We start from the raw sequence: 262,241 nt of genomic DNA on the forward strand, positions 1-262,241 counted from the left end.
TTTTTTTTTTTTTTTTTTTTTTTTTTTTTTTTAAAAAAAAAAAATTGCTCTTGATTCGAGTCATATCTCGATTCGAAGAACTGCTTTTTCGAATTCTATGTGCATTGGCAACAACTCCAAGTAATATGTTACGACCGGATGGTTTCCGGCACGGGTACAGACAACAGGGATATATCATCTCATCCAGCTTTGATCAATTGATATTCTTTCGTTCTTCGGCGGCCTCATGCACCACCAATGAAACCCCTGCTTGCCAGAGCCAATCTCCACGCACAAGCCAACCTTACCGCCCGCTCCACGTGCTCGAGCGAACCATGCCATTCAGACTGGGCTGTGCCGACAAGGGTGTATTCAGCTCAATTTTATTTCCTTCCCCGCCACCTTATTTATTTCTTCTTCCTCGAGGAAGAACCATCCTCGACACATTCGAGAGGCAAAGTCGCGTTAATGCGGTAGACCCTCCGAATATGGCCTCTGAAATCCCGGAGTGCACGCGGTCGTGCTTGCAGGATGCAGTCAACCGTGTTGGGTGCCGGGACCTCGAAGACACGGCATGCTACTGCACCCCAAAAAATCAACAAGCGATGAATTCCGATTCCACCGCTGTATCCTGCATCTTGGGCGCCTGTCCCTCTGAAGAGCTTAGCAGTATGCTTTCAACGGCTTATGTCCCCGATTCGTCCCCTCACAGTCAATCGCGTATAGTGACAGTTGATGCTAACGCCTGCCTCTATCGTTCTTAGCGGTAGTATTTTCCCTGAGCCTAATATGCCTCGGAGTTGGATCGAATCCGTTTACGGTGCTTCCAACGGTGCTTCCGACAGGGCTCCCAACAGCATTCACGATCCCAGAATTCACAATTCCGACCAGCGAGACCACACCCACCAGCGCAGGCAGGGAAGCTGGAGGCCAGGACAACCAGGGCTCGGGAAGAGGCCTATCGGCGGGAGCGAAGGGCGGGATTGCGGCGGGTGTTATAATCTCTGCCATTCTACTCCTAGGCGCTCTCTTCCTATATCTTCGAAGTCGGCGCATTTCCAAATCCACCCCGACCCTTCCTGCGGCCGGTATGGCTCCGGCCCCAGCTCCAGTGGAACATCTGCCTCCCGACCCAGCATCAGGGCCTCCTCAAAAGACCTATCTACCAATATCTGTCCTAGGACCCACAATCTCTCCGCAGCGGCCTCCAGCCACCGAAGTTAATCTGCCATTTGCTGCGCAGGGGCAGATGCCGCAACTACCGCAACGGGACTACACTCCTATGAGCAATACTAGCACTGTCCACGAACTTGGAACTACGACCCATCACTCGGGACAAACAGACCCAGCAGAACTGGGTGTTGGCGGTGTTGTTCCTGGAGTCTATGAGCTGAACACCGCACAACAGATACACAGGGCGTCTGAACTAGAAGGAAGCGGCCGCCCAGCCCAACGGTTTGGGTGAATGCAGGATCGCAAATATAAAGTATATTACGGGAAGTTCTGGAAAACTGTGTGGGGAAAAGTCACTATTATCATCAAGAGGCATAAATATAATAACCTAATCTGTTAGGACGTGGGGCTCTCGCCCGCAATATGTACTATGCATGCGGTTTGACAGTAGTACGCGTATATCGCGAAACGCATGGTTATATATGGGGCATTCCCTATCGTTCTTGACACTGCATCCGTTCATGTGCCCACTTTACATTAAATATTGCTGTCACTTCCGTGTTAGAAACTAAATCTAGGAAGCCAGGTACTTCGGCCCGCGTCTCACCCCAACGTAGTCTCTGCGACCTTTACTCTTTACCGACTTGTGCTGCCAATGACCATAGGACATCCATCCACTCAGTTCCTTGGGAATGGATCCAGATTGAGACTTCTTGGGCTTACGACCGAAGTGTTCGGGGTAGCATTGATATGCGAAGGGAAAAGAAGGTGATACATATAATAAATCCAGTACTACCCGACTCTCCACGATATCACAATCTTAACTCAAATGACACCGAAGTTCCAACCGTTCCCCAGATCTACCACTTTATTCCTTCTGCCAGTCCCCTCAAGGTGCCCAACGCCAAGCTGGGTGTTTCCACTCCAGATTTTCTATCTCGGCTTGAGACAGACCGCTTAACTCCTGGTCGACATCTCTCTTCTCTCGCCTTCGGTTATCCCAGTTCATCCATAATGATGTGAGTATGCCACAAACCAGAATACCGCTTGCTGCCCCAAGATTAAGCCCGTTGCCAATTTTATAGTCAGGAGCGTCCCATTTGATATAGGACCAAGTAGAAATTAGTCCACCAACATTTCCAAACATCATATTAGTGGCCAAGGACATGCTTCGTGAGGTATCCGAGATGACTTGTGCAGAGACCTGGGCATTCGTCAAGGGGCCCATGGCGAATGTGCTAGACGCAATAAGGAACGTAGCAGCGTATCGTACTTTTCCATCCGTAGACGCCAAGAACATGAGAAAGCCACTCATAACCATAGGAGCAGAGAGGATCATCCAGATTTGCCGCTTGTCGGTGATCCAGCTCAGGGCTGGGAGAAGGAGGGTGAAGAATGCGCCGACGATATAAGGCGGAACCGTGGCTAGTTGTTTCTGGACAACAGTATGCGTCGGGTAAATGGTTGAGACAATGGTAGGCAAGAAAAATGCTAAGCCCTGCACTGTAATGTTGCAGAGAAGGAAAAGCCAAGAGGTCGCAAGGACAACGGGGTTCCAGATGCCCAGCCAGGCCTTTTTGTTGTCATACTTGTCCAAGAGAGCAGTCTGCGCGACACGCTCCGACTTCACACGGGCAATGGCAAGGTCCTTCTCCTCTTGGGTTAACCAGCGAGCTGTCTCGGGTCTATCCGTGATGGTAATAAATGCGATAAGAGCGATGCCAATGGTTATGATGCCCTCGATGGCAAAAATCATGCGCCATTCTGTCAGGCTGCCAAACTTTGGTAGTCGCAAGATCGCCGACGCTAAGAAACCTCCAAAGGCTCCAGCTAAGGGGACCATGACGACATACAGGGAGAGGCGGAATGCTACAGTAAATCTCAGAGGTTAGTTTCTTCCACAAGAATACGCGATGTTCAAGCCAAAATCTCTGCACTTACCGAGTTCCGAACGCCTGTACCACCTTGAAAGATAGTACGAGGTGCCTGGCATCATCCCACTTTCGAAAATCCCCAAGACGAACCGAACACCACAAGCCTGAGGGAGATCATTCACGAACGCCGTCCCAATCGACGCAATTCCGAAGCCAAGGGCCAAGATGGGGAGGAACCAACCGGGCCCCATCCATTTGCAGACAATATTAGACGGGATTTCGAAAAGAATGTAGCTGATGTAGAAGATGGAAAGCAGCTGGTTATAGTCGTAGGTTCCTGTCATTCCCAAGTCTTTTTCTAACCCAGCAAGTCTTGCATTTCCTTTTGCCAGTGGGTTAGCTGCCGGATGTTGGTTGTACTTCAACTTCAGGGGTAAGGTGGCGTACCGATGTTCGCACGATCAATAAAGCAAAAGAGGTAGATGAGCGCAACGGTTGGGATGACCATCAAATCAATCTTCCATGTCAGTCGCCTTTCGGCGGCTTTGTCAAACTGGACAAGGGATACACCGTATCTAGGGGGCGTCAGTAAGTGTTGCCTATGATGGGCTGAGCCGAGTTGGGTTTTGTAAGCGAGTAGTACCTGTCAGTGGCTACGAAACCACTCTCAGCCGCAGCATGAATATTGCTCTCATGGTGGGTTGCTTCAGCCGTGTCACTAATAATTCCTTTCTCGTTATCAGATTCAGAAACCAGAATGGTCTGGTTTGTTGTTGGGGGCGCCATGGCGACGTCCGTGGCTGTGTGCGGTGATCAATACTCTGGCTGTGAGCAACGGTGGTAATTTTAGGAGAAAGACGCGTTGACACTAGCTTCTCGGCCAGGGGGGATCGTCCAAAATGTGAGGAGATGTAGTGATATTTAACAATATTCAAGAATGATGGAATGGAGTTTCACAAGGGACATAGAGATTACGGGGTTATATCGTATTTAAACAAGATCCAGCCACTGTGGATGGTAGATCCTCTTCATCTGAGATCTTCCCGGAATCCGGAATCCCCAATTTTACCCTGGTAGACCGACCTCCCACTACGACAGATTACGACCTCTTCATGACCAGTTTTGGGCGTGTCTGTACTTGGCAACAGGGGTTGAGGTCGTCCAGGCCTTTCAGAAACCATACTTCTGTTCCACAAGAGGGATAGCGTCCTTTTCCCCGCTTCCCAATTCCGGGGTAGGCACTGTGGGGTGCATAGCTGCGATCTTGCTCTTCGGAATTACTCTCATCTTCATTGGATCAAATTACGTCTCTCGGAATCCTTAGATTTGTCGTCATTTCATTCAGAGTCAGCCAGGTCCGGGAGTGACATCCTCTATTGAATTTTAGCATTGAGCATGGCTCCATTCGGGAACGAAGATACGCCCGCAAGCATCTTTTGGGAAAGAGGGTTACCAGGACTGCTCTCCCAAAAAGTAAATTTGGGGGACGCAACCAAGGGTTGTAGGAATAGGGAGACGAGACAAGATCTCGAGACGCCGGTGGTCCTGTGGTTTCGATTGTCGTTGGAAAGCCCTGAAAATCGGAGAGAGGGGCGAGCACGGCAAGGAGAGTTTGATATATTATTTTCAATGTATCAACATGCAGTAGGCCCCAAACGATATATACATTGTCTATCCATTTAAGAAAACATGGCTCCTTACTCTTAAGTCCGCCGGAGAGAAAGTTAGAAAGTAAAGATGTTATCCTGAACGTTTAGAAAGTCTTGCATGTCCGCGAAGAAAATGTATGGAAATGTGTCTAGGTTCCCAACTTGGTCTTTTGCGGCACTCCTAACAATCACACCCGACTCGCCAAACGAAGGTGAGGATTCCATAGTCAACGGCGGCTGGGACGGATAAGAAGCCTCTGTAATACGTTGGAATCCACTGTCGTTAGTCATAGGAGCCAGCTCTGCTCGGCCTGACTGAGGCGTCCTCATAACTGCGGTATACGTGGGTTCTGGGTCTATATCCAGTAAATTGATGTCATCATCCCTGCCTGCGAACTGTATGGTCTCCGAATCACCATGCCGTGAAGTGGATAAGCTGTCCGAAACAGGCGTGAATGCTGCTGTTGGCAACGGGTCCACCTCGTCACTACGCGAGCCGGCTGTCATATTATGCACATCCATATCGCTGGCGGACTCTCGGCGATCCACGGCAGGTTGGTTTCCTCTACTCTCCTTTGGGGAGGAAGAGTCCGAGGCGGTAAAAGCGGTGCTCCTTTGTGTTCTTGAGTTAAGAGCGGCTTGGACAACCTTTAATTTCTCCAGCTTGTCGCAAAGCTTCCGCATCATCCAAGATTTGGCTGCAAGGCCCCTCACCAATCCCATTGCCATATGAAGCTCCTCGGAGCAGGATGGCTCGCTAGCGTCCTTCCTATGTCCAACAAAAAGCAGGATCGATGAAAGAGCTGACTCGAGGAAGTGATTAAATGTCTTCTGTTGGGCCTGATAGACATCAGAAGTTCGGGCCATCGTAACCAAAACTCGGATGGTGTCGCAAGCGACCTCGATGACGGTCTGCATGCTTGAGGTATCTACATCGCGAGGTCCGGATTGGAAAGCCGAGTGTCGCCGTATCACAATCCTCATTTGGTTGGCCCGAAGATAGAGCAGGAGCCGGAGCCGATACTGGCTACGTGGCTCCGTCGCGGGATTAAACTCGGCGCGGTTGCCGTTGAACCGGAGGAAATAGGGTAAATTACGTCTCCACTCCACGACCCTGAAGTCAGAGAAATCCCGGGCCGTGCTCGATGAGCCCTGGCCAAGAATAGAGGATCGGCACTCGGTTGCTATTCGACAATAAGCGACCATGGCTCTAACGTATGCAGAACAAAGAGAGTCATCCTATGGAACCACATTCAGCTATTTGATATGAATCGGGTGGGACCTTAGCCCGGTTGAAGGAGAAAAAGGAAGGGAATCATACCCAAGTATCCACATCGTGATCGATATCGGACTCGGAAATGGCAAAAGGGAGGCCTGTACCGAAGCTCCACCGTCGGTCCAATATATACGCCGACCACAGAATTTTCTCCGCTCTAGTCCGCTCTTGGGCAGTGTTGAATCGGTGGAGAGAATTTGAATTATGATAGCCGAGCTCCTGGAGTATCCTGAGGACACCGCCGATACACCTCCACGCAAGAGACTCCCGATCCGTCATGAAGTAGTATATGCTCTATCGACGAATAGCAGTGTCAGTGAGCTTAACAGCCTTGCTTGAGGGTGGATCATGTCAACCTCCGCCCTACTTACAATCAGCATGAGTAATTGGATAGTGTCTTCATCAACAGTCTCCATCTGAGACTTGCACGTTGCGTGCTGCCTTGACTTTTGCGTAAACGCATCGGTAAGCTCGCTGATACTCAAATCCTCAAGAACAGCTAGTATGGCGAGCAGTAGGTTCAAAATATGCTCTCGGTGACCGATCATGGGACTAGGATCCAGAGTGGCATCCTGGGAAACAGCTTTAAGGTCATCCCGAATGGTATCAAGATCTAGAAAGGGGTATTGCACGCCAACTTCCTCCCCATATACCTTGAGGATGTTAAGGCATGACTGTAACCCAATGAAGCGTGCCAGATCTCCGGTACCATTGTCTAATCTCCAGTCGTGCACTTTTCGCAAGATTTTGACAAAGCTCGGGGGGTGGCTTCGTCGCGGCGTCTGGGCAGCCACAGTGGTCGACTCTGAGCTCACATGGAGTTCCTCGGCGAGGTTGAAGAAATAGTTCGAGCTCCCCGGCGGCGTGAATCCGGAGTCGTTATTCACCGAGGGAGACTTGGCTTCTTGCGCAACCTGTGTAGTGCTGATGGCGTCCGAAGGCGCTGTCGGTCGTGGCGGACTACCCCGTGATTCTCCTTCTGGCCGCTTCCTGGTTCAGGCATATTAGTGGGTGGATCGAAAGGATGTGTTGCGGTGTATGGGGGATGGAGGGTGGGCATAGGCCACCGAAGGAAAGGGGCGAAGAGGACGAGATGACCACGGACGGAACAGAAAGACGACGAACAATCTAGGGCGGAATCGAGAATAACGTTCATAGTTGCATTCTGACTCGCTGGCCGCACAGGCGGTGCAAGGTCTATTACCGCTACATTTTATTTTGCGTCGTTTGCATGCGGAACTGTAGGCATGGAAGAAAGGAGGAGCACATTAGTAAATGGCGCCTAATTAAAATAAGCTGCACGATGAGGATTAAGCAAACAGGGGAGATCAGAAGGGCAAGGGAGAAAAGGGGAAATCCAACCAGGCGACAGGTGTATACGGCTCCCGTTTCTTCCGCACGCCGGAGAGTGCCAGGACAGATGAGGTAGCCATGGTGGGTGGAGATATTTTGCTGGCAAGGTAGAGATGACTTGCTTGGAGGATTTGGGGTAGTTGATAGAGGGCAGGAGCAATAGGAGTGGAGACTCGGTATTTGCGAATAATCGACCCTCGATGACTAAGCTGCTCCAAAATAGTTCGGCGACCAGCAATGGCACACTGAGGTCCGTGCATTGCGGGGGTGGAGTAGCAGTGATGGGTGGAAGGAGCGCTGGAAAGGGAATAGCTTCACATCCTCCACAACCTTATAACTCGTAAGCATTCATGCAAAAGACCGCATGGGGGAAGAGCGAAAATCGGCAACGGCTTCGGCTAAGGCATAAAAGCTTCTTGCCTTTTACGAGGGCCTGGCCCCGGATCTAAGATTTCAAAGCATCCCCCCACGGGGCCCCGGCTAGTGCCGGAATCGGGCCAGGGTTGAAACGTAACAATCCAAAAAACGACTCAAGATTGATGCTACATAAATGATAAAATCTCGAAACCGAAGCCGGAACTCATCCTTATGTCGTCATTATTACGACATGCCGCACCTACTCTTGCCCTGGAGCCTTGAATCGCCTCTGAAGCTTTCCCCATGCATGCTCTACATACTCCTCCTGGACGCGCTGACAACGGACCAAGGACCAATCTGTGACACCCAGCATCAGGGAGCTCTCAAACATGAACGCCATGCTGCCCGCTCCCACCTTTTGTGGAGCCAACTCAGCGTTGCTGGCTGCTTCGAACGTCCCCTCATCCGGCCCGTGTGCAGCCATGACGTTGTGGAGAGAGGCGCCGCCGGGCTGGAAGCCATCTTGCCCGCCGGCTTTGGCATCGTAATCACCGGCGATTAATCCCATGAACTCCGACATGGTATTGCGATGATACCACGGCGGACGGAAAGTGCCTTCGGCTACAAGCCAGCGGGGCGGGAAGATGACAAAGTCCGCCACTGCAGTGCCTACAATAGGACTCGGTGCCGTAAGGACGGTAAAGATACTAGGGTCGGGGTGATCGTAGCTGATACTTCCGATGGTATTGAACCGGCCAAGATCATACTTGTACGGGTAGTAGTTGCCGTGCCACGCTACTACATCGAAAGGACTGTGATCCTGCGCCGCATCGAAAAGTCGCCCGCCAAATTTGACCGTGATGACCCAATCCGACTGATCGTCCTCATAAGCCGCGACAGGTGCCTGAAAATCGCGTGCATTCGCCAGACCATTGGATCCGATCGGGCCGAGCTCGGGAAGCTGAAAGTGGCCCTGGAAGAGCTCAAGAACGTATCCTCGACTTGGCCCTTCGGGCAGGTCTACGCGATATCGAATTCCTCTCGGGATCACCGCGATCTCCCCGGGGCGAACGAGAAGCCTGCCAAGTTCAGTCTGAATGTCAAGTGTGCCCTGTTGGGCGACAATTAAAAAGTCGCCATCGGCCGAGTAGAAGGCCTGTTTAGGCGGCATGTGCTTTCCCGCACCGTAAATGTAAATTGCCAGACCTGTCTTGGTAGTCGGATCTCCCGAGCCGGCGACAAGCCGAAGGCCGGAAGTGAAATCGAGGTCCTCGCTGGCTTCGAATGGCCGCCAGCGTAGTTGGTTTGGGACTTGGATATAATCCGGTTTGCCATTTGCCGGGTATCCAGAGAGCTCAGCCGCTGACGGCCGGAAGGCTCTCTGGGCGGCAGATGGGAGAATGCGGTAGAGCCAGGTCTGCTGATTTTCGTTGCGAGGAGCTGTGAAAGCGGTGCCAGAGAGCTTCTCCGCATAGAGGCCAAGTCCAACTTTTTGAGGAGAGTTCTGCCCTACGGGGAGAGCGCCTTCAACCGCCTCGGTTCTATCCACGATTGATGTTATTACTAAAACATGTACATAACAGCGGAGCAACCTCGAAAAATGATCCCCTCTGGTTTTAGACGTTGGAAAACACGTACTCATGATAAGAGCCCAATCCATTCAGATAGGTGTATTTTTCTTCTACTGTAAATTGACTTGTCGGCATGGTGACTTCTGACGGTGGAGGGGAGCAGAGCAGAGCTTCGTGATAAGGTGAAGTGCTGTGTGGCGAATCACTCAAATTCCTAGCCGGTATTTTGACTTCGTATACTTTTTTTTTTTCTTTTCCCTCCCACCCAGGACGTCTTTCTTATACTCCTAGCGTCATTCATCCCGATGAAGCAGACTATCGGCGCAATCCGACACATTTCTGTATGACGGCTTTTGATGGTGTGTTCCTCCACGGTCACCTTGGCACAACGGTCCAACTCGCTAGTCCGTCTTGGGTAATGGAATCGGAATCTGGAATATTTTTGGTGTGGGGTTCCGAATTCCGAGTCCCCGTTCATGAGGGGAAGCATCCAACCAGGATCCACACCACCTTTTCATCCCGGAATCGAAATTGCGGGGGAGGGAGCTACCCCAGGCCGGCTTCGAGGATTAACCACTAGGAGGGTCAGAAATCGTAAGCTGAGTGAATCTGGGGGAGGGCCTGGACCCGCTCCCGTTGCGCCGTGGAGGAAGAAGAAAATAATTCAATGGGAGTTCAAAATATAAGACAATGCCCCGAGCAGCTTCAGCTTCAGCTTCTTTCCAACTGTTCCCCAATCCAACTTGTCCATCTCTTGAGTCTTGACAGCAACTACTTATCCCAGCAGCACTATGATTACAGACATTACAGACGTGACCGCCATGATTGCGGGCATTGGAGACGTGCCGTACCAGGTCATCGGAGTCGCTGCTATTGCGGCGACTTTTGTCCTCATTAAACTGTTGGACTCGACCGACATTCCGAAAATCAAAAATCTCCCTTCCATCCCTGGTGTCCCCATCTTCGGTAATCTGTTGCAGCTGGGTACGGACCATGCCCGTGTCGCCGCGAAATGGGCCGAGCAGTATGGCCCCGTCTTCCAGACACGGCTAGGAACCAAGGTAAATCCAACCCATACCCAATATGAATGGATAATAGTCATTTTCTCCGATACTAAGACATAGAGTAGCGAGTAGTTTTTGTCAATTCTTACGAGACGGTTCGACACTTTTGGATCAAGAACCAATCTTCCCTCATCTCCCGACCCATGTTCCATACATTCCATTCCGTCGTTTCCTCCTCTCAGGGCTTCACTATCGGCACTTCACCGTGGGATGAGTCCTGCAAGCGACGACGCAAGGCAGCCGGAACGGCCTTGAATCGCCCCGCTGTCCAGTCTTACATGCCAATCCTCGACTTGGAATCCACAGTCAGTATCAAGGAACTCCTCGGAGACTCCAAGAATGGCACCTGCGATATCGATCCCACCCCCTACTTCGCTCGGTTTGCTCTGAATACCTCTCTCACACTGAACTACGGTTTCCGTATCGACGGAAACATTGACAGCGCCCTGCTGCGAGAGATCACCTACGTTGAACGCGAAATCTCCACCCTCCGATCGACGAGCAACAATTGGCAAGATTACGTCCCGCTCCTGAGGATATGGGGAGCTCAGAATTCAACCGCTAAAGAGTTCCGTGCCCGCCGGGACAAGTATTTGTCGGATATGCTTGCAGATCTCAAGGACCGGATCGCAAAGGGAACAGACAAGCCATGCATTACGGGAAATATTCTCAAGGACCCGAATGCGAAGTTGAACGAAGGTGAGAAAGGAACTGCGTATCTTTTTTGTGTGATCTGATTTGCCCAGTCATTTTATGTTGCCACGAGTTTGTGTTTGAGCCCCGCTAACCGTATTTATTTTGCAGCTGAAATGAAGTCCATCTGCTTGACCATGGTGTCTGCTGGTCTCGATACCGTTCCGGTAAACTTGATTTTGGGCCTGGCATATCTTTCCACACCCGATGGCCAGAAGATTCAAGAGAGGGCCTTGAGGGAAATCCAGGAAGTCTACCCTAATGGTGAAGCCTGGGAGAAGTGCTTGATCGAGGAAAAGGTGCCGTATGTTACTGCACTCGTCAAGGAGACACTGCGGTTCTGGACTGTCATTGCCATCTGCCTTCCGAGAACGAGCATCAAGGACATCGAGTACAACGGGTCCATCATCCCTGCTGGCACCACCTTTTTCATGGTAAGTTTCTCATTGCTCGTGGCACTGCATATAGTGGAGTTAGTCGCTTACTCATTGTCCAAAACAGAACGCCTGGGCGGCAGATTATGACGAGACCCGGTTCCCTGCTCCCTCGGAGTTCCGACCTGAGAGGTTCCTTGATGACCCGGAAACCGGCACTCCTCATTACGCTTACGGCGCTGGATCTCGTATGTGTGCCGGGTCTCATCTGGCCAACCGCGAGCTGTTCACTGCCTATGTTCGCCTCATAACCGCATTCCGCATCACTCAGGCGAAGGATCCGAAGGACCGCCCTATAATTGACCCCTTTGAGTGTAATAGCTGCCCCACGGCTCTTACCATCGACCCTAAGCCTTTCAAGATTTGTCTAAAGGCACGGAACGAGCCAGAACTGAGGAAGTGGATTGCGGCGGCGGAGGAGAGGACGAAAGACCTGTGAATATGAAAAGAGATGGATTGAAGCAGGGTTCGGGGCATCCAAATAAGGATTTTGTTTATGTAGTATAAGTCCATATGATTCAATTACGATGGTGATGATATCCCTTATTGAGTCTCCATCTTGCTCATTAAAGAAACGAAAATCAAGAAAAGAAAAAAATAAAATAAAAACTCCCATGAAACCGTGAAGACAGCACCAACACCATTGTAAATGTCTAGTCAAGACTAACATCGTCGCTGCAACTTGGAGTCTGTCCTCAATGAGAAAATATTCAAAGAAACTGTCGCGTACAACCTTCCAACATTGATCACGTCAATTTCCCGCAATGCGCGGTCCCGTTTCTCGAGCAGCGCTGTCAGATGAAGACGCACAATTCCGTCGTCCGTCGATGCTTACCCCGCGTCGGTTAGGGACGGCACCCCGACAGTAGCCGGAACTCAGATTTCCGAGCGCAGCACAGGAGACAATGATGGGAGACCATATAAGCTTTCGAAATAGTCCTACGTTTTGACGTGGCCAGGACCAATTGACAATACAACCACTCAACATGGCATCAGACACTTGCGAGTACTCTCTTTACACCTACTTCCGGTCTTCGTGCTCCGGCCGCATCCGGATTGCGTTGAACCTAAAGAAAATCCCATACAAGCCAGTCTACGTCAATTTACTGAAGGGCGATCAATCGTCGGCGGACCATGAGAAGATCAACCCATCCCGTGCTGTTCCAACTCTTCAGGTCACCAAGTCAGGCAAGGATACCTTCATAAGCCAATCCGTTGCGATATTGGAGTATCTCGAAGAGAAATTTCCCGGCCAGAACCCGCTGCTCCCTCCAATCACTGACCCCGAAGCTCGAGCTTCTGTGCGAGCGCTGGTGAACATCATCGCGGCCGACACACAGCCAGTCACGAACCTTCGCATTCTGCAGCGTGTCGACCGCCTTGGCGCATCGAAGGAGGATTGGAGCCGAGAACTTCAAGCGCAAGGACTCGCGGCCTATGAGCGTGTGATTACGGCCACAGCTGGGAAGTACTCTGTGGGAGATTCTATAACGTTGGCAGACGTTTGTCTGGTCCCTGCTGTTTGGGGTGCCGTGAGATGGGGCGTTGACATGACAGCGTTTCCGACTATTCAGAGGATTTACGAGGAAATGGACAAGGAACCTGCTGTCCAAGAGGCTCATTGGGCAAAGCAAGCGGACACTCCCGAGGGGTTGAGGCAGTAGTGATAGACATATCGAATTTGTCAAAGAAAGACTTTGGTCCACGATCCATGTTTTATTATTCCTAGCTCAGTGAATCGTGCACTTGTCAGAACTGGACGCGCCTCCAGATCTAGTACTTGTCCCTCCCTCGCTTCTCCTTTCTGTATTTTATGAATATTTTTAATATCCCATTTTATTTTATTTATTTATGTTATTTATTTATATTTTACTTTTATCTATGTATTTAGTATTCCTTCTCAATCAGCCTCATCTTTTCCCTTCGGACGTCCAAGACGCATTGCAGCTTTGGAAGTCTCCCCCGTCCTGTTCATGCCGAGCACACTCGCCGACATTGCTGATCGGCGAGATGATGCGCTAATTCGTATTAATCTGCAGCTCCCACCAATTGCCACAATTGCTCAATTGATCCTCTGAAAATTGTGGGACGCGCAGACAACGAATCGGATTGCCCAATTGCACTTTGGCTGGATCTCGCCGCGTCACATTTCCACATTTCCGCAGACTCAGTAGACGGAATCGGCGCCGGCTAGCTTTCCACTCTAAAATTCATTCCGAGCACTGGAATGCATTCCATATTTCCATGCTCTGGGAAAGACACTTCCGCGAAATTTCCGTCGAAAATGCGGCCTTATCAGTGAACCCCGCATTGGATATTACGCCGTAACCACTGCCGAATGTTGTGTAAATAGTCGGCCATCATTGCTTGCAATAATTACATCACTCACACAATAACATTTTGCACAAACATTTTGGCCCTGTCTTGGAGTCTTGCGCATTCATTTGTCTCCCTGAACCTCAGTCAAGACAATACCCACAAAAATGACCGCAACTTGGGTTCCCGACATCTCGCCGGAGAGCCCCTTCTCCATAGCCAATATTCCATTCGGGATTATTACCTCTCAAGATGATCCTACGCCGAGGGCCGCCGTAGCCATTGGAGACTACGTACTTGATCTCAAGCAGCTCTCCCAGTCTGACAATTTTGCCCAATTATTCCCGATGCTGAAGGATCATCCCTATGTTTTCCAAGAGCCTACGCTGAACTCATTTGCAGCGCTGGGCAGACCAATTCACGGCCAAGTGCGGAAAATTATCCAGGATCTTCTCTCATCTGAGACCTCGAACCCCGCAGCTCTACGAGACAATGAAGATTTACGAAAGCGGGCTCTCCTACACCAAAGCGTGGTCCAGAATCATCTGCCCTTGAGCATAGGCGACTACACGGATTTCTATGCCGGGTATAACCACGCCTATATGGTTGGCTGTATGTTCCGTGGCCCTGCCAATGCCCTGCAACCGAACTATACACACTTGCCCGTGGCCTACCATAGCCGCTCGTCCAGCGTCATCGTTTCAAAAACTCCTGTGTATCGACCAATCGGCCAGATTCTCCTGGATCCGACAGCCGAAAAGAAACAGCCAACCACGGCCCCTTCGAGGCGACTCGATATCGAGTTAGAGTTGGGTGCCCTCATTGCAACTGGTAACGAGCTCGGATCCCGGGTCAATGTCAACGATGCTGAGAAGCATATATTTGGCTATGTGCTCCTCAATGACTGGAGTGCCCGAGACGTACAAATGTGGGAGTATGTGCCACTCGGCCCGTTTAATGCGAAGAATTTTGCCAGCACAATCAGCCCATGGGTTGTGCTGGCTGATGCGTTGGAGCCTTTTAAAACAAAGGGGATCGAGAACAAGACCGAACTTCAGGGCTACCTCAAGGAATCAGCGGCCAACAATGTGGTCGAGCTTGACCTGGAAGTTGAATTGACCAGTAGGTCTCCCGTGCCCCCGCATATTAACTCCAAAGTATGAATGGCGTTCTAATAGGATTAAAAAAATAGCACCGGAGGGCCATGCCACGACGATATCGAAGACAAGCTCAAAGAATCTTATGTGGTCTTTCCCCCAGATGATTGCGCATCATACGCTTGGGGGTTGCCCGCTTCGAACTGGAGATCTTCTTGGCTCTGGTACCATTAGCGGAACGGGACTTGACCAGAAGGGGAGCTTGTTGGAGATATCCAATGGGGGTAAGAATGATATTTCACTCAATGGGGGAGGCGTTCGAAAATTCCTTCTGGATGGCGATACCATTACCATTCGCGGTGCTGCAGGAGCAGCAGGGCAAAAAGTTGGGTTTGGCGAGTGCATTGGTAGAATACATGCTCCTAAAGATCAGTGATCACATTAGATATATTTAGGCCTCGGAATAGAACTACTGATGGCTGCGCCAAGGAGTCGTCATACAACATTGCTCTCAGAGTGTTTGGACGAAGTTCACAGGGTAGTAGCAGACGCTCCCTAGGATTCTCAAGCTCGATTGAACAGGGAAATATGCCAGCTGGCTTTGCACCGAGACTCCATGATCCTGTTTTAATTTCGATAATTTTCGTCTCGTTTTGTTGCATAAGGTTATTTAGGGACTGGATCGTCGCGAACCCGAAACTGGAGGAACGACAAGCCACCCCTAACCAGCACATCCTTTACGTACTGTAGGTTCGCTGGTGACACAACAAAAAGTTCGACAAATCACATACTTTTGTAGTTGTTACGTATGTAACCTTAAACTCTTAAACTGACCATCGGGGGTTGCGACACTGTCGTCGGGACTTACCACCATTTGAGCACGGCTTCTTCTTCAAACACCCACAGGTATCCTAGAAGCAGACTCGTCACTCGATTTATTCTAGGGAGAACCCCGGTCTGCTACCCTTTCTTGAATACCAGAGCACTCGGAAAACACCAGCATATCCGACTATCAACGCAGGACTTGGGATCACAAAAGACACAACGCTGCGAAAACGCCTTCCCTCTTACGAATTCCATGGCCGCGATTAGAACATTCACTGTCGTCGAGGATGCGCCTTCCCACGACGGATGCCCCTGCGCCTCAGCCAGGGAGGGTGAGGAGCTCGATAAAGCCTACGAACATGACAACCTTATGGAAGGCGTGTCCAACTACGAAGCGCCCGGCCGTCCCCAATATGGCATTCAAATCCACGATACGACACAGAAAGCGGCCGACAAAGAGCATTTACGGAGGCTGGCTAAGACTCTACATGAGATGACAAACTACCCCCGTGGCTTAGATGGAGGCGATGATTACCGAGACAGGCTCGACGTCTACGGACTTCCCATGTCGGACAATATACCGCTGAGGACCGTGTAAGGCGATGTATCGAGCACAACAAGAAGGAGATCCATACGAGGACGATGAATCAACGTGCAGACTTCTTCATCCCACCGCTATACCTACTAGTTGGGTACCAGGGGGCTGTCATTGTAATTCATCGCCCAGAACATCATTGGATAGCTGTGGAGGGAGAGGATATTCTTTCTGGTGAAAAGGGACCTTTCATTGTCGGCAGCTGGGACTTTAGGACCAACGGATTGGCTCTCTATACTCCTCCTGCTGTGCGCGATTCTACTGTGCCAGAGATACAGCTTATTTACGTACAAACAAACGCTTGGGGAGTATATTTTGCACTCAATGAAGCAGATGATCTCTTGGTTCAATGAAGCCTATGCTCCGGAACATCTGGAGCAGGATCTAGCAAGGTACGCTGCTGAGAAGAGTAACGTGCACCTAGGGAACTGGATCGGTCAGTTAAGATGAGGCCTTCTCGACAGGTGGTCATGTGACCAAAGGTCATCCTGCTAGTAGTCACGTGAGCATGGACAATCATCTCAACCCGATCCCAAGCTCGTTACCCCTGATCCACCTCGGTCGATGAAAGTGGGAGAGTCCAAGGAGGATCGCGCCGAAATGGATGACCAACATTATAATCAGAGGCCGGTACCCCAGTTTCGTCATATAATATCTTCAACCTTGGAACGAGTGGGGTTTGGATTCCGAGCGAGAAGGGATCGGGACTACCATTCTCGCGTTTCTCCCAGCCACCCCCCCTTATCTGTCTCACTTCCTGAGACTGTCACCTGCACCCATATCGCTCACTCATGGTTTTCGGAGGCGGTCGTACCTACGGATGAGAGCGACCGTATGAGGGATGTAGAAAATGCGCGAGCAACTCTCGGCGAGCTCCTGTCCGAGTCTGTCATCTTTGGAACCATCAACGCCTTTTACCCACCGCAACCTACCCTAAGCCAAGAGAAGCAATCCGTCATTCGACGTCAGCTTTTATCAGCTTTCGAGTTGTCAACCCAGCGTAAAAGCGGTTCGCCATTTCGCCGGGCTCCGCAGGGCCGGCTCCCGCTTGAGCGTACCTTTCACCGATTTCCAGACCTGCCCGCCGAGATTCGTCTCCAGATATGGGAAGCTTCTCTTCCAGGGCGCGGCTACCGCACTTTGCACATAGGCCAGATGGTTGGTGAGCCATACTGCTGGACAGCGAAGCTCCCAATGCCAACCTTGTCTCGTGTTTGTCGCGAATCACGCGAGGTGGTTCTCAAGCGAAATATTTTCCCGATTTACGGCTGTGCACCGTACCGAAGTGGTCCCGGGTCTTCCCATGACGTTACACGGCGGTTCATAACGTCGTGGGCATCTTGTGACGATTGCCTCGACTTTGGATCCGATTGCCGTCCGGCTGCTTTGAGATGCGGGGACTATCTGGAGCGAATTGGAGACTTCGCGGTTCCCGCACATAGCCTCACTAGCATTCTTCTTCCCGCAGGTATTGACAACGAGACACGCGGCAATAACCAGCTGGGCGATATCTGGGGAGGGGCGAAGCAACTGATGGTGGTTATTCAAGTCATCTACATATCTCTCCCAATTTTACCACCGTCTGAGATTTCCGACCACTCCAGGCAATGGTATCACGATGAGCAGCCCATCTTGAACGATGATGGAATCAGTGTGTGTAAGGTAGGTGGTTTAGTAGAGGGACCACCACTGGATCCCCTTCTTTATCGCGCCTCAGTCCATAGGAGACCGAAGAACCATCATATTACTACCGTCGCCAGCGTCTACGACAAACCAAGGATCAAAGAACTCCTAGCCCTAGGTACCGTTACTCGACATTGGACAAACCGGGCTTCACGCCTTCGCGCTCTACATTACCATTCGAACGCATTCTGTATGGATTGCCTGGTGGAATGGTGGGAGAAATACGCTCGAACAGCAGCTGAGGCAGCATTGATGGGACAAAGGCACGGTGCACTCGATCTGGATGGGGATGGGCTTGAGAATAGAGAGTTTAATGTATTTCCACAGTTGATACCCGCAATACGCTTCAAGCTCCAGTGGCCGGACTTGGAGGACCATTTGTAAACAGCGACGAACAGTGCAGCCGTTCTAAATATACGAAGTCACGAATTGCGCCCGTTGTGAAGTGCCTCTTTGGAGAGTTAATCTCTCCTCTAACCGTGACCGTGCCTTGCCTTAGAGCGGATGCACATCATCCTTAATGTGATAGATCGCTCGCTCCATGACCGCCGAATCCCCTACCTCAAGAAGATCAATAATGGCCACAGCACTAAAATCAGCATCACCGACCGATTGATACTAGCCGAGAAAGTCTCAAAACCACCACCGGTGTCGAATTAACTCATACTGTTGGATGATATGGATACAATGACGAACACAAGGTCTCTTTTAAACGGCGACTTATATTGATCCGTGCTGTGTCTTGGGGGATGAGCAAAATGCGGAAAAAGACGAAAGACGAAAAGCGAAAATAAAAAGAAAAGAGCAGAAAAGAAAAAAAAAAGGAAAAAAGGGAAAAAAAAAAAAGGGGGGGTTTGGGGGGGGGGGGGGGGGGATGAGTCGAGCGGAAGGCAGACAAACTACAACGAAAACAACGTCGGTGATTCCAGGAGAGAAATTTCCTGGCAGGAAATGGTGCCAGCCGGCCGGACCGCCAACAACCACTTCTTCACTCCGCTAAGCGCCATGAAAATGCAGGTACAAACTCATTCAGAACTCCTCCACGACTACAAATTTAGGCGCACTCCTGGAGCATAAAACCAAAGATCAGAAGAGCCAGAGGTCCCATGTGCTCAGCCTTGTCTATGCTGTACGGTCCGACCTCTTGGATATGGAGGAAGGCATCGGACTTGTTGAAGGACTGCGAACCCCGAATATAATCAACGTACGCAGCGCCAAGGGTTGCGAAATTGAGGTATACTTCATGGCGGTCCTGAGAGACGAGCAATCGACTGCAACTTGCCTGTTAGCGAAAGGGTGCCAAGAAAAAGGGGGGGAATTGTAAGAAGGGGGACCAGCTCACGTCGTTTTCATTTTCTTGTTCGCTCGCAATTCGTTGAGATTGGCAGGAGGGTTAGTGCATATCCACGCCGCCATCTGCGCAGCCTCCTGCATCCTGATCTCGTATCTACCCTGGCGGCGAAGGTATGGCTTGACCTCCGCGATGGCCTTAACCTCAAGGCCTTGGTGCGTGCGAAGGACGCCGTCCACCCTCGCCTCAAAAAATTTTTCCTTCGAGCTGTGAGCCTCATTTGAGACAGAAAAAGCTTTACGCGACAGAGACCAATCGGCATTCACGCCAGGGAAGTTGATTGTGACGGCGATGAGAAATGTGATGAGGGCTGTGTTGACGATTTGCTCATCCTCTATGGCCGTCATATGACGTCCCGTGACGCCGTCGGCCGGGGAGTATGGGGATGGAGCATCAGCTATCTTCAGTTTCCCGACTTTAGAGGCAAGTCGTGATGTGCTGGAGGATGAGTCAGAGGAACCGCTGTCAAACAAGGTGTTCTCTACACCTGTTGACTTGGTCGGGGTGGCCGGGAGCCTTGATGACCCGTACGAGCTCCAGTATCGCGCGCTCGTGTCAGAACCGGGGAGAAGTCGAGCTTAGGTGAACCATCCAGATCAGTGCCTGGGGCGTCCGGGTCCGTGCGCAGTGAATCGTGTGATGCCAGCTGGAAATAACGGACGAGGCTGAATGTACCTAAATCGGGGAAGGCGTTACTTGAATCACGGCGGGGCCGGCCCGAGGCGTGATGAGAGGTGATGGAATGTAGATACTGTTTGAAAGGTGCCGAGTTCTTGAGAAACTCACGTGCCCAGTTTCTGTGTTTTTCGTCGACGAGCCTTTTCCGAGTGGGTGCGTCGTAGAAATTGCTTGCCTGGACCGGTCGTGTGTAAAGCACACGCAAGCAGAAGGAACTTCTTAATAGTCATCTTCAAAGCTGAATCACGAAGGTCTGCCTGGTGAATGGTCGTGTTCCCTAGGGCGTGTTTTTTCACCTGGTTGCGCCAGGCAGTGGGGGTAGAAGGTAACTGATCTGTCACTGGTGCCATTATCAATCACAAAGGTCAGGGGGACTTGATGAAGGTTTGATAGAAGGGGAAGATTTGATAGAAGGTGGGTAGAAGGTGGGTAGAAGGTGGGTAGAAGGTGAAGGTTTGAGAGATGGGGATGAGAGAGGGTTTGAGTCAACGATGTCAATCAAGTTTAATTCTGTCTGAAGAGCATGCCTGGTCTCACTCAGCGTCAGTTGTCGGAATTTCTAAATAGGTTTTGGCTTGCAAGGCAATCAATCTACAAATGCCTTAGATTCTGAATATCGGTGAGCGTTATATAGACAGGCTTTGAATCTTGGCGTCTTAAACGGAAGTGTAATCCAGTACATATTGGACAATATCTACCACGAAACCCGACTATGTTGTTTCCGTTCTTTTGTCCTCAGTTGACTCCTCTTCATCTTTCTTGAACCCCACGTAGTCAATTCCTACTCGGGAGACAACCAAATAAGCCGGGACGACAGCCAGGCCCCAAAGGCCAAAATTTATGCCGAGGGCGGTAATGAGCTAAGTGATGAAGAGTAAGCGATTAGTCTCTTTGCCCGCGATTCTCCTGAGTCTGGGGGTCGTGTTATTTTAACGTACTGGTGTGGACGTTGAGCTGATCCCCGAAGATATACATTGCCCCGCACTCTCCAAGGCTCGAACGTAACTTGTGAGGCGGGGGAAGTCTGCCGCTTCTCTTGCCAGGCTTCCAACTAGCCAATAACCGTAGTTATACGTTAAAGCCCAGTTTACCTGCCACAAGATGTAGAGAGCCCATCCGCGCCCAAATCCTTCATCGACCCAGTCTAGAGACGGCTTATGCTCGGAGTAGCCTTTCTGGACGATGGTTCCCCAGATCCAACAACCTCCAATGAGGGCCATCATAAAGATATACGCGAATTTCGCACGATTGTTAAGCGAGGGGCGCTTCCAATCCAAGAAGGTACCCATGATCAAGGTGGCGAGAATCTGCGCAAGGCCAGTAATAAGCGAAGCAAGAGCACGCGCCCGGACGGAGAAGTAGAGAGAAACATAGGATCCGATGTAAGGAAGGCTCCAGTTGATATAAATGAATAATGGCGTCCTGGTAGTTATCGGTTAGATAAAACAATGATGTGACATCATTAGTAAATAACTTACAGAAGAGCCACTTCCTTTCGTATCATCAGTCTGCCTAGGGCTTTCAGCTCCTCCAAGTCCGATATGCGCGGTGCCAACTGTACCCTCGTTCCGTTCCGTCGCCGCACTTTTTCGGGGGGTGATAGGAAAAAGGTCACGGCGGGACCAAGGCATTCTATTGATTCCATATCAGTCGGCTTCCAGAACTCTCTCATAATGGTATGCATGTTTTGACCACTTACGTAGAACCACAAACACAATATAGGTCCGCCAATCTAGCTTTCCGGCGGCCTTTCCATGGACATTGAAAGCCAAGTTAATGATGCCTCCCAAGATGCCTCCTCCGTTTCGATAGCACAGCCAGTAGGCCAAATATTTGCCTCTTGTATGTGCTTCAGGGTAGCTAAGCATGATGGCGCCTTCAGCGGCCCAGAAGAGGCCAGCTGTGATGCCGCATGCCGCCGAACCAAGGTATATGAACCATTCAGTACCGTATCGATTGTTCGTATACAAGGCTGCTGAGTACAAAACATATCCTGTCGTGCCGAATATCAGTGTGTTTTTGATGCCAAAACGATTCGCGACGATGCTTCCTGTCAGGCAGGTAATTGTCATGAGGGAGAAAAGCAACGCGTTGCCAGCCCTAAAGATAAGTAATCGGGGGTCAGCCAACCATCAATAGGATAATATTGAATGACTCGACATTGTGAGCTCGCAAGCACGAGTACATACATTACTAGGTACGGCGTCTGCTGTCCGCCCGCGCCGACGGAGTTCATGGCATTCCACAAACCAGGGGCCGTGAATGCGGCGACTCCAACGACGGTTGCCTGGAAGAAGACTCCCCTAAACCAAGAGTACTTTTCATCAGGTTGCAAATCGCCATCTTGGCTGGATGCTGTCTCGTGGGCTTGTGTGCCCGTCTGGATTGACTTCGACTCGGCCATTATGTATGTTTGCGATTCGCGATCGACAGAGCTCTCCTCGTTCAATCAGAGGATGAAGTGAACTGGGACCTAGTATCTGGATGTGTATAATCCACCTTCTTAACTATAAGTACATTCATGGTATTTAACTATGTGCATTCACAGGGGTAAAGTGGAACATCTCGGTTCTACCTAATCCCAGTCCTACCTAATCCCAGTCCCACCTAATCCCAGTCCCGAGACCGGCCCACGAGATAGGAAGGAATATGCTCGGTCTGACAACTGGGTACACTAAACCAGAAGATCGGAAGTACTCTAAAGATTACGAATTCGCTTGAGAAGCTGACAAAATGAAATGCTGGAGGATTCGGGAAAGGCGCCGGGTCGCACGCCATCTACACTTCACTTGACGCGATTGTGGAGTCGAGAAACAATCGGAGGGCTCCTACTAGTAAATTATAATTTAATACATATCATGTCAATAGCACACTCATCCACGGGACTTATTGAATGGATATGCTCGTCATGATGAAGACTGCTTCTCCTACAGTTATGCAATATGGCTTCTAAAATATCTTTCGAAGAATTCAACTTTGATGGCCAACTCAGCACCAGGGCTCTTGGTTTTGGGTGGGATAGTCGATTCCCATTAGCCCTACAGGCAGTGTCTTCGGAACCAGCAAACCTTCCCGATTATATCAATGCACTGAGCGAGTTTGCCAAGTCTGGGAAAGTTTTTGATCTCGTAAGGGAGCATGGCGGCGCCGTGCTTATCCGGGGTTTGCCTATCAACAACCCCCACGACTACAGCGATCTAGCTCATACCTTTGGTCTTCGTGCACACGAGGAAGTTGGAAGGCCGCCGTTGAGAACAGTTCTCGCGCCTAACGTCAAGACTGCCAATGAAGGGTGCGTTTTAACTGGTGTCTGGGTGTTTGTGCACGCGCGTGGAGCCTGTCCTAAATTGCGTTTTAGTCCACCTGAGCTACCTATTTGGCCGCACAATGAATACGGCTGGTCAACCATCAATCCTGCCTGGTTGACATTTTCAGCCATTGTCCCCGCAGAAGCAGGTATGGCGTTCATATATGCTCTTATTTATTTTCCCCTGAAACGCGGCTTGCCAGAGACCGCTTATTGAGAATCATTTACAACAGGCGGGGAAACCCCCATCAATTCGAGCATTCAACTTGCAGCTGAGATCAAGCGACAAGCGCCCGAGTTTTACGAAAAGCTGTTAAAGAAGGGAGTTCGTTATGTGTACCGCTACGGCAAGCAAGATGTTGTCTCGACGACAGGAACCAGCGTATATGGTGCTTACGGACAGCATGTGCTGCCAACAGATGACGAGGAGTCTGCTCGCAAGAAGGTCGAAGAAGAAGTGAGACGCCATAGTAACGACTTTGAGTGGCACAATGACGGAAGTTTGACTGTCACCCACGTAACACCCAGTACGTTAAACCCATAACACACCCTACTACCTAGTTCTTATGGGTAAGTTTTCTTCGGAAACTAATAATCACGAAAATAAGTCATCCGAATCCATAAGGAAACCGGTCTTCCAGCTTGGTTCGGCAACTTGACGAGCGCATGGGGACGCAGTACACATCACGGCGCCACCGAGCCTCCATTCCGGGGCGACGACGGTTCATACCACCCTCCGCCTCAATATGGGGATGGGGAACAGATTGAAAAGAAGCATCTAGATCTCGCGTTGTCCATCGCGGAGAACTCACAAGTTCTTGTAAAATGGGAAAAGGGCGACTTAGTCCTACTCGATGTGAGTCGAATGTTCTAACTTGGCGCGGCTGATTTTTTTTTTCTAATTATGTCTAGAATTATGCGGTTATGCACTCCCGCTCTCCCTGGAAAGGCCAACGACAAGTTCTTGCGGCGTTGTGGGATGAGGATGGAAGAATTGATGACTTCTTTGAGGGCAAGAAAATCCTCGAGCGTCGGCCACGACGCCCGATTATTGCAAATAGCTAATTTCGCATTGTAAATAACCTAGTACATAGGTGCATTAAAAGAGCTCCTAAGAAGTATAGATGCTATCGATATCAATTATTAGCTTCCCTTCATATTTTTCTTTTCCCTGTTTTCTTTCAAAAAATCCTCTGTACCTCGCTATATGCATCCTACTTTGATAACAGTATCGACACGAAACGTGCACCATCAGTGCGTGTTGTCATATTGGCCCTAAAAACCTACCACTGAGTTGGGTTTGATTCAACGCGAACTTCTCAACGCAAGTTGTGGAGGAATAGTCTTTGTCTTATCGAACAGATGGCCGGTCAACATTTGCCGAGATGGCGCAATTGCTCCCTGGAAGCACGAGTTCAGCATCCTTTCCTCTTGGGTCTCATCGGTCCGTCTGCCCTTGCAGTAAAATGGGACAGCTAGCGTTTTCCTTGGATTATAGGACCGGGCTAGTTGAACTTGATTACCGATAACCAACGGCGCCGTCAATAATATCGGATTACAATCTTCGGATGATAAATCACCCCAGCCGAACTTAAAGACCTTTCAACATCGCTCGATTTCCGCTTGTCCGTTGTTCGAATCCTTCACTAGGGCTTATTCCTAATCTGATCTCCGGCATAAGGCTTGCCCGATTTTCATGTCCATAATGGCCACCACCAAAAGAACTCGGATCATTGATGTCAAGGATTATGATGCCATCCACCCCCCGACGTCCGGCAGTTCGATCGACACGTGGCAACTGCCCTCGGCAACAAGCGACGCACTGTTGAACCTCCAAGCAGCTGCTCAGGTCCTGCGCAGCGGCAATGTGCCTGTTGCGTTCCCCACGGAGACAGTCTACGGGTTAGCCGCAGATGCAACAAGGAGTGACGCGGTGAAAGGCATTTACCTTGCCAAGGGCCGGCCGTCGGACAACCCTCTTATCATTCACGTTTCCGACTTAGAGATGCTTCGGAACCTTCTGGCCACGGGGTCAGGGACGAAACCGAAGTCGGAGCTTATCCCGGACATCTACAAACCCTTGCTTGCGCGGTTTTGGCCTGGCCCCCTCACTATCCTATTGCGGAATACCGAAAATTTGCCATTAGCGCCGGAAGTTACGGCCGGCCTTGGGACATTCGCCGTTAGGATGCCAGCCTCCGGCCTCGCTCGTTCCCTGATTAAACTTGCCGGAGTTCCCCTTGCTGGCCCCTCGGCAAATGCATCTACAAAACCGTCCCCTACCACGGCGCAACACGTGCTTGACGACCTCGATGGAAGAGTTGATTTGATTCTAGATGGCGGGCCATGCCCAATTGGGGTCGAAAGCACTGTGGTGGACGGTCTTTGTGATCCTCCGGTCATTCTCAGACCTGGTGGGCTAACCATAGAAGAGATTCGGACCTGTGCTGGATGGGAAAGGGTCGAAAAAGAGTATCAAGATCAGGCTGAACTAGATGCTGCTGCCATAGTGAGGTCTCCCGGTACCAAATACAAGCACTATAGCCCGAAAGCCAGTGTAATTCTCTACGAGGCAGCCTTTCCCGCGGGATGTGGGCTAAAGGTTGGAGACGACGCTGAAAAGTTTTTGAACCTTTTCCACCATACTCCGGTTGGGTCGATCGGAATTATCAGGACCAAGTATTGGGAACCTGGGGCCAGTATCCCAGGACTAAAACTGGTTGCAACAGGTACAGGACAAGACCTACATAAGGTTCCAATCCCCAAAGATAAATTTCTCGAGTGGCAGTGGAACATGGGCGAACCAGGTGCTAAAATTGTGAAGGTATGGGATATTGGTCTTGGTGAAGACGGCAAGAAGATCGCACAAGGCCTGTTCGGGGCCCTGCGTGAACTGGATGCTCGCGGAGCAGACATTATATTTGTTGAGGGTATTGACGATGGCTCGGATATGGCAAGCGCAGTAATGAATAGATTGCGCAAGGCAGCCGCGGAAATCATCTATGTATCGAGGGATTCTTAACAGGGTGTAACTAAATAGAAAAAGACGACGGTTAAAAACCCGGGCTGAACTTGTATAAGTCGAGCCACTACTAATCCCGAGCAGTGAAGGTAGGCGAATTAACTGGAGACGGACCAATGCGGGGCGTGGTTATATAGTAAGCGTCCCGATAGCGCTATTGGCTAATGCAGCTTCTGTGAAGCGCCACGCAACTGGCTTCAGTGGATCCTTAGACATGACACAGTCCAACTCCCATGAAAAGGCTTCGACTTCCAACTCCCGGTTTTCTTTTTATCGAGTCGACTAACAACAGCTCTGACAGACATCACCCGAAATAGCATCACTTAGCATTACAAGTACCAACAGCTAAACGCCTTTGTCACCTACATAATCTACGTAATGTCGACCTCTCTCCGACAGCCAGGCCCCAAAACTGTGAGAGAGATTCCTCTAGCAACTGATGACCACCGAATCGAACAGCAACGCACACAAACCAAACAACCCGCCATGGACTCGAAGCACCCTGCCCACACCTTCTTTGTGCGCCCCAGGCTCGCTCCAGTTAGGAAATTACAGGATGACTATGTCAGTCCTGAGTACTTGGGAGCAAACGCCATCGAATGTCTCGGTCTCGACTTCACCTCTGGGACACCCCTAGACCCGAGGACGAACAAGCCCGAGCGACACGCAGAGCCATTCACACAACTCTTCCCCTTCAAAGATATGGAGAGGGCTATCCTCGCTAACAAGCCCTGGGTTAGTGGTGGATGGACCTACGACCTTGACGGCTGGGACACGGCTCTTGACAACTGGTGGCACGCGAAAAAGATCGTCGATCTTCTTAGCCTGTATTTGTACAACCATCATGAAGCCGACGAGGACATCGAAGCCTGCGGGATCATCGACTCCACAGGGTGGAGGCAGAGGGGGTAAGTACTTTGGCAAACTGGATATGTTCCACGCAACACAACGCTCACATACTCCTGCACGTAGAGTTCCCCCCGAATACCGGCTAAACCGGCAGGATGATGCTGTCAAATGGGCAGTCATTCATATCTGGCATAGAGAGACTCATAAGCCTGAGCCGCATGTGGTGTGCGCCCTGGCCGACAGAGTCCCTCTTCGCGATGATCAGATTTCCGTCCCTGAGTTGAGAACAATCTTAACCCTCAGCGGTGTAAGGGCTTTAGATGAGGGCCGCGGTAACCGCAAGCGCATTCCGGTGAGTGGCGGATGATGAATGTCCTGATGCGAAATGACTGGGGATGACTAACTTTGGCGGCAGGTCACTGTTGTTTCCGCAGCAGGGAGGCAACTCCGTATTGTAGTCGGCATTGTCGACAGCAAGAATGGAACAATTGAGATTCGGGAGGGTCCGATCATTGACTTTTCGGAGGGCGTAAAGAAGAATTGGAAGCAGTGGATAACAACATTGTGTTGGATTTCTGGGTAAGACCGATTGAGAGACTAGAATTGCTTTCTACAGGAGAGTAGCGATGTACGATGGTATGGATTTTAGATAGTCTCGAGACTTCGATTTGCAAATGCATTGATTCCCCACAGTCTGACACATACATAAATTCGATGAGCTTCGGTGCTACAAACAAAGGACAATGCAATCGCTACCATGTGGAAGTGACCCAAGCCCCGAACGTTTACATTTATCAACCACATGATCACCTATATCTGCCCTCCGTGTTGTTGGATCTCGATCAGGGGCCGAGGTTGGGTTGCCCAAGTAATTAGCTACGAAGGAATGCAAGGGGGAAAAAAGTCCCCTTTGAGCCCCTGGCAGTATTATGCAGTAAATTCTCAAGGACGACAATCAATATTGCTGTTTGACACTAATGATCCGTTTTAATAAGGCAAGGTGCGGGAAGCGCGTCTACGACTTGTTCGAGATCCATCTCTGAGCCAAATCGGGATTTAGCTAGCACACGCCTTCACAGACGCTATTATCCCCTTGTTCCAGCAGGAAGCTTGTTTTTTCCCTGGAGAGGCACCTCCATTTCTACCCAATAGATAATACTGGTGAATCTATGATACAATTCTCCACCATGGTGTTAGGCATCTGCCTTGCCGTTCTTCGCTGTGAAACCGTTTTTCTCCGCGATGCTCTCTCCAATAATCCTCTTGCAATCAGCAAGATCCTGAGCCAGGAAGGAAAGATGCAAAACGTCGGCGGAGACAGTGATTAGCGATAATGTCTCGCTAGCTTTCTTCAGACCCTCTGCTGACCCAAATGGCGGGTTGGGAAAAGAAAAACCGCCCCTTGGTTTGTTGTGCTTCTTCATGGTCGCATCGTAGAGCTCCACCACTTCAAGCCACTCCGGCTCGGCGCCACCCATTCCGTGATTCGAAGGGAGAGACATGCTGACTCTGGCATCGAGACTTCCAAGCCACACAATATCAATATCTGGGCATTCAGTCAATATGGCGTCCAGATTTTCGACACCCAACTTGCTCTCCACCTGAATCATGATGGCCGCTTGCTCGTTCAGGCATTCCCAAAACTCCTTGTTCGGGTAGCAAGGAGTGTCAGTGAGACCTGGGATATAACGGAAGGGCGGTGCGGACCGACTCCCGTTACTGTTCCTAACACCGAATTTGGCCGAGGAGACGACATGCTTCGCCTGCTCGACCGTCTCAACTTGAGGGACAACTACGCTAGCTCCGGCATCGAGGGCCCATCCAATGGCCGCATGATCATGCCCAGGCACTCTTTGATGTGGCTTTTATCAGCCCTTGCGCTCCAGGATTCTGGGGTAGTTTGCCCGTTGGCAAGACTTACCTAACGAAGGGAATGGTACGACCGCCACTCATAAAAATGGCTTCATGCACCATCTAGATAGACGATTAGTATCTACATGAGGTACATAACACAGAAGGGTGAAGGCCTACATCGGTCATCGTCTCGACGTTGCATGGTGTATGCTCCCAATCGATCCACACGCCGTCATAGCCCATTGGTGCGAGGAATCGAGTGATGGGGACAGAGCTGAGCCCCGCGTAATAGAACAAGAGAGGAGGAATCTTCTTCTCGTGGGCATCTCGGATGGCTTGGCGTGCTTGGTGCGGTTGGTAAAAGTTAGGGGCGGCGTAGGCAAGCATGCCCTGCTTGGAAGCTGGTTCGAATGGCGCCATTTCTCTTGCTGGCTATAGGTTACTGCTCATTCACAAAGAATACAGTCGACCGAGTAAGGTAAAGTAATTGAGTGTGGCACGTAGCCTTGATTAAATACAAAGCGAGTGATGGACTCGTGTACAATGAGATGTCTGTCTTGGCGGTGTAAGATTTGTGATATCTCCGCGACCCGATTGTCCATTCCCCAATCTCACGTCAGACTTGTGAGAGTGAGAAGCGGAGACTTGCGCGGCGATCCTGATTTGTTTTACACCGTGGCAGCCTGTCTGCTGATGACACACGACCCGCCCCGGAGGGTTCGGTCGGCCGACTGAACCAAACCCAAGCACGACGTGTTTCTGAGCTAGGAGGCAGCGTGAAACGTGGTTCTAGAGTGGGTACGAAATGAGATATGAGCGAGAGGACGCATTTCATTGGCAAATACATTCTGGCGGTGGACAAGTCGGGCTTATGCGATTACGCGGAGATGTTACAAGGGAGCAAGGGTGTAAGATTGAGATCGTAAACAGACACGTAGTAGCCACTTCATACGTTGGCTCTATCAGACTTATGTCCGAATCCCTCGAGGGTTTGGGGTCGGAGTTAAGAAAGATTCTGCCGCCGTTGAGCCCGGTAGGAATAAAGATTGTGAACTGGCGAGCACCAACGAAACTGCCTATCGTTGAATAAACGTGAGCCAACACCGCAAGATTGTTGGCCAAGCTATTGGCCTTCCCGATGCCACATACACACCCCCGAAGCAGGTGGTAAAGTAACTGTCAGAGAAATCTCTATGATGCCACCCAACCTTTGTAGAGTCCCAGCCCCAAAGCCCAAAGAATGGCCAGTACTCCGGCTTGTGTTGGTGCAAAGATGGAGCCTCTTGCGACTACGAAGCCGCTTACCAAAGCAAAAATGGTAGGAATAAGGATCGATGGCTTGTAGGGTCGATGTAGATTCGGCTCCCGATACCGCAAGACGATGACGCCGACGACTGTGAGGAAGAAAAAGGAATACTCCCCAAGACCATTGAAAAGGAGGAGCGCACGGAAATCTCCCAGCAGGATGTACAGCGTGGAAAGAATGGCTGACAATATGAGAGCGTTGACCGGAGCGTCTGACTCGTCTCCATCCTCGTCCCTGGCGTTGTCCGGATTCGTCTCGTCACTCGGGCTGGCGACACCGACACGTCCTACCAAGGTGAAGATGCGCGGAAACCAATTTCGCTTGCCAGCTGCCACGATCATTCTACTTGCGACGAAGGAATTGCCCAGGAGTGACCCGGCGACGACAAGGCAGATTAGGATTGCCGCTACAATACCAGCTGTCGGCCCCAAAAGCCTAGCAATAGAGGTCTATTAGCGGATTAGCATGGATCGACTGTAAGCGAGATTCAGAGAAGACCAGGACAGGGCTCTTACCACCGCGACGCTGTCGGTAGTTGAAACCACATCCCAGGGCAATAGGATATAGTAACCAGCATTGGCAATTAAGAAGCTGAGAATTACAGTCGGTATCGCCAAGTTTATTGATAGAGGCAGTTGACGAACGGGAGAGGATAGTTCCTCCGAGACGTATATCGCCTGCAGATGCATGTTGTCAGCGTTATAAAGGATAAGAATTATGTGCACGAAAGACAAGCCTGGTGCAGCCAACTAACGTACCTTGTCCCAGCCCGAGTACGCCCATAAAGCGCCGTACAAAGCAGCGGATAGATGACCGAGAATCTCCCACGAGCTCAAAGTCGACCATCGGATCTCGTGGCCGTCTGGATCGATCGTGTCGCGATTTCCAAACCACGGTTTCTGAAACCAATCTCGCCCTCCAATATCCCTTTGCGGGTCGGAGACTTGCAAGACTATGACCGCCAGCCCGGCAACGGCGATGGCAAGGATGCTGATGAATTTCGTCAATACGAAGAAGCCGTTGAGCCGTGTGCTCGCCCTTGTACTAATAGAGTTGGCGCCGGTCATGACAGCCAGGACCAAGACTGAGAAGAACTTGTGCTCCAGTCCGCGGCTCTGGGTCGTCGTCCCTATCGCAGAGTATATGCTTTCCACAAACACAATGCTCAATATTGCGAGAGTCGCAGGCATCACGGCAACAATCCACGTCCAGGCGGCCAAAAAGCCAAAGACGTCACCGAAGATGTACTGGAGGTATGGCTGGACGCCCCCTAGATACATGTTGAGGTTAAACAGGACAACTCTGAGACGTAATTGGGGTGGGCTTTAAGGGGCACTGACCTTCACCAGGGATGGCGGTCCCGAGCTCCGCCAACGTGCTGGCTCCCGTCCAGGCGAGCACTCCTCCGAGAACCCAAATCACTAATGCCACGCCTGGCGAAGGAACATTGGTATCGATGGCGCCCGGGGAGGTAAAGACGCCACTTCCAATGACTATGCTTATCACTATACCGAAGGCATCGATGACGCCGAGGCTGCGTTTGAACGTCGAAGGTTCACTGGGTTGCCAGGGCCGATCTGATGCAGAAGTCTCGTTATCCGCCGCATTGTAGTGTTGCCCCTGAGAGACGTTACCACTTGCCAGCAGCGGTTGTTGCGGGTTATTATCTGTACTGGTAATCGACACCATTTTGGGCAGTGTTGTTTTTGGTTTCTGATTGCGGATTCTCCCAGATGAAGGCTCGTGAATTGAGTTGGATTCTCGCAGAACAGAAACGTGGCAAGCCGCGAATTGTCTGGGGAACTTCGGCGTGTGCCGTGTCGCCCCCGCGATGGCGCAATCGCCTCAGGAGATCAGAGAAGCCGCTCTCGACCGGACAATAGCAAAACCCCAATAACGTCACAGAGGTACCGATTATTAATTTTAAATGCGAGTCCGTTACAGAGATCGAATTTAGGGATAATTGACGACAAGGTCGCAGTCTCAGTATCTTCATCCAGTGATTGTCGTAAAAGGTTAATTTTCACTCTGTGCCATCCACCACGACAGTTTTGATGGGCGATAGTAACGCAAAATTAACATGTTTAGTCCAGCTTTTTGTTTTCTTTAAATTTTCAAAGCCACCTCGTAATAACTTGTCTTGCTCTCTTGGATCTCCTAGCAGAGCTAAGTTACGCCACGCAACTTAATTCGCAGGACTCTCCCACCTGTTGACAATAACCCCAAAAGGAACAGCAAGGCCCCTCAGCACAGGGATTGAGTTCAGCATCATCAGGTTTCTCAGTTCCCGGGACTCGTGGGCCACATTCTGCCGTTGAATCCGGGGGCGGAAGTGGAAGGCGTGCCGTCGCTCACGCAAATGACTGTATCGGGAACTAGACTGTTACAACCTGAACATGCTGCATCTCATCTCCACGTTATCTCCCTTGCGAAAAAGCTTTGAAAAGCGACTGCTTACACGCTGCCTAATTTAGGATTGCCTGGTCTGGAAGATCCAAGACTTCAGCTTTCTTTATCAATAACCGCATCACACAGCCTATCTGATCTATCTGATACCATTGGGTCTCACTAATCTCAACTTTCCCGTGCAAAGCAATTACCTCTGGTTCCCTTTTGTATTTAATTATCTAACTTAAATCCGCTCCGAACTACTCTCTGGCTCAACCTGCATGGTCCACACTCCTTGTTTTGACGGTTCGTTAAGAAACGGCGCACCTTGGTGATCTTGACCTTGAGGTGGTCTATCTTGGTGCGGGTCTACCAAGACCACGGAAATGTTCTTCGCTTTCTCTTGCAACTCGTCGATTGTTGTGGCATCCCCCAAGTAGTCCCCAACAACATGGCCCCGTGAAAAGACAGCCAACTCACTTCCTTTCCACGCAGGAATCTTCCCGCCTCCTTCATTTAGTGTAGTATATATCGTGGCAAAGAGGAATACCAACGTCCCGACTACCACGAAGCAATGCAAAGCAATCCATCGCCAATCTACAATATAAATCGCTTCGAAAATTCCCAACGACCCCGTCGCAGAACTGCTGTTATCCCCGCCGTTGCGAATTGCATTAGTCATGCTGAGAGCAATATTGGAAAAGGTTTGATTGATGTCGTTAGTGCTCCAAATGGCCTTAGCGACGCTGGGTTCGTACTCCTCTGCCATCTCGCCACCGGCAGCTCCATACCTCGCGATTAGGTATCCATTGACCGGGCCCCAGCTATCGAGGATTTCGGTTGTGCAGTTAGCTCCAGCCACGCACACGGCGAAAGTTTTCTGCATGAAGGCGCTGATTCCGTCAACGGCCTGTTGAGAGATGTTCCAGGCTGCGTCGCTTCCTGGATGACCGAGTTGCAGGTTTGTGTGTTGGATTGCCGATTCAATCGGATGGAATGCTACACTTTCAACTACGGCCTCAGATACGTTTGGCCACCGTGTTCGATCTAGAGCCCAGGACTCGGGAATTCGCTTCTCGTCTTGAAGGACGGATGATGTTTCAAAGAGCGTCGCGTTGTGCACTTCTGAGCTGTATTTCTTGACGCAGTAGTACAGACTGCATTCCTCGGCACGGACATTGTAGGCAAGCCACGTCTTATTGTACTCGGCGCCGTCGACTTTTATGAGGCTTTGTGCCCAAATAAGGGTGTCGATGTCTCCCATGCTTACAGTCTTTCGGGGATCTGTGGTACCTAACATCGACATGAAGACCATGGCTTTTGCTTCGCTGCCGGAATCGTTGAAGTTGTTAAGAAAGAGACCGTTTGGAAGCCTGTATTCTGTGGAAAACCTCTCGATCTTCGCAAAACTTCTATCCCTGATCAAGTCAAAGTATAGATCGCCGTTGCTGTTCTGATTTTTCTCCAGCTGAGAGGTAACATTTTCGCAACGGCTGCACACGGCAAGTGTGGTGGTGAATGGGAACGAACACTCTCCCGAGGGACAATTAAAATTGACCGCTTGTGTGATGGTGGAGCTATTGGCAGAAATGCCAAACATGGTTGCCCCTTGCAGGGCAAACTCAGCATCAGAGTACACCACACGACTGCTGATGGATTCGAGTCGGCCCTGATCGTTGGCTGTCGTTATACACTAGTCAGTTTCCGTGCAGGCTCGAGCGAGTTATAACGGCGCATTTCACCTACTCGTTACGGCGGAAAACACCCCATACTGGTTGCCATTCGAATATCGAGTAGCCATGGGAATGGACGTGACACCCTGAGTATCAAGGATGTAGGTTAGGCCCCTCTGGATCTGGACCAGCTGCTGGGCGAATGGATCGATCGCAACGGCTAAAAGTGTAAGGAATGCCCCAGATCGTACAAGAGTCTTCTTTAACCTGACAATTCGATACGATGTTCTGTTAGAAAAAGAAAAAAAAAAAATCTCTCTTTTACCTCCTTCCAACTACAGGGGACTGTCGCGACCTACCCGCTTCCAAAGTGGATATTAAGTAATAGTTTCAAACTTCCCAGTGACCCTCGACTAGCCTCTACTACGTGCTCAAAATCAAGTAATCGGTGTCGCCTACCAGTGAAAAGGATCCAGTTCCACTGACTGACGGCGTTGGCGATAACGTAAAGCAGCATGGCTTTGCTCGAGGTTGACAGGACGGCGATAATGGCGTTTAGCGTCACGAAGCCGGTTTCCATCTTTGCGATTGGTTTTCCGTTGAACGAAATTAGGACTCCCACCATGGCCAGCATTGCGGCGACTGATGCGAGGACGGCCAGGACCTCAGATCTCCATGGGCGAAGCCCGTCCCAGAGACCGCGGCCATGGCCTCTTCCCATTTTCTCTTCACGAAATATTTCTAAATTGGAGGGCCGGTGTTTTATAGGAGGTGCTTTCACGTGTGATGTGAGAGGGAAGAGAATTATGGTATTCGCACGGGAGAAGATAATGGAGAGTATTACCTCCGTTTTTAATGCTTATTTCCAGTCAGGTTGTGGCTTAGTCGTTCCATTGGGGACCCTGGTCACAACAAATTACATCAATGGTTTTTGTAGGATGGTTGGCACTGCCCTCTATGTATCCTGGATTGGGATCGACCAACCAGCGCTTTTAGGATGTGGGGCCAGAGCTTACGGCGGCCGCCCTGCAGAGGATGAAACATTAGCTTTTCCCTATGATGGTCAATCCTGCACCTTGGCCGACAATGTAAAATAAAATCGAGGTTTACTACGACGGGTGTCTAGCTACTCGCATTATCAAGATAATACCACTTTCCACCAGCTTGAGGTAAATTTTTGAGTCATCTTTTGCCACGGGGCCAAGGGCTGCGGCTTCAGAGAAGTCCTCCAAGTCCAGGTGCAACTATCGGATTAGACAGTTGCGCGGAAGGAGTGCAAACGTGCATCGAGAGCTAAGGCAGGTCAACACTGATCAGATTGGGGTTCTGTTACGGCCACGCCATTGCCACGCCTTTCCCTCGTTGAATTCGTTCAGCTTTTTACAGCTTTCCAAGCCAAACTCCGCCGCAATGGTCGAGCACGTCTCTCCCGGCTAGACGACGTAGTCCCACGCAAGAGTCGTCTGAACGGGGGCCGGGGCCAAGCCTAGAGAGGTACCCGGGTGTGCAGCAAACTCGCTGACCTTCGGACAAGGAAGAACAGAGTTCAGTTTGCGTTAGATTATTGAATGTATGCAGCTCCGGTAGTGAAATCCCGCAGTGGGCCGCCAGCTTGTCGCAGTTCATCCCCTTCTCGACCACGGTTTCCTTGCAGCTTCCATCCGGGTTTGATGCGATGACGGGCATGTCTCCAGCGGTGCAACATACTCTTTGGCCGATGCGGAGAGTTGTGCATAGGCTGTCCTTTGGGTTGAATTCGATGAGCTCTTCCGTCGTAATCCCGCACCTCTCGGCGAGTTGGTAACAACCCTGCGTCGGCTCTATTTGGATGATTTCACACTCTGCGCGTGGGATCAGCGGTGAGCCACTCACGAGCTGTAAAAGACACAGGAATAAGGCCTCGTGGTGATGCATGACATTGACCGCTTAGGGTTAAGCGGGTAGGGCACTTTAAAATGGCGGACGGTGCTTGTTGCAGGTGGAGAGATCGAGAGCAATGATTGAAAATTATCTCCAATCGTTCCAAGTCGCGGACCACCGCCCATTTATATTATTATGTTCATCCCATTCAGAGTCCGCCTTGGGCGGCACCACGGGGAGAGATGCGGGAAAATCAATATATAGAGTGTGGTCCACAATTTAAAATGTTCTGATCCGATGCCCTTCAGCGCAATCAGAAGCTGCCATGAACTTGCCAAGCCAAGCCCAAAACATAGGTCGCGAGACATGGCTAAATGGCAAAAGGAAGGGACGTACTCCAGGCGTCCTGGACATAAAATAAGTCACTGACCTTCTTCCCTTCATTTCCATGTACTTACCATCGGAAGTCCAGCAAATGACTTAATTAATGGCCATGCCTCCTGCTCGCCTTTGTTGGCTTAAGTTCATATCATTATTCAAAAACTGTTGCCCAGAACTTGCCTTCTTCATTGTTTGCCTCTCACCGTACGCCACGCAGAGGTCAATCGAGGCTCTAGGGACGTTCGTGTAGGGTTTTCCCAGCTACCATTTGCTGCCCTTGAGGACGAACTCGGAATGAGGCGATGAGTAATACGCGTCAAGACAGGGGCACCGTTATTGTCGGGCCGACCTCTTGTGTCGCGAGTTGCTAATGCTAGTTCTGTCGCCTCTGCCATGGTTCTCGTGGTGATTCGAGTGGGTTTGGTCCAAATTCCCTCATAATCTTGGGCCATATCCATCCAGAGGTGTGGCCGCGCCATATTCGACATGAAAACCTCTTCGCTAGCATTCCTAACCCCGATGAAGACCGCTTCTGCTTACCCAGCGACTGGGGGTTGAACTGATTGGTGCATTGGGAGAGCACGATCTCAGACTCGAAGTCCATGGAAAGTCGTCCCCACTGAAAGTGCGGCAACACCCCAAATAAGCCTCACCCAGCGGTATGGATGCCACGGTCGGTTAGCTCAGTTGGTTAGAGCGTGGTACTAATAAGCTATCCAGCTTATCGGTAAATGCCAAGGTCATGAGTTCGACCCTCATACTGACCATTCCCAACCAATTTTTTCGACTTTTTTTCTTCTCCTTCTTCTTTTTCCTTCTGAGAAGAAGAACCTTCTCCTATGTTGTTAATTCGGCGGCATTTCGGAGGCCCATCAGAGGCCGCCCCCCCCCCCCCCCCCCTTCTCTCTCTCTAAAAAAAAAAAAAAAAAAAAAAAAAAAACCCTTTTAAATGTAGCTTTGCAATCTTTTGGGCGCTTTTCCTCCCTTATATTTTCCCCTGGTCTTGATTAAAACACAACGGGAATCGTCTCCACTAGCCACTCTGATAGCGGCTCATCCTAATAGAAACTGACGCTCAACGCAGTTACCATCAGATGCCCGCGATTTTAACTGATTAAGGTTGGAGGCGTGAGCCGGTCTGGCCAAGCCTTGGGGCTTTGATACGAGAATATGTCCTTTATATCCCACTCCTAATTCGAAGAGACGGGCTGAACCAGATCTCCAAGCAGGTCTTCTGGCAGTGCGTTGTGCTACGCAGGTGGGCAAGCGTACGCGTTGGTGATTCCATGGCCTCAATGGCTACTGGGAGACCTCTTTATGTTAAATTGTACTGATATCCTAGTAATCATCCTCTAATCTTTAAGACCCGGAAGTTCCTCAAGAGGACTTCTATATGACGTGTAACATCCGTGTCGACTTGGGAGAAGCAAAGGGATATTTGGAGTCCTTGCCACCGTTTTCAGGCTGTTTGAGCTCTATGGTACCTGTCACAATAATACTTGCAGATATCTGCCCAAGATTGGGGATCAAAATCCCGTTGGGGAGTAGGAATGCTGGCTTACACATGAATTGTTCGTGGAATATTGGCTATTCATCGTCGACTACCTCTTCCGGAGTGCTCGTCCTTGAGGAACTAATAGATTCTAAGAGCTGATCCCCGAAGGCTTCGCGAAAGGCCTCTGCCATCTTCGCGTCCTTTATCGCAAATACCACCTCAATATTTCTCGAGGATTCACGATTATTGGCAGTATGGCTACCGGTGTCTGCCACAACCTTCCCTACTTGGTCAGTCTCGGAGCTTTTGGCTCTGAGCAAGACCTTGCGCCAAGCCCTGGCAATCTCCCCAACTGGGTTGCCATACGCACCGCACCCCCACGCGCCGAGCACGACTTGCCCAACGCGCTTATCCTTAACAATCTGCATGACCGCCATCATCTTCTTCACGGTTGCCTCGCGGTCACGATCCTCGGCATACTTCTGCTCCCGCCCGCAACCATCAACTTCGGGTAGACGGTGCATTGCCGCTGTTACCACATCGATGAAAAACCAATCTTTCTTGTCGTTGGATTTGGCGACAAGGTCGTCATCAAGGCGAAATACCAGAACGTCTGGCGTGTAAATGGCGCCGAATTCGGGGAGACGGTAGAATTCATCCTTTAAGGATGGATACAGCGTCGTCCGGCGACAAAGGGACTCTTCCTGAGACGTCGCACCAGACAGCACGCCGCCGCCAGGTCGAAGAGGAGAAGCCATATTGAGTATGGCTATGCGAGGCCGCCGGTGAGGCGGGACTTCGAGGTTCCGAGTGTGCAGATTTGAAGCAGCTTCAAGAGTGTCGGCGACAACCAATGTCGCAAGTGTGGACATTTTAGAGTCATCTGGAGGTTTGTCGGTACTGCCTTCTAGTGATCCTTCCGAGCCCGTCTCAGAGGCAGGCTCTAGTCGAGACGGTGATGCCTTGGGCAGAGCCACGGCAGCACCAGCAGGTTGCGGGAAGGTGGGCGTCGGATCAACGATAAGCTCGACTGCTGCGACACCTTCACGGGCGCGGGCATTGGCTCGAAGAATGGAGGGGATGGTGGTGTTGATAATTGTCTTCCCAAGTTTCCCACGAGCATTACGATTACTCGTTGCCTTACGGACTGGACGTCTGCTTCCTCCCATTGCTGATGTTGTAAGAGCTAAATACTAGGGATGTCGATGTCGATGTCAATGTTGATGTTGATGTTGGGGTGCGGGGTTTGGGGGGCTGGTCCGCGCTCGTGAGAGATCAATTGATTGATGGCGACTAGGAACCCTGATGGCGAGTGGGGTTCAATGAAAAGACACAACAGCCTTCATAAGAGCCTTGTGTCTCTCCCGCCGTCAGCCTGTCCACGTCTAGTGCTGTCCTCATCACGACCTTCATTATTAGTAGCTTCGGACCTTAATTTTACTCTGTAGACACCGTGTCACGCGGGCGCTTCTTCTTGGTGTCGGGGAACCATCAACCATGGGAAGTAACGACGGCAGCGACAAGGTAGAATCGCAAAAGGAAATTATTTCCCGGCCTCGTGATATAAGGCATGAAAATCAAGATGTATGAGGGAAGGCGGGCGGGCTAGCTAGGGCGAGGCTGGTAGATCGCCCATTGTTCCCTACGAAAAAGCTGGGGGAGGATTATCTCCAAGTTTACTACGTAGAAGTGATATTTGCCTCCGATGGAAATCAACACCGATGCTATGATCCCGGCCATTCGTGAATAGGCATATCGGGTGCAAGATTTGAGGCTCCACTCCCAAGTGCGGAATCGACCGCTCGATAGCTGTAAACACCAGCATTCCAAAGGCAGCACAATGCCCTCGGAACATGCTCTATGCGGAAACAGTCATACGCATGTATTCCCAAAATGGTATGACACCAAAAACGTTGTCCTCGAGGCGAGCAGTCAACAATACCCCCCGGCACTCTGACAATGCAGTGGATAAGTTTGCCAAGCCAAGTCAGAGTCCATTTGCATTTTATAAGGACACTTGGCGCATCAATTCCCCTCTCAATATTTCGAAGCGAGGGTTGAGATGGGACCAGCTTGTTCGATTCTGCCGTGGGCAAGCCAGTGATGACGACGAACAAGTGGCAGACATGACCTGTCGCCTGCACGTTTATGCTGTTGGTCCTTCTTTGCATATTTCTCGTTCCCGAGTTGTCCACCCACGGGGAAGACGGGCGAATATTGGCGTCCAGAAAGGCAGGTTGCTGCCCAGACGGTATGCATCGGACGATCCCGCGATGCAATGCAACCTCGTGAAGCCGTTGCAATTGGCCTGAATCGCCATCCAAATGCTGTTGGTTGAGCTGTGCGTTTGAGACTTCGAGCCCGCATCTCACTGAGAGAAATCACACCCAATCCAATGATTTATTCTACATAAGCCCCGTGATTTTCACCTGGGTTATTTCTCTCCCCCGACACTCTTGCCTTGGGAAAATCACACTTTCGTACAAAAATGGCGTCTAACCACTCAAGCCCAAAGGCGGCGTCACCCGATCGCCCCGGGGCCCAGCCGAATATTCTACCTCCCGAGCACTTTGCACAGCTGGTAGCGGTCGGTAACTTGTATTTACCCTTGAATAAAGAGCCTCCACTTCTAACGAAGCAATACATGTAGGAGGGGGAAGATGGAGATGAAGTCGCCGAGGACCAGTCTAGTTCCACCGCCTCTTTGACCTCCAGCATCCTTGCCTACCGCAAAATACAAGGGCGAACATATCACGGCGAGCGTGGCGATGCAACATATTGGTTAGTTGGAGCCGCCCGACAAGAACAAATTGGTCTCATGGCTAACCTGGCTGAACAGGGGTTCCATCGATGAGGCCCAGAATGAAGCATTAGACATTAAGTGAGTCGAGCGAGGAGGGACAAACGGCAGGGATCTTTTGACTCACAAGTGTTAATAGCCACCACGTCATTACTCTGTTGTTGGATCGCAAGCTTTACCTAGCGCCGGTACCAAAAGACATCCAGGTATGTCACCTCGGCCGTGATATCCATTATGGTAACCAGGCCGCATCTGATTTGTCTTTTTAGACCGCCGTCGACATCGGCACTGGAACAGGTAATCCCATCTCAGACAGAACTCTGTATAGTGGTATTAGCTAACAAATTCATAGGCATCTGGGCAATGTATGGTACCACATGCTTAGACTCGAATTATGTTGTATATGTCCTGATGATTATGGTGATAGTGATTTCGCCGATGCGTTTCCGAATTGCCGTGTAACTGGAACTGACATTGCCCCCATACAACCCAGTTGGGTCCCGCCTAACCTACAGTTGTATGCCGCCCTCGTGATGATCTGAAATCCAAATCCCTCGCGTCATGACTGCTAACAAACTTCATTCCCCTAGCCAAATCGACGACTGCACACAAGATTGGACGTTCCCGGATAACTCGCTCGACTACATCCACATACGCTGGCTCGTGGGTAGCATTGCGGACTGGGCCTCTCTCTTCAGGCAAGCCTATAGATGCCTAAAACCCGGTGGTTACCTGGAGAGCCACGAGCCGTCGTCTGGATTCGAAAGTGACGATGGTACTGTTACGGAGAGCAGCGCTCTCGCTCAGTGGGGAAGATTCTTCGTCGGAGGGGGAGAGAAGATTGGCCGGCCATTCACTGTGTTTGATGACGATAGCCAGATGAAAGGGATGGAAGAGGCCGGGTTTGTCAACATTGAGAAGAAAGATTTCAAAGTGAGCGAGCCCATCTTCCCCACAATCTTCACTGTTACCATGGCTCGTAAGTTTGCAACTGACAACCGATGCAGAATCCAGTTGGTTCATGGCCGAAGGACAAAAACTTGAAAGAGGTTGGTGTGTTTGCACAGGCAGCGTTTGAACAGGACCCGGAAGGAGCAGTTCTCTTTATGGCAGGGCAAATGGGCTGGACTAGAGAGGAAGTTGCCGTGTTTCTCGTCCAGCTTCGAAGAGAGTTTCGAGCTCCCGATATCCATCCTTACTTCCGACAACGGGTCGTACAAAAACCAACCACTGATTGAGAACGAAGGATATCGTCTACATGAGGCTGGTGGAACCGGTATCTCGAGATCCATTAGGTTGGTGTGGAGGGATTGGTGCGAGACTGATTTATCCGAAAAGGATGTATCACTCCTGAAAGAGTAGGCCGGTGCATGTACACACCTGAGAACCGCCCTCCGGCCCTGCCAAAATTGTTGATTAGTTATTGGGGTCAGAATAGCTGTAAAGAATACACCGCCCAAGCTAACAAGCGAAGAGTTTCTCCATCGGCCAACTAGATAGGCTGAACTAGTCTTCCGCCCGTTCTGTAAGATATAATAGACAGTGCCAAGGCGTTCACGGCCGAGTTGAGGCTTTTGCGAAGGGTGCTAGTCGCCTCAGCAGCCAGCTCAGGGAGTGCTGTGACCTAAGAGCCGTCTATCCGTGTATCATTCGATTTGCAGCGTTGAATCTAAGCAACAATGCCGGCTACGCCAAGCGAGCTACTGCGTCATGGATTTCCCAAATCGTGATCCAGTCTTTCAGCATTATGGTCTCGCAGATTTACGACGCACCGCCATGGTTCTTCAGTGGGCATGGCACCCTCCTCGGCATTTTCCTACTGACGTTTGTCTTCATTTTTCTCGAAGTTCTCTTAATGAAGCGAGATAATTGTACAATGGAAGATAGGGACACATAGTTGTCGTTAGCCGGAGATGTAAACTCAGATAAAGTAGAGGCACTTGAAGATGTATGCGACGCGCACCCGAACTACCTCTATATGCTAACGTAACAGTATATTGGACATGCTTGAGAAAGACCAGTGTCACAGGGAACCTAGTCGCTTTTAAAAACTCAATTGATTGTAAAACTTCAACTTGCTCTAGGACTGACTTGAATCCTCCCAAGCCCTCTTGTTATCTTGCTCCAATTGGTCTCCGATCGGGTGTCAATTAGTTCAGCGGGCTTAGGTTTCCTAGTTGCAATCTCGCCTCATTCAAAAAGGTAGGTTATACCTCCAACTTCGCCTTGTCGATAAAGTCTCTCGTATAAGCAGTGTCAATAAACTCCACAAACTCGACAATTTGCGTCCCATCATCGTTCATCTTCAGTGCCATGAAATACTCTGCCTCGCAGGGCCCGAATGCCGTATCTCCCGCAGACTTCAGATGCGCTATGACCTTGCGGGCGCCCTCGTCAATTACGGGCTCGAAATCGTCTTGAACTATGAGTCGCAAGTTGGGGACGACCTTCTTTAGCTCCATGACGAAGTCTGAGTACTCCTTGTTGGTTCGGTCCGGGATACCGGCTGAGGCAGGGTACACGCGATGCACGCACTCGGGGCCCCGGCAGGCGATGACGGACTCGGCAGTCATCTCGCCATACCTGTCGAAGGCTGTCTTGGCCGTTTGCCATAGTTGGTTACGTAGTGACATGGCGCTGCTAAGTCGAATAAAAGGGATGGGAGGTTATGTTCTAGCAGACATTTGCAGTTGAATTCATGGAGTCGGGCTTATATAGGGAGTGCTTTTGATTCACCGGAGTTTAGAATGACTTCTTGGAGTTTAGCATTTTATGTCCGCTTGTGGTGCCTTTCCCCATGTGGATGGGAGGTCTTGGTGGAGCCAATTCGTAGTTACGAGCTATGCTCTGAGGGGCTCTGACCAGCGGGTAATGAATACGCCGACTACCTGCCTGACGAGGACGAGGAAACCAAATTCCCCCTCTCCAGCCCTTTGAATTCAACGACCGGGGTCTAGCGGCAGGCAAGCAGCACTGGAATCTCCTGTTAACGAGGAAGAACCTTGACCTCAGGGTCACAAAGCTGACTCGGGTTATCGGAACCGATATCCGCGGGTTTGAACTCTACGAGCTAGACGATCTTCAGATGGATGAGTTCGTGCATCTGATTGCGGAGTGCCGTGTCCTTGTTTTCCGAGACCAGAATTTTTAAGGACATTGGTGTCGACAAACAGGAGTTTGCGCGATACTTCGGGCCTCTCTACATCCACGTATGCCCGGTCCTCACCGAATGCCCGAGTAGCTTCGTGCTTCGGCTGTTCTCCGTTGCTGTGTTGGTATTCATTATGAATCATACCTCATCATCAGTGAGTTGGAGACGATCTCATTGGTAGAATTTCTTTTTTTGTGGCAATGCAGTGGCGAGTCGCTCCCTGCCACTTTATCATTTACCCGAAAAAGGCTAGGCAAGTTTGGGACTTGGGAGACCCGCCCATTTTGACACCCCATGATCCTTCAGGGGCGGAGCGGTAGACACCAGCATTCACTAGATCCTACGATATACAGGAGTATAAAAGGGATAGCAACTCAACTCCATCGATACCGTCCAATTCGTTATTAGAAGATAACATCAACGCCTGAAAAATCACAATACTTTAGATCCTCACTGAATCAACAACAGTGACTGCCTCTAATCCACCTTGATGGTACTAACGACAACTGTTACTACTTCAACCACAGTTGCGACGCCACTCACTTCACAAATGAGCCAGTCATCGAGCCCAGAAACCAACCCTATGCCCACATATTCCAAAGAGTCAATCGACTCTCCCGACGCGACCATGCAGAAATTCGTGCCGGGGCAATGCTTATTTTGCGCCAACACCTCACCAAGCTTCACTGACAGCGTGACACACATGCAACTGTCACACGGCCTCTTTGTTCCATATCAGCAACATCTACTAGTCGACTTTGAGACTCTTTTCAAATATCTACATCTCATTATCTTTGGATACAAAGAATGCATACAATGTGGAACGGAGAGGGCTACCGTACAAGCTGTACAACAGCATATGACCGGGAAGAGCCACTGCACATTTGATCCATCTCAAGAAGACTCAGAGTTCGCCGAATTTTATGACTTCTCGGGGCCAGAAGACGATGAAGAGACTGATATCGAGGGCGATGACGACGAAGAAATTCGGGAGAAGATAGCGACGAGGTCTAGCCGAAGGCCGCTGCAGGTCGACGAGGATTCGATTCGTTTACCATCGGGCAAAATTATCTCCAAACGGTCATCGACTCTAGCAGGACCGTCAATATCTTTCGCTCAGATACGTCGTCGAACTCGGACCTCGATGCCACAAATAGGATACTCTGCAGCAGAACCCGGCGACCAGGAGGTGCCCACCGAAGAAGAGCCCGACTCGGATGTACGCGACACACGTTTAATATCGAGGAGGGAGAAGCGGGAGAGGGCAATGGCCACGTATCAGTTAACAAATATGAGCGCCAACGACCGAAACAGCCTGGTACACCTACCCGCATCTCAGCAGCGCTCATTGCTGGTGACGCAACGGCGGCATGGGGAAAAGGTGCAACTGGAGGAAAGACGAAGGCAGGGCAAGATTGATCGGAAGGGGAACAAGAATTTGTATGCCTATTGGGCCACTGAGACGCCTGTCTACCAATGCGGCTAAATACGGAGTACGTTGAATCGATGATCCCCATTCTAATTACGTATTTGAGGTGCAACTATGAGATCTCACTATGGCGATAACCTCGTACGCTTGAATAAAATTGCCACGCTTCCTCAACGAGCAACAGCAACAGCAGTAAATCGACCAGGGATCTCACATCTGGGTGTCTCCTCTGTCTGCCTGATTACCCAAATTGATGCCTAATATTTTAGGTTCTACAAACTGTGACGTTCCACGCGGCGGCCGCCCCGTAAGATAGGCAACCATCGATCTTGCGGACCGCGATGGAAGAGCATTCTAGGATCATCGTTGATGCCTCTCCTCAAACTAAGATTCACTACCGAAAACACCAAAATGAACATCGCTCACCTCCCCATCGAGGTCATACAGAAAATAGCCGGCCTCTGCCCGCTCGGCGACATCCTATCCCTCAGCTCCACATGCCGAACTCTGCGCAACAGCTGCCATGATACCTTCGTGTTCCAGGAGTCTTTCCTGCATCATGTAACCGTGCCTAAACCCTCATAGACATCCCGTAGCATACTAAAATCCACTTTCCTCTAGATAAGCGAACCAACCTCTCCCCAGGTCACAACTAAGCTCGCCCTGCGCGATTTGATCCACAACTCTCTCGCCGCAAACGAAAGCTCGCAGCGAGTCATCATCTGGGCTCGGCTCGCAGCTGCGGCGTCGCGAATGCCTCTGCTCGTTGATGAATTGGACCGGTTGCTGGAGCCTTATGAGTCTGTCCCTTGGGAATCGACGCTGCCCTGGCCGCAGCAATTAGTCGAGCCTGTTGTCACTATTGCTAGCACGATCAACACCTTGGCTGTCCTTGGATGTAAGATACCCCAAAAGCCACCCCCCCAAACCCCCCATTCCCCTCTGCCAAGACCAGCCGACTCAACAACTTCTCACTTGAAACCTAGACCCAACAATCAGCGACTTCACCGTAACTGCTGCTCTGGCCGGCTTCCTTACGCATATTCTCAACCAGAGGTTCTGGGGACATGGCGAGCCCTTAGACCCACTTCAGACAGCCCAGCTCTCATTCTGCTTCGCTATCGGTGCTATTGGCAACCGCGTGCTGAATAACATGAAAATACTCTCGACACGCACAGCTATATTCTTGACTCTAGGCCGCGATAAGTGTTTCCTATCTAGCCAATCTACCGGCTTCCTCGCCGCCGCCTGCATGCCCTGGTTGTTGGGCTCGGATCCGGCGGTCCACAACAGGGGTGACCTCCCTTACCTCCCAGCACTCCCGCTACTGAGTGCTAATGGTCAAGGAAACCCAGGGAATGTCGGCCTAGTCCCCCTCCCGGACGGAGTGCAATCCACGTCTTCGGATAACAGGGATATACCCGTCCAGGAGGCGAGTAATATGGCACCATTGGTTTCTTCGATGTATTCATTCACTCAAGCCCCTTCATGGCAATCGTGGTTACGCGCTACTGTAGATGCCCTCGTCGATGGCATTGGACAGGGCGAGTGGATTGGTTACTACACAAACGCCATTAACAACGACAGGGAAGTGGACGCGCCTCTGAGAAATATTCACTTCAGCACCCTCCCAGATCCGGACGACGGCAGCAGACTACTCCTCACGGCCAATGATTGTATAGACGGTGTCGGGAGTTTCCGGTTAAAAGGGGATTTGTCCCGTGAAACCGGTCGCGTGCGGCTGATGAAGGAATATTATATCGGCCACTCTTGGTACAACCAGGGCTGGTTGACTCCCCTAGGCATCGCGGGATACTGGGCTTCCGAGCCAGATCGTGCGCGAGGATTGATCTGGATATACAAGAAAGAGTGGACAAAAAGGCCAGCGCCAAAGAACGCCCGACAGGTGTGGGAGGGCATATTAATTCCCGAGAACGGCGACAACAATGCGTAGTTCTTAGGACCAGGCTCATAATTTAATTCGTTTTTTTGGCCTTTGAATTACTCTTGCCACCATCAAATAGCCCGTAACCGAGAGATCAAAGCTACCGTGATCATCAAGTCAATAGCCCAGCGATGAAACTGAGTTTGGAGGGCGAAACCCTCAATTCCCTAGATTTCTAGGCCCCTTCTTGGCGTCATTGCGACTGCTGAACATTGCGACCACGGAAGACACAAGGTAGCGGAGGCTGAGCTCCTGAGCTCGAAGTTACTTTGGGGAGATAGGTTCACCATTTCTGCGTATACATCCTTCCGAGCTTCAGTCCCGCATTGCACAATGGTCTGCCGGATTGACTCTAGAATCCTAATTGATTACCCACATACGACGTGTCACCTTCCAGCTGCCGAAATAGACTGGTCCGGCTCTTTCATGACTGCCTCAAAATCATCGACGGCGCCAGCAGCCTCCCTGAAGCGCACTCCCCAAAACTGCTCTGTCGAAGCCCATTAGGCATTAATAGACCCATCATCTCGGGCTACACGAATAACCCAAATACAACAGACAGCCCAATAGAAAACAGCAGACGCCCCTAACCGGATAAGCGCCGGTTCAAATTTAAATCCCAAATGCGATGGTGGGATGATTAATAGGCACACCGTGGCAGTTAGAAGGCCAACTCCCAGGCATCTTTTGACCCACCCCCGACTGAAGATACTCTTTTGAGGCCAAAACAACATCAAGGCGCACGAGAGAGTGGGGCAATAAATAGGTATCCAGAGAAGTAACGGGAGAAAAAAGTCCAATAATGGGTTGCATATCTCGCTACCTTCCCGCAGAGGTCTAGAATATAGGTAAATCGTACCGAAAAGGATCCAGGCTGCTAGTTGAAGAAGAACGTACGGAAACCAGGGCTTGTCTGCGATATTCCATTTTGCCTCCGGCAGTTGTGGAATATGAAGTCCGCAAAAAGCGCATCTTCGGATTCTTTGAAATTGATCGGCTTGAGCAGAGGGCGAACCGGCGGCCGGTAATGTCGAGACTTGCAGAGTGGCGTTGGGATTCGCTACTATTAAACAGAATTAGCTCGCAAGCCTTGACCATTCTTCAACTAGGAGGGTATTTTCTTAGTCTTACCGGGAAATAACCCTAGGCTTTCAGGGTTATTTAGACTTGGGGTAGGAGGGGAGAGGTAAGAAAGGGAGATATTGGGCGAGGGAATGTTCAAACTCAGTTGCGGCGGCTCACACGGCCGTGATGCCTTCACAGATACAATGAAACGGAATTCTCTGAGGTGACCGAATGTCGCCAACAGGAGCGCCACCAGCATGACAACAGCAATCACCTGTCCGAATCCCCACTCATTTTCATCTTTTTGGCCAAGGGATCGATCCCGATGCAGTTGCAGCGTACCCCAGGCAGCCAAGGCCACAGCAAGGTAGAGCTCGCGCTAGTGTCAGAAATACTTGCCTCATCCAACAGATGGGGCGGACTAACCTCGAAGAATACAGAGGTGAATAGCCAGAAATATATGTTTCCACCCTAATAGCGATTACCGGCTGATCTATGGCCATGTATACTAGTAGTGTCGTTCTAAATGATCGTAGATTTGATATTCGTTGAGCAACGGTAGCACTAGCAATATGATGAAGCCAACTTCGGGGCGAGGGGTCCAACGCGACTGTTGATGGGATTTGCTCGCGAAGTTTGGCAAATAACTCAAAGGTTGCATACACCTTTAAGCCTTGGAAAATAGCCCCGAGTGTTAGTAGGGCGAAAGACGAAATGGCAAAGACATCAGGAAGGGCGTCTGCTAATTCTGGGGGCCACCCCCTTGGCCACTGATAATAACAGCGCGCGTCCCAGGTCGTTAAGTCGATTAGGTCCCTCTGTCCTTCAAACCTAGCGGCGGGACCGATAACAGCAAGGAGCAGGATGATAAGTACAGCCATAAAAAACAATCGTGCATTGCGCTGAGTCTGGTGGTTATAAAAGTATGTCCTCAGACACGTAAGAGCGGACAAATGTGTGACGGCGGAGAACCAGGCGAGGTGGCCTATAATTTTCCAGTGATAACCGGAGAGCGGCCGTTTCAGTGTGGCAAGGCCACTTATGAATATGGCAATGCCGGATATAAGTTGCAGATCGCTCATCATCATTATGAGCTGAGTGAGCCGTGTCAGAAACTAAGCAACCTCAACAAGCTGACGCCCTTTTTACCTTGGTAAAAATAATATCCAGCTTCTGAGCTTTCTCGGGGTCCCACGACGTAGGGAGGCCGAACCGTTGGGCAACTGGCTTATAAAACGCAGCTTTTATGTTGTATATCAATTTGTCCACTGGATTCGGACGTTGGAGGGGGTTTTCTGTAGAGCCGTACTTGCGATACAGATTGCGGGTTGGGTCGAAGCCAAACAGATAGTAAAGAAGGAAGAAGAAAACTGAGAGCCAGGCAGTACCCATGAAGCCAATGACTACCTGTTTCGGTTTAAGCGTCAGATTTCACGTAGGTAGATAGATCATTTCGGTTAGGGTATTATGAAATGTTGTAAATCCTTACTCCAATGCCAGCAATATCTGGGTCTGGCTTGGGCTCCAGCGGCTCTGAGCAGTTGACGGCCATGGCGACGGTTATAAATCTCTCAGAATGTAGAATATGAGAGCCAAGAAGAATATGAGATCGAGTATCGAAGAAGGGAAACGGGGAAAGAAAATTTCTGCTCCCAAGACCAGGCTGGGAGCTAAATATACTACACCTGTATTATCAACGCCATGCGCTCCAGCAGTCATGACCAATAATGACTGGCAAAAGGAATCGGTATTTTCAGCTTCCACGTGATAGATATTGGCTTTATACACTTTACCAAGCCTTCCTGTCCTCCATTCAGAAACCATTGGACGAACTTGTTTCCTGCGTCGGCCGTGAGATGTGGTGGAATAAATGATGGATTAAAGGTGATTTTACAATTGCCTATTCCAGCTGCTCTTGAAACGGCGTTATAAGCTCCATCAGTGAGAACTGGTGTACGGTGAGTCCTCCCCAGCCCGAGGGAATGGTCCCGGGCTCTTGGAAAAAAGGGGAGTTCTGGGTTGGCGTGGGAGTTGATGGGATAGACATATATATATTAATTATTATCACAGCGTGGTCTCGTCAGAGATTAAACTGTGTTAATGTTGAACTTCACTTCTCCAACTAGCATCCGAGTATTACTATCAGATTGTTAGCACATAGGGAAAGGCCCAGCCGACCGACGCTTGAGCGGGGACTCACTCTAGTAACAACTTGAGTTCCTTATTGAACGTCATCCTCAGCACCTCCAAAGCAATAAAGGCAACAAATGCTGGGTATCTCGCATTTTTAATATGTAGTAATTCGTAATTCAACCTTTGAAGTTGCTTCGCTAACGGAAAAGGCTCAGAGACCGTCAAGAACGGCGGCAGTGGTTGTCCGTTCATCATGGCTGATCCAAGGTGGCACAGCAAAGCGGTCGTACTATGAGACTGGAAATCCGTCGACTGAAGCGCTGCTGCGGCTAGATTTGATACCCACTCCGTTGTTCCATTGACTGCTGATACTGCATCGGATATGCTCTCGCGAGACGTCTCCGCTGAGAGTGTGCGGCCCATATGTGCCATTAGCGCCACAATGCTAAGGCTCTGTTGGGTGGCTCCGATCATGCTCTCGTAGATGCGTGAGGGAAACTTGCCTCCCACGGGCGGCTCGTACGTGGCGAAGTGGCTGTGCATTTTTAATGCGTCGAGGGAGAGAAGCTGCTTCTTGTAGAGTTTGCTGGCGATAGCTTCGAGTTCGGCGTTTGGGTACACAGCAATACTGCTACCGCCATCCTGGGATTCGGTGCGGTGGCTATTGATCCACAGCTCGATTGTCGTATGCATGGCGCTGTAGAGACGTCCGAGATTGAACAGATTCTGACCCATGAGTTTGGGGACCTTGGACTTGGCCGTAATGGGAAAGGGGAAGATGACCCAGAAGAAGGAGACGACGCAGCCGACGACGACTGCGACAAATTTGTAAGGGCCGAAGAGATAGATGGGGTAGTATGGTTGTCCATTGGATTCAGACCTTTCATGACCTAGTTTCTCGGCCTGGTAAATACATCGTAAGCACTCACTCACACGCGTGTTGGATGTAGGTAGAATTGCTCACATTCACCTCGTAGCCAATGGCCACGTTTAACGTGATGATGGCGATCATCGCAGTGCCAAAGTATTTGGGCATCTTGACATAAACGTAAAACTGGACACTGAGTTAGAAATCTGTCTGTTTGGAGGCACTGGCAAACTTACCAGGATGACGTTGGATAGATAGAGAAAGACAAGAACACCCGCGGTATGTCCAACAACAATGTACCACGACGCGAAGCTCAAGGCAATGGCAGCAAGCGTCGCTAATATTCGACTAAAGAATCCAAACAAGGTCTGTCCACTCGTTGGGCTCATTCCTATCACGACCACGACCATGGCCCAGACGCCTCTTTGCCGGATAAAGAATTCTTGTGTGTCTTGCAAAAAGGCGACTATGCCGATACATAGAGAGGCCGCCGCCACCCGCAGGCCAAACATGCTCAGATCGGAGCCTAAGAAACGGGTGATCTTGCTTAGGCCACCGCCCCAGCGTTCCCACGTATTAACGGGCACGAGATGCGATGAATCGGCAACCTTAGCACCCTCTTCGAAATCTCGCGGTTGGGAAAAGTCTGAGTACACAGACGGCTCCTCGGGAGTCTCCGAGTCGTGGTTATACCACTCCCAGAAAGTTGGGTAGATGAGGCGCGACCGAGACATTGTACCATCGTCAACCTTGCTCTCGGCAAACGCAACGATAGAGGAGACGGCGTCTGCCACTAAGTCCTCCATATAAAATATGTATAGTGCAAGGCAGTACTCATGTTGAATGCCCAATGACTCTTCAACAGGCACATCCACTTGTTCGGAATGCTCGATAAGCTCCTTTATAGCCTGCTTGCGACGTGAAAGATCCTTGAGGCTGCGCGTGAAGTCCTCAATAAAGGTCGGACTGCCGGGGTCGAGAGAAATAGGGGCCTCGTCAAGATCAACCAGTTCAACGCTTTGGCGCTCAGATGGTTGGTCCTGGCTGTGATAAGGGGGGAACCATGGTGTTTGGACCACCTCAAGCGTAGAAAGGAAGTACCCTAGACCGACTCGCACAAGAAGTGACAACTCATCTAGCGACGCGCGTAGGCCATGCACTATGTGCGCCGTTTTGCGCTCAGCTGTGCTAGTCTGTGCTACGGATTCCATGCTCTCTCGTACCGTCTCTCCAGAGAGGGTTGTGTCGGTCTCTAAAAAGTGATCTAGGATAGTAGGAAAAGCCGCTATTCCAGAGAGGGTTAGGAGTAGTTTTCGAAAAAGCTCTGAGATTTTCTCAAGATCGGCGGCGGATAGCTTTCCCCAGGCAAGTTCAATCTTGGCATATCCTAGATTCGCCTGTATTTTGGCGTCGAGGGCGTTGAGACCGTTCACTGCCTTCGCTACTCTGTCACGAGCTACCTGAATGCCGTCGGTGTCCGCTGCTGTCCGAAGAGTTTGAACAGTTTGCACGGTTTGAAGGTCCGGTTCCTCTAGCAGCGCTGGGGTAGCAAGCAGAACTTCGTCGGGGGTCTCATGAACAAAGTCTACCAACGCTTCTAGAGCGGCTTGAGCTTGGCTAATGTAGTCCTGAATGCCCGTAAAGATCGTTCCCCGACATGTGCTGGGTAGGATGAAGAGGGACACGCCTGCGGCCATGGCGAACCCGACGAGGAAGGATTTGAATATTCGCCAAATGAACCTGATACCATCATCCATGGTTTCCATCGCGCCCGTTCGAGTAAGGATAACGACGGTTAGCAAAGAAAAGCATACCCCCGGGTCTTGATGCTCGGCTGGCTTCCACGCACGGAATGTGTTGCCAATCCTACCTCCAAGATTCCAATTTTTAGCTCGAGAGAATACCGGAACAGTACACTTCCCAGGAAAACATACCATATCATGAAAAATAGGAATACACCAGAAACAGCGCATGCACTAGAACTATAAGAAAAATACTCCCCCTGGACTGAACCGCCGCTGTTTTCTCTTGCTTTTATGGCACAGAAAAGAGCTAGGACGCAAAGGGCCAACGATAATCCAGAAGCAAGAATGCAGTATAGCAATGTTTTGAGGAACCTAGCCCTCGGAAACAACGGCTGCGAGGCGAGGGAGAGCAAAACTGAGAAGTAGCCAGCGGTGGTCATCATGTTGGCAACAGCATCTGCTTGGAAACTGGCATGAGGCGATTGATTAGGAAAAAACAATCCAGATTCCACCAAAAGAAAACGAATTGAGAACCTACTCACATAGCGATGCATAACACGGGGGCTAAAGAACCCTTCATCATCTTAAGGAGGGTCTCCAGATCCATGTCCAACTCGGACCACCACGTTTTGGGGCTCAGCCATCTTTGATACGAGTGGTCAGTCGTCAATGGCGTGCCTCTGGAGAATCACTATCGTCGAATTGCAGCTCACCTTCGTAAATCGAGAGATTCACGTGCCATTGCCCGTGAATGTCCTGCTCGCTACATGTAGAATTGTCATGGAGAGGGTCACAGGTAATTGGCAAAAACCAAGGCTGGGCAGTTGGACCGACCCTGAAGCCGAAATTCCATGCGATCTTCGGAAGAGAAAAAAATATTCCCCGATCGAGAGGCTAAGGCGGATCGGGTTAGACATTGTCGATAAACAGATGAAATGCCGGACTCGGATCTGATCTGGTGTGCTTACATCAGCCGTTGAGACCTAAACTGTGTGGTTTAATATGGCTGCGATTCAGATTTCAGACGAACGAGATTATTCAAGTGCATTCATTGCCAATGTCCAACATTAACTCCTCCTATACGAGGGCCCTAAATAACCCTCATCTTGGCACTTTTGCCTCTGTGGGAAGCCTTATTTACCAATTTTCAACCTATCGCTTGTGGTGGCAGACTCTCTAGCCCGGCCCTACCTGATCTTCCCAGCCTTTTGAGGATAGATCGGGGTGAGGGCGCAAGATTTCTCCGCTGTCCTTGAATGGACACGCCGGGCCTTCGAGCCTGGTTCGTCTATTTGGCCAGGTCTCTACCAAGGTGCCCGAGCGAGGAAAGCAGACCAACCAGAATCGAAGTCCTCGCCTGAGAGGGCAGGTTTGGGCCACGGCTAGCCCATTCAGTATATCGGACCAGCTCACGGGTTGGGATAGCTCTTCTGGAACTTCCTACAGAGGTACAGAGACAGGGCGATGGAGCCCATTGACTCACTGTCAGATTCAATGGAAAATGGCCGGCGGTGGATGAGAAGTAAGAATCTCTCGCTCGAGGACCGTTTGCGCCTCCTTGGCACTCAGTGCGCATTACTAGAATGAAGTACTACATCAGTTCACGGTCCTTTCACTCACCGGAGCATGGCTATTTGTCTTCATCTTCTTCATTCAATTGCTTGATGATGGCTAGGTGCCACAGGATACTTGCCAACATGCCTCGGCAATGAACGCAAATACGTTTCCAGCACAGCGTTAATAGCAAATCACGTCATCATTTCCGCGCATGTCACGAAATCCGGCCAGAACCAGGCTCAAGAGGAAGTTTAGAGTCAATTACCCATCCCCGGGCTTAACAGGGCCTGGCCCGGAGTTGAGTGATACCCCACGCGGGGAAGTGGGCTGGTCGGACAATAAAGTTAGATCACTAATCAAACATGCCTCGGCACCGAGTCGGCTTGCATTCCGTTTCCGCATCTGAAAGCGAACAACTTCATTGTTGATAAATACAAGGCCACGGCCACAGGTCATTATACACCTCTAATGTTGTCGCTCGTCAGCATAAAACAGTCCAACAGCAACGCGCTACCAGTAACCCCATTGCAAGAATAGTACACTGATATCTAACATGGCTACTTCAGTCCCCGAGTCATACGCTTCTCTCAACTATGCCGATATCTCCGTTTCTAATGTCCCGGAATCGTCTCCTACCGTCACCAAGGTAGTTACCGTTGCATTTAACCGACCGAAGAAGCACAATGCGGTAACTGGTAATATGATTGAGGAGCTCGTATCGGCCTTTGAGCTTCTCGGCCAAGACAGCCGGGTCCGCGCGATTATTCTCACCGGTAAAGGGAGGACCTTCTGCGCTGGAGCGGACTTGGAGATTGGCTTTTCTGCATTGCTCCCTCAGAAGCAAAGCGAGGAGGCATTTAACAATTATAGAGACGGGTATGTTGCATATATTTCCTACAACGCTGTGGTTCTGTAATAGACTGACATCTAGTCATCAGCGGTGGCCGCGTTGCACTCGCGATCGCGAGGTGCCCAAAGCCAACGATTGTGGCAGCGAACGGCTCGGCTGCCGGCGTGGGCTTCACGCTTATGCTGCCCGCCACCATTCGCGTCGCCTGGGAGGGTGCCAAAGTCGCTGCACCTTTTTCAAGGCGAGGCATTACTCTTGAATCCTGCAGTGCTTTCTTCTTGCCACGCTTGATTGGCCTGTCGAAAGCAATGCACATCTCGACGACCGGGGCGACGTACCCTGTGACAGACCCTCTTGTGCGAGATCTGTTCTCCAAGCTTCTCCCCACCCCCGAAGAAACTGTTGCGTACGCCACTCAGCTCGCCGTTGACATTGCTGAGAATACATCCGAGGTCAGCACCAAGTTAAACCGTGACTTGTTACTGTACTGCCAGGAATCGCCCGAGCAGGCACATCTCATCGAGTCCAAGGCGTTCCTATCGCTGGTTGGCTCTGGGGACAACTTGGAAGGAGTCAAGAGTTTCATGGAAAAGAGGAAGCCCAATTTTACGGGCACCATCGCCAAGGGAAAACTGCCATTCTGGCCTTGGTGGGATGACCAGACGCAGCAGAAACCGAAAGAGAAGCTTTGATTTGGCTGTCTTTGAGTTTGCATGCAATTCACAGAAAGGGGTTCTACGAGACTTGTGTAATCGGTTAGATATTGACGCCGAATGTAAATGTAATCCATCTACTGTCCCTCTTCACGAGACAGACCGTACTATCTTTCGTATAACGACTACTATATCTCGAACGATATCCCTTTCACCTTGAAAATTTCTGCAAGACTCTTAAGTTGAGTATTAACCACCCTGCCACTTATCGTTATGCTTTTGAGTACGGGAAATCTGTCCAGTGCGACCGACTCCAGCATAGAGAGGGCGGATGCCAGACGATCCGGTGATACTCCATAATAGCCCTGTCAGATGGAGAGGGCGCGTAGGGATGCAGGAATCATGTTGACAAGGAGCAGTTCGTCAAGTTGTGGTCCACCATCGAGTGATGGATCCTGTGGGATCAGTTGGCCATCTGGACCCGGAATGTATCTCTCGCCATCCTCGATCCGGTATGGAATTAAGCATCGCATATCGAGGCTTAAGTGCTCAAGGTTGGCTAAGTTCCTCAAGGACTGAATGGCCATATCATCATTTTCCGTCTCGAAAAAGGCCTCGTCGAAGGCTAGGCCTAGATGCTTCAGGGAGCGTACGTGCCGCAATGCATGCTGGGCCTCGAGAGGTGTAAACTGGTCTTCGCCGACGACAAGGCCGCCAGCTTCAAATTCGAATATCGACAATCGAGGACAATTACGAAGGATATTCTCAAGCGACTCGGCATCCATCCCAATGAGAGTAAGCCTTAGTTCTGTCAGGCTCTCAAACACGGATGTGAACGGCTTGCACCAGCTAACCGCTCTGCAATCGAGTTTGTGTAGGTTAGGAGCGGCCTTGGCAAGCGGCCAGATGGCGTCGAAAGACATGCCGCCTTCCGTGTCCGCATAGGCCGATTCTACATGGGTGAGGTTCGTCAAGGAACCAGCTGGAATTGGAAGAAAGATGTCGTCAAAGTCAATGAAGCAGTCGAGCTTCTCCAGATTCGGACACAGGATTGCCATTACCGCCATGGCAGGCGCTGCGGTATCGAACAATTCTTGATCCTCTCCCACCTCATCCCGGATATCAGATGAGCGCGCAGCTACCGCTTTCTCGTGAAGTTTCGAGAGGGTTAAATAGAGACCGGCATCCTCGGATTTCTCAAATACATGCCAAGCGCATCCGCAAAGTTCCTTGACGCCTTCTCGGAGAGTGTCATGGACAAGAAGTGTTCGGGCTAAAAGCCACCATTTGCGGCAGCTCGGGCGGTGATAGAGAATGGGTGTGCAAAGGGCATTAAGAGCTCTTGACGTAAGACAAAGAGAAGCTAGCGCAGCGGTGTATTTGTGCTCCTCGTAAGGCTGGGTCTCCGGGCACAGCACGTGGACATGGTGAGACGGGCCAGAAGATGGCGTGCAGTGCAAGCACAGAGTCTCGAGAATGTCGATTAACGGAAGTGAGGTAAAAGACGGCATTTCGCAAGGAAATTAAAGAAGAAAGCAGAAAAAAAAAAAAAAAATAGAGACTAGTCTGTCCTTGGTATCTATGAAGCTGCAGCGAGGTCAGCTTTTAAATTTCTTATGGTTTTCGCTGAAATGTCATATAAACTAGGCGGCAGGAAGGATTCACCCCGCTTCCAGCATCACCATATTTCGCCCTTTTAGCCAATCTCACCCGCCAACATGTCTGACAAATATTAGAACGCGGTGGTCACACGAAGAGTGAATCGAAACTCTTAGGAACCCAGATTTTTCAATCCCTCCCGGAAGCTTCTAGTTAGGTTACACAACACGTACTCGGCCAGCACTCCACTCTCCATAGACGAACACCTGGACGACGGCATGGTTCCTGAGGGGCAATGGTCAGAGCTGTAACGAGGGGCTCTCGAAAATAAGCTTGAAGCCATCAAATCACGACTCGCTGCCGGCGCCAATCCCAATGAAGGGCCGACTAGCTACTACAGAAAGCTTGCACTGCAGGACGGACGCATGAGGGGCAACCGGCCAATCGAGATGCTGTTATCTTCTGGCACCAACCTTGGCACTCTGGGGGAGGGGGACAGTGGAGGGAGAATGGACTGGCCCTTGCAGGCGAATGCGACCATTATCCCAATATCGCTGACCTGATGTTAAGCCACAGGGTCAATGTGTGAAGTAGTGAAGAGGCTGTGTGAAGTTTGAAGCGTGCGCTGATATTAATGCTGGCCCCTGCCCCCCAAAATGACAGGACGGCCCTGCAGGTGGCAGCATCTATGGGGTGCTGGGAGGTCGTAGAGTTTCTGTGGGTAAGGGCACCCTTTGAACACGGGCCTTTCATCTCTACCTCGATGTAGCTGAATCTCAGATGGGCTGTCACCTGCCAAGGCTCTCCCAAGATATGGACAACTATGCTTCTGCCCATTGTCAGACCCACCATTCCTCAGAGAGGGTCAACAAGATCTTGTTTATCTGCTCCTTCATGGCCAGGGCCGTCGGCGAACGACGGGTGTATGGGTACAAGGTTAACGTTTTGCAAGACGGTTGTTACGCGTAATGATTACGCGGAGTGTGGTGATATAAGACTCCACCGGTATCGAGACTCCTCTCTGTGTATTAATCCCAGCGTCGTAGTAATAATATGTGTATTCAGACCATCAAGAAGTCAAATGGGTGACGGGGGACGGTCGGTGCCACGTAAGCCAGGCGAAACGTGGGGAATATTTCGAAACTACAGGTCTTGGCAGGCGCCCCATGCCCTTCACCGTACCGCCAAGCCATCCACCAAGGCCCATGAACCTTACCATTACGTAGGCAGTGAGCGCACGGGACGAGAAGAGATCGATGACGGGCAGCTTATCGCTCGTGTCAATGTTCGCAAAGATCAGTCCCTCTTCGGGAGAGTGGATAATCGTACGCATCTCCTTATAGCAGCTATTCCGTTGGCCTTGAGGGATATTGAGACGGAAAAATCAGGGGACATTCAACGAAGGGCTCGTACGCAGCTCGGCTCGAATACCCCGAGTAGTTGCTTGAGAAAGTCGAGGTTTAGTCGGCGTACGAGACGGGTTGGTCGACTCATTCCGCCTCTTAGCTGTGAAATGAAAGCGATGCTCGTCATGGAGCCCCGAAAGCCTCCAGCAATATTCTGTCGTATCTAAGGAAGAATAGGTACGATCTCAAAAAGAACAAGTGCTTGGGTGTGTTGAGGAAACCTGGAGAGCAGACGGCAATGGTGCGCTTAACTGCTCTCGCTTTTCTACGTACGTATGATATACCTGTTGCACCATCACCCAGCACGTCCCCTTAACCCTGAACTATCTCTTGCTGGAGAGGAGGATGAATGGCGGCGGGTATGGATACGTGGGTGAGACAGGATATTGTTGGCATCGTACATGCCCTACTGTCTCCGCGTTCGTTGGACCCCCGAAGGTAAAAGAGCACATCACGGATCGTGGATGGGAAGGTCGAGATAGAGGATACTTGGGGACGTGGACAGGGCAGGGAGATTGCCATTCTGTGCGCTCTTGTCGATTGCATACCATTCAACTAGGTAGAGAAATGCGTCTCGTCACCTTCACGACCATTTGAAACTAGAACTGCTCCACTTACAGGTGACGGCAATGGCCCCTCGTGTCTAACTGGCCACTGGTATATTTGGGATCGACGCAGGCCTCGCCGATTCGTAGCCTCTGTGGGGAGGCGAAACGTCCCGCGTCAGCGAGCGGGAAGCATCCATCTGAGGTTCGGGAACGTGGTCTTCCAGGAACTTGTTGTTACCTCAACATCTTTAGAGGTAGATGTCGTAGTCGATGGTTCCTCTAGTATCATCGAGGAAAGGTGCCGAAGGGGTCAAAAATGGGTGCCTGAGCATATCGATGCGTTCCACGTCAACATGTTCGGCTCCAGGGGCGACGTACGTCTCGTTCTTCCTCTTGTTTGGCCACGAAGTCACCGATGCATCACATTCCATTCTTTGTCTCACTACGTCGTATCCAATATCACCTAGGTCGCAAGTTTGCACAAGGAAACCCGACCGTTGAATATTCGATGCCGAGGCGCGGTGTTCGTGCTGGGCCGCCACGAGCAGGCAAGTCTCTACCTATCCGCCCGGAGGTCTATGCTACGAACCCCACCCCCATGGCACACGCGGCCGGTGGTCTGAAAGGCGTCACCGGAATGGCAGGTATCATCAAGGGGCGGGTCTCGCGGCCAGGGGACGTTCGGCAGTGGGGTATCACTAGGGTCTAATGAAGGAGGCTGGAGGCATCTGAAAAGAAATGCTGGGAAATGTTAAAGCTTCGACCGATGGGATATGGGACGAGGTGCTGCAGAGGGACCACTGACAGGCGGGGGGAAAGCCCTTGCGACCAGGAGAAGCTTGGACTAATTGACTGATCGCCATAGAGTCGGGAAGGTGAGGGGTTTTTCTTAGTTTCTCTCTCACCTTGTTCCCTTTTTTTTTTTTTTTTTTTTTTTTTTTTTTTTTTTGTCTCCTTTTTATTTTTAAGTTTTCATCTAATTTTTTGACCCGTCCATCAATTCAGGTATTGATGTCGTGCTTCCAAAGGTAAGGTGACTGTGATTGGTCTCATTTCTTTTTAGATTATTAGAACCAGTGAGAGAAATCAGGGAAACCAATTTGTTGAAGATCACTGTCTCGGTTGGCGAATGGAGAAGGTCCCCGATGCTCAAGAACCCGGTTTCGCTTCCCAGGCCACATCAAGTTTCAGAACACATTTTCGTCGAAATAAGACAAGATTGTCGCAAATTGGAAGTGGAGAATGTCAATCGATTTCCGCCAATCTCTGGGATCCCCTGCATATGCTTAAATTGGACCTCTGAGCGGGATGTCAGGCTAGAACTTAAACAATCTTTGACAGTTCAATGCCCTGTTCTCGGTGGCGCAGAAGCGCTCACACGACACCGACCATCGCACGGAGTTGAGGTTGCAATGAATTGATGGATGGCAATGTGGCGTCATGGTACCTGGCCTCTTGCTCAGGGGCTCAGGGGGGGAACAGTCTGTCCCTCCAAGGAGGCTTGATTCGCTGTGGACCAGTGGGACCGTTGCCCTCAAGGACTAGGGGAAGCCAGCCAAGAAAGCTAGCATCATGGAATTAATGCAGCCTCTGGCGAACTAAGAGTGATAGGAATACCACATGAGAAGGCATTCTCTAACCAGTCAAGGAAGTCCACACGGAGAGGGACGAAGTACAAGTAGACTTCTCACGCTACACTCTTCCGTACATGTTGGGTAGCATCAAATGAAGATTACCATGTTGCTTCCTTGGATAGGTACGCAGGTACAAGATGATCTATCCACTTATTTAATCTAATTGTTAGTGATTGGGACGGTTTAGTTCATTGTTCCAAGATAATCTAAGGTTACTCCTGAGGATGTACTCCGTACCTCTCCCAACTGCGCCATCAGCCTCTCTCATCTCGTCACCTCAACTCTCCCTCTCTCGTCTCCCAACCCTTTCCGACCGTGGCACAGAAAACAACTGACAGGCCAGGCCGTGGTATCGGGTGCTACTCTTGCATCTCGTGAGTGTATCCTCATTACGGGAGTACGGGGTAATTACGCTAATCCCCTTCCTCTCATTGGAGAGGGGCACGTTGGGTCTCCCTTTGCTCTGATAGGCTTCCCCCCTGCCGGCGCCAAGTGGATTCGGCAGCTGCCAAGCCACCCGGCGCATCACCCTGGCTCACAAAGCAGCAAAACTACGCGTTGGTGGAAGCCCTTCGCCTTGATAAGACGGCATCGGCGGCTCTCCACAGTTTCTTGGCATCTTGACCTGTGATAGAGTTTTCATTAGGCCCATAAAACCTCTGTATTTCCATTTCTCTCCTGTAATTCCTGGAAATGTCTGTATTTCTCCCCGGTCTGACCCTTTGCCACTCCTTTGCAGAGTCTCGTCCTCGTCTTCGCCCTCTTTTCCTTTTGGCTTCAATCCTTTTTTATTTTGGGATATAGCCGTGACGCTCATTTGTGCTCTTTCGAAAATTGTTTTATTGTATTTTTTATTTTCTCAATTTATCCACGTATTTTATTCCCGGTTATGACCTAAAGATGGCTATCGGCAAAGAAGGAAACGTGAAGTGGGTTGATGTAAGCTTCTTCCTCGAACCCCCACCTTCAAATTGAATTTCTTCAAGCCCCATTCTGCATTCCGGCACCATCATCATCGTCATCATCATCAACCAAAGCTAACTCGCTGTCTAGGGTTTGAGAGGACTGGCTTCCTTCCTCGTTGTTGTAACCCATATCGCCCGTGCTTTTGACGAACAACTGTTCAGCCCCGCCATATCCGAGAATGGCCCTCAACGCTTCCTCCAACTACCCTACATCCGCGTCCTAATCCAAGGCCGGATCGGTGTGGCCATCTTCAGCATGGTGACGGGCTACGTCTGTGTCTTGAAGCCCATCAAGCTTATTCGACAAGGAAACCGAGAGGCTGCTCTGATGACCTTAACGAAGTCTTCGCTCCGCCGCATCCCACGACTCATCCTGCCGACCACGATCGCGACCTGCATTATCTGGATATTAACCCAGCTTGGCGCCTTCCAGGTTGCGAAGCACACCGGTGCCGGGTGGACCAGCTACACGAGCCCGAGACGCTTCGATACTATCGGCAAGAATTTGTACTGGCTTATGAAGCAAAATATCCGAACCTGGGTTTCGATGCAAAATGATTACGATCCGAACCAATGGACGCTCCTGCCGCTGTTGAAGGGTGCGATGATCATCTATGTCTTCATTGTCGCTACCTGTACGATGAAGACGCGCTACCGAATGATGTCTGCCGTCCTGATGTGGTTCTACTATTACGTGTCCAATGATTGTATGGCGCCTTCCATTGTAATATTTTCCAACATGTGTGCTCTCTTGCTAATACCTTATTTTATAGCTGCTTTCGGTATGCAGTTCTTCTACGGCGTCTTCCTCGCTGAACTCCAAAACCTACCCTCCGCAAACGAATTCCTCACCTCGCGCCCGATCCTCTCCCGCGTCATTTCGACGTTCTGCATGATCTCTGGCTTCTGCATCGCCTCGCTTCCCGAACACAACGTTGAGTGGGCCGCTTGGTCGAACAACATGAGGCTGCTCTTCGATTTCATTCTCCCCAAGGGGGCCGACTACCCCCGATTCAGCACCGCCTTCGGCCTGCATTTGATTTCCATGGGCCTCCACTGCAGCCCTCTCCTCCGCGACTTGCTGAGCAACCGGTGGTTCCTCTGGCTAGGAAAGCAGTCCTTCGCGGTATACCTGCTCCACGGCACCCTCCTCCGCACCGTCCTCTGCTGGATGGTCTACGGCTTTACCGTGCTCCCCGATCACAAGGACGATGAGGGCAAGATTGTCCCCACCCACTTCGAACGCCCTAGCGGCCTCCGGGTGCTTGTTTGCCTGCCATTCTGGCTACCGCTTAACTACGCCGCCGCCGTGGTCTGGACCACCTACGTTGACCCGTGGTGCGCCCGCGTGACGGAGAAGATGGTGAACTTTGTCAAGGATGACAAGGAAATATTAGGATCTGAACGACTCCTCGATCCCACGAAGGAAGGAAGGACATGAAATACCCAAGCGGTCGGAATTTACCTGTAAATGACAGGCCCGGTTCATCGTATATTATTCAACTTCATTTTATTTTTCAACACAGCGTACATCTCGACGACATTTTTCTTGACTGGTTTTTCATTTTGTTGACTGGAAGGAGTAGCGGGCTTGCTCTAATTCATGGGAGTCCTGATCGATGGGAATTTTTAACCAAGGCAATTATACGAATATAATACCAATGATAAACATATTTTAAACGAATTTGAATCCTTTTCGAACTGAATGAAGGGGCATCAGCTTCCATCGAGTGAACGACCCTGGCCAGGTAGTAGATGCCCATGAAACAGCGGTGGAGAACTAGCGGATATGCCGGACCCGGAAAACGGGGGAACTTTTTCCGTAAGACATGTCTTTGCACGTCAGCTCGCATACGTCATCAGGGAATCGGAATCCCGCTGGAGTTTGGAGGGAAGTAAGGCGAGAGGGTCTCATTGAAGAAACGAATACACAGGTATATGATAATCACAATCACATCAATATCTTTGCTTTTGTTTCCATCATGCTAAATATGGCCCTCGGCGGGATTAAGCGACGAGACAAAGAAAGAACCAGATGTTAATACACTAATTATTCATCAAATCCATGCGTTCTTCGTCGGCACATTCACACCAAGTCTCAGCTCCAGGCTAAGGGCTGAGATGCTGAGAAAAAGCAATTATTCCAGGTCATCGACAGCGCATTGTACTGGCTTGGAATTGTTCCGCACGACCATAAACATGTTCCCGTCCTCGAAGTCGGCGGTCATCACGTGCTGTTTTGCCAGGTGCCAGGTCGCAGAGGACCACTTGGCAAGGTGCCGTGATCCGGTTGTCCGAGGTTAGCCGCCATCATCGAGGCTTGATGGATAAGGAATATTGGAATGGCTGGCGTGACCACGCTAGGACGAAGCACATGGTTCTTGTAGATCGGTTGGTCTAGACGACGCCACAGAATCTTGTCTCATCAACGTTAATGTTATGCCTGACGAACAGAATTTTCTGTGCGGTCATTACCCTCCCCACCCACGTACGACATCAACTTTTCTTCAAGCTTGACTCGTGGGCGTCCCCCACTCCACCCCTGACTCTTCATCCCCGCCGTAAATCTTGATCTGACGCCCACTTTTTATTATCTCAGTGGGTCTTCCCTCCGACACTTCCTCCAACCCCTTGAGGTCGTCGAGCTGATGCAATTTCATCACATTGCAATACTTCGGAGAAAGTTTACTCCGAGCTGAGAATAAAGACAAAAAGCCAGGAATTCTTGCGAAAACCGACACTTGGTGCCATTGTCAAGATCATCCAGGCAGCAAATTCCTGAGTGAAAGCGCGTTGGTGTTTTCCAACGTGTCATTTGATCGGTCTAACCGGTTATGGGCCCCTGCTCCGCCGTTTATGAACTGATTGCAGTTGATCGCTGCTCCACAAGTCTTGAAAGAAGCGGGAGAGACAGCATTCAACTAAGGTTCTGACCTCCATGGGTTTCTCTTCCCCCCCACCTGATAATCTAACCGCACTCGGTCAACCCCCTGCTCCGACGACACCACTGATTCGGTCATGATGGCACCGAAAACTGCGGGAATAGTTTGGATGCACAAGTTCCGAGCTTAACTCCCCGTGCCCATCTATATAGAGGAGGCTATTGAGACGGCCAGCAACAGACGCAATACTTGGGGCATACCCTACAGCAATTGAACTTGAATGTGAATATCCGCTCGTTTTTAGTATGTCAGGAGCCAATAAATCCCCCTGCCGCGGTTGGAATTGCAATTTCCTCGGTGGCGAGGAAAACACGCCCACTAAAACTAGCATGCACTCCGTACGGGAGACACCAGAGTCTAGAGGGGGAAAAAAATGCCCCGAACAGATCTGAAAACTAGGGAACGGGACGGAGATAAGGTCGACCAAATCTCAGACAGCCTGATATTTCCCTTTACCACACAGCGCCTCAACTCTCTTGTGGGCGTCAACGTAGATACCTTTCCGGTACCAACCGACTCAGTCTCCATCGTCAGTGTAGATCGAATACCCCAAACCGCCCTATAGAACCTTCCCATTGAGGCGGGTACCGAAACTCGTTAATGTAGTGAACAGCGAGCTGCAGCCCCTGTAACCACTGAACGAGTTAACAGATGCGAGTCTTAACCACCTGCCTGAGAAGATCGTCAAGAACTAGCCGTGCGGAGACCATTTTCCCGTTAGCCGGATGGAAAAGATGTACATGGGAATAATGGAGCTGAGAAATGAAACTGTTTTGCAAATCTAACCGTGCCAAGATCATGGGTTCTTCGTCTCGGGAATTACAGCAAGAAAGAAAGAACATCTAGCCTCCATCAAAAGCAACGTAGGTGTCTCTCGTAGATATTATCAGGTAAAATCGAGAAGAGGTAGAGCTTTAGCGTCACGTCTTTCAAGAAAATTCGTCCTTCGAGTACATCCGGCAGACGCTTTTCCATCTTCCTCCTATCTAATATAATAGTTCCTGGATCCAAACTGCGGACTTCTTCGTAAAATGATCCACTATATTAAAGTAAAAACGTCTGACCCGGTCTTCTGGAACCCGGGAGAGATTTCTTCGCAGGCCGTATTGCCGTACATCAGTAAACTCCACCTTCGTTCATAAACAGATGGACGCAACGAGCGAACAAACCCCTTGCTTAGACTTCCCTCCTGAGCACCTTGGTTTGACTTCAAACCGAGGCCTTCCTTCACTATAGTATATCTGTTTCCGTGTTCATCGAAAGTCTATCGCTTGAAGAAATCAATAGCTCGATACAAAACGCCCGTCAACAAGGAAGATGGCTTCGCCTCTAGTTCTTTGCGAGGTTACAAGCGGAATTTGCTCTTGGACCTTTTCAACCGATATCCTTGCAATACATAAGCCTGGGTCGGGTATACGTGCACCGCGCGCCTCTAGTTGTTAGCAACGCTCCCAAGGTGACATATTCCCCTTCTCCCAAATCCCTGAAACTTACACCTTAATACGTCATCCTCCGGTAATTCCTGTTGAGATGCTAAATGCATCATGGCGATCCATCCTCTCTCTCTATTCATGCGGTTGAACTGATCCTTCACCACTTGCCAGATCAGATGAGAGCTATGAGTCTCTTGAACAATAATTAGGTAATATCAGAGCAGATTGGCCGTCCGGAACATTATCTCGAGCTGCGGCAGCTTGAGACTCATGACGCGCGTTAGCTTACTTCTTCTTTTGAGTCCAGTCCTAGGTATACGATATTTTAACAGTCTGGTTTCGCAAAGATGCCCACCAAAACACACACAGCGGCCCTTAAGGAGCAAGTCCCGGGCTACTAAAAGCTGCAACCAGTTTTCATTGAGACTAACTGTCGGTCAGAGTGTACAGAACCCGTTTGCTAGGAACCATGCCTGACCATCCGTGTCCTTATATCGCACAGAAAACGAAGATGTGGTCCAATCATCTCAAACCGATGCGGGATGCCGATTATTTCTAAATAGTTACTCGTAGGTTAGCAACCAGTGTCTTTGGTCTCCCCCGATATCCGTCACAATAAACTTACTCCGCATTCAGTGCAATGGCATCCCTCGCTACAAGTGCAGGAGCTAGCTCCGCCACAGGTGCAGGAAGAGCCACAGTTGCAGGCCATGATGAGTTGAGCTTTCGGTAGGAAAATATTCAAGATATGATTGTATGCTGGCTATTGCTCAGTTATGTTCGAAGAACTGTATTCATGCGAGCTTGAAAGATTAGAAATCAGTAATTCCCAGGGGTCCGGGGATTTTAATTTATAGGTAAGGGCCATCGTCTGGCAGCGCGACGTCTAAGATGACCTGACCAACCTCGTGCTTGCCGTTGACGTCTGTTCATGTTCTTGATCAGGTCAAGAAGCGGGGTGGATGACGTTCTGCACCGTCGTCATTGGTTAAGTTGAGAGCTTTATGTCTGTTGAGGTAACGCAGTTCGAACAATTACGATTAGAGTTTGGGGTCGCGTACTCTTCGGGCAAAGATTGATTAATGATAATGCAATCATGGAAGGATCGGAAGGATCCGTCGGAGTTCCAGTAGAGCCTCCTGAGGGCCCAGAACGGCGGAATCATCCCTGGCTCGGTAGTTTATTCCGAAAATATCCAAAATGCTTAGACTTTGGCTCACTAGTAGCCGCGGAGCTTGGAGAGAGAAACGAGACTATCCACGCCCTGCATTATACCAGTTCTAATCTTGCAACCCATCCCGTAAGGGATATACAAGGATCCCAATGATGTTGTACCGGGAACGTTTTCCCGACGGAGATAAGTCCTGTAGTTTGGTGGCGCTGTTGCTACCTCCATCTCCGCGGATGTGTACGGTAGGATAACCTGCGTATCGACACGTGTTTGGTGCTCATATTGGTCACTTTGGCTACCCGTTCACTGGAGCCTCCTTAATCGCGGCTTTGAGAGCTACTTGGACCCGAGCCATGACGATTGAGGAAGCATATAAACATATCATCGCGATAGCTATGTCACGACAGTTCCACCACGCAACACCTATTCAGCCTGCACCAGATGTAGGGATATATACCTTGGAACGAGGTAATTCAAATGAGGTTATTACTGTAAAAGGGTCAGCCATATACCATACTCATTCATGTAAGTGCCGGGGCATCTTTTGTTGTCCGTCCTGCTAAGTCCGGGAGAGTGCGTCTGACTCACCTACGGTGCTTTCACTTCAATCCCCGCAAGTCCCTACATCTTTTTAAGTATCCTCAGCCAGTCTCACTGAGACGGATAAGTGAGGCCTTGACCGCAACATAAGAAAGAAACGGATTAGCGGCCAATAGCCGCGGAAACAGATCTCACCGGGCGCCGCTGAAACGCACCTGCCAGAACTGAAGGATGTAGATCTCGTTTACCAATGGAATGAAATCACGGGAACCATGGTGGAAGTCCCCATTGGAAAGGGACCGAAAATGAGAGTGTCACAGACGGCATGTAGGACAGCTAAGAATGCTGAACAAGACGTTGGATCCTGATTCCAAGGGGCCGGAGCTGGTAATGAAGGAACTGTATTGTGATGACTGAAACGACTGACGGATAACTGAAAACTGGAAGCTGGAAGCTGGACACTGATGATGGCTGAGCTTATTAGACCGTATCATTGAACTTTTAGGGAGCAAAAGGGAGAAGAAACAAGAAAAGAAGTGTTCCGTCTCGACGACCTGAAACAAAGTATTCCCGTTCCACGTGGTCACATCCCCACATCTTTCAGCGCAGCAACTGCCGGCATTCGCTTGGCACGGGCTGTTTGACACGATCACACCATCAGTTCCGAGGTGCCTTGCTGAGGACTTCAATGGCAGACTTGTCCATGATGCCCTCTTGCACGAGGCGCTCGACATAATCACGCAACCAAGTCTGACAATTCTTAATTTCAACTCGAGACCGAGATTCCTGGGTTTTAAATATTAGTTGGCATCATTACTGAAAGGGATCGAGGGCCGAACGGCGACTAACACTGGAAGCGGACCCTAGGCTCGGCCCTGGAGCGGGAACCTCCAATGCGGTCTTCTTGAGTGTATCTTGCGCTTGAATATTTCCTTCCCAGGTGCTCTCAGTCTTCCGCGCCCCATCCCCAACAGTGTCGATAACGTTGCTATCATCAACTTGTGGGAGGGGAATGATTTCATTATCGGTAGTCTCTGCCATGTCGTAGTTTCTATCGAACGTGACCGTGAAGCCAGTCACAGGGTCACCCAAGGCTTGAATGAGTTTCCCCTTGGTTTTTGCCCGCCTCACTGTAAGTAATCCACATATCCCAATAAGCAGGGAATGTACGGCTATTGAGAACGAGGAGGAAAATGGACCGAGCCATGTTGCGATTCGATGAGGGAAATCGATGTCCGTAAGGAATATTGGGGCTTTGCGAATAATAACAGGAGTGAAGGAAAGGGATATAAGTGTTCAAGGGCGAGGTGCAAAATACTGTTGCCTGTTGGCCACCGTTTTCCCGCACATGCTGTCATGGTTCCACATGCCAAGGCGTGGAAGTGACGGGCCTCATTTGGCAGGACAGAACCAAACTTCAGCTCCAATGTGATTGGTCTTATTGGCGCGTGTCTCTTAGCTGTGGCAGTTCTTGGCGGTTTGTCTGAACGAAACTAGGTTAAGTACCAAGAGAGCCAAATTATTTAAGGAACCGTGCTGTTTTCACCTGCTTGTTCCACGCTCGATCCGACCGCCATGTCTGAGAACCTCACACCTCATTTGGAGAATATATACGGTGACTACGGAGATGGCCGTGTCTTGGAACGTTCCTCGAGGGGTTATTTCCCTGGCCTTAGCAGCGGAAGTTGGGGTAATTAGGGCATCCCATCCACCTAGACCCTCGAGTTCCTATCCGTCCGACGTTTAGCGAAGTACGTGTCCTCGATTTCGACCGCTGAACCTCTTTGTCTTATGTTTGTCTCAGAAACCCTACCTATAACGTTCGAACACCTGGCGTAAGTGGACGGTGTCACGATGAAGAGAAACCTCGTCTCTGCGGAATTATTAGAGGGGCCAACTCTCCAACTTGAAGAGAACTGGGATGACGTCAACGAGGAAGAAAGAGTTCATATCTGCCAAGAACGACGGAAGACGGTGAGATGAAATCATGGAGGCTCCCCCCCCAAACCCTGGTAAATGGTCTCAGTAGTAGACTCCATTCATAGGTAAATTTACATTCCCAGTAAATTCTTACTTTGCTCCTTAGGTAATAGTCTTTTCACTCGCTAAAGTGTTTCTACACTCTGCTTTTTGAGCTGACCACTTTTTTATGGTAGGCAATGTCTGCGGTAGAATTTTTTAATCGGATTTGATTTTAATACAGCGCCCACTGCAGGTCCCTTCCGCAGTGTACCCGAATTCCAAGACTACTTCACCGCATCCCCACGCTCCACACTACCTGACAACGTTCCCATTGTCTTTACCCACACCGACCTACATTCAAGTGACATGATGTTATCCCCCGGGGAGAGAGGTCGCTAGCTTGTCATTTCCGTCGTTGATTGGCGGCAGTTCTGGGTGGCACTCCGCCTACTTCGAATACTGCAAGTCTCTCTGGACTGCTCCGGTCCGAAGGAATGGGAAAGTAGTAGAATTCCGCGCAGGCATGCGGAACTGCCCCGGAAGACAGTGAGTTGAACTCCACAGGCAGCTGTGCGAAGGACGGGTCTCTCACGGAAAGCTGCTTGATGGCAGGAGCACGTAGCGACAGAACAGTGAAAAAGAGCTGCATTAATCGGAAAGTGCAGAAAGTAAACAGCTAAGCCCGGTAAAAAGCTATTAGGGGCCTTGATATAATATGATATGGTGATAAATTAAAGCCATGATCTTCCCTCACATCCATATTGAGGGTGGAGGATCGATGGCGAAGTCCATGAAAGGCCTCCTTAACTATTACTATTGTTTTTATTCGACAATGTACCGTTCGCTGTTCCCAGAGTTAACATTTACGTTCCTGTATGAATAGGGGCTCGATACTCACCTCCCAAAACAGCGAGGACGATTACCACAACGATAATAATGATAGAGACTATAAGAGTACAACCGTTAGTCCGCCGGAGATCACCGCCGTGAATATTCTCACTCCGGAGAATGGCTTGCTTACCCACGATACCCAAACACCACCATTTCTGCTTCCTGGTGAATCTGGCATGTCGCACCGCGACTTCTATATCCTGATTTGCCCGATGGAGGTCATCGATGACTTCCTGTCCTTGCTGCTCGATCTGCGCGACGGGCGCCTCGGCCTGGATGACAAGGGTGTCCATCTCCTGCACGAGCAGCGCAAGCTCCTTCATCTGCTGCTCGATCCTCACGATTTGAGCATGGCGGTCCCGAACGGCCCCGAGAGTCGCCTGCGCTTGCGCTTGGCGGCCGCTTTGCATTAGCGTCTGCGCGAAAACCTGGTTGTTGTCGGCATTGTCGACGGCTTGCCGGACCTCCGCCTCGTCGGCATCGGGACGGACGATCCGGTACTGCCGCGCCAGCTGTTCCTGCATTTGCCCTCGGAAGGAAGCCTCGACATCTCGGAACTGGTTGACTGTCTCTCTAACTGCTCTGTCGATGCGGCCCACCTGGCGTATATTCCTCTGCTCCTTGGCGTCGGGCCTTGACTGAAGCGATCGATTCCGTTGCGCCAGGCTTCGGCACAGGTCCGTGATTTCATTGGAGAGGTTGTCGATCTGGTAGAGTATCTGGCCCGAGTCTCCTGTCGCATTGAGGGACTGATTCTGGAGGACCTGCAGCTGGTTTATTTTGCGGTTGGCCTCCTTGATCCTCGCGTCGATGGCACTTGTCTCATTGAGGATTGCATTCTGAGAGCTCAATGGAATGTCCTCATATCGATAGGCCGGGAGCTCGGATGAGTTCATCTTCACGAAATTTCCCGTACCTTTCCCCGTATAGTTCCGCCAGAAATACAAGACAAATGTGGCAGTTTCTGAATCAACGCAAGTCGGATGGTGGGGTGCTTTAAAGAGCGCTTTTGCTGCCCTGACGTGTCCTCGATGGCGATGATGGTGGTCGTGGTGCGTGTTCCTGAGGCTGTGCTCAGCCTATCACGTGGTTGTGAGCGAATTATGTTGATGCATTGGACTTAGTCAACGCGTGTAACACTTAAAACCTCGTACGTCTCGTATTTTTTGTCACTGACAATCACCAATAAATTTTCGGATGGCTGGAGTGACGAGTCACTGGACAGCCAAGTGGAGCCAAATTCAATTTGGGGCTTTTAAATGACGCTGCGCCTTGTCTGTTGGTGGCTTGTGAGGATACACCGATGCACCTTTGACGATCGATGAGTGTAGGTCATCATCGTGACCATTTTGCCGAGGTACACAGGAGCGATATTGACCTTGAGGTTCTCGATAAGTGATCGAAGCCACAACTTCTCAAGCCGAGACATGATTCTTTCTCTCATTCAAAATAATTAATAAGTCCTGCCAAGAGTAGGGAAATTGAGACTCACCGGTATCACTCTCTAGCATCCCATGAGACGTCCGACAGGTGAAGGTGAGAGAGCAAATCCCGAGATGATAGGCTGGGACAAGATCCGCGAACCGTTCGCATTGCGAGTTTATATGGGATTATTTGTTATCTTCTCCGCTACAATAGTGACATCACGAACTGGCGATGCTACTCATTATAGACTGTCGGAAATGCGGACCATCGTCTAGACCTGTTTGGCGTGGTTGTCCTTGAGAACCAATAGAATGAATGTGTTCAATCGTCCACTTCGTTTTGCCAATCAGTTGCCTCAAATAGGCGCAGCGCTGCAATGAATGTTGGAGCCTGCTGAAGCCTGAGCTCATTCATTGCTTCCTACATGAGGAGGGATCCATCCCCCTCATCGTCATCGTCCTTTGGTGCTCTTTTCCCCCTCTTGCAGCAAACAAACACTGCTGAAGTACCTACTTCCGAGTGCTACAGCCGGCCCAACCACTCACGATGTCGACCGTGGATATTCCTCTACTCACAATTGCCCCGACGACCAGCCACACTCACACAGTCATCTTCCTGCACGGCCGCGGGGACAATGCGCGTAACTTTGCAGGTTCCCTCGCCGGCTCGCCCGACTCCCACGGTCGAACACTCATCGACGCTTTCCCATCCTTCCGCTGGGTCTTCCCCCAGGCACCGACGCGAGAATGCGCCAGCTCTCCCGACGTTTGGCCGCAGTGGTTCGATGTCTGGAACGTCCGCGATTTATCCGAAAATGAAAATCTTCAGGTCATTGGGCTGAGAGAAGTCGTCCCTGCCATCTGCCGCATCGTAGCGGTTGAGGCAGCACTGCTCGGCGGTGCTTGGGAGCGTGTTATTATCGCAGGGATCAGCATGGGCGGTGCGACGAGCGCGCACGTCCTGTTCAACCTCAATCTACCTCCCGGAAAGAGCCTTGGTGCTTTCCTAGGATTCTCGTGTCGCTTGCCTTTTGCTGGCCAGAGTCTAGTTCAAATGAGAGAGTTGCATAAGTCGGGAAATGCCCCAGGCCATAATGACGTCCTTCGATATACGCCGGTATTGCTCGAGCATTGTATAGATGACCCTCTGGTCCGGATCCGTGATGGAAAAGTCCTGAGAGATGCACTGAGGGAATTCGGTGCGAAGGTGGAGTGGAAGGAATACCAGTCTGGTGGCCACTGGTTCAACTCGCCGGTAGGTATGGATGATGCAGTCGACTTTTTAAACAGGCACGTCCTTAGTCCTACCAACGTGAAAGCGGGAGCTCTGCCGGAGCCAGAAGCGATGGATCTGTCATAGGGGCAGCATCTTGGGACGATGTGGCTAATTATCTGAGAGATCGAAGGTCGGGCTGGGATGAGTCGTGGATAGGGTTCATGACAAAGTTCTGTTCTGTCTTTTGAAAGCTCAAATAGTCGTTTAGAACGATTTGGGAAATATTAATATTAACCATCCTATTACAAGTCACACAATCGTAACTGTTTTAACTTTACCCAACCTTCTAATCAACATCAAGCCGTCATGGTGCTTCTCCGGGAAGCTTGGGAAAAAAGCTCCCACTCTACAAAAATTGCCCGAGTTGGGGAAGGAAAACAAGATCAGGCCACAGGCGCCACGGGCTCGTCTCGACTTAGCCCTTGGCTCTTCAATATTTCGGACTTTGCAGCTTCCAAGAAGAACCCAAGTGAAATTCCCAATCTCATCCGCCATGCATGATGGTCCTTGAGAAGGGCTGCTAGAGTAGATGTCCCCGTGAGCGTCGTAGGAGAAGTCCAGCTCGAAGCAGCCTATGTGTTTACCATCGTAGACCAATGTCCCTCTACTGCCCCTCTCGTCAAAAGTGTCAACTACTTCCAAATTTCTCTCATTCAGCGCTTCCAGATCCAGGACATGACTACGAACTCGGAGATTCCAGCCCTTTTGAATTTCACCGAAGGGATTGGTACCGACTGGCACGGTGTGCGCCTCTAAGAATTGGTACTCTGGTCGAAAATCGGTGAAACACTCGTCATCTTTGTACATTGCCCCGTACGTGATAAACATCCCCCGGCCAAGGGGACACCACGAAGGCACAGGACAGTCGTCATGCCTCATAAACGAACTTGGAGTACAGCATTCTCTGCTTGGCAGCATCTCGCTATCGCCCTCCCAGTACCACATTAACCCCCGAAAAAGGTCTCCCTTCCAGAGGCCGGCATGAAAGTCGTCTTTGACCCACTGATGGTAATGAGCAGTCAAACCGGAGAGCGCCGGAAGTATATCCTTCGACTTGGTAAAGGAGTGGGATTCGAAGCGTGAGTATTCGCAGAGTACACTGGCCCAAATTTGATAAATTTCTTCTTTCTTGTCAACGTCGCTGGGGATAATCATGCCTTCTTCTGCTCTTTCTTTCGAAGCGCTACCCATACTTTGGATCGAGGACGGAGAATAGTAGTGGATATTTGCATTCCCGAAGACAAATTTCTTTGAAGCAGCCTGATTTTCCTGAAATACCCATCCCCGATTCCCCCAACGGCTACAGCGTGTATCCGTAGATGCCTCACTGAATACCAGACCCCGGGGAAGGCCCGCGTACTTGAACTGCAAGAAGTATGACCCGGCTATGTCTGGCCGTCTGATGGAGCGAAACGGTATCCGGATCCGGGGTCCACGCTGGTGAAGAAACCCTTGTCGACATGTGGTAGATGAAGCAGCACAGATTGTGACTGACGCTGCGGCATACAGCTTGGCAACGTCGACACATTGTCTCTCCCAGTCTGAGATGTCGTCTTGCAAGATGCAGAGGGCATCGACCCAGAGATATGGGATTTTTAATGCCCGAGTTACCGATATCGCATCTCTCAAGACTTCAGTCATTTCATCATCTCTAATCCTTTTTCGTCGTTCGGCGATCGTAGCGGATGTCGACGTGAGCTGCTGCTTCGCGTCTTCGGCAGGTCCCCAACAGTAGCTAAGAGCTGCGTACACAGGAGTGTCAGGACCAAGCCGGCCGCTTTCTAGATCAGTGCGGAGAATTAGGCGGGTATTCGATTCGTCGACGTCTATCAACCTTTCCGGAATGAAGCCATTGCCGGCTTGTTGGAGACGCTGGTCTTGTTCGTCTCCACGAAAAGTGGCAGAGATCCACTCCAACCGGTGATTTTGACCATAGCTTTGGCTCAATGGAGCTCTCAGTCCAAGCCATATATCCGAAGCTTCTGAGCCTATGCGGTATTCGTTAATGCGCTAGGCTCCATGAAAGCCGCTGCCGTGGGGCTTCTAACCAGTCAACCCTTCCGAAAGGCAAAACAGCGCAATCTCGGTCTCACCATCGTCGAAACAGAGCAGTATGATCATACCAAGAAGGCCATCGCCTCTACAATCATGTTCGAGTTCATTCTTCCAGCGAAACTGAATTCGGATTGAGACATCTAGGGTATCCTTCATCTCCGTGAATGTTGATCCGAAGATTCTCCTGGCTTCGTGTTGGGTATCCTCTGAGGAGATGATGTCTCGCACGAAGCCGCAGAACGCACACCCACTTTTCGAAGACTCCTCCAGCGAGGGCAGGTCTGGCAAGGTGTCTTCTCTCATGAGGACAGACCCGGAGACTGTTAACGCCGTAGTTTCTGATTTCACGAGCATCGGTCGCCCATTCGCATCGACACCGTCGTTAAGGAACTTCTGGTCATCCTGGAATAGGACTCCGCTCTCGCAGGTAGAACATAAACTTGCGACCGGGTGAAGATAATCGGGCATGTCTTGGCGAAGTTACCGGCTCTTCACCTGCAAGAAGGAGGGGTTGATCTGATGAGGCATTTGGGGATCTGGGCTGGGGTTGCGGCCCAAAAGAGACGAAGCGGGAGCTGAAAGAAAGTGTCGAACAGACGCACGCTGACTAACCTGCAGGTCGGAAGGCGAGTTTTTGGATTTCACCGGTGGTTTTGATTCTAGATGATCTCGACTGCGTGCATATGTATCGCTACCGAACGTCGGGGGGGAAGTGATGGCTTTATATAGTATGAGGCATACTCGTTCCAGATTGAACCATCAGGGTGTAATCGTTCAACAGGTCCTATGGTTCCGTGCAGCTCTAGGATACCCCGGCCCCAGTTCCCAAAATGCTGCTAGTCTGGATTGTGGAGGGTCGTTTCGGAATAACTTTAATGGCAACTGGTGATTCGTTAGGTTCTCCAAGAATTAGAATCGGGTGCATCGTGACGACATATTTGGGAAGTTTTGTCGTGCATGATATTTAGACGACTTATGTTCGTTTATCCAGGCTATTGGACCTCCGCTTCTGCCCTTGCTAGCGACTGCCTTAGGTTAAAATCTATATTTCTACCTTCTTCGAGCGCATTGTGTAAAATCCAAAGACTCTGTCAATTATTATCCTCTAGGCGAGTGTCTCCAAGTTCTCATCTCGGCCAGACATCTGGTCTCCGCACCTGGGTACTAAGAAGGAATTGAGATCCACTCGATTCGAACTTTGACGACGTCGACTTGTGGTTGATTTCCTGAGCTAGCTCGATATAATAAAACCGAGAAATATTAGGTAGGACCAGTAGGAAACATCGCTTCCGTTTCCGATGCCATCGCATTAAGGATGAAACCCACTCAATCTCAACATAGGGCTTTCAAGCCCCTGATGGCTTGCATTGGCGGTGCAGGTACACGAACTCCCGGATTCCTGCAGTTGGATGTATCACGATTCCCCGGAACGAATGTAATACGTCATGAACCAACACACCTCGGTAGCTCTGATTGAGGGGTTAAACATAGAAACATCCATCCCTGTACGGGTGAGTGTGGATGTGGGCAGATATGTGTGCCCACGTAACATCAAAGCTTGCTTTCAGCAATCAAAGGATTGATGTTGCATCTCCCCCTCGAATCGAAAATTTCGAAACAAAAACAGTAAAACAGAGACGAAAGGAAGCTTGATCCACCTCATTCCCCCACTTCATCTCACGTGGACCAGCCGGACTAGCCGGAGGCAGATCAACATGAAGCGTCAAGGTCGGTTGGCGTCTCGGACCAGTCCCCAAGTTTCGTTTCTGTCGCAATAAGAAGACCTCGAAATGTTTGTTCCGACACAGGAGCACTAAACCAGTCATCGAATGATGGCATTGCCCTGTTGAGACCAGCTTCCCCACAGAAATGTCACCGCGCGGTCCATTCGCACCCCGATCGGGATAAAAGCCGCCGTCCATTTCTTGTTTCTTCGACGAGCTGCCCAATCAGTGTCTTGGCCCGGAAATTCCCCACTAGATCAATCTGGCTCTTACCGTGGAGATCCGCGTGGGTGCGGATCCGCAAGCGTGAATTGATGCACTGTGATGACAATGGGATAACGATAGCCCCTTTTACCATCTGCATCGAATTGCTACCAGTGTGCGCAGCGGATCCGAACCGTCGCCAGCCGCACCTATGAAGACCTTGCATGTAACTCCCCTTGTACACCACTCCGTAAGGCAACATCTAGACCAGAAACAGCACTAGCGTCGACTTGTGGCTGAAGAGCCAGCGCGACGATTTCCGGCACCTCCTGTTCTAGTTCTAGTCCTTTTGTCTTCCCCCGCGTCGTGGCGTGTGCTGGCGTGTGCTCTCTGCGGGGTAGCACCCGCAAGTCAAACCGGCCCGTTCGGTGTTAAGGAACGAGAGATTGGCTGCCCCCGCAACGATGCACGGCTCACGGTGCACGGCGCACGAGGAGACTGGGAAGCTCCCTGCCATCTGCCTTCGAGATGGGCTCTGAGACATGAGACACGGATGAAGACTGGCGCGATCTTGCTCCCCGCAGTTAATCGCAGCGAATCGGAGCTATCTACTCCACACGCATGGCTTGCATATTCCCCCGCCCCTATCCTCATCGTCCCCCGCCTGCACTAACAGACTTCGTTGGAAAAAACTCGTATACAGTGTACTAATGATTCCCTTTTTTTGTAACATCAAGATGACTTGAAGCTCTGCTAATCCAGACGGTGGAGCTTCGCGGAAAATGCGGGGCTCCGCATCCTTACGCCGCAAGCTCGCCTTCGCTCCAAAGGAGAAGCACAGCTCGGTGCGGCAGATCCTCTAGTCTAATTATGGCCTGATCGACTTGGCACGGAGCTATACCGAGCTCCCCACACGACGACGTACTGCTCGTCGTACATGCAGCTAGCTACGGACGAAAGGTTCGAGTTTCGCCGCACACAGTGCCTTTGGATAAGGGCGAATTCAGTGGCAGTTGTGTGAGCTAAAAACCGAACCTGGAGATTTGAAAACTTCTAATCGACAAGGGGCTATTGTCTATACTGGCCCCGGATGAATGGAGCTCGATTGAAGGCTTCACTCATTCTCAAGGTCTATAAAGAGGGCTGCCAACTTCTCCTTCGAAGCCTTATTTTTCTAGACAAGCTTACTACTTTTCTGCACCAGCTCCTTCTTATAACTACTCGGACTTGTTCCTACGATACCCAGTACAAATTTATCTCCTTCACTACACCAAACCTCGATACCCTTTGTTTTCAACAAAATGGCCGCCCCCGAGATCCCCACAGAGCAATGGGCCCAGGTCCTCGAGAAGACCGGTGGACGTAAGTAGAAATAGATTCACACACGCTCCTGCTCGATAGTTATCGGTACCTAACACACACACCTTTAGCCGTCGTCTACAAGAAGATTCCCGTTCAGAAGCCCGGCCCCGATGAAGTCCTCATCAACGTCAAGTACTCCGGCGTGTGCCACACAGATCTCCACGCTGTAATGGGCGATTGGCCGCTCTCTACCAAGATTCCACTTGTCGGCGGTCACGAGGGCGCCGGTGTCGTTGTCGCCAGGGGCGAGCTGGTCGACAATATTGAGATTGGTGACCACGCGGGCATCAAGTGGCTCAATGGTTCCTGCTTGCACTGCACATACTGCCGGCAGGCCCATGAGCCCCTCTGCACCAAGCCTCTTCTCTCCGGTTACACCGTCGACGGCAGCTTCCAGCAGTATGCCATTGCCAAGGCCGCTCATGTCGCCCGCATTCCCAAGGAGGTTTCTCTCGAGGCCATTGCGCCCGTGCTCTGTGCCGGTATCACCGTGTACAAGGGTCTGAAGAAGTCCCATGCCCGCCCCGGCCAGACTGTCGCCATTGTTGGTGCCGGTGGCGGTCTCGGTAACATGGCGCTTCAATACGCCAAGGCCATGGGTCTCCATACCATTGCTATCGATGGCGGTGAGGCGAAGGAAAAGGCTTGCAAGGAGCTCGGTGCTCAGGCATTTGTCGATTTCACCAAGTCCAAGGATATCGTCGCAGATGTGAAGGCTGCCAGTCCTGACGGCCTTGGCCCCCACGCTGTTATCCTCCTTGCTGTGTCTGAGGGTCCATTCCAGCAGGCTGCCGACTACGTCCGCCCCTTCGGTACCATTATCTGCATTGGCTTGCCCGCGAACGCTTATATCAAGGCCCCCGTGTTCAGTACGGTCATCAAGATGATTAAGATTAAGGGCAGCTACGTCGGCAACCGACAGGATACCGAGGAAGCTATCGACTTCTTCGCCCGTGGGCTTATCAAGTGCCCGTACAAGGTTGTCGGTCTTAGTGAGTTGCAGTCGGTGTATGATATGATGGCGGATATGAAGATTGTTGGCCGGTATGTTGTTGATACTAGCCGGTAAATCCGTGTGTGACATGAGCAATGTGGGTTGTTACGAAACGGTGTTGGGGAGATGCTGGCGCTACGATCGTGGGATGTCTATGAATGTTGCATGTCTCTGAAAGGCTGTTTAAGGGAGGAGACGGGTGTATAGCTATTTGAATGAATAAATGAAACGCAATTGAGCGGTGACGGCATTATCTAAACCTCCCTACCCTGCTTGCACTGGAGTGAATCTTAGATTGCAGTAGGTCCGATCCGATGTTGTCTCTTGCGCATTTCATCCCGGCGCGTATATTTTTCTTCTGTGGCATGGTATTTCAGCAGATCCAAATTAACGTCCCAGTTCAAGGTCAAATTTGAGATATCTTAATTAGGGCCAAAAAAAAACTAAACCCGGATCAAGGAGAGACCGGACTCCCCCATCCGCCACCCTTTATTAGACAGGGTACCCAATCGGATATTTTGAATAGCTCTTTAAATGAGAAAAGTAACTGTTGTAGCAAGGTCCAATGTTCTATCTTGTCCGTGCGTCGCGTTATTTGAGTTAAATTCTGATACGACATTATCAGAGACCTCAATCACTCGAAGCAGACTACAGTTACGTCTCCGTTGAGGTAAAATCCCATCTGCAGCGTTTCCACTCTTCCACTGAAGCTACCCGGGTTTAGAAGCTGTTCTGATCGGGAAAATGGTCTTGTTGAACTGCTCCTGTTCTGACAGGCCTCGTTGCATGCATGCCTTCTCCATTTTTGGAAGACTTAGTCCGCCTGTACTCATAACGAAGCGAATAACGGTACAAAGAGCTATCAATATACCAAAGCTTCGATCGCCTATATAATGCGCAGAGAGAAAGGAGAGGAAGAAGGGAAGCGATGAACTTATTCTTCCACTCTACAGGGAACTAGTTCTCCGTTTTACAGGGAGCACACTGAACAGTGTCGTATATGAAATGTAGCCTGAAGCCGCCGAGGAATACGGGTGAAAACTAGGATTAAATTTCAAGTAATAGTACCAGGAGAAGAAAGTACAACGAACATACATGCTGTTATATTAGGCATTAATTATTTTAGGATCTATTCGACGAGTTACCTATTGTTGAAAAGCGGAATGCGTCGACAGAATCTCCCAAAGCTGACCGAGATTCAGTTGCACAGGAGTAACCCAACGGTGCACCCGGCAGCGGGTAAGGTTGTACTGGTCGGTAGGGCGGGTTTCGGTAATGTATGGCTGTTGTAGCCCAGCGTAGAGGTACGGATACCATCGTCCCCAAAGAGGTCAGACGCGAGTAACCCGTTCGAAATACATATCTTCGCAAACCAAAGAATTTTCTATATGGATCCTCAACTCGATATTTCGTCATTAACAGCGGATATGCTACCAATAAGCATCTCGGAGACGTCTCCGTCGCAATGGCGCGTGTCCACAATATCACTGGAATCCTGTTAGTCGCACAGTTTCTCGGCAGGATGGAGGGGGCAGCTGTCAGCACTTACTAGACTCCTAGATCAAACTTGTTCACGAGATCATCGTCTAAATACTTTACGCGTTCGGAGGCCTGTCGATTTAGTCTGTCCCCGAACCGTATAAATTGGATCATCGTGGCGCTGGGCGGTAGCTCTTCTTTTGATAGTCGTCTAGCTTCCGTTACAATGCATCGATCGACCCCCGGGTCTCCCTCCTCCCACACAGCATCGGTCAACACATAGATACTAACAGGCCTGGGGTCACATCCCGGTTTTGTTCTGTGTGGGATACTCTTCAGAAGTTCTGCGAGACACTTCGCCATGCTCGTTGTGCGGTTAGAGCGGAAGCTGTGATCCCGTATCGCGTTTTCGATCTTGGAGCTCTTTTTGTACTTCCGACACTCGCCCATGTCCGATGCGAAGTACAGCTCCATGCCGTCGGGATCCGATTCCTTTACCGCGTAAGCAATGACTCGGGCGGTCTGCTCAACCTTGCTCTTATGGTGTGACATAGATCCGGCGTCGTCTATTAGAAAAATCTAAGATAGAAGGAGTTAGAGCCACACATTCGACAATATTTCAGGGAAATGACAGTATTTAATACCTGGTCACGGCCTCCGCGTGAACGGACTTTGCCTAGAGCATTGTCTAGTTTGCTATATTCCTCACCTAGCTCCTGTGATCGAAAACCACGTATCGGATGCTTTTTCTGCAAGAGTTCGTAGAAGTTGCCCACAGTGACTATAGGCCCCGCACTCCTCCTTACAGACTTACTCCGACGCCTTCCGTCTGAGCTAGGCCTGAGATCACCATCGTCGCCACGGTAGTCCCCAAGCAAGGTGGATGGGGCCAGATGAGAGTTCGGGCAGTTCTGTGAACTTTCGGGACTGGGGTTCTTTTGCCGCAGGTTGGTGCCATCTACGAAGTCGCCATTGGCCGAGGAGTATGAACCTCGAACGCTCGATCGAGTAGACTTAAGGATGCCACGAGTAGTACTGTTCCTGGAAGAGGCACGGCGGAGATCTGTGTTAGGGCTTCTCTGGTGGCTCGAAGGTGATTGCGGTTGGATCGATTCCGTGAGGGACATCCTTTGACGGACGGGGGAGTCTTGGATTATAGGAACACCTAAATCCGAGACGTAGCTTACGGACCGGCCCCTGCGAGGTGTTTCCGGCAATAACACTGGAAAATGATGTATACTGTTTCCATCGTTATATATTGGCGCGGGTGATTGGACCAGTGCAGATGAAGATGCCAACACACGAGGTGTTCGGTGCGTGATGGTGTCGCTAATTTGTCTGAAGAGATCTCTCGGGTCAAGCCGGCCAGTTTGTGCGTGGGACTTGTCTCGTTGGAGCATGTTGTGTAAGATAAGCTTGCTGACCTCGACAGAGACCCAGTCTTCAGCTAGTCTCTTCTTAAGCGCGTGGTCATGCATCGTAGAGACGGCCTCCAGCCGGTCATAGCCGTTGTGGAAGCACGAGTCGTACCCTTTTGCAGAAAGCTCGTGGGACCCGGATTTGATTTCTTCAAAGCGTTGCTTCCTATACGTCTCACGCCCGTCCTCTCCAAGAAATGACCAGATTAGAGCATCGCTGAAAACTGCTCCTAGCGCCCATACGTCGACAGTTGGGCTGATCCTGGGAGGCATTTGGATGCCATGCGTGGGAGTGCATTCCGGCGCAACTATAGCATCAACAGGTCAGAAACATCTTCCCGATCCAGAGCTAGAATTTATACGTACGGTACATGCGGTTCATGTTTCCGTCATTATACCGCTTTTTCTCGATACCCCCATCCCTCCCCCGTAACCGATTGACGTGGGTCGCCCCAAAGTCACCGAGTTTGAAACGTACATCGTACGAATCACCCGACGGTTCGGGGAAGACAAAGATATTGGCCGGATGAATATCTTGATGAATTCTACACTCTGTCAGTGTTTGGCCCGGTAAATTGCTCCGTGAGCGAGGTATACTTACCCAGATAAAATGCCGTGGTTCTCGACACCCATCTCGTGGATGATATGAAGCGCGAGCAATAGCTTGGACATCCTCCTCCAAAACATTTCGAATTGTTCCAGCCTTGTTGGGCGAGGTACCTTCTCGAAGAATTGTAAAAGGGTGCCCCCTTCTGCAAATTCGAGGATAATGGTATGTTTTCCATTTTGAATGAATGATCCGTAATAGACGAGTATGTGTTCTCTGTATCGACCATATTCCTTGTCTGGCAGGCTCGCGTAGGCATTGGTTTCAATATCGAATTGTTCTTTTGCATCTGGATCTGCACTGCAAGTTTTAAAGACCGCAAAAAGATCTTCTGTTGGCAATACGGTCGAGTCAGCACCGTTCGCTCCATCGGGAGTAGTGACGCGACTCAGGTTGGAACATCCGCCGTTGATTTTGACTTTCCATATCTCAGTAGGGTCGCCTTCGGACCAGCTGCCTAGCTTGTTGTCGTAAGTTACTGGGAGGATGACGCGTGGGTCAAGTTTCCGTCTGTGGAGGGAAGGAAAATCGATTTCCAAGGGACAGAACATCCATTGCGCCTGCTCGAATTCGGGAAATAATGCGGGCCCTTGCCAGTTATTCGACCACGCCGGCGGAAGAGCGAGGAGGGGTAAATGCTCATCTTTGATCCCGCATGTTGTGAATAGAGATATCCTGTCGGGCTTTCCGATGTAGACTAAAATGGAGAAGACACGAAGGAATTCCTGGGTAACCTGTCTCGGCATGACATTTTGGGCCGCGCCGTCGCCATGTCGGAGCACATCACGCACTTTGTCTTGGCTCCAATACTCCTTGAGAGCCGGGAAGGGTATGTAGTCGGCCTCTATTCCATATCCATCTCTTCCTTTAACCTGCATAGCAGGTAAATCTTCTGTAAATTGGTTTAACATGGTTTTTCAAGGTTGGAATAGCGGGGATTCGAAAGTAGATTCTGAAATAATTGGTTGAGTGTGGACGGCTGCAGGTTGGAAGGATTGTCGTGGTGCAGGTCCTTGAGCTTGACCATGCGAAGGGACTACCAAAACTTTGTGGGGTCATGAAATGACGCTCATCAAGTATGACAAGTGACAAGAGAGGACCCGTGGTGGTGGGTTCTCAGAGGAGAATGTGAGGGGTATTATAAGTGCAAGGGATTGGTCTCCTGGCCGAGATGGGGGGGCTAGTATGGAGTCTCGAACTATTGATTTCATCCAGAACCTACTCCGTTGCTGCCAGCCTGTTGTGGGGGTGTGGCGCAACAGTACCTGTATGTTGAAGTGCGCAGTTGTCACCGAAGTGAGTCGAATCAGCGATTCTACTCCCCTTCATACTGCAGTTGCACGGAATCGGTTCAAACTTAAACGAGCCGCGGAGACGTCAATCAGAATAAATCTATTCGTAAATCTTGCCAGGTGTCCGCATAAGATCGTAGGCGCTTTAGATATAGTCATGGGTGGTCATGGGTGGGAGGTCTCGCACGCAAGAAAAGCGACTCTGCTCAGCTTGAGGTGCACTCCGTATTACTCACCCTGGCGATATCGTTCGACCAGGCTGGTATGGGTACTAATCTTAGTCGCCTGCGGTCCAGCCAGACTGCCTGGCGGCATCACAATCTTTGGGGCGGAGACGAGCGGGGTATGATACCCAATAGCGACTGGTCAAGGTCATACTGGATGCATAGAAGTACAGTGCTGATGTATTCTTTGTTTTTCCCATCCAATAACTCAAAAGAAGGCTGTGTGGCTGGTTTAATACCGTGAACGGGCCGGGGTGGTGGGCGTGGGGGGGGGGGGGGGGGGGGGGAGTGTGGCGAACTCTTCTCTGCGTCCAGGACTTGGACGCGGACCAATATTGGCACCGCACAGGAGGCGGAAGGAGGCGGAAAAGGGTGAGAACGTGCTCGGGATGCCAGCCCTGACCTGGAACTAGAATGCCGATCATGTGCCAGGGTTGGACACGCCACACATTTGCGCCCTGCTCTCTCTCCCTCTTTTTTGTATTTTCTTTTCCTTTCCACTCTTTTTCTTCAACTCCCAACCCCTGGTGCGAAATCCCTCAGAGTCGAGCGGGAGGAATCAAGAAAGAACGGCACCCACTCTCGTCGGCATGACCCCTGCTAGGTCAATTGTTGAATGCGGTCCGCCATTATTTGATCACTGTCTCCCTCGTATATTCATTCTCATTCCTGCCATTAATTGGCCTGGCCTGGGATGGTTACGGCGCTACAAAGACAGAGAAGATCCGGCCGCCCGATTCCGGACTACGGCCCACATCGGTCGCCGGTGGCCCGTGGTGCATCAAACCGCCTCATCTCCGTACACTTTCCGAGCTTTCCTTCTTAAACAACTCCAGGTCAGCCACCAGCAAAACATGGTGACTGCCATCAAGGGGAAACATATTAGGGCGAATAAATCAAATCCCTTTCGGTTGAAGTTCATGGAGTAGCCCGCTTTATCGTCCCATCCGATCAAGCCGCTTTGGAAAAAAGTCTGCACACGCGTTAGATCCAAATTCTCCGTGCCTGCCTGCCTTAGGTATGGCCATCCGAGTCTTACGGCGACAAAAGTCCCTGGGAGGAACATTAGGGTAACGAAGGTGATGATGTGCATCGAAATGGTTTCCTGCTCAGTCTTGGCGGCGATTTTCTCCATCTTTTGGCCCTGCAGGTGGCCGCTTGTCGCGAAGATGTGACTGACCTGCACGCCACGGTACTGGTGAATTCCATCGAACTGACCCTTTGACATCAGTAGCAGCTTCAGGTATTGGTGCTAAAGAATTTACTCACCAGTGATTTCCCTTCCTTCAGCCAGCAGATTAGGGATTCTACCTGAGTCTTTCGTACCTCGAGGTTCTTCTCAATCTCTCCAACCTTCCGAGAGAATCTGGCCATTTGGTATCGACATTTCCTCTTGATGTCATCGCACATATCCTCTCTTGTCATAAGTCCATCGTAGTACTCTCGGATGTCGCGTAGTGCTTGCTTGTCTAATGAGACAATGAGTCTCATCTCCTCCAGTCTTTCGCTCACATAGAAAAGCCTCTGAAGTTCTCCAAAGGTGAACGTAGCGAGGACGGAAAGATTGCGAAGCTGCTTAGCGTGATTGGCAGTTTGATCACGATAAGGCCTTGGCTTTTCCGCGTCCCACGGGCGAATTAAGTGTCCATTCTCCAATTTACCAGGGCCCTGATCCCTGCCTGCCACCCCCATAGACCTTCCAATCTTTGTTGCGTGATTGAAGCATACCAACCTCTCCGAGGCCCAGAATAATCGGCGGATGGCGCCCAGCAGTGATGTTACGCCCGAATCGGCGCCACCATTACCCTTGGTCTGTTTGGTCATCGTACCCCTCTGCGACATTTGTGACACAATAGCCCTTGGGTACTCTTCTGACTCTTCGGCATCCTCGATCTGTGCCGTCTTAGCCTTGACCATAATGTCGTGTATCTCTTCGTCCATGTAGTTGATATAATGACGCCAGTTTTCATCGACCCACATCAAGAAGATGAGTTGCGTTTCGAGCATGGATGAGAACTGCATTGCAGAGTTGGCTGGTTCCGTACTGATAGGTGGGAATAGAGACGGCGATTCCTTGATTCTATTCTGTAGCAGGTCGTTGGCCTTGACAGTCATCCAGAATGCTCTCCCCGTCTTGACATCAAACGTGTGGTGTACAGCCATCTGTCTAATCTTCCACGGCCACTTTTTGTCCTTCAGGTCTTGCTCGTAGCTTTCGGAACGTTCAACCGACCGTAGAATATACGACATCTGAATATCTTTCCCAGAACGGCCAAGGCGGGATATCTTGAGGACTTTGTCATCAGGAATGTGCAGCGTATCGCTAGCGTGAAACCCTGTCATCGAATAATCCAACGGCCTCTCAGTCTCTCCGAAAGAGGCCATATAGCCGAGGAAGTGAGGATCCACTTGGTGGAAGGTCAAGATCTTGCATAGACTTTCTCGCGAACAGTTTAAAGGGTCTCGCGAATCGTTGGCCGTGATGAAGCTAGTTGCCATTATTAGCTTCTCGTCTTCAGCAGATTGTCATGTCACTGGGTGGATTGCCGGTGTTTTGTTTTAGCTTGCTCTGGCTGACTTACACATGACGGCAGAGAGGATCGGCGTGACCGCTGAGAAGGTGCCTCTCAAGCTCGTTGCTGTTTGTGACACTTGCACACTGATGCCCTATTCTTCGATTAGCTCGAGCTACGCCAGGCCTGACATGAATAGCCTACTTTCACTGCCATCGTAAAGCTCAAAGAATACTAGACTCTCTGAACTACCGTCGAATAGGCGTTCCTCATCTTTCGTCAAGGAATCGCGATAGTCTCGTAGGATATAACTTGGTGCACTCGGCTGCAGCAAATTGACGGGGTATTCATGCCATTTCTTGCATTGGTCTAGGAGGTTGTCGTGGATGTTAATGCGCATCTTGGGCTGCATCCCGGCAGTATTAAAATTGCGAGTGAAATGCCCTGTGTCCTATTATATTGATGCGGTATCCGTGCATTGGTTCGAAATAGTGCGCTAGGTACAACTTATATACTGAGGGTGTGTTCTACGTTAAGCTCGGTAGAGACAGAGTGAAAAAGCCTTGGCTCGAAGTGGAATATTTCTTTTGACTTCGGTCTGCCAAAATACAGCATAGAAAAGGCACAAAAGACGGAAGAGAACAATGAAAGGCAACAGAAGTGGGGGAATCGCCCAGTGGGACAGGTGCATGACCTGCGGTCGCTCCGGCCTCCGGCGAAGCCAGACCCCCTAAGGTAAAACCTCTTCGGACTCTGGTAACGAACAAACCAATAAGGCAGGCCTTCCTGCATTCCTGCTGGTACAATTTGTATCAGAACGGAATGAGCCCCTCCCTTGAACACATCAGTGTGGCTCAGGCCGGTCGAACTAGTTAGGTGGCGGCTTCCACTCGGTTATATGCTTCAGGCGTCGTATGCTTCTCCTGTGTTCCTGCGCGGGCGAAAAGACGTCAACGGACGGTGCTGCCCGGGATATAGAACAGGGCTATACCAACTTGAGTGAGCTCCCTGCCATCGGGCAGATTGAAGACGTACTTTCCATTTTTGCCCTATCCTCATATGATCAGTTCCCACGTCTCTGTTTCAGCAGTGCAAGGCTCAATCTGCGGGGGGCTGTGCTGCACTCTCCACTTACTTCGGCGACAATATTGGGGTCGTTAAAGGTGTACCTGAGCCACGCCTCCAAAACATCTTTCTCCAGGCAGTAATTCTCAAAGGAAAAGGGCTGTGACATCTCGATGGTATCAGTTCTAAATGCGCGTAGTCTCGGAACGGTGTTGCTGGGCCAGGGTGAACGAGAAGGAAATGAGCTCATGCCTGTTTTCAGCGCCGCCATAGGATGCGACCCAGATTTTATCATTGACATTATTACAAGTAGCGTGTACAATCATTGGTGCTACAGCTTGGACGATCGCTGGAGCCGCTTGCTTTCTTTGGTCATGCTTCATGGCCGAGGAGCAGCAGAACTTAGCCTACAAAATATTGGGTCTCCTGTCCAAGTGAGATGATGGTGGCGGTACCTTTAGCCCTGTGCCGGGACATGATTGACTCAATGTCCACGAACAGCCAATGAGGGTGGTTCCATCTTTCTAACCGAGAGTACGAATGCATGAGAAATATGCACAAAGTGATCAAGGAGGCGTGAAGAAAAGCGCCATGGCCTGCACGCCCGCCTGAGAAGGGTATATCTAAAAGGTCGCATCAGGCCGCATTATCTCGGTGCAGCGCTCTAATTTCTAGTAGGGAGTAGAAGAAGAGAGAGAGGCCTCAATGTCTCTGGGGCCATGGACGGTGCAGGTATGAAGACCTCCGGTCGGTGTTGCTTTTAGACAAGGCTCTGGTGGCTTCGCAAAATGGAAAAAAAGAGAAGGTGGAGGGGCTACTTCTGTGGTGTAACCCAATAAATGAGTGATTCCCAGTGCTTGATTCGACCCTATTTAGCCCAAGTACAATGTGCATATGCGCATCTTACTTATATCACACCGGGATGCTTTTCTCGCTCTCCCGTTGGCGGACGAATATCACACCACGCATCACGCATACCGAAAGGCGCACATTGTGCAGGTTCTCCTCCTCAGGCAGCCTTCTCCACTTTGATGTAAAGTGTCAATACTAGACACCCCTCGGTCCTGAGGAGCGTGGTTGGCGGGGATCAAATGATTTGATTCCTGGATACTTGGATATGGTACAATACTGACACTTTGATATTGCAGAGTACAATGAAATCAACATCTGGTGCTTGGATCCCGGTTTTGCCCCTTGAAGCTCAAATCTCCTAATGCCCTGTGTTCCTCTCTGTACGAAGTAGTTTAATCTAGATTAATCGATGATTTTGAAAAATCACTTCCTATTAGGCAGCATCGTAAATGTCCCTTTTTGGGGTCCAGAACATGCCAGCCCACCGCACCGAGTTCCAGGGTTTTCTGAAATTGTATTGGAGCCATTGCTCGTCCGTCTTTGGATTGGTGTTGTGTTCGGAGACCCCACTTGGGGTATATAAATGGTGGTGTTCTCTGTTCCAAACTCGCGATCAGGATGCCGGGAAATATGAAAGGACCTCTCCATAAGGCATATTCTTTTGTATAGTGAGGCACGGTCAGATGGGATGAAGCTGGGGTTGGCAAAGATCCGACTCGGCCTTGAACATGGCCAACTTCTGCCCTGGTCACGGACTGGATTTACAAAGGGATTCACATGATTTTCTAACCCCAGACCTGACTTACAACAACTGATAATACAAGCTTGGACATGGACGGCAGTTTTTCGAATATCTTCAGGTTCCTCACAACATCGACCACTTCATTCTCTCACAGAGCAAACAGCCTTTCTTAGTACAGAACCTTATACGGAAACCGAAACAAGATAACTATTACTTTTCACTGATATTATTGCTGAATTTTTAAGTGGTCTGTGAAGATCTTGGGAGGTGATAGGACGATTGAAATAGTAAAGCCGTTTCAAATTTGCTTAGCAGATATCCCGGACAATTGCCAAGGAATCTCTCATAGGTGTATACTAGTAATGCTAATCTGTAGGTCCATCACTTTCTTAGACTAGTTTCCGTTCCCGTAATGGTGTTACCCGGGGGCAACAAGGGAACTTAGAAGCGGGTAAACTTCTTCACACAGTCAAAAATATCAAGGTGTTCGGAGTCCAGTCACAGATACAATGGATTCCAATCGCAGAGTTGCTAGCAAGAACTTCAGCTTCGAGAACGAACTTAAATCGTTCTCAAGCTTCCTTCTCTCTTTCCCAAAAGCTTTACTGCCCATTCAACTATCTAAGGCCTACTCCGTGGTTGCGCGATTACTACGCTCTTCGTTCTTAGCTGGGCTGATCGCTCTCCTTGCTTCTTCCTCTGAAGCTAATGATGCTTTTAGTCTAGTCGTAGTATGCTCGGTGTTCTCACTGAACTTCTTCGCGATGCTCCCCACAGTGCCCCTCGGCAGTTGTGGGACTTGCTGTCGAGTACACTCCATGTCCTCTCCGGCGGACTGCTTACAAGATACTAGGTCATCGTGAAGTCGTGGCCTGTGGCGGAGAGGAACCTTAAATATATTAAACAATTAGATATGGGGACTTGGCTGAACCCGAGAGTGAACGACTGTGGGATGACGATTAGTAGGCAGTGTTAGACATTTCCTAAGTTGAAAGTTGCAATGATATATGCGCGGTTGGCGACTCCAAAGTGGAAGAAGTTTATTGAGCAGTCGGCAGGTGTCCAGCCGGCTATACAGAAAGTGACAATACAGGTAGAAGTTATGAGACAGAAGGGTCACTGGCTTGGGATCGGGTAAGCGAGGCGGATGGGCTGCCACGAGAGACGAGCGGCTTGGAAAACAAGCGTATCGAGATGTATGAGCCGGCGGTGGGCAAGCGTTTTCCGTTGAGAAAGCCGAGATGGGAATTTGGGGATTATTTGAACGAGTACAGGACTTGTTAGACAGTGACTTTCTCCTGGGGTTAGAGATTAGGTGGCGAGGACCTTTAGTTGGAAGAGATGGTCAGTGAGGATCAAGAGATTTGGATTTATGACGGGCCACCCGGCGAGCGTTATATTTTCCTTTCTATTAATAATGCTTAGTTGGATTTAGGAGGCGTGGCTAATATAGAGTCAGACCTGCTCCTCACAGAGATTGCCCGCCAATTCTCTCTTCTCTCCACGCGAGCCCGAAGTCTCTCAAGAACAAACTGACCTACATGGACGAACATGTCGGTCTTTGACTTCGAATAAGCCCTTCACTAAAACGGCGGATCGCTTTCTCGAAGCAACCAGAGACTAGCTGGAGCTGAGTGGCGAGTCACTTGGGGCAGGTGTGGGGTGGTTTTACAAGTGAAGATTGAGTGCAATACCTCACTGAAGGAAGGAAATTGGCAGGTCTTTTGGTCCCCGTATTTGCTAGTCACAACCAACTGTTCATACACGATTACGGACCGTCAGCGATTAGGCTACGATGATATAGACGGGATCCCTTTAGGGGCATATCATGCAGCCTGAACTAATAGACGTAACTGATAATGTATTCTAGCTACTGATAAAGGCTGCTACTTTCCAGTGAACGTCAAAATAATAGTAGAATACTATCTCCACTTAACATCTTAGTCCTCTGCCCTCCTTTTACGGACAATCGATGCTGCCGAACCGGTTCTCTGTAGCATCGTACCAAGTAGCCTCAACCATCTAAACTAAATTAGCGGCAACTCAAAAGTCATTTCATGCAGAAGCTTCAACTTACTCCGCCATTGCAACCGGCACTAGCTTGGAAAGTCCATGAAAGATTGCCATCGGAGCCACTGCAATCTGTCAAGCTGGGGACTGCGCAAACGCCAAATTGCTTCAAGTTATCCCAGAGCCCGCCGCAAATGCCAGGAATATCGTCAACACCACTAGCTTCGACGGTGTATGCCTTGGCGACTCCGTCCTTCCAGCGTCTGCAGACGGCGGCAGACGCATGAGTGGCGAATGCGGCGATGGCGGAGGTCGCGATGACTGAGAAGCGCATTATGACAAATCTTCAAGGTAGAGTGATCAAGGCAGAGTGATTGATATAAAGCTAAAGTTCCCTCTTGATTTATGATTGAGGAGTGAACAGTCGTTGTGAATGAAAAAGTGCTGCGGTTGGGAGGCCAGGATGAAGCTTGTGGGTTTATATTCTTCAAGAAATGCGTTCTACTGCGTGCCCTCCTGGCCTGTGTCGAAACGGAGAACGCCAGAGGCATGAAGCCCCTCAATACCGCTCGTTCCTTAATTTATAAAAAGGACCGATGGATGATCACAGCCTCGCTATCTTTATATTATGACTCGCTCCTTTACGTACGGAAGACTACGTCGCCCACTACGGCAGATGATCAACGTCGAAGAGACGAGACAGTTTCCCACGATACAGCCTTAAATTTCCCTACACATATAGCATAGTCTCTATAGTAAATTAAAGCTAGCTATATTTCGTTACGGGGAAAATGGATCCTGAAGGATCGAAAGTGCTTGAAAGAATCAATTAACATGATCCTAAGAAACCAAAATAGTTGCGGAACGAAAGTCCTCCTGAGGGAATAAAGTAAAATGGTCTGTTCCTCTGGTAAGGGTTTTTAGCTCTGCCTCGTCACCGTCCTTCAGGAACTCTAATGCGATTGGAGGAACAGAGGAATGCAATGGCAACCATGGTTAGTAACGAGACAAGAAGGATCTCTCGGCCGAACCGCGATTAATATTCACAACTCCGTCTCATTTCTCCCGCTCTCGGCCTGATCCTACAGGATGCACTTACGCACGAAACACCGGCCCGCGGCATCTACGAGTCTAAAATCAAATACCTACAACAACCAAAGGTAAGAAAATGAAATTTTCTACATATATTGTACGACTGCCAACCCCTTCAGATGTTATTCTGCCAACTTCATTGCTATTCATCAGCCTTTCTCAGTCAGTAGGAAACAAGTCCTCAGCACGACCTACCTCTTCAGCAATATTCTTACGCAGGCCCTTTTTACCACTAGCTATTTTATCTTTCCAAACTTCTAAATCTCCATTTTCCTTCGACAATCCCTCCCCAATATGCAGTTCAAAATCTTCACTATGTCCGCGCTCGCCTTCGCCACACCGGCCCTATCGGCCTCATGCAGGAGGCCCGATAATCTGGGCTCCTGGAACTATTGGATCGAGGCCGATGGTGTCTCCGATATCCCTGGAATTTGTGGAGGCCTTTGGGACAACCTAAAGCAGTTTGCAGCCTGTCCCGTCGGAGTTATCGCTGAGTGCTCCGACCTTGGAAACGGTAAACTGCTCTGGCAATTCACCGTGGGCAAAGGTTGCAACAGCGGGTAAGTTATATATGTTTAGCCATGTTACAGTAGAGAACTAACAACAAGATAGAATGGTTGAGGCAACTTGGTACGACGCTACAGAGAATCGGTTCGGCAGCATCGATTGTCCGTAGGTGGAGCAGTAAGGTTCGGTTCTGATGATGCTTATTTGGCAAGTATATTCGGCCTTTCTCGAGGTGGTGGAAATGTGTATACTTGACGGGCATGTGCTTCGAAAAGAGGGTTTCCGTATGATTCTCTAGTTAATGAAAGGCCGGCCGAATGGAAAGTTGCTGGTGGCGCCTGGTTTTCTTTATTTCTGCTAATTTCAATCGTTGCCGTGAAGACCACGTCAAATTAAGCGCTTGTTGGATCACATATAAGGTATGCAAGCTAGCTTTGGTAGGGAAAGGCCACACTGCTCCCTCCCAGCTATGCTGACACAGCACCCCCAGCAGAACGTGGACGCTTTTATGTTCTGTGAGACGTTGAGTCGAATTGGGCTGATCACAATGCCAATTTCGTACACTCCCTCGATAGCTGTGAAGAAGACCTGGTGCTTTTTAACACTCTGCCCTAGTCACGGAATCGGCTAAAGCTGGAACGTCCATCATTTTATGCTCTCCCCGTACCTGACTCGTAACTATCAGCATGGGGGCGAGCATAGAAATGCACGACCAAGCACCTGTTTTCAAGATCTTCAGGTCTTTACGACATCGACTGGCCCATCCTCTAACGGAACGAACAATCTTTCTCGGCATGGCACCTTTCCCCGAACCTGAAACAAGCTAACTATCGCTATTCGTCACTATTAGCCATTTTTGGCCAGATCTTAGAAGATATTAGGAGGCGGCAGGACCCTCGAGATAGTAAAGCCATTTCACATTAACTTCATGGAAGGCCCCAGAATTTTCAAGAAATCTCTTATAGGTATACTAATAATGCTAATCCATGATTATATCGCTTTCTCGGGCCAGTTCCGTTCCCCATTCCTTGAACGCCGGATGCGCGGTTTACTGTACAATAAGGATACGACCTTCATAGGGATTCAAAACACCATCGCCACTCGGCTTGTCCGTCGTCGAAGCGAGAATCTTCAGAGACTCGGGATCCTCCGTTACTTCTTTCACCTCCTCGTGCCAGCATATGTGCTCCTTGGAAAAGTTCATGACGACGAGAATCCGGTCATCATCTCGCTCCTTGGTGTAGATGAATAAATGCTCATGATCCGGTCTGATGACAGTATAATTGCCGTAGATGAAGGTATTGGCGTGTTTCTTGCGAAGCTTGATCATTCGCTTCCAGAATTCTAAAACACTCCCCTCGTCGCCGATTTGTGAGGCGACATTGATCTCGTTGTTGAGCGGGTGGAGCGCAGCAATAGGCTTGGTGTCGGAGAATCCGAAGTATGGAGCATTCCCGTCCCATGGAATAGGCATGCGCGCATTAAATCGACTCAGGTATCGTACCGCCGCCGCGGCTCGATCTAGCGCCTCTTGGTCATCGCCTCGGGTCTTCAAAACAAAGTCGTACCAGTAGTTACTCTCGACATCCTTCATCTTGTCCAGCGGGAAGTCCTGCGGAACGCTAACCATTCCGATCTCCTGGCCTTGGTACAGAAACAAAGTACCCGACATCGTTGTTTGCAGCATCGCTAAGAGAATTCCGGAAGAAACTCTATATTCCGGGCTGTCGTTGGCGAATCTGCTGATGCTGCGTGCCTGGTCGTGGCTTTCGAGGAAACTGGCGACCCAAGCATCCGAGCCGTTCATAACCTGTTGAATCTGTGACCAGCCGTTCTTCCACTGCGATAGCCGAAAATCCTTGGGGGTGACTTCGTATTTCCGGCCAGGACCCATACCGACACCGACAACTTCGAACATGAAAGCCATATCGAGCTGCTTCTTTTCGCCGGAGAGGTAGCACAACACGTCATCTCTCCCACAAGTGAAGGGTAGTTCGCCAGCGCTAATAACTTTCAATTCTCGAAGCTTGGTGCCGATCTGCAAAAGGTAATCGTGGATGTGAGGCCCGTTGCAGGTCAGCGCAACCGGTATTTGCCAAGGCCAGTCGTTAAAAACCACGGGGGCGTCTGGGAGCCCATCGGGTTTGCTGAGCATGTTGGCAGCGTCGACGCGGAATGAATCGACACCTCTGTTCACCCAAAATACAATCGCGTCCTCGATGATAGCCTTGCGCATATCAGCGTTATCCCAATTCAAATCTGGTTGTCCGATGGTGAATAGATGGAGATAGTACTCCTCGGTTGTTTCATCCCACTGCCAAGCACTCCCCTCGCCAAAGACAGACTTCCAGTTGTTTGGGGGTATCCTGTTTCCTTGATCGTCGTATTTGGCGGGCCTCCAAAAGTACCAGTCGCGCTTGGGGTTGTCCTTGGACGACCGGGAGTCTAGGAACCAGGGGTGCTTGTCGGATGTGTGGCTGATAACGAGATCTAACATGACGTGAAGCTTCCTCTTGTGACACTCTTCAATGAGACAATCCATCTCTTTGAGGGAGCCGAACGGTGGGTAAACGTCCTTGTAGTTCGAGATGTCGTAGCCGGTGTCGATCTGAGGGCCGTCGTACATAGGGCTTAGCCAGACCATGTCTACTCCGAGTGATTGGATATAGTCCAACTTTTCCATGATGCCTCCGATGTCGCCGACCCCATCGCCGTTGGAATCCTTGAAGGACTGGGGGAAGATCTGGTACACCGTTGCTTCTTTCCACCACTTGGCACCTGGTATGGCTGGTGCCTTGGTCTCGTCGGCGTCGGCGGACATGATTCTGGATGGATGAGGTGTGAGTAGTGCAAGGATAAGATCAAGACTGCTTTGAACGGATAGGTAGTGTGTTCGACGGTGATAATGATGGTGATCTAGTTGGCTGCGGAGGGTTTAAGGTCAAGGTATTAGGTTGATAAGGCTTTACTTCATAGGGAATGATCAATGACGGACAACCAGACTTTATTTATTCTAGTGCTGGAGATGAAGAGAGAAATCCTGTTCGATCAGGCCATGACGCGCTTGTCAGATCCACCCGTGCCTTATCGGCAGGCAAGTACCTCTCACGGAACGTAAGTTTGCGCCTTCTCGGTGCTGCTCGACCGCACCGTATCCTACAGCACCTTCCCTTAAGCTTTTCACGGTGCTACTAACGAAAAAATGACGACACTTTCAATTGAGTATGAGGCGCGTCAGGGAAAGTGTTCTCATTACGACGTCATAAAGCGGTTTAGTCCTGGAACACAATTGGTTGGGCAGTCGCCACCCGAACATGCACAAGAGAGGACAATGATCACGCACATACGCACGCAAAGCATGGGAATGATCTCATGAGACGCCAGGGGATTTGGAGAAGAAAAGGGCATTAATCTAATAATCTAATTCCAGTAACACTACTACGGTAAATCGGCCACCTCCAGGTTTTTCAGGTCCAGCATATTTATGTCCGATGGAGGGGACGGGACTAAATCTATGAAATGATATACCAGTATCTGCCATCTGTTGCATGATTTCGCGTCCCTCTATCCCCAAGTTTTAGAAGGAAGTTTAGCTGGTCCCCTACCCTTAACAGAATTTCGTAAGACGTTTTAAATAGCCACGTCTCCGTCTCCATCACATGTCATAGTGAGATCTGGTGATGGCGTTTACCTTTGCGCATAGTGTCAAAAATATGCAGAGATCATGCCTTGGATTCTAGACCTCAGGTCGGCCATTTCCGTTTACTTTACTCCGCTTATTGTAATTCATGTCTGAAGTGACATATCACTTTTTGGCGTGGACGAAACGTGCTGAATTTCCCAGTCGGGTCTCAAAATGGTGTTCACCATCGTGTTTTCAATTTCCGGGGGGAAGTAAACCCAATCCAAAGATCTGAAAATAGTCCCTCTGAGTGGCCGGGTTTCGGTCATTATTTTAGTTTAATATCTTAGCGCAACTACGAGTTTTGTTCATTTGTTACTCGAGATCCGCTTCACCGGGTTGCACGCTGTGATTTCTGTGTCAGAAGTTGAGCATAGAACTTCTCATCCAAGTTGACAAGCACAATGTAATTAACATTTCGAGGTTGCTCATGAGTCATAATACATCGTGTATTTCTCTATCAGTTTCAGAGCCAACAGGATTCCAGGTCATTAAAATATTGCCCCTTTTCCTTTTAGAAGCCTACCCTGCATCACAGCCCCCAAACTAAGCAAAGATGTATATAGGATGTTGCGGAAGGTAAAAACCAGGATCATTGAAGCAGAGACCCCTGTCAAGATCGCTGATAGACTGGAGTTCTCCCAGAGTCATATCGAAGTCAAAGACTTCTAGGTTCTACTTAAGTCTTTCCTTATTTCTGCTCTTAGGGATAACAGCAACATTCCATTAGGTGGACCATCGAAGGAGCACCTGGGAAGGGGTGACCCTGTACTTGGCAGCTAGAGACTTGATAGTGTCATGCTCAAAAAGAATAGGAATGTTCTTCACCTTCTTAGAGAACAACTCAGGAAGCTCGAGGAAGGACTTTAGGCTGAAGGAGGAGTAGGCAGTGACTATGATGTTATGAAGCTAGGCTATCTTGATGAGATCTGGCTGGACGAGGTAAGGGTGATGCTTGATCTGCAGGGATGAGACAGGGTAGCAGGCATAGGTTATAATATCGTAGATAGACTAAGCCTGGAAGTTACTGACTCCAATACTCTTCGTAATGCCTTCATTGACAAGCTGCTCAAGGCACTCCCATGCCTCACGGAGAGGGGCCTTGTCTTCCTTAATAGTCCTATCTTCATCTATCTACTAAGTCTATTACTTCTTATGAGCGCTATGCTCTCTTTTGCAATGATTTCTAATTGTAGCCCTAGACTTAGATGCTATAAAACAAGGCCAGCAATAATGTCATCAGAGAGTGTAACTTATAGGGTACTTTCTAACTTTAGGGTCAATATACTTCAAGGTGCAAGGGAAGTGGATAAATAAAAGGTTGAAATATCTAAGACCCCAGGCCTTGTTCTGACTCTTCATTATGTCAATGGTATACTCTTTATAGTGGTAGTTATTCCAGAGCTTTGTGGTGATAAAGATATCCTCTTGATTGACTAGGCCCTTATTAATAGCTTGTTGGATACCCTCACCAGCCTCACCTTTGTTTTGGTAGTTGTAAGCTCTGTTAAAGAGCCTGTAGCTGATTTTGATCGCTTCGTAAACATTATCTGCAGTTGTCTCTTTAGGGATCTTCCAGAGGCTGAGACCAACAAGGGGCATTTCATAGCCAGAGGCAAGCTTGACGGTCCTGAAAGGAAGAGCCATTGTCATATCAAATGAAACTTCAAATCAGAAAGCTGAAGAAGCTCTGGAGGAGAGGCGCCTGGAAGCAATTGACGATGATGGGTAATTTGCTGAAAGTCCTTCAGACTGGTAGTTATTGCACGTAGAAAAGTACATGAACAAGAGACAGTCCATCTAGGTAATCATCCATTTCCACGTCCGAACTATCGCACAGCCCTGAAAAAGCGGGTAACTGGTAACCCATGGTTCTGCCAAGTTGAGCCTAGATTATATGAGTTTCTCCTGATGTTGAAAATAGAAGCCACACCAAAGTAGGTTCAGCCCACTCTATATTTCCAAAAGGCTAATGAGCAACAAAAAAGAAAAGTGCAAAATTCCCTGACCTGTTTCGAACCCGCAACCTCTCCAAGTTTCTCCCCTCCGCCTCAACTCCCCCAAACATCATCAGCCTCAAAATCCCACAAGCTCAACAGAGAGCCCAGACGAGGTATTCCCTCACGAAAAGGAAGAAGAAAAAATCTAGCAGAAAAAAAAAAGAGCTCCCACTTCTCCCTCTCCAATTCCGAACTTCCTCCACGTCTCATGGCTTGGCCAGACCGGGTTCCACACCGGCGCCTTGCTGAAGCAGTTTGTAAGCAGTGCATACCGTTGACCACTTGAGCTTCCATGAGTCGTTGAGAATCCAGAACAAAAGTTTGGTATATAACACATACCCACGTGGAACCTGCCACTATCAAAGTAGCGCAGGTGCGTCCCAAGCGAACCTCTGCTGGTAAAGGAGTGGTGTGTGGCGTGTGAACGAGAACTACACGAGGGACACGCACCGCTCTGATCATCTATTGGCCGAGGAATAACCTCGATTCTGCCTCTTTCCGCTACATGTCTCGATGTCGATGGCCCCAAACCCTTTTTGTGCCTAGAACACCGTCCCGAGAATCGGCCTTAAATACTTGTAGGGTATCGGAGCTGTAGTCAATGACCCGGCGAGACAGAATATATCCATTCAGCATCAGATGGGCAGCCAGTTCCTTCTGCATCTCTACTAAATGAAACATGCCGCTCCAGGTCACTTCATCCTCCGCTACAGTCACAACGACTTCGATGAGAATGCCATTTCTATTGAGGATAAGCTTGAGGAGTTAGTCTGCCCAGAAGGGAGGATTTTGCTGCCAGTGGCTTATCTGGCCTTCAATGTTTAAGCATAGATGTGGAGTCGTGATTAGTCGATAGGCGTGATAGTTCATAATTAGACCCCCGAACAAGCGGATATAATTTAGGCTACGCTCCAAAATACCTGCAGGAATCGTATCAGAACCTCGGCATGTTAAGAGTAAACTATGAGAAGAGCTTCCACTCGTTCGGACTCAGTCCATTATTTTATGTAATAGGCGGCGGCAATGCGCCGGCAATGCATCCAGGTTCTCGTCCCATAATTCCGATCTTGCGATCTTGGACCCCTAGTGAAATTGCCATCACCATCTCGCCTCTCGAAAGTCACGCCATGCTGGCGAGTTAGGTCCGTATCAGCCCGAAGGTCCAATGCCCACACACCAAGAGTTTCCTTTCGGCATCCATCGAACTTCCTTGTGTTCTATCGCGACGTTTTGCAAACATGGAGAGGCAATAACTATCTCCATGGATCTCATCAACAGCACTACAAAATCAAAGTCGAAACATTTGGATGCTAGGATTCACGACTTTGAGCATTTCCTCTCCAAAATTAAAGAGAGTGGATATCTCGGGCTAAATTTCATTTCTTTAAATTAGTTTTGCTCTTCGATCCCCGCACCGCTCCGCTCCCTGACACTAAATGCACCTGCAGGCTATCCACTATAAAATTAGACTAGCTGCGAATCCCGTTCTAGCGTCGACAGCTCCCTAGGTAAGCCAGGTCAGGTCCGTTACCTTGAGAGTGACTATATAGATCGACCCAAAAATGGCCGACCAGCGATTATGACGGGCCCGCCGCGTGCCCGCGTCCGCGACGCGTACGAGAAAAGGTCACTAGAGCCCAGATGTTGGGTATTTGGCTGATCCTCTTCCCTATCTCGTTCGATCTGTCTCGAGGACCTAGATATTGCTGAGTTACAAACTATTGTCCTTCGGGTTAACAACAGGTCACAGATCTGCTCGAACTATCGATCTATAATAGCTCGGTGGAACCGGACTGAGAACATCACATCCAGTACAGTCCTCGGTTGTGGGGCAGGGTGAAGGAGATATCGCGACAGACATCGATCATGGTGCATTGTCAGCCTCGTTGTTTTCGACTTTAGTTTTGCTCGCTTCATTGATGGATGGAGCGGTCACGTCCTCGTTCGGACCCGCCCTAGATTCCCCTGTGCTTGTCGGGGCTGTACAGAGGGGTGCCACTATGCTCGTCGACCCTATGTCTGTTTCTATCGTAGGTGTCGTCGTGTCGGAAGGGGCTATACCAGTGCTCATCGACGGCCTAGGATTGTCGGTTAAGGGCACGCTCGCAGGGGTCGTAGGAGCTGGAGCCGTTGGAATCGGAGTCGCTTCGTTCGCTGTGGTTATGTTTGTGTTCGTTGAGAATGCTGTTGGGGGTGGATTCGTGCTCGTTGGTACATTGGTGTCAGTTGGTGCCGTTGGGGGTGGTATTTCCCCACTCCCAGAAGGAGTAGATGCGTTGGTCTGGCGCGGGTGGCTCCGCACGAGCCTCGCGCCGGCATTAAAGGCGCCATTTCGCCGGTATCCGAGGCGGTGGAGTGTATTGCGAATGGCGGACTCGCTAACTTGGCCGTCGAAGAGCGTCTGGGAGATCTTCTGGTAGGTCATTCGGCTGTTCTCCACGGATTCGGACACGAAGGAGTCGAGCCGTTCTTGTTGTGCGGGCGTCAAGGAGGGCGGCCGGCCCGTTCGGGGTGCCACCGTTTCATGCCTGATGGCGTTGGTGATCTGTCGGGGGGTGTATCCGGTGATGGAGGCGATCTCGGCCCGAGTCTTGTGGCCATCGAAGAAAAGAACCCGGACACGGTATCTTTCCCTATCGGTAAGATGGCGGGTGCCCGTTCCCGGGCCCGTTGCTGGGGCCATAGCAGCCGGGTTTTAGCAGATAAGGCACGATTGAAGTTCGTTAGTATGAGGAAAAGTCGGTTCCGGGATGCACGTCTCTCAGCGCGACGCGTGCCCGATTCTGCCCCGGCCGGGGTACATTGGTGTTCAAGCATTTTACTATTACAAATCATGTACCTTTCATGATGTCTCAAATTGTCAATCGAGCCAATAAGAAAATGATAAGAAGTTGGTATTGCCGACAAATACCCGAGAATATTATCTTATGACGTGACCATTCTTTTCTCTCGAGGTGAGCAGGAGTCTAGGAGCAGATTATTATTGGCGAATGCGATTGAATCCAACGTCTTGGATGTGAAGGTCAAATCTAATCTCGGCCAGTTGACTCGGAACGTGAACCCCATGTTGCATATATCATATAGCATGACCTGGATATCACGCGCAAGCCCGAGCGTTCCCGACTGCTCCCAGACTCGAGAGCTCTGGAGTTGAACCAAGTCTTCCAGGTCCTCGAGAGAAAAGGCAATTGGAATGACGTCCTGTAAGTGGGCTGTCTTTCTCCACGTGTGGTCATCGCACCAGGGGAAGGGGAAATCTTTCCCAACCAAGACTGGCCCGCCATATAATGGTTCCGCCATATACCCTTGGCCGAGGCCGGCCGATAAGCTAGTGTACGGTCTGGGGAGAAGATATCCCGGTAGGGAAGACCTTGCACTTGGGCGAAAAGGAAAAAAAGAAAAACAAAAAAGAAAATCTGACCAGGAAAGGAAATCCATCTCTGCAACGGGAAACCTGAGTGACGATCATACCGCCTCGAAGGCAAAATGCGAGTCATTATAAAGAAGCTAGACCAGAAGATCAACATGTCTTAATAATAATTTTTTTTAAACATGAACGCCGAAAAGCCCCGGCTCACCCTACGGTTTTGTGTCTGAGCACTTTTGGGGTGATACGATTCTAGTTTGTGGAGATCAACAGCCGATTGTACGGAAAGCAGCTCATGTACCGGCGTGCATGGCGTGATACGATACGTCCATCCCCGCGCCAAGGTCTGCGAAAACGACACTACAACGGATGGAGTAATTCGAGTTTTTTGGCGCCCGGAAGATCCGGGACGGTGGCATTTGGTCAGTGCAGGGATGTTTTCGCATTTTTCTGTTCCAAGGTAGCGTGTTGAAATCGATGATATTTGTGGCAATAAGGGAAGAAAAAAGAAGAAGAAAAAAGAGGAAAAAGCGGGGTTGTCAGAAGGCAAAGAATAATTCTTTGATGACAGCTAACAGCCACAACGTGGAAGATCATGGATCAGTGAGGTTATACACTGGTCCAGACTCCAATGGCAGACACGGAAGGCCCCGACATACGGTCCTACCTCGACGGCATTTTGCTCTCCCAATCTCCGAAGAGCGGGCCCACGCCTAACGGCTGCTGTCGGGAAGCAACCGGCGCAGCTATCCCGCATATCCATCCATACACTCTTCACTTAGCGCAACATATGCTTGGGGTCGTTGGGTGGATTCGCGGTAGCCTTACTCGGCCGTGTGTGAAGGGCACCTTTCCTCTGAGGACGAGAATGTCGTCATCCGATGGATCCGTCAAGATCGTCAAGGTGCAGGTTTTTGCAGCTTTTACATCGTCCCATGATGGATCATGAGATTCTCACTGTTTTCGTGGAACCCGCTCTCCCACCATTTCAGGATGCAGAATTTGCAATGTGACGAATCGATCTGATTCGCTACCATACTGACCCATTTGGTGCTTTCAGGACAGTCTTGTTTGATTCTAGATCCGTGACATCTTCATGATACACCGGGGATCGCGTTCGACCACGGTCATATAAAGATGTTAGCTAGCCCCCCCTTCACTTCTGTCTTGAAATCCTCCCCTCCCAAACGTACTGGTTTCGTTCTCCCCCTCTTCATTACTACTAATCCAACCTTCCTTAGCTTATTAGCTAGGTTTACCTACAGCTTATACTGACCCACCCTTCGAATTGATATTCATTTAATACCACGACAATGAGTTACCTTGTTGCCCGTGCCAATAAGGTGTTCGACAGTCAGCCTCCTCCGGACGATGCTCAGGCCTTGTCGGTGAACGGCTCGAGCTGGCTGTGGGCTGTCACAGCCGTCTTCCTATTCTCCTTCGTATGTCAATGACCTTTTTTCAAATATCATTCTTGCTTTAGAGTTACCCTAACTCGCCTGTGCCTGTCCACAGCTCGTCATTCTTGCCCTCACCCTGCGCCCCCGATATGGCGAACGTGTCTTCCACTACATCTTCTCGACCACCATCCTCGTCGGTGCAATTGCTTACTACACGATGGCAGCGGACAAGGCCTGGCTCGTTATCCCTCAAGCGAATAACCTCGACAACGGAGCCGCCCGTCAAATGTTCTGGGCTAAATTCGTGTACTGGGTTGTCTCCTTCCCCGCCTGCGTCCTGTCTCTTGGTCTTGTTAGCGGAGTAACCTGGGCTTCCATCACTTATGGCGTCCTCTTCAGCTGGGTCTGGTAGGTGGCCAAACATGATGTGACCTATTGGTGTCAACGAATACTTGCTAACGACGGATTGTATCTAGGGTCATCGCCTACTTGGGTGCTGCTGCTACTACCACCAACTACAAGTGGGGTTACTATACGATTGGAACTGTGGCCTGGCTCATCCTCGTTCTTGGTAGCTTCACCATTGGCCGCACTAGCGCAGCTCGCCTTGGCGTTTCGGGCCACTACCTGCTTCTCGCTGGCTGGGTCAACCTCATCTGGCTCCTCTACCCCATCGCCTTCGGCATCAGCGACGGTGGCAACGTAATTGGCATCACCCAGTCCTTCATCTTCTACGGTATCCTTGATAGTAAGTCTTATCCTCTACACACTTTCTTCCGCACCATGTCACATTATTTCAGAGACTGACAGGGGATACTTACTAGTCCTTCTAATTCCTGTGTTGGCCTTTGCTACCATTGGTCTGTCGTACCAGTGGGACTACGCCAAGATGGGTCTCCACTTTACCCGAAGCGGCCGTGGCTATGAGGGCCCCTACGATGAGAAGGCCGCGGCTCCAGCTCCGACCAACGGCACCAACGGTGCGGAAGTCTAAAATAAACGCCGACTAGATTATCTCCGGAGGCCACATCTACTATATCCCGACAGGCTAGCGCCCGGGAAATCTCACGGAGATACAAAATAAATCTGGTGATCTTGGGGGTGAAGGGGAAGGAAGTAGGTGTTGTAATGAGGATGTCGATACACATACCTGTCGCTCGTTTGCATTTTCTAATACCCTATTCATTTGCAACCTGTAGATGGAGCTCAGCTCATGTTGGGTTTCGAAGTCGTTCTTATCTTACTAATATCCTATATGTTGAGTTGTGAGTTGTCGAGATACCTTAGGAAGATAATAATACATTTCATTGGTATTAGACAATCTGTTTTCGGGACTCTTGCGTGATTGAATGTCCTTCCGATGTCTATATGTACATGTATTGGTTTTCTGAAGCAGCATATTTGGATCTCCCTCCCACCCTATCATTTCACACAAATGTTCGTCATGACTTAGCCTCCCTCGAATTTTGAGAATTGTTCATTTTTTTCCATTGGAAGGAAGCATGTTGTATTCTTCCCGATGTATCGGTTTATTTTGAAACTGAAATTATAAATGACAGTCCGTTGCAAGTGACAGCACTGAAGGCCCATGAGATTGTGATGGGTGTATTTTATGGTCTCGATATATATGCGGACATTGATTCTCTGGACGGTTGTAGCAGCAAGTTCGTTTTATTTCCCAGGGTATATTTCGGTCGAGCTTTTTCTGCCTACAGTCTGACGGATGTTCGAAGGTAAGGTGGCTCCAGAAAATCCATTAAATCCAACGTCAGGCGCCCGCATTATGTGTTTACTTCTTTTGATTATAAAAACGCTCGAATAGTGCTTGCCGTCATCTCTGTCATTTAACAGAATATTTTGATATATATTAAGACCGAGGAGAGAGAGAAATTAAAAGCAGTAGAAAAAAATGAAAGAGATGAGTGACAACAAGTTGGATTACGCCCCACCTTTCTGCATGGATAAATAGCGTTGCAACGCCGGTAGGGCTGATGTGGTCGGAAGGATTCCGATCTTGCTGCTGGCGGCCGCCCCTTGGCGTGGCTGTGCAGTGAAGCGCTTGAAGATTGTAATATAAGGGTTCCCGCAAGTTTCATGTCGGCGAACGGCTGTTTATTTTCTCTTCGTGTTTTTCTCAACGCTCGACCTTCCCCGGTTTGCCATTATATCTGGTGTTAGTGGCATGTTTTAGTGTGCAATGTCGTACAGCTCTCTTCCCACGGCGCCCAGTGAAGGGACCGTGATTCCGCCCACTCCAGAACCCGAACCCGGACCGGAGTCGGAACACAAGCGCTCTCGCTCTACCTCTCGGGACAGGAGTGGCGACAATGCCTGGCAGGGGTCCGTTGCAGATTTAAAGGTGAATGCCTCGCAGGGCTCTACCGTTCTTAAGATATCTTTATGGATCTGGGACATTGTCCTGGCGCTCTTGCCCTTGTGCTTCATCGGTAAGTCATTTCGGCCATGAGGCCGATTCTATATTCCGGTGTACCGTGCAGGGATTGGAGGTTCTAATCGTGATAAACCCTTTCAGTTCTTGCTGTCCTAGCTCTGAAGCTGGATGGGAAAGAAATATCATCTTTTGGCCAGTCCGTTATCGAAGCCACACGCCTCGGCCCCTCTATATACCCCATCGTCTTCGCAGCCATTGCCGGCCGATTTTTCAAGAATATTGCACGGTGGAAAATCGAACGAAGTAATGGCATCAACTTAGCAGCGCTCGAGCAGTTCCTTGGAAGCCAAAGCTTTGCCGGTACCTTCGAGAGGGCCATAATTCTCCGCACTCACGTTCTCATCGCCGTCATTACGCTGGCAGCCTGGGCTTTGTCGCCCCTTGGAGGCCAAAGTTCCGTGCGGCTCCTCTCAACGGAAACCAAGACGAGTATGGACAATCAGTATGGTATTTTTTTTCTTAATACTATGCTGCTTAGCTCGTCCGCCGCTTCGGAGGAGTTCGTGGACCAGAAGAGGACAGTCATAAACAGCCTCTACTCGTCGAGTCTCATGTTGCCCCCTGCGCAAAGGCAGAGTTTAGTTGACATTTGGGGGAGACCGAGGATCCCGAGATGGGATCTCAGAAATGACACTGATGAGAAACGACTGGTCGACCAGGACGCGCTTTTGAGAGGAGATCTAGATTACGCATCCCTCCTAGGCGTTTCCGTCCAAGGACTCAGAACATTGGAGAGAGACGACTTGGTCTACGAGTTCTCCACAACTTCTGCTTACTTCGACCTCGATTGCAAGATGGTAACCCCTTCGGTCCATCTTGAGGACGTTAACAAGTATCTGCCCGCCGATAGATTTAATGCTTCGAGCCTCGAGGAAAAGTCTCCAACGTCGATCACAAGTCCATTCGATATCAAGAGCCCATACGATATAAAGAAGTTTATGGCCCAACTCGACATACCCGGCAACTTCAGCCAGAAGGACTTCATGGAGTGGAGGCAAAAGAAGGATCCCGAGCCTATGTTTCTTATTTACATCTCAAGGGCGAGATTCGAAAAGGGCACTACAGCTGAAAAATACAATTCCCACGTCGCCATATTTAATTGCTCGATGATACCCGTCCAGGTGGAAACCGATATGCACTGCGGAGGCCATCCGATCTCCTGCAACCCCTATCGCCAACGTCGGGCATATTCCCATCCCCCGTCGACCAGAGACTGGCCCCCGAACTGGAGCACAGATGATATAACCGACGCGTTGGGCATCTGGCCTTTGGCTACTGGACCCACCGATTTCGCTAGGGCATCGCCTACCGATAACTATGTGGCGGGTGACGATTTCCCCTACCTAGGGCAAGATATACGGGTTTGGGATGATACAGACATGGCCAAATTCTCATCGCGCTTGACAACTGCCTTCAACACGTTTTGGCAAGCGTCGTTCACGCCATTCAAAGCAACAAATGCGGGGCTTCTTGACACTGTTGAACGGAATTCTACGACCGGACTTTTGGATAACGGCGTTGTGGAGACCTCGGGCATGGAGCTCAGAACACGCACCGTTTACAGGGCGAATGTGGCGTGGGCTAGCATCCTGCTCCTGACCACGCTGGTTCTAGAAGGGCTCGCGATCGCAAGCATCATATTTGAGCAGGTGGTTATCGCACCAGATGTGTTAGGCTACGCCAGCACAATGACGAAAGACAACATCTATACACCGATGCCAGAGAGGGGATCCATGTTGAACGGGACGGAGAGGGCAAGGCTGTTGAAAGACATGAGGGTGCAGATCGCAGACGTTCGACCGGACGATGAGATCGGATATATCGCCTTCAAGACAGTAGGGGCTGGCGCTAACTGGTCACTGTTAAGTAAGAAGAGGCTGTACAGATAGATTCGCGATGGATATGTGGAGACTAGGTTCTGTCAAATACTAATAGTCATTGCCAATGCTTGAATTCTTCCTCAACAGGTTTACCAATTCAAGTGAACGTCCTTGGCCCATGCGCAATCATGAACATTTGATTGCCTTGTTTTAACATTCTCGAACCCAAACAGATCATATCGAAGACGGTGGACGGTGGATAAATACTAGCCACTGTTCGTCACTGAAAATGGCGACCAAGGACCACCGACATCCTGCCTCAGGAGCCATGCTCCCACAGCAAGGGCACCTGTGGCTTCCTTCGAGGTATCTTCTCCCATCTTGTCTTTCGATTGTTGGTGATGGTTCGCGAGACTTGAAGACCCTGCTTCGAATTCCATGTCGGTAGGAATCTACAGACAACCATATCAGTCAGTCTAAAAGTAGCACCTAGGAATAGACGGAAGGGCTTACTTGGTTCGAATTCGATGGCGGGCCACACCATGCGCCAAGGCAGGCAAGAGTTGTGTCTCTGTGAGTTGACATCTTATTGATAATGAAAAAAATAGTTGGAGAATCCGGGAGATATGGACGACACGAGGCAGAGGAAAGGACTAAGTGAGAACGGCTGGGTTGGAGGGAACAAAGCCTAATGCTGTCCGCTCCTACGTCTCGGATCGAGTTTAAATAATTCATAGAGGGGGGTTCTGATACTGAGGGCCATCGATAGCAGGCCCTCTCACTACGGTACTCTTGAAATTCAAATATCTCTTTTTGGAGTGAGTATCCGACACAATACTCCGGAATTATCTTCGGATTCCCTGCCCCATTACCGACTAAGCCAGCTTTTCTCCCCAGGCCTCCGGAGGCGGGTTTGGGCGGCTCCAACAATGGTATGATACAACTTCTGATTCCCAGAAGAGGAAATTTGAATTCACATTCGTAGTGAGGAAGTGGATCCTTCCCAGCCAACACACCACTGGATTAAGCCAAGCAAAGCCCTTGCGCCCTTGGCTATTGCCTGGTGGCTGCTTCATGAAACTGAGCTTCACCACTACATGGCAGGGCAGAGCGTGCAGGCGCTGCAGGGGGTAGACTCAGCTCCATCATGATTGGCTTGGGCAAAAAAAAAAATGCGAATTACCATTTAAAGTTTAGCGTGCAATTCAAAAGTACGCTAAGCGACTTACGGAAGTGAAGCATTTATTTGGTAAGTCTGAAGCCTGGCAGTCGTAAAACCCCGCTTCAATGAGAGGGTTTGATGCCCCCATGTGAATCAATGAATCAATCTTGCTTATGATTGATCTTCACCGCACAGGCGCCCAGGCTGTGAAATTCCACCTCCCACAGCGCTCGTACAAAGGTACTCTCCCAATTGATTTTGCGACGATGACTGTGACTCTGGGCGTTGTCTCGCCCGTCGGCTCTTCTCCGTCGATTGACTCCCGAGACAACATCCCAGACGACCACCTGGATATTGATCCAGTCGATGAGACGTTACGATCTAGCCAGCCAATCTGTCGACCGGAGGCTTCCGAAACGGCCAACAATAAAGACGCCGCCTCTTCTTCACAAGCCAATCTATCAGATAGGCAGCCATCACTTGCTGAACTACGAGAAGCCTACCGCAACCGACCGGTCGATAGTCTATCTGAGGCCGAAGTTGAGACATTGAAACGTGCGGCTGATTATCTCACGATCACACATGATTACACGGGGGCATTCGAGCTCTACGCAATGCTGTTGAAATGTCATCAGCCGGAGTCTGGCACCTCACGTCGTCACATCAGTTACATGCATCTCATAGCTCAATGTGCATATACCGCAAAGCAACCGCAACATGCCGAGATCGTTCGGCGTGTTCTTTTACATGAAAATTGGACGAACTGCTTTTGTTCCCTCCGTTTATGACCCACATGTTCCTTGAACTGGTGTCGGGAACAGACTCTCACGAAAAAGCGCAGATGCATCTCGAATATGCCTGCCACTATCTCCCAACGGTCTCCGGCGCGATGCTAGACGTTTTGCCAAATCATGATCGGTCTTTAGATCTTCCTTTCCTGCTTAATATCTTCCGAGTAGCCTCATCCCCTCCGTTGGCCTGGAAATGGTTTGCTCGCAGGTTGAGGGAATGGTCTAAGGACCTTGAACAGCTAATCCTCAGACGTGTGCCTGGTCCTTTTGAGGTCCAAGGCGAGGGATCCGATAGCAAGATGTTGAATCCTTGCATCCGTTCGTGTCTCGATTGGTGCGAGCGCCAGATCACCGACACCAAGCCAAAGGTGGTCATCAAGATTGTTTCCGAGGGCTTCGATTCCGCCGTTTATGGACTCTTTACGGGGCTGTGGAAATTTTGGAATGCATCTCCTTTGCAGGGGGAGGTTTGGATGACACAGACTGAAGACAGGATGGGTATCTCATCGAGCGAGCTTCTCTTCGTCCTCTGCAAGTGCATCCGCTGGGCTTGGATTGATCAACGATAAACGCGCCTGGAAGCAATGAGAATGCTACAAGGCACGCCGGATGATTTTCTGGCGGCATGTGTTTACAAGCTCTATTTGGCGAGGACTTCAGTAGACACGTGGCTACTACAAGAGTTTGAGATGCCTGGTGGACTGGACACAATCCCGGAGAGTTTGACCCGGTTCCTCAGAGACGCAGAGCCTACAGTTTATGTTAATACCGTAGTCCGCAAACGAGTTTCTCTGATGCAGCCGACCGATACGTTTGGATGGGGTTCTTCGGGCACGACTCTACCTTCTCCTAGGGAAGCTGTTCCCGGCCCCATTGTACCCCGACATTTTGACTCTATTATCCTGGTGAGCTCTCTGGAAACCACCCCTTCTCTGGGAAGCTTCAAGAAAGCAGGGAAGGCGATCATGCGACGCCTTAACCACCCCGAACAGGATTCAGCATCGTTGTTGAACAAAACTGTTGGCTCCCTGGGTGCCGCTTCGATTTCAGACATTAGCGAACTCAGTTTTCGATTTGGAGAAACTATGAGTTTGTCTAATAACTGATCGACTTCTGGAAATGACTTATATTTTGCATAGTCGGTTTTTTTTTTTTTTTTTTTTGTTTCTTTTTCTCTTCGTTGTTATTCTCCCCTTCTCCTTCTCTTCCCTCCCAGATTAGCCATGAATAATAGCAGAATGAAAGTACATATGGCAAAGAAGAGGCAAAAAGAAAACTACACAAAGCATTGAACCTACCTTCGACTGGCAAATCCAGACGAAGGTTTGTGAAAGGCAGCAATGTTACACAACAACCAATCTCTTCCTCGCTATGAGACACAAATGTCCCATTATGGTAATATCAGATAGCAATTAATTCAGGAGCAAATTCGCCTCTAGAAAGAAGATCATGTAACCAGCGCAGAACCTCCCAGCCTGTTTCGTCTAAAATTAAGTCGAATAACAAATCCGTCTTGCAGCCCTTCGCTTCGCTTGACGAACAAGAGCCAAAGTACCATATTTTACACAAAAGGAGAGATGGACGGATAAAAAGCATCCCCGTGCTTACATCGATAGATTGAGCAGCTTCAGAACCCTCGGATCCTGACTCGGAGGCCCCTTCGTCGCGTCTCGTGCTCCCTCGGCAAATAGCTGCACCTCTTCCATCTTCGTATCCGGATGCTCCTCCAATCCCGCCTCAACCGGACCCTTGCTGGCTCTAGAGGCCATGACCGATGCTCGCAAATCAACTGGGGCCTTCTTGGCACCTCCGGAGGTTAATTCTGGACCGCCGGTTCTGGTCTTCCGCGCCACGGAGGGGATAGTGACAGCAGTTCCACCAAGAATGCGAGGATGTTGGAAGTCATCTTCGTCCGCGCCACCCCAGCGGTAGTTAACCGGCCGGAGAAGTGCCGAACCCGTTCGGAGAACCCACGATTCGATGCCAAGTTCTTCGTCTTCCTTCTTCTTTCGCCAGCGGGCTGGCACGAGCTTTGAGAATGGACTGAAGAGAGTGGCCACGATCCGTTTCAGCACCTGGGAAATTGCATATACCCATTCGTCCGGCACCTGTCGCACCAGCATACCCAGGGGAATCGTGAGGATGCCGAACAGGATTGTCCATCCCCACTGAGCCCCCGAAAGCGGCTTAGTGTCAAACGCCTCTCCTCCCTTGAACACGATGATCATCTGCCCAGCGATAGTGAGGCATTGCACACCGAGGAACCAGGGATTGCGGAGAACTCCCTGGTAGTAGATGTTGATCCGATTGTCTACGCGGCGGCAGTTATGCTGGTTAAATAACTGCATGAAAACGTAAACATTGAAGACGAGGGTTTGCAGCGATTCTACTTCTTCAGGTGTGCTGGGATTGAAAAGAGAGGGCCCGGCGTAGTGTAATGTGAAGATAACCGCCAGTTGGTAGATGGCTTGGGCGATCACCATCTTCCACATTGTGATGGTGACTATTGGTGCTTTCCTTGGCTCGGGCTTGAGCTTGAAGAAGTCATAAGAGGGATAGTCAGTCGCGAGGCCGAGTGAGGCGAAGATGTCCATAATAAGGTTGATCCACAGAAGCTGAACGATGGTGAAAACGGTGTCGCCCACGAGGGTAGATAGCACAGTTAGTGTTCCGGCCGTGATATTGATGGTAAATTGGAACTGAGAAGCACTGTTAGAACCGGTTTTGCTCTTAAAACACAAACTGGTGGATCGTACCTGGAGAAACTTCTTAACAGCCGCATTGACTGTCCTCCCCCAGCTCAAAGCCTTTACAATGGACGCAAAGTTGTCATCGAGAAGAATAATTGATGCTGCTTCCTTTGCCGTTTCAGTACCTTGGATTCCCATAGCAAATCCGACGTCCGCAGCCTTCAGCGCAAGTGCATCATTGGTGCCGTCACCGGTCACCGCGACAGTCTCGCCCATACCCTTCAGATGCGACACGAGAGTAAGTTTATCCTCGGGACTAGCGCGAGCGAGAACCTGGAGACGAGGGATGATGGCGTCGAGTTGAGAAGGTGATAGTCTTCGGAAAGTAGGGCCATCCATAGCGATACCGCCGGCAGTGTAAATTCCACACTTCGAGGCAATGGACTTGGCGGTGAGAAAACTGTCTCCTGTGACCATTCGAACGAAAACACCAGCTTCTTGGCATTGGCGGACGGATTTGACTACTTCAGGCCGTAAGGGGTCCTGGATTCCAAAGATGCCAATAAAAGTGAGGTCTTGGACGAATTTGTCTAACTCATCAGAGTCGAGGTTATCGAGGGTCTTGTCATTGGCATCGAGATCTTTGTAGGCAATCGTAATAGGTCGTAGCATATCCATTGCATAGCCATGAACAGTCTCCAAGACCCGGCTCTCGAGGTCCTGTGTCAGCTCCTGGGCCTGTAGCCCCTCCTTGGGGCTCGAAATGATGGTTGTAGCCATTCGAAGGACCATCTCGGCCGCACCCTTGACAAAGAGTCGGTGTCTTCCATCCGCCAACTTTACCACAGCGGCCATCCATTTTCGGGAAGAGTCGAACGGTACCATCTCTACTACCACGCTACTCGTTCGCTCTTCGTTAAGTGGACCCATTCCTAAGTGGTTACGAGCAAATTTGAGGAGAGCAGTCTCGGTGCTCGAGCCGATAAAGACCTCCGAAGCCGCAACCCCGTCACTCTCAAATGCCGTTGAATTTAAGGCAACACTATCTTTGACAAGCTCCTTAACGGCAGGAGAAAGTGAGTTTGTCAACGCCTTGGAACCTGGAAGCGACGCTTGTGCCATGGTAATACCTGACACTGAGGCAGCTGAACCTGGAGCCTTTGGCGGGGAGAGGTCTTTCTCCGTGTTCGGTAGCTCACTAAACTTGCCATCTGGTCCTATCATGCCCACGACCACACTCATGTCATTTTGAGTGAGTGTACCCGTCTTGTCGGAGCAAATGCAAGTGGCGTTCCCCATAATCTCGCAAGACCGGATCAGACGCACAAGGTTATTGTCCCTCAACATGCGAGAGGTCGCAAACGCAAGAGCAATGGTGACAGCGAGAGCGAGACCTTCGGGCACAGTGATGACGACCACAGTGACAGCCAGGATCACCAGTTCCAGGAACTCCATTCCCCTTTCAGCTGACTTCTTGGTTGAGTGTCGTAGATTGACCAGGAATCGGATGAAAATAATCAAGAAGAATATTGCGCCGGCAATCGCACCCAATGTGATGAGCTGCTTAGCCAATCTTCCCAGCCTTTGCTGGAGGGGAGTCTCTTCGACGTCGTCGCGAAGGGACATAAGAATCCTTCCATAGGTGGAGCTGGTCCCAACCGAAGTGACGAGGTAGGTGCCATAACCACCGGACACGGTAGTACCGCTGAGGATGAAGGGGTCGGCGGAAGGGTTGTCCTCGGATACGGCGTGCTTGTGAACAAGCTCGGATTCGCCCGATATCGAAGACTCGTTGATTTGTATCCCCGCAGCATGAACGAGAACACCATCAACGGCGACAATATCTCCCGCTTCCAAGCGCATGAGATCGCCAACTAGAACATCGTGGATCGATATCCTCTGAGGCTTCCCCGACCGAACCACGGTGACATCACGCTGCTCTTTGCGCTCGTTCAGTTTCTCGAATTTATGGTTCTTCTGCCAGTCGGTAGCAGCGCTCGCGAAGACGATAACCAAGATGGCCACGACCACAGTCGCGCCGTCGACCCACTCAATGTTAGAGCCCGCTTCGTCGCTGCTGACGGACTCGTAAATGCCGAGGGCCAACGAGATGATGGCTGATACTGACAGCAGCATGATCAGCTTGTCGTTGAAGGCGATCCAGGCCAGCCTCAGGAACGACTTTTGTTTTCTCCGTGGGAGAATGTTTCTCCCGAAGATACGGATGCGGTCGGCGAATCCTGACGGGTGGGAGCTGCTGAGGTTGAAAAGATTGGTATGCGGATGGGAGGACTCTCTCGATAGAGGCTCCGTCTTCGGGGGCCGGCCTTCCTTCGACGCGGCGATCGCCTCGTCTATCGTTACCCTACCATCGAGAACGTCCTCATCTGCGCTGAGACCTGCCTCGAGGTCCGTCCGGAGCCCAGCTGCTAGGCCAGGTAGGCCGCCAAGAGCATTTAGACTATCAATGCTCCTCGCTAGGGAAAGTTTGTGTAGCTTGACTGGGGTGAAGGCGAAGGGGTTGCAGGGGATGTTGCGGCTGCCGTTTTCTTCATCGTCGCTAATATCGAGTCGGGGTTCTTCTTTTGCCTTTTCGTTTTCTTTCGCAGTCGAGGGAGCTTCAGAGAATGGGATTTTCTCAATCGAAGAAGTGTCTGCTCGGGTCTGATCAAGAGGCTTGCGCGAAGGATCAGCGGAAGGCGATGTCATTTCCACCATGCAGGCAGGGGATACGGGAAGAAGAGACGGGGTGTAGGACGACAGAAAGGAAAGCAGACCTCTACCAAGACCGAGAGAGTTCGAGATCAGGGGAGATAGAAGAGTCGGGGCAATAGAGGCGAAGAAATGGGAGAAGGAAATCAATGGATTCGAACTCTTTTCTTTTTTTCTTTAGTCGAAGAAGAAATTGCACCTTTGATAACAGGGTTCGTAATACTTCATAGCGCAAATCAAAGGCCAAGATTAGGAGTTGCCAAGAAATCCAGGTGAATGCCAGTAAGAAATCTTGGCATCTCCCATCCCGCATCTCATTGATCCGGCGTCAGATATTGTACCGAATTGGGGGACGAGGAACCGGGCTAGAAACGCCGACATCTTGGCAGACCAACAAGATCGACTCTTCCTGGACCTTGTGGGGAAAACAAGGAACCGTACGCGCGTACAGTTGGTGCTTGGCTGGACAAGGATGCTCTCAACGAACGAAGAGATCCCATGGTCCCGACAGTCGACGATCGCCGACTTGGGTTAACTACCAGTGACTCTTGATCGCGTAATATTTTGGGCCATTTTCTCTGCATTACAATTGGTCTAGAGTATGCGTAACGCTCCAAGATGCACTATAGGGGCCTCAATACCACCGCGGGAGAGCGTTATCTAGTACGGACCAATGACGACTCCATCCGCATCCTTACAGGGCGTGAGGTACATAAGCAGTAAGTCCTGACTCATTAAGCATCACTTCCGATACGTTTCCTTCGAGTTGACGATCATTTGCCACACGTAAATGAGACAAGGGCCTCGCAATGCCAGCTACTGCCAGGTAGTTGTAGTTGCTCTAGTAATGTTGAGGTGCGATATAGCGCGCTGGATGATCGTAGTGTGTTCCGTTTCCCCATAAATGGTTATGCTGCTAGAGGATTTTGATATCTGTCTGTACTTGTACTGTATGGTAAGTAGGCAATTATGAGTCGAACGATAATATACACTACAGTTGCGCTTAGGTGCCGTATATATATGAGCCCAAATTGGGCCCAGAAAGATACTATGGAGGGTGAGTTCACTTTTTTATCGAGGGCAACTTTAGCCAAGGCACCAAAACCGGGCCTCTGTGGCCGTGCGATAGACGTAGGCTAGGCTCACCCATGGATTCACCCCGACTCAGCTGCAGCTTAGGAAAGTGAACAGCAATGGAAATTGCTGAGGGTAACTTTCAGGTGTTACATATTGCTGTTCACACTGGTGGTTGTATCTATTAAGCCGTTTCACGCATTGCAGATGCCAGCAACTATAGACAGATCACACAAGGGAGATCACCTGGACTCGAATCGCTCACCATTGCACCCCTGAGGAGAAGACCAAACACTCCATAGGTCCTACCATCTCAGGATTTTCAAGTTCATACTACCTGGCCGAGGCTACTTATGCGTTGTTGACATCACCGCAGCATCTAGAAGCCAGTTAATCCCGTGATCGACGGCATACCGCTCGCCGTATGCGATCTGCGATCCGTACAGTAGTCAGACCTAATTCCTGCTGACCAGATCAGCCCCAGTTTCATCGCCGAGGTTTACTACCTACACCAGAAGCCTAACTGTTGATGGTACTAGATGAAAGATTCGCATCCACCTGCTGGCCAACTAAACTGTGTGTGCTCGGCGCTTTGGCGATTCCCCCTTTGCGGCCTAAGCAAAGACTAATCGTGTCTACAGTCTATCCCTATGCCGTGTTTCGCGATCCTGATACCTCGCCTACGGCTCCTCCCGGGGAAAGCGTTGAGACTCAGCCAATTCCATTTTCAAGACTTCGATGTGTCCTGCCTTTGGGGGGACGTTCACTCAACATGCACTACTTTTGTTATTAGTTTTTACACAATTTACACAATCGACATGCTGCACTGACTTATTGAGTATGCAAAATTCAACTACATCGCAATATCCCTCATAATAGAAGTATTAATTCTATCCGAAACCTACCAGAAGGTCGCAGTAAAGTGTTCAGAGGACAACATCATCCACAATTACCGAGCAGGCAGGAGAACGCAGCTAGATACAGATCTGGCGAAGGTGTTCGGTCGCATGTATGACATGCAGGAGGAGACGAGGAGGTTTTATGATGTGGAGGTTGCCAGGTTGTTTAAGGTGTGCGAGGGGTTGGAAGGAAGTATTCAGGGGTGAAACTGGAATTGCGTCCAGTGCACATTGTGGGCATTGTCGGCCTTCTTCATGGCCATTGCATGCTGCAACATTTTACTATAAACTAGATAATCTTCGATGGCAGTTTTCTAGACTCGAGGCTGTACTTTGCTCTAACTGGGCCAACTATCTGGTGTCATTTCACACAGTGAATCGAGTCTCACACCATGGTCTTAACTCGGGATTGTCGGGACCGGATATTATAGAAACTAATTCCTTCAGTCTGTTATCCTCCTCACTACAGGCCGAGTGGAAAAAAAAACACTCGCCACGGTTAATATCCTGACTTAAGTAGTATAGAAGAACTTCTTCTGCTCAAAATCAGTCTGGTCCAGGAAAGCCTCCGTTACGTCCTCCTCCTGATCGCTTCCGGACTCCATACCAGCGGTCCGCTTCCTATTCTGCCATGCTGCTAAAGCCCAGTACACGCTGATGAGACCAATGGCCACGCAGTAGCAAACAATCATCGAAATCGTTCCGCCCACATACTCAGGCGCTTGGTTCGCCCGGAAGGTCTGAGGTCCGATTAGGTTGCCGACGGCATACCCAACGTACAAGATGGCGAACACGACGGTCTTCTTCGTGTGGCCGGCCGTATTGGCTTGCGCGAGACTGATGCCGACGACATACGGGCCGAAGTAAGTATACAGGAGATAAAGACCCACCATCTGACCGGCGAGGTTGCTGCGCGGGAGGGCAAAGACGACGGCGGTACCGACAATAGGAACGAGACAGGCCAAGATGACGACCAGACAGCGTCGGTTTTTCCACTTGGCGGACAGGAGAGAGAACACGAACGATGAGAGGGTAGACATGACTCCTGTGGGCATGGTGAGGAGGGATGCTTCAACACCGGAGTAGCCCAGGCCCTGGATAATCAAACCGCCGAAGGTGATGAGGCCGCCGTTCGGGATGTTGAGCGCGATGTTGAAGAAGAAAAGTAGCCACGTCTTTGGGTCCATCACAGCTTCCCACACCTGCGCCCATTTCCAAACGTTGTTGACAATTCCCGTCTTGTTGGCCGCCAAGCGGTTGACCATGTGGTGCTTTTCTCGTTCGGTAAGGAAGAAGGCGTCCATGGGAGTACTAGGAAGCCAGATCAACGCGATTATGGACCATAACATGGAGATGGAACCTTGTTAAAAAAATTTTCAAATTAACATTACGAGACGGTCAAAGTGAAGCTTCAGTTATTCGATCTACTTACCGACGAGGAGAAAGAGGTATTGCCAAATGGCGAGCGGGGCGTCATCCGAAATGTGGCCAACAGCCCAAGACAGAAGACCGTTGAAAACCGAACTGGCAGCCGCAAAGACCAGAGCATTGCGCGGGGGCTGTTCCTCTTTCAAGTAGAAACCAGCGAGCATCAAGGAAATACCTGGCACGATGATGGCCTCGAGTGCGCCTGACAAAATTCCCATTATGATCAGCCGGGAAACTCTGAAATTGTAGTGGCTTAGAATTCGCGTTTATTAAGCCTTACCCATAAGAAATCGAAGGGCTGCTAGTCCAGCAAAGTTCTTGCAGGCAACCATAAGCAGGGCACATGCGGACCAGCCCAGAGAGCAACTGCAGAGATACTTGGCACTAGGAAAGCGATGGATAAGCCAGGAAGATGGGAACATGCCAACAAGTGCCTATATCGATCATGGTCAGCCCACTGGCCATTTTCAGCAGGAAACGGTGATGGCGCTGAGAGGAAAGGGGGAATAACAGACACCTAGGGAGAGGATAGAACCCAGCCAGCTGTACTGTTGGCCCACGAGGTCGTTATCCTCCCGCAGTCCATAGAGAGCTGCCGTGCCAAGCGCTACTTTATCGATGCTGTGAATAAAGGTGTGTTAATGGGTCTGCCGCCCCGCCTGGATAGAGACGTAGAAATAACGGGCAGGCCTGCTTACGCTCCAAGGGTAGCCACAAGGAAGAGCTAATAAATCAACGAAAGATGTCAGCATCATTTCCAGATGTGGCTTGACACACCAGCTTCCCCCAGTTTATAGAGGAACAGGATTCTATATTACGTACCATTGGCAGGAGGATCCAGTCAGTCTTCCTCATTACCCTCTTGTGTTCAGCATCAGTGAGAGGCCCATAGTGCTCAGTGCTGTTGAGATAGAGAGCAGCCTGGTCTGCTTGGCGGTTGTCAAACTTCTGAGCCTCGACTGATGGTGCTGATGGGACCTTGGAGACAGCCTCCTTCTTCTCGTCTGTGTTTATGGCAGCCATGCTCATGGATGGAAGACGAGCTAAATGAAAGAACGAGTAACTTCGGTGGCGAGCGACGGTCGACTGGGAATATTCATTCGTGCAAACAGACTGCGTGGCAGAGACGATCGTCGAGGATCGAGCGATGGCTTTTATAAGCTGGAACCGAGATAATGGGCTCTAACTATCAAGGCAAACCTCCTATCGCCGTACAAAAGCCGGGGCATGTCGTACCAAACTCGACCAGGGTCGTTGACAAAAACCTAGAGCGTTGGGTGGCATGGCATGAGTTGGCGTGGATCTAGCTTGCATGAAAGAGTATTGTAGACCTGGGGTAGCCCCACAGGCTCCCATTATTGGATCAATGATGTATACTACACTAACATATCGGGGTAGGCGGAGCTGCGGAGATTGACTTTGTTGGCTTCTACTTGGAGTTAGCCTTCACTCGTAATCGGGATGAGAGGGTTCGTTTCGACCTTCCCAGTGAACAGTGGATGCCAAGGCCACTAAGGCCAAATTAGGAAAAAGGGAGACTATCGGTTTGATCCTGTCCACTATGATAATAGTGATAATAGGACGAGACACAACTGTGCCCTTTTCCGAGGTGTAGTATTCTTGTATCGGCCGGTGAGATAAGGAAACAATGCATGCCATCGCTAAACAGTCGACCCACCACCAGTACTCCGTAGTAATAAGTGAAGAAATTTTCTTACCCTAGCTTTATCATTAATTCATTATCACCCTGTCTCCATCAGCAAATCCCATACCGCCCACTCAATCGCCTCAGCCTTTTTTTTTTTTTTTCTGCCAGATTAAAAAAAGTTGCATATTTTGCTGTAAGTTCATATATTTTCTCCAACTATCCTCTCGAAACGATACATTCTGGTATCAATTGCTTTGTCCAAGTCACTTGTCCGGAGGCAGATACCAGGATTCCCATCGTGATGGAGCTTAAAGGTGAGTCAATGCGGATTGTCTGGGCTGGCGCATCGTTTTTCTCTCCACGGTCTAGATGTATTTCAAAATGCGTATCGAAACGCCACAGTCCTCGATGTGGTCAAAGGGTTGAGAATATCCTCTCCACACTTGGGCGGGCTGTGGCCTAAAGGCTACAATCTGTGCTGAGTGTAAAAGCCCATTCTACACAAACATAAGTTGCAATTCGGGAACCCGCAAGATACTGAAGATGTGCCGATCTGGGTACCCGATGCCGCAACTTGTTTAAACGAAACCAAGAAACATTCACCCAAAGCCATCCCTGATTCGACTCCTACATGATATCTTGTAATGAAACACAGTAGGCGATTTCACTGTACGTATTATAGTCAGTATTTACGCTAGACTCAACAGCTTGCTTCTTGTCTCTACCATGTCCTCCCACTTTCTGCACCTACCCAAGTCCCTATCAAGCCATACATTCATGACTATATCCTGTGCTTTTACTGCCGTTGCTATCCACCTCGTCCTGATCAGGGTGTCAAATTTATCCAGGACTAGCCGTCTATCGTCTTCATTACATACCCCCATAGTACCCACAACGAAAAGAGGAAAGATAACCGACGGCTTAGGAGTAAGATTGCCCATAATGCCTATGACCCGACGCGTCAGGCCCTGAATTACGGGTGATGCGGGCGTGGCGCCGTCAGCACAAGCGTAGAGGTAGATGAGAGCGCACAGTCTCTTGCTTTCAGCTACTTGAAGCAGTTCCCCCGTAGACTCGCTGCCGTCGCTATCCGTAGAGCTTCGTTGATGTAGGGCCTGCAGCGCTTCTTCGATGGCGTCGCGACGTCTCCTAAAACTCGCCGCTTCCTCCTCTTCTTCAATTTCAGACAAGGTCACCCTCCTCGCCCGCAGGTTTAGGATCAAAGTGCCAATCGCCGAAACTTGTTGTAGAAGTCCACGCGAACACGCAATCATGGGGTCAATCTCGGTGTCTTCGTCGCCGGCGAACCACTCGCTAGGTTCGAAAATGTTTTCCCTGATCCAGGCTGTGCGGCTCATGATGTCGTGCGACACGAACCACATCACGCAGAATTTGCGAAACTTGTCGGGCAGGCCGGGGCGTCTAGGCCAGGCCAAGTTGCAGAGGACACGGGCGGCACGCAGGTGGTCCATCCACTCTGGGGAGCACATCTCGGCGATGTCTGTGCATGACAGGATAATTATCGTTGCCAGGATCGAGGCCCAGTTGTCCGGTGGAGAATTGCCCTGTCTATCGAGCCACTCTCCCTGCATAGCCGTGATCTCATTCCTCAATCCCCGTAAAGCCCGAAGCTTGTACTTGACTGAGGCGACATTGTACCGATACTTCTCAGCCTGGTTCGCGAAGGAGGCTTCATGGCCGGCCCAGGCAAGGAGCGCATGGAATAGAGGGACAGATGAGAATGATAACGGCACGACGAACTCCCAGTATGGGTTTTCTGTCGTCGAGTTGCTGAGGTTGGGACACAAACAGCTCACGAAGAAGTCGAAAAGGTGAAAGTCTGTGGAGTTCTGTGCAGATGGAATCATGGACAGTCCTTGGGAGGGGTATGGGGAATGGAACACGGGGTCGCCGTTCGTAGTGGTATCGAATGGCGGGTCCTCCTCCACTGCACCTATTTCCTCGTCCCGGTCTTCACTATCGCTTGTAGGCTCTCCCAGACCTTCGCCGGTGCACTTTGCTTGCTCATTTTGGCCAAGCTCAGCTGGCCCCGTACCACAGCCCGGTTCGATATAGTCATCCAAAGTAATGTTCAGAAAGTAGACTTTCCCTTGAAACGCCCTTGCGCTCATGTGGTGAACAATAATCGGGACCTCAGGAGTTCGGCCGGAGATACCTGCGGGTCCATCTGAGTACTAGGTTATAGATACACCCAGAAGAAGGGAAGAAGGGAAAATCGGGCTAGTACAAGTAGAAAGAAAATAAGACTGGGGGTGGACGCACCTTGTCGTCCAAAGCAGATGCCCCTGGCGAGGGCCTCCTCTCTCCACAAGAGCTTCCGACCATACTTGCACACGTGTTTGCCTCGGGCGCAGTTGCTGCAGATGGGCCTCTCTAGCGTGCATCTAATCCGACGCTCTGGATATGCCAACGTCAGCGGATTATTTTTGGTTCTGTTCCTCATGCTCGGCGTTTCTTGGGGACAAACAGCTGGTTTCATACCTTTGCACTTCCAGCACGCGTTCCGCCCGCGCTTCTCCACAGTCTCGGGATGTGATCGGCGGGGCATATTAGAGACAGTCAATGTCTAGCACGAGGGAAATGAACCGGCTTGGATGCGAGGCATGCGGGGGTCTCTAGAGTGAAGAGGTGAAAGGGCTGGGGATTAAGGCGTAGGTGATTGTAACAGACTGATGTATTTGCTGATGGGACAACACGATAAGCCTGGGTGGGGGAAATAACCGGGTCTAAATATGGGCACTTGATGAGGCAGGTCGAAACGACCGCCCCTTTACCAACACAAACCCTTGATTCGGCATTGAACCTGATGAAGCTTGGCTCTTGTGTGGACACTAGTGTAGTAAGTTCCATCGTTCAGGGATAATTAGAGACTATACCGTAAAGGGGTAGGACCGCTTGCATCCTTCCAGGTCTTCTCCGCATCCCCCGCTTCGGCTCCTCCGTTATCTGCATTGCCATATCACCACCACTTGGCTGCTTTGTGTAAAGTAGGATAGGCCCTCACCCTAACACCTAATCCTTCTTCGACGAGTGGCGAGCACCCCCAAAGTGGAGCAGCTTGGGCATGCTGCGACGGGTCCTGTGAGGGGTCTTGTGATATCCGAACTCGCCGGCGGGAGGGCCAAAGAAAACTGCCCCTCACCGGGAACCCCAAAGAGAAGGTCGTTTCGAGCTGAAAAGATATAAGAGCAGACGAGTTAAGGATACAGAAAACTAGATATAAATATGACGTTTGATTGTATTCACAACGTCAAGCCTCAGGGTCAAAAACCACGGTCAATCAATTTAGAAACTGCATACTATATTCAACACTTCCTCTCGTTTTGACTCCGCGAATTTTCAAATCCTGCCCGGATTCCACTTGAGTCCACGCCCCTGTTAGCGGAACGGGGAAGAAGCGCCTGGCATGACACAAGTCTCAAACTTAGAAATAATGGAGGACTCTATCCTCATTGCGATTGATCGTGGCGGCACCTTCACCGATGTGTGGGCGTCGGTGGAGGGCAAGCCGGATCTCGTTTTCAAGCTGCTTTCCGTGGATCCCGATCACTATAAAGATGCTCCCACTGAAGGTCAGTGCTCCAAGTCGCAGCTGCAACTTGCCGGTTATAATTCGTTTCTGACGGCAGACTGCAGGCGTCCGAAGAGTTCTTGAGCATTATCTTGGACAAGAAATTCCCAAGTCAGAGCCGTTGCCGAAGAAGCCCATCCGTGCGATCCGCATGGGAACCACGGTCGCAACGAACGCGCTTCTCGAGCGAAAGGGTAGCCGCCACGCCTTCTTGGTAACTAAGGGCCACAGAGACGTCCTGGAGATCGGCTCACAACAGCGTCCGGATATCTTTGCCCTTGACATCCGGAAAGCCGCCGTCTTGTATGATGCCGTGGTTGAAATTGACGAGCGAGTTACCATCGAGCACTACGACGAGGAGCCAGATCGAATCAATGGCGCCCGAAAAGTCCTACAGGGCGAGGTTGTAAAGGGTGTCGGTGGCGAGCTCATTCGCGTCCTGGAGAGACTCAACGAGGAAACGACCAGAGCGTCGCTTCAACGTCTAAAAGATCAAGGGTATACCACTGTTGCTGTGTGCCTGGCGCATTCATTCCTCTTTCCCGACCACGAGTGGCGAGTTGAAGCTATAGCCAAGGAACTTGGGTTTGAGCATGTCTCTCTGTCATCCGCCGTAGGTGCGAATATGGTCAAGATGGTCTCCCGAGGCGGGACAGCTTCTGCAGATGCCTATCTTACGCCGCAGACGAACAAGTATATTGCGGGCTTCGCGGCTGGTTTTGAAGGTGGCAATCTTGACGGTCTCCGGTGTGAGTTTATGCAAAGCGACGGCGGTCTGGTTAACTACAAGTCCTTTAGCGGCATGAAGGGAATTCTCAGCGGACCCGCGGGCGGCCTCGTTGGTTTCGCCAGAACGTCTTATGACGGCCAGACCCCCATCGTCGGGTTCGATATGGGAGGGACCTCCACGGACGTGAGTCGCTTTGGCGGAACATTCGACCATGTCTTTGAGACTACTACCGCCGGTGTCACGATTCAAAGTCCCCAGCTAGATATCAACACGGTCGCGGCAGGCGGTGGCAGTATTCTCTTCTGGGAGAACGGACTTTTCAGAGTCGGCCCGGAGAGTGCAGGCGCCCATCCTGGGCCGGCAGCCTACCGAAAAGGGGGCCCTCTTACGATCACCGATGCCAATTTGCTGTTAGGTCGCCTGTTGCCGGAATATTTCCCAAAAATATTCGGCCCCAGTGAGGACCAGCCCCTAGATATCGACATCGTAAGGCAAAAGTTTGGTAAGCTCGCCGAGGATATCCAAAGGGATACCGGTCGAACTGTCACACCTGAAGAGGTTGCCCTGGGATTCATCGAGGTTGCGAATGAAACTATGTGCAGGCCAATTCGATCACTCACGGAGGCGCGTGGTTTTGACATCGATTCGCACAACCTCGCTGTCTTCGGTGGTGCGGGAGGGCAGCACGCCTGCGAGATCGCAGAGAACCTAGGAATCTCTAGAGTTGTGATGCATAAATATTCGAGCCTTCTGTCAGCATATGGTATGTTTTGAACCTCCCTTTCTCACAGCCACTCTTAGACACCCCTGTTGTTTGTTCTTCGGTGGGATTATAGCATATAGGCGTCAATACTGATGATGGGCAGGGATGGCTCTGGCTGAGGTTGTCCAAGAAGCACAGGAGCCTTGCAACGAGGTTCTAACTCCGGAGACTCTGCCAAGTATTAGTGAGCGGCATGAGAAACTTCGTCAGGCAACCGAAGCGGCGCTTCTCGAGCAGGGCGTTGACGAGGCAGCCATCAAACATGAAAAATATCTTAACCTACGCTACCGTGGTAGTGATACCACCCTCATGATCCTCGAGCCAGCAGATGGCGACTGGAGGAAAGAGTTCATCGCTGAACACCTGCGCGAGTTTTCCTTCGTGTTACCAGAAGATCGCGAAGTATTAATCGATGATATCCGCGTCCGGACAATTGGCATTAGTCGCGAGAACAACAAAGACAGCGAGGTACTGGAGCGTGAGCTTCGAGCCGACAACTTCACCCCCATAGAGGCGGCTAAGCTAGCCACTGAAACTGTGAGTTCAACTAATCTCTGAGCAAACGGTGATATATCCTTCCCCTTTTGCCTCGTTTGACTGACGGACTTCCAGCGCCCGATATATTTCAAGAATGGAGGTTTCCACCAATCAAGCGTTTTGCTTCTCAAGGACATAACCCCTCGCAACCTGGTGACCGGACCGGCTGTGATTATCGACAACACGCAAACCATCGTGGTGGCCCCTGAATGCAAAGCACGCATACTTTCAAGCCATGTGGTTATTGATGTCAGGGCACCTCAGATTGAGAAATCTGATATCCTGACCGTGGACCCTGTTCAGCTCTCCGTCTTCGGACATCGCTTCATGAGCATTGCTGAGCAGATGGGCCGCGCGTTACAGAAGACATGCGTCTCCCTCAACATTAAGGAGAGATTGGACTTTGCCTGCGCCATCTTCAGCCCTCAGGGCGACTTGGTAGCAAATGCGCCGCATGTCCCCGTCTTCTTAGGCAGTATGAGCTACGCTGTGAAGGGCCAAATCGAGCTAGTTGGCGACAAGATGAGGCCCGGTGATGTTTTCGTTACAAACCATCCAAGTAAGAGAACCATGGCCCACATTCAGGGGCATCTACTTCTTCATATACCTAGCTAATAATGTATATAGTGAGCGGAGGAACACATTTGCCCGATTTGACAGTCGTGACGCCCGTCTTTAACGACAGCGGAAAGGAGATTCTCTTCTTCCTTGCTTCTCGCGGCCACCACACCGATATTGGCGGATCAGAAGGCACATCTATGCCGCCTAACTCGACTGAATTGTGGCAGGAGGGTGTGGCTATCCGGTCATTCACTATGATCCGTGACGGACGCTTCGACGAAGATGGAATCGCCCAGCTATTCGCCGAGCCAGGCAAGCGACCAGGGTGTAATAGTACACAACGATTGAGTGATAACATCACCGATCTTCATTCCTTTGCTGCGGCGAACAACAAGGGCGCTAAACTTCTCCGTAAGCTGATTGAGCAGCGCGGCAAGGAGACTGTGCAATTCTACATGGCCGCCATTCAGTCCAACGCTGAGATTGCCATTCGAAATTTCCTGAAACGAGTACGAACGCAATATCCCGACGGTAAACTTAACTCTGTTGGGTACATGGACAACAGCTCTCGGATTTGCCTTGAAGTACGGATTCGGGAAGACGGGAGCGCCACGTTCGATTTTGCTGGCACGACGCCCGAGTTGCATGGAAACATGAACGCTCCCCGGGCTCTGACTTACTCGGGCATTATTTTCTGCCTTCGAGCCATGATTGGCTCGGATATCCCGCTCAACCAGGGATGTCTATCGCCTATTGACGTGATTATCCCCGAGGGCTGTTTCCTCAACCCGTCCGCGGATGCAGCCGTCTGCGCCGGCAACACGCACACTTCCCAACGCATCTGCGATACTATATTGCAGGCATTTGAAGCGGCAGCAGGATCTCAAGGATGCATGAACTGCGTGGGCTTCTTTGGTGGTGAATCACTTGATGAGAGTGGTCGAACGAAGGGATTCAAGTACGCCTTCGGCGAGACGATTTGCGGTGGCGCCGGCGCCGGACCGACATGGCATGGGGCCAGCGCTGTGCATACGCACATGACCAATACGCGTATCACAGATGTGGAATTAGTCGAGAAGCGCTACCCTGTACTGATGAGGGAATTTAGCATCCGAAGGGGAAGCGGTGGCAAGGGCACTTTCAACGGAGGCGACGGCATCCGAAGAGTGTACGAGGCTTTGGCTCCCCTGAGCTTCAGCGTCATCACCGAGCGAAGGACGACGAGGCCTTACGGTCTCCGTGGTGGTGAACCTGGCGCGCATGGATCGAATACTTGGAACCGGAAACAGGCGGACGGATCGGTCAGGGCGGTAAATTTGGGACAGAGGAATATGGTAAGAATGAAGCCTGGCGACCAGCTAGTCATTGATAGTCCCTCCGGCGGCGGCTATGGCGCCGTTACCGCCAAGATCAATGGAGTCAATGGAACTAAGGCCAATGGGACGAATGGAGCTGCGGAGGCAGATATCCATAGCAAGGTGGTCAGAGTGAACGACTATGCCAACTGGGCGCCAGAAGGCTTTTGATCAATAATAGTAGGCATAGAATCGGGATATAAAGAGCATAAAACTTATGTCAATACAGTTATCTAGCCATCGTATCTAAACGTACGCACATCGTGTTATTTTAATAAACCGCTAAAGTAATTCTCGCCTCTAGCGAAGTAACTACATTCGGAAGGAAAGAGAGAGAGGTGACAGGGTCGTGGCATAAGGCCTGGGGTATCTGTCAAGATCCGATGACATCTGGAATCAAGGTTTAAAGTATGTGTAAGGTGTAGATTGCTCCACCGTGTTCTAGCATTGGGCGAGAGATCTGCTACAGCTATATAATCTGAAGTTCCACTTCGTCGAATAAGGTAGGAAGGCGGAACCTTCTATGTATATTGGAAGTACTCTAGACGCGGTGGACACAAAAAAGAATGAAGGGTCATCGCCAATTTCCAACATTATATTGCTCCTCCAGAGATTAGAGAATTCTTATGTTCTAGGTTCGGGAAAGACCCATCTACTCGCAGTCTAGAGTCTAGCTAGTATCTCTCACCCGATGAGTTGGCTGCGAAATGTCGTCCGACCTCCTGGTTCGATTAAAAGGGCTTTGTATATTCCAGTCATGTCCGACTTAAAAGTGTTCGCTAATTATATCGTGGCATCAACATAAGTCGCACGCCGATCATCTCCGATAGTTATCCGCTGGCAATTCAACTGCGGTCTGTGTGTTGCCCACCAGCTCGACAGGCTTCTGGGGTGCGTCGAGTTCATGGCTGGGAGATACCGGCTTTTTCTCTGCATCTTCCGTCTCGTCATCACCCTGACTGCCGCTCTGCCGACGTTTTCGAAGGAAAAGGAAAGCGGCAAGTCCAACGATGGCGAGCACACCCACTGGAATTCCAACACCCAGCCCGATTTTCAACGCTTTTTTATCATCGCTTCCATCATCTTCTTCGCTGGCACCTTGCTGTTCCTCCTGTGTCGAAGAAGGCTCCTCGGAATCTGAAGATGAGGATGGTGTCTGAGTCCCACTCGTCGACGACGACCCTCGAGAACTGGTCGAGTTACTCTTGTAGCAATCCCCGAACTCGGCCTGGCAACCGTCACCGCAATAATCGGTAGTTTGACCGCAAAACCCTCTGGCGCTGCAACAGTTTCCTTCAGCAGATCCGCGACATGTCAGACCGCGGGAGCCACCGCAAGAGCCGTCGGACGAGATGTTCGAGTCGCCGCAGACGCCAAAGTCGGATTGGCAGCCGTCGCCGCAGTAGGAGCCGTTCCGACCGCAATAATTAAGGCGACTGCAGCAATCTCCCTCAATGCTGCCGAAACATGTCGTTTGTACGCCATCGATGAGGCCGCAGCTGCCGTCGGTACTTACGACGGGCGATCCTTGTCGGGGGAGGAGTTGGTAATATCGGCGGTCGTCGGCATTTTCTAGTTTTCCGAGCCTTTCGTGGGTAAAATTCTCGTCAGCAAATCATTATTGCAGAGTCTTGACTTCGTTGACGACGTACAGACTTGCGCTCGCTGTCGTACACAAGGAGAAATACCAAGTCGCTACCCAGAGAGCTGCGCGTCGGAGAGACTGTTGTCGCATTTTGATGCCGGCCTAGACCCTGCCGCCCATATGTGAAACACTGACGCCGGGAACGCTGTGAAGAAACGTTGGATGAATTGCGGGTTCTTGGTAAAAGCTGGGGTGGAGGGGGTTTTTTTAAAAAAAAAAAAAAAAAAGGGCGAAGATGAGTGCTTGGGCAAGCCACAAGCGCCAGCCCTGTGAGATCTCTCGACACAAGCCCAACTGATTGGCAATTCGACATGGGTCGGAGGCGGAGCTGTAAGCCACAGGTGGTTCGTCGGGGTTGGGCGGCACGGATAGGGCGCCCAATTGGTCAGAAAACGGACCTGCATCACTAGCTCAGAATCCTTCGAAGATTTGGTTCAGACATTGGAAGCTTGACAGTTGATGTGTAGGGCTCAAAAGCAGTCGAGACCAGGGCATGGACGACTTGGGAAGCGGTGGCGGTGGCAGTGTCTCGTGTCCGAGCTTCGGGTAACACTGAACAGCCCACACTTCTGAGGTGTCAGACGCCTAATTATCTTTTATCTGGAAGAAAGAACGGCGGTGATAGCAAAAAATGGAGAGCCGAAACGTTAGATTTTACTCTCCGAAGCGGTGATATTGGGGGTCGGCAAGCCAGTGGGCAACGGGGGATGGGAAGACACGTGGGCTCTTGGTGACCAGATTTTCGGAACGAAATTGGCCTGTGCCGATCCCAGAACTTGGCAATATTAAACCTGAATGCAACGTCAGAGAATTCTTCCCCTTGGCGATTCATAATTCGGATGGAATCAGCACGCATAAAATTCAATACTTGTGTGCAAAGTACTTCGTACAGCAAAGCTAATTATTCTTCACTACCTCGGTATAACCCGCAGAGTCGTTCCAACCCGTCATCAAATCACATCCTGCTTAGTTTTAAACTCGGCATTCGTCTTTGAGGCTTCTGAGTTCGCGGGAAGACAATGACTTAGTTAAATTGGCATCTCAGGTTCTTGTAGAGTAAATACAGCTCAACCACTGAATAAGCCGCCTCCTTTCCGCCGGATCAGTTTCCATGGGGAATTCCCATTGACAAGATTCGTCGTGGGCTCGCATTGCTTGAGGAGTCGAGATCATGCGTCCTCTCAGCAAGACGATCATCCAATTAATCCCTTTCCCACCAGTCCGGTCGGCAGAGCTTCCCAGCACTGTTTTCAACCCAAGCCTCACTTCCAACACAATGCCGGCAATACAGCACGCCTTCGGGATCATATCTGTCCTTGATGGCCTTTAGACGCGGGTAGTTTGCTCCGAAGGCGGAATACTGCCAATCGGGCTCGTAAGGGTCCATCTGTGTCAAAAACAACACATCAGTGTCGACAATTCTTTGCATTGTAAAGGGGGAAAAGGACCAAGGTCGCGCCAAAGTACCTCGTTAAAGTATGCCCCGCTGTCAGGCGCCAGCTTCCTCAAAGCCGCCGTCGCGTTGAAGGTTACGTAGTTGCGGATCTGCTGCGCGGCATCGGCGGGAAGAGTATCGGGCCACCCTGTACCAACGACGAAGTGGCTGATGGTGTCTCGCCAGGCCGGATTCAACGCGGTGTCGAGGTGCCTGTTGGCCGAGTTTGCAACCATGTGGCCAATCATCAAATTAGGTCCAGCAATCTGGGATAAAACATGTAAAATCAGCGTCTGTTTCTCCAGGATAAAATCAGCCGTTCTTCACGTACATCGCTCCTGCTCAGTTCCTGCAAAGTCTTGGACACTGTCTCAACATCCTCCAGCGCTTCGGCAGGCAGGAGATGGCTTCCCATGGCAAAGTTTTGGGCGACGGGCTCATTTTCCGGATCGCCGTGATAGGCCTCAAAAAAAGATGGCGCGGTCTCTTCGGTTGACTGATAGACCACAGTACCGTTCATCGTATCTAACTTTTCCTTCAATGGCGCGAATAGGTCTCTTACTGTGCCATTTGGCTTGTCAAAGAGCATAAAGGCTGTCATAAGCATATAACCCCTCGGAGCCTGTGGAGGGAAAACGTAATAGTAGCCTTGTGCTCCACCCTCCTTAAGCCGGCGCAGGTCCGAATGGAAGAACGCCATCAAATCCCACCACTCCTTCTCCTTGGACGAGTCCTGCAGCGTGACCATGAGGTTCCAGTTGGTGGTACGCGGTTCAGGATGGGCCTTCATGGTGACGGAAGTGACAATGCCGTATGTGCCTCCGCCACCGCCTCGGATGGCGTAGAAGAGCTCCGGATTGTTACAGGCGTTGGCGGTGATGACCTTGCCATCAACGGTCACGATGGTTGCCTCAAGAACGTTGTCGACACCCATGCCGTAGGTGGCGCTGAGAAACCCGTGACCGCCGCCAGTGAACCAACCTACGAGACCGACGCCCTGTCCAAAATCACGAGTGACTGATCAGTTGTGCGTTTCATCCATGACGGTAAACGCCGGGGGTTGGACCTACAGGGTTGGCCCCACCAACTACAACAGCACCATGCTCGTGCGCCGCAGCGTACACATTCTTATCGACTTCCCCAGCGGCGACGGTGGCGGCCATTTGGGGGTTAGTGTCATTGCTTGGGCAGGATTTAGGCTTGAAGTTGTCATGAAACTCGATGCCTCGAATATAATGGGTCCAAATCCTGTTTCCATGATTAGTTTCTTTCTGCCAGAGGTTTTTTGGGGGGGGGGGGGGGGAGTTAGGGGGTAAAGAGGAGATCACTCACGACAAACTGCCATAAGCCGTGCTCCTAAAAATAACATCAGTATTTGCTTCTGTCTAACAGGGCCGAATGAGAATATCATCGAATTTCGTAGAAACCAATCATACCGTCCCAAGTGGTTATGGCCGGTGTTCTTGATATTGAGTCTGATGTTCCGTTTGGCGGCCCACTTGACCGCCGTAGCAATATCCTCCGCACCCGTCGCATTAACGACATAGGTGGGATACTTCCCAAGCTTGCACCCCTTGGTTCCCGCATCGGGGTCACCTCCGATGCTGGTGCCGTTGGGGAAGATGGGCGGGCAAGGGTTATCGGCCCACTGAGGGTAGCTGATGCTAATAGGATCCTCGGAGTGGAACGTAGACAGGTGCCATTTGGCTAGGACATATTCGCAGGCTGCAGGATCATAGTTGGGCTCAGACGGGTAGCAAACCGATGCTGGGGGCCTGGCGTGAATCAAGCGACCGTTGAGCGTTGAATTGAGAGCTTTCCAGGCGCGAGGGCTGGGCCAGCAATCATCTCCCGGGGCCTAAGGATAGAGTCAGTGAAGATGCTAAAGAGATGATAAAGGACACCGATCGGCCGGCACGTACGCATTTGCATTCCGGAGCCGCTAAGACGCCAGAAAGCACCGGGATCGCAAGAAGTATTTTGAGTGGAAGCATTTTCTCCTTGGATGTTTCTGATGAAGAGGAGATATATGCTTATGAATTCGGGTGATTCGGAAGTAGTTGACTATTGGGACAAGACGTCTCGTGCATGGTCTTTATATACTCGTGATCAATTGGCGATAATTATGCCCTTCACTGTCGAAGTCAGCCTAAGCTCGTTTTTGTCGTGTTCCACCTACGCGTCCGATCGAGGCCCGTTCGAGGCGGTGCAAATAGCATCGAACATCGCTGACGTCTTGGTCGACCAGGGATTATTAAACAGAACCGACCTGTGTATTGCTATCCAAACCAAGAAGCGGTTACGCGAATACCCTTTTCCCTTCGCTGTCTTCCCGTATTTCGGGCCCACCTCTTAAAGCGTTAAGGCGTTATGTTTCTAATTTTGATGAGCGGGACCTTTGTGGGTTTTTCGGCGTCACCATTCAGCTAAAATTTCCAATATGGTTAACACCGGCCCAACTCATCCATCATGTGTTCTTCAAGATCATTTTCCTCGTCAAACCTACCCTTGGGCCGCTGATCAACGAAGGGGATAGAGATTGAGACTAGGAGCAACCCGGTCGGCGAGGGCAACATTAATTACACGAAGTGTCATGACTTGTGAGTGCCGGTCTCGAAACGGATCTCGCCTCAGCTTCGTCGATTGCGGTCGCAAATATTTTTTTGTTATTGTCGTCATCATTTCAAATCTCGAGGAGAGATTCGAACCACCTCTGTCCAGCTTCAACAGGGCGATGGCGGGCCGAAGAACGTAACAAACCTCATTCGTATTGATTGTGTACCTTGTCTCATCAAGGTCTTTGTCGACCGTGGAAAGTCCGCCAGTGGGCCCTGGTAGCCCAATGGAGCCGCTGCTCTCATCCAGGATTCCCTTCTATCAGTTCCAAGTAGGTTGGCTACTCCCTCGCTGACGTATTGTATCGTATCGAGAGACTCATCTTCCAACGGTCCACGACGACGACGTCGGCATTGCCCCTTTGTGGCTCAACTTCTCCATATCCATGGTTAATAAAATAACTGGCCGCGGGGTGGTTCGAGTTCGTCTAGCTTTACGCCAAGGTCGTGATTCCATCGTGGGACTCCTGGCGAGACTTCAAGAATGGGGAAACCAAGACTAAGTCGTTAGAGAACGTTGAAATTGAGTCGGGTCGACTGGCATCACCACCGCGTTTGAAGAACCTTAAGTTGGGGCTTGCCAGAAACGTGGCTACGGTGCCACCGCTCTTGATCCAAGAAGTCGGATCTTTCTTCATCAGCCACGTGAGAATTTCTGCCTTATAAGGCTTAAATGTTGAGACTAGTAGGCGAAACACACCATTCTCCGACTGCTGGGATGATTATTTGACGCATTGATCATGATTCCAGCAGGTAAGCTATTGATGGTCAGGTCCTACTTCCCTCTTGGTCAATGCGCCTCGGACTGGAGGCCATATACGGCCAGGCACGTTGGATTTCTCCAGTTGTTTTCTCGACAACGAAGTGGAAAATATGATGGACTCGCATTAGAAGATGCATAACGGCCCTCTCTTGTTGCATCCTATGCAGGGGTCTGTTGACAAAAGGGTTTAGCGCCCGGCAGGATTATTCCACCGTTCGACACTCTCTTATGGCTCTGCTGTACTGTTCGTCACAAATGCTAGCCCGTAAAGACGTAATTCTCACGCCGGTTGGCTGTTTCGAGTTGGCTTTCCAATGTTGAAGGCGAGCATCAGTCGGTTTTGTTTTGGTACCGAGCTGACATGCAGGCTTCTAGCTTACTTCGACCCTCCATAGCCATCTGCATCGTCGAGGGGCTTCAACAGTTGGTGTCTAGACAGCTGGAGGAGTTGGAAGGGAGTATTTTAAGGACGGTCAATCCCATCTTTCATCAAGTTGTATTGTCTTGCCAGAGCAAGCAAACTCAGTCTCTTCCAGTCTTCCCAAACACAAGGCAACTCCACCCATTCACAATGTCGGCTGATCTTCGAACCCAGATCCTCAGTAAGTTGTTTTCATTCAATGGAAAGCCTTACTCAGATCACGCATTAACAGCCCGAAGCCAACGCCAAGTTCATCTATGGCCCCAACAAGCAATTCGAAGTAGTGACGGCCCTCGTCTTCCTCGGAACTTACGGAAACATCAAGGCCTCCCAGGGAGTCCTAGTCGAGGTCAGCGAGGACGGAGCTTACAAGACCTACCTCGTCGGCGACCCTGCCGAGCACCTGGCTGATGCCCTCGAGAGCCTCCACGGTGAGACGAGGAAGCAAATTTACCAGAAGCTCTCTGAGACTTTGGAGGAGAATGCCATGATCGAGTCTGGAGAGACTGTGCTTGAGGGATCCCTCAACTGGTCTTAAGGCGGGTCGGTTCTTAGTGGGAGTATGACATTGGGCCTGGGCTGGAATGGAAGGGAAGCGTTAGACGACAATGGCCGGGCCAATTGTGACCTTCGAAACCGGAGACTGTTACTAAGTGCACATCTGACCGCAAATCGTGCTCGAGTTAGTATAACGCTCCAGGGTCTTTGCATCGACGCAGCTTAACCAAGGCATCGAGGGGTACTGCATTACTCAGAAAGTTGAATGAAAGGTTGTACCTAGAACAATGCATCAACAGGATAAAAGACAAATTCTTAAATAACGGTGCATACATCCTGAGAATCATCTTGACTATCGCCCGTACTCGAAGCTTTGTGGGATTCAGTGTTATTCTAGTTCCTGGTCGCCTAGCCATGATTAATATTCAAACGAGTCTGTCGTCCGCCCTGGTAGTCCTGGACGAGGTCAGGTTTATGGACGGATTAATATTGTGGGTTAATCCTGTATGGCTTCCCCCTCCTAAAGCGGTTGCCTGGAAACGCTCCTTACATCACGCCCGCGATGCGTGTTCTCATGTCCCCTCTGAGGGGGTTCGGGGCCCTTTGTCGTATATGACAACTCAGAGGATGCCCTTGCCATTGACTGCGTGGAAATTGCAATCGACCGGTCCTAGGCATGAGCCAAGTATGGCGGCGAGTAATAATGGATAATTTGGAGACAATCGGTCCCAAGAATGTAGAATGCATGCATGGGCTATTAAATGGAATGTTTGCTTCCCTCCCGCTTAGGATCCAGTAATTTCCCGTGGAGTCTGTCCGTGACTCCGTCGTAGTATTTCCGGGAGGCTGTCAACTACGCCATAACCGCTTGGAGCAAACGTGAAACAAGGGTAGGAGAGGCGATGAGAACGGACTAACTGTTTGCCGTCAACCCTGCTCGTGGGATTCCGCAAGAAGATCTGTCATGTTACACGCGGCGCCCCTAGTCTTTTGGGCAAACAGCACCCTTGTTGAAACTGTGGTCTCACTTCGTATCTGGAGGCTTGTCCTGCCGAGATTGTCCTTCATTTCGTATCTTAGCGAGTGAAAACGAACCAAGGGCTAAATTTCCCTTCTCCAATTCCAGCTGTTTGGTATTGCCAAGGAAAAGGGAAAAAAAAAAAGAAAAAAAAAAAAAAGAAAAAAAACCAATGCCGAGGCTATGGGCGTGGCTTGGCGTTTGACATCTCGAGGGGACAAGAGCATGACTCGTGCTAGCACAGGGACTTGCAGCCTCACATAACGCGTGATCACAGAGCCGGCGAGGGTGTGACGACAGGTAGATTTCCTTGCATTGAATCGGATCCCGCCTCCTTGGCTCTGGAGCAGTCCCGACACATTGGAGAGTCAAGCTTCGCCATTCGGGGGCTTTGTACTTCGTATGCATGCACAAAATGAAGCAGATATCAGGACAAGCAAAGCTAGAAAGCGGAGTGCAAATGTCAAACACACACACTAGACCCAATTGCAGAGTACCTCAAAGGGTCACCAAGGGGTATAGCGAAACCATATCTGGTCGTTCCCTTCAAACGACGAACGCACATGTACCTTGGTCGACGATGTGAGGGAAAAAAAAAAATTTCAGCATCGAATATCAGCCGGCCACATCCGTACAAGGGACCCCCCGCGCCCAGCTTTTCCCCCTCCTTTTCTCGACAATGATAATCCTACCTAATGAAGACAGGCGTCCTCGAGTCCAGAGTTCGAGGACCAAAGATACCCAATAACACCGCATTACAGCACGAAGCCGGTCAACGGCAGAAGCAATGTGCAGATTAGATGCTCCAATCACTGTTGCAGCAACCTGAGAATAGAAAAGCCCGTGCCACCAACAGGGGGAGTGTGAATAGAGTTTAAAATTGGCCCCCCTCCACTTGGCTCGCCTGGCTGCAACCCTTCCTAATGTTTCCGATCTTAGTCTCCCGGTCCTGGGTCCCCGGTCCCAAATGCACACGTCCCGTTGATTCCCTTTCCCTTCCTCTGTCCCCTTTAGTGCCATGTGAGAAATCCTACCGATCGCGCAAGACTTGGTTAGCTCGGTCAGAGCCGGCACTAATATAGCGCAATGCCCTTGGACAATGAGAAGGGTCTTTGGAATCTCCCACATAACAAGAAGTAAAAGGACCCTGGTTCTAAACCGAAAGTTGATTTTTTTTCCCGCTCCTTCTCAAGGAAAGAATGAGCTGCAGCGCCGGCCTGACTTGTGAGGCTGTCCGTGTCACCGGCGCCACTAGTTGGACGGTGGCGGGCGGCCGGGGAGGTTGGCAAAGCAAACAAGTCGACGAGCTAGGGGAGAACGGCGAGGCGTCCAATTGATGTTTGTACTCGTATGAAGTATGTGACCCGGAAGCAATATCAATGTCTCGGTACCGACGCCTCCTGACTGCCTTTGCATAGTGGGGGCCGGGAAATGGTACCGTTTTAAACCGGTGTGTTGGTTAGGAATTGTGATGATTTTTCAGACAAATGCATCCCAATCATTGGGGGAACCAGCGTATGCTTCACCCCGCGCATCCTGTCTCCTGCGAGCGCATCGCGTGCCTGCAGTCCGGGTTCATCCCGCGATGTTAACCCCTGAATGGCGATGCTTTCCGACCCTCCATTAAACTTGCCCACTTGAAAATATCCCATCTCAGCCGAAAATCTTTTGTACGCGACGCCTGCTTGAGTTGATGTGTTGGTTCCGCAACTGGCAGGGATAAAAGGGCGAACCAGGGGGATCAGAACCAGGGGTCTCCCAGGTCGCGGCCGACCAATCACTTCCAGTTCGGATGCTCGACTCCCCGTCCCCCCTCCTCCATCATCGAAAATGTCTCGCTGCATTATACTTGCTTTTCCCGCCTCGATTTCGTGTAAATCCCGACCGGTGAGATTAGCGGTCAGCTCATCGGAAGAGGGTTCGTGGAGAGGAATCTTAATGGTTCAGACGGAGCTGGCTTGCATCCTTCTACCGCCAAGCAAAACACCTTATGGACATTTTTATTCGCAGAAAGATCCCGGGGTACAAGAGACGTAGGGAGCAGATCCGGCGGCAGGCACGGGCTGAGTGACGTGGGGGCGCCACACAGGCCTCCCTCGAATAAATCCATATAACTCCGGGGAAGTTTGTGTCTGTCTCATGAGAACCCCGATCCATGATCCATTGTATCGGTATTCGCCTTGAGCAGGCGCTTTATTCTCTGAGCGCTTGTGGGAAGTGACAATTTCGGACCGATCAAGCTACGTATCATTGGGGATACGTGATGGAGGGGGGCCACTCGGTAGGCTTTCCCGGCCCTACTTTGTGGACCAGTGCGGAGGTAACGAACCCTGTCTGTTGATGGGCAGAGATTTTCCAATCCTGGCCTTGTCTAGGCGGCAGGCTTATTTGACACCTCGCTCATCGAAGTACATATCCACAGCACACCACCCACCAAACGTCCTCAATCCCAACTTCTCCCAATTCTCTCTCCCAAACCACCATCACAACCCACACCCCTAGGATATCCAACATGCAAAAGACATCATCATGACGCGACCCTTCGATGTCTCAGCTCCTAGAGGATCGAATCGCCCACCCACTTGCAGCGAAGTCTCACGCGAGGGTACATGGATGATGCACGTTTACAAGGCCCTCATCAACTACGAAGACCTCATCCCACCACAAACGAGTGCATCTCCTCCACGAAAGACCCCGAAATCCCCCAATATCATCCTCACCCCTAGCTGCTCCCGACCTATATGCTCTCGAAGAGGAGCGACTCCAAATCGTCGCCCTACTGGCCCACGAGTCTCAGAACTATTGAACGAATCACCCGATGAATGCGACATTACTTTTAAACGAGAAGAGAGTTATCCCATGAGCGATGCGCAGCAACCGAGCCCTATGGATGCTACCCCTGATCCCTGCCAAAGCAAGGACGGTGCAGATATCGTTCACATTCTGACGATTCCAAAACGGAAGAGACGCCCGGCGGATGGCTCGCAGCAGAGTCACGGAAAGAAGTCACGCCCATCCCCAGACTATGAATCTTCGAGCGACGCTTCGGATGTGAAGCGCGAGGCCCTGAATACCACGGAGAGCTCGGCTTGACGGGAACCTGAAAGAGATATCACACCCTGAGTTTAGAGAGATGTTGTAATCGGCAAATGGCGGGCTCAGATCTTTATAAAGAAGATTATGTTTTCATGTTTCATTCTGGCGTTTGATGTAATAAAATTGGGGTTTATGCTTAGAAGGTTTAATGCGTGTCAAACCATCAGATGTTTCTTTTCATACCTTTCTATCCGTCCGTCTCCCACTTGGTCTAGCTTTCCCTGGTCCGGTGAAGGCCAAAATGATAGAGCAGATCATCCTTCAGGCCTGTTCATTACGGAGAGCAGCTATCCTGGTTGTCGCTTCTCTTGCATCTAGTATATATATTTCATGTCACAATAGACGATAATGACCTGGAGCGAATAAACCTCCTCCCATCTCGAACATCTTGGTGCATATTGCCCTGCAACTTACTGCAAAGCTAAATCTTCTTCTCCGGAGACGGCAGCATGCAGGACGTGACCGAGTCATCTTGTTTTGTACGTAAATAAAGAAATAGGGCGGGCGGTTGTTTTGCCCAGAATCCTGCATAAACTGGAATGCTCTACGACGATAGTCTTCCCGAGGATCTCGATGCGGCATGTTCTGCGGCCCTCATGGCTGATATCGCTTGCGATCCTCTCGTGCCGGCCCTCCGCCATGACTTCTACTACCCTCCTGCCACGCTGACCCGCATGTGTACCGCTGGCTGCGCTTCTGCGATCCAGTCGTGGGAGAGCTCGGTCCGGTCTGCCTGTGGCAACAACATTGTCATTCCTGCCGAGGATGACCTTGACGCATCACCCATTGTGATCCCGGCCAGCCGCCAGTACATCTATAGCTTCACGTGTCTCAAGGAGAACGATGTCTTCTGCGGCCCCGTTGCGGCATTGACAGCTCTCTTCACCAATCCTGGAGGTGAGTCTCCCGCTCCGCGAACGAGCTTCCACATGACGTGATGGCCAATTTCGGACTTGCTAGCACATTTTCACTAACAGCTTGCCAGTTTCCGTCTTCAACTATATCAACGAACTTCCCGAGGGCGCCATTAAGCCCGCGGATTGTGACCCGTGTCTCGCAGCCAGACTGCGCCTGCGATCTGGGTCGCCCTACTTTCACGGCCCCGTCGTGGCCAGCGAGTCCATCTACCAAACCCTGACGTCCAGCTGTGGCATCACGGGCAAGCCTGCTACCACATCTACCATCGACTATTTCACCAGCCAGCCGGAGCCCACCGAGTCGGTCTGCAACGGCGCCATGTACCAGATCCAGGGCGGCGATGATTGCTACAGCATCTCTATGGCTCAGAGTGTCGGTACCGCCTAGATGCTGTCTGACAACCACCTCGGTGCTTATTGTTACGAGTTCCCAACTTCGGGTAGGCTCTGCATCACTAACACGCGCAAAACTGTCACGGTGGCAGTCAACAAGACGTGCAAAGCCATCGCTACGGCTGCGAACATCACAGAGCCACAGCTGCTGGCTTGGAATCCTGTCATCAACCCGGTCTGTTCCAACCTCGACATGATGAACGGCACCACGCTTTGCATCGAACCACCTGGACCCAAGCTGCCACCCGCCCAGACGACGGATGTTCCTCCGGTGACGCCTACCACTGCTGCTCCGATCCCCTCCAATACTGCCATTGGATCTGACAAGCCCTGTGGCCGCTGGTACGAGGTCGAGGCTGGCGACTACTGCAACCTGGTGACTCTCAAGTTTGCCATTTCTCTCGATGACTTCATGTTCCTCAATACAGGCATCAACTCCAACTGCAGCAGCGGTTGGAGAGCGTATGGATTAGCCTGTGATAGAGCGCATGCAGACGACCTTCAAGAGCGCAAGCTTGAGACCCTGGCCGGCGGCCGCTATACTCAGCGATGCCTACCTCCTCGAGTCTACTGTGTTGCACAAAGAAAGACTAGAAGGTGTGTTCCACGCCGGTGTCGGTGGCGACAAGTACGAAGATGTCCTGTAATTGTCTGCATGGCGACGAGGAGCGGCAGTTGCCTGGGCTTTTGGACACGCTGCAGCCATTCCAACATGACATCAAGCTGTGATTCATACACGCCGCGACGAATGACCTGCATCCAAAGCGCGGGCTGTCCGACGCGAACGTGCAAGTCTTGCCACTTGTGCTGGAGACCATATCATCGTATCATCGTCATCATCATCGTATCATCGTCATCATCATCGTTTTCAACGTCGTCGTCGTCGTCCAAGACGAAGATATCACTCGCGGGACAGAAGAATTGGTTCCTCGCTTTTCTTTTGTGCAGGCATTAGAAATTAGTGCGGAAAAGGACAGTCTTCTAGAAGATCATGTTTCATCTCAACGAGCAAAGATATCGCTTGTGGTTGGGACGTTTACTGCCTATGTTCGCAGGTCATTCTACCAAGGATGATTAAATGAATGAATGAATGAATGAATGAAGAGTCATCAATTTCAATGACACGCAGAAGCACTTGGCTGCTGTGCCCCTCGTGCATAAAACTTTTAGTCTGTCCATCTAAATCCCAGGACAAATCCGTCTTGGTACAAACTTGTGGCGCAAACTTGACTTGTATTCTTTTCGCTGCCACCTCCCAACTGATACTGTTCATATTGAGCATCTGCTGAGATGACCATATGCGGAATTCTTCGGGATGCTTCCTCGATGATGATGATGAGCATACGTTCCCGCCCTCCCCGCTGCTGCGATCGCATATTCAACCAGTCATTTCTAAAAAGGTATCCGACCACTTATTCTCGAAATCCCCAACGAAGGATTCTGGTTGCCCGTCCGACTATATGGGTGAAGACTCGCTGTTTCCCAGCAAGTCGTGCCCCGCCGTAGATCTATACTTGTCCCACTCGAGATCGAGCCACTCCTGCCGTCCTAGGCTTTCGAACAAACTCATGACCTCCTCGCTGGGTCTCCAGTCGCCAACTTGCCACTGCACCACCGGTGGTGTTGGTGCCGCAGCAGCAGCATCGCCGTCCTTCTGCTTCTTACTACCACGCCCAGCAATGAACTTGACACCCCATCTGTGGCCCTTTCTCATCGGCAGACCATATTCCTCCACTTCTCTGTCGTCTGAAGGGTCCCACCACAAGTGCGTGAAAATCTCGGCGTCCTCGAGGCTCGGCATATTGTCGCGAGTCAGAGACTTCGCAAACGCCGCAAGCAGGGGCTCGATCCGTTCCCTGCAGGGCTCGGTGCGGAACATGTCTAGATCGTGATCGTACTCGTCGTCCGGGTTGTCGCCATACTCGGCGTCGAGGTCCATGTCCTCGTCCGTGTCAGTTTCGCGGGGGTAGTGTTCTGTGTCTGAGATCTTGTACCCTCCTTGTTCAGAGTCGTGTGGATCCTCGCCACCGGGGCCGACAAAGTACCACCGCCCGTCTGGACGGAGGGAATGGAATTCGAGCCGGAATCGCCGCATCTGTGACCACTGCTGGTCGGTTGATGCCTCGGGACTGGGGAACAGGTCTGAAGTGACGACAGCACGCACGTCGAACAGACTTAGCTGCGCACCGAGCTTGCACAGGCCGACAGACACCGGGTCTTTATCCGCGGGATGGATCAGGTTCGGCCGGGCCACGGACTGGTCATGCATGGGGAGCGAGAAGAAAGGCCAGAAGTGCAGTGCGGCCCTGGTCAGACTGGCGGGGATCCTTTTCCCGCAGAGGTGCTTCTCCTGGTCCATGATGGCGGCGCCGAACTCGTGGCGGGCGTCCCGCAGGGGGCCCTCCCACGGCCAGGTGTAGTGCTCGCGCATCACCCTACTCGGCATGGAGGCGGGCATGGGCCGCTCCCACAACCAGGGGGCATTCCACTCTTGGACAGCCGGCAGGTGGACGAGGCACTGCAGCGGCACGAGGGGAGACAGAGGGCGTATGTCTGTCGCGTTTTCGGCGCCGGAGCCGTACGACCTTGACCTGATGGCCAGGCTGCTCACAAAGGGCAGATCTGGCAGTGTCTCGGGGTCGTGCAGCTGCAGGCGGCGCGAGTGATACCTGCGATGGTGGCATCCTGGCTTCTCTGGGTCAAAGTTCTGCGGCTGGATTTCGAGCTTGATGCCGATGCTGGCTGGCGGATCCTCGATCCCGTTATAGGCGGCGGCAATCTGCTCGTAAAAGGTACGGATGCGCACCGACATGTGGGCGCTGATGGCGATGGTCTCCTCGGCAGGTTCATGGCACGGCAGTGGCTTCTCCGCATATTCATCGACGAGGAGGAGCGGCAGCGGGAGATCATATTTGAAAACCCCGAACTTTGCATTTAATGCTGCTTTGGCCTTTTCTCGGAGCTCACTCTCGAAATCTGGGTCGGTCTCGTGAAGCGGCATGTTGATTGATATAATGTGATGGACCAGTGTTGGAGTTAGTTTTTTTGCTTAGTGAGGGCGGGGGATGTGGAGTAGAGAGGAACGGGAACGGCCCTGGGGTTCCCCTGTTCGCTTCGATCCCAGTGTAATATTAAAATAATTAGCCCCTAACTTATCAGGCTATAACTAACTTACTTAAAAAGAGTAAAGTAGGTTAGATTAGAGTTTTCTTTATTTTTCTACTATTTAATATATATATTGAGACGGAGCAGTGCAGCCTGCCCGCACACCACAAGAAACAAGAAAGAAACAGTTGGTCAAATGGGCCTAGAACAGTTCCCACAAGAAGCTGCTGCAATTCCGCCTGCAGGAATGGTAGTGGGACGTCGGAATGGTTGATCAACGGGAATAGGGCCGTATCAGGAGGCTTCCAAATAGGGGGAAGCCAGAGATCATGAAAGTGTCAAATAGGGGACACTTACACACACAAAACAATAGAAGAACTGTCCGGAGTCACCACACAAGATGATCCATGAGAAATGATAATAATGAAGTCAATTCAAAGAAGAACTAATGACTATCATGCTTGAAGAACTTGAGAAACTTGTTGAACTTGATCTTCCTCCCCTGAGGAAAGAAAAGAAAAGAAATAACCATGGTCATGGCCCATGGCAAGGAACAATATTCTTCCGCCCCCCATGCTTGCGGAATCTTGAGAACGTCCCCCTTTTCACCATTGTCACCTTTTTCCCCGTCACAATATCTTAAGCTAATATTAAAAAATATAATATGCGGGCGCTGGTTACAGTCAGGACAAAGCCGTGATGACTCAACTTCTCTCAACAAGTCCAACAACAACGTACCCGAATCGAACCGAGCGAAACGAATCAAACAAACCGACAAAGCGAATCGAGCGATACGAACCGACGACAAGAGATGTAGGCCCAATCGACGGGGGCCGAACTCTTTTTGCTAATTGATACAATTGAATTAATTTTTTGCTCGTTTAATTTGATGATGGTGTAGTGTGGGAAATGAGTAGAATTGACGAGGCTATAATGCTTGGAAATGGAACGTCGGAATGGTTGATCAATAGGTAGGGCCGTATCACAACCAAAGGAGGCTTCCAAATAAAAGGAAGCCAAAGATCATATCAGTATCCAAAGGGACACCCTGTGACTTGTGTCAAGCCGGAATAGGCAGCTGGACGTTATTAATAATGAAGATCAAGAGTCAATTGACTGTCAAAAAGAACTGATAAAGAAAAAACTTGTTGAAGTTGTTTTTCCTTTTCTGGGAGGAAGGAAAAGAAAAGAAATAACTAGAGTCCTAGGCTATAGCAAGGAATAATGTTCTTCCGCCCCCATTCTTGCGGTCCCAGAAGAGAACGTCACCATTTCCACCGCTGTCATCTTATTCCCCGTCACACTATAATTATGTTTCCTATTTGTGATGGGCTTTTGATAGCTCGGCGGGCGAGTAGTCTATTAAGATGTGGCTCTCCAAATTGCGTTTATATAGATGAGTAAGTATAGCACAGCGGGCCAGCCTGAATGTCCATATAGTCTTTGACAATGGGTATAGCATCACTAAGCTCCAGAACAGGCATAGTATCAGCAATGGACGCCGGAATAGTCTTGGCAGCGTCTTGGAAGCCAGAGTAATCAGCCAAGCGGGTATTGTTCCGGCCTTGCCACTGTGGTAGGAGTTAGCAACAGGCCCCTTCACCTAGAAAAGAGAAATGAGAAGAGTGTACCTTAGCCCAAACACGATCAATGTTGCCGTGGTGTAGGAAAAAGAGAGGCTCATTTGGCGAGGTGGCCGGGCCCATATCACCAAAAATTATACTATGGACTATAATTTGTTTGTGTTAGTATATTGCAAATATTGTAAGATAAAGGAAATACGAACTCTGTGCGTGCGGCAATCCCTCGAGCATGTTACTCATACTGGCAAAGGTATCAAAGGCGTAGATGGTGTTCATGACTCCAGAACCGTATGCACCTGCCTGCATGTCGCCTATAATAAGTTCGCCGTTTTCGTCGGTGCCCAGCCCGCCGTTAAACCCCCGCGTGAAACAATGTAGGCGGTCGAAGTGTTCAGGTGAGTAAGGCAGCCCCATGCCTAGCGTCAGATTCGTGTTGGCAAAGGGGCCGTCGACAACGCAACGCTCGAAACCTGGCTCACTGCTGCCGGTAGGCTTGCCGTTCCCGCCGAAGCCTGTGACGGGATCAAAGACAGGCGAGTTGACGACATTATTGGCGTCGGAGTCAATGGTCCAGTCCCAGTACGGCTGCGTTCCCGTAAATCCGCATTCGCTGCGCAGCAGGTCCTCATGTAATTGCACATACCAACGATGCCACGGGAGGAAGTTTGCTACGAAGTGGATTTCGGTATTAAGAGCAAGGTGAGTATAGACCAAATCGTCTAGGCGTGTGAGGGCGGCGTCAATATTCGCGTACTTTGCCTTGGGCAGCTGGCGGAGGCACACTGCTGCACGGAGGTACTCGGCCTTTTCGGCGTCAGTAAGCTCACGCCACTCCTTGCGGACAGCCGGGGCGGTGCAGGCGCCGGTAGCACGGGGAATTACGGTGCCGAGGGACACGTCAGCCACGAGGGTGAGGATGGTAAAAGCCAAGCGAGGGAGCATTGTGGATGGAAGTAATGATCGTTGATTGGTGTATGAACGAGTGGATTGTTGAGTTCTAGCCAAGGACGGATGAAGAAACAGGCTGAGTGAAGAGGGAGTGTGAAAAAGAACAAGACACACCTCTTATAGATATCCTTTGAGACGACCTATTTTGAGACGGGCAGTCTCCCTTGAAGAGTCTCTCTGCTGTCTCCCCGTCCCCTTGACGATACCGACGCGCGCAAGCTCTATGAAACAGAGCTATTCGGCTGTCGAGGGGAAAGAGAGAGAGAGAGAGAGCGTCACTTCGTGAATACGAGACATGCATGAATTAGAATGAAAAGAGCCGATCGCGAGGGCCCGCTGTCAGGGCGGCTCTTTCCTATATTTTCTATTATTCCGGCACTAGTCAATTCTACTGGTCGGTGCATGAGGAACGGCAATCATGGTAGACAAGGTAATACGACATAATCCTACCTTCATTCCGTCGTAGCCCCACTCTCCTCGGCGCCTTTTATACGAAATTATAAATAGAAGTTTCATACCCCTGGTCATGTCAAGCCTAGGCTCACGGCGATTTCGTGGGTCAAAGCGAAGATGCCAGCGCCACCTCCCTAACTTGAGGCCAGCAAAGAAAGGCCTACAGAGATGCTTGACGCTGTCTTTGCTTCCGAACCCCCTGAAGTCGAGGTTGAGTCGCTGCTAAGCCTTATATCTGATCCGCGGCTGTTAGCGTTCAGCCTACCTCCCGCTATAAACGTGGACATGTAATCTTCTCATTCTACCTGCGAGCTGTGTCCAGACATCGCCCAGCCAACATCCCATCCATACCGACTCGCGCGGCATTAAGCTCCTACATCACACTTGCCACGTTGCGTAAAGCGATTATCTCCCTGAGAAGAAGTCTGCGCTATTTGTTGATTCGGTCGTACTGGTGTGGTGTCCTCGTGTGGTAGCTGTGATGAAGGACGACGCCCGACATGCTTCGCGTCGACCACGCGCCACCCGTAAGGTAACCGTCGCGACAGGAACAGTGATGCATCATTTTGGGCTGCCCGTAGCCAATAGTTTCCAATCGACCCTACCTAAATACGCGATGGAAGCAATGGCATTCGATTTTTGGATGTCGTGAGCCACTGGGGAAGCATCCAGTTTGGGAGAAGGGGGGGAGAGGGGGGGGGATACTTCCCGGGCAAGCGCACTTGTGCTTCGTTGGCCGACAACTCGCCACTATATCTAAAGAGTTCTTCCTGGGCGTAGCTGAGCCCCGTTCAACCCGATAAGGAGGTCCTGTGATGGCGTTTTGTCCTGCCCCTATTCTGTTGCCATGCCCAGCCCCATCTATTTCTTCCTGTTCTTTACGGCGTAAAAGCCACATCGCCGGCTGCTGGGGTAATGCGGACCTGAGAAAACGCAATGACAGGGCCCAGTCTCTCAGGGGAATGACAAAGATGGCTAGTGCCCAGGACGTGTCGACTGAAACTCGTCTCCCCAATCAATCGTGGTGTTCTCGCGACTGAGAGGCACGAGAACTCTTAGACGTTGGAGATAACCCCTCCATTAAGTGAGAGCTGCAACGTCTAGTGAAAAAGAGCTCCTGTACAACTAGAAATGGCTAACATATCCTACGTAAAGCGGATGTTCTGCTCGGGTGCCATTGCATCGCGATATGACTCTCGTATGGTAAGCGAAAAGAGCGCGTCCAGGACAGACCTCAATGCTAATCCCGCAACTCTGAGCCAGAAGCGATGGAGCTGGTTGGTGTCTTTGAGGGTGGGCTGGGTGATGTTCTGGCCTTTGGCTCTTCATCCTGCGATTTTGCTTGCTGACTGGCGAGGCCCGGTGATGACGAGGCTCCTTGTCTTGAAGGGTTTAAGTCCCAGACGAGGAATATATTTTCCAAGGTTCTCAAGCTGGCTCACATATCCCTTGAGGCGCGGGATCTTGATGTCCGGGATCTTTACTGGCTGGTGAGTTAGCAGGCCCGCCTCGATCATCCGCAGAGGTTGGTTAATTATACCCCTGAACTTCCAAACTTTATTACAGCCTGAGTTGATTGCTCTTGTATATTCTAACCGATATCAGCATACAACGGTAGATCAATCCGAATGCGATTTCCTCTTTGACTTCCGACTATTAGTTATAACGAAAGGGGACGATGGGCCTGTTTCGCGACGAACTGCCGAGGTAGAACGGAGACCTTCAATCGATCGTGCACAGCGACAATCCTTAGGGACCGGCACTTTCCACTCGCACTGTCCCTCGTGCTTCCCCGCATAAATCAACATCCCATATTCCTTTCAGGCTCGGGTCGCCAGAGCTCTACACTCTCATCAACCCTCTCTCCCCCTCGAGAACAATTATCTCCTCTCTCCAGCCAAGATGGATCCCGAACCCAACTCCGTGCTCAGCACATCAACACCCGAGGGAATCACAACCATCACCATCAATCGACCCCACCGACGAAACGCAGTCAACCCGGGGACGGGACAAAAACTCTACGATGCCATCATCGCCTTCGAAAACGATCCGACCCAAAAAGTCGGCATCCTCACAGGAGCGGAAGGTGCCTTCTGCGCGGGGGCAGATCTTCACGAGGTCGCGCAGGCAAACGGCGAGCAGCTCGGCAGCGGCAACCTCGATCACATGCAGCCCGTCCGCGATCGGAACAGGGGTCCGATGGGCCCTTCGCGTCTACAGGTTAAGAAACCACTTATTTGTGCCGTTGAGGGACATGCCGTTGCGGGTGGGTTGGAGCTGAGTCTTCTCGGCGATATGCGGGTCGTTGCGGAAGATGCCGTGTTTGGCGTGTTTTGCAGACGCTGGGGGGTTCCGCTGATTGACGGGGGTACTGTTCGCCTTCCGGCCGTTATCGGGCTCGGCAGAGCTCTCGATATGATCTTGACGGGGCGCCCTGTCGGTGCGCAGGAGGCCCTCACTATGGGACTAGCGAACCGTGTCGTGCCCAAGGGGAAGGCCTTGGAAGAGGCGACTGCCCTTGCTAGGCAGCTGCTTGCCTTCCCGCAGCTGTGCATGAATCTGGATCGCAACTCATGCTATTACAGCACGTACGAAGCGACTTCGTTCCAGGGCGCCCTGAGAGAAGAGTATGACAAGGGATGCGAAGCGGTGAAGACTGAAAGCATCAGGGGTGCCGGCAGGTTCAGCAGTGGTGCAGGTCGCCATGGGAGTTTCAACAACACTGGGAAGCTTTAATTAATGCTACGGGCTAACTGGCATGCTGATGTGCATGTGCACATTTTAATTCAATGTCGAAATATAAAAGAAATAAGTCTAGCCAGGTCTGCATCTCATGCTTTTTCGCCTGCGTAAACTACGAAGTACACCATAGTGTTTCTTACAGAGACGAAAGCGAGTGGGGCATGGATAATTCTCGGTTCGGGCGATTCTTTCCTCTCCCCTTAGCCTATTCGAGATAGGGTCATGCCAAGCTGGCGATGCCGAGGCAGCTCTCAGTTTGACACAGGGCTGAAGTGACTGCAACGACCGTCGCCTCCTGTCAGAAGGAGCTGTCACGTCAGCGTCGTATTGGACGTGCTTTGCACAAAACTTACCTCGGTAGGAACCATTCTTCAACAAGTCCGGTTTTGTTGAGATATATTATTTAAACCTCGAACTGTCCACGAAGGTCACGAAGATGCATCGATGTTGCCAATCCAATCTTTGAATCACATGCCAATTCCAAAATCAGCCTGCTCGGCTTACCCCCACTAAGTCCCCCCACGCAAGGCGCAAGACTTCTGAGAACCCGAAGCATCCGACAGCTGGCAGCTGTCAAGGGTACAAAGCGCTGGTTGGCTGATTACTAAACATCGCCCACAATGAGCCGCAGTAACGAAACAGTATCCATTTCATTATTTTCTCTGCTCCGTACTTATCTTTACTCACGTAGATCTTAGCCCAAGGCCCGATACATCGTGAAGGCTCTCGCTTCTCAATACGCAAGGCGATCAGATTATCAGTTCTGCGATGACGGAATGGGATTTCAAATTAACCCGGAGTCCTATTGGGCTTCGGAGATATCCATGTTTGGCAGGTGGGGCCGTGCCTTTCTCCCAACGATAATTTTATTCTTTCTTTATTCTCTCCGACTCCGAGAAGTGGACTCTCCCTTCAACAATCATGTAAATATTTAAGCCGGCGCCCCGTATGGTGTGCATTCAAGATGCAAGGCGAACTTTACGCGCTCCAGAGACGAGTCCACAAAATGGCGGAACCGGAGAAGAAGCCCTATTTCCCCGGCTTCACGGCCATTTCGGACCAAATCTATGTTCGACAGGGCGAACAACTGAGCGAGAAGGATGGCGCGACACCACCACAAGGCCCCCGGGTAATCATCCTCTATGGCTGGGGCGACGGCATCCCCAAGCACGTCTCCAAATACACCGATGGCTTCCGCCGACTCTTCCCCCACGCCAAACAAATCGTCATTCTCTCCCCCATCTTCCGCGCCATGAGGCTAGACGTCGATCAACGGACGAAAAACATGATTCCCGTTATCGAAGAGGCCTTCCCTGATGGCGCAGGAGCCCTCGATGAGTCGGAAGACGCGGTACTCTTCCACGTCATGTCCAACACCGGCGGTATCAACTATTCCGCCACCCTGAACGCGTACAAGGAAAAGTACGGACGACCCTTACCACACCGCCTAGCCGTCTACGATTCGACTCCAGGAAGCGTCGTCTTCACTTGGGAGAACCTCAAGCGTTGGTCTTACGCTATGGCCCTCGGCACCGCCGGCTGGTTCCCCTGGCCCTTTCGCGTCACCCAGGGTATCTGGGGCGCCTTCCTTTGCGCCAACCGCTTCTTCGATGGCATGTCCGGAAGGGAGAGCCCTCCAGTTTTCAGCGTGCGCATTCTGAAGGAGGAGGAGTTCAAAGTGAAGAGCTCGCAGTCCCTATTCCTGTACAGCAAGGAAGACGATTTGATCTTTTGGAAAGACATTGAGGAACATATGGCGAATGCGAGAGAAGCTGGATATCATGGCGAAGGTGTCATGTTTGAAGGAAGCGGGCATGTGGGACATATGAGGAAGCACCCGGAACAATATTGGGATTCCATCCGGGCTGCCTGGGAGAAGACTAATGACGGCGCAAACGCGTGAGGCCGGTTCTTATTTAGATTTATGACCAACAGGATTTCCTTTGTATTCCATACAGAGTGTAAAGTAATTATGATCCAGAGATATTTTACGAATTGACTGTAGGATAATCTAGTCCCTAGTGCAGATCAGATTGTAAGGTCAAGCATGCGAGATGCGCCTGTGGGCAGCGGTGACAGATATGATGATTTTTTGCTTGTAGAGGGAGCCGTGTGTACTTTGCCTCTGCTTTTTGTGTTTCCTTGTAGTTTCGAAAACATCAACGACAAGGATCTCAGAGGCACTTACTCCCCTCCCCAGATGTCTGAAAGCGCCTACACATGTATCCTCATCAAGGCAGGGGTCGATGCGGTAACCGCGCGGATGCTGTATCTCACGGCAGAGGATCAGAAGAGGGCTCCATAGGCCGAATGGGGCTCAGGGGCCCTGAGTCAGGGCCGAGCCGCAGGAGGCCGAAGTCAATATGGAACAGCAATTTCCAGGATATTAAACGCCGACCGGGGAAGCAAAGAACGACTCAAGTGCTCTGAGAAGGCGTCGGTAATGCTAGCTAAAGAATAATCTGGTTGAAGAAACTAGTACTTACAGAGCGAGGAGAGGCCAATTAGAGTTCTACATACCAGACATGGAGCGGCTAGGAAAGCTGAGGAAAAAGCATGATGAAGACATTACTCGAAGAGCAGAAAGAATGGCTTTAGTAGGGCCAATAGAGATGAGACGTGTGAGAAAAAGAAAGGAAAAGAAATTAGCGATTGGCGGCGCTCTAATACCAGGCCTGCACTTGACCTCCACTCGTCCTACCAAATTCCCCTTCACTCTGTTACACAACCATCTTTACACTGGACGACTTAACAATTCACGGTTTAGTGACTAATTGGGAATAGTTTTCATCAACTCTGCCTCTGGTATACAATCACTTATTAACGAGAGTCCTTTTCTGTAAACCGTGAGCTCGCTTTATGTCGCGGTCATAACAGCCCTGAAGCACATCGAAGATTATATACCTCAATATTATTACTCCCAAATGCAAGCCGATATTGTATTCAGTTTTTATACTCAGCATTTAAGACGTTGATTTAAATACAAACTGTCATCTAGCAACGAGACGAACGCGGCAACGCGACGACAGCCTCAATCTCGATTGAAAAGTTCCCCGGCAACTTCCCAGCCTGAATTGTCGTGCGAGCCGGCTTAGGGTTAGGCAGCAAGCTACCATACACACCGTTCATAGCTGAAAAGTCATCCATCGAGGCGAGATACACCGTCGTCTTGAGGGCGTTTTCCCACGACGTACCAGCTTCTTCAAGGATAGCAGCGATGTTGTTGATCACGGCAGCCTACGCAGGATTTAGCAACAAGTAATGGACATATTTCGTACGTTAGGCCGAATCAACTTACAGTCTGAGCTTCAATGCCCTCTGGGATAGTCCCGTTAACGGACGGAGTAGTTCCACTAACGAACAAGAGGTCTTTTGTGTGCACGCCACCAGCTAGTCCAAGATTAGTTCTGATACTGAGGAAAGTGGAAGGCCAGCGTTGAGGTAAGTGGAGGAATGTACTTACATAGAATGGCGCCCTGGCTACCGACATGCGTAACTACCGACTTAGGTTTCCCCTTGGAACGAGAGGATGGAACCGCGACGACGGAGCCTACGGCGGCCAAGAGAAGGGTGGCTGTCTGTAAGAGGCCCACCATTGTGACTTATGATAATTAATTTGCTCTTCGTGCTATGGGCAAATGGCAAAGGCTTGGGAGAAGAAGGATGTGATGCTTGATGCTCGGCAAGATTACCTGGGCGTGCTCTCGGAGACTCGGCTGGCTGGGTTATATAAAATCTCGTCCTGGTTTCATCGTTGCTCTTGGATGGGGCCCTCGTGCTTTCCACGTGGGCGTTGAAGCGAATAATACCAGTTCCCCGGCTCACTTTGAAGCTTGATATCGGTCCGCCAAGCTTTTTCTCTCTTACGCAATAGCTACTGCCCGTCGTTATTTTCCTCACTTATCGTTGTCTCTTTTCCGAACTCGGTAGATTCTCCACTATGGGGGCTTTTACATTTTAGCGGGGACTTTTCGGAGACATGATTGATGCGATAAGACGCCCCCGCCCACGCCGTCCCGAAATCGCGGAACCCTCGGTCGGGATTTGAACTCGATTGCTGACGGAATTCCTGCAGGGATCCAAACCCGCGCAGAATGATTACCGCGCATCCCCGCTATCTTTGACCAATCTGCCGGAAGGATGTGGCCCCAGAGACGCATGCCAAGACGCGAACTACAAAAGAACCTTGGCGAAGGAACACACACACACATTGATAGATAAAATATCTTGATCAATTGATAAACAGGACATTGTCTGTTTATAGCCTAGCCATGCGGCTGTTTACTTCTTCCCCACCACGTGGATGACGGCGGGAAGCGCCTTGTTACTTTTTCGAAGTTACATTGAAGCAAAATGTAACACCAACCACCCTGGGAGGCTAGGAAGGTCCAGTCGAGCTGTATTTGGTTTGCCAACACGACAACACCAATGAAAAGGCTCGGTCCCTTTATCAAAGCAGCAGGGGCAGGGCGAGATACAGAATAGCAAGAGTCGAAGGGCGTATTCATGGCATCGCCCCCCACTCTCGGCAGTCCTAAATCGCCTGCAAAGGCGTATATGGCTCATGCTATACGAGTTGCCTTGAAGACTTTACTGTAAAGACTTTGCTATGAGAGTAGACAATAGACTCCGATAAGAGTTATCAAGTTGATGATTTTCTGAATTACGAAGTTGTCATATCGTCATCGCTTAATCTCAAATCAGCTGTGTCAAATCAGCTGTGACAAATCAGCTGTGTTGGACCATCATTCCATCAGCTCGCTCTCATGCAGGACATGCCTCATGCAAGACACCAAATGTATTTGCCATTGCTTTTGGATGAACATAAAATGAATGGAAAGACCGCCCACAGGAGCCTTTTCGTTTTGTTTTACCATCACCGACACTCCTCAAGCCCAAGTCTCCTCCTAATAGAGAGCTTTCAACATGGCAAACCTCAAAAGAGCCGCTACCTCTCTTCTTTTCCTCGCTGGCGGCGTAGCCTCCAGTCCCACCCCCCTCTCTCAAGAATCTCTCTTCTTCAAAGTCCCTCCTAGCATCTCGAGCGAATCTGCCTATAACGTGCATATCAGCTATGGCGACAAAGCTCCCTCGGGTAACATCCGCGTTGTCTATAGTGATTGCGCCTCGGGTGATGCAAGTCAAGGTCACCATGAGGTAGCCTCCATCGTCGTGGGTGCTGGGGATGCCATGCCAGACCGCCTGGTCTGGTATGTGCCTCAAGGTGCTCCCGGACATGGCTGCCTGCACGCATACTCGGATTCCAGGCTGCTCGGTCGCTCCGAGCCGGTCAGTGTTTCTGAGCCCCTCCAAAAGCGTCAGAGCCTGCATGAAATCGGAGATTCAAACGGTCTCTGGTTCGATGGTGTGAAGTACTTGCAGTCGAAGAACACCAGCGCCGCCGCCAGTGATGACGCTAAAAACAAGAAGATTGCCATCATTGGAGGAGGTATGGCAGGCCTCATGACAAGTCTGCTGCTTACTTCGGTCGGGATCAATGACTGGCATATTATGGAGTCGACCCAGCGCGTTGGTGGTCGTATTCGAACCAAATATCTCAATGGTACTGGCCCTTCTGACTACCAGTATCAAGAGATGGGCCCAATGCGATTCCCCGTCTCCATTAAGTACGCAGACACCAATGAGACACTGGACATCCAGGACCACAAGATGGTGTTCCAATTGGCCGACCTCCTGAACGAAATGAACAGCGATCAGCCTGACCTTGCCGTCAACTTCATTCCCTGGGTCCAGAGCAACCCCAACACCCCGGCAAACTCTCGCGGCTCTCGCCTTCCAAATGGACGTATTCCCACCAGTGCCCAAATTGCCGCGGATAAATCCCTGGCGAACCCTGCTCCCACGGCGGCTGACCCCGAGGGTGCCGACATCGCCTCCGAGCTTATTGAGCACTTGATTGACTTCACACCTGAGAGGATGCGCAACATCTCTACGAATATCTTCAAGGCTCACCGGGAGGCTATCGATCGTGGACTCTTCCACTGGTCCGAAACGGCCTACCTCCGATACGGCCTTGGCCTCGATGATGACACTATTGACTTCCTTTCCGGTTCCGGCAACACCCCAATGTGGGGAGAGTGGTACGACAATACCTATTTCGGTGCGACGACCTGGCGCACTATTGACAAAGGGCTTGAATCCCTCCCTCGTGCGTTTGCCCCTCACGTCAAAGACAAGATCACCTACGGCCGGAAGATTACCGGTCTGGATTACGACGAGGGCACATCTAAGGTCTCCGTCAGCTGGAGAGACAACGCTTTCGATGCAGAGGCCCAGAGCGAGGAATACGATTACGCTGTGGTCGCTGTTCCGTTCTCCAAGGTCAGGCTATGGAAAACTCCCGCCTATTCCAGCCTCCTTTCCCGCGCAATTTCGACCCTAAACTACGCCCAGTCCTGCAAGGTCGCCCTCCACTACAAGACTCGTTTCTGGGAAACCCAGGAGAACCCCATCTTCGGCGGTTGCGGATCTACCGATATCCCCGGTGTCGGCTCCGTCTGCTACCCCGCCTACGAGATCAACTCCACGCGACCTGGTGTTATTCTTGGCTCTTACATTTCGGGTACCCTGGCCCGGTCCGTAGCGGCGCTGAGCGAGGAGGACCATGTGGCTATGATCCAACGAGCTATGGTAGAAGTCCATGGCGAGATTGCCAACGAGCAGTTTACGGGCAACTATGACCGCCAGTGCTGGGAGGTTGACGAGCATCAGGCCGGCGCTTGGGCTGCCCCCACCACCGGACAACAGGAACTGTTCATTCCCGCTTACCACCAGACCGAGAAGAACACTATCTTCATTGGCGAGCACACCAGCATTACGCATGCGTGGATCTTCTCCGCCCTGGAATCCGCTGTGCGTGGTACTACCCAGCTCCTCTTGGATTTGGGCCTTGTGGACGAGGCCAAGCAGGTAGTAGATACCTGGATGGCCCGATGGATTACGGTCTAGAAGAAAGAAGAATTGCAAAGAGGGTGAGCTCATGAACTACAGCTTGGGAATTAAAGGCCCGATGTCGGTTGACATCATTGGCCTATTGCCAAGGGCAGAGTATATGGGGCAGTTGGAGCGGAACGAGGATGAGAGTTGGACGGTGTCCGGGTTTCCTTGGTGCCTCGTGCCGTTTTTAGGTTTTACATTCCCACGCGAATCTTACCTGTGTGGGAAGTCGGGGTTAAATAGATAGTATAGGATCGCAAGTCATGAATCATGATATTACGACAACAATATAGACGCACTCCTTTCACCACCTAACACGTCTCCACACGTGAAATGTTGCCTTATATCTTATAAATTGTAAGTTTTACGTGCTGAACTACGTGCTAGACTTTCTTTCATTTTGAGCAATTTTATCACATTTTAAACCCTTTTTTGGGTCCAGAATAATATGTCCGGGAACCAGACCACAATCTCGGCCGAACCACAATATTTGGCGTTCAGTTTGGAACAACCGCTGACTTAATTTTGACTCTAAAAGATTCCGAATGAATATTCTTCGTATAGGGATGGATGTTGCATTGTAGAAACGGTTCGCACTTAACATACCCGTGCGTCCGTGTCTAACGTCGCATCCACGTTGCCATTCTCACCGCCCCGAAGAATCTGGGAAATGAAGCTGACGGCTTACTAAAATCCCACCTCAATCAATGGCATGCCCAACCTCGAGATTTTCTTCTCTCACTCCTATTCCGAACAAGACATCCTGCTGACCTCCATCTCCTTTTCACACGTCAGCTCCCACTTTCCCCAAATTCTCCTCACGACCAGGTTGAATCATGGCGACAGTTCAAGAGAGACATCCGGAGCTCTTCCGTCCCATCAGCAGTGAATCGCCGCGAGGGAAAAAGAGGACTGTGCCGATGCAAGTTCTATGCCTTGGCTTTAATAGGACAGGAACCTCATGTGAGTTGTGGCCGTTACTGCCGAGGTCGATTGAATTCCTCGCGCTAGGGTGAGACAGGGTCCTCGCTTTTATTCTTTCGTTGATAAAATGAAAAAGAAGCCAATGAGAATGGGATTGCTAACCATCCCGCAGCTATGTGTGCGGCTTTAGAGCAGCTGGGGATTCGATGTTGGCATTCCTTCCACCTGCTGTCCACCAACTTTGGCGATAACGAGATGTGGCAGGACGCCATCAATCGCAAGTTCTTCAACGCCGGAACACCTTTCGGCCGGGGCGAGTTTGACCAGCTTCTACACGGCTTCGGCGGTATTTCTTCCGATACACCAGCCATCGCCTTTTCCGAGGACCTCATAACAACGTATCCGGAGGCCAAGGTTGTTTTGGTCGAACGAGATATTGAATCGTGGTATAAAAGCTATATGCACAGCATCATCGGCAACATGTTCAACCCGTTCGTCCGCCTTGTATATTACTTCGACCGTTCCTACATTTATCCGATCGGAAGGGTGCAGGAGACCACCGTGGAAGGATGGCTTGGCATTAAAAGCAAAAAGGATGCGGAGCTGAAAGCGAAAGAGAAGTATCGTGAGCACTACGCGCTAGTTAGGCGGATTACTCCCAAGGAGAGGTTACTGGAGTTTAAACTGTCGGAGGGCTGGGAACCGTTGTGCGAGTTCCTCAGCAAGCCTGTCCCAAGCACACCATTTCCCCATTTAAATGACCAGAAATGGTTTGACGAAAAGGTATCGATCCTTATGAAAATCGGAATTACCAAGCTGCTCTATAAAATTAGCCCCATCATTGCCTCGGTTCTCGCTGCAGTTGCTGGGTGGTATTGGTGGAATACATCCTATGGAAAGCCATAGTTCTCGGTTGGCGGGTTCATCATGGCGAAGATTCTGGCGCCCGTCAGATTTTGGATAAACTCGTTCATACAGGAAGGATACTTCAATATTCGTTCTCTATATAATACATTTGGGATCACCTAATTGTATCAAGGCTTGATGGGCCCAGAGCCGGAGATCCCGGGTTGCACCCAAAGCGCCCAAAAGAGCGGAACTGATCTTGTGCGTGGACAGGACGGGCGTTGTAGCCTAGTGGGTCTAGGCGTGAACCCCAGATAACCTCCGCAACCGTCCCGGAAGAGGCTCAATATTGCTGATGGTCTTTTGGCGAGTTTGCAGGCGGCGCCTTGTTTCCGGACTTCATCTATGGTTCGATGATTCTATGTGAAGCGGACGTCAGGTGACTAGGTCGCAAATAAAACTGCTTTAAACACGGGACGAATATGCATATGCACATCCATGTCAGGGGCCAACTACACCTATCAGGTACCCCGTAGCTCTTGACATTGGTGCCCAACAGTAAAGTTTGGAGATGAACCCTTACCGCCATCTTCCACATCGTTATTGTCTCGTGCTCTTTCCTACCAACCTCTAATCTAACTCAACACAACATGAACCCCATTAGCTTTGAAAGGTGCGTCTGTCTCTTGTCCCAATGGTAGCGCATTGCCTAGCTCTCTGGTACTAACATTGATGCCAAGAGTCATCTCGTCTGGCACCATCCGGTTCTTTGTCGGGCCAAACAAAAGAGAATTTGTTGCCCACGCCGCCGTTATCGCCGGCCAATCCCAACCGCTGCACAACTTGGTCTACGGCAATTTCAGCGAAGCGAAACCGAACCATGCCTTTTTGGAGTCTGTCGACGAGCTGGCGTTTGTGCTTCTCTGCGAATATGCATATACCGGTGACTACAACTTGGAGGTAGCGCCTCAGGACCCTGCACCCAACGGCACCAATTTCGAGGAACCCCAGGCCGAGGCGCCCGCTGTCGAAGAATCCAAGGACGAGGAACACGCCATTGAGGAACCTATCGCTGTGAACGGCGACGATGATTGGGGCTTACCTACAAGGAAGACTAGTAAGAAAAGGAAGAGTCGGAAACGGGATCGACTTTGGAGAGGATTCACAAGCGCCACATACCTCGACAGCAGCATTGTTTCAACGGGGCCGCCGTATGATCCAACAGAATGCAAGAATCCTGGTGATGCCCTTCTTGCGCACACCAAAGTATATCTCCTCGCGGATTATTACGCGGTCCCGAAGCTCGTGTCGCTTTCACTGGATAAGTTGCACCAGACTCTCTGTGCATACGACGTCAACGGCGACACGATTGAGGGTATTGTCGATCTTCTTCGGCTTGCATTCGAGGAGGAAACTCCGGACCTGCTTAGATCGATGTTTTCGTTGTTCGCCGCATGTCACGTTGAGAAATTGTGGGAGAGCGAGAACTTTCGACAGTTGCTGAGTACATATGGGGATTTGTCCAAGAGGTTGGTGGGGTCGATGTTGGGCCGTTTAGATTAAGACATGTTAGAGGTAGAAGGGTGCTAGACGGCGGTGATTGAAGGATATTTTGACCTGTCTTTGAGTAAATATTAAACAAGCCCGCTCGGAAAGTCTCTTGTACCACTCGTTGTGTAAACGCTAGCTCATCAGCCGCAATTAATGCATGTTCCTTTCATTTGAATTAGCAAGTTCCTTTTGACGTTACTTATGCTGACAGTGATTACTTTGTATAGACCAAGCATGGTTCATCTATTAGTCGAAGCTGCTACCTGTCAAATTTACGCGAAAACACTCACCTGGCGTTAGGAAATACACCCCAACCCAGTAGAAGCGTTGATTCCCTCTCGGGGATTAAGATAGAAATCATAAAGCTCATAATGCTTCTCCCTACATAACTCTCATACAAAGCCTGAGAGAGGAGGATACGCAAGGACCAACCTCGGGGATGTTGGGAAAATAGTAGACAATACGCTCAAAAAGAGTTATTAAAATGGAGGGTTTGAGCTATTAAAATGGAGGGAAGGGGAAAGAAGGAGAAAATAATAATAATAATGATGATGAAGACAAAAAAGAAATCGATGGGCCTTCTTTGAAGGCGCATTGGGATTTGAGCCCAATGCGGGGGTCGAACCCGCAGCCTTGAGATTAAGAGTCTCACGCTCTACCGATTGAGCTAACCGGGCAGGCTAGTTGTGATTGATACGAGAGCCAGCCCCTCGCCATCAACCTTTATTTCATGTTCTGGATCCATTCCAACCTTTCTTCCACTTTTACCACCGGGTCCTCCGTCTCACGCCGTTCTTGACCTCAGTTTGGCATTTCCTGTGCGCTCTGGCCTCTGCGGGAGCCTAAGAGGTGACCCCTGGTTGGCGGCGAGTGGGATAAGCCTGGCATATTGGGTAACTTCGCTATGATTTGGTACCCCTCCCCTCTTACTTAGAGGAAGCCCTGAAATTTTAGATATAGTGGGCGAGACGTAGCAAGGGTTTGGGCTGTGAGAGGGAACAAGATGTGGAAAATCCTGATGGAAATAATGTGACCTTGAGAAGCGACTTAACCGCCAGGATCATGCACGAGTCGTCTTTCGACACGGGGTTCATGTAAACACTTACCTGGTAAGTTCTTGGCGCTCTTTTCAATCGTCTGTTGCCCACCCCATATCCAGATCAGAAGAGGGTGGGTGCTTCTTCCCAATTCGCTCTTTACTCATCAGTTGGCTCCTAAACGTAAATCTCTTCCGTAACGAGTCTCTGCGCTTGCTTCAGACCAGAGATGTGCCATACGGCTTGCTAAGTGTACAAGAAGGAGGCAGAAGAATAGGCCCGAATAGGCAGGCTTCCAATTTCACTTGGTCATCCCCAAGGATTCGGGGCAGGGATCGCAGCCAATCAGTTCGGCATTTCTCTAACATCGGGCAAGCCACTCGGACGAATATGCACGGGATTTCTGTTTCCCGTACCTTGGTTCACGAGTACGAGGCCTACGACGATCTCCACCCTCTCTCTTGGACGAAGAAGCTTGGCGGTAAATGCTCAAGGGCATTCGGGTCAATAGTTTGGCCGTATAAGCCTTTTCCCCTCATCGGCTCCGTCCGTCCGTCTCTCTTCATCAGCAGATATAGCTAGGTGAATCAAATCTTCGAGAGATGCTGAGTGACGCCAGGCGACTAAATAAGTTCGAGAACCATGCCAAACCTCTCGTAAACAATACTGAATGTCGAGCGACCCGGTGGAAACACCAGGCCTTCTTGTTCACGCGCGACTTGCGAGTTTCGATGACGTACGACGTGGCACAATAGATAAGAGCAGTTCTGCGAAACCTTAACCGCCGGTTCCTAGCGAAGGAGTCTAGACTCGGGTCCCATTGGACATCCCCAACCCGCAAAACAAGTGGTGTGTTCTACAATATTATGCGTCAATTAATTTGGTGCGGTAACACATGCGGGTCGTACTGTAGACCAGTTTATGCGGCCGTGCGTTCTAGCCCTCAGGCGTAGTCCCCAGCGCTATTTTTGTATATTCTGGCGTGGTCATTATTGGCGGATCGAGCGAAAATAATTTTCGTAACGAACCTTTGAGAGGTAAGGGGTGCAAGCCGCATCAATACGGCCCGAATGAATCCGAAGATCATGCGCGAATCTATTTCCTGATCGTGCATCTCATTCTCAAGCCTTCTCGTATGGTGCCAACTCACTGGATGGGGCGGCGCCTATGGCCGGGTGTGGCCCACAATGCTGATGCGACCCTCAAAGGGACCAGGTCAGTGTTCTAATCTAGTTGGCCGCAGTATCGATGTTCTGGGTCGAAACAAGGTCAAGAAAGTGGTCTGTCGCACTCAGCAACAAGGGTCAGTCCGAGCTGGGAGTGAAGCTATCAGGAATGGACACTAAGATTGCTACGGTGTCTTGGTCTGTGACATGCTTATACGCGCCCATGCATGCACCCTCACCTCAAGACAGGTTGTCACTGGACGCTCCCATGCAATGCCGCGGCTTCACTCTGATCCGATGTGCGGGCTTCCTTTCACGTAGTCTTAGAATTATAAATACTCCTTCTCTACCCTTTTTAGCTTCCCTCGGTTAGATCAATCTAGCCATCATTTCTGTCTCCAATTAAAGCCGGGTTGCTTCATATCCTCTATTCACCATGCTCTTTTCCCAGATCCTGACTGCGGCGCTCTCCTTTTCCGTAATTTCCGCTTCGCCGGTGGGAACTTCAAGCCTACAGGCAGAACACGGCCCAGAAGTCATCGCCCGTGGCCCACTCGCGTCGCTTTGCCACCAATTCGCTGACACTGCTGGCCAAGTCAGAAACAACGTACCCCCAATATGGGGAGGACAACAAGACAGGGTAAGAGCTAGTTCATGCCTCAACGTTATTTTCTACTGAGGTATTACTGAGATATAAAGGATACTAATGTAACCTCTTCAGCTCGGTGATCTACTACTGCAGGTCGACCGCGGCGCCGAGACAGCCCGCCAAGCATGTCTTCATATAGATGCTGGGTTCTGATGACAGGCTCATCGGTTCAAGATCTACCAGGAAGGTTGGAGTCTATTTTTTAGCTGCACCCCTTGTGGAATGTGGTTTAGCACCTTGTTGAGTAGGTGTTGATTGACTTGTTCGATGGACCATCTCATCTGGCAGGTTGGAACAACTATCGTGGCTACTATTCTCCCAGCAAATCTTAAAACACAGTATACCAATCCCACGTCTTGGTTGGAGGACACTGTTAAATGGCAATTTTACCTTGTGCTCTGTCCCAATCACTTACGTGATATTTGACTCTCATTCGGCGAAAGTAATACAAGTTTGAGTAATTCCTTTTACCTTTCTGTCTACCTTTCTGTCTACCTTTTTGTCTGCCTTTCTATTAAGTCCATTTAAATAACACTCTCTTACTATGCTTTCCTTTCGCTTCTCTATCTAAGGAAGGTTGTATTTTGCGACGGAAGGCGCGATGGGCAAATATAGCTACTAAATAATAATACAGTAATAATTATAAAGGTGAGGTTAATGATGTCCATCAATATAGAGGGCTGGGGAAGCCCATCGGCCCTCCATGTGCTCTCTAGACGAAGGCTGGTGGGCTCGCCTAGGGATGGCCTTGCCTCCATACGGGGACGCACATGAGTGGGGAGTCAGTGATACTACTAGCAACTCCCGGAACAAGCCCTTTCCGTACCCGAAATCACATGAAAGGCTAATCAATCTCTTCTATTCTTTCCGTTTATTGACAGCACAGGTATTCACGGTTATCCCCAATCTCTATCTATTGCATAGTCATGTTCAAAATTCGCTTCATTTTGTCGTCTCGATCCTTCAACTGACTCTCACCCAAGACCCCATATGCCCCCCTGGACCTGCTTCAACAGATCCAGCCAATCATGAAACCCCGGGCCTTGTCTACCCAAGCGTCGGCACGCTGGAGAAAGGCCGCGCTGACGGGCATGAAGATTGTCATTTCGGCCAGCGAGGCGTTTACGAGACTGATGACGCCTCCGTGCATAAGAAAGGCGAGCAGAAGGCTCCCGGCGCCTCCGTGTAAAAGGCGGTACTAGCCGACCGTGATGAAGAGAGCGGTTCCGATGGAGCCGCTGATGGCAAAGAACTGAAGCTGGCGAGGGGCTAGATAGCGCTTCAGTGAGTCGGGGTGCGCTGAGAGCTCCCCAGCCGTGATATCGCCAGGTTCTGAGGTGCCATCTTTCTCGGAATGTGAGGGTGGCTCCGCCTTCGACGATATAGTGTCCTTGGCCACCACCGTTTCTGAAGTATAAACCACAGATATTAGGGTGGCGGGGTTGTATCCAGGAGCAGCCTTGGGGGGGGGGGGATGGGCAGGGGAGGTATACGATAGCACAACCTCCTTTATCGAACCACCATCGAGAGTGGGGATCCTTAAGGAGAATTGGTGAGGAAAGGAAGACAAAAAAGAGAGGTCTGATTTCAATCGAGTGAAGACAAAGTGAAACGAGTCGACAATTAGCTCGATCCACCCGGTTGCTTTTCTACAAGGATGAACCAAGAGGGCAGCCTTTTCCAGATGCCACTTCAAATTGTTCATGGCCTTCTCGATGAGTCGGTGTCATCCCCGGCAACGTCATCAGCCTCTTGATCAAGGGCTGCGGTCACCCCTGTCCATTCTGAGGGAGGAATCCGGGGCCCCGCTCCTCAACTCTTTTCGAGAGAAGCCACCAATACCGACAATTCCCACATTGAGGCTGGCTTGGATTGCTATCCCTAAACCCTCCTAGTGTTAGCGGCAGTTCTATGCCTGAGGCGACACCCTCACATCCATGCTAAAATACATCCTTCATAGCGCTAGCCGTCCGGCGCAGGTAGCTGTCTTTGCGACGGACCCGATTGCTTGCGATTGCTTGGACCGGAAAATCCCGGGGCTATCTGGAAATTGCTGGAATCAACCCCGGCAGTTTAAATCCCACCAGTCTTCTGATTCCCGGTTTTTGCAGTGTGCTCGTGGCTCATCCGCAACGGTGAACCGGCATCTCTCTGACCACTTGCAAGGTTAGTCAGCTCATGTATACATAGGTGCAATTCACCCGATTCAGGCCATTTTCGACGTATGTAAAATGATCCCTGTTTCCAGCTTAGGGGTGATAGACCCACAGCAAGTCGAGTCCCCGCACATTGACGTCCACCTTATTCGTCCATGGCACAGAGGGGCCAGCGTCGTACCAGAGAGAGGATGGTTCGATGCAAGCCCCGCAGGTCTCCCTCCATGTCCGTCCGCTCGTTGGAAAAAGGCACGACGCCCCCTCCTGTTCTTTCTCACAACACCGCCCCTTCCCCCTCCTCCTACAAAACTACCTTTTTCCCCACTACTCTGCAAATAGGATGGCGGATGACACGACGGAAAAGTCGCCTCCCGGCTCAAAGCCGTCCTCGCCCCCGCGAAACTCAAAGTCCCTCCCAAGCTCAAAACCGTCTAGCCCGCCCGCCGCAATCGACCCGGCAGACCTGAGCCCTACTGGAATCCTGCCGGCCGGGCATTGGACGCAGGTCGGTTAAAGAATCGCACATGGTCTGCTGCGGCCTTGCTCTGACTCTTAGCTTCTAGCAACCGGTTGAAGATGATGGCGAGTCGCTCCTCGGGGAGTCTGTCAATACGTCGACTGCCTCCCTCTCGTCGAGCATTCTGAGCTATCGTACTCTCCACGGGCGGCGGTACCACAGCGAGGTCGGAAATGTCTCATACTGGTAGTGTTATCCAAACTCCGGCAGTAGGCTTGCGGTCGCCTTGGCTGATTTCATGCCCAATCCAGGGGTTCGAATGACGAGCAGCAGAATGAGTCTATGGATATCAAGTATGCATGGACCTCCTCGGCCCTTACGGCATCTTTTGGGGTTTCGCTAACTGTCGTCCGAGTCACTATGCGCTAACGCTCGGTATCGGCGATAAACTATTCCTGGCGCCTCTTGACAAGAATAAGGTTCAGGTAGTGTGCCCCCATCTCGCCCCGTCGTCGATGTCCACCCTCTAACATCCTTCGTAGCATGCCCTCGATATTGGAACAGGAACCGGTATTTGGGCAATGTATGTCAACTTTCAACTCCCATTAAGCCGGCTAGACTAACGGCGATGCCAGCGACTTTGCGGATGAATTTCCGGAGGCAGAGGTAGTCGGAACTGACGTCTCCCCTATTCAACCGAGATGGGTCCCGCCAAATCTCAAGTTGTGAGTTAACCGCGACCGTAACAATCGATACACACAATGCGCACTATCGTAGCGAGAGCTAAACAGCCTTTGGCAGCGAAATCGAGGACTGTACGCGCGATTGGACATTCAGCCCCGACTCCTTTGACTATGTACACCTCCGCTGGCTTACAGGAAGCATACCCGATTGGCACACTCTCTTCGCAGAAGCCTTTAATGTGACCAAACCTGGAGGCTGGGTTGAAAGCCACGAGCCATCGTCTATTGTCAGGAGCGACCACGCAACGATTAGGGATGAATCTGCACTAGGCCAATGGCCAAAGATTTTCCACGAGGGGGGAAAAATTATTGGGCGTACTTTTAAGGCTGTGGAGGATGATTTACAGAGAAAGGCAATGGAAGCTGCTGGATTTGTTGATATCCAGGAGTACACCTATAAGGTCGGTCCAATCTTTTCTGGAAATCTACATTTTCGTGCTGACCGTGTTGATAGAACCCGATGGGGGATTGGCCGAAAGACCCGGTATTAAAGGAGATAGGCAACGTGACTATGGCAGCTCTGGGGGGAGACATCGAGGGCTACGTCCTTTTCATGGCGAGCACTCTTGGCTGGACAAGGGAGGAGATCCAGGTCTACATTGCCCACGTTCGGCGAGAGTTGCAGTCGCGCAAGTATTACCCGTACTACTGGCAAAAGGTTGTATGGGGTCGGAAGCCCGAGTGATAGGTGGAATCTCGCCGACACATACGAATATTCTCCTTCTATCTGGACACCGAAGGTTCTTGTAAACGTGCTAACGTACGATTCACAAGACGGGATGGCACCAATGAAAGATGTTAGCTTGACGGGAAAGAACGAGATGTACGGAAAGGTCTGCAAAGGACTCCTCTGTTGCAATAAGCCCAGGCGTCGGGAGGCCGCTCTTAGATAAACGGGAAAATAAGAGAGAGAGAAATCTTGTAGAAGCTCGATAGAGACTTTGTAACCGGATTTTATGAGACGGCGTCCGAAAGCAGATCCTAGCTCGTAAGAAGACAGTATGTATGATGAAGGTTCGTGACAAAAAGCTTCGGTTTTCCTATTTCCTCCTCACACATTTTCTTCTGCAATTTTTAGAGCTTTCTGTTTTACTTCTTATATTTACTGTTTCTCTTTGCTTCACACGATCGCGAAGATATTTATGTGGAGGGACTCATAAATATGTAGTGTTTGTTATTCGATTGGTACACGAATAGGATGTTAATTAGCTCTGCCCTTCGGGCTCAGAGCCAGACCCAGCGGTATTTTTAAGTATCCGATCTCTATCTATCTACTGCATAGTCACGTCCAAAATTTGCTTCATTTTGTCGTCTCGATCCTTCAACTGACTCTCACCCAAGACTCCATATGCCCCTTCAACCTGCTTCACCAGCCTCTCCTGCCAATCCCCTTCGCCGAGGTTTACCTTCCCTGCATCATCCCAACATGCTTGCACCGTTCCGCCGATCTTGTCAAAAAAGGCCCCCAGTCCCTGTCCGGCCCCTCCTCCGGCATGGTAGCTCCAGAATGGACCATGGACAGCCCAGCGTGGTCCCAGGCTTTGCTCGACAATCCGGTCGATATCTGCTGCCGATGCGACGCCCTGCTCGACGAGATATGCGGCTTCGCGTAGTAAGGCCATGGCCAATCGATTGGCAACAAATCCCGTTACTTCCTTACGCAAGATGACGGGCTGTCGACCTCGCGAATTCCAATAGGCCAGAGTTCTTTGTACGAGTACATCCTCCTCCGTCTTCTCACCCGAGGTCGAGGCCTTATCCGCACCTGAGGTGGAGGTGACTAGTTCGAGGAGAGGCATGATATGCGGGGGATTGAAGGGGTGCAACACGAGCAGTCTCTCCGGCTGCAGCATCAGGGCCCCTTGGGTGGATGCGGTAATCCCGGATGTACTCGTCCAGAATAGAGCCGATATCGGAGCATTGGCTTCGATTTCGGCCCATATTTTCTGCTTGAAGGCTACGTTCTCCGGCCCTTGCTCCTGCACGAGGTCGGCGTCTTTCACCGCGGCGGCCAGGGTCTCGGCAAGCACGAGTTGCCCGGATTCGAGCAGCGAAGACACGGTAGGGGCCGTTGCGTACGACGCTTTTTGGGCAGTTGATGCCCAGACATTTGAGAGGTAGCCTGAAGGAGAGATCACGATGTCGGTTAAATGGCTTAGGGCGTGAGTAGGCGTTGGGCGGCGACCTACCTGGTAGAGTCTCATCGATATACTCCTTTAATTGAGGCCGAGGGTCATAGATGCTAACTCTTGTTTTCCCTCCCGATGCCGAGATTGTCATGAGGTGCAGAGCTGCAAATGATAACCCGATGGTTCCGGTACCAATAAGGGCGGCATTGTATTCATAGTTTGACATGGTGGCTGGACAAATGGGTTAGCTTTGGATCATTTCAACACTTTCAGGACTGCGGGATTGCAATGAAACCGACTTAAGTGTTATGCCAGTATATCTTCCTGCACGTATGGATCGGTTGTTGATTGCCGGCTTCCGATGATGTATATGTTTGATGTAGATGAGGTGTCAAGAAACCACACGCAAACCACGTCATCTCAGCGAACCTCGGTTACTTTCTTTCCAGACTCTTTTGTACTTGATGATCTAATCCCAACCAGATGACCGAATCGGACCAATCAGCCGCAGCCTAACGTTGAAGTTTAACGTTAGAACGGTTTAGTAGAGCCACCAGCAGACAAGTTGATATTGAAGGGATTGAGAACGCGGCCCCAAAGAGAGTCGCTCTCGAGGTGCATGATAGTCTGCGGCTGGTTTGTCTTGCAGTAGAAGACCGCACCAAGGGATCGCAGGATGGAAGTCATATGGCAGTCCTCCTTATCCTTGACCAATGTCGCTAACTTGACGACAAGGCCTACCATTAACGCCTCAAAAAGAAGGAAAATAACAAGAAGGATGAACGAGGGGTAGAAAGGGGGAAATGACCTAAACGACGAACTTAGTGTGAAGGAGATCCTTCTGGGTCGCCGTGAAGCCGTCTAGCTCGCGCGGCCACGAACTTCATTCGAAATTAGGTGATGTGTGGACTGCATGATGGGGCAGATCAAGGACTGGAACGTTAGAACCTATATCGATCAGGATGGGTGCTCGTGGTACACAGCTCAGGTCGCGTCCTTGTATCTCGTCGCGATGATTATCGAATCTCCGGACATGTCTCTACGCGTTGTTTATCAGTCAACCTCACAGGGAATATAACAAATTCAGTAGGAGATGGGGGAGCAAGCTAATTCTGGCTGTCTGCAAAGAAATTCCACATCTGCGTCGGGGATCGGTAGCTTCTTCAAGGTGTAGTGGAAGGACTTCTTGCTAGACATTCCCCTATTAGCTGCAGAAGGCCTTCGCGCAGTTCCGAAACTCTATGGAGAACATGTTCCCGATCGGGACGATATCACGGACTTTAGATCCGGGGCGATGGCGGGCGGCAAAGCAGTTTGTCTCTGGCATATCAGGTGGAGAAGCTGATTTGTTTCTACAACTATACACTGAGGATAGCCGTGGCGGGGCCCGCGGAATTGGCAAGGGGCTAGGCAAAGGCGTTGTTGGATTCACAACTAAGGTTTTGTCCGGTCAGTTTGCTTTCCAAAGTTCAACTTGCCTTGATGAGAAACTAACCGCGAGTGCAGCCCCCCGTTAGCCTCATTGCCGACTCGTTCGAGGGAATCTATCCCGATATTCAGAGCCTAGCCCCACAAGGTGGGAAACATTTAGACCCACCAGTATGTGGAGTGAACATACCTGCTTCAAGTCGAACTGGCCAAGGAGGGTTCCTGAGGCATCGGTTTCTTAATGAGAAGCGGTTGGTTGGCTTGCACAGGCCATTGGCTCTATTATTTGCTGAGTCAGCTTGTTTGCAGCCGCTCTCTTCTGATGGATTCTCTACGCTCTTAAGGTGTGATGTGCAGATCAAGTCCGATGATTCAAGTCACGTCGTCGCGAACAACGAAAGAAGATGGTGTTTCATTGCGATCACCCCGGCTGCACACGCTCATACTTGCGTAAGGAGCACCTTACCCGTCACCAGCGACAACATTCAGTAGTCCCAGAGTTTCCCTGCCATGTCTGTTCCTAGACATTTTCAAGGAAGTAAGCAATCGCTCTAGCAGGTGACTTAATGCGATCTACTAGTCAATGCGGGCAGCTTTTCAGATTAACCTTGGCTTTCCGGCAGCGATATACTTCGTCGTCATCTGCTGACGCATAACACTTCCGGAACACCCGGGAGAGCATCACAGGCGTGCCGGCCTTGTAACGCTGCGAAGACGCGATGCGATGGCCAAGGCCCGCAGTGCGCCCGATGCCGCACGCGGAATATCGTGTGCGACTGGCCGCATCAAAAACGGAAACTTTCAGATTCCCAGACCTGTTCAACTAATTTGGAGACGGAGCAGCAGCCTAGACTCGATCAACCCGTAGTGGATGCAGCCTCTTGGGGCCCCTTTTTGGACATGTATTTCGACCATATCCACCCTAGATGGCCAGTATTACATCGCGAGAGCTTCATGTCAAAGCAGCAACCTCCCATTTTGCTTCGTACTGTTGTGACGATAGGACGGTTGCTCGGTGGTGCGGCCTCAGAAATGGGAGCAGAAGCTAGACTAGACCTTGAAGCGCTCATCAAACGTACAAGACATGAACTGGTAGGTGTCTAAGGAAATAACTCCTGCTCGTCGAAATGATATAGGGTAATTTAAGGTTCGCTAACAACTTCCCCCCCCTTTGCCCCCCTTGCTAGCCCGAGTTAGTGCAGAAGGCGAACTGTGGGGTGTTACACCTCTCGCCCGAGCTACTTCCTACTCTTCAAGCCATGTTTCTCCAAGCAGTCCTGCCATTACACTTAGGCCACCAAACCGCTAGTGAGCTGGGATCAGTGCCCAGCATGCTATTCCACGTCCTACAGCGGATTGGGGCTTTCAAGCAAAGCATTATTCACACTGGCACCAGGCGAGACTGGCTGTCCAGTGAGCTCTATCAACGGTGAGTACGAGCACTATCGCCGCCAAGATCTCGAACTCATTTAACCGGATGTAATGCTGTTAGTTTTGTGCTCTGCGTAATCAAGCTCGAAATCATAAAGCATTCGGACAATTCGGGAAAACTTGGCTTTCCCCCTCATATAGACCCGCTCACGATACGCATCAAGATACCCTTGCCTTTATCCATGTGGGACCAACCATCATGGAATCCTCTAGACGCCTCGATGCAGGATATTGATGACGAACAGGAGGAAAATAATCTTTTAATCATTGGTAGTATTTGCGAACGGCCGGGGCTTCGTGGAAATATGGTTCCCCTGTTTGCTCTCCGGTCTTTTGATGAAACCCTGGGCAAGGCCATTGAGAGCTGGTGCAACCCAAACAAAGCTAGGCCAACAATGTCTTGAATTGTTCTATTGCACTGCTGTTGCACTCCGCTTGGAATAGAGCCCCGGGGTTTCCGTGACTGTTTGCTAAGCAGAGAGGCAAATTTTCGGTTAGAATCTCCCCCCGGCTCTCCAACTCAACGGTGATGAGGTTTCGTATGTGTAGCCGCCATCCTCCCCACGCAGTACCACTTTTAAGGGCCAGACGCAGTATATAGATCCAGATCAAATGCAACTTTTATCTTCCATACTCCATGTTGCATTTAACTTAGTCGGTGTTAAGTCGGCCATCAGCTATGCTAAGAAAAGGGAGGCGAGCCCAATAATTTCTTAACGCGGGAAGAAAGCGTTCAATCAGCTGCCATTGGCCTTGTCTAAATACATCTGACATATCATCGCTTCATGGTTCTCACAGAGGAGCGTAATTAGAGCTATACTTATTATGCTCACTAAAAATTATCCATCCCACCGGTTCACGTCAATGTTGTTGGATCAGGCCGGATTATTAATGACCCAGATTAGTTATCCGCAAAATCACAGGTTGCTGAGGAGAGCCGGTGGGACGGGTTCGACGGCGGCGATGGGTATTTAAGATGTTCGAGAGCCTTCCACTGACCAGTCCTATTTCTCTATATGCAGACCGTTTTAGCTTCTCCAGAAAAAAAATATTTGCACCATGGTTGAAAATTTTAACTATATCAAAGCCTTGCAGCTTGCAAGTTTGTTGGGTTCAACCCACATGGGAGGTGCGCTTGCTTTCCGCACAAGTTGGATTGTGACAAGGATACAACATACAACCAAGCTTGTCTTACATAATACTTACAAGAAACTATGAATCAGGATTCCATTTTGCTTCCGATTCCGTTGCACTTCCCAATATACTCATCCTGAACGATAAGCCATCGATGGTTAAGTCATGGTTTCGCGGTTGGGACGTTGGTCGTAGGTATGGGCCTACTTTGATTTTTAGCCCAGCTGTCGGTTTTGCATTGGTTGCTTGGCAAGGTGAGCAGGCCCCCACCCCCTTTAGTTTTGGACTCGGAATGCTGATCGGATGATCTCATCATTTACAGAGGGGTCGCAACACCCGGCGTTCCTCTATAATGCTGCAGCATCCGCATTTCTCGCATTGGTGGTTCCGTTCACCCAGTTTGTTGTTTTTCCGATCAACGATGAGTTGCTCGCCGAGAAAGAACGTGTACTCGCGGCGGAGAAAACTCGAGACGGAAATAACAAAGGCTTTAGCTTAGAGATTACAAGGGATTGGGTGCGACGTTGGAAGAAGGGTGATGCTTTCCGAATGGGACTGGTGCACCTTGCCATTCTAGCAGGGGCGATTGCAGTATTCAAATCTTAACAGTGGCTAGGATCGAGTCCCATCATGTATGTAGTCTAGATTGAGGTGGCTTGGGACGGGGGGGAATTCATTGGCTCATTCATTGGCTCCCATTAACAATCCCATGTTTATTCCTAATTCTTACCATTGTGAGAAAGGGCGGCGGCATTGGCGTTGCAACCAAAGATCTGAACCCTGGACGCCCAGATATGGCGTTGGCGATCTTGCCAGAAAGCGGGGTCAGGTTTGCTTTGTTGTTCACCAGGACACGTGACTGGAGGATGATTGGAGGACCCCCTCCATGCGATGAAGAATCACTCGAATCACTTTCAAACCTCGATTTTGTCTTCCGTGTTGACTCATTTCCCTGAGATCTATTGGGGTTCCTGCGAAACAGAGCGTCCTTTTGGTAGTAAGACCCTCTCTTATCAAGTCATTATGGAGCCTCCGGTAACGGTTACATCGCCGCCTGCGGCTTCCCGCCTGCCAGCCGAGACCCTCATAGCAATCATGAGCTTTTTCGTGCCGACTGAACCTGTTTCCACGCCAGCCACCACTGGGGGCCGACTAGAAGTCAAGCCTTATGTTGATGAATACCGCCGAACACTTTTGAATTGCTGTTTATCATCTCGGCTACTACTTCCAGCAGCTACCAGCTGTCTTTATTATACAGTGACCATTAAGAATTACCGACAACTCCTCTGTTTCTTCCGAACACTCAATACGGTACCATCAACTCCAGACCTAGTAAGGTCATTCTCCTGGCTTGGTGCCCCGCCGAATAAATATCAACCGATCGAAGACAGCTATCTTTCTTTGTTTAGAGAGTGTTGTCAGTTGATACCTCGACCCCTTTCTGAGTTCGACCTCTTTATTATGCGCCTCATGTCCCTTGACAAGCCAGATGCGGAAGCCTGGGGTGTACTCGGGTACATCCTTTTTAAACTTCCCAGAATCGAGTCTCTTACTACAACTGTCAATCATTTTACCACTCCGGGTCCATCAATAGATGAAGTGACAGCAAGTTATCTTGCAGCAGGCCGCCCACCTGAACATCTAGAGGCCTGGATAAGACGCACCAGAACCAAACATTATATCCCCGAGTTAGCTGCTTTCGACACGGCCTACGCCGGCATGAAGCGCATGACTCCATGGGCGCCTGAACACGTTCCCTTTCTACCAAATCTCAGGACTCTAATCCTAGATCCAGCCGGCATGAAAGACCTGGAAGGCGACCCCAGCGCTATCATAGTTCGCAGTTGTGTTTTCGGTTCTTCCCAGCTTCGCAGTATCCAGATTAGTGGTACTTTTGACCCGTCTAGGTTGTTTTCGCTTACAAGGGCTGCTGGGTACTTCCCAACTGAGGTGGGAAAGTCTGTGAGGGACATAGTCTGCTATGGCTTGAATGGCTCTGTCCGTCCATTCCAATGTTTACCAGAGGCATTTCCGAAATTGGTCTCGCTTCGCCTGTGTTTCGAGGATGGATCCGATGCATTCCAGTCTAATCTCAGCCCACTTCGCAGCCTAGGAGGAACACTTCGGGTTTTAGCCGTCACTGGCACGCCGGAAAAGTTGTGGAATTGGGTCCATCGCCACAGTCTTACGACTGATCTCCGATATCTGGTTACTCTGCAGCATCTCACAATTGATTTTGCCTGGTTGGTTCCAATGAGGAGCCCTCTCGCTGCTTTCCAGATAGCCACTCTCCTTCCACGGTCCCTTTTAACCTTGCATCTTATCGACTACTGGGGTGTCCCCACCAAATTCTTTTTAAAGTCCGATGGCCACGGCCAGTCGGGAAGATACCACCCACCCCCTTTTGCCTTGGTGCCGCTCGAATACTTCGCCCGAGTACTTAGAAATTTGCACCAAAACTGCGAGTCAGCTACATTACAGCTTCAGGACGTGCGACTCTCTTCGCCGTGCTTCTCTGGTAACCACGCCAGTGGGACACCCGAGGACGACTTCAGAGTTTTATGGGCAGAGAAATTCGGGGCACTTGGCGTTGCCTTTTCAACAGAGGCTATTGAAGTGTCACATGCGAACAAGCAATCATGGTGGGAAGACTCTATCCCGGCGTCACACACTGAAACGGAAGCGTGAATGTAGGCGGAAAATAGCGAAATCAATTGACACCCTAGCTAGGAATATCCCTTACCAAAACGAGTGACTCACTTAACCCCCGAACCATCTCTATTGTATTCCCCTAACCCTATTCCCACCGGGTCTCCAATTCTCAACCTTCCAACTTACCTGACTAATTGACTCCGTTGGCCCAGTTGACTCCGTTGGCCCAGTTGACTCCGTTGACTCCGTTGACCCCGTTGACCCCGCTGTCATCATTATCCACTCCCTCCTGGTGACCGGAATGCCTATCCCCTGGGCAAAACACATCCTCGGTTCCATAATAACGAGTTCCCTCGCAATGGCTGCAGGGAAGCTTCGGGAAACCCATGCCCCTACAGGGATCGCAATACATAGAACCAACCTCTTCACCTCGCTCATTGTAAACGGCGGTATTTCCCTCTCCGTTGCAAGTATCACATGGAATGGTGCTGAAGTCTTCCCCTTCCCCAGATCCACCACAGTCCTCACAAAGGAGTGGTCTCTCAATGAGAGGCGCCGGGCCGTAGCGAGCGGAGGAGCATTCCTCGCACAACTCAGGAAGCACGCGATGGGGCATATTGGCGTAGTCGACTGTGTTTCGGGATGTTGATGGTCCGAGATGGATATGTGTACGTGATTTGATTTGAGTGTTCTTTTGAATACCACAGGGGGAAAAGAGTGGAAAGTGAAGAGAGAATTTAGTGATTGAGAAAGGGTCGTTCAAGTGTGGACTTGGAGCGTTGTTATATGGAGGGATTGTCAAAATTTCTGAGTGGCTTGAGTGTGGTGGTTGAGGTGCGATGGAGAGAATGAATTTTTGAGGTTTCCAATCGGGATCATCTTGGGTTTATATACACGCCCGTTTCTGCTGGAGGCGCCGTTAGCATGAGATTCGTTTCTCATCAGTCTTGAGTTGTCTAACCAACCCTTGGAGCAGATGTTCCAAGATGAGCCCTCGTGCCTCAACATTAGCCGTGGCATATTTTTTTTTCCATTTTCACACTTCTACATTTCCAATGGATATGAGTCAGTTGCCGGAAAAGGTGTGGCTCGCGGACACCCCAGGAAGGGAGTAGGAATGTCTCAAGACGACCAACTGCATACGGACTCTCGAATGAGATTTCAGATACTTTGGGTCTTGTGGACATACTCACACCTTCACAACCTGCGCCGCGGGGCTAAGGCGGTTAGTGAATCCAACAGGCGCGGAGGGATCAGCTCCAAAGCTATCATATCTCATGATGCTACCTTCGTTAGTCCTATATGGACCGGTCCAGAACCTGCGTGCTTGAAGGTGTGGGTGGTATTAGAATCGGTCACAAGATGAGCCTCACCGGAGAAGGCCCATCCAGAAGCCATGAAGGGTGCGCAGCAATGCCAACAGGGTGGGATGATGACCCCATCATCCCTCAAAAAGAAAAAAGGTCTTAGTAGATAGTGTGGGTGACAGAGTGGGTGGCTTGTCCGACGACACCTTAGACGATTGGGCGGGTGAGTGAGATTCGGTCTTTAGCCGCCGGCTATGGAGCAACAGCTCGAATGATACACTTGCCAATGGCTCGCGAATGCAAAGTTGATCGAGCTTGGCCATGGGTCCAGGGGCAGGCCGGGCTCCCTCCTCAAAGGCGAAGCGTCACGGAACTTGGTCCGGGACCATCTAGAAAAATAGAAATCTATTCTAGTCGTGCGGCTTTCCACTTCAACTTCGGAGGGGGTCGCATCGGCGGGATTGTGACTGCGAGAGCAGAAGCGAGGGGTGGTGCTCAGGTTTGTCGCCGATGCGCGTACGGTGGGATTTCATTGGCCCATTTCAGAAACACGACCCGACCGCTTGGAACCGCAGGCGAGTAGCTCAAACCAGGAGCCAATAAGAATGCAATTTTTCCGTGAGGGTGTGAAGGTTTGTGTCCCCAACCCGCAAAGATCGAACAGACTGCTCAGAGGGTTCCACTTATTTCGGAGGGACACATGAGACAGACCATGACGGGGTGGGTGGCCCGCCAGCGTCAAGAAGCGCTGGCCCAAAGTTGAGCCACGAAATGTGACGAGAAATCAGCCTATTTTTTGTGAAATGGAAATACTACTCAGAAAGTCCAAGGTGGTGGTTGTAGGAGATCCATCCAAAGCCACTCCTGAATCGGCCAGTAAGGGACGCCGGCGATAACCACGAAGCAATGAACGACGTGAAGGATTGTATCGTGGGAGTTCTTGCTATTTAGGCTGCAAGAATTCTGTCCGGGATGATCGATTCATGTCGCAATCACATTCGCCATCACATTCTCATCACATTCTCCCAGTCATTTTGATCTCGTATCAACAGCATTACCAACCAAGTCTCTTTCCTTGATTACTTGTCCCTTCTAACCGTTTACATCATGCGTGAGTATTCCGTTATGGTCAGATGCTGGCTTTTTAGATGAGACTAACCCAATGTTATAACGTCAGATGCCATTTCCCTCACCTACCTTACTTTCTTTCTTCCTGTTCCAATCGCCGTCTTCTATGGTAAGTTATATGTCTCTTGATGATAAATTAATTTTTGTTCCAGAAATGCTGAGTATATGAAAATTCTAGCGCTCTCCCTTGCCGGGTGTACTTCGACATCTCCTGCCCTCCCGTCGATTTATCTTGCGAGTGTCGACACGTCATCCGGTCTTACGGTCCGCATTGGCTACTTTGGTATGGCTTCTTGTTTCTCACTGGTTGGACCGAAGTTGTTTTTCAATATACTGATAATCACAAGGTGCCTGTGTGCTACTCAACAGTACTCTTTCCTGTGTTACCACACCATATGGAACCTCTCCGGCGGATGCAGGTACTGCTCTTGGGCTTCCGGCGAGTCAGCCGTTGGCGCAAGGCGAAGAGACTAGGCAGCAAGATTCCCCTCTGCAAATTGCCTTCGACCTACAGAGGAAGATATTTCTCAGTCTCATTGCAGAAGCGGCGGCCCTGTTCGGCTTTAGCCTCCTCCTCCTCCTGCTCAGTCTTTATGTCGCGAAGAAAAGCGGTGCTGCCACCGAAAACACTTTTGGCAGCCGCTTTCTACACCGTTCCCCAACCATATTCCTCAATATTTCCACTGGGCTTGCCCTCGTCGTGGCAGTCTCAATCACACAAACGGGCAACGCCTTGGAATATGTGAGTTCTCGAGAAGCGGGTGGGCTGCAGGTCACGGCGGGCAGGGTCATTCAAGTTTTGCAATGGCTTGCGTTTGGATTTTCGGCCTTGTTTTCTTTCATCACAAGTGTTCGATGGAGCAGGCAAAGACGCGTTGGATTGGGCGTTCAGAGTACTCCCTTGCGTCTGCCTCCTAAGACGACCGCAGCAGGAGTTCAAGTTCACCCAAATGCACTTGCGCGTAAGCCAGTTCCAGCTCAGCAGATTCCAATGAGGCCTGCAATTCAGAACGCTCAAGCTCCTGCCATATTCCCCCAAATGGGCCAAATGCAAGCAATTAGGTAGGCCCAAGAAAGCCCGCTTACGAAGGCATACGGAAAGCGGTTAGGTTGCGATCGAATGCCCGGTCTCTTCCCACGGTCAACCCTATCATCCTAGATGTGTGTGTTGAGTTAGTTTGTCACATGTTGTCGATAGTTGCAGTATAAGGCGTCAAAATTCATGCTTTGTTTTCTTTTCCATTCCATAATATGAAATGTTTTCTCCAGTCCTAGGTATATAAATTTATTGTGACGCTCCATCCCAGTATGCTGTCCCAATCTTACAGATCCTCGCATGTAATTCCGTACCAGTCTGTGAACGTCAGCCTACTATTATAGTCCTATATCAAGTACTAAGTAAATATAGTATCAGCTTTAGGTTATCCCAGAGACATAAAGACAGTACCACAGATTCTTACATATAATTTAAGTCGAGGAACAGTATAAGAAGGACTTTACTTTACAACCACTGTGATGGGGAGAAAGGTGACTGTGGGGAAGAAGATGCAGTCCTTCTTCCTGTGAAGAAGAGGGCGAGGGGTGGAGAAACATTATTCCTTGCCACAAAGCTGGCAATAGCTATCTTTTCTTTCCTCTCATTAGGGACAGTTACTCTTTTAGTTCTTCAAGTTAGTACTTCTTGATTCAATTGACCTCATTCTTACCCAGTTCTTATGGATCTTCTTATGTGGTGACTCCAGATCGTTTTACTACTTGTTTTGTGTGCCCAAGTGTCCCCTATTAGACACTTACAAGATCCTTCCACCTCTCCCTATTCAGAGGTCCCTTTCTTGTGTGTTCTGGTGTTATTTCCATTGATCAACAGAACCGACATCTGTCCATTCCTGTGCGGGGCCTTGCAGCAGCTTCTTGCAGGAATTGTTCCAGACTATTGACCACCTGTTTCCTTTTTCGTCTTTGTGATGAGCGGGTAGGCTGCACTGCTCCATTTCACCGCCCTTTGCCAGGGAGCAACTTACAAGGCCGACAGAACTGGCCGAGCAGGCCGGCGTGGCAAGCATTGGGCCTAAGCACACTAGAGCAAATCTCGAAAGGCTTGGGACGAGGCTTTCTAACAGGACATAATTATGAACAATAGAAATGAGATTTATTTCATCCTAACATTATTTCACATAACTATACCTCTATCTTATTGGCAAAGCTGTGATCAAAAGATTCCAATAGTGGCTGATTTGTTCTTCTAGATAATGGCAGCCTCAGATCATGTTAGCTGGAAAGCTATGGAACTGGTTTTCTAGGATTGCCGCCCCGGTTCACGGCCAGCAGTGCCGTTTCCAACAAGTCTGCTATAAACTTACACCCCATAGGTTGAGGGAGGCCTGGGAGGAATAAACTTCAACAATCGGGGTGTGCTCTCCTAAAACCCATCCCTGTTTAGAAGTTGGATTTTTTCTTACTGGTTGGTCGTGACTCTGATCCATGGCCAGTCAGACACAGAGCCAGCACGCACACAAAAAGGCTATAACAGCTTCATAGATTCATTCCAATCGCTCTATTCTTACCCTACCTTCTTGGACTCCATGCGCAAACAGGGGAAGCAAGTCAAGAGGCGTGATGAATGAATCATATGTCCGTGAGAATACGCACTCGGCGCAAGATCAATAAGTTGTATTCTTGCCCCGATGCATCTCTACTTTCCCCTTAGGCCGATGATCTATGTGATGTCCCTCATGTTAACCGACAATGTCAGGTAGTCGGTATGGATAGGATTCTACTTACACTTCTGAGGTAGCTCACAATGTGTGAATATACTGAAGAACCTCGATGGTGCCTTCCATTGTGGGTACTTTTGGCCATCCCTTGCCCTGGACAATGTGTGCGAACAATGCGTCGTATGTGGATATTCACCAACCTGGCTATCAATTGGTTTCCCTAGAAGAATTGCTCGGTGGAGCTTTCTCCAGGTAAAAGCGCAGTGGGAGTCGTGGTATTCCAGTGAGACGTAGGTGGGATTCGGGCCACCTGTTCGTCTCATGACCTCCTCCGACAGCTCCTCGTTGCCCTCGGGGTCGGCATACCAGTGCCAATCGCCGTGTTCCATGAATTCTCTCTCAAGCTCCTCATCGTAGCAGTCGGGATGTACCCAGGCTCCGGGTATAAAGTCGAAGACGCAGCCGTTCTTGAGCGCTTCCTCCGAAGAATTACCACAATGTCCCGACCCAAATGTTTTGGAAAGATATGGATCGGAGACAGTAGCTGGAGAATAAAGACCTAGAAGGTAGAAAAAAGCGGCAAAGATTAGGCCAGAGATGGCATAAAGAATGAGGATGGTAGATCGTCGCCGTGTCATCTGATGCTTGTCGCTCGCAGGAAGGGTGAAGCTGGAGGCTTCAAGACTGCTAAGAGAGTCGTCTCTCTCATATCGGAGCTTCTGATAATCATTGTCGAGTAGTTTGTGCTTTTGCTCTTCCATTTTGAACAATGGGAGAAGCTGAGAACAAGAGGGGCATGCCGCTCTCTGCCAGGGAAAATAGAACTGCCCTGAGAAGCAAAAGTGTATATGAGATGCCAGATTTCTTGTCTTCCAGATCTAGCGACATGGTTCCATACTCTGTGCTTCAGAATAGCTGAGAAAGGTGCACCACAATTATTGCCGAAGTACTGAATACTTCTCTGTGACCTCTACGCCCAGACAAAAGTACCAGACGCCAGCGTCTGTGCCATACCTCCTATCGGGTGCAGGGATTTCTTGTCTTCCGGAGCTCCTTGTCGCTGATGCTCCCTGTGTGAGCCGAAGGGTGGGAGTTAGGGGTGGGGCGGAGAGGATGCGACGCGACGAGGACCCGTAAGAGCCGCGCGTGGCATGGAATCCTCCCCTCCTCTGTTACGTTGATTGGGCAGAATAAAGGATCGCGTCCGAGGAAGCGGGGGTCCTCATCCGCTCAGCGGAAGGAATCGGCCCTGTTGGTCTTGGGCTCCGGTCATACCAATCCATCTACCAGAGCATGATTGGAAATAGCAAAGTTCCCTACAGCTCGCACGTCCATGGTGAGTTCGCAGATGGCGAAAAATGCCTAACAATGGCGCAGGCATTTACCGGACCAGTGAAAACTAATACCAGGGCTGTTGGTTGGCGGGGAAAACAACGCCAAACGGGGGCACAGCGCCCAATCAGAGGAACTCCAATGCAAGGGTGGTCTTACTCGTGCCGTGCCGCTACCTGTTCTGCAAGTCCTTTTGTCTTCAATGCATTCAATGCATTCAATGCGCATTCAATGCATTCAATGCAAAGCAGCTACGCCGCACTCCCCGTCTGGGAAGGCACGCCGATAGGTTACGCAGGACTACACTCAATTTGGCGCTCATAGCAAAAGTGCCGTAGTCCGAGAATGCAGCACCGATCTCCATCCGGAGAGATAAGAAGGCAGAGGTGGCAGCGCAGGGCGAGTTGAGCCGACCCTCCATCGCATGGAGACACCGATGGCGGCATGGAAAACCCGACCCCGCTGGGGCGGTGAGATGATAGGGAAATGGAGGTCGGGGATTCGAATGAGAACCCACATAGGAGTGTAGTGTAGATAGTCCCCGCCTGGCCCAGAACGCTTAGTGTATGTGTTTGTGCCACCTTACGACATTAAGGGAATGCGTCAGCCGAATGGTTAACGTCCGGTGGGCAACATCCTACTTGCCTAGCCGTGGAGGATTTTTTTGATACCGATTTCGTCGCCTGGTGGCATTCAGTGTGTCTGACATGGCGGGCGTGTGGTCGAGGGCTTTTTGGAGCTAGATTGTGGGGAGGGGAGAACTATAGGAGACCATCATCATGTTGCCGTAACGAGTTATGCCCGTGCCATGGTCGGGGATGCTAGATGGTGACCATTTCGTAGCAAAAAGAGTCGCCCGTCAATAGCTTTTGTTCGACTTTCCTTCCTTCTTTTCTCTGTCTCGGTCTAAGACACAATGAATTTAGACCATTGCTAACATCGCGTTGGCCTTGAACCTTTTTCTCACGCCAATACTTTTACACCACCCAACTTCCTTGGTTCATATCTTGTGATGGCTGCCAAGGAAGAAACTTTATTCTCGGAACAACGAGACAGTTTGCTCCGGGACTACAACAAACAAAGCTCGGAAGAGAACGACGCCGACGTTCCACAACCTCCCCAACTGCATATCCAGTCGCGGGCTCGCAGGACCCGACGCTTCCATTCACTCATAATCTTCCTTCTCCTCGCTACTTCCGGCGTCATCGCTGTCATCTTCATCGGCATTTTCGCCAAAAGCCAGGGCCCACATCACCACTTTAGACCGCTCAATGCTTCGGCGAACCCCGACCAGAGTTTTACCGAATCGATCGACTGTGGTCGAACGGCCGCTGAGGCCCGCGAACGAGGCTGCATATTCGATCTCATGCTTTCGACATGGATCCACGAATCTTGCTCTGACCGCGAGTTGATGAATAAATATCTTCTTGAGGGAAACTACACATACTACTACGATGAGAATATGGAGCATCAGATGCCTGAGGAAGAAGTTTGGCGTGGCGAGTATAGAACTATTTGGACCCAGGCCGAGTTCCATTTTCGACATTGCGTTTACTTGATGGACATGCAACTACGGTCGTACAAGACAGGGCGGCCAATCGAGGTGTCGATATACAACTTTGGCCACACAGATCACTGTGTTAACTTGACCCTTGGTCCAGATTGGCGTGGAAGAATGACAAGACTGCACGCATTGGTCGGAAAATGCGGGTTTCCAAAGATGACATAGCTTTCTTAGTACTATCTAAAGCCATTGAGATATTCCTCAGAAATTTCGTGTACTCTACTACATAGATCAATGATAGAACTAAGTTGGCAACTCTCTGTATTTTTCCCACCGAGTAAGGCCTGCCGCTCCCTCCCTCTTGGTAACAGGGCCCTAAGCCGGTTGGCTTCAACTCTGGCACCATTATTTTCTGGGAGCGACGAACATGCCGCGACGTGATATACCGAAAAGAAAATGCGGAACGAGTCAATTCTTTTGGCTGCCAACTTCAATTTCTAATCCAACCATCAACAAGAGTTTTTAATGGGCGGAAGGTCAGGCAATGCATTCAGATGATATTGGCACAAACCCTGTAGTGACATGTACCCCTGTACCCCGAAGTCCTTCGTTCATTCTATTGCCGCTCAACCTACATGATGATCTTTGTACCAGGATTGGCCCCGTTCAGGTGATTAGGGTTCGTCTTATTCGGATTCATGAGCCTGTACCAGTCATCGGCGGCGGGTAACTCCTTGACTCCCGGCGGCTTCCTGACGATCTTCGTGTACCTATCTACGTCGAGGGTGTTTTCCAGGTTCCAGCGCGTTATGGCGTCAAAGTCGACACATTGGCGGTTGATGCTGAATATCGGGAACGGTCTTTCGTGATTTTCGACCCAGTGGTAAGTGACGAGGTTGAGGTTGCCGCTGCACCGGAGCTCTTGCATGAGAATGTCGACGCAGTGATCAATGTGAAACTTCCATTGAGGCGTCTCGCGACTCTTGAAAGCCTCGGGATAGAGCTCTCCGTGTGCTAGTTTTCGGAGCGAGTTCAAGCAATGGAGTTGGTGATAGACGTCGAGAGCAGCCACGTAAGCGTCGTCGCCGAGGCCCCAATCTTTATCGTCTAGCTTTGCAGCCGTGGACGGGTCGACGCCCATGGCACGAAGTTGCCGTGCTGTTACAGGAAAGATTCGGTTTCTTGCATAGTCCTCCCATTGACTATCCGTCTCTTCACTGAATTGTCTGGCCATAGATGGGTTCTCGGGTGGCCAAAATGTGCCGTTTATCTTCTTGACCTGCGACTGGATGCGGAAAAGGTCATGAATAGGTGCTGGAGAAAGTTAATACTGATAACAAGATCAGTCTGGTGGGTTCCAGACTTAAAGACTGAGGCCTTACTGTATGATGACACTCTCCTGAATCTTGCGTTGAGTACAAGATAGTTGTTGTAGAACCACGTTCCGAAGAGCAATGTTGAGACAGAAAAGAGGACAAGGTTCAAAAGAGATAAACCAATAATGAAATTTCTCGTCGGTCGACTTGAAACTATCGATGATGTCTTCTCCATAAGCAAGCTATCATCTTCGCTCACCGAGGTTGAGTCTCTCGGCTCCGGCGCGCTCGAAATTCTGCTGTACTCAGTCTCCTTCATGACGGATACTCAGCAATGTCAAACGCTGAAGACTGGAGTAGTGACCGCTGAAGGGGCTTCTCGATTACACCGATCCTAAATGGATATTCCGGCCCTTCGGGCTAGGATTCGGTTAAAAGTTGGATGGTAAATTGATACCTCCGGCGTGCGGGCCAACATGGCCTCAGTTGGACGTCGTGTTTGGATGTGTCCAGGGATAGGACTGGGCCAGTGTTTGAGGGGTACGAGTGGTGTTATGCGGCGGGAGGCTGTAATTTGTTGGACGATCGTTTAGTACTGGTCTTGTGGGAGTGTTTACTGCAATGGTACGGATGCAATGGGATGCATGGATACATCCAGATGCATACATGATGACTGCATCAACATGTTTTGCCAAAGGAACTGCTACGGCATAGATCCACCTCGATGCTTCGCCACAAACGCCGTGTAACGTCTTGTGCATCCAAGAGCGGATGCGAAAACCTGACCAGTAAGACCAAGGCAAGCCCAAGGCAAGCCCAATATCTGCATGATCCAACAGGATATCGGAGTCTCCATGCCCCAGCTAAGCGGTGTTTTGGGAACACCTTGTCATAGCCAAAAAAAAAAAAAAAAAAAAAAAAAAAAAAAATTAACTCACGAAGTATAAGCATATGTGCATTAGCTATCCCCAGTGGAATCATGAAGCCTATATATCAAAGCGCCGAAGTACCCATATTGATTATACTCTTAATGGGTGGGATGTATGGAACAAATCAGCGGTGTCACCATCCGCCAGCAGCGTAGTAGATTTAGAAGCTAAGTTTGTAGATTATATGTATAAAGTCTCATACATCTGCCCACCTCCCCATCTTCCCATCTGCCCATCTTCCCTCAGATTCATCAACTATCGAACAATCAACAAGATTCAAGTCAGCTCTCCCTACGACTCCAACGTGTTCACCACTCTCCTTCTCACTCTGTTTTACTGCATCTCGGTATTCACAACTCTCGCCACTATGCAGACCTCTCGTTTCATTTCGGTGCTGGCCGTTTTCATTACTCTGGCTGTCGCCCTCACCGTTCCGCAGCAGGAGGAGCGTCGTGACGTGGATCTTGAATATGTTGCTGGTAAGATCGAGATTCCATCAGCTTCGCAAACAACCAGGGACTAGAAATAAGCTAATGAGTCGATGCAGAGTACAATGACAACAATGCCGTTGAATAAACTCTTCTTACTCCAAGCTCCCATTTCAGAAAGAGCTTTGTCAATTTATTCCTCTTTTCTGATAATGAAGAATGGGCAATGGAGAAGATGGCACTTGATGGGTACTGAGGGCTGATTGCGAGGGCTTCAGGAGAAAAGTTGACTTGAGCTATGAGGTAGTTTGGACAAATCTGGTGAGAATTAGCAGCATCCTTGCGCATCTGCGAATAGGTGATAATTGAGGGTTACGATGTATCAAAACCGCCTCGTCGCAATTGAAGCAATATGCAGTTAGTTCTGTCTAATGCTTTGCTAGCAACCGAGTGGTTCACGCAATGTGACTGTGACTTGACCTGCAGGGCCACTTTATATACTATTAGGAGTCCGAAAGGACGCCAAGAAGTAGGAATCGCAGGAACCAGACCAATACCACCATGCTTGCTGATCACCGCTGGTTTGAACGCATGAAAGGACATAGTACTTGCATGTAGGAATATATATAGCTGTCACATGGCGATGGAGTATGCCCTAGTGCGGCCCAGATTTCTATCTTTAGCTGCTTCATGCAAGTCAGTAGCACCATTTGCGCCTCGAATTCGTAAGCTTGAAATGCCCATAATATCAATTGTTGGTCAGGCAGCTGAAGGCGGGGGGGTCTGCCGCTTCTACACCGCACCGAGCCTTCCGACTTCTGGGTGGGATGTGGTGGGGAGTGTACTAGGAGAGTTCCTTCGACTTCATCCATCGTCCCCCTCTACTCGCTTCTGATTTGTATGCAGCTTTATTCTCCCTGTCGTTTCCCTCGGTCTCTTTTGCCTTTCACACTCTCCCCCTCTCCTTTTTTTCTGTCCGCATGGCGTGATTGAATCCCCAACGACGTCCCATCGCCAATTGCCGTCTACAGCCCTTGTCTTTCCTCCACGCAAATGGCTTTTTGTTTCCCCCGCCCAATAATTTGAGCTTTCCTATTCTTGCATTATCCGAATACATGTCGAAATGGCGGATCAATTAAGGACTCTTCTTACCCATGAACTATTTGAGACCCTGGTCAATGCCAAGCTCCCCTTCCCCATGACTGAGCCGCTTGACTTTGAGGATGTTGGCGAAAAGCAGTTCAAAGGCAAGGCCCCAATCCCTGATGAGGTGTTTGAGCGCATCTGGCCCGTTCTAGAAGCTCTGAGTAAGGTTGGGCTGTCGTCTATGCCGGACTTATTGCAGTTCCTCCCGCCACCCTCACGGGATGATTTCCCACGCCAGGCCCTGGGGCTGCAGCTACTTCTAGACCAGATGCCCAGGCATTTGTTAAAAGGCATTGATGGCCGCTGGAGATGCGCATACTTCGATGTCATCAGCGTTAAATACGCGCATACCTTGGACGCCCTACCCGACGAGCAAAAGCCGTGGGCATGGAGTCGCTGGAAGACATTTGCCACCCTTGACTTCTGGGTCCTTGCCCGAACCTGGCAAATTTGCCCTTTCGTCCACTCAGACGAGGCTTCAGACCAAGAACGGGCTCTGATCTTCTCTGAGGAGACCCGCAGAGTCGTCGAACAAGAGACTAACACTACCGATCCCCACCGTGAAGAGCGAGATGCCATCATGTCCAACCTTAATGGTGTTACCCAAATGATCAAGGAAGGACCACCTGGGTCTGGGGCTACCGTACAGACGTACGCGTATTGGATTTGCAAGCTCATGGACATCCATAAGCCCGTCGTGGACAAGTTTGGGCGTTACCCTTACAGAAATGCCTACTTTGGGAGAGAAAACACGCCCGAGGAAGATGCCTGGTTCGAGGCGCGGGGTGGATCTTTGAAGGCGCCCGAGGAACTCAAAAGCCGACTGAAACGGGACATAGATGCCGGGATTTGGACACCTCTAGGCGCTGGTCGAGATGTCTGACGCATGGCGGGTGGACCTTGAGTCAATGCTGAATACCCAAATCCTGAGTCCAACCCCCTCCTTTTCGCCCCTCAAGTTTCACTTGATCAAATTCAACACCATCATCTCCATTTTCATCCTCATCATCCAACTAGATACGATAATAGAGTGCTCTTCAAACCTTATACTCTCAACATCACTCTCTTCATTTACAGAAATAATTTCATTGATTCCTTGATTGGGCCCGCTATGTATGACGATGGCGTTACCAGTGCCTCAGTTGGCCGTTGTCTTGATAGCCAATTCTAATAGCACGATAATACCTGGACGTAGTCGTGGGCGTTTTGCAATGTCCACGGTACCGCCCAATATCGGTCGCTATAAAGGTTGGAAATGGACAAAATTAAACCCATATTTCACACTGTCAGTTAGTTCATTTCTGTTGAACTTTTAGATGGATTTGTGGATTCTGTGACACACCATGAGCCTGCTCGAACGAGGTTGTCACAGAATGCTCGGACGAGGACCAGCTCGAATCCTTGAGCTCAATTTGATCTCGGTATCGCTCTATCAAATCTGGTCGGTGTTAGGCGACGATAAGTAGAATATTGAGTTGAGGATCGGAGTAAAAGTCTGGCTGGTTGGCAAGGGGTTTGAATATGAGGAGAATAGGTCGAGGCTTTCCGTTTTGTTTTTCGTATAGAGCTCGCCTGAAATCTTTTGCCTTGCTTCCATCGATGGAGCTCAAGGGGCCGTGAAGAGTTTTGGTAGGCGGCGAGAGATGTGTTGAACGGGAGAATATAATGTTTTGATGTCTATGAGAACGAGTCACCGTAGGCTAGGTATCAAATTTTAGTTCGCTGTTCTGGATGGATGGACAGGAAATGACTGGCCTTGATGCATCCTTGAGATAGCCCTCCACTTAGAGGTTAAGGACCTCAACCAAGTCTGCAATAGGTTGGATAATTGACGTGGAGAAGGCGAGTCACCGTGAAGGTGGTGCAAGCAAGAGAAGAACGATGTGATATTAGTTTACGAGAAAGATGTCAGCATTGGACAAACTCTTTCTTTGAACCGCGCCTCGGTGTAACAGTTCTTTCGGATGTCGGGAAAATACTGATTTTAGGTGGGTTTTATCTCTTCCCAGACGCGAAGAGGGTTCTTTTTATCCCTGGCCAACGTTTCGTTTTCGTCTCATTCTCAACGACCGGTTCCAACTCGCCTCGGTACGAGTAACGACGGTTTGGGATGGGGTGACTCTACAGGTTCATGTGTCCGCCTAGGTTTAGTCTTGGGCTTGAACCCTCTCATCACGTTTTCGCGGGACGGTGGGCTACGTTTGTTCTCAACCGCCAACTATCTCCCAAAACACAAAACAGCTTGAGCACAAATCTTTACTTTTACAGTGAAATGGGTAGCCTTTCGCGTGCTGGTCTACAGCATAAACGGGAATCTGTAGGGATTAGAGACCTGCCCGTTGAGCTTTTGTTTGAGATCGCCCCCAACCTCGTCCTTGAGGATTTGGCACGCAACATGGACCCAACCGGCCATGGCTGCAATGCTGTGCCACAGGCTCTTCCCTATCAGCACGCAGCATAAACCACACACTTTTGCCACTTTCCAGAAGGCATGTCGCAAGTTCTTCCGTCGACGGCACAGGAAGTATACTGCCATTGTGGACGTTATGTGGAAGGACTGGGCGGCAGGGCTTCGTTGCTATTTTGAGCCTGATCCTATCGTTCATCCTAATGGCCAATGTCCGGAACGGGGACCAGAGCAACCGAATATATTGGCTTATGGTGAGGGTAATAGTGCATGGGATCATGATAAAGAGCAGATCTTTATTGACAATTTATATACCCGGAAGCGGAAAGTCCTACGGGGAGCCGGTTGGGACTGGTATACATTCCGGGCTCCTCCTTTTTACACGATGAGGACTTTATGATTTTGTGGGACACTATGGAGGGGGACTACGTTGTCTTTGACTTTAGGAGCCGGAGAGCGACTGCGTAGGTGCGCAAGTAGGTGAACAGGTTCAGAGCCGAGGTTTAGGGAGCTCATCGACATGGGGATGATTTCTGCAGACAGCCGGGTCACAACCCAGGCGGACTAGAAGCTCCGCAAGGGACTCTTAGACTGTCATGTTTCTTATAGCCTAGAGGGTCTCTGAATCAATAGTTCGTGTCCTGTCGATATCATTGTTGAATATTGAATGATTGCTGCGCTCCGAGGTCTAAGACTAGCATTTGCGAAAGACTACTATAAAACCCTATTGTAAGCAGTTGAATCTGTTCCGATTCGACATTGTCGGACCGAGCATGAAGGCGATAAATGCAGCTTTCATCTCCACTTCCGACGTTCATCTTATTCGCTTCATCATGGCCTTGTCGATCATGAAGTCTGCTCCAAATGTCGCATAGGAGAATATACATAAGCGGTTCATGGTCTTCTTTCTAGAGCTTACACCATCTAGCAAATAGTCCAATGTTTACCGTTGGTCATTTGATTCTGGGATATATTCCGAGGTCGAATCGCCCCTGGGGAGATCGCCATGGGGATTCTCCGAGGCCACTTCTTTCTTATACGGCTTCGTAATGTATTTAATATACCGTGAGCACCGCCATTGTTGTTTCCGACATCACTTGGCCGGCCTGCCCAGGCTATAGTCACGAACGAGATGAGGATAGAAATGAATACTAGACGGCTGCAGTGATGAGTCGGAAATAGTATAATAGCCATTTGGAGACGAGGTGGAGGTTGCCCAAGTTCATCGCTCTGGTGCCGCGCCAAGCTATGTCCACGACCGGAACCTCTTTAACCAGTGGCGCGTACGTAAATTAACAGGCCTTAACCTGAAATATCATTTCGATACTAACTTAAATACAGAAACATCGCCACCATCACGATACCGCAAGCCTCAAATGCCCGTCCTCATATCTAAACAATCTCGCCCTCGTCCTGCTCGCCCTTTCGCTCATCTCCCCCAGCTTCTCCAAACTATTCTGTTCCGCCACCATCTCCCCGCTAAGCGGGTGGTATATATACGGCAGAATAGACGACTTCCAGATCTGGCCGCGACTAGCCCGATTAACGATGATGGTGAGGAGAAGAAATACCGCAGCCGCGAAAACCACTCCAGCTGGAAGGATGAACCACGGCCAGCTCACATGGACATACGTCTCCTCGCGGAATGAAATTCCCTCTACCGTGACGGTGGTCGCATTGATCATGGCAGCGGCATCGTCTACAGCGTCATTAATGAAGACGAGATCGGTAGCCGTCACGCTGCGGATATAGTCACTCATGCGGTCGGCCAGGTTGTCCATCAGATGAGATAAGTTGGTGCTCTGGAAGAGAGTGTTGGAGATGTCGAAGCCACGCTCATCCAGGCCGCCGCTACTATCCTGGGCATTGTCGGAATACCTGCTGGTGGTGAATAGGGCGATGAGGGTGGCGGAAATAGCATTGAAGTCCGCACTGTTGATTACGAAGCTGTTGGTCGGTTTGTCTGTCGCGGGGAGGGTCCCGTATCCGACGTAGGTGGCGGTGGGGGCATTTTCAATGGAGAGGACAGAAGTCATGTTGATATCCCGAAAGTTGTAGGAGGGCGCGTCTGGCGAGCCATCGGTGACGCGAAATGCTCGATAGGTCCGCTCACAGAACCGGATGCTACACTCGGAGACGGTCCGTTCGTCGTTGACAGCTCCATGCTTGTCCGGAGGACCTTTCATAAGCGCAAAGGTCGCGAGGCTGACCGAACCGTTTCCACGAGCGGCAGTCGAATTGAGGTTGGTCCAATAGGAGGTTGCGGAGGATCCCTTGCCGTATGTCGCCGAGAGTTGGAATCCGCCTGGGGTGGTGACGTTGCAGGTCGAGATGATGGATGCCCCGTTGCCCGGGGCACACTTGCTCTTCGATTCTGCTGTGACATCCTCGCAAGATGCGCAGACACCTAGGGTGGACAGATCTGGAAATGTGCAGTTTCCCGTGGGGCAGGAGAAGTGCGGATCTCCCGCTTTTCCGTAAATCCCCATTAGAATAGCTCCCTGCATCCCCGGCTCAATTTGTTGGGCTGCAGAATTGTCAGCTTGGTAATCGTAGTAAGAACTGGACGAGGAGAGGAAAGAGGATGAGAGGAAATAGAAGACTTACCTTTCGCAAGACCTGTGCGAACTATTGTGCCAGAGTCATATGCCTGGGCCCTGCGTATCCACGCAGTAGCGGTATCGCTGGGGACGGTCCGAGAAGGGAAGGAGACGATCTGCTGAGCAAATGGATCTATCGCTAAAGCCAAAATGGTGATGATACAGCCGATGACTGCCAAGGCGTCCCTTCTCTTAGAATGCCATAACAGACAAAAAGACCCCCAGGGCCCGCGGCTCGCATCATCGAACCGTTGCATGTCGATAGTCTTACGGGCGTATCGGCGGAAGTACAACCACTTGAACTGGCTGATGCATTCGGCGACGGGGTAGAGTAAAGCCGCTTTTGCAACGGTGGCAAAGATGGAGATCAAGGCATTGGGGTTGATGGGCATATGCCACTGTGATAACGGTCGGTTGTCCATTGTGCCCAGGACCGCTGCGATTGCGCCGATGCATGCGATGCTAAGGAGGAGACTGAGGCATTCGAAAAGCCAATTATCCTCACCGATATTGACATCGAGACAGGAAGTGCGCTTCGTAGGGTACGGCTCCTCCTTCTGGGAGGAGGAAGATGTGTCTATGAGCGGATCATAGTCTGGGTTGGAAATTTCAAGTTGCCGGGTTCCATTCGGAGGGACATGTGCTGGAGCGCCTTGCTGGGTTACTGGAATCTGCTGAGGCACTGGAAGGCCTGATTGCGGGATAGACCCGAACTGTGCGGGTGGGTTCATTGTGTAATTATTGTAGGGTTCGGCCGGATTCCACGAGAGCGGCTCACCAGACCGCGCTCCGTCTTCACTCACTCGGTCGGACACGTGGGGAGAATGATACGGCCTCAGGGGCGGTGATGGAGAGCTAGACACTCGCTCTTGTGAGGACATCATCTTCCTCACTGGCGACTGCGACATGCGAGACGGTATTTATCGGCGCTTGCTCATAAAAAAGCGAGCGATGATGACGCTGAAAAGCTACTCATCATGGTTTGAAGTAAGTAAGGACTGCTGCTTTCTGTTCTGCTCTCACAGATTGCGGCTGAAACCGAAACGTATGCATGGGCCCAGGCGCGTCGATGTCCAATCAGTAAGACGGAAGTTGGTCTGAGGGATGGAAGGATCGGGCTCCGCCACGTCCTCAGAGACAGCTTGGCTTACATTAATTATTTATGCATGCTGCATACGAAGTAGAGCACTCCACATTTAGTGATTAACTCACCATCAACTGATCCTTCTACCGGGGTGGTCACGACGACGTCGTACGAACAAGGGGGGCAGTGAGGAGCCCTTGCATCAACTCTGCAGGGAGCGATCCTATCACGCCTCCGCGACCCGCCACGCTACACAAGAAGCCGAGGACAATAATTCAGCCAATTTCTTGCATCAGTCGGAAACCTTCCAACTTCTCCCCGCATTCGCATTTACTAGAGCCGACGACAAGAAGATTTGCAGAATCGACTCCTGTGCGAGAAGAAAGCCCTGGCTGGTAAGAGAGACACTCTTTTGGCCAATCCACACTCCACATGTGGGAAGCCCTGTTGCCGGGGTTGTCCGCTAACCAGTGAAGCAGCCCCAGCTCTCCAAGCGGGAGTTTTTCCACGATGAGCGACAACGAGTCGGACAACTACTCTCTGGAGGAGGAGGGGGATGAGAACTCCGGTCTCCCGACCTACTCTGCGGAGGAGATCGCCGACACGTTCTTGGACTTTTATCAATTCCTCACGACTCTCCACTACAACGCAGCCGACCTTAAAGTCGCTCCAGAGGAGGGATGGGGCGAATTGATCCCCGACAATTACGCCGAGATCAAGTCCGAAGAGGTCCTTGAAGTCCTGCGCAGGCTCCCCTACTTCAAGCACAATAACCAGGCGTTCCACTACAAGTCCTACCTAGTGGACTACACCGCTGTCGAGCGGGACTTCTTTGAGGAAGAGGATGAAAGAATGGAGTACCTAGAGATTTGGTGTAACGGCGGGGAGATCGTCGACCAAAAACACTGCATCCACATCGCTTGGGGCTATGAAAGTGGCGGTCGCGAATTCGTCCTGAACGTCCTCCACGGCGAAATCACGGAGGACATGCTCGAAGTAAATCAACTTGATTTCAAAGATATCCCGTCCTTCTTTGACGAGTTGAAAGAGCAGTACAGGACTTTGAAGCTGATCCCGTGCATCGGCAGGGAGACCCTCGAGGCGGACAGCGTGCCGGAGCGGGAGGATGAAGTCACAGAGGAGGAGTTCAAGGCGCAGACGGAAGAGAACTTCCCTACCGACTTGGACATCCAGTACATTCGGCAGCTCTACCGCAAACATGGCTGGCCCGAGGCATTCAGAAGGGAGGAATGCTTCAGGGCTGCGAAGGAGCTGTCGGACTCTTTGGAGGCCCAGGGGAGATACGGTTGGCCAGAAGTGGACGAGTCAATGAGCCACGTTAGGCAAGGTTGAAAGTTGGAATTTAGGCCGTGCGGCCAGTAAAATAATCATCTAGATAGAGAATTGAAATTGCCTGGCACCAGCCTAGAGATTACTTTTCAGCCCTCATATACTCTGTAGAGAAAAAATACGGAATGCTGGAGATGAGAAACGCACGGAGGTAGCAGGGGTAAATAATTGAAGGCCCCCTGTCTGGTCAAAGTCGCCACTGAACAAAGCCCTGGAAAATATCACGAAACTCGAAATACCCCCGTCAGCGCGTCCTGGGCTGTGGTTGTAGTCTTAGCGATATTCTTCTTCTAAAGAGTTGAAAGTCTGACGCGAAAAATTGGCTCACGCAAGATTGAATTCTGGAAGATTTTGCCCTATCACACAAGGAACCTTTTGACAATTTGTTCAGTGGTATTACTGGGATGCGTATTGCAGGGAATTCAGCTCTCAAACGAGAATAGAAAAGAGTGCACATAACGGTCGTAAAGGTCGGCAAGAATCCCAAAGCTGTATGTCCTCTTGATGATACAGTCAAAAACATAAAAGAAGATTGAATTAATGACTGGCGTTCTCGTACAAATTATCAGAAAAATGAGAAAATGCCCATCATGCCCATCGTAACCTTTAGAGTGGCGGCTTTTGCTCGCCGTACGGACTCATAGGAATTCCTGGCTGCATGAGCGGCACTTGAGCAGCATAGCCCGTCGCGGCGGCGAAAGGTCGACCAGCACCGCTCGCATTGGCACTGACGACCACAAGTTTGCCTCCATTGGAAACTTGCCAATCCTTGCTTGGCATGATGAGAGTACTCGTCTCCGGGTATAGGAAAGTCGTGTAGATCCTGCCCGGAGACACCTGTCGAAGCCGACGGCGAAGCTTTTCCAGGCTCGCCTTGCCGAGACACAGCGACACGAGCCAGAAGGCCCCGAGGGTGAGGAGGAAGAGAGCGAGGATAAAGGCCGGGATGCCGTAAACGAAGTTGTACGTGACCCTGTGGCCGATGGGGCGGACATAAACCTTGGCTGCCTCGGCTTCATCGCCGTTGTTCAGCGGGCCCAGGACACCTCTGGTGCCGACGACGGCAGAGGCCGAGATGTCTGTCCACATGAGGTTGAGGATTTTGGCGGCTTCATCCTGGCTTGTGGAAAGCTTCTGCCATCGAGTAAAGATCGCCATGCTCGCGAGGCCGACAAGGTCAAAAGGCCACTCAACGTCGGAGATATCAAAGACGCGGTTCATCGCCAGGAAAGCAAAGTCGCTGCCTGGGATATTTCGGTCCATAACGGGCGTCAGCGAAGGTGCAAACCCGCCCTGGTAACCCGGAAGATGGAAATAGGGCTGGCGAATACTCGACACATTCGCGTGCGAGGCATAGTCGTCGCTTATCAGACCCCAAATGGGTTGGATGCCGTCGACGTTCAGGCCGGACTCTTCGAAGCCCCAGAGCGGAATGTCCTTTTCGTCGTCGTACTTCTTCGGCTCAATCTTATCGACCCTCAGGCTAGCGAGTCCGTTGTTATCCGTTCCGTTATACGTGAACGTGACGGTCTTAACGATGGCTCGGACGGTGGCGGCGCACGCGTGCATTGGACTAGACCATTTTGACCCGTGCTCGAGCAGAGATGGAGAACCGCCGTCGGTTCGGCTCGGGGCACCGCGTAGCAGGCCGCAGCCGGTGTATATATTGGTGATGTTTGCAATATCGAGGCTGCCGGAGCCGGAGCAAATTGTCGTGATTGAATCGAACTCGTCCTTTGTGATATTATAGGGATTCGGATAATCAGGGATGCTTGAGAACGACAAGTTTGCAAACTCTAAGTGAAGGTATTGGCCGAACTCGCTCGATATCCCCAATGCTCTGTAGTCGTCGAGGGTACTAGTGGGCATTTCGAATTCCTTGCCGAGCTGTGAGTTCATGTAGGCGAAGGCCTTCAACCCCTTCTTCTCGTCATTTTGGTTGGTAACATTAAGGACAAGCATAGTTTGGGCGTTGTTGAGGTACGCAGCCTTATAGGCCCGGGCAACGAGATCGGGATTGCTCTGCGCGTTGTCATGGTCGTACTGGGGATACGTGGTGTTGAGATTGACGAAGCCTCCGCGGTCGACTAGGCGAAGGTTGCTAATGCCCGAGGAGGAGGTGGACCCGCGGTCGATGGTAAAGTCGAAGGTCAAGTTAGTATTCACACAGGCAGCCTCCGGCTCGATGAACAAGATATCCTCCTGCCAGGTGGCACCTCGACTAAGACCGACCGGAATGGAATGGTTCCGGAAGCCAATGCCGCCGTCTTTCGCATCAACCACGAGTCCCTCTATGACTTTGTACTCGTTGTCAAGGATGAACGAGTCCAACTGGCGATATAGGCCTGCATCGAAAGTCTTGTTGTTATTGACGATCTTATTGGAGGTGGTGGAGAGTTGTCGCCATTCAATATCGAAGTAGTTAGAGATCGTTGTACGCTTTCCCTTGGTTCCGCTTGAGAAAATCTCCCTGAGGATGTCGGGAATGAACGGAGACATCCCCTCGTCAGGGAAGTGGTACGTGACCGAACCGTTGTCCCGGTCAACAGTTACGACATCGCCAACGTAAGGACAGCCGATCGGGCCGGACATAAAACCAAAGCCCTGGGTGCAGACTCGCGTCAACCGAGCCTTTCCTCTTTCCGAAGTCGCATGGCCGTAGGGGCTGATATCCCTTAGATATTCAAAGCGACCCGGTGTGGACGACAGGATGTTAAGCTCCTCTCCCAGCCCAAGGGGCGTGACTATTCCTGCAACAGCAAGAAGAATCGCGATGATGGGGAAACAAGCAGAAAGGATTTTGATAATGAAGCGAAGGTTGCGGGATCCGCCGGAGACATCGTACCGAAGGAGAGCGGGCCACAACGTCGTGACCAGCCTCTGGTTTACTTTAGTCCTAATGGGATGAAGAGTCTATCAGTAAATGCTCATATGCTCATCTTCATAGAGAAATTGGAAATTGAGCGAGACTTACCATGTGCTTGCGGTCTCAGAGTCACGAAGATAGCCCGCGAGAAGAAGTCCCAAAACGAGAGGAGCAATGAGCTGAACTGTAGTTTACCCCCGGCGTTAACTGACGGTCTTCTCAAATGACTGAAAGTTGGGCTTCTTACTAGCGACAAAGATGAAGGCGATGATACCCGCCACCTGACCAACGGTTACTTCCGCCATGGCTGTGGGTCTGTAAAACGAGTGTGTTCACCACAGTTCAATATCGAATCGGCTATCTTGCGGGTGACTGAATAGTGACAGAAGAGCCTTCTCCCATTCGACTGAGAGGGGGGACGGGGACTGATGGGGGTTCAATGACCACGGTCATCGGCTCCTTATATGCCTGCCTTTCCCCAGTCAATACGCGGGCGGGATCTCTCTCTCCAGGCGCAAGGGAGAGCCGTTGCGCTAAGTTAGTCGAAACTGGTGCTTGCATCTTTCCGATATCCACGCAATTCGTATTGGTGGCTTGAGAAGCCTTCGCACCACAAGTCGACGGAAGTAGTGTTGCCTGTGTACGCTACTTCGTAGGGCTCAGGGGTTCTCAACGGCGACCCCTGGCGCCATTTTTCCATCGGGCCAAGGATCGCCTCTTGACAGTGTCCGCGAGTCGCGACGATTGGCCAGCCCTAGAAATTACCCTGGTGTGACAGCGTGCCACCCCTGTCCGTAAGCCACGGAGGAACTTTAGGGCGACCCAACGATCCGAGATCGAGGATCCTTTCCTTTCTGGAATAGGTGAAGAAACCCCAAGAAACTTAATATCCCATCCCGAGCCTGGGAGTGGCTGTCGGAACGAAGAAAGAGTCCACTCGAGATTTTGAAGGTTGGTCATCGCGTACCGAAACCCTCGATGGGCTGTGGAAAACAGCATCTCCGCTGGTGCACGCATGCATGAGCTTGTACTCTCCACTCCACTCCCCCCTTTTTTGAGAATCCCCACTGCCGATAAACAACTTCATGGATAAAGATTGACGTTCTGATTTCCCTTTTGTGCAGAGCCAAGACTTTCTCATCAGTCCAAATCGCAGTCGATACCCTTTTGGGCTAAAATCCGACGCCCTGGGCCAACCGTCAAGGGCGGGACCAAGACAGCCCTTTGGACAAATTTTTATGCCTTTAAGATGGCGCATGGAGCATCATTTCCCACTTGGGCCCACAGTTTGTCTTGTCGAAAATTTGATTTAGTTTATATCCCCTCCCACGATAGCATTCCCCCTCCCATGCGCCACGAAGTGGTAATAGATCACAAGTCTCATCGAACAGTAGTTTACAAGGTAGTTTATGAACCCGACAAGGGCTGAATGGGAACGTCATCCGGGTTTCCGTTGCCCTCTGACCCCCCCCTGCCCTTGGGAGGAAGATGATCGACATTGCGTTTTCCCTCGCTACTTTTATCTCATCTGTGCAACCGTAACGCCGTCTCTGGTCCTGGGCAGGGGAGAGCATAATTACGAAGCCCATAATTCCATAACAAAGCCCAAGGAACGCATTCTTCGTGATCCAATCGTGCCGGGAACTGTTTGCCCTTGTTCACAGGGCGCGGACCCCTGCCCCATCTCCAAGAAGGATTGCCTCCACCCATCCATTTTGATGATGCCAAGCTGTCGCAGCACCCAGACTGGATCCGCCAAGATTGTGTGGGTCAATTCATCGGATTAAGCTTCTTCACGTAGGGCAGAGGCGGAGCCAGTCCAATCTGTACTTCAGATCAAATGCATCGGACTTGTGAAGTCGAGGCTTGGCAGGCCTCCTTCAACCCCAGAAATCAGAAAGTCGCCGCGAAAAATATTTTTTTACGCCCTTTCAGTTTTTCATGTCTTACTTTGTAAACTCTTCAGATTTGCAAAACGCACCTCGAGATCAAGAGCATGGGACCTCCAAAAGTTCGTCTCCATATAATATCCACCTCATTTTCGTTGGCGTTCAGCCGTCGCGGTCCAAACTTGCCAGTTTAGGAATAGGATCGGCGCTACACTTGCACTTGCAGAAAGGTGAGAAGGGGAAGCAGGCATGCGAGGAATACGCAGTGAGGAGGTTAGCGGCTACCAGCCCCATTGAGCTCAGCCACTCCCTGGCACTTTGGGGCACCTTGACTCACAGGTCGCGACGTGACTGAAAACTGACCATGTAACCCTGGAGGCCGAGGTAGATGTGCTATAAACCATTTGGTATCTCGCCATAATAACACCGGATGTTCAGAATAGGTAACCAGAGCGTTGTAAGCTGCATATTCCGCCCTTCTTTCGTAATAGTAGTTATAACACTGGATTCACTAATCAACCCTTTCTCCCGCGACTTGGAGTTTCAACAATAGCCGGGGTAACAACAGCCCGCCACTGAAGCTTCACCCTTGGCACATGGGTTGGGATGTCGAAGGGATCACAAAGGTACTTCGTATTGGAGAAATCCCCTAGTGAATCTGCAAGTTATCGGAGTCAGGACATGACGACTTGAATCAAAAGGACCTACATACTACTATGTCAATACTAGGCAGCAACGGGGCAGTGAAAATAGCTCGTCGATCAATTCGATGCCTTGCAAATCTTGAACTCCGGAAGGGTGACATATCACAACATCTTGCAGAGTAATCTCGGGGGACTGGGAGGCGGCGGCGCCCTCAGCCGCTCGGCTTCTGGCAGGTTTCACCGCGGACAGCCCTATGCTCGCTTGTGTAAAGGGAGGGAGCCCACGTTCTTTTGACCAACCTGATTAAGAACAGGCTCGCCAAGGATTTTTCTGTAGGATTCGGAGACATCATGCTATTTCGGAAGAACGTTGTCGATAGCGGGTATCTCAGACCGCCCCAAAGGCGCCTTCAACGGGCTTCGACTCTGATGATGGGAATCCAGCATCGGCTTCGGAATGAGAGTCCGTCTCTTCTTTCCATATTGGATTAGACAGTCTCCATGTAAGGACAGCTGGGCGGAGTGCTTTGTCCAAGGTTACACTTTCAGTCAAACGCGGCGCCCCACCGTTGCCAGAACAGCGTGGAGAAGTAGTACTGTTAAGTTTCAACACATCTTGTTCATTTTCGGCTCGCCGAGCCCACTTTTCGAAAGTACTGCCGCCACTCTTGCCCTGCTACGTATGTCCGGTCGACCATTCGGCATCCTGCCCGGTTCGAAGCGACTCGAATACTATCTCTTAACTACCCAGTAAAGAACAAGAAGGCCAGTGAAAGCTTCTCAGAAAATGGGGCCGGCCTACAACCTTGAAAATCCGGCTTGTAAATACAAGTTCCTTCGATCCGTTCTAGACCTGATGTCAATTCACCTTGAATTCGAATAATCTACGAAGTACTAACATCCTAATCAGCATCTCACATTGAGCATTGTACCGAGTATTGTCACTCGTTTCTTTCCGTCGAACATATAGCAAGGCAGCGGTTGCGAAAGATCGCCAACCCAAACGTTGCAGAATGCTGATGGGAGAGGCCGAATTGGACCATAGCCCTTGAAAATGCCGGTCCTGCCCACTTTGTACAGCGTATCTATCCATTGGAAGTTTGGAACCCAAGAAAGCTGCTCCGGCCCTAACTACCGCGTCGCGTATCCCATTTTAGTTTACTTTCCCGTCACAGGGCGGGTACCTTCGTACCCCCGATCAACCCGGTGGGGCAGCAAAACCTGCCCAGACCCGGAAGAGCGGGGCCCACCCGCGTTGCGGTCACCGACCCCGAGTGAACTCTCGGTTATCCGGGTGCATGATCAGTTCGAAAGCAGGGCCTGGGGAATAATATTTTTCTTTTCTAACTAGAAGAAGTCATCATTGCGTCACTTCCAGACCAGAACACACTCCTCAACACGAGGGGGTAAATCGGCCAACCATAAATATCTTCGCCTCTGGCTTTCCAGTCCTCTCCTGGCAAGGATGCTGCCAAGGAATAAACGTCGCGAACGCCACACAGTCCACACCGCCCCCTGTGACAAAGCTCCCCGCCCCCTGTGACAAAGCTCCCCGCCTACAGTCTTCCTCACAACCCTTGTCCCAATAATCACCACACTCCCACAGCTTCGGAAGCTCGCCACATCTTCTCACCAACTCCACATCCTCTTAGCTATAGAGAAAAGCGAATCGCATCATTAGGACTTAATCCATACTATACATCACCTGGATTTTTTAATCGTCCTGCTGAGTTCTCCTATTTGCCGGACATATTGGCGCGACAACCCGTCCGAATACGGCATATTGTGCTTCAGCGTTCCGGATTTGCGATTCAACAAAAGAATTCTCTTTACCAGCCCCAAAATGCTCCCAGAAGAAGAGCGCCCGCTTGTTTATTTCGTTCTAACAAACGACTTCAACCAAAGCACCCAACCTTCTAGTATTAACCGCCATTCCTATGAAGCCAAGATCTGCTTCATGAATGCCCAACCTATCAGCGGATGTCAGCCAGGCTCGCGTTGCATAACATGCCGCTCAGCCACTGCGCGCCACGTGATGTGAGTCTGGAGATGCAGGTTTGTCTCGAATTTTGAGGCGGACACGGCTCCAGAGTCCAGCCCCTCTCGAAGGCGAAGGAAACGCTCAAGTGCTCGCTTCACTTAATATTCTGCCACGTACCGAGGGAGCTGTGCGCCCTTTGAGTTCCACTGGACACAAGCGCCTAAGGCACAACGTTACCGCAATTGCCGCGTGCCATGGATCCCTTGTCTATCTTGGGGATTGCTACGGCAGCGGTCCAATTTCTGGACTTCGGTCTGAAAGGGTGCCATTGGGTTCTTGGGCTTTATTCTGACTATAAGAATGAGGCGACTATTGGGCAAGCGCCGTTTAAGGCTACTGCTGCAGATTTGGTTCGCTTCTCCAAGCAGTGTGACAGTCAGTGGATGTTGGTGTCTTCCAACTTGGATCCTAATGCGAGTGAGGAGATCCAGGAGGTGGGTTAATGAGCACACTTGTCACGCACTCGTGGCTATTCATCAAGCTTACCTCCTGACGCGCGATTAGTGCCTCCAAGCAATCAGTTCCTTGATTAAGGAGTGTGCGCCTGTCGCACTAGAGCTCTTGCAGCGGTTTGACAAATTGGACCAGATCAAGAATCACAAGGCCTCCGGGCTTGGCGCTATGAAATCACGACTGGATAGGATGATGATGGTATGGAAGAGGGATGAAATTACCTCCAGGATAGACCAGCTCTCAGCTTGCCAATCTCAATTGTCACTACGGCTCCTGCAGTATTTGACTTTGAGGTTCGACATGGCCAACACGTCTCTGGAGCAAAGGTATTCAAAGATCGTCGAGGTTCTAACTATATCGGAGGATAGAGTAAGGACAATCGAAGAACAGAACCAATCAATCTCTCGGTCACTCGAGGCGTCTCAACTCCAAGCCGAGGACTACCACGAACAAACAATCGCAGCTCTTCTCACCCGGGAAGACGGCGAGGTGAAGTTCATTAGACCCAAAGATCCCCAAAAGGCCCACATCTACAACGGTCCACAGAAGCTATTGACTCTTCGTACGGAGCCGGGCTCAGCACCGCCTGCGCCAACCATCCAAGACTTCAAGCCCATGCAGGAGAGAATACTCAGGTATCTCTACCACGAAGAACTTTCACATCGGTACGAAAGCGTCAATGAAACTCACGCCAAGACATATGAATGGATCTTCCAAAAGCCAACGACGCAAAGCCCACAAGTCCGGTGGTCACCGTTTCCGCAGTGGTTGGAGAAAGGTAGCGGTTGCTATTGGATTAATGGGAAAGCTGGCTCAGGAAAGTCAACTTTAGCCAAGTTCATCTGCGAGGATCCGAGGACGGGAGCGGCCTTGAAGAAGTGGGCCAAATCTGCGAATCGCGAGCTCTGCTATGCCTCGTTCTTCTTTTGGAATCTCGGATCGTGGATTCAAAAGTCTCAAGCGGGCCTCATTAGATCACTTCTTTTCGATCTTCTGCGCGATCGACGGCATCTAATTTCAGTGATAATGCCAGAGCTATGGTCCATCAGTAACAACAAGCACTCACGGGATGGCCCTTCTATAGAACTTCTCCGGTGGCTCAGGCGATTGCCGAATATCATAGACTCGAAATATCGGATCTGCTTTCTTATTGACGGAATCGACGAATACGATGGGATTTCAATGATATCATTGATATTATTGAATCCTTGTCCTCAAATGAGCATATCAAGTTTATCATCTCGAGTCGTCCGATTCCGAGTTGCGTTGACGCATTCGACAACTCTCCGAGCCTTCGACTTCAGGATTTGAAGATGGGCGATATTATAACGTATACTTCGGATATTCTCAGAGCTCGACTCGAGAAACGTCACGGAGAGGTCTGGAAAGAGATTGTAGATCAGATTGGAGAGAAGTCTTGCGGCGTGTTCCTCTGGGTCGTCCTAGTTGTTCGCTCGGTTCTTGTCGGGCTCCAGAACTGGGACTCACTCGATGAAATCCTCCAACGCCTAGACGAACTTCCGTCCGATCTGAAGGACTTGTACGCCCATATGCTCAAACGAATGCCCCTATCTTACCGGCAGCAGGCATCCGAGCTGTTCCAGATTGCCGTTCATTTCCTCGATGTCCAACCAGATGAGTTGATGACTCCACTCCAGCTTCACTTTGCCACCGCAATCAATGATATTATGGACATACTGAAGTGGCCTATTGAGTATCTCTGCGAGAGCGATCAAGAGAAAGCTGTAGATTCTATCGAAGGGAGACTCAGAAGTAGGTGCTGCGGGCTATTGGAGGTCCGCCAAATGAAATTCCATATGGTCCAGGGCTTTTCTTCCTCTATACTCCGGGAACCTCATGTCCACTTCATTCATCGGACGGCAGTTGAATTCCTACATCTGCCCGGAATCTGGAGTGACATTCTATCTCTAACGGCGGAGACCGATTTCAACTCCTCTGTGAGTCTGTTTAGGTCTTGTCTTCTCCTATGCAAGGCCCAGCCATCAGAGCTTAGAATACGGCCAGCGGATAACTTGGTGTGGCACTATATGACCTGCGCAATGGAATATGCCTCGTTGGCCGAGGATGCAAGCAGTCCGGTCTCGTCAATACTACTTGATGAACTGGATAGAGTTATTCGTCATCATTGGGAAGCAGCATCACGATTTGAGTTTGGGGACTTATCTTGCGAAACTAAAGGCCATTGGGCCCAGGGATTCTCAATGACCGCATATTCCGATCTCCCGCAATCCCTCCAACTTCTTGAGGCGCGATCAATTTCAATGGGACTTGCTCTTGAGGACTCTACGAGGCCATTTGGGTTCCACACTCTGGCTGTTCTTCATAGCCTCCACAACTTTCTTCGCGAGCGACCACCTCCCACTGACAACAGCCATGGCGCCTCACCATCGACATCCACCAGACTTCTAACTGACGCTCTGAATTACCTTTTCTACAAAAAGACGTGGACAGGGCAACGTTCTAAGGCCATCATCCAACGCTACGCCGACATATGTACCCTCCTGCTGAGCCAAGGTGCAGATCCGAATGCGACATTTCCTCACGCAAGGAAAGGCCCCTGGGGCTTGATGCTCGAGTTCGGCCTCAAAGGATGCGATGATGTTGGTGCGTTTCGCGGTCCATACCGCACGAAGGGCTCTTCCTTTGTCTACTCAAGGCTTCTCGTCTCATTTATCCAAGCTGGAGCTGACCCTCACCACCTCGTGAATTCGAGTTCCACATCCCAATTCGGGAGGCAAGGCCTGGCTTATTCCATACAGCAGATTATCGACATCCTATTTGCTCAAAACATCAATGGTCCAAGACATTTACAAATGCAGGAAGAGCCGGACACCGAGATGAAGAGTTTCCATGGCTACTTGTCAGGATTAATCCAGCAGAGTATCTCAACTTATCAACCGACATCCGAACAGCAATCGACCACCAAACCATATCGCAGCAAAAGAGCGTCTTTCCTGAGGCGAAACACGAAGTCTACCAACGATGTTTCGATGAGTGGCTCCACTTCGTCCAGTATGAAGAAGTTCGGTCAACTTTTAGCACCTTGGAAGCGTAATTCGGACTCATCATCGCAACGGTCACTGTCTGATATCGATGAGAACGGGTTATAGAGAGCTGGTAAGTGAGTTGGTGATACGGAGACCGTGGGGATATCTTCTGCTGCCGCCGTACAATTCGCTTTTTTTCCCGGTGTCGCTTTGTTAGGTCTTAGTTACCCCATTATCATACCTTCGAATGTTTCCAAGCCGACGAATGTGTATTGCTTACTCTGTGGCGAGAAGGGCGGGGGGGGGTAAAGTAAGGTAGAGCGATATGGCATCTAAATGACCCCATTTACCATGTAAAGTTGGCTCTTACGTGAGTTTCGTGATCCTGCTTTGGGTAGTTTCTTATTTTGTAAATTTGGGCGGTAGCTGTAGCTTCTCAGACCAAGCTCCATCATGACTGTATAACGGCGCCAGCCTAGCCCCCTCCTTCCTAAACCCTAAGTAGGGGTGCTCCTTGCTCACCATACCTGGCCTCCTTATGGAATATTCGATCCACGGAGTTCGCTCTTTGTACTGGGAATCGTTGCATAGCCAACTTCCCGGGGAGAGCTAGGAGTGACAGGAGTAGAGCTTGCCTCAAGGAGTCCAACTGGTCAGAATCAAAACCCCTCTCTGGCCCCCTCTCTTCTGTCCTGCCCCTCTTTGCCTGGGTTCCCTCCCTAACTTCTCCTTTCCTCTCTTTCCTCTCTGCCCGTCCCCAACCTACCCCGGTCATGGGTGTCCCAAAGAGATATCAAGACAGCGGCTACGAAAGATCGCCAACCCCAACCTTACAGCGGATGATGCCAGATTGCACCAATGACTCTTGGAAATCTTAGTCCCGTTCACTTTATATCTGCCAATTGGCAGTTTAGAACACAAGAATGTTACTCCGGCCCTTGTTGCCGCGTCGCATGTCCCGTTTTAATTTAGTTTCCCGTGACCGGGCGGGTACCTTCGTACTCCGATCAATCTCCGTGGAGCAACAACGCTCGTCCGGACCGGACACGAAAAAACGGGGGCTCGGCCGGCGTTGCGGACAATGACCCCAAGTTAACTTTTCAGGCGCATGATTTATTTGCAGTTCGAGGGCAGGGCCTGCGGAATAGCCATCTATTCGCTTCTGAAGAAAAAAACCTTCTCTCTAGATCTCTCTGCTTTCAGTTTATATTAGTATTTCTTTCTGACTGGAAGAATCTGTCATTGTGTCACTTCCAGACCAGAACGCACTCTTCAACACTGATTAATTCCTCATACACAGTCTTGCAAGGAACAAGTTGGCTAATTGTATTAACTACCTCCAGCCTTCTAGCCCTCCCACTGCAAGGACGCTGGCAAGGAGTAAACAGAGTGATCGCCGCAGTCCACACAGCCTTTGGCTCCGTCACAGTGACCACCGCATTCCGGACCCTGAGTTATGTTCGGAGTACAGAGCGACTCACCACATCTTCTCACCAACTCCGAATCCTCTCGGCTCTCGGGAAATGCGACCCACGTCTCCAGGATGTAGTCCATACAACTCATCGTCAGTATCTTAGTCTTTCTCGACTCGCTTAATTTGCTCTTCAGTGTATGGTTTGCCGATTCCGCGAGAAGACCCGACTGCACATGGACTTGGTGGGCTAGTTGATTATATATTGCTGCTGGTAATTAAATGCCGTACATTCTCTGTCCCTCAGCTACTTATCTCACTGCGAAGTAATGTAACGCACCCCACTGATAGCCAGTCGAGAAGGTCATATACCGGGAATCCATTGTCCCCGTCAGTGGTGCTCTTGAGGCCGCATCTCCTTCATACTTGTATACATCGAAGTGTCTTGCCCAAAACGAAAACCTCACGGCAGCTCCTGTCTCCAACTACGAGGTAATGCAGGTGCACGTCTGCATCAGTCGTCCAACGTAGAACAGTCTCTAGTTGTCCGAGGTGATCAATTTCTGCCCTGGCGTTGTTACTCATCGTCAGCGGCGGCGCAGGTCCTCGGAACCAGGTCAAACTAGAGGTTTGTTAGCGTCCCGATCTACCGTACATAGTATTATTCCTTGGGAGAAGATATTAACGGAGAAAAAAGACTTACTTCTTGGCTCTTCAAGTCCCATCTTCTGCTGATAGATACACCGAAGAGCGTCCTAAGAGCGTTGTTAGAGGGGGATACGACATGTTGGGGTAAATGATGGTTTATACTTACGGCGCGGAAACCTGTCCGAATACGGCATACTCTGCTTCTGCGCCGTAACAATATTCCCAAGCCAACTCAGTGGAAGACCCACCAGAGGCGTAGATCCGACCTTTGATGTCAACACCTACATCAATCTATCATTTATAGAGAGAAAATTTGAGTATATACCATATGTATAGGTTGGTTAATTCTGCTTCCCAAACTTACCGCAGAGTTGGGGACACCTAGGGCCGCGTCGAAGACGATGCCAAAGGTAATGACCGGGGTTCTGGAAAAGAAAAACATAGAAAAGTCATGTGAGTAATCTCTCCCTAGATCGTTGTACGCGTGTAGTTATCGACTTACACTACGGCCTCTACCAGGCCTTCGGCATGGACATTATACGTGAACTGAGGCTTTCCGGAGACAGCTAGTCCGGAGCCCGCATCCTCGATAACTGGCTCGTCATCGACATCGGGGTTGAATGGACGTGTCCAAGTAGATGGGGCAGGATATTGCTGCATAAAGTCCCACTTGGCAACATCAAATGAAACTCGAGCATTTCTAGAGATGAACCATTAGCAAGGGCGAGTTGGTCGTCTGGAGGATTTTCTAGGGCTTCGCTTTTCTGCTACTCACGCGTTTAACGTCGCCCTTCCGTTGAGTTGACTCAGCAGGCGGAATTGAGGCCCAATTGTGACGATGCCAGGAATCTTGAAGCTAGCACCGAGAGCCGCGACTCCTGTTGTATGACCGGGGAGTAGTTGTCAGCCTAAAAACTTCTTTATATTCTCGAGAAGGGCATGGGTGGTTGCACATACCGAAGAGTTCTTTGGTCCCAGTGGAGAACCGGAGCTCGGCGTCTGCCTGGAAGTTTAGAGACACCTCGATATCACCCTTGTTCCTGAATGTCGCGTGCGACTGTTCGAAGCTAGCAAGGTCTGTCAAGTCTCCGATAAGCGTCACCACAGCCGCCGTTTCCACGTTAATGTTCAAGTCCGCCCAAATTTTCGCGTACACATCGACGCCAGGACATTCCTTTTCCTGCTCGAATAGAATCAACCTGACGTTCTCGTGGACGCCGTGGCGCACGAGATCGTAGTCCAGGTCCACTTGCTTCTGTCGGTTAACCCAATCTGCCACAGCGACTGAGAACCAGCGCTTGTGTAGCTCATCCATCTCGTGCTCGGGAGTGGAACGTCTTTCGACACGCCATGTGTGGTCGAGGTACCGTTCCCATGATGCACTATGCATTGTTTTGACTTCATGCTCGATCTCACGCTTTGACTTTTTGGAACCGGGTGCGGCGGCTACGGGAATGGCTCTAGTCAGTAAATCCGGAAACATGTACGCATGGGCCGTCGAAAAAGTGATCGTTTTGGGCCATTTGGGGGGAACTGTGGGGGGATCTTACCAACAATCTCGGACCAATATCCGGGGTTGTCACTGTAGTCGATACGTAGCTTTATGCGCTTGTCTCGCCGCCCCTGGAGTCTGTGGAAGCCGTAGTCGAAAGTCAGGTTGTATACCCTCGGTTGGATGACACCGCGCTTCGATAGCCTCCGTTTCAGGGACTTGGGTATGGTCACGGGGGTATCCTCGCTTATCAAATCCAGACTCACAGCCATGGCGTACTTCCCAGGACCGCAGTGGTCCGGCATCTCCACGACTGTATCCGGGACGCCTCCTTTGAAGATGACGCCGCAGTTGCTCTCGTCAGACTCGTCCGTACAAACAATTTTTGCTGTCTGTCTTCCTTCATGCGCTTCTTCATCACAATCGAAAACCTCCCAGTGCGACCCATCCCGCTTATCCAAGCTAGAGATGTCCTCTTCAGGGCCGGACATGATGTGCCAACCAAAGCTGTTAGCATCAGGATCGTCGCTACCACTGGGACGACGTTTGCCACCCATAGACTCGTCGACCTGGATTGCAAATGTTTGCTTATCAGACTCTAGAATCTCGTCGTGGTCCGGGAAAAGGTTCTCCAAGGGAACGAGTAAATCTCGGATTTTGACCCTGAGGTCATCCGCATCACAGCACAGCTGAGGCCAGAAAATCAGGTCCGCCTGTAGGTTGGGCGGTGAGAGGCCAGCAGGCGCCTTCTGACGACATTCTATCCCTCCACCCATCTCATGCCTGCCGAAACTCACCTCGTTTCCGTAGCAGTCGGGGTTACATCCATCAAAAGGGTTAGCTCTCCAAACACACGAAGACATATCCACGTCACCCTCGCAACAGAGAGCTTCGTACCCAGACCGGCATTTTCTCCCCTTGCGGAAGGTAGCAAACTTCTTTCCTGGTCCGCATGGGTCGGAGCCCGCCGGCTTTCTGGTCGACATGTCAATGTCGATGCAGTTACCCTCATCCCACTCACAGAGCTTGGTACCGCCTTCTTCTATCTCGCAGCAGTAGTCGGCTTCTCCAACGAATGAGCAAGCTCTATCCTTGCCTTCAGAGTTCTTATAGTATTGGCTCGTCGCGATACGAAACTCTCCCACCCGGCAACTATTCGTTTGCTCGCACTCAAGCCCCCCAAAAAGGGTTGGAGCGCTCCAGCGACAACTCTCCGGGTCCGGCGAGTTGTTCATGGGGCAGCATAAATGCTGGTAGGGTTTGTTCACCGATGACTTCGGAAACCAGGGGCATCGGACGGTGGTGATGATGTTGGTTCCTGGAGGGCATGAGCCGTCGCAATCTATGAAATGGCAATCCAAAACGTCAGTTTGTTTAAGTTATACACGCGAACACAAATCTGGATGAGATGTGCGCGGCAAGAGTTTCTATGGGAAACAAGAGCGGCTGAGGCTTACTTGACCAGAAGCAAGAACCATCTAGATCGACGGTGCGCCAGTCTTGCCCGTCACCGACAGCGCCGTTAACGTCCCTGAACTTTCCAAGGCCATCGGGTTGTAATACAGCGTCAAGGAGCGAGTTCTCATACGTATCCTGATCAATGGCCCATATGAACAAACCGCGAAGGCTGTCAAAATATGCGCATTTAGTTGGTGATATGAACGACTTCACTGCGGCGGTATAGTGATATGGTGTGAAGTAAACACTTACCCGAGATCATTAGCGAACTCGACCTTCTTCTGGATCGTGTGTTCGTCGTCGTAGGACACCCACTGGTCTTTTTGGTAACTATGGACTGGGTTAGCAGAGAATAACAGAGTAGAGCCGGTGTTTGACGTATTATTTTAGTGGGAAGATTTACGTAAAGTACATCACCTCCTCCTGCTCGTCGTATACTGGTTTAGGACTCCAAGCTTGTCGGACTTCGTCAATGTCCGCATACGACATATACCCCCCTTGGCCCTTCACAAACAAACGTTAATGGATCAAAGCCTAGAGCCTTTGGAAGATGAACAGCCGGGTCTTACTGAACAGGGCCCGACAACACCGGGGCGAGAGAACGGGCAACCAGGTACCGCACAGGACGGGTCTTCCAGCGTATAACTCCTATTTAACTCAAGTATATATATGTTAGTATCACCGCGACAAAATTCTTCCCAACCCCGTATCGATGGACCACATTTGGCCTACCTCCCATAAAATGCAAGGCCAAGGTTGACTTTATTGGCGGGGACACCATTCCGCCATAGAAGGTCGAGTCCTTGCCGAATCTCTGTTAGATTCGTATGGGCATAGACATGAGGGCCGATCCAATCCGAATCTTGGTCCCAGCTGCCGTGACTAAAAAATTTGGAACGAAATTGGAAGGTCAGTCAAGGCACGCAAAATAACGAGCAGGAACCCACCCCCCGCGGGGGAGGCTGTAGCGTCAATGCATGGTTGCCCTTACATGTCGTAAGTCATCAAATTGATCCAGTCCACATAAGGGTGTAAATTCCCTATATCAAACCAACGCATGTACCAAAAGGATGTCGGCGCCGTGAAGGAGACGCCCCATCCTCGTCCGTCAAGCGCGAAGCGGTCGTGGATATCTTTCATCAAATATACGAAATTCTGAACATCGCGGTCCTGCCCACCGCGATCCGGCGCGCCTGGATACTCCCAGTCCAGATCGACGCCATCAAAGCCCCATTCAAGCATAAACGTCATCAACCTATCAATGAAAATCTGCCTCTTTTCAGGCGTACTGGAGAGGTCGCCAAAAACTGGTTGCGTGTCGGTACCGTTGTCGCTGAATGTCCAACCGCCCAAGGCTAACCAAACTTTGAGGCCTGGAGCGTGCTGCTTCAGATTCGTGACACTTTGAAAGCCGGCGATGGAGGCGCCCCGAATAGGATGAATCTCGTATGTTTCGGGCGTGATAAACCCAAAGGCAACATTGATATGGGTCAGGGAGTCAACCCGGATGTGACTGAGGTCCCTCTGCGCGCAGCCTCGGCTGAGCAAATTCCATGACTCCCAGTAGCCAATGACGAGATCACGCACGTCGCTGCCGTGCTGCCCTGAGGGGCTGGGTTGTTCACAGTTGCTCTGGCATCCTGCGCCGCAGAATTCCTACAATCACCCGCCTTCTTTGAGTACAACAACACGCGAGGTGGCTTTGAGTGAGTGTAGAAGAGACCCAGGCTCACCTCTGTATAACCGCAAAAACCCCATGGACCACAGCACACATTGAGTGGACATTCCTTGCCGGGCGGGTCCGCGTATTGGCCGCATTCGGGTTTAGCATCACAGTCGGCAACACATTGGCTTCCGCAGTGAGCATCTTCGAATCCACACTAAGATTCAGAGGAGGAAATGAAGTCAGTGAGAATCGCCATGGATACTTTGGGCGTTACGGATATAGAGTTTAATGTTGAACATACAAACCCGCTGTGAAGAAGGTGGAATATGGTTAGTCTCCGCTTTACTTACCCACAGATATCCTAGACAGCTCCGCAAATGTAAACGTACCTAACGCCATTGCAGCACGCCGTTGGTGAGCGGCATGGATTGCTTACGGAGCAGCCATCTTGTCGGGGAGAAAGATTCTGAAGTGGATTTGACGTCTCTTCCGGCGATGCCAGTGAGTAACCGACTAACTGAAAAGCTGCTGTAAGACATAGTAGATGTGACAAGGCGACACCGCGATGCGGCAGAAACGTAAGAGGACGCATCTCTCAGGTAAGAATGCAGTAGCAAAAGTAAAAGGCAAAATAACTGAAACGAAAACTATAATTATAAAAGAGTGTGCGACTACAACGGGGCCAGCGAAACTGTAAGGAGTGATGAAATAAGGGCTGGAGGGAATTGAAAGGGTATAAGTGAGAAGACGGTTAGAGTGACAGCTCTATCATACGAAGCTAGAGCATGCCAAGGGGTTGAAAACCCCTTGTGCTCTATGATTACGACGGGAAGCAGACAAGCAGACAATCACATTGTATCTCTACTTCCAACTAGATACGGTGAATGTCACTTACCCCCGGAGACCCCGGGGGTTGGCTGTGTGTCTAATCAACACCGTCGACCGGTCCAACTCTACATGGCACGTTTGTGTCTACCGGGGGCTATTCTCTTTTTCACGGTGGCGCTTCTCTGAGGGTCCTGGATACAACCCCTCTAATACCCACTAATCTCTTGGCCGCCTGATTGCTCATCTCTCCCCCCGCAACCTGCAGGAACGGACGCCACCAACAACTTCTCTACATGAGTTTAACGATATAATATCCATTTAGCTTCAGGGGTATGTTGCAGGGAAGCTGTGGTCATACAACACCACCCCAAAGAACCCCGCTGCGGGGGGCCTCGATATCTCGCACTTCAGCGTGGGATTCATCTCCCTCTCAAACGAGTAACGGATTATGTGTCGAAGAGGAAGGCCACTGATTCTCAGTATGCGGAGCTGTTTTCATTCAGTCGGCTGTTCGGCGAGGCTAATCTACCTCCTGCTGCTGCTTTCACAAAACAAGGTCTTTTTCCGTCCCCCTTTCCTTTCCTAGCTCGTCTCCAACCCACTTCACCTTCCTAAGGCCTCCTATGCCCTCAGATTATTTGGCAATGGTGCGCGGTTTCCTGTTCGCGCTTTCTATTCTCCTGGCCGTACGGCCTGCTGTCGGCGCCGTGAACATTGCCAACATCACTCCCCCTTTAGTTGGTCTCTCCTCAACCTGCATCCAAGTGCTCAATCAGCCTCTGAACTGCGACCCACTGCTCCTCGAGATCGATCCCCAAGTCTATGAGAATGACACAACCCTGAGCACGGTATGCACATCCGCCTGCACTGCTGCTCTAGACCAGTATCGGCGACGAGTGACGGGAGCCTGCGGAGCTAGCAGGTACTCGGCGAGTGATGGCTGGAGCTATCATGTCCTCTACGCCTTTCAGCTCATTTTCGAAAAGTATGAGGCGGTGTGTCTTCAGGACGGGTAAGTAGTTCCTTTTCCAATACTTGCACGAGTACGAGAGTGAGCGAGAGGAGGGTAGTTACCCTCGGAATAGCAGACGTTATTATTTAGGTGACCATTATTTATTTCATGCTGACCGCCTTTTGTTTCCCTTCCTTTCTAGAGGCGGTCGACGATGCAATGCGGTCATCCGTGATGCGCTCCATATCGATCCAGACACGCAAAAATCAACTGCGAACCCGGGTATGACGAGGAGTTTTTCTCCGTCTTTTTTTTTTCCTTTCAAAATGTCCAGCTTTCTTTTATTCTTATTACGATCGTGTTCCTAAATCGCTAACTCCAATGCAGACCCAACCGCACTTTGTGATGACTGCTTCCTCTCGAGCGTGAGGCTCCGCCTTCAGCAGCCACTCGCGTCTGATGAAGCGGTATCAACTTTTTTCGACTCGTTGACTTCGACTTGCGGCGTGACGACGATCTCGATCACGACGCCTGCCACAACAACTTGGGCTATCCCGTAAGTTGCCCCTTCAACCCACCGTCATTTAGTGCACTTTTTCTAATGGAGGCCATTGCGCCAGTGGAACCGAAGTTCCCGGACCGACTCCAACATGCCAAGGGACAACGTACACTATCCAGCCGGGAGACACCTGTCAGAGCATATCTCTCGGCGAAGGGATTAGTACCGCCCAGCTTCTGATCGCCAATAGCCTCCCCGCATATTGTAGTGGATTTCCGACCGAGGGATCGATCTGCATCCCGGATGCGCTTGTCTGCCAGCCCTATCAATTGACGACGGGCGCTCAGTGCAGAGACGTGGCATCGGCGAATGAGATTTCTTGGACGCAGGTCGTGAGCTGGAACCGCGAAGTCGGCACCTACTGCGAGAATATCAACAAGCTCTCAAGCAGGGGGTTCGTCCTCTGCGTATCGAACCCTGGTGGGTCCTGGGAGCACCCCGAGCCTGAGGAAGAGCCGACCATGCCTTCGCCAAAGACCACGGCGGAACCGATGTAAGTCTCTACTAAGCAAAAGGGACAAGAACACAACCCCTTATCTCAGGCTATGATATGAGAGATGGAGCTGACATCAACACCAAAACTTGTTAGACCCAACACGCTGCCGTTCTCAACTGTTGCCAGCCTTCCGACGCCCGCACGCCTAGAGACTCTCCCTAACCTTGGGTATCTCGACCCTTTAGCCAACGGCACACTCGATGACTGCGAACAGTACGCGAGTGGACCGGTATACAACTATGAAGTTGACTCGTTTAATCCTGAGGTCATCTACTCCTGCGAGGGCGTCGCCGCAGCCTATGATATCTCTCTGAGCGACTTCCTTGAGTGGAACCCGGATCTCTTGGAAACGCCAGGCGTAATAGATGAGTGTGAGTTACAAGACGGGTTCCGCTATTGTGTGCAGCGAGTACGGCCAAAGTCGTCGGGTATGACGGGGTACTGCGTCCGCGAAACATATGTTGAGCCCGGCTGGTCGTGTGCGGAGCTTCTGTTTTGGACGGACATTTCCATTGCGCGATTTGCGGCCTGGAATCCCGCCGTTGGGCCGAATTGTGGAAACTTTAAGACTGGTAAGTCGAGGCTATTCGTCTAGAAACACACATCAACCGTTCACGGATTGTTAACGACAGCAGGACTCACTTACTGTACGGATGTTAGGCATTTTAGGCCTCCAGGTTCGTTCTCCCCACTGCGCTAACAACCTCACAGGGCTAAGCCGCAGCTAATGGCTTTGCTTTTCTAGGTCAAATATCAACTTGTATCCGATGGGCGATGGCCAACACCACAGATCGTGAGCTGACCCCTGTCCCCAACATTCTTATGTGCTGGGATTGGCATTAACATTCTGAAAAGCGGCCGACGACCCTTGCGGGCAATTCGAAGACAATTACGGAATACCTCTCGCCCGCTTCGTTGCCTGGAATCCGACCGTTCTATCGAACTGTGAGTGAATTAAACCTTGTGATTCCTTCATAGGCTCACGCCGCCATTACTAACATTGTCGGCTCAGGCTCTGGGATCGAGCTGCATTACGACTATTGCGTTGCGACACCGACCTGGCCCCCTCCTTCTTGAACCCCGAGTGGCGATCCTCTTGGCTCGCCATTCTAATCTAGTTAGCTTCCTCGTTTTCATGGAGATGTTCCTCTTTGGTATTCCTCGTTGGTGGCTGGCTGCAGAACCGAAGGGAGGCGCCATGCCCTCTTTGGCAACCCATCAATTGGTCGGTGGAAGACAAGCCTGTGCTTCTTTATCAATCGCTCGTTTCATGCATAGGTCCCAATTGGGTGCCTGAGCCTTGCTCTTCCCCCCACGGTCACCTGCATAAAATTGCTCAAGGTAGTATTTGATGTATGTGACATCCTCGTATATGTACGGAGTAGTAAATATAATTACTAGGTGGCATCAGCCAGTGCCAGAATCTGTCCTTGTGTAACGCGACTAGTGAAATCTGATCTGATAACGGTAGTATCCCTGCTCCTGGGCCATCGTTTTATAGCCCGTGAGAGTGACGAGTGTGACGGGAATAGGGCTTCCCAAGGAGCCAAACCGACCAACATCAAAAGACCCCTCGCTCGTCCCCTCATCTCCATGCCCTCCCTGCCCCCTTCCCCCCTTTTCCCCATCCCCCATTCCCCCTCTCCCCGACCATGGATGTGTATCCCCGCGCTGATGGCGAGGGCCAAGAGGCGGTTTATGAATCCTACTTTGAGGAACTTCAACAAGAATTCGACGACCAGTCCGTGCTCTGTCTCGTACGGGTCGCTGTTCAATTTGCCACAGGGCAATCAACACTCGAGCAGTATCTCGATGATATCCTTGCCCACTTGCGAAAGGACGGTCCACGGCATGCCTACGACGTCCCAAGTCCATTTGGCGAGTTCTACTTGGAGCTTGACTTGATTGGGGGTGCTGTGAAAGCACGCATGTTCACTCCGGGGTTCGTCCCACTCTCTGAACAAGGTACGGCCCGAATCCTTCCCCCGAACGACGATCCCTCGTGACGTGGGACGCCACCAACACCAGGTTTCATTTCTTGAGGCATTTTCCCTCCCTTCCTTTTACCCATTTCCACTTAGGTTAACATCACTCCTTCGTTTTACAGAGTGGGGTATTCTCAGAAAAGCAGCTCATCTCGCTTACACGACAGGCAACCCTGTCGAATTTGATCGAAAAAGTCAGGATGAGAGTCTGGAGCTGTCCAGACTCTCCCCTGAAAGTGTGGACATTCTGGCCATTATTTGCTATGCCCGCAGGCACGTGAAACTTCTCCCCCATTTGCTTGGCATGTTCCCGGCCGTTCCGGAATCGACGACATTTGATGCATTCGATACGGTAGTGCTCGAGCCTCGGTTAAATCCGTATCTCGGACGCTGGGGGCATTCGAAAATGGGAAGAATGGAGTACATTACAATCGAGGCGCAGCTGTGGACTGCTATCTTGAATGCGGGCTGGATCCACGATGCTGCCATACAGGAGATCGGCTACAGGCTGCACCGCGAGCTATACCCTTCCTGCAGGGCTGGAGAGGACGGCATTCCTTTTGGAACACCCGTTTTCTTCGACTGGATCCAGGCGGTTGCCAACCGTCTCCGTCCTTACGTGGACTTCGTGGGAACTCTGTTGATATGTTGTAGAACGTTAGAGGAGGCTCGGGACGTGGTCGCTGTCTTTCCCCTCGACAAGATATACAACCTCGACAACATGCGCAAGGAGCGAGAAGCAGGTTCCCCTCTAGTGCGATCAGGCGATATACCAGTTCTCATTGCCGAGTCCAATGTCCAAGATGAGGCCCTGAAGATCGACATCCTACAGCTAGTGTTGGACTGGTATCAAGATGTGGACCTGAATGGCACAATGGACCGGTGGGAAGAGTGCAGCCACATGACTTACTTCACGGCCCTCCACAGAGCAGCGCAGCGGGGAGATGAAGCCCTCGCCCGATTCCTTGTCGAGAAGGGCGCTCGGGTTGACAAGGTTGAGCGACTCTCCGGCTTGACGGCGAGCGGGTTCGCGAGAAGGGAGGGCCATGAAGCTCTAGCAGTGTGGCTTGAAAACCAACCGACGGCGCACGACGGATAAGGATGATTCAGGAAGAATTGGAAGCTGGGTCGTGTATGGAGAAAGCCATCACTATAACTAATGCCAAGACCAAATCGTATGAGTCTCTTTGAGTGGGAGAGCGCCACCAACATCGCTAACCTAGGGTTTGTGCATCAAGCACTAAGATGAAGAGAAAGATAAGATCATATTATCAAATCCCTGGGCTAGATTAAGAGTAATCACACCTTTAAAGCATGCGATGAGGGGGTTGTGAAGCATTATCAGGAAAAAGGTTTCGGCCGAGCTATTATCCTCAGTGATACCCGCGCATGTTCGGCTTCCACATTCAACCAAACCAGTCTTCGCCAAGGGGCTGCGAGCCGAGGCCGCTGAATTGGCACATGTCCCTAGCTCTCAATTGAGGTTCCGTGAGAACCGTCGGTACTGTCGCGTTCCATTCAGGTCCCATCCGTCCCATCCCGGGACCTAGCTCATCAGTAAGCTCCTCCCCAAGAGTCCACGTCCTCGTACTAGTAATCTGCCACATCTTCAACGTCCTGACATCAACGGCGATCAACCTGGTCCCGGTCCTTTTCCTGGCTAAAGTAGGTGCCTCGTGAGACCAGAAGATATTACCCGGCCGCCCTAGACTGGTGGCATGCGTGGGATCATACCGTCTCAGCTCAGCGGGGGTTTCCGACATGATGTAAATGTCACCGGAACACGCCTGAGCCATGGCTGTCGACATTTGCTGGAAATAACGCGTGGCCGGGCCCACCCCCACTCGTCCTCCTGCCTCCCACTCCAAATTCTTGAGATATATAGCCTTGAGCCAGGCATCCTTGTTATAGACTGCATAGAAGTCATTTACGCCGGGATGACTCAATGAGTCGTGTTTGTTAGGAAACAGATGCTGAGAGTAGAGAGACATGGTCAGTAACTAGGTGTCGATAACGCTCTCTGGCAGAACATGCGGGTCGATAGGATCGGGTGGGACGAAGGGCAGGGACCCAGAACCAGAACCAGGAGAAGAAGGGGGGGGAGGGCAAAGAAGGAGAAAAAGACCAAGAAGAAGAGAAAAATGAAAAAGAACAAAAAGAAAAGAAAAAAGAAGGAAAAAGAGAACAGGAAAAAAAAAAACGGGCAGGGTTAGGATCCGCACGCACCCATATCGTATATCGGGTACGACCGCTGGAACACGCCCATTCTGTGGCATCATAGGACAAGCCGTCGCCGTGACTAACGCTCTTCGTATAGAACACGCAAGTGTGTCTGAGGGCCGTCTCATCGCCCTTTATGTACCTTCTGAAGGTTTCGGGCTTCAAGAAATTTAGGATCGATTCCGCACTATCCATATCAACTGCGCCGCGGCCCTTGTCGGTGCAAAAGATGCAATTTGCCATCTTAAACGCCGGGCCCAACGTTCGCCACTCTTCGGGGGGTTCATTGACGCGAGGACGAAGGTGCCGGCGCTCGATCTCGGATATATTTGCCACTGGGTCGGGCCATCGTGCGACGCCGCCCTCCTGCGCGAAGCGTGGGGCTACGGCCAAAGCACGCTTGTTGAACTCGTCCGAGGCGCTTGTGCTCCAAAGATATCGCGGTCCCAGAATGTGGTGAGCAGGGGATAAAGGAATGCCAATTTCTAGCTCTGAGGTCGGCGAAGAGCCTAGATTGCTGATCGCGAACGCCGAGGCATGGCCAAAAAGAAGAGAAAGTAGGAGAACATTGATGGCGTAGAGCCAACAAAACCGCCGTGCATTGGTCATGCCTTTTTTTATCACGGCTATTGGGGCCAGATACTTATTAAGAAGGAAAACCTCTGTGAATTTTCAAAATGAGAGTGACAGTTCCAGAAGGAATGAAATGAACGGCTTGCACCGAGATCTTTCGGCGTTTGGATAGAGAGAGAAGACTCTCCTCTTCGAGAAAGACGATGAAAATAATGGGGCACGGTTTTGATAAAAGGTGAAGGGGAGGGAAGGCCAAGGCCAAAGATGGAAAGGTAGCATTGTCAGCTTCCACATTTTCTTGCCCATCATCTTTTCACCCAAAACCCAGGGCCCCATCGAGAGCAATACCGTAAGGGTGCATCTACTACTAAATTGGGAATCGTGCCACACTTTACTCCTTCGATGTTGAAACGAAATGACCGTATTGCCCTTCCATCTCCTCCCCCAGCAGCCATTGCTTGGCATATTAGAGAACTAGACTTCGTCTCCCGCAGCATGGCGTGGGATAAATGGAGGGCTGCGTTGGTGATAACGCACCTCATGATGCACTCGCCGCCACCTGCGGGTTCTACTAGGCGAGATTACTATCCCCCCATCACACTCTTTTTTCGGTGAGGCACATGGAACCTTGGCCCATTTCTGGGCGTTCAAAGCAGAACGCTTACAGGGGTGCAAGAGCATGATTCCATGTCTTCTTCGCTTTCTCAGGTAGCACTTCTGCTTGCGCGGGAGAGGTATTTTTTTCCAAGGCAAGTATCTGTACATCTCTCGGTAACTTGTGCTTGTAACTCCATCCTGCTGGTAGGCGCAAGTGCCTCAAGGCAAGGCCCACCAGCATCAGCAGACCAGGTTGTTGTCAATATTATCCTTGCATATGCCTTGGATATGCAAAGCACATATGAAAAACTGCACGTTCGAGTCGGGCGATGCTGCTTGAAGGCGGAATGGTCTGGTTGCTCTCGCTTATCGCGGAAATACTGATGATTTGGGGCCTTGTTGTGGATGATATAAGAATGGTCCAAAGATAGTGAAAGTGGCACGGCAACCCACCAAGCCTCCGATTCCTAATTTCTATCGGTCTTTGAAAGATATATCGTAGATATGAAAGTGTCCTGTTTTGTTCTCACGACGGCATTCTGGGCAGTGTTGGCCCGGGCCGAGTGGATGGTCGACCCCCCAACAACCGCAGACCCAAATACCCCAGAAGACTGCACATGGTGGCATATCGCGGAGGCGTCAGACACCTGCTCCTCTATTTCCGATGATTACTTCATAACCGAGCCTTCATTCGTCTCATACGTAAGTTTTTTGGTACCTCTAACAGCCCATATATATCGTGGAGGTGCATCAACGCTCTAACATACTCCTTCGCCGAGAAATAGAACCCTTCGTTGAGCTCGTCATGCGACCTTATCCAAGGCAACTCCTATTGTGTTGAGAGGAACTGGGGGATCCCACCCGAGGAACCAGAGCCCTCCACGACGAGTTCAGCGGCGCCGTCTACCACCACGGAACCTGGAACGGGTGTAGAGACCCCATCCCCCATCCAAGAGGGCATGACGGAGGACTGCAACGACTTTTATTTTGTAAAGGCTGGGGACAGTTGTGCCATGATTGCCTCGTCGCATCATATTTCCCTCTCGGATTTCTATGACTGGAACCCTGCCGTCAAGCCTGACTGCACAGGCTTGTGGGCCAACGTCTACGTTTGTGTCGGAACAATTGGCGGTTCCACTCCATCCCCAACACCCACGAGCACGGGACCGCCTGGGAATGGAATTGAAACACCGACTCCCATCCAAGAGGGCATGACGGATGAATGCGAAGACTTTTACCTGGTCCAGCCCGGTGATGGCTGTGCCGCTATCGCATCTACGCACGGAATCTCCCTTTCCGACTTTTACGAGTGGAATCCAGCAGTCGGATCCGACTGCGTCGGTTTGTGGGCCAACGTCTACGTGTGCGTGGGCAACATTGGTGGATCTCCTCCACCGACCTCGACCGTGTCATCGACCACTACCACTACCCCAGGCAACGGCATTACGACGCCGACGCCGACTCAGCCCGGCATGGTGGATGATTGCGACACGTTTCACTTTGTCGAGTCCGGACAAGGCTGCGCTCTCATCGCAGGGCAGTACGGTATTTCTCTTTCCGATTTCTATACCTGGAATCCAACGGTTGGCGAGAACTGTGGAGGCCTGTGGGCCAACGTATACGTGTGCGTCAGTGTAATTGGGGGCTCCCCTCCCGAACCGACGCCGACGCAACCCGGAAACGGAATCACAACGCCAACACCGGTCCTTCCTGGGATGGTGGACGACTGTGATGTGTTTCACAAAGTCGAGGCTGGCGATGGATGCTGGGACCTGGCAACAGCAGCCGGGATTAGTTTGGACGACTTTTATGCATGGAACCCACAGGCTGCCCCGAATTGTGCCGGGCTATGGGTTGGATACTACGTGTGCCTATCTCGGCTGTGAGGCCATGCCATGGTTTCTTAAGGACAACGTATCGCGATCAAGACGAAGGACTGATTAGCGACATAGAACTAGTGCAAAATCTATCCATTATTATTAAAGACTCGTAATAGTTGATATAGCTATGATCACTGGTGAAACGCAGACGGAAACAGATTTCAGTAATCAATTGGTAAACAATGGTATGTCGGTGTAAAGGGATTGACTGCTCAAAAGGTGTAAATAGTATAAGCGATATAGGTGAGCTCTCTATTATTAAACCCGGAGGGTAATATCCCCTGCAACATGTAGCATGAGACTAGACACCCAGCACGCATGGGAGGTTGCATTGTCACCATCTCCTAACCACGGGTTCCGGGTATGGCATCGTGGTAGTCTTAGTGGGGACGGACGTTGAAGAGCTGGGGGCAGTGCGTGGAATATGACCTGCGTTGGGAAAGCAAAGCAATCACCAATCACAAGAAGCCCGTATAGCTCAGTGGTAGAGCGCATCACTAGTAAAGCTGGTGAATGATGAGGTCCCTGGTTCGATCCCAGGTGTGGGCAGAGATTCCTCTTTTTGGCAGCATTATCAACTCACTTTTTTTTTTTTTTCTAGTTTCTTGATTTTTCCCCTTTCCTAATACTTTTCGAGGAGAATACAGTTTTCTCGTAGAGTCTGTCAAGGCGCGCAATTGGGACGGTGGATTTTCAAGAAGCCGCAGTTTCTCAGTGTTGTCGACAATTGCCCAATCTTCCTGAGAGAAAGCCAGGAGGCGCTGAGAATCCAAGCAAGGCCCTTAAGACAAGAATGCATTGGAATCTCTCGAGCGGATCAAGTTTAACTGATGCCCACATTAGAGTAGTTGGAGGCGCATGTGTTTTCTCCTCTCTGATTACCAGCTCGTCGAAGATCGCTTAAAATTACGTTGAGTTCGGAATGGATTCTTCCACCTTTTCTTCTATCATTGCGACCTTAGTCCCGAGAACATAAAAGTGGTCTCTTTGAAGAGGTCTCTTGATGCCGTTGATTGGGAGATGGCTGGGATTGTTCCCGGTGAATGGATAAGCACCGCCGACCCCATTTTCCCTCCGTTTCAGTTGAACTTGGACGGCAGATAAATGTCCTTCGCAGGGTGCAGCGGCTGGAGTTGGTGGCACGAAATCTGCGACATGAGCCCGGAGCTGCCCTGATTCCAAAACGTCAGCCTCTTCTGGTGGTTCCTGGTTTCTATAAGCTTCTGCGTTAGGGTAACCAATTCCAAAGTCTTCAAGGGCACGGCAGCATCCGCGTCTCTATGCCAGCGAAAGACATCGCACATGGCCGGGATCATGCCGCTGATACATGTAGACTCCCATGCACATGCAGATATCAAGTGCTTGACTCCTGTCTTGCATTCGAAAGACGCCGCGCCGAAATCCAGACCCGATGTGGCCGCCCCTGAGTGGCAACAGTCAAAGATGAGAAGGACGTTGCCGCCGGCTTCCATGATAACGTCTCTGATCGAAGCCCAGGTGAAGATACTGGGACTTGCTTCTCGACTAAATCAGATCAATGTGTCAGAATCTTGTTCCAAATGAGGCTTTAGCGTCAACTTGTCTCTGCCGATGTTGAAAGTAGTCTTAAGAGGCTGGGGAACACGGACCCATCAAAGGCAGGGCGGCGCCGGTAGTCATCAGAAGAGCCATATCCCGAGAAGACAAGCCCCAGGCTATGATCAGAGCCGCCATGTCCTGAGTAGACGAGAATGAGCAAGGAATCCGGTCCGGCCTTACGCACAAACTTGCGAACGCGCTGTTGGACACGGAGTTGAGACTGGCCGCTAGGGATCTTGAACCCCTCAATATCGTATCCACTCCCCCCAAACGCTTGCCAGATGGAGTCTTCTTCGGCCTTGATATCCTTGGCGGGAAGGTCAGTCTCGGCCCACGACATCATGAGCACATGGCCGCGCTTGCATTCCTTGGTTTCAAACGCAAGAGTAAACTGCTGTTCTTGATACCGCTCAAACTCGTTCCCGCGACGCCTAGAGATGGCCGAGGTTGTTGCATCTCCTAGGCCGCTTCGGAGCGTGATGACGTCGCCGTTACTCACGGTGTGTTCGGTGGTGGGATCCCGGAGTCGAGTTATTTCTCTGTCATGAAGGAAATGGTGTTGGTCTCCGCTTCGGACGCCTGTCCTTTGCGCAACGAGATCTCGAAGGTCGCTAAGTGTTGTGGATGGTCTAATCGTGATGGTTTCGGTCGGAGCATCACCATTAGACAGGAAGCTGAAATCCTCGCAGTCACTCTCGTCTGAAGTGCTTTGATCTGTGTCGTCCTCCTCCCCCAGGGTATCGTTGTCGGCAACCGCAAGGTTACCAATGAGCCTGCCTATTAGCCCGAGATCCATCTCGAACAATGCTTCTCAGTCGCTCTAAGTGAAGCAGGTGCAAGAATTGAAGGGTCCACGACGGCGCCGCCCGCTCATGTGCGTTTTACGTCCGTACGCATAACACCTGCCACCCGATCAGGCCCCCAATTGATCGCAATTTTCGCTCACCCTTGACCCTCACAGCTGCTTTTGGATTGAGCTCATACCACAGGCCAAGAAAGAGTCGGCAAGCATCGGATTCAGAGACCAATCGCATTCTTGTAACTTCATTTTTCAGCGTGGCAAATATCCCAAAAGTCACACTACTAGCAAGCCCGAGTGGTCTTGTTCAGCCCGTCCCGTGTCTCATAAATCCGCATTTTCTTAGCAAGTGGCTGAAGACGACTTCCTTCCAGTGGTCTACCTTTTCTTGGGGTTATCAGCCCACCACAAATGTTTTCCACCCATAGAATCGCATGGATAAACAGGACATTCTAAACTAGGTGCATACCTTGAATATGTCCGCTTTGGGCCGCGATGATGCGTCGCAACTTGCCCCGGATTCTCAAAGAATTCACTTCTGAAGATATTTTCATGTATACTATCCCACGCCTCATATATAGCGTCAGCTAAACGCCCTTTTGGCAAACGCTAGGCTTCAGGGTACCAGTCGTCTATATGTTCTTCATCTTGTCCCAGATGGCCTCGATTGGGTTTAAATCTGGGCTGCAAGGCGGCCAGCTAGGAGCCGGAATGCTGCGAAGAAGAATGTCATTTCTTGCCTCAATCTCATGGTGGCCAGGGACGCTATCGTGCTGGAATCGAAGACGCCGCTTTAACTGATGCCGTCCGTCTACCAGCGGCATAAAGTACCGATTCTTATTGGCTACAAATCTCATGATGCCCGTGTAGGCTGCGAAGCGAGACGGTTATTTACAATTATCAGCTCCTCCTTTCGGACGTGTTGGTGGCTGCAAAGCAGGTGGTCTGATGCGGTCATTCCATTCAGTTTATCTGTTCTGAGCAGGCATGTTTTCAACACTTTGCTCAACCGCTTGGAGACATTCCCCATCAGGCCACCACGGCGGGCCAGCCTACACGACATGCAGCAAAACATATGGGGAAGCCGGTACACGCTCTTAAATGGTCATCAGAGCCTTCTCTGCGGGATATTTGTTTGTCTATGCATTCTGATGCCTCCATGAACCGCACTGAAAACACGCCCTTTGATTCTGAACAAACCCGGATCGGGAATCTGCTCTCATGGTACTAGGCTGGTTCAACTCTCAATTACTGTGAAACAAAGACAGATTATAGCTGACACTTAGTTAGGCTCGGAGAAGCGACGATTACGGCTTCAAGATTCTACCAGGGCCGGAAAACCCTGACGCTGAGTGGGCCTCTCCAATCTTGGCTGATCCACGGGATGGTATACTGATGGTAGCAGAATTGTCTTTGTCCATGGGCTCAACGGCCATCAAGTAGCTTCATGGACAAGCGGGAAAACTACAGACCCCGCGAGCGTTTTCTAGCCCGAGAAGTTGTTGGCCGAAGACTGCCCAACCGCACGAATTCTAATGTACGGATATGATGCAACTCTATCTCTCTTCATGGCCGGACCTGGTCATCCAATTGACATCTTCCGGGCCGGCCAAAACCTCGTCAACTCTCTAGTTACCAAGAGACGGGCCGAAAACGGCCGAGACTGCGTAAGGCGACATGGTTGTCGAGATATGTCAGATCCTTCAAGCCACTGACTTGTAGCCATCAGATCGAGAGACCAATCATCTTCATTGCGCACTCTTTAGGAAGTCTAGTTATTAAGCAGGTAGGTGAGTCTAGGGCACAAGTCTGGTGAGATTCACATCGTCTTTTACAAACTGATCATCTCAGGCCATTATAGACTCGCTCTCAGATGTAAAAAAAGATCGCGCTTCAATAGCTCAATTCACAAGAGCAATCCTTATTACAATCCTAACACTAGCCTGTTGACAGTATCAGGTGGATACAACTAGTAATAGGATTAAAGTAGTTGTTTATTAGTAGTAGAGTAAGGTAGTTAAGTAGTGTTTATAAGATATAAATAAGAAGTGTATATTTAAGTATAGGGGTATAGTTATATTTAAATTAACTACTAGAGAGTTTTAAAAGATAAACTAGATATATAGTAGAGACTATAGTTTATATAGACATTTCTCTTCTAAGCTTTTCTTAAGATTAATAACTAATTTATTTAATCTTTAATATAAAATTATAATAAACTAATTATTAGTTTTATTAGTTTTTAATAAATTAGTAAGATTATTTTTTAATTTTATTAATCTTATTTTTATTAGTTTATAATTTTCTATAGTTTACTTTTTACTATTATATTTAATTACTTTAGTTTTTAAAATAATTAACTTATAATATAATATTTCCTTTTTTTTAGTTTTTATTTTTAAAGATTTATAAATAAATTATTTATTTATTAATTTCTTATTTTTATAAGTTTTCCTTTTCTAATTACTATTAATAATATTATTTTAATTAGTATATTAGATTATATTAAAAAATATTATATTTATAATTTAGTTTTTTTATAAAAAAAATAAAAAGTTAAAATTTTAATTAAATATATTATTTTTAAAAATAATAAAAATAATATATTATATTTATATTATTATTATTTAAAAAAGCTTTATAAGATTATTTAGGGTTTATCTTACTATAATTTTTATATTATTATTAAAATAACTTATAATAATATATTTATAATTTTTTTTTATAAATATTATCTTTTTTTTAGTTAGTTTTTTTATTTATAATATTAATATCTTTTTTATTTTTATAGTTTTTTAGATAATAATTAAAATTAAAAAAGTAAAGTTAGTAATTAAAAAGGCTAAAGAAGATCTAGTAGAGATTTTAAATTATTTAGTTTACTTTTATAATTAATAAAATTATTAAAGGAAAAAAATATATCTTTATTTAAGTAAAATATATAGGGGCTTATAAAGGAAGAAAATATTATATTTTTAGAAGAGTAGTAGCTAGTTAATAATATCTAATCTTTAGGTATATTTAATATAGTTAATTAAAACTTAATAGACTTAGATCTATTATTAATAGATCTTCGAGCTTTTTTAAATATTTTTAGTAAAATATAATAAAAAGTTACTAGCTTTCTATTAAATATTTAATAAGCTTTTAAATATTTTTATTATATTTAGAATTTTTCTATTTAACTAAATACTTAACTTTTTTATTATTATTATTTATTAAATTAAAAATTTTTTTAATATTTTAAATATCTTTTTTAAATTTAATTATAATAAACTTTTTTATAAAGATATATTAAGATAAAGTAATATAGCCTACTTAAAATACTATAAAAAATAAGAAAAGAAATAGTTAGTTAAGATAATTAAAAATAATTCCTATAAGAAGCTACTATAATTCTACTTATAGTATATTAGTATATAGGGCAACTAGTAGTAGCGCCGCTACATTACAGATCAGTAACACTATAAAAGTCTAGAGTACTATATATCTAATCTTTATTTATATATAAAAGGCTATAGTAGCCCTTATTTTATAAAATAGAACTTAAAAAGGATAATAGTATAGAAGAAGGTAAAGAATAGTATTATAATAGTAAGTAATTAGTTATTCTCTACTAGCTAGTAAGTTATTATAAAAGTTAATCTTTTATTATTTTTCTTTTAATAATATTTTTTCTTATTTTTAAGTTTTCTTTTTCTTCTCTTTAAATATAAAACTCTATAATATAGATTCTAACTAATTAATAACTTCTTAAATATCTTATTTAACTATTAGATTAATCTAATAACTATTAAAAGATTTCTCTTATATAGTATAGCTTTTAGCTATTACTAGTTATTCTAGTAGGTAAGTAATAGTCTTATTTATAATATTAGGTTATATTATTTAGCTCTAATAAATTAGAAGTCTAACTAGGATTTACTTAGTAAGTTTAAGAAGTTTTTTTTATAAGCTATAAGTATACTACTTATAAAATAAATTATTAAAAATATAATAAGAGAGCTAAGGGCTAAAGACCTTAGAAGATTAAGATAATAATAATAGCTAAGGGGAGTAAATATTAATCTGGATTAATAAGTTAGAAAGTAAATATCTTTATAAAGAGAGTTTTTATTAATTAACTAAAATTGTTAATTATAATTAAAAAACTCTATCCTAAGAGTAAGGGTTTAACTAAACTAGTATATACTAGTTTCTTATTATAAAAATAGATTATAGAAATTAAAAGTAAACTATTATAATTTATTAATTAATAATTAATAAGTTAAGAAAAAACTTTTCTATTAAAAATCTTTATTAGGATATTAATTATTTTCTTATTAAGATTTATTTTAATTATTAAATTAAAATAACTTATTTTTATTAGATATCTTTTCTACTATACTTAGCTATATTATAAAGTAAACTTTTTAAAAGATAAACTTAAAAACTTTTATAGAAAGAAGGGAAAGATAAAAAAATAAAAAGTATTTTCTATTACTTTTAATTATCTTTTATATTCTTATCTAACTACTTAAAAACTATATCCTTATTTAGAAAAGTTACCTTAATACTTATTTAATATATCTTCTTTATTAATTTTTTATTTAAAGGTTTTATATATAGATTTTTTATCTAATAAAAAGAAAACTATTTTAGATTTAGCTTTAAAAAGTAAAGATATTCTTATAAATAAAGGTTTCTATAGCTTTTTAAATTAGATAATAACTAAAGATAAAGTTTTAATCTTTAATAGAAATAATATTATTAAGTTTTTTAATAACTATAAAGATATTATCTATTATTATTATAGTAGGTTTACTAGTAAGTATATAATTTTCTATAAGGCTATTTATAAAGCTAATCTTAGTATTAAGTTTACTATCTAAGATATCTTTAATATTACTAAAAACTAGAAAGATATTAAGAAATAATTATTTAACTTATTCTAGTTTAATAATATTTTATAGCTTAGAAGCTATAAAAATAAATATATTAAATATTTAAAGAGGAAGGCTTTAAAGAACTAGACTAAGTTAAATTAATAGCTTTAAATTTAGAAAGTTCTAGCTAGTAAATATAAAAATATAATTATTATTAAAAAATAAAAATATTAAAATCTATAGATAGTACTTTTAAAAGATTATATTAACTATATTAAGATAGTTAAGTATTATATTAATACTAAACTAAAGGCTATAATTATAGATTAATTAGTTAAAATTATAATAGCTATTATAATTAAGGAAGTAGAAACTAATATATAAGACTAATATTATAATAGTAAAAAAGGGGACATTAGTAAAAAGGGGGATATTCTTAGGATTCCGCAAGTATAGGGGAGGTAAAAGAATATTATTCCTTGCCGTGGCCCAGGGCTATAGTTATTTCCTTTCTTTCCCTTTCTCCCGGGGGAGGAAGAAGAATAAGTTTCTTAAGTTCTTTAGTTATTCTAATTATTAGTTCTTCTCTTAATTTAACTTAGTTATTATTATCTCTTATAGATTATCTTATATAGTAACTCCGGATAATTCTTCTATTATTTTATATATAAGAGTGTCCCCTATTTAATACTCTCATAATCTTTAGCTTCCCCCTATTTAGAAGCTTCCTTTAGTTATAATACAGCCCTATTTCCCGTTAATCAACTATTTCCGACATCTATTTCTATTCCTACTAGAAGAACTATAACACTTCTTATAGGGACTATTCTAGACCTTTTTAATTAACTATTTCTTCTTATTTCTTATAGTATTTTAAGCAGGCTACACTACTCTGTCTTAATACTATTATAATATATTATATATAGTTTTAATTTAAAGAATAGATAATTAGTTAGTTTTAGTATAAGGGTTTAATCTTAAATAATTTATAATACTTTTACTTACTAAATATATTATTATTAAATTTCCTCCTAAACCTATTTTATAGTTAAAAAAACCTAAGATTAATAATAAGATAGATAAATTAATTAATAATATAGAAAAGCTTACTTTTTACTTTATATAAGAATATAATATAGATAATATTTATTACCTATTTTAATTTATATATTAAAAACTTAATTTTAATTTAGATATTAATATTATAATTAAAATTATAAATAAAATAAATATTAAATCTAAATAAATTTTAAATTATATAAGTTTATAGTCTATTATTAAAGATAAATTATTATTATTTTTAAATTTAATAAATAAAATTAAGATAAATATCTAGAGGTTTTAAGATTATAGCTTTACTACCTTATAAATAATAATATACTTTATATAGACTTTATTATAACTATATATACCTTTTATAATATCCTTAATAACTAAGCTTATAAAAGAATAATAAAGAAAATAGATTTCTCTATTCTAAATACTAAAATATAAATAGTTATTAGAGAATTTTATAAGAATATATATAAACTTTAAAATAAAGAGAAAGCTAGAAGCTTTATAAGAAATAGAAAGTAGCTAGTTCTTTTTAAAAAGGAATTTAAAATAGCTATAATAAACTTTATTAAAGCTTACTTATTTAAAGAAAATAATACTTTTTAATAGTAGTTTATTATAGAAGAGAATATTATAGGTCCCTTAAATAAAAAAGATCTTTATATTCTTATAATAGGAGTTTATAAGAAATAAAAAATAATTATTAAAAAACTATTTAAAAGCTCTTTTAAATAAAGATAAAAGCTAGAAATAGAATTACTAATTATTAATTAGTTAGTTTTTATAAAAGTAAACTTAGTAATTACTTTTATAAATAATAAAATAGTAAAATAACTATAATAACCTAACTCTTCTTAAATACTAGTTAAATCTACTATTATATAATAAATAATAGATAATATTATTAAGATATTAATTTAAAAATTAATCTCTTTTTTTAAAATTTAAAATCTAATATAATATAAGATTACTAATATACTTAAAGGAATTAAAACTTACTATCTTTCTAGTAAGCTAATTTTAAAAAAAGAAATTTAATAATAAAAAAAAAGAAACTAAGATCTAACTACTTATTATTTAGAAGTTATTTTTAACTTAGTAATTAATAATTTCTAATATATATTAGCTAATACTAATAATATACTAAACTTAAAATTTAACTAAGATAGAGACTAGGTATAAGATATCCTTAGAAATAGCTTTTTTTATATATAAATAATATCTATTATTATAAAAGATAATAATTAGTAAGATTTTATATTAAGGAATCTTAAAGCTTTTATATTAAATTTTTTTATTTTTAAAAATATTAGCTTAATTTAATAGTCTTTATATATCTAAATTAAGATTAAGATTAAGATAAATAAAGATATTATTAAAATAATAGATATTAAAGCTAAGCTTAATATAATCTATAAGAGCTATATAATAGCTAATAAGATTATATATAAATAGTTAAAAATAGTATATTAAGCCTTTAATAGAAGCTAGCTTTTTAAATTTTAAAAGTAAACTAATATAACTTTATAATTAAGAAAATATAAAATTAACTTTAAGGTTTTTATTATAAAAGACTTATAAGTTATAGTACCCTTATTATTTAAGATATTTTTTATCTATACTTTAAAATTTACTTTTAATTATAATAATAATAGTAAATTTATAAGAGGTAAAATAATTATAGGTAAAGCTTAGCTTATAATACTACTTTTTAACTTATTTACTTTTATTAGTAGAGAGGGAAATAAGATTAGGGAATCTTAGCTAAAAAAAGCTTTTTCTCTAATTACCTAATATTTCTATTTTCTAATTAAAGCTCTCTCCTACTAACTACTAAAACTACTAATACTTTCCTTTATAAACCCTTACTTTTTATTTCTATTTCTAATAGTATTACTATTAACTTTCTCCTAAGGGAATAATTAATTACTAAGATTTTATTTAATCTAGCTTAAAATACTTATTACTTTTTTATATAAATAGAAAGAAGAATATTAAATATTAAAATATAATTTAAATTTAAGCTTATTTATAATACTAAGATATAAGAAGATAAAGCTATAGCTATTTTAATAATTAATATTTTCTATAAAATAATAGGAAAGTTCTCTATAAAAATAGTTTTAAAGAAGATTAGAAAAAGAAAGGAAAAGTAAACTAAAGTAATTATAGATATCTAAACTTTATATAAATAAAAAGCTCTAAAAGTCTAGCTAGTAGATAATACCTTTCCTAATAGAAGTGCCCCTACTATTAATTTCTAGTAGAAGATAAAGGTATAAAATAAAGTAAAAGAATAACTATAAAAAATAAAATATAAAAAATTTATTATATTTTACTTTATTAAAATCCCTAGGGGAACTTAATTTATAAAAAAGTATTTAAAGAATATTATTAAGGGTATTATAGACTAAATAACTCCTAAAAAACTTACCTTATTTACTAAGATCCTCTATAATTAAGAAACTACTTTAGCTTAGGATTTTATAGAAATTAGCTTAATTAAGTTAGAAATAATATCTATTTAAGAAATATAAATAGAGCTCTATAAGATATAGTAATTACTATTAATTAGAATTCTACTAAAAATAATTAAAGCTTTTATTAATATTTTAAAAAATAAGATTATTAAAAATATTTTAAAGTAAAAATATAAAATATATTATAATTAGATCTTCTTTATAAAGAAGAAAGATAGTAGATTTTAACTAATTACTAATTATTAATTTTTAAACTAGTATATAATCTATAATACTTTTATCTCTCTAAATATTAAAAGATTTTTAAAGTTTATAGTATAATATATTATTCTCTTCCTAATTAACTTACTATCTAAATATAACTAAATTAAGCTTATACCTAAAAATAAGGACTTTACTACCTTTAAATTACCTATTAGTCTACTATAAATATATAAGCTACCTTAAAAAGCTATAAATTCTATTAAGTAATTTATAAAAGCTATTATAATAATATTATATAATTTATTACTTTATATTATTAAAGTTTATATTAATAATATAGTTATTAAAAGCTTTATAATAAAATATAATAATAAAATCTATCTTAATCTACTTAAAATATAAAGATTTATATATAAATACTTTTATAATATTAATATAATATTATTAAATTTTAAACTTATAGGAACTTATATTTTAAAAAAGAAGAGTTTATAAGTAATATTATCTTATATTATAGTTAGATATATATATAAAAGTAGAAAGTAATCTCTAGATAATTTTAAAATCTAAAAGATCTTTAAATAGCTATTATATTAAGTTATTAAAAAAGTATATAAATTCCTTAAGATAATTAGATTCTTTAAAATATAGATTATCTACTATATTTTAATTACTAAACCCCTAACTAGACTATTAAAGAAAAATACTTAATTTCTCTAGAAACCTAAATAATAGAAATTAATAAATACTTTAAAAAAAGTTTTTACTAATTAGCTAGTTTTATAAGTTTTAGATTATTTTAAAGATATTAAGGAGATTTACTTTACTATTAATAGAAGTCTAACTAGCTAAAATAGTATATTAATATAAATCTTTAAAGATAGTAAATATCTTATATAATATAAAAGTAGCTACTAGATAGAAATAGAAAAATAATATAACTAGATAAAAAGAGAAATATAAACTATCTTTACTATATTTTAATAACTTTACTACTATTTAACTAAAATAAAATTTATCTTAAAAACTAACTACTAAATACTAATCTACTAATTAAATAAAAGTTCTATAGATATCTTAAGTATAGTAATTAATAACTAGATTACCTATATTAGATTATTTAACTTTAAAGTATATTATATATAAAAGAAAGATAATAATATTATTAATATTCTATCTTATAAGCCTTCTAAGAAATTAGATCTATAGGAACTTAAAGAAGACTAAGACTTTAATAAATTTATTAAATAATATATTTTTTTTTTAGAAAAATCTTTATTACTTAATAAACTCTATTTAAAAAAATCTTTCTAGATTACTTAATTTCTTTTAATTCTTAAAAGTCTACTAAACCTTAATATATAAGACTATAGCTAATTTAGAATTAAATACCTAAAGTTTTATATTAATTATTATATTCTATAAGCCTAAATTATAAAAATACTTCCTAAATATAAAATAATAAATAATAATAATAAAAAAATAAAATCTATATAGATCTATATAATTTAATAAGCTATTAAAGCTAAGATATAATATACTAGCTAATTAGTTAATAGTATTATTAAAAAGGACTTTAAAGATAGGTTATAGATAAAGTTAAAGTTTATTTTAAATATTAATAATAAAATCTAAGATATTTTAAAAACCTAATACTTTTTACTATATTAAAATACCTATTTTATAAAGTCTTTATTAATATCCAATATATACTTTAAAATTAATCCTTCTAATATATTACTAAAGCCTACTATTATCTTACTAGATTTCTATAAGTAGAAATACTAGTAAAAAATAATATAAAATCTATATAAAAATAATTTTAATAAGATATTCTTAATATCTATAGCTAACTATTTAAAGTAATTATAAATAGTAATCTAGAAAATAAAATAGAATTTATAAAAAACTTAAAAAATAAAAGTATTAAAGTAATTCCCCTATTAGCTTATAATCTTTAAACTAATAAAATAATTAAATTAAAATACTCTACCTTAGCTAAAATCCTTACTAAGTCTAATATAAAGAAGTAAGCTAATATTCTTTCCTTTACTTAGATAATTAATAAAATTATAGTTTAAGCTTCTACTAGATATAGTCCCTTTTATCTTATTTTTAGATATAAACTAGTATTTCTAATTAAAGTTAAAGTCTTTACTTAGTAATTAGTTAAGTAAAATAAAATTAAAGAAATAGAAGACTTTATTATAGCTAGGACTAGATTACTATTATAAAAAAAAGAAGATATTATATTTATAATTAAAAAGATAACTTCCTTTAAAAAAAAAGCTTATAAATTAAACTAATAAGCTTAACTACTTTAAGTTTTAAAGTATTTTTCTATAAAAAGAGAACCTAATCCTTCTTTATAATAAAATTAGAGTATTTAATATATTAATAACTAGTAAGCTTAAATTATAATAAAGAAGATTATTTTAAATTTAAAAATTATATAAAGAAGGTAAGAATATATAATTAGAAGAGCTTAATAAGATATTAATTAGTAGCTTTTATCTATTATATAAAATTAAATACTTTTATATAACTTTAAATAATTAAATTATAATAGATAAAAATATAGAAAATAATTCTTAACTAGAAATACTTTATAATAAGAAGAAAACTACTAATTAATAATAAAAGACTATAATTTAGCTTTAGAAACTATAATTTTACTTAGAAAAATCTTATTATAAAATTAAAGTTGAATTTCTATAAGTCTAAAACTAAAATAAATATAAAGATTACTTTAATAAAACTAAATAATAATTTAAATTAAAAAAACTATTATAACTTATTTCTCTTTATTATAATCATCTATTTATTTCTTCTTTTATTATATTATATAATCTACTAGTAATATAAGTATTAAAATTAAGATATTATATTCTTTAAAGTCTATATATCTAAGATATTTTAATAATATAAAGAACTATCTTTAATATTTAATAACCTAGATCTACTACTTTTTATTTCCTTTTTAGCTTTTATTAAAGAACTTAATACCTATATCTAACTTATCTAAGTCTATAGTATTAGAAGACTCCCCTACCTTTAATAAGATATAGTAACTATATTATAGTATATATATAAAGAATATATAATTTAAGTAAGCTCTAAATTAGTAATTAGATAAAGATATATATTTATTAAATAGGTATAATAATAACTTATAAAAACTAAAAAAAGCTTACTAGAAATTAATACTATTATATCTATATATATAATATTTATAAGTAATTAGATTATACTAGCTATAAAAAGTAATTAATAGAGCTTTAGTTTTTTATAGCTTCTTATTTAATTATAAGTCTATATAGTAACTTTAAAATAACTTTATATTATAAGGAAAGAAGATTTTATTCTAGAATTTAAAAACTAGGTTACTAGTAAGGCTATAGTCTATAGCTATCCTTTTTAACTAATTTATTATTATAAAAATAATATTATTATAGTTCTTAAGGGATTTAAAGAAGTAATATAAAATATAATCCCTATTAAATACTAAAAGCTTTAATATTTATTTAATAAACTAAAAATCTTTATATTTATAAATATTAAAAACCTTAAAAATCTATAAAAAGTTAATAAGTAAAGAGTTATAATAATTATAAAGGACTTACTATCTAGTAAGCCTTAGTATTAGCTTTAAAGATTTCTTTATCTTTAAAAAATTTATCTAGGGGCTTAATATAAATATAATAATTCTTTAGTCTAAAGTTAGAAGAGAAGTCTAATTTAAGAGTAATATTCTTCTTATTTAGATTTTAATCTTATAATATTATAATAAAAATTAAAATAGTTATTATAAAAAAAGAAGAAAAAGAAAGTTTTAAAAAAGAAAAAGGGCTTTTAATTTTCTTTAAGTTTATAAAAATTAGAATTTAATAATTTAGAGAAAAAAAAGAAAAGTTAAACTAAAATAAATTATAAATAAAAGAGATAGCCTAAATCTAGTAGTTATAATTATAAATATTTCTAGTTAGAAGAAAATAAAGTTTATAAAGGAAAGTTTAAAAATAATAATAATTTCTAAAAATAAAAATAATAAAATAAATTATTAAACCTAACCTTCTAATTTACTACTATTCTAAAGACTTATAAAATACCTTTCCTCTTCTATTTAAACTATATTCCCTTCTTCTTTTACTATAATTAATTATTTTAATAGATTCTCTATTCCCTAATTAACTATTCTAACTATATATAAAATAAAAAAAACCTATCTCCTAACTAATATAATATTAATAATAACTTTTACTTACTATAAACTTTTTAATCTATAAAATAATCTTAATCTTATTTAATAAAATAAAAACTTATTAATTAATTAGTTTTTAATTACTATACTTCTTTTTAAAGTAATTAAATAAAATTTAAAAAAGTTTTTTAAATTTTCTATAGTTATTTTCTTACTAATATAAAATATTAACTATAATATTTTTATCTATCTAATCTAAATCCTATAAGTTTAAAAATATATCTATTATTAACTAAGGAATAGGAAATAATTAATTTTAAAATAAATTAACTTTCTATATTAATAAAAATACTAGCTAGTTAAAAAACTAGCTTAAGAAAATAGGTAATATTAACTTAGTTTTATAGAGATAATTAACTCCTTATACTACCTTAATAAAACCCTAGCTAGAAGGAAATAGCTAAACTAAGATAAAGTAAATATTAAATTTACTTTTATAATATTAAAACTACCTAATATAATTATCTTACTACTATACTACTAACTTAAGTTAGATAATCCCTTATATTTTATTAAAATCTAGTTTATTATTTAAAAAAAGAAAAGATAAAAGTAATATTAAGCTTTATAAATAAAAAAAGAAAATACTTATTAGATATAATATCTAATTATATACCTATACTTTAATAACCTTATTTACTAAATAATAATAATTTAAAATAAAAAGATATCTAAGTTATATTTATATAATATTCTTTATAACAAATAAGATATTAGGATTATAATTAATATAAAAATATAAATAAAAAGAAAATAGAAAGAAAGTAAATTAAATTAATTTATTATCATTTACTTTACTTAAATAATATAAAATAACTAAAAATATAACCTACTAGCTATTACTAATATATTTAACTTTTTCTAATCTCTATTAACTATTTTCTATATTTATAACTAGTTAAATTACTAGTATTCTATTTATAAAATAAATAATTAAATATTTAATAGATAAGACTATATAAAAAGAAGTAAATAGCTAAATAAGTTAGTTAATTACTAATAAGCTATAATCTATAATTTCTTTAGTAACTTAATTAATATTTTCTTTAATCTTTTCTATTTTTTAATAATTAGATTACTAGATAATATTTTAAAAGCTAGAATAGGAGACTAGTAATTTTTATAAAAAGAAAGATTTAATATTACTAAGTTTATCTTTAAAAAATTAAAAAAAGATATTAATATAATAAGAAAATAAATTAAATATTTAGAGAAGCTAAGAAAAATATTAAAAAACTAAGATATATCTCTTCTTTTTAAAAAATAGATTAAAATATTCCTACTAGCTTCTAGCTTTAAAGATAGGAAAATAATATTCTCTAATATAGAAAAAGCCTCTTAAGTATATAACCCTTACTAAATAGCTATAGATAGAGGTACTATATAGTAGCTCTTCCTATTCTTCTTTAGAAGTAATTTATAAAAATCCTATTTCTTAACTCTACCCCCTAAATACCCTATTTTTAAAAAGCCTCTTAGATTTCTCCCTATTTAAATACTCTTAAAGATAATTATCTCCTTTAAAAGGTTTAATATACCTACTAAATAATTATTATAGCTTATTAATATATTTAAATCTCTTACTTTTAACTCTAATACTTATAAAAAGAATAAGCTCCTATATTATAATCCTATACTTTTAAAACCTTCTAAACTAGCTAAGCCTCCTTAATCTCTAATTTCTAAACTTTAAACTAATTACCTAATTTACCTAATAAGTTATAAAAAAGTTCCTATAGCTAAAAAAGAGAAATAGACTTTAAAAGCTTTATTAAAATCCCTTAAGCCTTCTTCTAGATTTTTATTATATTAAATATAAAAACTTAAAAAATAATTACTTTTTTATTAATTATAATAGATTAAAAAGTAATTTTAATCTTAATCTACTTCTATTTAATCAAGATTACTATAGTAAATATAAGACTATAAGTAAAAAAAGTTTTATAATTAAGAAATAGGAAAGGTTTTTACTCCTATAATAATAAATATATATATAAAGTTAATATAAACTATACTTAAAAGAAGAGCCTAGGAGAAATATAAGAAGATTAGTAAGTAAAAGGACTAATTAATTAGCTATTTTATTATAATATTTTTTATTTCTTAAAATATAATATTTCTATTTATTATTTCTAAAGCTTTACTATTATTAAGTTTCCTATATCTTTTCTTTTTAATAAAATTCTACTTATAGTAAATTTTAAAAGAAAAAATATATTAATATATAAAGTAACTAGTAGTAGTATTACTATATTATAGATTAGTAATACTATAAAAATCTAGAGTACTATATATTTAATCTTTACTTATATATAAAAAGCTATAGTAGCTTTTATTTTATAAAATAAAACTTAAGAAAGATAGTAGTATAAAAAAAAATAAAAAGTAATATTATAGTAGTAAATAATTAGTTATTTTCTACTAACTAGTAAATTATTATAAAAGTTAATCTTTTACTATTTTTCTCTTAATAATACTTTTTCTTATTTTTAAATTTCCTTCTTCTTCCCTTTAAATATAAAACTCTATAATATAGATTTTAACTAATTAATAATTTCTTAAATACCCTACTTAACTATTAGACTAATCTAATAACTATTAGAAAATTTCTCTCTTATAATATAGCTTTTAACTACTACTAGTTATTCTAGTAGGTAAGTAGTAGTCCTATTTATAATATTAAATTATATTACTTAGCTTTAATAAAATAGTTATTACTAAAAGAGAAAAAAGAAAGAGTTTTAAAGAAGAAAAGGGTTTTTAATTTTCTTTAAGTTTATAAAAATTAGAGTTTAATAATTTAGAAAAAAGGAAGAAAAATTAAACTAAAATAAATTATAAGTAAAAAAAATAATTTAAATCTAGTAATTATAATTATAGATATTTTTAATTATAAGAAAATAAAGTTTATAAAGAAAAACTTAAAGATAATAATAATTTTTAAAATAAAAATAATAAAATAAATTATTAAATCTAATCTTCTAATTTACTATTATTTTAAAAACTTATAAAATACTCTTTCTTCTCTACTTAAATTATATTCTTTTTTTCCTTTATTATAACTAATTATTTTAATAGATTTTTTATTCCCTAATTAACTATTTTAATTATATATAAAATAAAAAAACTTTACTTTTCTAATTAATATAATATTAATATTAACCTTTACTTACTATAAACTCTTTAATTTATAAAATAACTTTAATCTTACTTAATAAAATAAAAACTTATTAATTAATTAGTTTCTAATTACTATACTTCCTTTAAAAATAATTAAATAAAATTTAAAAAAGTTTCCTAAATCTTCTATAGCTATTTTCCTACTAATATAAAATATTAACTATAATATTTTTTATCTATTTAGTTTAAATCCTATAAGTTTAAAAATATATCTACTACTAATTAAAAAATAAAAAATAATTAGTTTTAAAGTAAATTAACTTTTTATATTAGTAAAAATATTAATTAATTAAAAAACTAATATAAAAAAATAAATAATATTAACTTAGTTTTATAAAGATAGTTAATTCCTTATACTACTTTAATAAAACTTTAGCTAGAAAGATATAGCTAAATTAAGATAAAGTAAATATTAGATTTACTTTTATAATATTAAGACTATCTAATATAATTATTTTATTATTATATTACTAATTTAAACTAGATAATCTTTTATATTTTACTAAAATCTAATTTATTATTTAAAAAGGAAAAAAGTAAAAGTAATATTAAGCTTTATAAATAGAAAAGGAAAATACTTATTAAATATAATATCTAATTATATACTTATACTTTAATAATTCTACTTATTAGATAATAATAATTTAGAATAAAAAGATATCTAAATTATATTTATATAATATTCTTTATAATAAATAGGATATTAAAATTATAATTAATATAAAAGTATAAATAGAAAAAAGATAAAAAGAAAGTAAATTAGATTAATTTATTATTATTTACTTTATTTAGATAGTATAAAGTAGCTAGGAGTATAGTTTACTAGTTATTATTAATATATTTAACTTTTTTTAATTTTTATTAATTATATTCTATATTTATAATTAGTTAGATTATTAATATTTTATTTATAAGATAGGTAATTAGGTATTTAATAAATAGAATTATATAAAAAAAAGTAAATAATTAGATAAACTAGTTAATTATTAGTAAGCTATTATCTATAATTTCTTTAGTAATCTAATTAATATCTTTTTTAATTTTTTCTATTTTTTAATAATTAGATTACTAGATAATACTTTAAAAACTAGAGTAGAAGATTAGTAATTTCTATAGGAAAAGGGATTTAATACTATTAAGCTTATCTTTAAAAAGTTAAAAAAAGATATTAATATAGTAAAGAAGTAAATTAAATATCTAAAGAAGCTAGAAAGAATATTAAAGAGTTAAGATATATTTTTCTTTTTTAAAAAATAAATTAAAATATTTTTACTAACTTCTAATTTTAAAAATAAGAAAATAATACTCTTTAATATAGAAAAAGCTTTTTAAATATATAACTTATATTAAGTTATTATAAATAGAAATACTATATAATAATTTTTTTTATTTTTCTTTAAAAGTAATATAATAGTAAAAAAGGGGATATTAGTAAAAAGGGGGATGTTTTTAAGATTTTATGAAGGTGGAAGTAGAAGAATATTATTCCTTACTATAAGTTATAGTTATAGTTATTTCTTTTCTTTTTTTTCTCTTTTAGGAGGAAGAATAAGTTCTTTAATAAGTTTTATAAGTTTTTTAGTTATTCTAGTTATTAGTTCTTCTTTTAATTAATTTAGTTATTATTAGTTTTTATAGATTACTTTATATAGTAACTCTAGATATTTCTTCTATTATTTTATATATAAGAGTATCCTTTATTTAATATTCTTATAATCTTTAACTTCCTTCTATTTAGAAGTCTTTTTTAATTATAATATAGCCCTATTTCTTATTAATTAATTATTTTTAATATCTATTTCTATTCCTATAAGTAAAACTATAATACTTTTTATAAAAACTATTTTAGACCTTTTTAATTAACTATTTCTTCTTATTTTTTATAATATTTTAAGTAGGCTATATTATTTTATCTTATTTAGAAGTCTAATTAGGATCTACTTAGAGAGCTCTATAAGCTTTATTTATAAGTTATTACTATTACTATAGTAAATAAGTTACCTAAACTAAAACTAGAAAAATTAAAATATAATAGATTATAGAAATAACTTAGTATAGTAATATTTAAAGAATAAAGTAAATATATTAGCTAAGAGAAAACCTATTAATTAACTATTTTTAAAAGTAGTAAAGTTTAATAAGGACTTATCTAATTTAAGTATTAAGGAGCTTAGATATAATAAGATCTAGTTAGGTTAAAGTTTTCTTTTAGCTTATTTAGAAAAATTAAAGTTTAATTTTATTTAATTTAAAAAGCTTATATTTAAATTAGTTAATTAATAAAAATTATTTAATAATATATAGGAAATTATAATTAAGATCTTTATTTAGTTATTTTTATTAGAAATAGTTTTAATAGTTAAGTAATTTCTAGTAATAAAAGTTTTTAAGTATATTATAACTATTATTTTTATAACTTTAGTAATTAGAAATAAAATAAATAGAAGAGGATTTTATTATTATAAAAGCTTTTTTAATAATTATTTTAATATAATAAAAAGAGCTTTTACTAATAGCTTTAAATATTATAAATAATAACTATTTTTATTTTTACTAATTTACTTATTATTAATATATTAATATAATATCTATTTTCTTAAAACTTAAAGTTTAATATTATAGTTAACTTTACCTTTTATTTTAATTTTAAATTTAAATATAACTTTTAAAGATCTTATTTTAATAATAACTAAAAAAGATATCTCTAACTTAATAAAGCTTTATAATAATTTTAGTTATAAGATATCTTTTAATATATTTATATTTTTTATTATATAAATTATTAAAGATAAAGAGAGGTTTTCTTTCTTTAATAAAATAAATATTATATTATTTATAAAATACTATAAAAAGAATATTTTCTTTTTAAGAGAAAATAATAAGTAGAAAGCTATATTTCTTAGAAAAGCTATCTAAGAAACTTTTCTAATTATAAAAGTAATAGTTTAAAAAGCTATTAAGAGTTTTATATAATTAAAAACTAAAAAGGACTTAGTCTACTAATTTAAAGATAAAGATATAAAAGTATATAAAAACTATAATAAATAGTATATAATATTAGTTAGTAAGGGCTAGCTTAAATATAGCTAAAAGGAAGATCCTAAATAGATAAGAAATTAATAATAGTTTACTAAAAAGTATAAAATTCTATTATTAACTAATATAAAGAAGAAAGATCTCCTAAAAGCTATAAATAATACTTTTTACTTAAAACTTATAATAGATTATATTCTATCTTATAAAGAGCTTAAAAATAAGACCTTAGATAAGTTAATTAACTATATCTAAGATATTTTTAAAAATAAGTTTAAAAAGGAAAATATATAAGAAGATAATATTAACTACTAATAAGAAAAACTTTCTAAATTAAAAGTTAGCTTTAAAAAAGAAAAATAAATAATTAATTATAAAATTAAAATATTCTAATAACTAAAAATAGTTAATTAACTATTTTTAGTTATTAGAATATTTTAATTTTATAATTAATTATTTATTTTTAAAAAGATCTTTATAAATATCTAATATAATAGACTTTTATATATAAAAATAATAAGATTTATAGCTATAACCTTTATATTAATACCCTAACTCTAGGAATAGAAAGTAAATATAAAAAATATTAATTATTTATTTTTAAAAAGATCTTTATAAATATCTAATATAATAAACTCTTATATATAAAATTTATTATAGTAGTTTTATTTAAATAGGATATTTTAGAAAGGGATAGTTATTAGTTAAATAAGTATAAGTATATATTCCCTAATATTAATAAGAAGATATAACTTAAAGTAAATAACTTCTATAATATTCTTAGAAAGCTAACTTATAATAAATTAATAATTAAATCTTATTAGAATAATATAAAAATAGATATAAAATAAAGTAAGTTTTTTAAGTCTAAAAAAGCTAAGTAAAAGGTAAAGTAAGTTAAAGAGAAGGTAAAGAAAAGAGAAAAAATAGCTAAAGAAAGTAAAAAAGAAAAAAGAAAAGAAGTTAATATATACTTAATCTTAATAAGAAAGAAAAGTAAATTAATAAGTAATTAAAAATTATAGTTTAATATTATAGATTTCTTTACTAAAGAAAAATAAAAGATTATAAATATCTTTACTAATATAAGTAACTTTAAAAGAAAATAGATTTTAGTTAATTAATTAGATTCTAATTTAAATAAAAAGAGAAAATAGCTAGAAAATTCTAAACTAAGTAATCTTTCTAAAAGCTTTAATAAAATAGCTTTTTAAAAAATATTATTTATAAAGTCTTTAATATTATTAAAGAAAGTTATTATAAATAAGATTTTTAAATTTAAAGTTAATTTAACTATAGTAGAAATACTATAACTATCTTCTTAAGTAATAATAAAACTAAAAAAATAAGGAATTAATATTACTAATAATATTTAAATATAAGTTCTAATTAGGGAACTAGCTAGAAAAGAGAACTATTAAAGAAGGAAACCTTTATAAGAAGCTAAAATAACTATATTAGAAATATCTAAAATAAAAGCTAGGAATACTTAAAAGGTATTTTCTAAAATTAATATAGATATTATTAAATCTCTTTTTATAAAAGAAAAAGTTATTAATTAATTATTTTTTAATTAAAAAGTTAATATATAGATATTAAAGATTAATTTTAATTTAGTAAAAGTCTATTTAATATAATATTTATTATATATAAAAATTAAAATTAATAATATTATAAATAAAGATATTATTAGTATTTTTAATATTAAAGTAGAAATTAATATCTTTTATATTTCTTATATAAAAAAAAGTAATTTTTTATATATTAAAATTAATATAATTTTATATTTATTTAGTAATTAGTAATCTCTTTTTTTTTAAGAGGTTATTATAAAGTTTTAGTATAGATAGAAAGCTAAGAACTTCCTATTAGGTTTTATATTTTTATAGATAACTTTTTAGGTATATTTATAATATTAGAACTATTTTTTATAAAAATATCTTATTTCTTTTTTAATTATAATAACCTTTTAAGCTCTATTAGAAAGGAAGTTATTATTAATAAGATTTAGCTTATTATATTATTTTTAGGACCTCCTAGGGTAGCTAAGTGCTAGGAAAACTAGAAGAGGAATTCTTTACTAGAAGAGATTTCTTAGAAGCTATACTAGTACTTACTCCTTTATTATTAGACCTCTTCCTATTATCTACTTTAGAAGATATTCCCTAATTATTTAAGAATTCCCTTAAATATAATAAGAAAGTTATCTATAAAGTACTATATAATATAGCTAAATATATATATTAGATCTTAGTAAAACTTAAGGGGAGGAGCTCTATATATAAAAAAGTCTTTAATCTATAATTACTATTAGGAATAAAGATAAATAATAATAAACTAATTATATACTAGTTAGTTAATTAATATCTAATAAGTAAAGTAGAGAATCTTAATACTATTAACTTAAAATTAGGTAACTAAGTTTAAAGAGCTATTAATATATAAACTCTTTATAAATTAAAAGCTTTTAAAGTTTATTTTATTAATAATACCTTACTTAATAGATTAACTTTAGAAGTAAACTTAAAATAGAAATTAAATATATTAGAATATATAAAGACTTATTTTAAGTTTATTAAATATATAAAGTTTATTATCTTATAGTTTATAAAATTTTAGAAAGGCTTTAGATTAATTACTATATATTTAGAAGGACTTCTTATTAAAATAGAACCTCTAATTAAGAAAGAAAAGGTAGATCTTTTTACTAAAATCTTTTATAATAAGAAAAAAGCTTTAGTATAAGATTTCTTTAAGATTAGATAAGTAAAACTAGAAATTATCTTTCTTTAAAAGATTAAAGTTATCTTTTATAAAGCTTAGTAAGTACTATTTTATTAGAGCTAAGTAGTATAACTTAATAATATAAATAGGTCTACTACTTACTTACTAAAATAGTTAGCTATAACTAGAAGCTATACTATAAAGGAAAAATCTCCTAATAGTTATTAGATTAGTCTAATAGTTAAGTAGGATACTTAGGAAGTTATTAATTAGTTGGAATCTATATTGTGGAGTATTATATCTAAAGGGAAGAAGAAGGAAACTTAAAAATAAGAAGAAGTATTATTAAGAAAGAGTAGTAAAAGAATAACTTTTGTGATAGCTTACTAGCTGATAGGAAATAACTGATTACTTGCTATAGTAATATTGCTCTTTACCTTCTTCTATACTACTATCCCTTCTTAAGTTCTATTCTATAAAATAAAGGCTATTATAGCTTTTTATATATAAATAAAGGTTAAATATATAGTACTCTAGACTTTTATAGTATTACTAATCTATAATATAGTAGTATTACTATTAGTTATTTTATATACTAATATATCCTTCTTTCTAAAATTTACTATAAGTAGAATTTTACTAAAAAAAAAAGATATAAGAAACTTAATAATAGTAAAGCTTTAAAAATAATAAATAGAAATATTATATTTTAAGAAGTAAGAAATATTATAATAAAATAGCTAATTAGTTAGTCCTTTTACTTACTAATCTTTTTATATTTTTCCTAAACTCTTTTTTTAAATATAGCCTATACTAATTTTATATATATATTTATTATTATAAAAGTAAAAACCTTTCCTATTTCCTAATTATAAAACTCTCTTTACTTATAGTTCTATATTTACTATAGTAATCTTTATTAAATAAAAGTAAATTAAAACTAAGATTACTTTTTAATCTATTATAATTAATAAGAAAGTAGTTATTTTTTAAGTTTCTATACTTAATATAATAAAGGTCTAGAGGGGGGCTTAGGGGGTTTTAGTAGGGCTTTTAGAATTTATTTTTTCTTTTTAGTTACTATAAGGACTTTTCTATAACTTATTAAGTAAGCTAGGTAACTAGTCTAAGGTTTAGAAGTTAGAAACTAAGAAGGCTTTACTAGCTTAGGAAGTTTTAAAAGTATAGGATTATAATATAAGAGCTTACTCTTCTTATAAGCTTTAGGATTAAAAGTAAAAGGTTTAAATATATTAATAGGCTATAGTAGTTACTTAGTAAGTATACTAAATTCTTTAAAGGGGATAATTATTTTTAAAAATATCTAGGCTAAAAGAAATCTAAAAAGCTTTTTAGAAATAAAATATTTAAATAGTAAAGCTAAAGAATAGGACTCCTATAGGTTACTTTTAAAGAAGAATAGGAAAAGTTACTATATAGTATTTCTATCTATAGTAACTTAGTATAGGTTATATACTTATAAAGCCTTTTCTATATCTAGGAATATTATTTTCCTATCCTTATAGCTAAAAGCTAATAGGAATATTTTAATCTATTTTTAAGAAAAAAGAAGTATATCTTAGCTTTTAGATATCTTTCCTAGCCTTTTTAGATACTTAGCCTACTTCTTTATTATATTAATATCCTTCTTTAACTTTTTAAGGATAGGCTTAGTAATATTAAAGTTTTTTTCTTATAAAATTACTAGTTTTCTATTTTAGCTTTTAAAATATTATCTAGTAATCTAATTATTAAAGAATAGAAAAGATTAAAAAAGATATTAATTAGATTACTAAAGAAATTATAGATTATAGCTTACTAATAATTAACTAGTTTATCTAGTTATTTACTTTTTCCTATATAATCTTATTTATTAAGTATTTAATTACTTATTTTATAAATAGAATACTAGTAGTTAGACTAATTATAAGTATAGAATATAGCTAATAGAGGTTAGAAGAAGTTAAATATATTAGTAATAGCTAGTAAGCTATACTTTTAGCTACCTTATACTATCTAAGTAGGGTAAATAATAACAAATTAGTCTAACTTACTCTCTTTCTATCTTTTTCTTATTTATACCTCTATACTAATTATAATCTTAGTATTTTATTTATTATAAAGAATATTATATAAATATAACTTAGATATCTCCTTATCTTAAATTATTATTATCTAGTAAGTAAGGTTATTAAAGTATAAATATATAATTAGATATTATATCTAGTAAGTATTTTTCTTTTCTATTTATAGGGCTTAGTATTACTTCTACTTCCTTCCTTCTTAGATAGTAAACTAGATTTTAGTAGAATATAAGGGATTATCTAGCCTAAGTTAGTAGTATAGTAGTAAGATAGTTATATTAAGTAGTCTTAATATTATAAAGGTAAATCTAATATTTACTTTATCCTAGTTTAGCTATATCTTCCTAGCTAAGGTTTTATTAAGGTAGTATAAGGAATTAACTATCTTTATAAAACTAAGTTAGTATTACTTATTTTCTTAAGCTAGTCTCTTAACTAGTTAGTATTTCTATTAATATAGAAAGTTAATCTACTCTAGAACTAATTATTCCCTATTCCTTAGTTAATAGTAGATATATTTTTAGATCTATAGGATCTAGCCTAGATAGATAAAAATATTATAGTTAATACCTTATACTAGTAGGGAAATAGCTATAGAAGGTTTAAAAAACTCCTCTAAATCCTATTTAATTATTTTTAAAGGAAGTATAATAATTAAAAATTAATTAATTAGTAAATTTCTACTTTATTAAGTAGAATTAAGGCTATTTTATAGATTAAGGGGTTTATAGTAAAGTAAGAGTTAATATTAGTATTATATTAGTTAAAAGATAAGTTCTTCTTATTTTATATATAGTTAAAATAGTTAATTATGGGATAGAGAATTTATTAGAATAACTAGCTATAGTAAGGGAAGAGGGGAATATAGCTTAGGTAGTAAAAGAAGGGTATTTTTATAGGTATCTAGAATAATAGTAGATTAGAAGGTTAGGTTTAATAATTTATTTTATTATTTTTATTTTTAAAATTATTATTATCTTTAGGCTTTCCTTTATAAGCCTTATTTTCTTATAATTAGAAATATCTATAACTATAACTACTAGATTTAAGCTATTTACTTATAATTTATTTTAGTTTAATTTCTCTTTTTTCTCTTTAAATTATTAAATTCTAATTTTTATAAACTTAAAGAGAATTAGAAGCCCTTTTCTTTTTTAAAACTTTCTCTTTCTTCTTTCTTAGTAGTAACTATCTTAATTTTTATTATAATATTATAAAATTAAGATTTAAGTAAGAAAGATATTACCTTTAAATTAGATTTCTCTTCTAATTTTAGATTAAAAAGTTATTATATCTATATTAAACTTTTAGATAAATTCCCTAAAGATAAAGAAATCTTTAAGGCTAATACTGAAGCTTACTAGATAGTAAATCCTTTATAATTATTATAGCCCTTTACTTATTAATTTCCTATAGATTTTTAAGGTTTTTTATATTTATAAATATAAAGACTTTTAGTTTATTAAATAAGTACTAGAGCTTTTAGTATTTAGTAGGAATTATACTTTATATTACTTCTTTAAATCCCTTAGGAATTATAATAATATTATTTCTATAGTAATAAATTAGTTAAAAAAGATAGCTATAGACTATAGCTTTACTAATAACTTAGTTTTCAAGCTTTAGAATAAGGTCTTCTTTTCTTATAATATAGAGTTACTTTAAAGTTATTATATAGACTTATAATTAAATAAAAGGCTATAAAGAACTAAAGCCCTATTAATTATCTTTTATAGCTAGTATAATCTAATTGCTTATAAGTATTATATATATAAATATAGTAATATTAGTTTTTAGTAAACTTTTCTTAGTTTTTATAAGTTACTATTATACCTATTTAATAAATATATATCTTTATTTAGTTATTGGTTTAGAGCTTACTTAAACTATATATTCTTTATATATATACTATAATATAGTTATTATATTTTATTAAAGATAGAGGAGTCTTTTAATACTATAGACTTAGATAAGTTAAATATAAATATTAAGTTCTTTAATAAGGGCTAGAAGGGAGATAAAAAGTAGTAGATTTAGGTTACTAAGTACTAAAGATAGTTCTCTATATTACTAAAATATCTTAAATATATAGACTTTAAAGAGTACAATACCTTGATTTTAATATTTATATTACTAGTAAATTATATAATACAGTAGAAGAAGAAATAAATAAGGGATTATAATAAAAGGAAATAAGTTATAATAGCTTTTTTAATTTAAATTATTATTTAGTTTTATTAAGGTAATTTTTATATTTATTTTAGTTTTATTAAGGTAATTTTTATATTTATTTTAGTTTTAGATTTATAGGAATTAAACTTTAATTTTATAATAAGGTTTCTTTAGGTGAAATTGTAGTCTTTGAGGCTGGATTATAGTCTTTTATTATTGATTAGTAGTTTCTCTTTTATTATAAAGTATTTCTAGCTAAAGGTTGTTCTCTATATCTTTATCTATTATAACCTAATTATCTAAAGTTATATAAAAGTACTTAATTCTATAAGATAAGTAAAAGCTATTAATTAATATCTTATTAAGCTCTTTTAGTTATATACTTTTACTTTTTTTATATAGTTTTTAAATTTAAAATAATCTTCTCTATTATAGTTTAAGCTTACTAGTTATTAATATATTAGATACTCTAACTTTATTATAAAAAAAGATTAGGTTTTCTTTTTATAGAGGAATACTTTAAAGCTTAAAGTAATTAAGCTTATTAGTCTAGTCTATAAGCTTTGTCCTGAAGGAAGTTACTTTTTTAATTATAAATATAATATCTTCCTCTTTTTATAATAGTAATCTAGTCCTAGCTATAATAAGGTCTTCTATTTCCTTAACTTTATCTTATTTAACTAATTACTAAGTAAGGACTTTAATTTTAATTAGAAATACTAGTTTATATTTAAAAATAAGATAAAAGAGACTATATCTAGTAGAAACTTAAATTATAATCCTATTAGCTATTTAAGTAAAGGAAAGAATATTAGCTTACTTCTTTATATTAGACTTAATAAAGATTTTAGTTAAAGTAGAATATCCTAATTTAATTATTTTATTAGCTTAAGGGTTATAAGCTAATAAGGGAATTACTTTAATACCTCTATCCTTTAAATTCCTTATAAATTCTACTTTATTTTCTAGACTACTATCTATAATTACTTTAAATAATTAGCTATAGATATTAAGAATATCTTATTAAAACTATCTTTATATAGATTTTATATTACCTTTTACTAGTACTCCTACTTATAGAAACCTAATAAGATAATAGTAAGCTTTAGTAATATACTAGAAGGATTAGTTTTAAGGTATATATTAGATATTAATAAAGACTTTATAGAATAGGTACTTTAGTATAGTAAAAAGTACTAGGTTCTTAAAATATCTTAGATCTTATTACTAATATTTAGGATAAGTTTTAACTTTATTTATAATCTATCTTTAAAATCCTTCCTAATAGTATTATTAACTGATTAGCTAGTATATTATATCTTAGCTTTAATAGTTTATTAAATTATATAGACTTATATAGATTTTATTCTTTTTACTATTATTATTTACTATTTTATATTTAGGGAGTATTTTTATAGCTTAGGCCTATAGAGTATAATAATTAATATAAAACTTTAGATATTTAGTTTTAAATTAGCTATAGTCTTATATATTAAGGTTTAGTAGACTTTTAAAGGTTAAAAGGAATTAAGTAATCTAAAGAGATTTCTCTAAGTAGAATCTATTAAATAGTAAAGATTTCTTTAAGAGAAGAATATATTATTTAATAAATTTATTAAGGTCTTAATCTTTTTTAAGTTCCTATAGATTTAATTTTCTAAAAAGCTTATAAGATAAGGTATTAGTAGTATTATTATCTTTCCCTTATATATAATATACTTTAAAGTTAAATAGTTTAATATAAATAATTTAGTTATTAATTACTATATTTAAGATATTTATAAAATTTTTATTTAATTAGTAAACTAGTACTTAGTAATTAGTTTTTAAGATAAATCTTATTTTAGTTAAATAGTAGTAAAGCTATTAAAATATAGTAAAAATAGCTTATACCTCTTTCTTTATCTAGTTATATTATTTTTCTATTTCTATTTAATAGCTATTTTTATATTATATAAGATATTTACTATCTTTAAAGATTTATATTAATATATTATTTTAACTAGTTAGACTTCTATTAATAATAAAGTAAATCTCCTTAGTATTTTTAAAATAATCTAGAACTTATAAAATTAGCTAATTAGTAAAAGCTCTTTTTAAAATATTTATTAATTCCTATTATTTAGGTCTTTAGAGAAATTAAATATTTTTCTTTAATAGTCTAATTAGGGGTTTAGTAATTAAAGTATAGTAGATAATTTATACTCTAAAGAATCTAGTTATCTTAAGGAATCTATATACTTTTTTAATAATTTAATATAATAACTATTTAAAGATCTTTTAGACTTTAGAATTATCTAAAAACTACTTTTTATTTTTATATATATATCTAATTATAATATAAGATAATACTACCTATAAACTCTTCTTTCCTAAAGTATAAGCTCCTATAAGCTTAAAATTTAATAATATTATATTAATATTATAAAAATACTTATATATAAACCTTTATATTTTAAGTAAATTAAGATAGATTTTATTATTATATTTTATAATAATTATTTTTATAAACTATTTTATAGAATTAGTAGCTTCTTAGAGTAATATATATATCTTTAAAAGCCTAATAAAGAAATTAAAAGCTATTAGATCTCTACTAGTTTCTATAAGAGGGACTTAATTATAATTAGAAAATAAGTTAATAAATATAAGTATAAAATATTAAGCTACTTACTTTAAAAATTTTTTAACTTTAAGAGAAGTAAAGGTATCTTATATTATCCTCTAGTTTACTTTTTAATAATTATTAATTAACTAAGCTCTACTATTTTTTTTTACTATAAGAAAGATCTTATTTTTATAAAGCTTATAACTTTACTTAAATAATACTTTATCTACTTTTTCTTTTAAAATAAAGATAATTAACTTAAATATAATTAGTAAAATATAGATTAACAATACTTACTAAACTTTATAAAAGATTATTAAAATTATAAAAAGTTTTAAAAATTAAAAGAATAATAATTATAAAACTATTATATAATAATATTACTTATAAATAATAAAGAAACTTAAATAAAAATAAGTTTCTCTATATAATTATAAGTTAAAAGGTTATTTAGAGTCTAGTTATAAAGGTAATAGATTCTAATTATAAAATTACTAATAAGACTTTAGCTTAGAGAATAAACTTTAATTATTCCTAAGCTTCCTTCTTTATTCCCTAAAAGCTTCCCTAATCCTTTAGCTATCTATAGCCTACTTTTAGGTTATATAATTACCTTACCCTAGCTCCTAGCTAAGCTAATTACTTTTATTACTTCTTCTTCTAAAGTTAATAATACTTTTAGTCTAGTTATAGTTAGTTTAGAGTTCTTACTAAGCTCTCCTATAATACTTCCTATAATACCTTTTAGTAGTTATAGAACTAGTCTTTAAGTCTATTTTAAGTCCCTTTTAGTAGTACTCTTTATATTACTCTCCTAGAACTTTAGATAGTTTTTTATTTAAAAGGTTCTTATTGTAGAGTTTGTTTTTAGTCTATTTAGAGTAGCTTTTAGTATTCTTAGTAAAAAACTTTTACTATCTTAGTAATTAGGAAAAAGAATAATATTTTTAAAATGATTTTATTTTTTAAACTTTATAAAAACTTATCTTTATTTATCTTCTAGGTAATCTAAGGAAAATTCTAGTTTTCTTTTTATAAAAACCTTTCTCTAATTGATTTCTAGTTATTAGGAAAAAAATTATATAGTATAAGTCTTCTAATTTATTCTTAAGGAGTTTATAGTTATAGGAGTAGCTTAAAAAGTTATATATAAAGCTAGCTTTAATACTTATTACTAATAATATTCTCTTTATAATTAAGTTTTTTACTAACTTAATTAGAATATTTATTTCTCTAGACTTTATATTATAGGAAGTTTTTTTAATATTTTCTATATAAGGTTTCTACTTAGATTTCTTTAGTCTTTAGTAGCTTTTTCTATATTAAATTTCTTTATATATAGTTATATATATATTTTCTTTTCTAAAATCCTTTATAATAAGATATTAAAAGAATTTTTATATTAAAAATTCTTTTTCTAAAATATATCTTTATATTTTAGATTATTTATTAAGATTATAAATCTTTTTTTAATTACTAAGCTCTTTATAATATTAAAATAGAGAAGGTATTTTTTCTTTTATAAAGTAGAGTAAAATGGAAAATTTTTATTATTAAAATAATAATATATCTTTTATAATTAAAATTATTTTTATTTCTTTACTATACTTATTTTCTTTTTTTATAATATCTTCTCTTTCTATAATTATATAACTATTTTATTTTTACTTTATTATCTCTAATAATCTTTATTTTCTTATTTAATAGCTTTTTAACTTCTATTTATTATAATTATAGCTAATTTATTAATAGTAATATATTATATTCTATAGCTTTTATAGATATTATAATAGATACTCTTATAATAGTAGTACTATTAATACTAGGAAGGGGCTCTACTAGTTATAGTAAGTATAAAAGTCTTAATAATTATAAGTTATATATTAGTAGTTTATAATAGTAAAAAATTAGTTCTCTTCTCTAAAGGGTATATACTAGGAGTACTTCTTATATATATTAATTATACTTAGAAAAATTCTACTTTTAGTTAAAACTAGTAATAATTAGTTTTAGTAAATATTAAATCTTAAAATTATTAATTCTACTTTTTATTACTTCTTATTTATATAATAAGTACCTCTCTTTTTTATTATAAATTATTATTATTAATAATCTTATCTTCTATCTTAAAAGAAAACTTTTCAATTTTATTATTATTTACTTATTTCTTATCTTCTTATTAAATTTTAATTTCTAATATCCCTACTTTCTTCTTCTTACTACTTCTTACTCTTCTTTATTAACTTCTTTTATACTTAAGCTCCCTTAATAGACTTCTCTCCCTCCTTAAGCTCCTTTAGCATATCCCTTACTACTTTATTTTATTTCTTCTTCTTCTACTAGTTCTAGCTATTATTATTATTACCTTTCTTCTATTTTATATTTTTACTTATCTTTTTAATCTATTTTTTTAAAATCTTAACTTCTATTTCTAGGTCCCTATTTTTTACCTAAAATATTATATTATTCTCCTTTATTATTAACTTTATCTTTTACTATTTTTTACCTATTACCTTTTACTTTATTTATAATTTATAAATTTCCTCCTTCTATTTATTATACTTCTCCTTAATATTATTAATTTATTTTTATTATTTTACTATTTTATCTATAAGTATATTAAAATCTTTTACTAATTAGCTTTCTAAGCTTTTATTATTATTATTACTATTATTAATATATATTATTTTTATTATATTCTAATTAGTTTTAATAACTTTTATAAAGAGTATATAGTAATTAGTAATATCTAAGGTTTAGATATTTTTTTCTAATAATATTATTAGACTTACTATAAAGGCTATAAATCTATAAGTAATAACTTTTATATAATCTAGTAGAACTATCTCCTACTTTAGGTCCTTAGCTAGTTTAAGGTTTTTAGCTTAACTAAAGGCTATAGATAGTTATTAGAGTACTAGCTATATAGAATATTAATCTTTAGTCTTTTCTTTATATAATTTTTTAATATAAGTTATAACTTTATTAAGTTTTTTATTTTTATTTATATCTTTATAAGTTTTATATATTTTATTAATTATAATTATCTCTAAAACTATTAATAGTCTCTAGTACTTTAAACTTAAGTTTCTTAGATCTATAATAGTAGTTATCTTAATAAAGATTATTAAATTATTACTTTCTAGGCTTCTAATATTATTTAGAAAAGTATTTTTATATAAGTTTATATAGTTCTATCTTATTAAGCTAGGGGTTTTTAATATAATAATATCTATTAAGTTAACTATAACTTATTAGTTAATTAGGCTAGGGGTTCTAGGTATAATAATATTAGCTAGGTTACTACTAGTAATACTAGTAGGAGTTTCTTTAAAAGTATCTTTTATAATATTAATAGTTATTATTAATATATCTTATATATTAAGGGTTTAAGTATCTTTATTATTAGTATTTACTTTTCTCTCTTCTATATATTTAAGTTTTCTTTATAAAACTACTAAATAATACTTTTTCTATTCCTTTTCCTTTTTATAAATATATAGTTTCCTTAATAGTAGTTATAATATTTACTAAAATATACTTACTTCCTCTATAGTTACTTCTAAAGATAATTTAAGCTTATTTATTATAATTCTTATTTTAGTTTACTATTTAGCTCTATAATAACTATTTTTATTTATTATTTAGATAGTATTTATATATATTTAGGTATTATAAAGATTAATAATAGTTATATATAGTTTAAAGTATAATATTTTATAAATTTTAAGAAAATTACTTATTTTAGTTTTTTATAAAAAAAAAATAAATAATAGATAGTTCTAATATAAAGTTACTAGAGCTATCTTATATTTTATTTTTAATTATTAAAAGCTCTTTTCTTATCTATTATTACTTAATATTTTTAAATTAAAATAGTTTTTTCTATATTAAGGTAAGTTTTAATTTTAGTTATTTATAATAAAAAAAAATATTTATTAAAAGTAGACTAAAAATATAATTATCTAGAGGAATTTAAATAAATATATTATATAAAGGAGATTTTTTTAATAAGTTAATATTTTTTATATTTTTTTAAAGATCTTTATTAATCTCCTAAGTTTATTAATATATTCTTTTTACTACTTTTTATAATCTTTAATAGCTTTACTTATAGAGATTTATAGATCTATTATTTAAAGCTATTAGTTATATTTAATATTATATTCCTTTTACTTAATTAGAAATTCCTTTCTTAGTAGATATATTTTTTATAATATATAATAATCTATAATTCTTTTAATTTTATAATAGATATCTTCTTCTATTATAATTAGTTTTAAAAGTAGTTTCTATTTTTAAAATAAGTCTTTTCCTTATCTAGGCTTTTAAATATAAATTATATTTACTATAGGGTATACTTACTACTTCTTTAGAAAATTAAGTTTTACTATAAGCTTATATATTCTCTATATAACTTTAAATAGCTTTATTTTTATTAAAGACTACTTTTTTTTTAGTTTACTTAATAAGTAATATCTTTTATATAGTTATAAATATATTATATTTCCTTTATTAACTTTAATTAACTTATATTTTTTATTATATTATAGTTTTAACAGTATTTTTATAATATTAATTAATATTTAAGCTTCTTTTTAATATATTTTTCTAACTAGTTTTAATATATTCTAGTTTAGTAGTTTTTATTTTCTAGTTATTATTATAATTACTAATATTATAATATTAATAAGATATTTACCTAGTTTTTTTTAAAATAATTAAAAAGGTAGTATTAAAAAGTAATTTTAATTACTTAGATTTTCCTTTTAAAGATCTTATTTATTTATAAATAGTAAACTATAATTAGAAGGAGTTCTACTTAAAGAAGATTAAATATTACTTACTATATCTTTAATATAAATTTTAGGTTTCTATTATTAATAATTTATCTAGGTAATCTTTAATTATAAAGTAATAGTATTTTTATTAGTACTATTACCTATTTATTAACTATATATCTTTTATTACCTAATATTAGTATTATCTTCTTACTAAAGATATAGCTTATTATTAATATAAAATTAAAAAAGTTATAGTTTAAAATTATTTAGTATATACTTTTAAAGAGGATATTTAATATATCTATAATAAAGTTAATAGTAATAGTATAATATAAGATAGGGATTATAGTTATATACTTTATTTTACTATATAGAAAACTTTTACTTAACTTATTATTATAGTAATTAATATATTATATAATATATTTTTTAATCTTATTTACTTTATAGGAGAAGTAAAATTTATATAATTTTTTTAATATTTAGGTCTCCTCTATATACTATTTATTATTATAAGCTATTTTTAATATATCTTTAATATAATTATATAGTATATATAACTTAAAGCTTATTTTAATATCTTTATAATATAATAGTCTATTCTTTTCTTTAAAAAGCTCTAATAATATTTAAAATCTTCTACTTTAATATTCTCTTTTAGTTTCTAGCTTATATCTACTTACTATAGCTTTTAGGATCTTACTATACTTAATATCTTTTATATACTTAGTAACTAGCTTTTAGTAAAACTCTCCTACTATAATTATTAATATTACTTATACTTCTTTATCTTTAATTATATATACTTTTAAAGATAATTTTACTAAAACTATATATATTAGCTTATTAATATTATTATTAATATTATTTAGTTTATTAAATTATTTTAAGTTTAGTTTATTATTAGTAAAATTTAATTAAAATAGTTTTAATAATATATTAGATATTATATTTAATTTTCCTAAAATATAATTTATTACTAATTTAAATTAAGATAGCTAGTTTATTATATTTACTAGTTTTAGGTTTGCTTTATTAAAATCTATTATCTAAAGTAAAGTATATATTATAATTTCTTTTATTATAATATAATCTATTAAAATTTATATTAGAAATTAGTTTAATTATATTATTTTTCTTAGCTTATAAATAGTCTAAACTAATATAGCTACTTTTACTTCTATTAAGCTATATTGCTTTTTAATAGATAAAGTTATTTTTAATAGGAATATTATTAGTTTTAGTTTTATAAATAGAATATCTTATTTAAATATATCTTTTCTATTTTATTTTAGTAACTTTAGTTAAAATATATAGATATTATATATATTTTTAGAAATATTTATCTTAATAAATAAAACTTATATTAGGTTATAGTAATATAGGAATATATTTTATATTAAGTAATATTATAGGTCTTTAAATATTATTACTTTTTTTTTTATTAGTATAAATTTTCTCTTTAAAGTTTTAGCTTTCTATTAACTTTTATTCTACTTTCTTAAGGTAATCTTTCTAGTATTATATATATTTACTAGTTCTAATATCTTCTATTCTTATAAGGGAGTAATTCTAACTCTAAACTATAGAATTCTACTTTTTAGCTATATTACTATTTTTATATATATTTTTAGAGTTATTAGATTTAATAAATACTTCTTAATATATATAAAGCCTATAATCTTATCTAATATTTTCTAGATTCCCTTATTATTAATAATAAACCTAAGGAATTTAATATATAGGAATATTAAGAATAACTTTTCTATTATAATATAAAGTTAATATTAGTTAATAATCTTTAAAATTATTTTTAGATATTTTAAATATTTTTCCTTTATATTACTAAATATAATAATATTATTAATATAAGCTTTAATAAAGTCCTTATATTTAAAGAAAAGCTTATTTATAAATCTTTAAATATAACCTAGTAAGTTCTTAAATCTTATAAATACTATATTAGATCTTTCTAACTTATATAAGCTAATTACTATTATCTTATTATAGTATTTAAATAAGACTAGTAATTAGAAAAAGAAATCTCTAATATTTAGTATTAATAGGAACTTCTTTCCTTATAAAATTTTAATAATATTAGCTTAGTAGAAGATAGGTATTAAGTATAGTAATCTTATTTAGTAGCTAGAAGTCTACTATAACTCTTCCTTTCCTTATATTATTAACTACTTTCTATACTATAAATATTAAGTATATAATTAATATTAATTTATCTATCTAGTTTATTTTTCTTATGGTATATAGAGTATTATAGATTTTATTAAGGAATTTCTAATCTAGTTATAATAGTCTATATTTCTTAATTATTTTCTTCTAATTTTATTATCTATCTATAAAGTTAATTCTTATTTTTTTATCTTTTAATATTAATACTATTTTTTTATTATAGTATATATTATACTTTTCTACTACTTTTTTAACTTTAATAGTAAATTCTAGGTTATTATTTATAATATATACTCTATATTTAGATCTAATTATTAGTATATTTCCTAGTTTATTAATATTATAGTTTAGGAGCTAGTATTTATTCTATATTTCTAATAGGTTTTTTTATACTTCTATAAGTTTTTCTATTTTATATTTTACTTATTCTTATATATAAACTAGCTTTTTTTTACTAATATTTTCTTTTTTATTTAAAATCTTAAGCTTTTTTATAGAGATTATACTTATTATTAGTTTTCTTATATATTATTTTAATTATCTAATCTTATTATTTTTAAAGATCTTTATTACTTTTTTAATATTATTGTATATTATAATAAATCTTAAAATATTAATATTAAAGATTATATTAAAAATAGTAAAGTATATTATTTAAAAGTAGTAGTTTATATCTATTATCTTCTTATTTTCTAATAGTAATATTAATTAAATTATTAATAATAATATTTCTTTACTTAGTTTAATTTCTATTTATACTATATATATAATTTTTATAATATAGCTTACTTATATTACTTAAATTTAATATTAGTTCTTATATAAAATACTTTAAAGTTAATTTATTTTTTAATAATATTAATTATAGTTTCTATATTATATAGTATTTATATTTTAAGTAAAAGCTTTAATATTAAGTTATTAATAATATCTATTTTTATAGTAATATAAGCTAATATATTCTTTTTTTTTTATTTATTTAAGTATATAGAACTTAAAAAATATAACTTTTATTATTTTAAATAGTTTATTAGCTTTTATTATTATTATTAATTTCTTTTTTTTAATAAAATTTAATATTTAAGGAAAACTATTTAATCTACTTTTTATCTACTAGATTATTACTTATATTTATATCTATATAGATCTTCTAATTTTTACTTTTAACCTTAAACTTTATTAGTATTCTAATATATATTATCTTCTAAAGTCTTTTAATTTATATTAATACTATAGCTTTAAGGACTTATTCTTTTTAAAATTAAAATATTAAAAATACTTTTATTTTTAAATTATTTTTAATAGTCTATTACTTAGTAGCTAATCTCTATATTTTTACTTTTTATTTTAGGATATTAATATATATTTTTATATAAATATATAATTATATATATAATTTAAATATTTTTTAATATTTTATATATATTTTTACTAAATTAAAATAAACTCTTCTTATTTTCTTCTTTTCTACTTTTAAAATTACTAGTTTTTTATTAGAGTTTTCTTTTTTATTATCTAAATTATCTTTTT

At 46.0% G+C, this 262,241-nt stretch overlaps 48 protein-coding genes and 16 pseudogenes across 48 annotated transcripts; 33 read left to right on the forward strand and 31 right to left on the reverse strand.

Annotated features, from left to right (window-relative positions):
* Positions 1-2,041: 2,041 nt before the first annotated feature.
* SAPIO_CDS6569 (uncharacterized protein) lies at positions 2,042-3,812 on the reverse strand (the record flags this gene model as incomplete). The annotated part of the gene is made up of 4 exons (XM_016788636.1): positions 2,042-3,021; positions 3,094-3,363; positions 3,474-3,601; positions 3,670-3,812. The coding sequence occupies 4 exons, from the start codon at positions 3,810-3,812 to the stop codon at positions 2,042-2,044; spliced, it is 1,521 nt and encodes a 506-aa protein (XP_016641680.1).
* Positions 3,813-4,750: 938 nt separating this feature from the next.
* On the reverse strand, positions 4,751-9,367 carry SAPIO_CDS6570 (Homogentisate 1,2-dioxygenase; the record flags this gene model as incomplete). The annotated part of the gene is made up of 5 exons (XM_016788637.1): positions 4,751-5,914; positions 5,997-6,245; positions 6,323-6,941; positions 7,982-9,202; positions 9,300-9,367. 5 exons carry the CDS (start codon positions 9,365-9,367, stop codon positions 4,751-4,753), a joined length of 3,321 nt encoding a protein of 1,106 aa, XP_016641681.1.
* Positions 9,368-10,023: 656 nt separating this feature from the next.
* Positions 10,024-11,862, forward strand: SAPIO_CDS6571 (putative Cytochrome P450; the record flags this gene model as incomplete). The annotated part of the gene is made up of 4 exons (XM_016788638.1): positions 10,024-10,293; positions 10,479-10,995; positions 11,101-11,423; positions 11,491-11,862. 4 exons carry the CDS (start codon positions 10,024-10,026, stop codon positions 11,860-11,862), a joined length of 1,482 nt encoding a protein of 493 aa, XP_016641682.1.
* Positions 11,863-12,409: 547 nt separating this feature from the next.
* Positions 12,410-13,087, forward strand: SAPIO_CDS6572 (annotated as a pseudogene; the record flags this gene model as incomplete).
* Positions 13,088-13,906: 819 nt separating this feature from the next.
* Positions 13,907-16,259, forward strand: SAPIO_CDS6573 (Fumarylacetoacetase; the record flags this gene model as incomplete). The annotated part of the gene is made up of 2 exons (XM_016788639.1): positions 13,907-14,896; positions 15,858-16,259. 2 exons carry the CDS (start codon positions 13,907-13,909, stop codon positions 16,257-16,259), a joined length of 1,392 nt encoding a protein of 463 aa, XP_016641683.1.
* A 2,734-nt stretch (positions 16,260-18,993) lies between these two features.
* Positions 18,994-22,372, reverse strand: SAPIO_CDS6574 (uncharacterized protein; the record flags this gene model as incomplete). Its single annotated transcript, XM_016788640.1, has 8 exons — positions 18,994-19,210; positions 19,282-19,728; positions 19,778-19,824; positions 20,754-20,828; positions 21,060-21,390; positions 21,447-21,600; positions 21,668-22,068; positions 22,158-22,372. 8 exons carry the CDS (start codon positions 22,370-22,372, stop codon positions 18,994-18,996), a joined length of 1,887 nt encoding a protein of 628 aa, XP_016641684.1.
* A 538-nt stretch (positions 22,373-22,910) lies between these two features.
* SAPIO_CDS6575 (uncharacterized protein) lies at positions 22,911-24,340 on the forward strand (the record flags this gene model as incomplete). Its single annotated transcript, XM_016788641.1, has 5 exons — positions 22,911-23,260; positions 23,327-23,424; positions 23,509-23,802; positions 23,884-24,131; positions 24,188-24,340. The coding sequence occupies 5 exons, from the start codon at positions 22,911-22,913 to the stop codon at positions 24,338-24,340; spliced, it is 1,143 nt and encodes a 380-aa protein (XP_016641685.1).
* A 640-nt stretch (positions 24,341-24,980) lies between these two features.
* On the forward strand, positions 24,981-26,297 carry SAPIO_CDS6576 (annotated as a pseudogene; the record flags this gene model as incomplete).
* Positions 26,298-26,783: 486 nt separating this feature from the next.
* SAPIO_CDS6577 (uncharacterized protein) lies at positions 26,784-27,799 on the forward strand (the record flags this gene model as incomplete). The annotated part of the gene is made up of 4 exons (XM_016788642.1): positions 26,784-27,205; positions 27,270-27,498; positions 27,562-27,725; positions 27,796-27,799. The coding sequence occupies 4 exons, from the start codon at positions 26,784-26,786 to the stop codon at positions 27,797-27,799; spliced, it is 819 nt and encodes a 272-aa protein (XP_016641686.1).
* Positions 27,800-28,339: 540 nt separating this feature from the next.
* SAPIO_CDS6578 (HpcH/HpaI aldolase/citrate lyase family protein) lies at positions 28,340-29,420 on the reverse strand (the record flags this gene model as incomplete). Its single annotated transcript, XM_016788643.1, has 3 exons — positions 28,340-28,997; positions 29,068-29,120; positions 29,178-29,420. The coding sequence occupies 3 exons, from the start codon at positions 29,418-29,420 to the stop codon at positions 28,340-28,342; spliced, it is 954 nt and encodes a 317-aa protein (XP_016641687.1).
* A 771-nt stretch (positions 29,421-30,191) lies between these two features.
* On the reverse strand, positions 30,192-31,995 carry SAPIO_CDS6579 (uncharacterized protein; the record flags this gene model as incomplete). Its single annotated transcript, XM_016788644.1, has 4 exons — positions 30,192-30,755; positions 30,822-30,983; positions 31,065-31,576; positions 31,647-31,995. The coding sequence occupies 4 exons, from the start codon at positions 31,993-31,995 to the stop codon at positions 30,192-30,194; spliced, it is 1,587 nt and encodes a 528-aa protein (XP_016641688.1).
* A 943-nt stretch (positions 31,996-32,938) lies between these two features.
* On the reverse strand, positions 32,939-35,001 carry SAPIO_CDS6580 (uncharacterized protein; the record flags this gene model as incomplete). Its single annotated transcript, XM_016788645.1, has 3 exons — positions 32,939-34,374; positions 34,441-34,587; positions 34,827-35,001. The coding sequence occupies 3 exons, from the start codon at positions 34,999-35,001 to the stop codon at positions 32,939-32,941; spliced, it is 1,758 nt and encodes a 585-aa protein (XP_016641689.1).
* Positions 35,002-38,195: 3,194 nt separating this feature from the next.
* Positions 38,196-39,272, reverse strand: SAPIO_CDS6581 (annotated as a pseudogene; the record flags this gene model as incomplete).
* A 1,319-nt stretch (positions 39,273-40,591) lies between these two features.
* On the forward strand, positions 40,592-42,531 carry SAPIO_CDS6582 (Phosphoethanolamine N-methyltransferase; the record flags this gene model as incomplete). Its single annotated transcript, XM_016788646.1, has 9 exons — positions 40,592-40,690; positions 40,754-40,884; positions 40,943-40,984; positions 41,043-41,109; positions 41,173-41,200; positions 41,256-41,268; positions 41,397-41,420; positions 41,494-41,882; positions 42,434-42,531. 9 exons carry the CDS (start codon positions 40,592-40,594, stop codon positions 42,529-42,531), a joined length of 891 nt encoding a protein of 296 aa, XP_016641690.1.
* Positions 42,532-43,110: 579 nt separating this feature from the next.
* On the reverse strand, positions 43,111-43,536 carry SAPIO_CDS6583 (annotated as a pseudogene; the record flags this gene model as incomplete).
* Positions 43,537-44,682: 1,146 nt separating this feature from the next.
* On the forward strand, positions 44,683-45,540 carry SAPIO_CDS6584 (annotated as a pseudogene; the record flags this gene model as incomplete).
* Positions 45,541-45,894: 354 nt separating this feature from the next.
* Positions 45,895-47,437, forward strand: SAPIO_CDS6585 (uncharacterized protein; the record flags this gene model as incomplete). The annotated part of the gene is made up of 3 exons (XM_016788647.1): positions 45,895-46,044; positions 46,105-46,381; positions 46,470-47,437. 3 exons carry the CDS (start codon positions 45,895-45,897, stop codon positions 47,435-47,437), a joined length of 1,395 nt encoding a protein of 464 aa, XP_016641691.1.
* Positions 47,438-50,837: 3,400 nt separating this feature from the next.
* Positions 50,838-53,191, reverse strand: SAPIO_CDS6586 (uncharacterized protein; the record flags this gene model as incomplete). Its single annotated transcript, XM_016788648.1, has 4 exons — positions 50,838-50,883; positions 50,973-51,529; positions 51,591-51,680; positions 51,731-53,191. 4 exons carry the CDS (start codon positions 53,189-53,191, stop codon positions 50,838-50,840), a joined length of 2,154 nt encoding a protein of 717 aa, XP_016641692.1.
* Positions 53,192-55,349: 2,158 nt separating this feature from the next.
* On the forward strand, positions 55,350-56,338 carry SAPIO_CDS6587 (Uncharacterized protein; the record flags this gene model as incomplete). The annotated part of the gene is made up of 2 exons (XM_016788649.1): positions 55,350-55,672; positions 55,735-56,338. 2 exons carry the CDS (start codon positions 55,350-55,352, stop codon positions 56,336-56,338), a joined length of 927 nt encoding a protein of 308 aa, XP_016641693.1.
* A 329-nt stretch (positions 56,339-56,667) lies between these two features.
* SAPIO_CDS6588 lies at positions 56,668-57,810 on the reverse strand (annotated as a pseudogene; the record flags this gene model as incomplete).
* A 4,576-nt stretch (positions 57,811-62,386) lies between these two features.
* SAPIO_CDS6589 (uncharacterized protein) lies at positions 62,387-63,892 on the forward strand (the record flags this gene model as incomplete). The annotated part of the gene is made up of 3 exons (XM_016788650.1): positions 62,387-62,425; positions 62,540-63,158; positions 63,225-63,892. 3 exons carry the CDS (start codon positions 62,387-62,389, stop codon positions 63,890-63,892), a joined length of 1,326 nt encoding a protein of 441 aa, XP_016641694.1.
* A 7,470-nt stretch (positions 63,893-71,362) lies between these two features.
* Positions 71,363-72,286, reverse strand: SAPIO_CDS6590 (annotated as a pseudogene; the record flags this gene model as incomplete).
* Positions 72,287-73,361: 1,075 nt separating this feature from the next.
* SAPIO_CDS6591 (uncharacterized protein) lies at positions 73,362-74,846 on the forward strand (the record flags this gene model as incomplete). Its single annotated transcript, XM_016788651.1, has 2 exons — positions 73,362-74,073; positions 74,641-74,846. The coding sequence occupies 2 exons, from the start codon at positions 73,362-73,364 to the stop codon at positions 74,844-74,846; spliced, it is 918 nt and encodes a 305-aa protein (XP_016641695.1).
* Positions 74,847-79,374: 4,528 nt separating this feature from the next.
* Positions 79,375-80,504, forward strand: SAPIO_CDS6592 (Alcohol dehydrogenase 1; the record flags this gene model as incomplete). Its single annotated transcript, XM_016788652.1, has 2 exons — positions 79,375-79,435; positions 79,504-80,504. The coding sequence occupies 2 exons, from the start codon at positions 79,375-79,377 to the stop codon at positions 80,502-80,504; spliced, it is 1,062 nt and encodes a 353-aa protein (XP_016641696.1).
* A 1,321-nt stretch (positions 80,505-81,825) lies between these two features.
* Positions 81,826-88,362, reverse strand: SAPIO_CDS6593 (uncharacterized protein; the record flags this gene model as incomplete). The annotated part of the gene is made up of 14 exons (XM_016788653.1): positions 81,826-81,916; positions 81,979-82,487; positions 82,723-82,748; positions 82,828-82,949; positions 83,096-83,105; positions 83,212-83,634; positions 83,693-83,871; positions 83,928-84,825; positions 85,462-85,587; positions 85,774-85,858; positions 86,489-86,668; positions 86,776-87,937; positions 88,032-88,116; positions 88,167-88,362. The coding sequence occupies 14 exons, from the start codon at positions 88,360-88,362 to the stop codon at positions 81,826-81,828; spliced, it is 4,092 nt and encodes a 1,363-aa protein (XP_016641697.1).
* A 4,218-nt stretch (positions 88,363-92,580) lies between these two features.
* Positions 92,581-92,965, reverse strand: SAPIO_CDS6594 (uncharacterized protein; the record flags this gene model as incomplete). The annotated part of the gene is made up of 2 exons (XM_016788654.1): positions 92,581-92,643; positions 92,699-92,965. The coding sequence occupies 2 exons, from the start codon at positions 92,963-92,965 to the stop codon at positions 92,581-92,583; spliced, it is 330 nt and encodes a 109-aa protein (XP_016641698.1).
* Positions 92,966-94,038: 1,073 nt separating this feature from the next.
* Positions 94,039-94,399, forward strand: SAPIO_CDS6595 (uncharacterized protein; the record flags this gene model as incomplete). Its single annotated transcript, XM_016788655.1, has 2 exons — positions 94,039-94,283; positions 94,336-94,399. The coding sequence occupies 2 exons, from the start codon at positions 94,039-94,041 to the stop codon at positions 94,397-94,399; spliced, it is 309 nt and encodes a 102-aa protein (XP_016641699.1).
* Positions 94,400-95,278: 879 nt separating this feature from the next.
* On the reverse strand, positions 95,279-97,051 carry SAPIO_CDS6596 (annotated as a pseudogene; the record flags this gene model as incomplete).
* A 4,816-nt stretch (positions 97,052-101,867) lies between these two features.
* SAPIO_CDS6597 (uncharacterized protein) lies at positions 101,868-102,595 on the reverse strand (the record flags this gene model as incomplete). The annotated part of the gene is made up of 2 exons (XM_016788656.1): positions 101,868-101,990; positions 102,128-102,595. The coding sequence occupies 2 exons, from the start codon at positions 102,593-102,595 to the stop codon at positions 101,868-101,870; spliced, it is 591 nt and encodes a 196-aa protein (XP_016641700.1).
* Positions 102,596-104,592: 1,997 nt separating this feature from the next.
* Positions 104,593-105,673, forward strand: SAPIO_CDS6598 (Heat shock protein 30; the record flags this gene model as incomplete). Its single annotated transcript, XM_016788657.1, has 4 exons — positions 104,593-104,721; positions 104,795-105,087; positions 105,156-105,427; positions 105,504-105,673. 4 exons carry the CDS (start codon positions 104,593-104,595, stop codon positions 105,671-105,673), a joined length of 864 nt encoding a protein of 287 aa, XP_016641701.1.
* A 1,203-nt stretch (positions 105,674-106,876) lies between these two features.
* On the forward strand, positions 106,877-111,473 carry SAPIO_CDS6599 (uncharacterized protein; the record flags this gene model as incomplete). The annotated part of the gene is made up of 6 exons (XM_016788658.1): positions 106,877-107,126; positions 107,213-108,997; positions 109,560-109,608; positions 109,849-109,883; positions 110,309-110,740; positions 111,040-111,473. 6 exons carry the CDS (start codon positions 106,877-106,879, stop codon positions 111,471-111,473), a joined length of 2,985 nt encoding a protein of 994 aa, XP_016641702.1.
* Positions 111,474-112,508: 1,035 nt separating this feature from the next.
* Positions 112,509-116,303, reverse strand: SAPIO_CDS6600 (Calcium-transporting ATPase 2; the record flags this gene model as incomplete). The annotated part of the gene is made up of 2 exons (XM_016788659.1): positions 112,509-113,603; positions 113,661-116,303. 2 exons carry the CDS (start codon positions 116,301-116,303, stop codon positions 112,509-112,511), a joined length of 3,738 nt encoding a protein of 1,245 aa, XP_016641703.1.
* Positions 116,304-118,791: 2,488 nt separating this feature from the next.
* On the reverse strand, positions 118,792-120,730 carry SAPIO_CDS6601 (uncharacterized protein; the record flags this gene model as incomplete). The annotated part of the gene is made up of 6 exons (XM_016788660.1): positions 118,792-119,639; positions 119,712-119,909; positions 119,988-120,141; positions 120,223-120,328; positions 120,406-120,431; positions 120,530-120,730. The coding sequence occupies 6 exons, from the start codon at positions 120,728-120,730 to the stop codon at positions 118,792-118,794; spliced, it is 1,533 nt and encodes a 510-aa protein (XP_016641704.1).
* A 1,387-nt stretch (positions 120,731-122,117) lies between these two features.
* On the reverse strand, positions 122,118-123,924 carry SAPIO_CDS6602 (uncharacterized protein; the record flags this gene model as incomplete). Its single annotated transcript, XM_016788661.1, has 4 exons — positions 122,118-122,177; positions 122,234-123,531; positions 123,639-123,773; positions 123,858-123,924. The coding sequence occupies 4 exons, from the start codon at positions 123,922-123,924 to the stop codon at positions 122,118-122,120; spliced, it is 1,560 nt and encodes a 519-aa protein (XP_016641705.1).
* An 885-nt stretch (positions 123,925-124,809) lies between these two features.
* SAPIO_CDS6603 (Uncharacterized protein C11D3.15) lies at positions 124,810-129,064 on the forward strand (the record flags this gene model as incomplete). Its single annotated transcript, XM_016788662.1, has 5 exons — positions 124,810-124,948; positions 125,013-126,440; positions 126,544-126,977; positions 127,053-127,536; positions 127,605-129,064. The coding sequence occupies 5 exons, from the start codon at positions 124,810-124,812 to the stop codon at positions 129,062-129,064; spliced, it is 3,945 nt and encodes a 1,314-aa protein (XP_016641706.1).
* A 646-nt stretch (positions 129,065-129,710) lies between these two features.
* Positions 129,711-130,462, reverse strand: SAPIO_CDS6604 (uncharacterized protein; the record flags this gene model as incomplete). The annotated part of the gene is made up of 2 exons (XM_016788663.1): positions 129,711-130,350; positions 130,410-130,462. 2 exons carry the CDS (start codon positions 130,460-130,462, stop codon positions 129,711-129,713), a joined length of 693 nt encoding a protein of 230 aa, XP_016641707.1.
* Positions 130,463-131,739: 1,277 nt separating this feature from the next.
* Positions 131,740-133,967, reverse strand: SAPIO_CDS6605 (uncharacterized protein; the record flags this gene model as incomplete). The annotated part of the gene is made up of 8 exons (XM_016788664.1): positions 131,740-131,925; positions 132,006-132,239; positions 132,305-132,469; positions 132,536-132,970; positions 133,044-133,221; positions 133,306-133,329; positions 133,410-133,831; positions 133,896-133,967. 8 exons carry the CDS (start codon positions 133,965-133,967, stop codon positions 131,740-131,742), a joined length of 1,716 nt encoding a protein of 571 aa, XP_016641708.1.
* Positions 133,968-135,922: 1,955 nt separating this feature from the next.
* On the forward strand, positions 135,923-136,310 carry SAPIO_CDS6606 (uncharacterized protein; the record flags this gene model as incomplete). The annotated part of the gene is made up of 2 exons (XM_016788665.1): positions 135,923-135,953; positions 136,012-136,310. 2 exons carry the CDS (start codon positions 135,923-135,925, stop codon positions 136,308-136,310), a joined length of 330 nt encoding a protein of 109 aa, XP_016641709.1.
* Positions 136,311-139,817: 3,507 nt separating this feature from the next.
* On the forward strand, positions 139,818-140,381 carry SAPIO_CDS6607 (annotated as a pseudogene; the record flags this gene model as incomplete).
* Positions 140,382-140,923: 542 nt separating this feature from the next.
* On the forward strand, positions 140,924-142,341 carry SAPIO_CDS6608 (uncharacterized protein; the record flags this gene model as incomplete). The annotated part of the gene is made up of 4 exons (XM_016788666.1): positions 140,924-141,281; positions 141,370-141,678; positions 141,787-142,156; positions 142,242-142,341. 4 exons carry the CDS (start codon positions 140,924-140,926, stop codon positions 142,339-142,341), a joined length of 1,137 nt encoding a protein of 378 aa, XP_016641710.1.
* An 809-nt stretch (positions 142,342-143,150) lies between these two features.
* SAPIO_CDS6609 lies at positions 143,151-144,695 on the reverse strand (annotated as a pseudogene; the record flags this gene model as incomplete).
* A 1,492-nt stretch (positions 144,696-146,187) lies between these two features.
* SAPIO_CDS6610 (Uncharacterized protein) lies at positions 146,188-147,324 on the reverse strand (the record flags this gene model as incomplete). Its single annotated transcript, XM_016788667.1, has 3 exons — positions 146,188-146,370; positions 146,431-146,528; positions 146,586-147,324. 3 exons carry the CDS (start codon positions 147,322-147,324, stop codon positions 146,188-146,190), a joined length of 1,020 nt encoding a protein of 339 aa, XP_016641711.1.
* Positions 147,325-149,685: 2,361 nt separating this feature from the next.
* Positions 149,686-150,519, forward strand: SAPIO_CDS6611 (annotated as a pseudogene; the record flags this gene model as incomplete).
* Positions 150,520-151,489: 970 nt separating this feature from the next.
* SAPIO_CDS6612 lies at positions 151,490-152,428 on the forward strand (annotated as a pseudogene; the record flags this gene model as incomplete).
* A 1,091-nt stretch (positions 152,429-153,519) lies between these two features.
* Positions 153,520-154,121, reverse strand: SAPIO_CDS6613 (uncharacterized protein; the record flags this gene model as incomplete). Its single annotated transcript, XM_016788668.1, has 3 exons — positions 153,520-153,762; positions 153,824-153,915; positions 153,989-154,121. The coding sequence occupies 3 exons, from the start codon at positions 154,119-154,121 to the stop codon at positions 153,520-153,522; spliced, it is 468 nt and encodes a 155-aa protein (XP_016641712.1).
* A 1,330-nt stretch (positions 154,122-155,451) lies between these two features.
* Positions 155,452-157,494, forward strand: SAPIO_CDS6614 (annotated as a pseudogene; the record flags this gene model as incomplete).
* Positions 157,495-158,318: 824 nt separating this feature from the next.
* Positions 158,319-160,815, forward strand: SAPIO_CDS6615 (uncharacterized protein; the record flags this gene model as incomplete). The annotated part of the gene is made up of 4 exons (XM_016788669.1): positions 158,319-158,445; positions 158,579-159,278; positions 159,917-159,925; positions 159,993-160,815. 4 exons carry the CDS (start codon positions 158,319-158,321, stop codon positions 160,813-160,815), a joined length of 1,659 nt encoding a protein of 552 aa, XP_016641713.1.
* A 2,627-nt stretch (positions 160,816-163,442) lies between these two features.
* On the forward strand, positions 163,443-163,808 carry SAPIO_CDS6616 (uncharacterized protein; the record flags this gene model as incomplete). The annotated part of the gene is made up of 2 exons (XM_016788670.1): positions 163,443-163,646; positions 163,728-163,808. 2 exons carry the CDS (start codon positions 163,443-163,445, stop codon positions 163,806-163,808), a joined length of 285 nt encoding a protein of 94 aa, XP_016641714.1.
* A 2,343-nt stretch (positions 163,809-166,151) lies between these two features.
* On the forward strand, positions 166,152-167,696 carry SAPIO_CDS6617 (uncharacterized protein; the record flags this gene model as incomplete). The annotated part of the gene is made up of 8 exons (XM_016788671.1): positions 166,152-166,316; positions 166,375-166,514; positions 166,580-166,621; positions 166,684-166,756; positions 166,811-166,851; positions 166,904-166,993; positions 167,070-167,412; positions 167,466-167,696. The coding sequence occupies 8 exons, from the start codon at positions 166,152-166,154 to the stop codon at positions 167,694-167,696; spliced, it is 1,125 nt and encodes a 374-aa protein (XP_016641715.1).
* Positions 167,697-168,282: 586 nt separating this feature from the next.
* SAPIO_CDS6618 (putative 3-hydroxyacyl-CoA dehyrogenase) lies at positions 168,283-169,366 on the reverse strand (the record flags this gene model as incomplete). Its single annotated transcript, XM_016788672.1, has 2 exons — positions 168,283-169,133; positions 169,201-169,366. 2 exons carry the CDS (start codon positions 169,364-169,366, stop codon positions 168,283-168,285), a joined length of 1,017 nt encoding a protein of 338 aa, XP_016641716.1.
* Positions 169,367-178,199: 8,833 nt separating this feature from the next.
* On the forward strand, positions 178,200-179,215 carry SAPIO_CDS6619 (uncharacterized protein; the record flags this gene model as incomplete). Its single annotated transcript, XM_016788673.1, has 5 exons — positions 178,200-178,203; positions 178,270-178,329; positions 178,399-178,503; positions 178,568-178,962; positions 179,150-179,215. The coding sequence occupies 5 exons, from the start codon at positions 178,200-178,202 to the stop codon at positions 179,213-179,215; spliced, it is 630 nt and encodes a 209-aa protein (XP_016641717.1).
* Positions 179,216-180,912: 1,697 nt separating this feature from the next.
* On the reverse strand, positions 180,913-181,695 carry SAPIO_CDS6620 (uncharacterized protein; the record flags this gene model as incomplete). Its single annotated transcript, XM_016788674.1, has 2 exons — positions 180,913-180,936; positions 181,135-181,695. 2 exons carry the CDS (start codon positions 181,693-181,695, stop codon positions 180,913-180,915), a joined length of 585 nt encoding a protein of 194 aa, XP_016641718.1.
* A 2,706-nt stretch (positions 181,696-184,401) lies between these two features.
* SAPIO_CDS6621 lies at positions 184,402-184,911 on the reverse strand (annotated as a pseudogene; the record flags this gene model as incomplete).
* A 2,655-nt stretch (positions 184,912-187,566) lies between these two features.
* SAPIO_CDS6622 lies at positions 187,567-188,472 on the forward strand (annotated as a pseudogene; the record flags this gene model as incomplete).
* A 2,879-nt stretch (positions 188,473-191,351) lies between these two features.
* SAPIO_CDS6623 (uncharacterized protein) lies at positions 191,352-193,327 on the reverse strand (the record flags this gene model as incomplete). The annotated part of the gene is made up of 2 exons (XM_016788675.1): positions 191,352-192,523; positions 192,604-193,327. 2 exons carry the CDS (start codon positions 193,325-193,327, stop codon positions 191,352-191,354), a joined length of 1,896 nt encoding a protein of 631 aa, XP_016641719.1.
* An 863-nt stretch (positions 193,328-194,190) lies between these two features.
* Positions 194,191-195,033, forward strand: SAPIO_CDS6624 (annotated as a pseudogene; the record flags this gene model as incomplete).
* A 603-nt stretch (positions 195,034-195,636) lies between these two features.
* Positions 195,637-198,201, reverse strand: SAPIO_CDS6625 (Uncharacterized protein; the record flags this gene model as incomplete). The annotated part of the gene is made up of 3 exons (XM_016788676.1): positions 195,637-197,926; positions 198,005-198,080; positions 198,144-198,201. 3 exons carry the CDS (start codon positions 198,199-198,201, stop codon positions 195,637-195,639), a joined length of 2,424 nt encoding a protein of 807 aa, XP_016641720.1.
* Positions 198,202-202,436: 4,235 nt separating this feature from the next.
* Positions 202,437-206,054, forward strand: SAPIO_CDS6626 (uncharacterized protein; the record flags this gene model as incomplete). The annotated part of the gene is made up of 4 exons (XM_016788677.1): positions 202,437-202,466; positions 202,770-202,904; positions 202,975-203,840; positions 204,275-206,054. The coding sequence occupies 4 exons, from the start codon at positions 202,437-202,439 to the stop codon at positions 206,052-206,054; spliced, it is 2,811 nt and encodes a 936-aa protein (XP_016641721.1).
* Positions 206,055-207,919: 1,865 nt separating this feature from the next.
* On the reverse strand, positions 207,920-213,053 carry SAPIO_CDS6627 (uncharacterized protein; the record flags this gene model as incomplete). The annotated part of the gene is made up of 13 exons (XM_016788678.1): positions 207,920-207,964; positions 208,046-208,097; positions 208,157-208,281; positions 208,355-208,415; positions 208,493-208,690; positions 208,766-208,868; positions 208,948-209,436; positions 209,541-210,824; positions 210,940-211,109; positions 211,193-211,270; positions 211,932-212,552; positions 212,674-212,820; positions 213,043-213,053. The coding sequence occupies 13 exons, from the start codon at positions 213,051-213,053 to the stop codon at positions 207,920-207,922; spliced, it is 3,384 nt and encodes a 1,127-aa protein (XP_016641722.1).
* Positions 213,054-214,078: 1,025 nt separating this feature from the next.
* Positions 214,079-216,518, forward strand: SAPIO_CDS6628 (uncharacterized protein; the record flags this gene model as incomplete). The annotated part of the gene is made up of 9 exons (XM_016788679.1): positions 214,079-214,446; positions 214,589-214,668; positions 214,774-214,942; positions 215,007-215,438; positions 215,535-216,013; positions 216,077-216,118; positions 216,187-216,234; positions 216,297-216,386; positions 216,454-216,518. 9 exons carry the CDS (start codon positions 214,079-214,081, stop codon positions 216,516-216,518), a joined length of 1,773 nt encoding a protein of 590 aa, XP_016641723.1.
* Positions 216,519-217,093: 575 nt separating this feature from the next.
* SAPIO_CDS6629 (uncharacterized protein) lies at positions 217,094-218,525 on the forward strand (the record flags this gene model as incomplete). The annotated part of the gene is made up of 2 exons (XM_016788680.1): positions 217,094-217,406; positions 217,549-218,525. The coding sequence occupies 2 exons, from the start codon at positions 217,094-217,096 to the stop codon at positions 218,523-218,525; spliced, it is 1,290 nt and encodes a 429-aa protein (XP_016641724.1).
* A 307-nt stretch (positions 218,526-218,832) lies between these two features.
* On the reverse strand, positions 218,833-220,255 carry SAPIO_CDS6630 (uncharacterized protein; the record flags this gene model as incomplete). Its single annotated transcript, XM_016788681.1, has 2 exons — positions 218,833-219,399; positions 219,653-220,255. The coding sequence occupies 2 exons, from the start codon at positions 220,253-220,255 to the stop codon at positions 218,833-218,835; spliced, it is 1,170 nt and encodes a 389-aa protein (XP_016641725.1).
* A 1,065-nt stretch (positions 220,256-221,320) lies between these two features.
* Positions 221,321-222,702, forward strand: SAPIO_CDS6631 (LysM domain-containing protein; the record flags this gene model as incomplete). Its single annotated transcript, XM_016788682.1, has 2 exons — positions 221,321-221,518; positions 221,602-222,702. 2 exons carry the CDS (start codon positions 221,321-221,323, stop codon positions 222,700-222,702), a joined length of 1,299 nt encoding a protein of 432 aa, XP_016641726.1.
* A 1,073-nt stretch (positions 222,703-223,775) lies between these two features.
* SAPIO_CDS6632 (uncharacterized protein) lies at positions 223,776-225,070 on the reverse strand (the record flags this gene model as incomplete). The annotated part of the gene is made up of 2 exons (XM_016788683.1): positions 223,776-224,220; positions 224,325-225,070. 2 exons carry the CDS (start codon positions 225,068-225,070, stop codon positions 223,776-223,778), a joined length of 1,191 nt encoding a protein of 396 aa, XP_016641727.1.
* Between the last annotated feature and the right edge of the window lie 37,171 nt (positions 225,071-262,241).

This window comes from Scedosporium apiospermum, assembly GCF_000732125.1.
Source record: "Scedosporium apiospermum strain IHEM 14462 chromosome Unknown SEQ_SAPIO_0105, whole genome shotgun sequence".
Classification (NCBI taxonomy): Eukaryota; Fungi; Ascomycota; class Sordariomycetes; order Microascales; family Microascaceae; genus Scedosporium; species Scedosporium apiospermum.